The following is a 288358-nucleotide window of genomic DNA, read 5'->3' as shown; positions in this document are numbered from 1 at the left end:
TTCCGGCAGAGCGTCCCGCAGCAGATGGAAATGAATGTCCCTATCTGTCCTGTCTGTCTGCTTTTATCTGTTTTGAAAATGGGTGTGTGTGCAGCATCACTAGCCAGCCCCTCTCTCAACTGCCCATTGGCCCAATTCTCCCCTCTCCCATGATTGGGGAAGGAACTGTGAGTCAGAGTGATGCTGTAGGTTTTATGGGTCAGAGGATCCTCCCCTGTCAAATTGCACACAATCTATATTTGATAAAAAAAAACATATTTGCACAGGTACACATTCGTTTAAAATTACACGCACCCATCACATATCACAGGAGGTATACCCTGTCCAAATCTGCTCTTCCTGGGGGCTTGCATTCAGAAATGGCAACATTTGCACTTTTTAACTGATTTTGCAATTTCGGACATTAACCCAAATTTACAAACATGTGCGCAAGGAGTATGGACATTACTTGATGAAATGTCAGATTTTTAACATGCATACATTTTAAGTAATACCCTCTTAACTGCTAGCTTGCCCCCAGATCATGCCACCGGTTCTAAAAACCTCTTAAAATGTGGGCAGAAAAATCACAAGAATTATGGTGTCATTTAAATAATTTTAACAAGTCCGTACTATGAGTTATTCATCTTTTTAGAGTTATGTTCTGGCCCCAAAGGGGTGTGGTTTTTTCAGGTCATATGGTACAGAAACCAGTCTTTCCAGTTTCTGCCAAGCTCAGAGACCCTGCCCCTCCCAGCTTGTGCCAAGAGGAAGCTGTTTTACGACATCTGCAATAAACCATCTGCCTGGGTGAAGGGGGTTGCATTGTTCAGAGCTCCTGTATTCTGTGGGGGCTCCCCTTAATTCAATTATCAGAGAGATGGCATATCCTTAGTGTGGCCAGCAGGAAACAGCCAGGCCTGGGAAGTTACTTGTGAATCAAGTTTCACTCCTGATGGGGGTAGTTGCCAGGCAAAATTGGAATCTCTTTAAGCCAGTTTTTAGCCACATGTCATTTCTGTTCCCCAGTTTTCTGCATTCAAATAGCTAACAATTTTTTTCATATGCAGCTAGAATGCTGATTCTAAGTTTAAAACTATGACATTTCAACAGTTACAGACTATGTGACACTCAAAAGTAGGTCACTTATTTATTTTAAACATTTGGATTTTTAATGTCTGTAGTTCAGTTAAACTTAAAACTGCTGACTCCATAGCTCAGCCAGTTTGGTTATAAGCACAGTTCTGGGCTCTTCATCTTCCCAGATTTTTGTAGGCACACAAAATTTCCTTCTGCCAAATGTCTGCTGGTGTTCAGTGAACATTTTGCATATGTGCAATGTTTAAAATGGGCATTTGAAGCTTGCATTCAGGGAAACCAGGGTGGTTTTTGAAGCGCTGTTTTGAGCTAACCGGCGCTACTGTTTTTCCTTTGGCAACCCATTTTGGTGTGCGCACAACTGCGCAGCTCTCCTGGATTCTGGGATGAAATGATGGGCGGCGACAGCGCATCCCCATCTTTACCCACTCCAATGATTTATTTTTGTTCTGGGGTAAAATGATGGGCAGCGACAGCTTAATCCCCACATTTACCCCGTCTAATGATTCCACATGGGTCAAAACCCTCCACAAACCCCCCCGCCTGACTGCGCTTTGACTTGAGTCGAGGGGGAGTCGGTTGCAAGGGAGGTTTTGAACCCTGCCGCTGGTATGTCCACATTATCTTCTTCCAATTCTGTAGATGGCACAGTTCAGCATCTTCCTCTCCATCCGGTCGGATCGATCGGTTCTCCTCGCCGGTCCTGATGGGAATATTGGGCGGTACCCTGGGACCCCTTGCGTCATCCTCCCAGTCTCCAGATCATCCTCCTTGGTCATTCTCCATGGTTTCATCTCTCCTAGGATGATAAAGCAAAAGCGGCAATACCTACTCATAGACGTTTTTCCACAACTGTTGAGATAGTGTGGCAGCATATACATTTCACAATAACCTAACATTACATTCTTATTTTAAAAAAGAAAGGATAACTAAGAGACAGTTTCATGCAAATCACAATATTTTAGAGACTAGATGTGGTATGTTGTATGGTTGGAACTGAATTATTCTGAGACAGTACCCGCTAGGATTCCAGAGGATTCCTTCAGTTGTTGCAGAGTGTGCCTGGGATGGCAACATTTCAACTGGTTTATGTGGACCCACTTGTCTTCCCCCGCTGCCAAAGGACCTTTGGGGATGTGGATTTTGTAGGCCACAGGGGAGATTTTGTCTATAATCTCAAAGGGTCCCTTCCATGTAGGCAAGAATTTCCGCTGTTTTGCCTGGTTTCTTTGGAAGTTGTATAGATAGACCCGGTCCCCACCTGATATTCCTTCCTGGAAGTCTTCAGGTCATAGTGGGTCTTCATGCTATCAGCCGATCTTTCTAGATTCCGCTGAGCGTAAGCAAAAGCATGTTGGAGGTGTTTCCTTAAATTCTCCACATACTCATGAGTAGTGGAGGCATTTATCAGTGTCTGCTCTTGGGTCCTATAGAGCAAATGCTGCGGAAGCACCATCTTGTGCCCAGTCATCAACTCAAATGGTGACATTTTGGTTGCAGATGAAGGGGTAGATCTGATGGCCATTAGGACCAGAGGTAATCGGATATCCCAACTTGGCCCAGAATCTGCCACAAACTTCTTTAATATGCTCACAATGGTTTGGTTATATCTCTCTACTGCCCCAGAAGAAGCTGGCCTGTAAGCAATATGTAACTTCCTTTTGACCCCCAGTATCTCCCACATCTTTGTCATTACTTCACTGGTGAAGTGGCTACCCCTGCCTGACTCAATCCTTTGAGGTAGACCAAAACGGGAAAAGATGTGGTTAATCATCAGGGCAGCTGCAGTTTCTGCCTTGCAATTTGGGGCTGGGAGACATTCCACCCACTTGGTAAACAAGCATGTCACAGTCAACATGTAGTTATTCCCCCTAGCAGAGCGAATCACGGGGCCTACAAAGTCGATTTGTAAATCTGACCATGGCACTGTCATCCCCCTCTTTTGGAGAGGCGCACGGTGCGTGAGGGATGATGGCTGAAATTGTGCACACACAAGACACCCCTTCAAGTATTGGTCGAGGTCCTGCCCCATGTGTGGCCAGTATGCAACCTCTCTTAAGATTTCCAATGTTGTGTGAAATCCCCTATGACCGGCGGTGGCCACATCATGGGCGTGACTTATCATCAGGCTTCGGAAGGAGGTAGGAACCACCCACTGATCGTGGCCAGCTTTGGATTTCCTTACCAACAAACCGTCTTGGATCCGGAACATTTTTGGACATTTCATCCACACTCTTAGGTCCTCTTTCCCAGTGTAATCGGTATCCGTCAGGGGAAAGTTCTCAGGGTCCTCAAGGTGTTGGTAAAATTTACCAATTATTGGATCCCCCTTCTGAGTGGTAATCAAATCAGCATCAGGGGTCTCCTTACTCCATTGTGCAATTGAAAGGTCGTTGTGAGCATTTGTCTGGGACCTAGTGATAGCAGTGACCTGGATTTCGCCCAACAGGGACTCAATCTCAATTAGATCCCCTTGGATGGCCCCAGTTTTGGCCAGCTGATCAGCTAAGTCATTTCCAGTTTTGTCTGGTCCCTCTACTTTGGAATGACCCTTGATCTTCTTCCAATAGATGGTCATCTCATTCGAGGTGACCAGATCATCAATGTTTTGGATCAACTTCCCATGTTTCAAGGGTTTGTTAGCACATAACATGCCTCTGGTTTTCCAATTAACCAGGTGCTCCACGAACCCGTTCCGTACATAATCCGAATCTGTGATTATGACCAGTTCGTGGAGTTGATGCTGGACAGCAGTGAGGATGGCCTGATGCACAGCCATCAATTCTGCCACCTGACTACTTCGGGGACCAATTTTGTACCCAGCGGAGGGTTCTGGGGACTCATTCACCCATGCATTCCCTACGCTGGCCACCAGTTCTTTCTCCCCGTTGTTGTCAACATGGTACGAGCATCCATCCACATAGACAGTGGGCATTCCCTCACACTTGTCTTCTTCAAAGACTTTGTGTCGGGAATTAAGGTATGCCTCCGTGTTGTCCTTTATTTTTAGACTTTCGTCCTTGAGACAGTTTTCTCTGGCACAATCATGCAAGTCAGCCAGACCTTGCGCGAGGGGACTCTTCTTGTTTTGGCCATATCTGACCTCCACAGGAAAGCCTTGCATTGACAGAATCCAGGAAGTAATTCGGGAATTACTCACATTTCCGGCCCGGATTCTGTCACTTTGGAGATATTGCAGAGGCTGGTGTGGAGTCTCCACTATGATGTGTTCCCCATGGATAAACTGGCGGTAATTCTTCAATGCCCACACCGTTGCCAGGAGTGCCTTCTCACAATAGTTGAATTTTTCCTCCACAGAGGATACAGTTTTGCTCGCATAGGAGATTACTTTATTGACCTTGTCATGCTTTTGGTATAATACTGCCGTCAAGCACGTATTAGAGAACCCCGTCTCCAGGAAGAACTCCTTGTTTCTGACAGGGTAAGCTAGGCAAGGTGCTTGTGAGAGGCTTCTCTTGAGTTGTTTTACCACCTCAGCTTGTTCTGGACCCCATTCCCACTTGACCCCCCCCCCCCTTCAGGAGATGAATCAGGGGTCTGGTGATCTCTGCGTAGCCCTCAATGAACTTTCTGCTGTAATTAGTCAGTCCAAGGAGGCTCCTTAGTTCCCGCAGAGTTGTGGGGTCTTTCAGTTTCTGAAGTGCTTCCACTTTCTTTTCCTGGGGACAGAGACCCTGAGGAGTAATCTCATGCCCCAAGAAATTAACACGGGTTCTACACCACTGTGCTTTCTGAAAGGAAAGTTTTGCTCCGGCGGCCCTCAACTGGGTCAGAACATAACGGATCTCCGCTATGTGTTCCTTCACAGATGAACTTTTGATGAGGACATCATCTACATAAGCCAGGTTACCCCTCGCACCCAGGTCGGGCATGGCCTTATGTAGGAAGATGTTGAATTCATTGCCGGAGTTAAGGTATCCGAAGGGAGTCCGGTTCCATGTATACTGCTGGCCTCCAAAAGTAAAAGCCAGCTTGTATTGGTCCTCCCTACTGACCGGCACGGTCGAGTATCCATTGGTCAGGTCTATTGCAGTGAATACCTGTGACCCCTGGATCTGGGCCAGCCCTTGGTCAATGTAGGGCAGAGGCCATCGGGAAGTATGGACCCGTTTGTTGAGCTCCCTGAGGTCGGCGCAGAGTCTCCACTGGCCGTTTGGCTTTAATATTCCCAGCATCGGATTATTGAAGGTGCTGTGGATGGGACGGATTATTCCCCTGGACTCAAGGTTCTTAATTATTTCAGTAAGGGACTCCATTGATGCGAGAGGCAAGCGATATTGCTTCACAAACACAGGAGTCATGCCAGGGTCCGTGGGGATTGTTGTTGTGTGGATGTCAGTGCGACCACAGTCATATGAGTCTACCGCAAAGAGATCTTGGAAATCCAAGAAAACTTGTTTCAACTTTTGCTTCTGTTCCAGAGTCACACAGGCGTCAGCTAGGTTGACTCTCTCTTCCACCATCTGCCTGAAGCCTGGAAAGACTTCTGGTTTGGATATTTCAGCGGCCTCCTCCAGCTGGGTGGAGAAGTCCCTGGTCAGAGTGCTGATTTGGACTGGGGGCTTCAGGTGGGAAAGGCAGCCCTCATGGACTTCGAAAATCACCTCATCCCTCCTGAAGTCACAAGTCACATCTTCCTTACCATAAGGGCAAGAAGTGTACACCAGGAAGTTCCTCCCATGCCGGGTAAAAATCCTGTCTGGTGTTTAATTGTCATCACTGTCACTGTCAAAGCAGTCCTTGGGGATTGGCCCTAACAGTTCATTACCTAAATCTATGGAAAAATGTCGGTCATCAACCGCCATTCCAATAATGGTGCCTGCGGCTAGAGTAATACTCTTTAAGTCGCCGTTATCCACCTCTATTAGAATGGTGTCATGTTCTATGTTGACTAATGGAGTTGGGTTTACCCCTAAACCTTGCAGTTGGAGAGAAGCATTTAGATGTATGTAAGCATCAGGGTTTTGCAGATATTGTCCTCTTTTAACTTTCACTTCCAGGGAGAATTGTCGAGTCCTTTCTGGGATGGTGACTTCCTCTTTGATCTGAATTTCAACTGCATAAGGTAGCAATTGAGCTGACCTAAATGCTTTTTCTGGATCATCAAAGCCCATGGGATTATCCACTAATCGGGACCAAGCTTTGAAGTTTATTAGGTCCAAACTAATGGCAAAGCGATTGGGAATGTCACTGCCTAAGTAAAAGGCGGCAGGGACGTCTCGCACGACCCAACAATTGTGGAATATGCTCTTGTTGCCAATGGAGATTTTGAGCATACACCTGCTTGGCAGGAGATGTTTGGAATTAGGCGCTTCCAGGTCCATTTCCCATTTGTCTATCAGTTTGAATGTGGGAATGGCTGGATCTTTTGGGAGTTGGCGGAACATGGCTTCGCTGATGAAGCTCTTACCGTTGTTCACACACACTCGAGCGAGAACAGAGTCCTTCCCATCATTTAATTGGACAGGGATGAACAACTGCTCTCCAATTTGCTGAATATCAGCCAGGCTCTGAGCTGATTTCACATCTTTCTGGACTATAGGAGTGGGAGTTTCTGATTGTGGATTAGTAAAGAATTTCAGGGTGTTTCCTTCCAGCGTGGAGTACCACTTTAGACTGGAAAGAAGGTTGATTTTCAGAAATAGAGAGGACCCTCCATCACCAGTCTGTTGTCCTACTGCTATTACTGTCACGTCTGGAATTTGGCTATTCTGGAAGTGAAATTCTACTTGGTCAGATTTTTGTTCAACCATGTGGCAGGTGCCGTTTAAACTAACATGGTTGACACTCTGTTTTAATTTTATGGGTCGGCTAGTCTGGGTCCAGAGGACCTTGTTTACGCAATCTATTAAGGGTGACAACCTCCTCAGGAGGTCATTCCCCAGTAAACAAGGGGTGCCCTCTGGAGTCACTACTATGACCGGGTGTTTCACCTTGTGTCGTCCCATCTTAATGTCCAAGTCTGCAGTCCCCTCAACGGGAATTTCCTTCCCGTCAAAGTTCTGCAGTTGTCCAGGAAGAAAGGTGAGAGGAATTTGGTAATTCTCTCCCCTTCCTGCATTCAGTTCGTCAAAGGCCCTTCTGGACAGAAGGGTAGCTTGAGATCCAGTGTCCACCAGTGCCAAAATTGTACCCTGCCCCTGTACTTGTACCGGGGCATAGTATCTTCCCTCCTTCTCCTCAAGGGGGCACAGATAATGCACATTTTTGGACAACTGGTGGGCTAACTTTCTGGTTTTGGACATCGCTAGCAAAGAGATTTGGGCAGAATTCTGTGGAGAGCCTTGGGAATCTGAAAGAAAAAGTTGGCAACTGGAGATCAGAGCCATTGTGGGTTCCCCTGGCTCCGGTTCCGGGCCGCCCCCCCCTTTTTGGAGGCAGTCATCAGGATGGGTTTGAACCAGGGGATTTTCTTGCGGTTGGTTCTGGGATGAGATGGTGGGCGGCGGTAGCTCAGTTTCCACATCTCCCCAGTCTGGATTTGCATCCCTAGGGACCCATTTTTCTTTGGGAGGAGTTCCCCCCTCTCTGAAGGAGAAGATCCTTTTCCCAGGATCCTCTGAGGATCCCTCTCCCTCAAATTGGAAGATCTGTACCTCCTCCTCAAACTGAGTCTGTTTGGGTCTTTTGCTTCTCCTACCCCCCTCTGCTCCTTAGGAGGCAGACTTTCAGGGGCAAGAGATTTTGTTTCGGGTTCCTGGGTTTCCAGGAGCTGTTTACAAGTGAGGAAGGAAGCTTCCTCCAAGGCTTTACACCCCCCTTCCCCTTGTGCCTCCTCCCTGGGAACCGGTGAGTTATCGGGGTGCTGCCCCCGTCATTGTTCTGGAGCACCAGGTCCAGAGTTGGGTGCGTTCTGCACCGGCATGCCGATCTGAGGGTTCTGCTGAGCCCTCAGTATGTGACCCAGATCCCGCGCCATGTTTTGAACCTGGCGCTCTAACTGGGAAACCCGCTCAGGCTGATACGGGGCCCTGTTTTCTCCCCTGGGCTGATCCCGGGAAGGGTAGCTATCCCTTCTTTGGTAGTACCCCTGGTTGGGAAGATTTGGATACCCCTCCACCCTTGGCCTCCCCTCTCCCGGATTCGGTTGTCTGGGCTCAGGGAATTGGGGAAAGAAGGGTGGAGGATTTTGGGGTTGGAAGTTGGGTGGATACCTGGGGAAAAAGTTCTGCCCAGGATTTGGAGAATTTCTGCCCTCCGGTGGGAAGTTGGGAGGGAAGTTCCCTGGGTTAGGTGCTTGGCTGGATCCCCCCCTTGGGCTGGAGGAGTCCACACATAACCCAGGATGGGTCTGTTTCCCTTGTACCGGAGGCTTACATAATCAGGAGAGCGAGGGACCCCATTTGTGGGGCTGCCTCCCTGACCCCCTGTCTGTGACTGGCCCGAGGACCTTCTGGGCCTAGCATTATTAGGTGCAGGTAGGTTTTTAGGCCCCCCCATCTCCAACTCTAAAACGGGGGTGACCTTTACCTCTGCCACCTTGGCAGCAGCAGGGGTGTTGTTGGCTTTGGGGTTTTTGGGCGCATTATTTTTATTTTCTATTGGCTTCTGCACCTCATAGATCCGGGTCGCCTGTTCAATGACCCAGTCTAAAGATCTTTTCTCGTGAAAATCCCTCACGAGCTGGGTCATTATGTATTTGGGCAAGGCATGGAAAAACGTATTAATAAATTCTCTGCTATCCGTGCGCACCCTTCTTGTGGTCTGTGCAAAAGCACAAATTCTTGTGGGGCCTGATCCTCCCCACATTGTAAATTGTAGGCTGCCTTGCGAGCCTCTTGAGGATTTCTATGAGTAGAAAAATGTTTCAAGATGGCCGCCTTATAGGTGGACCATCTTAAATGATTTTGGTCCTCCAGCCCCGCAAAGAAACTGGAGTATTCCGGGGAGAAGGTCCACTTTACATATTGAATACAGCTTTGGCTGTCCTTCAAATGGAAAGTCTCCATCATTTGCTCAAACAACTCCAAGTGCTCCCAAACAGAATACTTGGCGTTCTTATGATAAGGCGTGATGACGCTCCTGATTGCCTTAATCTGCTTTAAGGGGTCCTTAAGCAAGGCCCTTTTTGTCTTATTGGCCCTTTTGGTCCGGGTAACCCTGGTCCATTCATCTTCTGACTCAGAGGCACTGCTCCCAGAGGTTCCCGTCTGTTCTTCCATGTTTTCCCGGATTCTGCGAGCCTGGGAATGGCTGGCAGAATGTGGGGACCTGGTCTCCTGTGTCCTGTACCGCTCAGAGGAGTCTTCAGATCCCTCCTTGCTGCCAGGATTTGATGGGTACCCCTCCCACTGACTTAACTGGGCAGAGGTTTTCAGGATGCCCTTAATGGGCCTACTCACCTGGGGTTCCCCATCAAATTGCACCGTGCTTGGGTGCCCATAACCGGCTGCCCGCCCCTCCATTCCTGGGTGGTACTGGCCTATGAGCCCCATGCTTCTGGCTGGATAGTAATCTGCCATCCCTGTGGCCCTGTGCTCATGTGCGCCAGGGGACATGGGGGTGGCAGAGTCCAGGGACTGAGAGAAATAAAGGCCTCTGGTACTAGGGCTCCTGGGGTTATGCTCAGGAGTTTCTCTTTCCCAGCGAACCTCATCTCTCTCCGCCCCTGCTCCCTGTTGCAATGCCAGAGCCTGCGCCTTCAGTTCCCCAGTTAAGGCCTTACTAGCCTCTATCAGTCTCTCCTGCATCGCTACCTGTTGTTGGAGTCTTTCATTGTGCTGGCAGAGAGCCTCATTCTCTCTCGGTGCCTCCTGATTGGTCCTGGAGCACTGGGCCTGTCTTTGCTGCAGGAGGGTTACCTCCTGAGCTGTGTCCATATTGGCCTGCTCCTTTCTTGCCAGAGCATCCTCCACCCTCCTGGTGTGTTCTAACAAGTTCTGGCGTTCTTTTACGAGGTCACCCAGCCCCTGGAGGGCCAAGTGATTTTCTTCTGTTTTTCTTTTTAAATGGCAGACTTCCTGGCCTAAGGCGTCTCTTTCATGGCTAAGAGCCTGCATTTGTGCCGCCAGGTCGTCCCTCTGCCTTTGAAAGGCACCAGCTTTCTGGCGTTCTTCATCAAACTCTGCCTGGGTATCCAGGTCTTTCAAAATCAGCTTGTTGCTTTCTGCCTTCACTCTATCTAGATGACTTTGCAGGGTGGCTACCTGCTCCGTGCATGCCCTGTTAAAGTCTAATTGTTGCTCCAGCTTTTTCTGGCTCTGCAGTAGGGAGTACAAACCTTCTTGGTACTCCCTCTGCAAGGCCAGAAATCTGGTATCCTGGTAATCCTTTTCCTGTTGCAGGATGTCCATATCCTTCTTTATTTTAATGGTGTGCTGTCTACTCTCATTTTCTGACTCCTGGCTCCCCTGCAGCCTCTGCTCAGAAGAGACCAGGTCAGATTGGACCTTCTCTAACGCCATCTGTCGCTTATTCGCCAGATCTTGGCCTTCAGCACATTTGTCCTGCATGGCTCCCATATGTAAATATAAATATGCCGCTACCCTGGCAATCTTGTTGTGCTCATCCTTGGCCTTAGAGGACATATATAGTTCACTCAGGGCCACATGTAAGGGACCCTGGTCTCTCCATGTTTATCTGACCCTGTTTCCGTGATCTGGGGTGCGATTGCTTGCAACCAGACCGTCTGGTCCTGATGAGTCCACTCACCTCTCACAAATAACTTATGTAAGAAGTGCTCTCTGGCTATTTTCATGTCTACTAAGGTCGTCATTCTAGAGATTTGAGTTCCTTCCTGACTTACAGAAGTTTGTATTTTATTTTTGCAAAACAGACCTTTTCCTTAGAGCGTTCCTTTGAGGAGTGCTTTACAGCGTAACACAGCGTGGTGATCCGACCGGATATGTGTATCTGGTCAGCTGGCACGCTGTATTAATCTGCACAAATGGTAGATCCAACCCAAACGTCCTTCTCGAGCCCCAAATTTGTAAGAGGATTCAATTCAACACTACAGCTAAGTCAATGTTTAGTCTTGGATACTGAATGGAAACCCTTATTGAAATATCTTTATGTCCAGCTCATGCGTTCTGGGTGACTACCCCTATATAACACCCCTCCCTTGGAATCCCCCTGACCCCACTGAGCCAAGAAGTAGTTCTGTTTTGCAAGTTAAAAGGTTTATTTGATAATTTAAACAATATATATATATCACACTTTATAATAAATTAATAATTGGATATCACACTTAATCTGATCAGTAATCAATAATGGATAGTCTGGCACTAGCACACTTGTGAATAGGAACGGAAGAATAAGGTGGTAGAGAATACTTTATATAAGTTCAGATGGATGTAATGTTGAATGAAAAATGCAATACAGAAAATACTCAATATGATTTCAACAAAACAATGTAATCACTTTTCTCTGGCAATCCCCTCCCCCCCTTCATGCAATGCAAGGAAATGGAAGGAAAGCACACAGTTCTCAGAAATGCAATCAAATGTAATTCAGTTCACCCCAGCAAGCTTAGACTACAGAAGTTTGAAACACAGGCCCAAAATGCTTTTAAAAGTGCTGGCAACGAAGTGAAAAATATGCTAACATGCTGTTAATTCCCTCTAGAGGTTCAGGGTGAGTGGTATCTAGTTAATATTAGTCCAGGCTCACTCTAGCAATGATTATGGGATGGTTCTTAAGAGGCAAATGAATTTTTAGCAAGGAAAGCAAGGAAGCTGCTGTTTTTTTACCAGTAAAGAAATCGGGCCAAATCGCAAATCGCGGCAAAATTCACGGGTGCGAGAACCGTGATTACGGAGAAAGTATAAGGAGTAAATTGGTTCTGAACTTGTTGAAAAGCTGAGATTCTAAGCTTTCAGATGGAAGTTAAACCAAGTTCCTAGCCCAAACGGTTACGGAGTTACGGACAATTAAATAAAGGTAGTTTTTCGGATTTTAAATTTTTTAAAAATTCAAAGCGACAGGTTGCAGCTTGCAACTAGAAAATGACAGGTGACAGTTTTGCAAAATGACAAGGTACAACTTCTAGGAGACAGTTCTGGTTAGATTAAAATAGATTGAATTATATTATTTTAACTAAGAGATTGGTTCTGCACAGTTCTGCTAGGTACTCACAATATATTTACAAATAGAATGGGCCTCGCCACGGATCTGGTCAGGTTTTCTTCACTCGCCACGGACGGTCTCTGCGCACAGCGTCTGGGTCAGCTCTACTCTGCTGGTTTGGTCTGGGTCTCTGGTTCTGATCAGGTCTGTGGGTCCGGATACAGCTGTCTCCGGTTCAGCTGGTCTCTCTCTGGATACAACACTGCTCTCTGGCAAATGGCAAGAGTTCTTGCAAAGAATTCAAACAGCTCGCCTGGCTGTGGTAATGGCAATGATTTGAGGCCTGCTAAAGAGGGATTTAGCTTGTAGTTGACCTCTCTGCTACAAATTCTGAAGTAAAGTCTTGGTCTCTGAAGGTGGATAGATTGAAGTCTCTATGTTGGCTCTCTGGAGGTTGATGGAGGTAAAGTATGGATTTTCCCGGCAGAGCGTCCCGCAGCAGATGGAATAGAATGTCCCTATCTGTCCTGACTGTCTGCTTTTATGTGTTTTGAAAATGGGTGGAGAGGCTAGCTTCCTAGGCCCTACCCCTCTCCACTTGTCATTGGCCACTTCCTCTTCTTCCCCTTGATTGGGGGAATGAAATGAAGTGTCATCATGATGAGGTCTGTTTATGATACAGAGAACCGACCCCTGTCAAATTACACACAATCTATATTTTGACCCAAAAGACATATTTGCACAGGTACACATTTGTTTAAAATTACATGCACCCATCACATATCACAGGAGGTATACCCTGTCCAAATCTGCTCTTCCTGGGAGCTTGCATTCAGAAATGGCAACATTTGCACTTTTTAACTGGTTTCGTAATATCGGACATTAACCCAAATTTACACACATGTGCGCAAGGAGTATGGACATTAATTGATGAAGTGTCAGATTTTTAACATGCATACATTTTAAGTAATACCATCTTAACTGCTAGCTTGCCCCCAGATCATGCCACCGGTTCTAAAAACCTCTTAAAATGTGGGCAGAAAAATCACAAGAATTATGGTATCATTTAAATAATTATGACAAGTCCGTACTATGAGATATTCATCTTTTTCTAAAACCATATTCTGGCTCCAGGGGTGTGTCTTTTCAGGTCACATGGTACAGAAACCCGTTTTTCCACTTTCTTCAAGCTCAGCCTCTGTCTCCAGTTTCTCCCCCTCCCAGTTTCTGCCAATCCAGCTTGCTCTCACATGCAGTGCTCCTCCCCTTTCCTTCCAGAAGGAAGCCACATTTACGACTCCCACCAATAAAACATTTGCCTGAGTCAGGACAGGGCTTTGTTCAATTTCCTGCAGAGCCCAGGTAATTCAATCAGAGAAGTGTCAGATCCCTTTTGGTGGGAGCAGCAAAAGGCAGCTAGGCCTGGGAACTGCTGTGGATCCAGTTTCACTCCAATTGGGGGGAAGTTGTCAAGCAGAATCCAGTTCCTTAAGCCAGGTCCCAGCTAATGTCACTTTTAGTTACCCAGTTTTCTGCATTCAAACAAAACTACCCATTTTTACATATGCAGCTAGAATGCTGATTCTAAGTTTAAAACTATGACATTTAAACAATTGCAACCTATGTGACACTCAAAAGTAGGTCACTCATTTCTTTTAAACATTTAGATGTTTAGTGTCCTTCAGTCCAAATTTACTTAAACTGCTGAAATCCACAGCTCAGCCAGTCTTGTTATAAACCTTCAAGTCACTTCAGAATATAACTTTACATTGTATCCACCCCTCAGTAAGTCTTTCTTTGGCCTGCTTTGGGTTCATTTATTCAGTTTTACACAAAAAAAAGTCTGGTGTTGTTTTAAACCGCCGGCTTTCTGATAGTGGTGAGTATTGGTAATGCACCCATTTTTGGGATTTTTCTTGGATTAATGCATTCCAAACAGGAATGGTTCTTACATGGTAGTACATCCTTGCTTAACATTGTTTTGATGGGGCTCCTTACAGTAAAATGGTTATGTGGAACCCCACAAAAGGGTTGAATCTTTAAAGTGGTCTGGTGAGCCACGATTTCAGCAACTTTTTGACATCAGTAACAGTGGATTTTGTTAACAAAGATCTTTCTTTACACTGGTGGGTGGCAAGTGAGGTAACCATTTTGGTGTGCGCACAAACTGCATGGTTCTCCTGGATTCTGGCGCACTTGTGGGCTTTTTGGCCATCTTGGATTTTCTAAGCCCACAGCACCAAATGTTGCAGCACGATAGCTCAAACGTGGGTCAGGACACCCAACAGATCCCCCCCACGTGACTGCCCTTTGAATTTGAGTCGATGGGGAGTCGGGTGCACAAGGGTTTTGACCCACGCACTGGTCTGTCCGCATAATCTTCTTCCAATTCTGCAAATGGCACAGTTCAGCATCTTTTCCTCCATCCAGTACTGATTGATCGGTTCTCCTCGCCGGTCCTGATGGGAATATTGGGCGGTACCCTGGGCCCCCGCGTCTCTGCTCCCGGTCTCCGGATCGTCCTCCTTGGCCCGTCTCCAGGTTTTCTTTCTCCTAGGACGACAAAGGAAGAGCGGCAATACCTATTCATGGACATTTCTCCCCCACCATTGATATAGTGGGGTGGCATATAAGTTTATAGTCAAAACATATGAACATGCACATTTCTTTTTGCATTCAAAAACAAAAACACCCACATTGAGAAACTCAGAATTTGATAGGCGATATGTAGGATATTTTAAGTTAGAACTGAATTAATCTGAGACAGTACCCTCTAGGATTCCAGAGGATTCCTCCAGTTGTTGCAGAGTGTGCCTGGGATGGCAACAATTCAACTGGTTAATGTGGACCCACTTGTCTTCCCCCCTCTGCCAAACCGCCTTTGGGGATGCGGATCTTGTAGGCCACAGGGGAGATTTTGTCTATAATCTCAAAGGGTCCCTTCCATGTAGGCAAACATTTTCGCTGTTTGGCCTGGTTCCTTTGGAAATTGTATAGATAGACCCGGCCCCCCACCTGATATTCCTTCCTGGAAGTCTTCAGGTCATAGTGGGTCTTCATGCTATCAGCTGATCTTTCTAGATTCCGCTGAGCATAAGCAAAAGCATGCTGAAGGTGTTTCCTTAAATTCTCCACATACTCATGAGTTGTGGAGGCATTTATCAGTGTCTGCTCTTGGGTCCTGTAGAGCAAAGGCTGAGGAAGCACCATCTTGCGCCCAGTCATCAACTCAAATGGTGACATTTTGGTTGCAGATGAAGGGGTAGATCTGATGGCCATTAGGACCAGAGGTAATCGGATATCCCAACTTGGCCCAGAATCTGCCACAAACTTCTTTAATATGCTCACAATGGTTCGGTTATATCTCTCAACTGCCCCAGAAGAAGCTGGCCGGTAAGCAATATGCAACTTCCTTTTGACCCCCAGTATCTCCCACATCTTTGTCATCACTTCACTGGTGAAGTGGCTACCTCTGTCTGACTCCATCCTTTGAGGTAGACCAAAACGGGAAAGGATGTGGTTAATCATCAGGGCAGCTGCAGTTTCTGCCTTGCAATTTGGGGCTGGGAGACATTCCACCCACTTGGTAAACAAGCATGTCACAGTCAACATGTACTTATTCCCCCTAGCAGAGCGAATCACGGGGCCTACAAAGTCGATTTGTAAATTTGACCATGGCAGTGTCATCCCCCTCTTTTGGAGAGGCGCACGGTGTGTGAGGGATGTTGGCTGAAATTGTGCACACACAAGACAACCCTTCAAATATTGGTTGAGGTCCTGGCCCATGTGTGGCCAGTATGCAACCTCTCTTAAGATTTCCAGCGTTGTGTGAAACCCCCTATGACCGGCGGTGGCCGCATCATGGGCGTGACTTAACATCAGGCTCCGGAATGAGGTAGGAACCACCCACTGATCGTGGCCAGCTTTGGATTTCCTTACCAGCAAACCGTCTTGGATCCGGAACATTTTTGGACATTTCATCAACACCCTTAGGTCCTCTTTCCCAATGTAATCGGTATCCCTCAGGGGAAAGTTCTCAGGGTCCTCAAGGTGCTGGTAAAACTTACCAATAATTGGATCCCCCTTCTGAGCGGTAATCAAATCAGCATCAGGGGTCTCCTTACTCCATTGTGCAATTGAAAGGTCGTTGTGAGCATTTGTCTGGGACCTAGTGATAACAGTGACCTGGATTTCCCCCAACAGGGACTCAATCTCAATTAGATCCCCTTGGATGGCCCCGGTTTTGGCCAGATGATCAGCTAAGTCATTTCCAGTTTTGTCTGGTCCCTCTACTTTGGAATGACCCTTGATCTTTTTCCAATAGATGGTCATCTCATTCGAGGTGACCAGATCATCAATGTTTTGGATCAACTTCCCATGTTTCAAGGGTTTGTTGTTAGCACATAACATGCCTCTGGTTTTCCAATTAACCAGGTGCTCCACGAACCCGTTCTGTACATAATCCGAATCTGTGATTATGACCAGTTCGTGGAGTTGATGCTGGACAGCAGTGAGGATGGCCTGATGCACAGCCATCAATTCTGCCACCTGACTACTTCGGGGACCAATTTTGTATCCAGCGGAGGATTCTGGGGACTCATTCACCCATGCATTCCCTACGCCGGCCACCAGTTCTTTCACCCCGTCGTTGTCAACATGGTAAGAGCATCCATCCACATAGACAGTGGGCATTCCCTCAGACTTTGTGTGGGGAATTAAGGTATGCCTCCGTGTTGTCCTTGATTTTTAGACTTTCATCCTCGAGACAGTTTTCTCTGGCACAATCATGCAAGTCAGCCAGACCTTGCGCGAGGGGACTCTTCTTGTTTTGGCCATATCTGACCTCCACAGGAAAGCCTTGCATTGATAGAATCCAGGAAGTAATTCGGCAATTACTCACATTTCCGGCCCGGATTCTGTCACTTTGGAGATATTGCAGAGGCTGGTGTGGAGTCTCCACTATGATGTGTTCCCCATGGATAAACGGGCGGTAATTCTTCAATGCCCACACCGTTGCCATGAGTGCCTTCTCACAATAGTTGAATTTTTCCTCCACAGAGGATAAAGTTTTGCTTGCATAGGAGATTACTTTATTGACCTTGTCATGCTTTTGGTATAATACTGCCGTCAAGCACGTATTAGAGAACCCCGTCTCCAGGAAGAACTCCTTGTTTCTGACAGGGTAAGCTAGGCAAGGCGCTTGTGAGAGGCTTCTTTTGAGTTGTTTTACTGCCTCGGCTTGTTCTGGACCCCATTCCCACTTGACCCCCCCCTTCAGGAGATGAATCAGGGGTCTGGTGATCTCTGCGTAGCCCTCAATGAACTTTCTGCTGTAATTAGTCAGTCCAAGGAGGCTCCTTAGTTCCCGCAGAGTTGTGGGGTCTTTCAGTTTTTGGAGTGCTTCCACCTTCTTTTCCTGGGGACAGAGACCCTGAGGAGTAATCTCATGCCCCAAGAAATTAACACGGGTTCTACACCACTGTGCTTTCTGAAAGGAAAGTTTTGCTCCGGCAGCCCTCAACTGGGTCAGAACATAACGGATCTCCGCTATGTGTTCCTCCACAGATGAACCTTTGATGAGGACATCATCTACATAAGCCAGGTTACCCCTTGCACCCAGGTCGGGCATGGCCTTATGTAGGAAAATGTTGAATTCATTGCCGGAGTTAAGGTATCCGAAGGGAGTCCGGGTCCATGTGTACTGCTGGCCCCCAAAGGTAAAAGCCAGTTTGTATTGGTCCTCCCTGCTGACAGGCACGGTCCAGTATCCATTGGTCAGGTCTATTGCAGTGAATACCTGTGACCCCTGGATCTGGGCCAGCCCTTGGTCAATGTAGGGCAGAGGCCATCGGGAAGTATGGACCCGTTTGTTGAGCTCCCTAAGGTCAGCGCAGAGTCTCCACTGGCCTTTTGGCTTCAATATTCCCAGCACCGGATTATTGAAGGTGCTGTGGACTGGACGGATTATTCCCCGGGACTCAAGGTTCTTAATTATTTCAGTAAGGGACTCCATTGATGCGAGAGGCAAGCGATATTGCTTCACAAACACAGGAGTCATGCCAGGGTCCGTGGGGATTGTTGTTGTGTGGATGTCAGTGCGACCACAGTCATATGAGTCTACCGCAAAGAGATCTTGGAAATCCAAGAAAACTTGTTTCAACTTTTGCTTTTGTTCCAGAGTCACACAGGCATCAGCTAGGTTGACTCTCTCTTCCACCATCTGCCTGAAGCCTGGAAAGACTTCTGGTTTGGCTATTTCAGCAGCCTCCTCCAGCTGGGTGGAGAAGTCCCTGGTCAGAGTGCTGATTTGGACTGGAGGCTTCAGGTGGGAAAGGCAGCCCTTATGGACCTGGAAAATCACCTCATCCCTCCTGAAGTCACAAGTCACATCTTCCTTACCATAGGGGCAGGAAGTGTACACCAGGAAGTTCCCGCCATGCCGGGTAAAAATCCTGTCTGGTGTTGTGTCGTCATCACTGTTACTGTCAAAACAGTCCTTGGGGATTGGTCCTAACAGTTCATTACCTAAATCTATGGAAAAATGTCGGTCACCAACCGCCATTCCAATAATGGTGCCTGCGGCTAGAGTAATACTCTTTAAGTCACTGTTATCCACCTCTATTGGAATGGTGTCATGTTCTATGTTGACTAATGGAGTTGGGTTTACCCCCAACCCTTGCTGTTGGAGAGAAGCGTTTAGATGTATGTAAGCATCAGGGTTTTGCAGATATTGTCCTCTTTTAACTTTCACTTCCAGGGAGAATTGTCGGGTCCTTTCTGGGATGGTGACTTCCTCTTTGATCTGAATTTCAACTGCATAAGGTAGCAATTGAGCTGACCTAAATGCTTTTTCTGGATCATCAAAGCCCATGGGATTATCAGCTAATCGGGACCAAGCTTTGAAGTTTATTAGGTCCAAACTAATGGCAAAGCGATTGAGAATGTCACTGCCTAAGTAAAAGGCGGCAGTGACGTCTCGCACGACCCAACAATTATGGACTATGCTCTTGTTGCCAATGGAGATTTTGAGCATACACCTGCTTGGCAGGAGCTGTTTGGAATTAGGTGCTTCCAGGTCCATTTCCCATTTGTCTATCAGTTTGAATGTGGGAATGGCTGGATCTTTTGGGAGTTGGCGAAACATGGCTTCGCTGATGAAGCTCTTACCGTTGTTCACACACACTCGAGCGAGAACAGAGTCCTTCCCATCATTTAACTTAACAGGGATGAACAACTGCTCTCCAATTTGCTGAATATCAGCCAAGCTCTGAGCTGATTTCACATCTTTCTGGACTATAGGAGTGGGAGTTTCTGATTGTGGATTGGTAAAGAATTTCAGGGTGTTTCCTTCCAGTGTGGAATACCACCTTAAACTGGAAGGAAGGTTGATTTTCAGAAATAGAGAGGACCCCCCATCACCAGTCTGTTGTCCTACTGCTATTACTGTCACGTCTGGAATTTGGTTATTCTGGAAGTGGAATTCTACTTGGTCAGATTTTTGTTCAACCATGTGGCATGTGCTGTTTAAACTAACATGGTTGACACTCTGTTTTAATTATTTTGGTTGGCTAGTCTGGGTCCAGAGGACCTTGTTTACGCAATTTATTAAGGGTGACAACCTCCTCAGGAGGTCATTCCCCAGTAAACAAGGGGTGCCCTCTGGAGTCACTACTATGACCGGGTGTTTCACCTTGTGTCGCCCGATCTTAATATCCAAGTCTGCAGTCCCCTCAACGGTAATTTCCTTCCCGTCAAAGTTCTGCAGTTGTCCTGGAAGAGAGGTGAGAGGAATTTGGTAATTCTCTCCCCTTCCTGCATTCAGTTTGTCAAAGGCCCTTCTGGACAAAAGGGTAGCTTGAGATCCAGTGTCCACCAGTGCCAAAATTGTACCCTGCCCCTGTACTTGTACCGGGGCATAGTATCTTCCCTCCTTCTCCTCAAGGGGGCACAGATAATGCACATTTTTGGACAACTGGTGGGCTAACTTTCTGGTTTTGGACATCGCTAGTGAAGAGATTTGGGCAGAATTCTGTGGAGAGCCTTGGGAATCTGAAAGAAAAAGTTGGCAACTGGAGATCAGAGCCATTGTGGGTTTCCCTGGCTCCGGTTCTGGGCCGCCCCCCCCTTTTTGGAGGCAGTCATCAGGATGGGTTTGAACCAGGGGATTTTGGTATTGTGGGTTCTGGGATGAGATGATGGGCGGCGGTAGCTCAGTCTCCATATCTCCCCAGTCTGGATTGGAATCCCTTGGGGCCCATTTTTCCTTGGGAGAAGTTCCCCCATCTCTGAAGGAGAAGAACCTTTTCCCAGGATCTTCTGAGCATCCCTCTCCTTCAAATTGGAAGATCTGTACCTCCTCCTCAAACTGAGTCTGTTTGGGTCTTTTGTTTCTCCTACCCCCCCTCTGCTCCTTAGGAGGCAGACTTTCAGGGGCAAGAAATTTTGTTTCCGGTTCCTGGGTTTCCAGGGGCTGTTTACAAGTGAGGAAGGAAGCTTCCTCCAAGGCTTTACACCCCCCTTCCCCTTGTGCCTCCTCCCTGGGAACCGGTGAGTTATCGGGGTGCTGCCCCCGTCATTGTTCTGGAGCACCAGGTCCAGAGTTGGGTGCGTTCTGCACCGGCATGCCGATCTGAGGGTTCTGCTGAGCCCTCAGTATGTGACCCAGATCCCGCGCCATGTTTTGAACCTGGCGCTCTAACTGGGAAACCCGCTCAGGCTGATACGGGGCCCTGTTTTCTCCCCTGGGCTGATTCCGGGAAGGGTAGCTATCCCTTCTTTGGTAGTACCCCTGGTTGGGAAGATTTGGATACCCCTCCACCCTTGGCCTCCCCTCTCCCGGATTCGGTTGTCTGGGCTCAGGGAATTGGAGAAAGAAGGGTGGAGGATTTTGGGGCTGGAAGTTGGGTGGATACCTGGGGAAGAAGTTCTGCCCAGGGTTTGGTGAGTTTCTGCCCTCCTGTGAGAAGTTGGGAGGGAAGTTCTCTGGGTTAGGTGCTTGGCTGGATCCCCCCCCTTGGGCTGGAGGAGTCCACACATAACCCAGGATGGGTCCGTTTCCCTTGTACCGGGGGCTTACATAATTAGGAGAGCGAGGGACCCCATTTGTGGGGCTGCCTCCCTGGCTCCCTGTCTGTGACTGGCCCGAGGACCTTCTGGGCCTAGCATTATTAGGTGCAGGTAGGTTTTTAGGCCCCCCCATCTCCAACTCTAAAACGGGGGTGACCTTACCTCTGCCACCTTGGCAGCAGCAGGGGTGTTGTTGGCTTTGGGGTTTTTGGGCGCATTATTTTTATTTTCTATTGGCTTCTGCACCTCATAGATCCGGGTCGCCTGTTCAATGACCCAGTCTAAAGATCTTTTCTCGTGAAAATCCCTCACGAGCTGGGTTATTATGTATTTGGGCAAGGCATAGAAAAACGTATTAATAAATTCTCTGCTATCCGTGCGCACCCTTCTTGTGGTCTGTGCAAAAGCACGCTTTAACTCCTGCACAAATTCTTGTGGGGCCTGATCTTCCCCACATTGTAAATTGTAGGCTGCCTTGCGAGCCTCTTGAGGATTTCTATGAGTAGAAAAATGTTTCAAGATGGCCGCCTTATAGGTGGACCATCTTAAATGATTTTGGTCCTCCAGCCCCGCAAAGAAACTGGAGTATTCCGGGGAGAAGGTCCACTTTACATATTGAATACAGCTTTGGCTGTCCGTCAAATGGAAAGTCTCCATCATTTGCTCAAACAACTCTAAGTGCTCCCAAACAGAATACTTGGCGTTCTTATGATAAGACGTGATGACGCTCCCGATTGCCTTAATCTGCTTTAAGGGGTCCTTAAGCAAGGCCCTTTTTGTCTTATTGGCCCTTTTGGTCCGGGTAACCCTGGTCCATTCATCTTCTGACTCAGAGGCACTGCTCCCAGAGGTTCCCGTCTGTTCTTCCAGGTTTTCCCGGATTCTGCGAGCCTGGGAATGGCTGGCAGAATGTGGGGACCTGGTCTCCTGTGTCCTGTACCGCTCAGAGGAGTCTTCAGATCCCTCCTTGCCGCCAGGATTTGATGTGTACCCCCCCACTGACCTAACTGGGCAGAGGTTTTCAGGATGCCCTTAATGGGCCTACTCTCCTGGGGTTCCCCATCAAATTGCACTGTGCTTCGGTGCCCATACCCGGATGCCCACCCCTCCATTCCTGGGTGGTACTGGCCTATGAGCCCCATGCTTCTGGCTGGATAGTAATCTGCCATCCCTGTGGCCCTGTGCTCATGTGCGCCAGGGGACATGGGGGCGGCAGAGTCTAAGGACTGAGAGAGATAAAGGCCTCTGGTACAAGGGCTCCTGGGGTTACGCTCAGGAGTCTCTCTTTCCCAGCGAACCTCATCTCTATCCGCCCCTGCTCCCTGTTGCAATGCAAGAGCCTGCACCTTCAGTTCCTCAGTTAAGGCCTTACTAGACTATCAGTCTCTCCTGCATCGCTACCTGTTGTTGGAGTCTATCATTGTGCTGGCAGAGAGCCTCATTCTCTCTCTGTGCCTCCTTATTGGTCCTGGAGCACTGGGACAGTCTTTGCTGCAGGAGGGTTACCTCCTGAGCTGTGTCCCTATTGGCCTGCTCCTTTTTTTCCAGAGCATCCTCCACCCTCCTGGTGTGTTCTAACAAGTTCTGGTGTTCTTTTTGGAGGCCACCCAGCCCCTGGAGGGCCAAGTGATTTTCTTCTGTTTTTCTTTTTAAATGGCAGACTTCCTGGCCTAAGGCGTCTCTTTCCTGGCTAAGAGCCTGCATTTGTGCCGCCAGGTCGTCCCTCTGCCTTTGAAAGGCACCAGCTTTCTGGCGTTCTTCATCAAACTCTGCCTAGGTATCCAGGTCTTTCAAAATCAGCTTGTTGCTCTCTGCCTTCACTCTATCTAGATGACTTTGCAGGGTGGCTACCTGCTCCGTGCATGCCCTGTTAAAGTCTAATTGTTGCTCCAGCTTTTTCTGGCTCTGCAGTAAGGAGTCCAAACTGTCTTGGTGCTCCTTCTGCAGGGCCAGAAATCTAGTATCCTGGTCAGCCTTTTCCTGTTGCAGTATATCCATGTCCTCCTTTATTTTAATGATATACTGCCTACTATCATTTTCTGACTCCTGGCTCCTCTGCAGCTTCTGCTCAGAAGAGTCCAGATCAGATTGGGCCTTCTGTAATGCCAGCAGTTGCCTACTCGCCAGATCTTGGCCTTCAGCACATTTGTCCTGCATGGCTCCCATATGTAAATATAAATATGCTGCTACCCTGGCAATCTTGTTGTGCTCATCCTTGGCCTTAGAGGACATATATAGTTCACTCAGGGCCACATGTAAGGGACGCTGGTCTCTCCATATATCTGACCCTGTTTCCGTGATCTGGGGTGCGATTGCTTGCAACCAGACCGTCTGGTCCTGATGAGTCCACTCACCTCTCACAAATAACTTATGTAAGAAGTGCTCTCTGGCTATTTACATGTCTACTAAGGTCGTCATTCTAGAGATTTGAGTTCCTTCCTGACTTACAGAAGTTTGTATTTTATTTTTGCAAAACAGACCTTTTCCTTAGAGCGTTCCTTTGAGGAGTGCTTTACAGCGTAACACAGCGTGGTGATCCGACCGGATATGTGTATCTGGTCAGCTGGCACGCTGTATTAATCTGCACAAATGGTAGATCTAACCCAAACGTCCCGCTCGAGCCCCCAATTTGTAAGAGGATTCAATTCAACACTACAGCTAAGTCAACGCCTAGTCTAGAATACTGAATGAAAACCCTTATTGATATATCTTTATGTCCAGTTCATGCGTTCTGGATGACTACCCCTATATAACACCCCTCGCTTGGAATCCCCCTGACCCCACTGAGCCAAGAAGTAGTTCTGTTTTGCAAGTTTAAAAGGTTTATTTGATAATTTAAGCAATCGATATATATATATCACACTTTATGATAATTAATAATTGAATATCACACTTAATCTGAGCAGTAATCAATAATGGATAGTCTGGCACCAGCACACTTGTGAATAGGAACAGAAGAATAAGGTGGTAGAGAATACTTTAGATAAGTTCAGATGGATGTAATGTTGAATGAAAGATGCAATACAGAAAATACTCAATATGATTTCAACAAAACAATGTAATCACTTTTCTCTGGCAATCCCCTCCCCCCCTTCATGCAATGCAAGGAAATGGAAGGAAAGCACACAGTTCTCAGAAATGCAATCAAATGTAATTCAGTTCACCCCAGCAAGCTTAGACTACAGAAGTTTGAAACACAGGCCCAAAATGCTTTTATATGTGCTGGCAATGAAGTGAAAAATATGCTAACATGCTGTTAATTCCCTCTAGAGGTTCAGGGTGAGTGGTATCTAGTTAATATTAGTCCAGGCTCACTCTAGCAATGATTCAGGGGTGGTTCTTAAGAGGCAAACGAATTTTTAGCAAGGAAAGCAAGGAAGCTGCTGTTTGTTTACCAGTAAAGAAATCGGGCCAAATCGCAAATCGCAGCAAAATTCACGGGTGCGAGAACCGTGATTACGGAGAAAGTATAAGGAGTAAGTCGATTCTAAACTTGTTGAAAAGCTGAGATTCTAAGCTTTCAGATGGAATTTAAACCAAGTTCCTAGCCCAAACGGTTACGGAGTTACGGACAATTAAATAAAGGTAGTTTTTCGGATTTTAAATTTTTTAAAAATTCAAAGCGACAGGTTGCAGCTTGCAACTAGAAAATGACAGGTGACAGTTTTGCAAAATGACAAGGTACAACTTCTAGGAGACAGTTCTGGTTAGATTAAAATAGATTGAATTATATTATTTTAACTAAGAGATTGGTTCTGCACAGTTCTGCTAGGTACTCACAATATATTTCGAAATAGAATGGGCCTCGCCACGGATCTGGTCAGGTTTTCTTCACTCGCCACGGACGGTCTCTGCGCACAGCGTCTGGGTCAGCTCTACTCTGCTGGTCTGGTCTGGGTCTCTGGTTCTGATCAGGTCTGTGGGTCCGGATACAGCTGTCTCCGGTTCAGCTGGTCTCTCTCTGGAGAGAACACTGCTCTCTGGCAAATGGCAAGAGTTCTTGCAAAGAATTCAAACAGCTCACCTGGCTGTGGTAATGGCAATGATTTGAGGCCTGCTAAAGAGGGATTTAGCTTGTAGTTGACCTCTCTGCTACAAATTCTGAAGTAAAGTCTTGGTCTCTGAAGGTGGATAGATTGAAGTCTCTATGTTGGCTCTCTGGAGGTTGATGGAGGTAAAGTATGGATTTTCCCGGCAGAGCGTCCCGCAGCAGATGGAATAGAATGTCCCTATCTGTCCTGACTGTCTGCTTTTATGTGTTTTGAAAATGGGTGGAGAGGCTAGCTTCCTAGGCCCTACCCCTCTCCACTTGTCATTGGCCACTTCCTCTTCTTCCCCTTGATTGGGGGAATGAAATGATGTGTCATCATGATGAGGTCTGTTTATGATACAGAGAACCCACCCCTGTCAAATTACACACAATCTATATTTTGACCCAAAAGACATATTTGCACAGGTACACATTTGTTTAAAATTACATGCACCCATCACATATCACAGGAGGTATACCCTGTCCAAATCTGCTCTTCCTGGGAGCTTGCATTCAGAAATGGCAACATTTGCACTTTTTAACTGGTTTCGTAATATCGGACATTAACCCAAATTTACACACATGTCCCCAATGAGAATGGACATTAATTGATGAAGTGTCAGATTTTTAACATGCTACATTTTAAGTAATACCATCTTAACTGCTAGCTTGCCCCCAGATCATGCCACCGGTTCTAAAAACCTCTTAAAATGTGGGCAGAAAAATCACAAGAATTATGGTATCATTTAAATAATTATGACAAGTCCGTACTATGAGATATTCATCTTTTTCTAAAACCATATTCTGGCTACAGGGGTGTGTCTTTTCAGGTCACATGGTACAGAAACCAGTTTTTCCACTTTCTTCAAGCTCAGCCTCTGTCTCCAGTTTCTCCCCCTCCCAGTTTCTGCCAAGCCAGCTTGCTCTCACATGCAGTGCTCCTCCCCTTTCCTTCCAGGAGGAAGCCACATTTACGACTCCCACCAATAAAACATTTGCCTGAGTCAGGACAGGGCTTTGTTCAATTTCCTGCAGAGCCCAGGTAATTCAATCAGAGAAGTGTCAGATCCCTTTTGGTGGGAGCAGCAAAAGGCAGCTAGGCCTGGGAACTGCTGTGGATCCAGTTTCACTCCAATTGGGGGGAAGTTGTCAAGCAGAATCCAGATCCTTAAGCCAGGCCCCAGCTAATGTCTTTTAGTTACCCAGTTTTCTGCATTCAAATAAAACTACCCATTTTTACATATGCAGCTAGAATGCTGATTCTAAGTTTAAAACTATGACATTTAAACAATTGCAACCTATGTGACACTCAAAAGTAGGTCACTCATTTCTTTTAAACATTTAGATTTTTAGTGTCCTTCAGTCCAAATTTACTTAAACTGCTGAAATCCACAGCTCAGCCAGTCTTGTTATAAACCTTCAAGTCACTTCAGAATATAACTTTACATTGTATCCACCCCTCAGTAAGTCTTTCTTTGGCCTGCTTTGGGTTCATTTATTCAGTTTTACACAAACAAAAAAAAAGTCTGGTGTTGTTTTAAACCGCCGGCTTTCTGATAGTGGTGAGTACTGGTAATGCACCCATTTTTGGGATTTTTCTTGGATTAATGCATTCCAAACAGGAATGGTTCTTACATGGTAGTACATCCTTGCTTAACATTGTTTTGATGGGGCTCCTTACAGTAAAATGGTTATGTGGAACCCCACAAAAGGGTTGAATCTTTAAAGTGGTCTGGTGAGCCACGATTTCAGCAACTTTTTGACATCAGTAACAGTGGATTTTGTTAACAAAGATCTTTCTTTACACTGGTGGGTGGCAAGTGAGGTAACCATTTTGGTGTGCACACAAACTGCATGGTTCTCCTGGATTCTGGCGCACTTGTGGGCTTTTTGGCCATCTTGGATTTTCTAAGCCCACAGCACCAAATGTTGCAGCATGATAGCTCAAACGTGGGTCAGGACACCCAACACACCAAAACTAAAAAAATCACCTCGGAACTGTGTAAAGATTGGGGATTTATGTTGTATGAAGAGAAAACCATAGATCTGTCCGCAAATGGATTTACTGATTATATAAATACGATTACACAAAAAACATGCATAAGTAAAGTAAATAAACATAAAAAAGGACTCATTTGCATGTGTTTGACAACCAGACCTTAGTCAAAAAAAAAAAAGAGCTGAGACAGGCAATCCGCAAGCTGAACAATGGCACCGATTCTATTTCGGAGAAAACGAAACAAATAAAAAAAACTAAAACAAGCATACAAAAACTGGCTAATTGCATGTAAAGTGTATAAAGACCAAATCGATGGCGAAAAGATGCTTGCAGTAATTAAGAGCAAAAATACTTCCAACTTTTGGCTACTGTTAAATGACACTTTGACTATGCAAAAAGAGATTATTTTCACGCAAATTAGTGAAGATATTTGGAAAAAACACTTTGTAGCTTTATATGAGATGCCCTGTGATGAAAAACTCTCTGAAAATAATCTTATGAGAAAAAATGAAAAGGTTATAGGGGATTTGGATATCTCCCCATGCTATATATGTAAGATGATTGGGAAAGCTAAAAAATCTGGAGCCCCCGGGCCAAACAACTTATCTAGTTTGATAATGAAAACTGATATTTTCTTGTGGGGGGATATCTTACATATACTGTTTACTGATATAACTACTAACAAAATAATCCCAGAATCATGGAAGCTTGCTATAGTGATTCCCATCTATAAAAAGGGCCTAAGGTGTAACGCTCACCTGGCTCCCACGGAGGCGCTGACCTGGTCTGGATTGCTGTGACCTCTTCAAGCATGATGCGCAGGATTCAAAACACCGACTGAACTGGACCCCCAAATCTGGCTTGTCTGGCCCGTAGAAAAATCTTTCTGTAGGTGGAGAAAGGGGATTAACTGACTGCAGAGTATTGTGATTGCTTCCCACCTCCCCTTTGCTCTTCTCTGACCACCTCCAAAATCCCCAATCAAGGCTCACCTTAATGTTTGAATGGATGAGCTCTCCATCCTGCTTCTGGTGCAGGGGCGCGTAGTTGACCAGTTACTTCACTGGTTTCGGAAGGCGAAATGCCGTAAGTATGCAGTTTAAAAAGTTCCAGAGTAGAGTCTTCTCTTTGTTTGCTTTTCTTAACCTGCGATCTGTCCTTATTTTCAGGTGAAGAGTGGAAGTGATGCATCGAGGGATATTGCCGGAGATAAACTCAGGTGAGTTTGTGATAACATGATCCCTTTAAATGTCTTTGAATCCCTTTCTTTTTTCCCCTTAGGGGCCGGGGTGCGGTACCAGGCCAAGAAGTGGCGCCGACCCGAATTGAGGAGTGGTTCCGTCAAATATGGCCAGGTAAGTCTTGTGACGGAAAATCAGGCTTTCCTCATTTGTTCCTCCTGCTCACCTTTTGTCTCTTCTTCTCCCCTGCAGGTGCAGAGATGTGGCGGAATGCCCAGAAGGTCGCGGTGGATAGTGAAGAGCCCACGAGGCAGGTGAGTGATGCGCGGCGCTGCAACAAGTAGCGCAATGCTTTTAAAGAATGTCTATCTTCAGGATCGCTGGCGTGATGGTTCCGGACACAGGTAGGAAGTTAGATTAAGTTCTTGGTTTTCACCTTTTCTCTTCCCTTCCTTCCTTTCAGGTATCCCAAGATCGAGGCGGGCGTGGCTGTAGGCAAGATGCAGGGGCAGGCACGGTGAGCGTTCAGCTGCTAGATGCAGAGCAACGCGAAGCACGTGTGGAAGTCCGGGCGTGGTTTAAATAGCCTCGGAAGAAGTTCAGGTAAGTGTTCTTCCACGGTCCCCACCCAAGTAAAATAGTTCCTTTGATAAAATAGTCCCTCCTAAGCCTCTTTTGGCTTGAGGCTTCATGCACCATGGTCTGCGTCAGATAAGTGCACCAAACACCCTCTTTTTTGAGCCTGGCACCTATGGCACCAGGACTGATGTCCAACATGAGCCTGGCACCAAAGGCGCCAGGACAAAGTCCAAAGAGCCCCTATTAGTGGCCGCTGGGCTTTTACCCGAGGGCATGATGCCTGCTCCCGGGGGTGCTGGGCCTCTCCTGGTGCTCCGGGAGTAGGCATCATGACAGCACTCCCCCCCCCCCCCCCAAGGACCCTCCCAAGGTCGTTCCCTCTGGAGGTGTCAGTTTGTTTGGGAAATCCCGATGGAACTTTTTTACCAGCCGAGGTGCATGTACGTGGTCGCTGGGTTCCCAAGACCTTTCCTGAGGCCCGTACCCTTTCCAATCAATTAGATAGAAAAGTTTTGATTTTGAAATTTTAGAATCCAAAATGTTCTTCACCTCGAATTCAGGCTCCCCATCTATCTGAATTGGTTCTGGTGGCTTTATTAATCTGGTTCCTGGTTGCACTGGTTTCAAAAGTGACACATGAAAAATGGGATGAATCTGCATGTTAGCTGGCAGATCGAGCTTGACTGCCACTGGATTAATGATAGCTTTGATCGAATAAGGGCCCAAATACCTTGGATTAAAAGTTCGAGGTCCCTTGAGCAATACATTTTTGGTAGCCAACCATACTTGGTCTGCTATTTGGTATGAAGGCGCCTCCTTCCGATGCAGATCTGCATTTTTCTTCTATTTTTCTTTCGCTTGTTGCAAATGGGCAGTTGCATTCTTGAATGCTTGAGTTATAGTGTAATGCAAATGGTCTACTGCGGGCATTTCAAGGCTCAGAGGAGAGTCCAGGTCTGAAGTACGAGGGTGATGTCCATATAGGGTTTAAAAGGGGCTTTGTCCAGTTCCAGAGTGCATTGTATTGTATGCATATTCGGCCACCCATAACAAATCCTTCCAATTACCCTCCGATTGGTGCAACATACACCGTAGGTATTGTTCAAGGGTCTGGTTCGCTCTCTCCATCTGACCATCGGCTGTGGCTGATGGCTGGTTGAGAGTCTTACGTCGATTTGTGCCAGTTGACAACACCTTTTCCAAAAATGTGAAATAAACTGGCTTCCCCGGTCAGAGACTAATATGGACGGGAATCCATGCAAGCGGATGATATTTTCGATTAATTCCTTAGCAAGGACAGAAGCTGAAGGTAATCCTTTCAACGGAATAAAATGAGCCATTTTAGAAAATAGATCCACCACAACCAGAATAGTATTGTATCATTACAAGGGGGCAGGTCCGTGATAAAATCTAGTGACAAGGTGTGCCAAGGCGCTGGTGGAATGTCTAAAGGCTGAAGAAGACCGGCGGGTTTTGTCTTTTGGCCTTTGTTTTGGACGCAAACTCCACAGGACATCACGAAAGATTTAATATCCTTTCGCCAGGAAGGCCACCAGAATTGTCGTTTAATTTTTTCCTCAGTTTTGGCAATGCCAGATGTCCTTCCATCAGGGTACCATGATGACGGGAAATAACCAGTTCTTGTAATTCCTTTTCTGGCAGAAATAAGCGTCCTTGGAAGTAAGGTAGGCCATCGTTGACCGAAAAGTAAGACCTCCTTTGGATCCAGTCCTGCAACGCGGTAGAGTCCAGGAGCTGTTTTACTCGTGCTTGAATGTCTTCAAAGGTTTGTAAGGAGGTTAATCCCAAAATTCTTTGTTCGGGAATGATCGGCACAGGTTCTGAATTAGTGTCTATTTCTCCCATTCCTATTCTAGATAGTGCGTCTGCTTTGCCATTCTTACAGCCGGGACGGTAAATGATTACAAAATAAAACTCAGCAAAGAACAAAGCCCATCAGAGTTGACGTGATGATTGAGCCTTGGCAGTCTTTAAATATTGTAAATTTCGGTGATCAGTGATCACGGTGATGGTGTGCCTGGCGCCAAGAAGATAATGCCGCCAAGCTATAAAGGCGGACTTAATGGCTAATAATTCCTTATCGGTAATTGCATAATTTACCTCAGGCGGTGAGAACTTTCTGGACCAAAATGCTACAGGATGCAGTTGGTTGGTTTCAGGGTCTCTCTGAGACAGGACAGCTCCCATGGCTAAACTGGACGCATCAGTTTCGACTATGTATGGGAGATCGGGACGCGGGTGCTTCAAAATAGGTGCAGATGTGAATTTAGCTTTCAATTCCTGAAAGGCCTGTTCGGCTTCCTTGGTCCATTCGAAACATTTATTTTTCCGCAAAAGTGCAGTGATGGGTTGTACTACACGTGAAAATTCCGGAATAAATCTGCGATAAAAATTGGCAAAACCAAGCATGCTTTTGACCCCTTTTACCGAGCTAGGAGATGGCCATTTGAGGATGGCCTCCACTTTCCGTGAGTCCATTTGGACCCCATTAGGTGTCAGGATGAATCCAAGAAACTCCACCTCGGTGGTATGGAAAACACACTTTTCCAGTTTAGCAAACAGTTTGTGCTGGCGCAATTTCTCAAGGACGGCCCGGACATGCTTTCTGTGATCAGATTCCGAAGAGGAGTACACAAGAATGTCATCGATATATACGACAACACAAACATCGATAAGTTCCCGAAGGACATCGTTCATGAAGAATTGAAAGGCAGCAGGTGCGTTGCACAACCAAAAAGGCATCACCTGGTATTCGAATAAACCATATTTTGTACAGAAGGCCGTTTTCCATTCGTCGCCTTATTTTACTCGCACCAGATGATAAGCCCCCCGGAGATCTAACTTGGTGTATACGCAAGCGTCCTTCACCTGGTCAAGGAGTTATGGGATCAAAGGCAGAGGGTAACGGTTTTTAACCGTTATCCGGTTCTCAGGTTCAGTAAGGCTGGGCCTGTCCTGGTGCTCCGGGGGTAGGCATCATGACATAAGGTCTGCCCCTGAAAGTAACAGGCCTATTGCAATATCAGACCCTGATTACAAGATCTTTACGTCCATCATACTAAAAGACCTGGATGAATGGATTATCAGATGTAATGTTCTGGATATCAAACACATAGGTTTCAGGAAAAAACTGGGCACAGATTGTGGTGGTTTGGTCTTGAAAAGTCGGCAATCAAAAACTCTCAAAAAACAAGATGCATCAATTTTTGTAGCAGCGTTGGATCTCTCTAAAGCGTTTGACCTAGTGGATCGAAACAAATTATGGGAAACCTTAAGAGAATTATCCATTCCTCCGCATCTTCTGGAAATGATTATAGAGTTATACTCTAACACAAAAATAAAAATCCGACTTAATTCGGAAGGGAAGTTATCCTCTGAACAGTTAATTCCGAATGGTTTGAGACAGGGCTGTAAACTGGTAGCTACTCTATTTAATCTTTACGTCTGTAGTGCTGGAAAAGAAATGAAAGGTAAGGGTCTGGTAGCACCTAAACTAGGTGATACCTCTATAGAATGGTTAGCTTACGCTGATGACTTCTTATTTATGGATTGCACTAAGGTTGGTCTGCAGAGACTTATAAAGGCTTTCGTACTGTTTGTCTGCAGTATTCGGTTAAAGATTAATGCAGATAAAACTACTATTATATGCCTGGGTAAGACTTGTAAAAAGCATTTACAGTTATCTTGGTATTGCCAAGGGAAAAAAAAAAATCACATGCCAAAAGTCTTTCAAATATTTGGCATATCAGTTTGTAGGTAATGATTCGATGGTTATGATGAAAAAACAGCTAAGAAATAAAGCAGATAAGATTTCAAGACAGATGCGCAAATTTGACGCAAAATTTGGGAGATTTACAGCAATACCGTTAAAACAATTTTACATCATGTCATGTATCCCTAAATTGGTATATGGTCTAGAATTTTATGAGCTGGAAAATACGGACTTGATAAAAAAACTGGAAAGTCTCATCTGGAAAGGGGTTTTATACTTCATTCCCAAGAATATTTCAATTGAAGTAATCAGATACGAATTTGGTTTACAGTCTTTGTTATCCATTATTGCTTGGAAAAAAATACTATTATGGAGAAATTGTTCACTTTCAAATATCAATTCGCTATATACGTTAGCTGGGAAAGATGTAACAAATGTCTTTTGTATGAAACTGAAGACACTGAAGAAATACTGGGGAATGCAGGTATATCATTTGAATTGCTAAGAAACAATCCGTTGAAAGTAAAAAACATTTTGAAATGTAATGATTGGCAACTGACGCTTGACGCTGTAGCTCAATCGAAAACAATGAATCTAGTCTATTCATGCTGGAAACTTAAACCCCGATTGGAATTTTATCTGGAAAAATATCCGTCAAGAAATTTTAGAAATACTTTTATGAGATTTCGTTTTGATGTTCTTAAAACTAACTATGTTTTAAAAAGATGGAATATGTTAAATGACGAGTGGAGTTGGTGTAAATATTGCAAAAAAGAAGGGGAGGAAGAAACCCTGTTGCATCTGATTTTGCTATGCCCTGCGCTACTGAAGGAACGATTACTATACTTTCAGCAATTTATAAGGCACCTGCACTGTGTAGACAGGGATTTGTTATGGTATCAGATTCAACATAACTCTACAGTATTGAAACTTAGAATCATAGCCTTTTTAAAAAATGTTGTGCACTGTCATGAATTGTTATACTAACTGTGAATGGTGAAATTTGTACTTTATGAAAATAGGTTTTAAGAAAATTAAGATGATAATTGAATATTGTTGATTTTACATTTTATTTTTTCTGTTTATGCAATATTTACTATGTGATTTTCTACTTTTATATGTGATTTCTACTTTGTAAAGGTTTATATAAACCATATACAAATAAATAAATAATAATAAATACCATTCAAAAGTGCACTTGCACTGGTGAAAACATTCTGTATTCTGGCAACAGGACAAGAAATTAAAAGGCCATTGAGAAAATGCAACGACATAAGTCAAAACTGAAAAAAGAGCAAGAGGAGAAACATAAAAGAGCAGCAGAGAAACATCACCTACATAATACACCTACACAATGCATGTATGCCTACAACTGATTTTGTGTACTCTCAAGCCTACAAAATGCACATGTGCCCAGGGGAGTTGCTAGGTCTGGAAAAGACCCGGGGCTAAGCTGATGTCGGAAGTGTCGGGACTGGGGGCTAGCTAGTCTTTTAGCTGTAGCTCCTGAGATTCTATCAGGGGCTACAACCAAAAGATCAGGGGCTATAGCCCCATTAGCCCCCCCCCTAGAAACGCCCCTGCATGTGCCTAAGACTGCTTTTCAATATTCCCCAGCCTACAGTATTCAGGTGTGCCTAAAATTGCATTCGCGTTCTCCCAGACTTGCAAAACTCACAAGTGTTTTACTGTGCTCTCATCTGCCCACACCTTTAACATTTGTGAAGCCTGCTCTGCCTTATTAAACACACCTAACATGTTTACACGTGACTAACAATGCCTTGGTGTTCTCCTCTACCTACAGATTTCATGTGTGCTTCAGTTTGTTATGGCGTACTCCCCCCACCTACAATTTACATATGTGCATAGTACTGCTTTTGCATACTCCCAAACCAACAAACCTTACATGAAATCAACACTGCTTTGGTGCAGGCCAGCACCTACAACATTCATGTGTTCCATTCTTCACGCTCTTCCCTGCCTACAATAACCATCTGGGGCTCCCGCTGATGTGCGGTTATTCTTCCATTCAGAAATCCTGCACCCTCAAATCACCCCAAAATTCAAGCATTATTTCCAAACACTGCCTAGCTGCCTGGGCAATATCATTGAGGTTCCTTCTTCTCCACCTTAGAAAACAACCAATCCTTACTACCCCTGAGACTTAACTACACAAACTCCCTTCCCAGTTATCCAGAGTGCGAGCTCCTTATTATTGCTCTTGCCTCTTCCAATTCCAAGTGCGAAGTTTTCAGACTCGTTTCACTTTCTAATTTCCATCAGTACTAAGAAAAATACAAGCACGGTGGCCCTTCAAAAGAAACCCAAAACAAGCAAACGATGGCCAGCCCATAAGCATCTGCTGCGGTCTGGGACTGCCAGTCCCTCCCTCATTGACACATTCCTGTTGCTTGAGGCTTCAAAGCACCTGTATTGGCGGAAGCTGCTCATAGTCAGGAATCAGGCTTTGAAAGAAGTCCAAAGGAAGCGCATGGCAGATTTGATAAGGCCAACAAAAAGACCACAAGCAAGTAAAAATAGAATTTAGGTCTAATGTGGATAAATGAGCTACCTTTGCATAGACACTTGTTCAAACATGGAAGAGACGTGCTTCAGGAAAACGTGTGAAGTTCTGCTTGAACAAGCCACGGCATTTCTAGGGTTTGTGTTTTACACCGGTTTTACATGCACTGTAGCGCCCGTTTAAAATTGGTATGGTGCGCTAGAGCAGGCCTTGGAGAGGCCCGCCCATCTCACTGCATCCACCTGTGTATAAACGTATCTATAGGCCTGTGATGGAAGGCATGGCCAACACACAAATGTGCTGAATTGTGAACCTCTCCTTCCACCTTCCCCGCCAGAGTGTACTGCAAGATCTGACTATGTATAAAGTTCTGCAGGAGAGATTCACGGTGATATTGTGTCTGTCTGTGCAACTGCTAAGCCTTTACTGCTCTGATTCTGCCAGCACAAAAAGGGCCTCTCCAAGGGCATGCATCACGCTTCCCTTACACCGATCACCACTGATTGGGTGACACAGAATTCCCCTTCCAATAAGCGACTCCATTTATTGACTGGCAGAACACCGCCACCATTCCCCATACTAGCCAGTGAAGATTTCCATGTATCTCCCATATTTATATAGTTCAACGCTGGCCACCAGAGCAAAGCAGTCTGCAGGTAAGCACGGTGCCGCAGTATCCACACGGGACATCTAGGGTCTAGTGAAGCCTACTTGATGACAAGTTTAAGCTATTGTGCTCTGACGAATGAGAACACCCATGTGTGATAGTGCCAGGGATCTGTCCCTGTCGGGAGGGCATGAGGACCCCTCTCAGTCTGGGGTTGGAGGCCTCCCGGGGTTACCACCAGAGCCAATCTTAACCTAGAGGTGGAGTGTGTGAGGGGTCCCTCCCCTGCCTCACCTTCCTGGGCCTGTTTGAAAGTACCACAATCAATTACCCCATACCTACACATCACCATTCAGGCATGCTCAAGGGCTTAACACTCACTTGCATGGGGGCCTTGCAGCAGCTCCCCCACCAAGCTGGCATCCTTAATCAGCTGGGAAGCACTCACACAAACTGATTCATTGAATGGTGTAGGCTGCAATTGCCACAGAGCAGCAGACTTGCATACTAGGAACAGGAAGTGCTTAAGACCTCTTTTGAATGTGTCCTTGAAGAGGGCAGTCAGCGGTTGGCCCAGAAAAGAAGCAGAGGAAGAGAACCAATGGAGGGGGGAGGGCAAAGATAAAAGGGAGGACAGGATCCAAGAAGGTGTTTGTCATAGTGAGGTCAAGGGGAACAGGGGAGGGGGAGGGGGCAGTGATGGATGGATGGATGGATGGATGGATGGATGGATGGATGGATCATGGAGGGGCACTACTGAGGAGTGTGCAAGGTGCAGTATCGCTTGGTTAGAAAGAGTGTTACTTCAGTGTGTCTATAGGGTGTTAGAGTAGTGTAAAGAGAACGAAAAGGTGATTGGAGAAGTGAAATGAGATGGACTGTGGGTGAAGTTGTGGGTGGAGTGGGAGTAGTAGTAGTGTGGAGAGGGAGGCGTTGTAGTAGAGGGAAGAGTGGATTTAGAGTGGAAAAGCGACAGAGCAGTAAGGAGTCAAGGAGAACGAGGTGAGACAACGTATGGAGTAGGAGAGTAGGAGGAGCAAATGGAGACTGACAGAAAGACATAGGGAGAGGAGAATCAGAGCATGGGATGATAAGATAAAGTGGGGCCTGGGAGACTGGAAGGCACACATCTGTACATTATGCCACACTGGGTATCTTAGAGTAGGGAGTGCTTAGATTGTTACCAGAGGTAGCTTTAGATAGGTGCGGTGTTCTGCATTTAGGCCAGAACCTTTAGCTAGAGAGTTGTGTAGATAGTAGGGAGTTACCATTGTCTAGAAGCAATCCTGGTTGGGGAATGCCTGGCCTATGGCGGAAAAGGCCTGCTTTAAATGAGATAGAAAGGGGTGTCCTTAGTGAGAGTCTCTCTTATTTTAAAAATAAAAAATAAAAACTTGAAATATCTTGAAGAGTTGGTGTGTTCTTGAGGATAACTATGGCATATCTCACGGGGCATTTTAAGACTAATTGCCCAAGGGATGCAGCTCTCTTGATTGTTAAAACGGTTACTTTGAGCTGTGTGTGAGGTGGCCATCTTCTTGTCAAGCTTGGGATGCATGTACAGAGTGGGGCTTTCTGTCCCGATTTGCTAGGTTGTTATTCCAAGCTGATGGCCTTCAAGAAGATGATATTTTGATAGCCGGTTTGGAAGACATGGTCAGCAGGACTTGGCTATCCTGAGGGGACATGAGTGTAGACGCAGAGGCGCCGCTTTAGATTGTGCAACATTTCAGGACACTTTCTCTGTGAATCAAGGACGCTTGAATAAAAGCAACATGCATCCCTTTTGACATCGTCGAGTAGATGTTGCAGAAAAAGTCTCAACCCATGCAGTGGTGATCCTTTCAACATCAGCTGCACTTATACAGCCAATCCCCTTCCACTCTGGATTCTGAGGGAATCACCCACAGGTTTATATTATTTTTTTTTTCTTTACAGTTATCTGCTACATCCAGGGAGAAAATAACAGAACTGCTAGAAGAAACAGCAAATAATGACAGTGGACATGCCATCTAGGTTTCAGCAATAGAATAATGGACGAAGACAACATGGCTGGAGTGCTGTTTTGAGAAAAGGCAGGCATTGATTAGTACTTAATTTGTTATGGAGGAGAGCTTCAACACCAAACCATTTAAAGGAACAAAATTACTGACTCTTCAGTCCCACGGATAGGCACCAGATACAGTAGATGATATGTAGACACTAATGTAATCAGTAGTAGGGAGTCTTTGGGACAGTAGGGTGGGACAACACCGACCTTACAAATTTAGAAATTACAAGATTAACAATGTGATGTATATACTTAATAGTCATTCACATTATGTAAAAGTGAAAGAGCTGGATGGATGAACGGGGGGCGGGGTTGCTGGTGTGGTGATGATACTACTCGGCAATTTAATTGCTCCTTCCCAGTAAAGTGTTTTCCTATTTAGGGAAATGTTAGGGAAATAGTGTGGGTATGGTCTTGCTGTCGTGGTGTACGGTGGTCCAATGAGGGGGAGGGAGGTGGGCGAAGGAGCTAGACATAGTGCCGTAGTAATTGGGGTCAACAAGTTTTAGGAGGGCTTGAGACCTCAGGGTGCAAGGGAGTAAGTAAGTAGAGATGGAGCTAGCTGGATACGAGTCATGGGGAGGTGGGTGGCAGCCCGGGGAATTGCATTGTAGACAAGAATAAATTAATGTGGGAGCGATTGTGCATGGATATCCACCCCCTTTGAGGTGGTGCGTAGTAGTGGGTGAGAATTCACGGTAGGTTAAAATGGATGTGGACAGCATAATTGATGAGCCATGTCAAGTGGAATAAAGGAGTCAAGTGGGGAGGCTGTAGCTGTAGTTTAGTACATTTATGCCAGCTCATAATTCTATCTTGCTTGGAAATATCAAGTAAATAAAGTTAAACAAATATAGGGAATACATTTTATTTTGTAGGCTTTAGTGAACATGGCACAATATAAGGCTACATGTTTGTTGTCATGTGAAAAATAATTCTAAATTGTGCAACTAGAATTATAGTATCCTATAATGATACACAAAATGTGTATTACAATTCTGCTGATAATCTGTACACTTTACTAGCACATGGGGCAACCACCGCAGCCAATTAAGTGGCTCATATTGCTGGCTGAATCTCATGATTCAAGCCTGTGTTTTGAGCAGACGGAAAACTGCACTCTGCCATTTTGCCACCTGCTCCCAGCACCCCCTTCCTGCCCACTTACATGTTGGTTCTCCGGGCCTCTGTGCTACTCCTCCATCAATCCCGGGCACCATGGAAATATAAGGACTCCACAAAGAGCCCCACTTCCCATTTGCATGACGGCCACCTTAAGCGAGTATTTGATGCAATGAATGGGTAGCGAACCAAATGCGCTGCTATATGCACTCCAGTTCCTCCTGCCCCATCAGCAGATCACTCCTGCCTTTGTGCCACTTGACACTATGGCCCGTTCACGATAGCCAGCCACCGCAGTCGGTCCACAGGCACCAGAGCTCACTCTTGCCACCAGAGTCCCATGTGTGACAGCACCTCAGTTGCAGAGACTGCACCAGCCAACACAGAGGGAATCCAGCCAGCCCATAGGGAGTCTCCAAGCAGAAAGTCAGGCTGGCAGGCCATTACTTGCCATTAATGCCCCCCAAATGCGGGATTTATACATTATTGCTCCCTGCCCCTGCGTTGCAGGCAACAGAACTGCCCATATTCCAATGTTATAATCAAGTCCTGTATACTAAGGGAAGAGTCCTTATCATGGGATATTGACCCAAGCCCCGGTTATTCCACAAGATGAACCAGAGGGGTGAACCAGAGGCCTGTAGCAGGGGCATGGCCACTGTCCCAAGCAATACTGAACCCTATAAAGGAAGAAGGCTATTAGCACATGGAGTTGTGCAACTAAAAAGAAAGACTTGGTATTTTGCAGAATAAATTGCTACATGGACCGAATGTGTACATCGTATTTTAGAGAACATACAACTAATGGCAAACATTATGCATTGTGTAGTTTAATTGCAGTTTGTTCGTTTGAGGATTTGAAAAGCTATGCTCCTCTCTGTCATTGCACAAATGAAGACAATTGTTTTTGTGGAGCTTTTCAGGCTGCTGTCCAAGTCAAGATGCTTGAAATGTGGTCTATGCCAAAGATAAAACACTGCTTTCCTAACACTTGGATTGGCTAAGAGTTGGACAATAGTGTAATCCATGTACTAATTAAGTTTTATAGACCAGATCCCGGTGCTGCATCAGGGGTTACAGGGCCCAAAAAAACAGGTTAAATTCAGACAGCAGTAAGGGCAGCTAACAAGGCTCGCACACCCAGAACACCAGATACAGTCAGAGGGAAAACAGAGCAAAGGGAGAGATCCTTATGCCTATGTAACAGGGGGCTGGCATTCTCTAGTGCCTGGATGCAATGCCCACATCGCTTTTGGTTCTTACCAATCATTGGTATAAGGGGCCCAATCACAGTACTCAAATTCACTCGAGCAGAAGTGGGGACTTGGCTGATGGCACCTTTGCAGGGCCTGTTGAGAGTACGCAAATCTGCCTAGACAGTCGAGGAGAATTGGCTGTGGGTACCCTACGCAATTGATGCAGTATTTGAATGCGGCGATCTGTACAACCTGCCGCATACACTGGTTTGTACCGCCCACAGATAGTCCAATGCAATCTCTTTAGCAACATTCCAAGGGTTTTATTTATCCTTTTAGAGACATGGGGCCTCATTACGACCCAGGCGGTAAGTTACCGCCTGGGTCGTACCTTTACCGCCATGGCGTAAACTATGTTTACGCCATGGTGGTTGGCGGACTTACCGCCCCATTCCGAGGTTGGCGGGGCGGTAAGTCCCCAATCCCCATTTACCCTTCCCCATTCCCATTTTTGCCCCATAGGGCATAATGGGAGTGGGGAAGGCGTTAAATACGCCACCGTAAATTACGGTGGCGTAATTAACAACAAGGTCCCTTAGCGCCATGGATTTTAACACCTGCTAAAAGCAGGTGTTAAATCCTCCATGGCGCTAAGGGACCTCGGAATCAGGCGGTAAGGGTCAGCGCTGTTTACGCCGTCGTAAACCCCTTACCGCCTGGGTCCTAATGAGGCCCATGGTCTGAGGAACGTGCCTGGTGTTATGGACCCTGAAGAACGATTTAACGGCTTGCGCGCACCTGATGTTGAGCTCGGAATGCAGCAATATTGTTTAAAAAGAATTTAACAACAAGAAACATCACTCGCCCCTGCCAGAGGAGGAGGACTCCAAGGTGACAGGTGGGAGCGAACCATTGGCCAGCAAAGATCACTTCGCTCATCATTCATGGATGCCACTGATAAACCATGCTATAACCTGGACACATCAGCTTCACGCCATTGCAGGCAATCTCTTGGTCATGATTATTTGGAAAGCCCATCTGAGCCTCATCACAGAAGTTAGGGTGCAGAAGAAGTATTTGCTGATGGAGTGCAGCCACACAAAGTAATTCTCGGAGCCTGAGATTTGAAGTGGGCTGATAGTTGGCCTTCTAAGCATACTTCTTCGGTGTTGGCAAGCTTAGGTGTTTGAAGTAATGGGGCACAAGCAATGTAGGCATTCGATGAGCCTCTTCCTCAAAGCTCTTTAACAGGAGGAATGAGGGCAGGTCGCACTTCGACCACTTAATCCCTAGGGAACGAAGATTCTCCAACCACTTAATCGCCGGTGGGATCAGCGTGGGGTAGGGAACCAAGACTCTCCAACACAGGAGCTGCCTAGACTGAGCTAGGGGTAGGAGGAGTCGCATCGAGGTAGGCAGCCTCAGGCCACTCAGGGGGCTGCATTCATAACGGGTCCGAAAATCAATGCATGCAGCGATGCAGGAAGGTGGCTGCAAACGTGGACCGCTTTAAAGCTGTAGCCATTACCCAGATGCCATGTCAACATCTGCACTTACCAGATGAAGCTGATCACACAATGCAGAGATCAGTGTGTACCCTGCAGGTGAAAGATTAGTAATCCCAACAAAATTAACTCAGCCCTTCATTCTTCAGAGGTTGATATAATACGTTCCCTAAATATCAGATAGATAGCAAAGCAATGCCAAGAAATGGATCAGTTTTTGCTGTGAGCTACATAAATGAGCTGCATGAAAATATAAAGACAAGCAACATATCAGGGAAAAAGACCTGTTATGCAAAATATCAAATAGAATATATTTTCATATTGATCAAACTCACCGTTTTATTAACATATTTTATTGTGTGTTGAAGCTCCTAGGATGGACAATGCAAGCCAAGGAAATGGGCGTTATTACCTGCGCATGCCTTGGGGGAATAGCATATTGAGTAGAGTAACAGCCCCAGAACATTGCACACACTGTCCAGTAGCATCCGAGAGACACGGTAGATGCATAAGTCTAGTTCTCTTAGGAACCAGCCAGGGCGTTATCCAGTTTCTAATACTCTGAGGGGCATCATCAAGCGGTGCTCGTCTTCTACCATTAACAACAAGAGCAGCGACACTCCAGGGAGTGTGCCATGCTTGCAACCAGTGGAGCCGACTTATGAATTTCCCGGGGGGTGCCCAAATATAGGAAGTGACATCACCAGCAGTTATATGACCGCATTTGCACGTAGTCGCCAACTTGGTGCGAGAGGGGAGGGGGCGCAGAACAGTGGAAAGATTGGCTAGCATGTAGTGCATATACTAAAGTCAAGTAAGAGGGAGGTTTATACCTTCCAGTTGCATTCCAGTAGTCCAACACTGCTCCTAGTCCACCCCTCTATAATCATGCAGGTTGTAGTAGCCCTCAAAAGGCAGAGCAACACAACTAGGATGGGTGAAGGAAATGCCATCCCATCCTATGAGTGTGTCAAACCTCAGAGCAAAGACTGTGCGTGTGCCTCCTACCTTGGAGCACAATCTCACTAATTTGGTGCAAATCTCGCAAGTGGGAGCATGGGAATCCCATGCATGTGTGTGGGCTGCAGACCCCAGATCACATGCTCACTTCTTCAGTGTGAAACTCTGGCCAAGGCTCTTTGGGCAAGCATTCAGGATGGGTCTCACACCTTTAAACATTGTGATATATTGAGTGGGCACCTCACTCCTTTTAGCATAGTATACCCGTTGCTGGTAATCTCACAACTGAACGTACAGTTTCACTCTTGGTCATCTTAGTGACCCCATGTATATTAATGGAGTCACTCTCCCAACTGGGAAGACAATTCTATTTCTGTTAAAACACTCTGAATTCTCACTCCAGTTTTCTCGATCTATAGATACATACCATATTCATTCATTGTGTGTGCAGGGGTGATAACTTGTGTCTGAGAGAGCTATTTCTTTCATTCAGGAGAAGTAAAGGGGTAACAACACCCTGTATGTGTGATCAGGCTCATTTTGCCTCATGGGCCCTCACTACAGAATGATTGAGCAGGTTTTAAGACCCGGCTGATTCTGCTGTCCTACAGGCTTGGGCCTTCTATCCCTTGCCCCATCATGGCTTCCAACATTCTGAGCCGCTGCTTATGTACAGCAGGCAGCTCGGGACATGCCTGTTGCCAACTGAATGTAGCCAGATGTACTATTTAGACACTGGGGGAGTGCCATGAACCCACATTGGTGGTGAAGAAGCACTCAACATACAGAACACAATGGTATAGTGTTGCAGTCCTGCTGAGAAATGGCAATTCGGTCTCTTTAAATGTAAATCAGAGTGGCTGAGAAGTACACGCACTGTGCCATTAAAAATAAAGCAGCTGTGGTGGGTAGAAGTGCTGCTTCGGTGGCATCAAGAGTATGCAATTACATGTGGGGTAGTGTTGGTAATTTCCTATTGAAGTATAGCAGCCCTATTGAGAAGTGCCATTAAAAGTGAAGCTGTCCAGTGGGCTGTATCAGTGCTGCCCCATAAACGGTGTAGAAGCCTTTGTGAGAAGTGGCAGTACTGTCCCAGCGGTGAGAAGTGTAGTATTTTCACATTAACTATGTTTAAGCACTTTGGGTTATTGAATAGTACTGCTACATTCTGAGTAAGTCCATCCCTTTAAATATGTTAGCTCTTGTATAACCACAACAGTGTTGAGTTATTCTGATGATGATGAAGATGATATCAGACTTGCTCAATAGTTCTGGTTCTGTATCATTAAATGTACTTCAGAGTCTCCAGAGGATAGCTCAGGGGCAAGGAAGCAAGATGACACGGAGCAACACAGGTTCGTTCCCTCGATCCACGCAACACAGGTTCGATCCCTTGGTCCACGCAACACAGGTTCGATTCCTCGGTCCACGCTTAGAAACCTCTGGGTATTACGCACATTATATTATGAATAACTAATTAAAATAAAAATAAATCTGGTGAGAAGTGCTGGTGCCTTGTCAATAAGAGTGTAGCAGCTCAAAGGAGAAGTGCTGATGTTGTCCCATCAAAAGTATATCAGCCCCACTAAGATGAACTAGCATTGCCTCAACAAAAGCATAGCATTACAATTATAGAGGCCCTGTATAGCGAGCCAACTGAGGAGTACCAGCATTGCCCCATTTCAAATATGGCAGCTCTTGTAGAAAATAGATCACACAGTCCTGTTGAGAAGTGCTGTTACTGTCTCTTTAAACATATAGAAGCCCATTAGCTCTGCACCATTAGGCCCTGCAGGTACTGTGCCATTGAATGCTATTACACTGAACAAGGTCAACCGTATGGCAAGGTCCATACTGGGTTCTATGTGATAATTCTGCATTTTGAAGAAAAAATACAAAAAAGACCAATTTATTTTGACCGATTTGTGTGGTCTTCAAAAGTCCAAATTATAACATTCTACTGCCCCCCACCCCGCTAAAACCCCCAATAAGGTGATCCCACCTCACCCCACACTCCCACCCTCTCCCACGCTGTTACCTCCATTAGAATTCAGGGAAATTACCACCCTCAACACCTCCGTTCCCCGCCCATAGCAGAACATTCACCCTCACCACGTACACAGACATGCAAACAGTCTCATTTGCCCTCTCCCTGCCACCTCCCTTCGCAGATGCAATGCAAGAGGGGTGAACAGGTGTACAAATACACCCAACCCAAAACGATTTTCAGAAATTGAGGGACAGATGCAAAGCAAAAGCCTCTTGCTTTGCATCCGTCCCTCAATTTTTAAACATCGTTTTTTACCCGGCTTTTACCCAGGCCGCCAGAGAGAGAGACAGAGTATGGATGGAACAAAGGGCCATCCATACTGCGTCTCTTCTCTACGGCGGGGGGGGGGGGGGGGGGTGGCTCAGCACCGACTTCATTCTGCCGGCGGGTGCCCGGGCCCCGGAGCACCCGCGTAGTCGGCGCCCCTGCTTGCAACTTCGGGGCTAGGGTTGAAACCTCGTGCATTCTCAATGAGTGACTCCACAGAATGCGTGTAATGGCAACATGCTCCGACGAAACCTGGTGGGTAGCATGCTTTTCGGTGCAGAACATACCTTAGACATGCCTTAGTCATGTGCAGATCTTAGGATGCCAGCCTTCCTCCATATGCAGGATTTTAAGGCGTGAGTTTGTTCACCTTTGTCTAAATGCAGTAACGTCAGGGCATGTCATCTTCTTTGAAGGTCCCAGCATGACACCCTGACATAAAGAGTAAATTACACACAGTGGTCGACGCTATCTAATAATTGCATGTCAGCGACACTCTCCATGACGTTTTGATCGGTTTTCGTCTGCGCTCCCAAGCCTTTTCGCACCCCTAACTAAAACGTTATGATAGTACCGACTGACAAACTTGCAGGGCAGCAACATCACAATGACTCCCAATGGCTTCTGCCTAGCATTTACATGTGTACACACAGAAACAGAGGAGTTAGCATCTTTCTACTCGCCACACTTAAATTCTACTGGAAGATCATAGCCCACTGACTATGATTTGAAGACAGAGCAGTCTTAACACTCCGTCACAAAACTGCAGAAAATATGACCGCCTGTAAATTGACAGTCCCTTTACCACGACCATTAACATGCTTGTCAAATGAATGAGTTACTTAATTAGGCCTTGTATTCTTTTTTCACCGTTCGGAAATCACGGTTCGCAAAGAAATAGTTACAAGGAAGGGGACCCGAGAGAGAAACTAATGAAATTGTAATCTAAAAAGTGTGCAAGCCGCGTATGCATAGCAATTATAACACTAGATGGCGTTGCAGGAGCGCTGATGAGATCGGTCAAAGCAATCAACCTTCCAGAAAAAGTACTCGTGCATACACGGTCACAATTCCATAACTCCATAGCAGCACACAATAAAGTACTCGTGGCCCCACCATTGCTCTCAAGCATACGCACAGCCATGGCATGCACTGGAAAAGATGTATATACCACCCCCTGCGTACTCCCGCCCACCCCCCCCCTCCGCTCCCTCTTTCGCGCCTTTAGGGACCTATGTGGGAATAACTGCTCAAGTAGATCCCAAAGGAAAGTAGTGAAGCAAAGGCAATATGTTTTGCAGGGGATGGACATTTCGTAAGGAATATGCTTTTGTTTGACAGGTTTTTGTTGGATGCATGTTTTGCTTATATTTCAATGTGGTCCCAAAGGGTCTAACTTCCAGACTGTCGCCGCCAAACAATGGAGCAATCATGCTGGGCCTTCCGGAAATCACCGAAGACATGAATGTTTGCATAAACACTGATTGGAAAGCCCCTGCTCCTTTGGCTGTCTCAAATTCCTCATAGGTTTACTCTCTGTATTGTTTGCCAGTAACTGGTTCATCTAACGGCGCCTTGATGTCCTTGGGTTTAATGGGCTTTAGAAATGGAAAAATAAAACAAATAAGTATGTGGTTGGAATTAGGGCTTAGCATATTTAATTCACCTAAAAACGAATCGGCATCCATGGCATAACATGTACTTTGCTGTTAACTTAGGAATTCCCAACAGTTCAGCTCAAATTGCTTTACTTTCTGACAAAAAGGTAATACCAAAAAAAAAAAAAAAAGAAATAAAGAAAACAACGATTCATACAATAAGTTCACTTCTTGAATGGTAAAAAAAAAAAGACTTAAAGACTTATTTACAGAGAGGACATTCTCAAATATAAATGTGCCCCAATTTGCTTTGTCATGAAATAGCAGATTTTGAACTCAATTTCCTATACAGCAAAAGAAAAATAAACTTTCTACCAGACCTCTTCGGAGTTCGGAATCAAGGCATGTTCCGCGTTGCGTGTGGGGACGGATTCATAGGCCCACGAAATACCACCACATGGCCAGGTGGTGCACTCAGAATTTGAAATGGCAAACCCCTGGCATACAGGCACTCTACCATATGCCATTTTCGGCTGCTACAGGTGCAGATACCCATGCACATCCATGCTCAAAAGTAGGTGGGGTTTTTCAATAAATTGTTTTCCCAGCAAGTGCCAGTTGTCTTCTATTTCGTGGCCTGTAATCCCCATGCCAGAAACGGGGCAGGAGGCAAGGGAAGAACTTAACATGCCACGAATAGGGAGAGGGTGTGCATGAGATGCAGAACAGGTAGGGTGTAATAGCGAGGGACTACAGGTGTGGCAGGGTGGTGCAGAAACCAGCTGAGATGTCTCATTTACATGTGTTGGGGTGTTAAAACTGATATAATATTATTTCGTCCTCATTGTATATGTTGGCCTATGCCCAGTCGCTTTGCGAGGAAATCCGCATTCCAAGGTCGTGACCTTAAGTGAATCAAGCCTCCATTTTAGGTTAAAGCCGCCATTTTAGTTTATCGTGCAAAGTCACCCTGTGGCCTAAAATGGCCGACCTGTCTTCTCTTGTTCTTGCTTTAACCTCTTCAACTTCTGTAGGAGAGTTAATGTCCAACCTGCCTTCAGGCTACATGTTAGGGTCATGTAGACCTTGTCCTTTGTTGACCTCAGGATCAGGGGATTACTTGAATCGGCGATGTTAACCTACAAGTATACAAGAACAATAACGCTATCTAAACACGACATGTGAAACATCTGTTTGACCTGTATTAAAGCAATGTGTAAAGAGTGTAAAGTTAAACCTAGAGAATAATAGTGTTTGTTAGTGAATGTATTAAAAAGTAAACCGCATGCACGAGATATGTAAATTAGGAACGAACATGGCGCGACCCTAGCCCAGTACATGATTAACTTGTAAGAGGCTGGACATCATTATACCGAAACTGTATAAATACGCTGATGTCCAGCTAGCAAAACCTGTTCACTGCTCACATTGAACCCTGCTGGTGGTCTCTGATGTATTGACGGCCAAATAGCTATTTGTGTACTTTGTAATCTGTACAGAATTGCAATAAAGATTCTGGGAATCTTTACAAGCCTGTGTCGGTGTATTTCTCTTTGCATGGTGTAAAAGCCTTAATATTGTATTTTCTGATTTCACAGGGGCGAGTGGGGAGCAGCCACCATTACAGTTTTAGAAATATAAGAGTACAGACCTAAAATCTACCCTAGCAAATGTCTTAAACAGCAGAACTCATCTGTGCATTAATTTAATTTAAAAAATAGTATTGTCCAGTCACATATTTTTCTCAGCTCCAAATACTTTCCAATATTAAATAATGCGAGTTCCTCAGCTCCTCGTGGCATTCTTGGCCAAAATGAATGCCTCGCTATTTTTGGTTGTTCATTCCTGAGTTTCAACACATTGATTCAGTGCTAGAACTCTGTCTTTGTAGTTCGAAAGTATTGTTGGGTAATAGTATTACGTAGAATCATCAATCATCTCCCTAGCCCTGTGAATCAGACCTCTATAGTGAACAACATAGGTGAAGAAGCCAGGGCGAAGACCTTAGCTCTGCACCATGGTGCTGTTGGAGGAAGGATAGCTCAGGTGCAACATGTTTGCAAGACAATACAGAGCAACAAGCTTGAATCCCAATCCCGCCATAGAAACCTCTAGTTGGTATTAAGATCAGGGGTTTGCAACCTTTGGCTCTCCAGAGGTTTTGGACTACCATCTAGTCAGCATAATCAATGTTGAGGGACCATGGGAGTTGTCCAAAAAATCTGGAGAGCAGCAGGTTACAGACCCATGCTGTAGATTAACAACAAATAATGACCACAATAATAGGTCTATAGATATTTTACCACAGAGCAAAATGACACACATGCCAAAGCAATAGTATTGGTTTGAGAGAACTAATGTGGGTCGTCTAATCTTATTACATGAGCAGCAACCTTGAGCCAAGTCCTGCACCGTTCACATGATTATGATATATGATATGTTATTTATAACGCGCTTAATACCCAGAGGTTTCTATAAGCAGCCACAGTGTTCTACTGAAATAAATGCTCACCCATGCTTTCGCTCAGCACATACAACACAGATGTTCCATGTCTTGCACAATCGCATTAACCTTCCACCACTCTGTGATAAGAGTCAGAGTGATATGATATTTTATTTGCATCACACTTATACACACGTGTTTCAAAGAGCGACGAGGAAAGGGAGGACAAAACAACGACCTTACTAGGCCAAGTGACATTGAGAACGCGCAAGGGAGAATACATCAAGGATCAATGCTCTAGAATCACAGAACAGTTAGATGGGCCAGCCGGCCTCTCAGGCACTCGGTCTTCATGTCTTCATGATCCCCCCAAAGGATATTGTCTGCAACGGGAATGACGCCAATGCAGCCTTTCATGGCAATGGTGGCAGAACAGAACAGAACTGCTAAGGCAGTAACAATCAAGAAGTTTCCTGGTAACAATGGTGGAACAGTCTACTATGAGAGTGATGTCTGGATGACTTAAGGCAGAAGAGTTGATGGCAAGGTCTAATATGGCTTTGTGATATTCGCTGAACAGTCTACAGTGGTGAGGACCTCACAACTGTCCAACATGGCATCATGGCTGAACAGTCACAACAGGAATTATGACAACATTTTGTACCATGACTAAAATTCCAAAACTCAGCTGCAAGGCTTAAATATGAGTTAGCAACGTGGGACTAAGATAGTTTACATGCCATGATAATACTGATAATGATGGCATCTCAGTGTCGAGCACAGTAAACACCTACGTGTGGAGAAAGTGTACGTTTCTGATCCTGCTCTTGCCACAAAGTTCTCCAATGCTTTGATGATCACCGTCCCAGGAATAAATGGTCCCATAACAACAGAGGGAGCACAAATGTGCCACACCTACAAAACATTGACCGAACTGGAGGAATATTTTGGGTGGACGAATGGAAAAGAATCAGGGTTTAGTTACCATCTTCCTTACCACAAGGATTGCCTTGCACTATACCGTCCCTTTGCCCTTCCTCTAGCGATGTGTTAAGGCCAGAGGATGCTACAAGTAATTGCTGTGATGACTCGTGTTTGGATAGGACCATTTTCCATATACCCACTTGGCCTCATTACAACCCAGGCGTTAAGGGTTTAACGGCGCCATCGGCGCTGTTAACCCTTAACGCCTGATTACCATTTTAACGCCTGCTTTGCAAGGTGCTAACCCGCCTTGGTGCTAATTACGGCACCGTAATTTACGGTGCCGTAATTAGCGCCTTCCCCACTCCCATTATGCCCTATGGGGCAAAAATGGGAATGGGGAAGGGTGAATGGGGAATGGGGATTTACCGCCCCACTCACCTTGGAATGGGGCGGTAAATCCGCCATCCACCATGGTGTAAACAGAGTTTACACCATGATGGTAAAGTAGGGAACTTACCGCCTGGGTTGTAATGAGGCCCACTGACTGAAGGAACGACCTAGTAGCTTAGAGAGCATCAGTGCCGTAGCATTGAACAGGGCAGGCTAGACCGTGGCAGCAGCTGGAGCAGTAGGTCTGTCCGGGGGGAGAGAACTGATGGCTGCTGCCACTGAAACATCCGATGCTAAATGTAATGGATTGTGAACCGTGCTCGACCCTTTAGTAGAAGATGAAGAAATATTAATGGTAGACCCCTGGATGCTCGTTGTCTCAACTCTTACAGTACGATTTGAAGTATTGACCAATATCTCGGTTTGCTGACCCACTGTTGCATTTGATGTTGACGTTTTGCCCAATGAAGTGGTAGTAATACTAGTGACGGTTGACGACACCAGAGGTGGTGTTGAGGCTGCCAGCAACTTCGCAGGTCCTTCCTCTGGCCCAACAATGGTGATGGAGCTCTCCTTCTTTGGAAGCCAAAAAGCAGAATACAGAGGCTCGGCAAATTCGCTTTCAAACTTGTGTAATAGAGTCATGGTGTCAGAAACCCCATAAAAAGATAGGGTCCCCCTTTGGTAGTTTAGGTAAACCCCAATTCTGCAGAACTTTTCAGCTTTCAGAGGGGTTTCCACGTCACCATGCCAAGCAGAAAATTCTTTGCCGTTCCATTTCAAGCACCAGGAGAAGTCGTTTCCGGTGATCGTGCTGTTGGACTCGGTCCCCTTCCGGTCAATGCATTTGTAGGTCATGCCAGCGTGGATGTTCTCCCCTTTTAGCTCGACCTCAAAATAATGACGTCCCATGTACATGCTCTCGGCACACAGCACTTGACGCCAATGTTCAAAGCGGTCTGGATGATCCGGGTAGGGGTGCTGCCAGGGGCTTGTGTTGGTCACCTTTCGGTTGTCATCCAGAAGCCGGAGATAGCAGTGAGCAGTGTCTGGATCCAAGGTCAGCGGGGATGAATCTAAGGTAGTGGAAGAAATAAGGACACTGTAAGAACAAAAGGTCAATTTCAATGAAACTAAACACACAAAACAATTCAAATGTAAACATCACTGTCTTCAACAGTGCTTTAGTCTACTATATGATCATTAGACCCGCACATTCACTGTACGATAAACTACACTCGAAGCACTTTTCTAAAATGTTTTAAAATGCGTGCATTACACTTGCACTAAGTGTGAAAGGGAGCCCTCCATGCAATTACTGTCACTTGCCCCACGATTTGCAGAAATAAATCGTACAATCAGGTAAAATCACCTGTCCTCCTATTTTGCACGTCACATTGCAAATTGTATACATGTTGCGTTCCATTTGTGCAAGACAGGCAGCGTTTATAGTGGATTCCTATGGAATACTGCACGCTTTTAGCTGGTCTAAAAAGAATATGGCGAGTGTGGGAACAAAACGGCAGCAACAAAACCAGATGCTGGTGGTAACGTAGAGCAGCAGAAGTACTCCAGAAGGAAAATGGCCTCTGCTATGCAGTCAGCTTTGTTCAGCTCCTTAACCACTTCAGTGCCGACGCCGAGTGTTCAGGACGAGTATGCTCGCCCTTTTATCATAGACACGCATAATAACACAGCAGTCAAAGGGTTTACGATGGTATATTTCGGGCAGCGGGAACAGGCGGACAGATCTCGTGTTCCTCTGCATTGACTGCACCTCGAGGAGGAAATGGGCTGTGCCTGGATAGAAACAGAAGAACTCTCCCCACCCAGAGAACAGAGGGCAGACGACAGAATGACTTTCCACGTGTTGTATGATTAAAAGAACACTGCAGGGGCATCCCTGGTGAACGGGCCGCTCCCTACGGCATTGCTCAATACTTAATGCCACGGGGAAACCTGAGAAAGAGAGCAGTGACCTACATACGGGTGGCAGGAGTCAGGCATTCAGCTCAGCTCTTGGCTCGCTTCGCCTGAGCGCCCACATCTCGGGTAATGCCATTCTCCTGAGAGGGGAGGATAAGCGTGCTTTGTGTTGAGAGGTGGGCGTGGGTTACGGGACGCTAGGAAATGTCACTGACTGGCCAGTGCATCTCAGCTGAGGGGTGGCTGCCAGGGTCCCACCGTCGGGGTCCCCTTTGCGTGTCTGCCCAGAGAAGATGCACCAAATGGCAGTGTCTTCCCAGACCCCAAGCTATACCTGACAACTAATAGTGGGTAGAAATAGCACAGGCCGTATTCACTCACATAGACTGAAACAGCATCCATCTTCAACTCCATTAACCCTGGTCTCAAATCTTGCCCTTACATGAATATTTGCACACATTGCCCGACATGTCAGGTGATAAGGTAGCTCAGCAGGACAATGCATTCGCTGCCGAGCTCCCTCAAACTTAAAGGATTTCTCAGCCTGTCATTGTTTTGAGATTGCTACTATGAATATACAATCTATTTGAAAACATTACAAAGTGCAACAACAGTCAATGCACACAGAATATTTCTGCAACATAAATTCAGCTCAGGCAATCAATATTGCATTCGGGAAACCACAATCTCAGATCAAAAATACAAATGTAGAATTACATATTTAGGTAAATGTGCGCAGTGACAAATCCAGCGAGGTTGTCACTACTTCTCCAGGGGAAATCTCCCCTCGTGTGGCCCGGGAAAGGCAGAAGCTGCCCGACTCTGGCCCTGGGGATGGCTATCTGTGGGAGGACCACATGGGGAAGATAACCCTCGGGGAGGCAACGTGGGCAGTCATTTACCTTTCCCCTATTCTTGCATGGCTTATTGTAGTGTGGGTAAAGAACCTCCACTGTTTACTGATCACCAACCTTATGTGCACCTGCATACTTTAATAACACAGACAAGGAAGAGGGGTGGGTCTTTCTTTGATGTGCCTGTCAAAGTGTTTCCTTAAGGGCATCATAAGTAATTCATCTTTTTGAGCTTAATTAGGGAAACTATTACAAATGCATTGCCCCCCTCTGTTACTTTCAAATGACACTCATTTGGATGGTTGGACTCACATTTCATTCAAAGTTGGAGTAAAAAGGTACCGTTTTATACCCTCATCCAGCACAACATTTACCGAATTCTATGCACTTTAACGAAAACTACAAGCTGAAGCCGCAATGCAAAGTTGGGGGCTCATATTGCAACTTAGACAGAGTGCAATCCTCACTCAAAATATTACAATCTTTGCAAGAATAGGCAAAACACAGAGGATTGCAATTTCAGCGGCTTCACGCATCCACCATCTGTGGAACCAGAACCGACTGGAGCCTGATGAGAGCCAAACGCAAGGCTGTGCCAAGCCAAGCATCTCCATTAACAAAGTACATTCAAGTAACACTGCACCCCAGGGACTGAAAAAAGAACTGCATGCAATCATCTACTTACACAAAGTCCTTTCGTTTATTCCATGCCTGCTAGGAATTACATGTTGATGCAAAACTAAAGATGCAATGCAAGCATATGTGGTCTGACACCTGCAACATTCTAAATGGCTTAAGCACTAGAGCAGTCTTTGCAGTCCTAGGAAAATCACCCTACTTAAAACTTGCCAATTTCTCTGTGACTTCTGAGCATTGGTTCTCTACTAACAATAGATGATGCGCTACACGGTTTTGTTGGGAAGCAGGGTTTGCCTGGGATGCTTTGCTTTACTGTTTCATGAGTCTGTCTGTGCATTTTCTTTAACTTTCCTCTGGGCTGTAGGCAGTGGCCATGGGGTGTCAATGTAAAACCCAGTTTGTGAATGAGGCGGTGGGGATCACACTGGTCTAGCTTGACTAGACAGGACGCTTTCCACCTGCCATAACGCCGTTAGTTTTTCTCTCAAACACCCTCCGTTCGCAACTGGTGGGTGCTGCCTTTTGCTCCCACATTTGCATGCTGAAAGACAGAGGATAGGTCCCATAGGATGTAAACCTGATAGAAGCTGTGCACAATATCCAGGTCCAGGACCCTGTGAAAGAATTCCTCTGTAGTTGAAATGTTCTTGCAATTTTGTATTAATGTGGCTAGTCTTCAAAGTACAGTTGCAGAACTCTGAATTCTCCTATGTGTAGAGTTCCATTCAGGGTGGTAGTTGCCATCACTCATTTTGCTTAACATGATGGTTTACATTTCTTAGGTTTGTTTATGTTGTGATTTGTGTACTTTTAATTCAAATATATGAAATTAGTTTAGCTCCTTATAATTGTACATTCACACACATCCATGTAAACTAGAGATGAGAAAGCACGTAGTCAGTGTATAGAGTGCAGAGTGGGATCAAATCACATTTTACAGAAAGTGAACGATTCTGGATAAATCATTTAATTGCCCTGTGCCTTTAAATGTGTGAGGGCAGGTACCTGTTAATGGTGCAGGAAGGGGACACATCAGATATGGGTGTGTGTTGTGGGGGACATGGAGGAGGATGACGCATTGTTTTCTTTTAGTTGCTGTAGGGGTTGAAGAGGCAGAATGGCAGGTATGGGTTTTATGTTCGAGGATGGGAGGCAGGCAGCAAAGGACACATCTTTTGTTTGCTCAACTTGCATTTGGCTCTTAGAGAGAAGCCATGAACATAGCTCGACTCCATAATAAATGATTTGGCTCCTGCACCCTAATCCCCATGCTGCTTGTTAAGATCACTAACACTCTCCTGCTGTCTCCTTCGAGCAGTCATCCTCCCACCAAGACCAGGGTCCTCTGTAACTGATGCAAGTCTGTATTCACTTACTTTCCTTAATCTCCAATCATAACAGTAGGCAGTAGGGCTACCAGAGGTACTCCGGCAATACCACCGGCTTTAAAAAAATATGTGTTTCTGCTCTGGGGAACAAGAGTCTAAGTGAGGCTTAAGAGGCAAATGCTGGTGTTCCGTCAATTAGAGCTCTAGAATAAAAGTTCTGGACCCCCTAAAAGGCCCACCACACTTCCTGTGGGTTTAACTAGGCTGTAAGGGAATGAGACGGCAGGGCAGACACACACTTTGAGGGAGTTTGGAGGGTTTTTAGACCAGGGTTTTGAAGAACTGTAGTGGTTTGTTGTTGGCCATTTTTCTAGTTTCTGGTCATTCAGGTGTTTTGACAATACATTGTTGTGCCCCATTTTTGTAATCATTGTTCAGTGTGTTAAGAGTGCGCTCTTAGTTTCCCCTAGCTTAATAAAATGTTGTCCACTCCTTTTGTGCCTTTTCCATTGTGTGTCCCCTTTGAAAAGTGTAAAGTAGCCGAAAAAAGTACCCTGCCCTTATTCATGCCCACCACCTCCCAAAAACTGTTCTCCTTTTCCCACTTTCCCCTTGAGTGTGCCTGGACTACTGTAGAAGGACCCTCAATTAGTAGCACATGGGAAGAGGCTCTAGTAGACAAGCCCACAGAGGCACAGTCTTTAGTGCAAGTCCCAAAAGACACAAGTCCACTGGAGGAGAAGGACGCATCTTCCTGTCAGAGGATGGGTGGCTAAAGCAAGCAGCCTGTAATGGAAGAACCTGTCCGTAGGGGGGAAATGAGAAGGAAGTGGTCTGCACCCTTCAAGGGCAGGGTGCTTCTGTAAAAAAGGTGGGGGCTCATCAGGAGGAGGATCATGGGAGGAACAGACTGGAGGTGCCTGGCAGTTGGTAGACCTACCCATGGGGAAAAAGGAGGAGCAATTGGAGCAGGGGACTGAGAAGAAGGAAGAGAAGACATTTCCTGCACCTGCCATGGCAGATGGCAGGTCCAGGCACAGGAGAAGCCCCAGGGATTGGAAACCTATACACCCCTGCGCAGATCAAATGGTCCAGGGTGCAGGACCATTTTGTCCCGCCTCTAGGTTGAGATAGTCTGTAATAGGAGCCCATGGTCTTCAGTTCGGTGGAGGGCCGTGGGAAGAGGGCCAAGGAGGGGCAGAAGGGAAGGGGCAAGGGCCATGAGGAACTACTTTCACTTGCATCACAGCAAGGTTACCTTGCAAACAAGCCCTCTTCCTCGGTGGATCCCCATAGCAACTCGGCTGCTGCTAACACAAACGACAGTGCTGGTGAGGTGGTAAAGGGTCCAAGCACTTCCCACAGCCAGGTTGAACCACCAAGGGATCATTGGATATCCAGTGCCAAAACCCCATGCAGCAGTACAGCTTACCCAATCTACAAAGTGGTACGAGAAAACTTGGCCAGCAACAAATGCCTGTTGCAGGCACCGCCACAACAAGAAACATGGGGTGGTGCACCACTAGCAATTCCAATATTCGAGGTGAACTAGATCACGAGACATGGATGCACATACCTTCCACTGTTCTACTCTTCTGTGTATTGTTCTTCTCTTACACTTGGGATTTAGGATCTAGACACCTGGCCTTCTACTCCTAAGGTAGTGGACAGAACGTAATTTACAACCTCACAATGTCTGTGGATGCTAATCCTTAGGGTGCAATAACAGTGTATTTACTTGCACTGGTGCATGTACAACAGAGTGGCTTGTGACAAGCGTGTGAATGTGAGTTGGGCAGTGCCATCAACTGACCTTTTCAGTGTACACAGTAACTGCTGCTGAAAAAATGAAAAAATGAAAAGACGACCAGCAGCAAGTTTCCCCCTGTCCTTGGCTCATTTGGTGCTGACATAATGTTGCAGATTTGTTATACATGGACTGGAGTATCACAGACCTCTCAAAGCTCTGCTACTTCCTACCAAAGAGGCGAGCAAGTCGCTCCCACAAGCAAACATAAGGTCGTTTCCATTCCTTCTCCCAGGTGTCAACCTACAGCGTGTGTCTTGTCCACTCACTTCAAGAGGTGGACGCAAACTGGTAGGTTTGGACCCGCATTCATGAATCTCTGGTTAGGACAACTGTTATTCACCCACTTCAAATCAGTGAATGTGTAACACAGTGCTGCTCACACACAACTCCAAATGTTACTCTCTGGCTGAATCGCTGTCACACGCTACCTCTCACTACCCTTCTTCCTACTTAACTGCTCTAAATCCACTCGAGTGTATTTACCCTTCCCTAAATTTACCAAGTGAGCAGACCTTGCCATACTGAAAATTGTTCTGCCTAATACTATTAAAAAAAACTCTAAAAAGTGGCTGGATGTTTAAACAGAGTAAACCACTTTTCTATTGCCGTCTATCGAATTTATCTGGTCCACATTTCTCCTTCTGTAACTTTGTGCTATTTAGACATTTATTGACACCGCCCAAACCCATAAGTATCACAGCGCTGGTAACCTAGGAGCACAGGCAGAATATGGTACATAAGCATGACAATAAATGTTGCAGAGACACAGGTGGGGACCAGGGGGTGCCCCAAAATCAGGTTAGTTGTATTTGTCAGTCAGGTTTTTAGCACTTTTCTCAAGACGAGGTATGAATCCTGCTCTTAGATGTGTAGAGGTAGGGCATTTCACAGAGTGAAGTCAATGACCGTGAAGCTCGTGCCACCAGCTTTTTTTTGTTGTTGATAATCTCGGGTTGCATAGTGACAAGGTGGATGCAAAGCGTAGGCAGAGGAGTTTGGTTCTTTTGGAGATGCATTGGGTGAGGAATGCGGGTGCAGTGTTGTGGATGCATCTGTGTATTAGGGAGAGAATATTAAAATCAATGCATGCTTTGATGGGCAACCGGTGGGCATTGCGGCTGGCATGAGAAATGTGGTTTGAAAATTTGAGGCCCCAACAGCACGGAGGGCATTATTTTGGATCAGCTGAAGTTTGGTCAGATTTTTAGAGGAGGTGCCTGCAAGGATGGCGTTGCAGTAGTCTAGTTTGCTACCTATAATGGCTCTGGCAAGTGTGAGGTAGTTATCAGTGTATAGGAATTTTCTGCTGAGGTTGATAAGTCTAGTGGTGTATTCTGCCGTGGAGGTTAGGGCTTTTTACATGTTTGTACATAGATAATTCTGCATCTAGGTGAACACCCTGTTTTTTCACATGGTTTGAGATGCTGATAGTGTTTGCATCAATGCAGAAGGATGCATAAGCAGGGTCTAGATGTTTGAGATGGTACAGGTAGCCTACTATGAGGAGCTTGGATTTGTCATCATTCAGGCAGAGATGGTGGTCCACAAATCCAGGCCTGAATGATGCTGTAGACTTGAATGATGTAAGCAGAGTCAGTGGCGAGGTTACCAGTTAGTGTTAGCAAGTTTTGGTGTCATCAGCGAAGTTGGTGTAGAGGATCCCAAGGTTGTCGAGGTGGTTGAACGGGGGTTTAGTGTACATGTTGTACAGAGTATGTGAAATGCAAGAGCCCTGAGAGACACCGTAGGGTACAGGTATGGGGTCTGCCGAGCCTACAAAGACCCTTGATGATCGCTCGCTGAGAAAGACTTTGATCCAGCTGGTGGCTTCTCTGGAGAAATAACATTTGGTGGAGAAGTGTTGCCAGATAATGTTGTGATCAACAAGATCGAAGGCTGCAGAGAGGTCGAGGAGAAGTTGGATGGCTAGTTTGCCAGCATCGCAGATGCCATCAAGATGGATTTTGATGTCGAGGAGGGCAGCCTATGTGCTGTGGATGGCTGGGGTCTGACACCTGATTGGCGTGTGCCCAGTAGGTTGTTGGATTCTAGGTAGGCTTGGCGTTCGATGTATGCAGTGAGGTCCAGGATTTTGAGTAGGTAGGGACGGGGGTAATGGGACGGTAGTTGGTGGGGAGGGTGGGATCGAGGGTGGGTTTTTTGATGAGGGGGGTGATCCAAGCTTTCCTGATAGATGCTGGGACAGAACTGTTTGAAAGGAGGCATTGATGAAATTGGAGACGACGGCACACATTTTAATGATATGGGTGGGGCAAATGTGTCATGATCCCTGCCCCTCATGTCTCCAGCCCTCCAAAAAGCCAGGCTAGAATCACGCCACGTTCATCTACATGGCCCTTAAGGGCCCCTCCATCCCTCCAAAGACCCACTTGGAGTCAGACTTGGCGCTTGTGGCACCGGACACACACACCACCGTAGGATGGTAGTGTGCATTGGAATTGTAGTGCATAGGAGGGACAAGATGGATGCCCCTACTTGTTTCGGTTCCTAGAACTGCATATGCAGTCTAGATTTTTGGGTGTGGTTCAGCCCAGAGACACCTGGGAGACCCAGAGACTATTTAAGCCACGCCCAGGCCGAGAAGCACGCTTTGTGTTTCTCTGCACCTGCAGCGTGACACTCACCATGTTCAGCTTGGTCTCCAGCAGGCCTGCATCTTTCATCTGCGCTCAGCACCTGCAAGAACAAGAACACCATTAGGAATTGCCTTACCTTGCGGAGCATTCGCCCATCTTCCGTAGCTCCTTCAGTTCTGCAGGCTCCTTCGGTGGTGTCATTTTATTCCCGGCACGCCGCTTCCAAAGAAATAGGGAAAAGGACAGAAAGAAGACATCAGTAAGCATTCTGCAAACCTTTGCTTACTTTAAGACTGTACTAGATTCAAACGCTTACCTGAATCCAAGCCGTTCTGGGGAAACTTCATCTCCGGAGTGTCTCATCCATCTGCAAGTGGGAAAATAAACACCGGGTTAGCGTGGGAAGGCATTCAGAAGAGCCACAAATTGCACTACTCACCGCGTTTCTTCTTCTTAACTGAAGCCCACGCTAGAAACATCGCGGCACCTAAAGACACAGAAAGAACGAAATCTGTTCAATACAAATATGAAGAGGTCACATCGCGCATCGCGCCCTCACTAACCTTCAGAGTTACTCACCTCAAGCAGCATGCCGTCATTCCCGGACGCCGGCCATCACCTGGGGAAGGAAAAGGAACAAGAGTTAGAGAACTGTTCATAGAGACTCTTAATACTTACCCATCAGACTCTTGCCAGTGAAGTAACTAGGCAGCAATGAGCCCACATCAATCAACGCACCCCTGCACAGAAAGCAGGACGGAGAGCACACCATACAAGAAAACAAGGTGAGGTGTGGACCAAGGGGTAAGGGTTGGACCACGGGGAAAAAGGCGTTCGAGCACGCAGAGACAATAGTGTGTTAAATCCTACCAATCCTGTGTTACAGGCCCAGTCTTCGGTCGAGTAGACTCCAGGAAGGGTTTGAGGTCGTAGAGGTCAGAACAGGCTGAGTGACGTCCCCGTGGATACCAGGTGAGCGTTACAAGATGTCATCCTTGCAGTTGGATGGTTTAAGGTGTTGGATGATGTCGAGGCCATCTGAGGGGGAGACAGGGGAGAACTGGAAAGCGGGAAGGACAGGAGGGTGGAGGTTCTTGAGGGGTGGAAAGAGGGGTGTCTTGGGTAGTGAGCAGTGATTTCTTGAGAATAGTTTTGTCCCATAGTTGGGTGGTTTTGTTAGATAGAGATGCTTGAACAGTAGTGCACCAGGCTTTATCATTCGGAAAGTTGGTGGTAGGGGGTGCTGGGGCTTCAAGTTCTTTGATGATTTTAAAGAGCTCTTTAGCGTTTGAGCTGGCTTCACTAATTGTAGAGTTGTAAATAGATTATTTGGTAGAGATGATGGCCGCTTTGTATGTTTTAGCTGCAGTGTGAAAGGCTTCTTTGTTGTCGGTGGAGGCAGGTTTTCTCCAAAGGTGTTCTAAGGCTCACTTGTGTTTGCGTAAGGACATCAGTTCATTGGAGAACCAGTTGTGGATGTGAGGTTTTTTTGGATGGTGGTCTTGAGAGGTGCATGAGAGTCTAGTGTGTGGAATATCAGGGCATTGTAGGCGGTGAGAATGGAGTCATGTCATTTTGTGCAGGCAAGGTGACGAGGAAGGATGAGATGGTAGGTTCGAGCAACTCAACAGTGAGTTTACTTGTGTGTCTGGCAGTTATGGGGATGCGTGTGGGGTTGTTGCCAGCATTAGGATATTCCAACGGTAGGGAGAAAAGGATCAAGGAGCGGTCGGTCCAAGGGATGGGGTGGATGACTGTGACAGATGGGCAGGTTAAGGTGTGTGACCTAGCCCAGAGTCTGGCCCTTGATGTGGGTGGGGGAATTAATTGCTTGGGTAAAGTTCATCTCTTGCAAAGAGGTGGCAAGGGCAGTGGCTTTGGCATCAGTCAGATCATGGAGACCGAGGTTGAAGTCTCTGAGGAGTAGTAATTTGGGTTTAGGTTTGATGAGTGGTGTGAGGAGGAGGGTGATGTCTGCGTCTGTACCTGGGAGGTGGCATGGCCAGGTTGACGATAGAGGAGGAAGCGGATGATGTTGGTTTGTGGATGAGGTTCTAGTTTGGCGAGTAGGAGTTTGTAGCCTGGCCATGTCTCAAGGGGGGTGGAGGGGGGGAGATCTGATGAAAATGGAGGATTTTGCAATGATGATGACTCCACCGCCAGGTTCGGTAGTCTCAGCAAGGAATAAGGGGGGGGGGGGGCGGGTGGCTAGCGTGAGCGAGCGTTCTGCAGCTTTGTGTAGCCATGACTCTGTAATGGCTAGTAAGTCAAGGTCATGCTCCAGAAATATTTTGAAGATATCTTGTGTGTGTGTGCAAAAGGAGCATGTATTGATGAGGGAGCAGGAGAGTTTGACTTGTTGTGGAGGGGGGGCTGTGGCTTTGTGTGTGACGATTCATGAGGAGTGGTTGGGAGTGAGTGTTGTGTGAGAGGCGATGGTGGGGGACTTTGCGAGCACCTAGGCGTTCATGCCTGTCGGGACCATAACAGGGTGTGTTAGTGATGATGGTAGTGCGTGAGTGTAGATGCTTCAGTCTAGGAAGTCCTAGGCAGGGTAACGTACTGTGGGTGGTGGTAGGACATGGGCCATAGAGCTTGGCAGATGTGGAGAAAGTGGACAAAGGATAACATAGGATGGTGTGGAGGCTTGTTGGGCATGAAACTGTGATATTTGGATCATGTATTGAAGTATTGTGGCTTGTGGGCAATGGGAGCAGCAAAGGGCATAGAGGTGGGAGGGAGGTGGTAGGTATGGGCATGGGGGTGATGGTGTAGGTGGATGGGGTGATTGTGTGTAGCCAGGGTGCAGCAGAGCTGTGCGTGGGAGGTAAGGGAGATTTATTTGCTGGTGAAATGGCTGGACATGGTGGATCCTATGAGGTAGATGAGGGGTGTATTTCTTCTGAGTGTGTCTGGTGCTGTGGCATGAGCTGGGTGCGATTGAGGAATAGACGTGGCTGATTGATGAGCCGGTAGGTAGCTGACTGCTGGGCTCAGTATTTGAAGGCGGTACATGGTGGAGCACTGGGGCAGGCACTGGTTTGCAGCATGGCTAGTTTACCCTGTGAGTGTAGATGGCGGAATGGGCAGTAGGAGGAGCCATGGTGGACTGTCCGCTCCTTTAGAGGGGAGATTCGGAGCCGTGTTAGAAAAGTGGCGTTAATATTGGAGTGGCTGGCTTCAGTCCGCCGTTTGCGAATTCTGTGTGAAGTGGGCAGGGGAGTCCAATGCTCATGCACGCTCGTTGGCTCCTATAGGGGTTGTGGTTCCTTGAGTGTGATGTGCGTGCAGCGGAGGCTGCTTGAGGACGTAGTGCATGATCTTACTAGAGTCCCCAAGCACCACAGCAATATGTTTAAGAGGATACTGAAGTGATTTTGACTAGAACATGTACAGTATAGAAGCTTCCTTACCCTTTCAGTGATCTCTTGGAATTATTCTCCTGCTGGGAACAAGGACACTCTTTATAGCTACCTTGCCTAATAGTTCAGATTTGCAGGTGGACCCTGACTGCCTGACAAAGTCAGAAAACTCAGCTGTCCAAATGCCATCATTGTGCATTCTGCCAACAAGGGGCTTGGGCAGAAATCTCCAGTTGAGCAATTTTGGAGAACTATAAAGTTTTTATTTTTAAGAATGCTAAACCAGTAAAATAAGTGAAACCTTCACAAGATTTAGGTTATGAACTGTGGCCTTTACCACCATAGTGCTCTTAAGGCTCTGGGGTTTATCCAGATAAGCCTTCCAGCAGCTGGCTCCCCCACACATCCACATTGGCTGGCTGTTGGGGGGCAGGTGCCAGGGGTGCAGTCCATGTGGGCGTGTCCCCCATCACTGGCAATATGTGCAGTGCTTGTGATAGCACTGGTAGGTATGGTGCAGCTGGAACCTTGTGTCACTTGCTGTCTACTTTACCTGCCCTTCCAGTCGCTGGTCGGTATTGGGGTAGAGGCCTGGCCATGTGAGGCTGATGTCCCTTCCACATCTTCCTCCCGAGTTGGCTACAACCCTGTTGGGTGAACAATGACATGCTGCTGGTCAACAGGCCTACTGGTCGGTAGACTAGCTAGTCTAACATGCTACATGGTGGCGGGACATCCCACACATGTGGATTGCAGTGCAAGGTTATTTAAAGGCCATTGCATAGGACTACAGCAAGGTGGGTGTGGCTGCCGACTGTGTACACTCCATTGACAGGTGCAATATTTCCCTTGTGCTGCCAAGGTGGCCATTCCATGGGGTGGGCTGGGGGGTCCACTATGGCACTTGGCCTATCTCACCACACATGGGTGCTGCACAGAGACAGTTCAACCAAAGAGAATTCCATAGAAAGCCACCCTGCTTTTACACACATAGATCGTCAGTGTCCAACGTTTATGTACTATTGCACGGTAACATATTATTTACGAAATGTTGTATCAGGTCAAATTGATTAAACACATTTTAATTCATATACACATGACATTAAGCTAAAATTGTAACAAACAGAAACACATACAAAAAATGATTGTATCTTAAACATGTGTTTAATCAATTTGACCTGGTACATCACTACTTAAATAGTATGTTACAGTGTAATAATACATGAACGGTGGACACTGACGATCTGTGTGTGTAAAAGCAGGGTAGCTTTCAGTGAAATTCTCTTTGGTTGACCTGACTATTTCCTAATCTACAAAACCCCCGAATAAAAAAGAGGAACGTGTTTGCTCACTCTAATTTACCCGCTGCACAGGAACAGCCATAGCTGTAATGCTGCCCGGGGCAAGGACAAATTGATTTTGTGCCCCCCTTCCTGAGCACTCCATGGGTCAGGGGGAGGGGAGTGACTGTGCGCCTAGCATTGATGCTCCATTTCAGTGTTTGACTCCTCATTCGCATGCAGGAGTGGGGAGTACAGCACTTCAGAAAGTGCTGTTTCTACACCAGCATGGGGCAACTGCCGCATGGTGGTCTGCCATCAGCACCCCATTGTAATGACATATGCCCTGCTCCTGTGCTGCAATACCCAGCACCAGCATGAGAGCGAGACACATTTCCTTTCAATAGGGCACATTCACCCGCTATGCACACTTGTGGGAGACCTTGAATGATTCCCCCGAGCTGCCATGGCAGGGGGAAATATAGTGGGATAATGTTGTGTCCTGACCCTTAAGCCATCCCCGGTGGTGCACATTGTTGCATGTACACCCATGCACATTCATACTGCTGTGCATGGTTACGTGGACAGTTGCTCACCAACCCCTGCATGCAGCAACATCATTGTACCTGGCAGCGCACAGGGAATATTGATTTACTGTGTCCCCCATCCCTCCCCCCCCCATTAGTACATTGTCAGGGGAAGGGGAGTTCAGACTCACCAGATTGGTCTGGAATGCTGGGTCCGGCCTCCCCTCCACCAACTCCCTTGATTCCCTCCATGTCAAGGATGGAGCTGGCCTTCTCCTCCCAATGGGTCAGGACAAAGGACTCAGTGGTGTCGCCCCCAGTTGGCAAAGACTCATGGTGGTGTTGTGACAGGAGGCTGTGCACCCGGACCTTGAGGTTGTTCCAACTCATTCTACAGTCCTCCCCATCCAGGGTGACTGTGCACACAGCTAATGCTTTGTGGAAGATGGACGCCCAGATGGCCGATGTGACGTCGCCCAATGGTATCCTGTGGCGGCTGCCACACTCTTCATCCGCATGTGTCACCACCTCATCAGTGATGACCTCTAGCTCCCGCTCACTGAACTTAAGCTTTCGGAGCTGGTGTTCGGGCACCTTGACCTTTGCTCTGTCCTGGGACAAGGTTCCTGTGTGCTGGTGCTGTGGATAGCTACAGGAACTGGTGGATTGAGATTGGATTGAGTTTTCAAAATGGCCAACGTGCTTCCCGTTCTGGTGATGATGCCATTTCAGCCGGCTGTAATTCCGCTGGCGAGTTAGCGCTGACTGGCGGCAGTAACAGTAATTCTGCTAAATGCCAACAGATTTACCACCCAGGGAGCCCTGTTTTGATGGCAATTCTGCTGGATGGAATTGCCACTTCTGTAGATGGTGTGTGCACGCTCCTGACAGGTTGTAATGCAGCAGTAATTCTGCCAGACACCACAGTGGTAACAGTAATTCAGTTGGGCGGAATTACAGACGTTTTACCACCCAACCTATAATGACCCCCATTATGTGGTACTTGCAAGATCTACGATTGCATATATATGCCAAGATGAGAATATAAAAGAACAGTAATAATGTGCCCTAATGTCAAAACCTTCCATTCAGTTGTCATTTGAGATTTTCTCATGCAGTCTTGTATTTTTCTGTTTTGCATTAAGCCCAGCTCTTTCCTGTTTCATAGTACAGACAAGCAGAACATTGCTCCCTTGTGTCTTCAGAGAGGACTTGCCAGCGTCCTGTCTCCTGACAACCTCACAGCCCTGGATAAAACCTTCACTCACATGTCAAAGGCAGCACAACGGGTGATATGTGGGTCTGGTGGTCCTCTTGTCATTATGCAGGCTTCCAGCCACTGTTAACTCCCATAAATACGTGCAACTCTACTGCCTGTGATTCTTCAGCCGTGGCTCTGAGGCCACAAACAGGAGTTTGGTTTTATCCCTATTAAGTGCTAGAGAATTTGACACCATCCATGTCTGAATTGCATCATAGACAGTGTTGATGGCATGGAGTCCTGTGTGTGGTTAGTTACCTGTCAGCTCGAGGAAGACCTGGGTGTCATTGGCATAGTTGTTACAATGTATACACAGGTGGTCCAGAAGACTGAGCAGGAGCATGATGTAAATGTTAAATAAAGTAGGGCAATACAGGAACCCAGTGGGACTCTGCAAGTCAAGGCAATCGGGGTGGAGCAGGCATCATCTATTGCCACTCAGTTGGTGCAGGGTCCCAGGAGGATGTAATCCATTGAGCCGCCAGGCCGGAGCAGCAAGCCTGGTTCTTTAATCTGGCCACACAAGAGGGGGTGGTCGCGAAGTGAGCAGGAATGATCGGGAGCTGGGTTTCACTATTTTATTCTGTTTACCATTCCTCTGCTTTTTACGGCCATATTCACCATTCTATTTAGAGGATTTGCCCATTCCTGTCCCTGTGCAAGTGTAAAGTTGTAATAGGAGCCTTAGTTACCACTCACTTAGACTACTGCAAGGCCCCGGCTGCAACACCTTGTCAAATTTTGCACTGCGCTTCCAACTACCCTCTTCCCTGCCGAGACCACAGTTCCACTACTTTTTTCAGTACACTTCTACCACTGGGTCAGGCAGTATTCTAGAAACAGCTGCCCAATGTAAAAGGGGCAGTCAAGGACTGCCACCACTCCCTCATTTGGGCTTCGTGCCACAGTGCTATGGCTGGAAAGGTAATGCAAGGCAACAAGAGATACACCTAGTATTCTCCTAGGTGGACAGACGTTTCAAGCCACTGCTAAACACAGCAGGGCAGGAAGAGCATGATGTGGCAGGAACCAACAGTACTGCTCGTTATCACCCTCATGTTCATTCAGATTCTTTGAGATTCAGTCTCTAACACAAGACAAGGTCACAGTTAATCACTGGATTCATTACGTGACAGGGTGGGCCAGCATGTCACGCATGTGATTAGGCCATCAATGATAATGCAACAGGGTGCCAATCATCCGGGACTGTGCCCGAGACATGTTGCAATACAAAATTGTGATGCAGCATTGCATATCGCGCAAAATGAACAGCAATCTCGACTTGACAGATTCATATCATCTATGATTGAAAAGGACACACCATGAATGGAAATGCTACTCACAGGCATCCACCCTCTCCAGTCCAAAACGTCAACATCAGGAAGAAATGTGAGATATGAATAAAGACAATACGGAGCTAAATCCACATGTCCTCCCTGTGGTGGAAGAAGACAGCATGGACGTGGACCCAACTTGGGAACACTCTGCCATAGCTGGTAATGCAGAAACTGCACAAATGTATTTTACGAAGGGGTGCAGAGCTAATTGACATATCTGGAGATCTAAGAAGAGGAGATCCACATGCGCAGATTGCATCGCCAGACAGAACAGGAAATGACGAACAGCAGTTTCCTCCAGTGCAAGATTCATCAAGCCTTGCAGGATGGACAGACTAAGCTACACAAATGTAAAGTCTCTATCAACAAACTTGGAGCCGTCGCAGCCACCCGGAGGCATCCACCAACATTCTTCTAAAAACCAAGTTTCAAAGCCTTGCTTCAACCCCAAATCTACAATCCAAGGATTGAATGTTTGCTACAGCTAGGCTGCTGATGGCAGAGGGAATTTCTGACAGTTTATGAAGTAGCCGCCAGGGGGGGAAGAGGCTCGAGATCAAAATCATTTCACATTCCATTTACAAGCCTCAACCGGAAGATCGCTTGAAGGAATTCAAGCCATCTTTTGAAGGCATCAAATTTCTCAAATGCAAGGAAATCAACATCATATTGATCACTCAGTATATCTCAGGAGACGTTGACACAGAAGAGTCCTCTTTTGCATGCTCCAGAAAGTGCAATATATATTATAGAAACATGCCAGCATAATTCAAAACAGTGACAGAACCTATTCCATGGTTTTCCATGATTAAGAAAATGCGAAAAAAATCCTAATAGCTGGGGCAAGCGGACATCCCTCGATGAGGCTTGCAAACAAAACCATGACATGCTGCATCAAATTACATCAACAAATGATCACAGCAGGGGTTTGCAACCTACGGCTCTCCAGATGTTTTGGACTACTGCTCCCATGATAGCTCACCACTGATTGTGCTGAAAAGGATTGGTGGGAGTTGCAATCGAAAACATCTGGCGAGCCAAAGGTTGCAGGTTCCTGGATTTCAAGATGGCTGATTTTAGAGGTGGCAAGTTCTTTTACAAAGTGGGACACCTCCAGATCAAGCTGGACAGATGTTAACACCATCACTATGCCTTCATCTCACATATGGCTGCAAAGAAATAGGCAACTGAGCTTTGGTGCCTACTAAACAGCTGGAGAGTTCCAAAATCACATCGGGCATATAATATACATCCCAGTGATCCTGCACTTCTTAAATAATGATGAAACCACCAGTAATCTGTATGTATGTTTATTTATTTATTGTGTATAGTAAGTGTTTCATGACTTCCAATGAATTCTAGGGTTGCAAAATACTAATTTGCACTGTGTTTGGTGTACAGCCAATCAGGTGTGTGAAAACGTGGACTGTATTCACTAGTACAAGCCAGTGTGCTCTCGGGCTCTGCTTGATGGACTGTGCGCACCTGTGATGTGTGGGACAGTCTCTGCCTTTCCCCCAATTCATCTCCCACCCTGGTGGTGGCTCTCTCAGTCTCTATTTGTACCTATGCTTGTGCCCATTTTTTGAAAACACCCCTTTCCCTTGTTTTTGAACCTTAATTTGACCCCCACCCCTTTATGTCCAAAAACAAGGAGCCGGTAAAGTCCGATACACCACCCTTATGCGTGAAAATGCAGATTGCCACACATTTTTCTTTAAGAGTCCTTTTTTTCTGTAATATACTTATTGGTCTTACTAATAGGTCTACAGGCTTCCTTTCCTTTGATTTTTTTTTAATGAAAATGGTCATTTGTTTAAAATGCAGTGTGAATTACATGCAAAAGTTTCATATGAGGGTATGATGCCAGTCTCACTGAAGAAAGCATGGCTCACTCCCTTACTGAAAAATATGTCCTTGGTTCCTGCTATTGCTAAACAATATCAGCCCATTACTAATGTACCCTTTCTGATGAATATTCTTGACAAAGCAGCATTTTTACAACTACAAAAATGTGTTGCGGTGAATTAACTCTTGGGCATCCATCAGTCTGGCTTCAGGGCCCAACATGGGACTGAGACCTCCCTACTGAACCTCAAGTCTAGCAATTCTGGGATCGTTGAAAGAGTTCATCCTGCATTGCATATTTTGCTGCACCTCTCTTCAGCATTTGACCTGATTGATCACGACTTGCTATGTGAAAGATTATTTAACATCCTCAATTGCTCAGAGTGTGCAGCCAACTGGATCACATCTTTCCTAGGTCCTAGAACATCCAGGGTGACACCTACGAAATGTGAAGCCCCTCCTTTTCTTTCTTCCTTTGGTGTGGTGCAGGGCTCTTGCCCGTCTCCTGTTACATTTAATATCTACATTAGATGGGGGGGCGTGGCTAACCGCTATGTAGAGAGGACGCCACTTCGGTGAGCTCCGCTAGATGTGCCATTTATAATCTGTTTTCTACGGCTCTGAAACATTCAAAAAACCCTGCGAAGCACCACGATTATTGCGGACGACTGCCGGAAGCACCAGGACCCTCCACACTCGAGGGTGTAAGCCCAAAAGATTGCTTTGGACGCCCGCGGATTACCGCTCGGCTAGGAACCAAGATGGCAGCGCTCACACACTTAGCCCGGGGATCCCAGCGCCATCCCAACAGACCGCGAGACTACAAACCCGCACAACCGCTCGGGAGAGGAGTAGGGAGAGTGACTGGGAGGCATAGCTGCCAAATGGAGCATCGGCAGCGTTGCATGGGCTATCGAGACACCCGAGGGCCCATGGATGATAGGCCCGACACAGGCCTCCACACCTCGAAGCCGCGAGCCTCGCCCAAGGCCACAAAAGAAAGTGCTCATTACTGCTACTGCCCTCTGTGACGTAGACGGATCCAGGAGAATGTCACGCTCGAATAAATCGACGCCGAAGGGGGCTAGGTCCAAGCAGCGCCAGACCACCATAGACGCTTTCATGGCCAACGGTCTCCTCGACCCCGAGGCCTCGGACACGGCAACTGTTGGGACGGAAACTGGCCCCACTGCAACGACGGCTGAACCTAGCAACACCCAACTACTCGAGGCCATTAAGACATTCCAAGCAACAATGGAGAACAAAATTGACGCTGTAGCTACGAATCTGGGCCTCCTTCATCAGAATGTCCGTTCCTTGGCTGGCAGGACCGAAGCGCTGGAGACCAAGGTATGCAAAAATACGGAAGCAAAAACCCAACTCCTGCACGACGTAGATGGCCTTCAGCAGAGTCAAGAACTTGGAGGACAGAGCGGAGGAGGCAGAAGGTAGGGCTCGCCACAACAACATCCGGCTTCTCGGCCTGCCGGAGGGCATTGAAGGCCCAGTTCCCACCAACTACGTGGAGAACCTCCTGCTGCAGGAGATTGGCACAGAAAATCTGTCACAGGGCTTCTCCATAGAGAGGGCTCATAGGACACTTGCCAAGAAAAAAACTACCGGGCAGTCCACCTAGGCCCATGATAGCGAAAGTACTGAACTACAGGGACCGAGAGGTCATTTTGGCGCACTCACGATCAGGTGGTCAGATCAAGAGGGACACCGCCAAGATTGCGATTTATCCCGATTACACCTTCCAAGTACAGATGAGCAGAGCTCAGTTCATATATACAAAAGCCAGATTGAAAGCAGCAGGATTGCGGTACATGCTTCTATACCCTGCAAGACTAAAAGTAATACACAACAACAGGGCCGTCCTGTTCGACACCCCGGAACAAGCACGGGACTGGATGGACGGACAGCAACTACCCGACGTCGAAGACAATAGGTGTAAGCCGCACCAAACCGCCTCCCTAAAGCCGCAGGAGAACTCTTCTTAATACAACTGCATTTCAGCAGAAAGACCTAGCCTATTAATCGGCTGATATGATCCTACTTGCGGAAACCGAAGCAAGTGCTCCCCCAACCCTCCAGGAGTTTCCTTTTCCAGGGTACGTTTACCTGCCCGTAGGGCACCCGAAGACCATGCCAGGTCCTAAGGAGCAGAAACGGGACAGTCAGAACGAGGGTCACCTCGCTGGAACAGTTCTATGGTTGGGAAGTTTATTTAAGGGGAGGGAGAAACGTAGAGTTAGCACCCACATTGGGAAGTTTGGATGTAGAACAGTAAGACCTCAGGATAACTGCACGACAGATACAGCATCGACAGGACCTCGACCGAGGCCGAGGAGGAGGAATGGACACCACGGCGCCTATGGCTGAAAAAATAAAAGTAATGACGTGGAACGTCAGGGGCATGAACAGCTTTGTGAAACAACACCGGATACACGCATATCTGCGACGAAGCAAGGTCGGAATTGCTATGCTTCAAGAAACACACCCGACGACGGAAAAACTGAAGGCCCTAGCCAAAACATGGCGAGGAACCCTGATCGGTTCCTCCTACTCCTCTTATGCTAGAGGGGTCCTGATTTGGATCAACCCGAACATCCCATTCAGAGTGGTGAGCACCAGAATGGATGATGAAGGCAGGATGGCACTTGTGCAAGGTACCATGGAGGGGAAGGAACTATGCCTGGTTAGTACTTATGCTCCTAATCATGATACCACCGTTTTCTTCCACTCCCTGTTTTCGTGACTGAGCCACTATGTAAATTGCACTATGATTTTGGGGGGGGGAGACCATAATTGCACACTAGATCCCCTCAAAGACAGGTCTGATACTAAACACTCCCGCCCATCCCCCCCAGCCAAGATATTATCTAAGTTAATAAGCCAGCTATCACTATGTGATCTGTGGAGGGAACAGGACCCTGAGCGAAGAGAATTTTCCTTCTTCTCCCTGCCACACAACGTCCACACTAGGCTGGACTATATTCTGGTCAGTCGGGGGCAGCAAGCCACATATAGTGAAGCACAGTATTTGCCAAGGGTGTTGTCAGATCACTCCCCCATGTTGGCCACCTGGGAAGTATACCCGCCCAGACCCCGATTCCCACATGGAGACTTGGGGCTGAAGCCCTGCTCGATGCAGCCTTTCGCGAACATATAAAAGACAGTACCGATGAATACTGGCAAAACAACCTGGACAGTGTTGAATGATTCGGTACCGCGTGGGAGGCATATAAGGTAGTCATGAGGGGGGAGATGATGGCTGCGGTGGGGGGTGCCCAGAGGTCCATCACTAACTCCATGGAGGGCGCGGAAGGGGAGTTGAGGGAGCTGGAGAGCAGGACAGATCCGACTCCAGAACATCTACAGGAAATTACCAAACTGAGACAGACCTGCCTGTCACACTGAGAAACCTTGGGGAAACTAAGTTACGCTAAGCACACTGAAAGAACGCACATACTGGGAGATAAACCCAGTAATCTCCTAGCTTGGTTCTACAAAAAGGAAACCCCTAGGACTCCCATTTGCCACATACTCAGACCTGCCGGCACCACAGCGCACACCCAGGCTGAGATCAACTCAGTCTTTTCCAAGTTCTATAGAGACCTATACTCCAAGACCCTGCCCCTCACTGACTCCGAGAGGACGTCCTGGATAACAGAGCTACCCAAAATAGATCCACAGATGGCTGAAGCCCTAGACGACCCAATCACCCCCGAAGTAAAAGCAATAATTAGATCCTTACCATCTGGGAAAGGGCCGGGCATGGATGGTTTACCTGGGGAATTCTATAAAACATATGAGGAGACCCTTGCCCCACTGCTTGCACAGGTATACAACGAGGCTTACGAGCGCGGTACCCTCCCCGACTCCATGAGAGAAGCCATAATAATCCCCCTGCTGAAACAGGGAAAAGATGGGACGGACTGTGGGTCATACAGACCGCTGTCTATGTTAAATGTGGATAACAAAATACTGACTGCACTCCTTGCTAATAGATTACGTAGAGCGATCCCCCTGTTGATTCACCAAGACCAAACTGGCTACGTGTCTGGGCGCTCTATCACCGAATCCTTGCGCAGGTTACACCACATAATATACAGCACCGAGCGAGGGCCTCAGAAATATGCTGTGGCGTCACTAGACGCCACCAAGGCCTTCAATTCGGTGAGATGGGAATGGTTATATGCCACCATGGTCAGGATGGGGATCAGACCCGCCCTCCTGAAATGGACCCAATTGGTCTACACCAATCCCATGGCCAGAGTGCGCACCAATAAGTCATACTCGGAAAAATGGCCCCTCTACAGAGGCACATGGCAGGGTTGTCCACTGTCCCCTATGCTATACATTATTGCCACGGAGCCAGTAGCTGCGTATCGCTGGCAGGATTTCGGAGACGGAGGCATCAAACTCAACGGGGAGACACACCTTGTCTCTATGTACGCAGATGTCATGCTGCTGTACCTGCACAACCTGGAGCATCTCCTTCCCTACATTTTAGAGACATTCGATGGTTTCCACAAACACACGGGCATTCAGATCAATAAAGATAAGTCCTGTCTCTATCCCCTCGCCGCACTGTACAGAGAGGAGCATAGATCCCTGCCCCCTTTAGACCTTCAATGGCAGGTGACATCGTTCAGATACTTGGATGTCACCATACACAGTAACCCTAGCACCGAACACATTCTCAACACGGTTAAGGCCAAAGATGCCCTTGCAAAATCTATGGAATTCTGGGGTAAGCTCCCTCTCTCGGTGGCTGGGCGGGCGGGTCTCCTCAAAATGGTGGCGCTCCCCCGATTACTGCATTGCTTTTCCAGCGTCCCCTTCAACATCCCTCGCTCCTTTTTCAGAGACATAAACAAACTCTGCAGGGGGTTCCTTTGGCAGGGAGGTAGGCACAGGGTGGCGCTAGACATTCTCCATAGACCATATGAGAGGGGGTGTTAAAGGTCCCTTATTTCGAACTTTACTACTTGGCTAGATAATCAAGGCATGTTGCGCATTGGATGGCAGATGAAACCACTTCTGACACCGACTCCTCCAACCAGCTCTGCCTCCGCGGTTGCTCCGAGACTTACTATGGGTTGACAAGGGGGCCCTGAGACATTACCCATACCTGGTTAGACTTGGATCCCAGCTCTGGAGGCGGGCATGTAAATCAGTGGGGGCGACAGACCTATATTCCCCGCAGATCCCCATTGAGGCAGTCATGGCTAAATTCTCATGGGGACACACAGAAATACGCACTCAGTCGCCACCCAATGGGGTTGTAGTATTAGGAGACCTCATATACGAACAGGAGCTCATGAAATTTAGTGACCTCAGCGAGTCCAGAGGTCTTCCCACAGGCCAGTTTCTGCACCATAGAGCAGTGACACAGGCAATGAAGGACAGATGGCTGGAAGCCACCGACCAAATCATGGAGAACGACATCATTGAGTCGATGTTGGACACTGCTGAGGGGGGGCCACGCAACCTCCAGACTATAAGAAGCCCTACTGCAGGGCACCACCAAACAAGAACTTAAATGCAGAGAGAGGTGGGAGAAGGAATTGGGCCTTGAATTTGAGGACAAAGCATGGGAGAGAGTAACCCACTACCATAAGAACATTTCTAGAAATGCCCGTCTCCAACTCATCCAACTGTTCATCACCAACAGAGCCTACCTCACACCTGATGCCATATCAAGGTTCAAAGGAGCCACAACCCAGATATGCCCCAAATGCAATGAGCCAAGGGGGGGTATGACCCACATGTTCTGGGGCTGCCCGACGGTCGAGAGGTTCTGTTCCCAGGTGAAGGAGAGGGTTGCAAACACGGATATTGAATTGGTAATTCACGAACCAGCAGCCTGTATTCTGGGAAGGTATAAACGAGACAGTAAAAACAGGCCCCTAAATAAACTCAAAGACGTGATATACATCACTGCGAAAAGACGCGTAGCCATGGGTTAGAAAAGCGCCGGTGGCCTAAGCGAGGCCCTTTGGTGGGGCGATCTCAAAAGATGGATCGCCGCTGAGACCGCAGCGTGGGAAACAGCGATTCAGGTACAGAAGCTGGACTCCAGTGATGAACTAATCCGTTGGGTGGCGTTGACAGTGCCTCTGCTCCACCCGGTGGCTCCATATAGCACATCGGACAGTATGGACAGTCCTGACCCAACCCGAGGTCCAGAAGGATAAGACTGATGTACCTGAGGTCTTGGAGGGAGGGGGATGGGGCGGGAAAGTTGGGAATGTTATGTTATGTTGTTTTTGGATTGTGCATATTGCATTGATCTATCTATGATCCTTGTCGGTCACTAATTGTTGAAAAACCAATAAAGATATTTTAAAAAATTATATATATCTACATTAGATCACTTCTTGATCTGCTTGACGGCCAGGTGTCCAGTATGCTAAGGACACCCAGGTCCACTTTGAATTGACTGGCATCTAAGACACGCATGCCAAAACAGTCAATCTTTATAAAGAGATACAGAACTGGATGGCCTATAACTCATTGGCCCTGAATAACAGTACAACTGAGCTTATCATATTTGACTCAGGCCCTTGTCTTAAGAAGATTGATGTTACATTTTCTCAGTTCCTCATCATGGATAATATAATCCCCGTCACTAAAACTGTAAAAACGTTGATGTCACTCTGGACTAAGTTATCCAAGAAAAAGCATGTTTCAATGTTCGCTCTTCACGCAGACTTGTTATCAAACTTCTCTATCAGATGAGTCCCTATCTTAATATTAAGAATCACTCTCTGGTTGCCACAACTTTATTTAACTCCTTCTTGGATTACTGTAACAGCCTACTTATTGGCACCTGTAGTCTGCAGACTACACAAAATGGTGCTGTTAGGGCTGTCTTTGGTCTGGATAAGGGTGACCATGTTTCTGATTTTAGACAAGATCTTCACTGGTTGCCAATCAGAGAGAGAGTGAGATATAAGATTCTGTCTCTTACCTTCAAATGTTTACATTCAGCTGCACCTTTATACCTGAGAAAAATAATTTCACGTTCACAGCCTTCAAGAATTTTGTGTTCCAATAATTCCAACCTCTTAACTCAACTTCACTAACGCCTGGAGAAGTTCGAAGGCACCTGCTTTGAAGTCAGGGCAATCCAGGACAGGAATTCCTTGCCCCTCCTCATTAAATGCTCTCCATCACTGACAATTTTTAAGAAAGTGATTAAGAATTTTGTCTTTAACTCCCAGGATTAGATTTATTCTATTATATCTGCTCTTTCCTGCCTGACTCTACTTTGTCTGTCCATGTATGTGCCCTCTGAAGCCCATGGGCATGTAGCGCACTATACAAACTATAAATAAATGCGAAGGTTATTCCATTATACATAAGTATTTAGCTAATTTCTCAATCAACCAACCCAAGAGAATCCATACATTTGCACAGAACATTTAAAACCTAACACAGGGTTCAGAATTGAGGGGAGCTTGGAGCTATTTGGTTCCCGCTTGTAGCCTAAAAGAGCCTAGTTAGTGTGATGCCAACAACCAGGAGCTACTTTTGGCTCCCCAGACCATCTGAAGCTGAAAAACAAACCTATATGAATTTAACTCTGTGCATGTGGGACAATTTATAAATACACATTAGGACACATCTACACAACATTTAAAGCATCTGTGAACAAAAACATGCAACCTTACTAGCACAGGTGTAGATTACTACAGTTGAATTCAGGAAACATTAATAATGGCTCAGCTCACAATTGTATTGAAACAGAAACCCACAGGGGCCATAAATAATGGACAGAAAGTTATGTTTGCATCTTATGTGGAAGTAAGATTTGCACACGAGTGCAAACGCATGTCTTTTATCAGTGGCACAGCCTTTCATATGCATGATGGAACATTTCCAATTCCAAGAGCTCACAAAACACCAGTTACCTTGCAAATCTGTGCTAGTTAAAAGCGAGCAACACAAAGTGCTCATTTAAAGATTTCAGTACACTAAGCCCTATTAAGGTACATGTTTGTGAGCAGAGCGAGCGCTGACAGAATGCGGGCAAATAGTGGACCTGTCTCCAGGCTGGAGCAGTTTTGAGCATCATGGAGGAAGGGGGCATGGACAGTATGAGGAGGGACCCCAAGAAACCGCTCTGTGTGAATGCCAAACTTAAGAGGATATCTCTAAGCAACCTACAACTAAAAAGTCTCAAATGCCAATGATAAAGGATGTGAATTCCCATGACTTTTTAATGGACCTGAGAATTTAATTATAACTAACATTAGGAAAACTAAAAGATAAAGAGACTAAAGGAGCCCTGCGCAAAAAGGTTCTTGCCTGGTTGCGTCATGGAACAGGCCCAGGCGTGGTCAGACCCACTGACTTAACGATCATTCGGAAATTGGACCTGAGCGAGTGGTGCTCTCAGCCCAATAGTGACTATATTTTAGTGGGCTGCGGGGTTAGCAATTTACCTGTCTTTCTTAGACGATGTAAATATTTGCCTAAAAGGAGATCGAATTGTAATCTGATTCTCTAAATTTAGATGCTCTAGTGAAGGATTTATGTGCCTCTCATTCGGACTATTGTTTATTCGGTGATTCTGTATGTCCAATTTTTTTCTTTGATTCAGGGCTGTGACAGGCTGTTGATTGCTAATTGCTGTGTCTCATTTTATCCTTATTTGTGTTTGCCTTTGGCTCTTACAGGTTTTTTGTTGTTTGTTTTTGTCTGCACCCTCATGCCTTCGGGTTATATGGTGCACAATATAATAAAAATTTTTAAAAAATTTAAACTGTGTGAGGAAATTGCACGTTATATGAGAAAACACACCACCTCACTGTGTTAGAGTCGAGGCCCACTGAAACAAGTCTTGGACTTACCACGTGAGACATGGACGTTGGTTGTAGTTTAGTGTTCTCCCTTTTGTGATCCTGCTTGTAGGGTGATATCCGATATCTCCCTCTCTCTCTCGGCCTGGTGTAATGCTCACCTTGTTGGTCCACGGGGGCACCTCTCGAATAGCTAGAATGCTCTGGGGAACCCTTTGCCTGTCCTGGGATCTGGATAATCGAGGGACGACTCTGGAAGACAGGAGGTGGAGATAAGCTTCGGTCCTTTCCTTGCAACCCACCTCTCGGGATCCCCTTGCAGTTCCTCAGGGAATGTCTCTCACCTGGTTCTCTATAAAGGTGCGCTCAGCCGCTCACCGTCCTGCCGCACTGGGCAGGGGTGCATCGAAAGGTGGCACCGTTCCACCGAGTTTCTTCACTGGCGAGGGCCGGAGTTCAGACCGGCTGCAACTCCTTCTTTCAGGTAAGACTTTCTGGTGAAAGCAATGTCTTTAGATGCAAGCAAGTCCTTAGTTGAATTTGCAATATTGTCTTTTTCGCTTCTTGTTGCAGGTGGCAAGCGCTGCGGTGGAAGTCGAAGTCCGGTTAGGACAGGTAAGAAGAAAGCCAAGCGGCGCTGGGAGCGTCCCTGTGATTTTGGTTTTGTTCTGTAGGTCGTGCGGACCTGGAGGAGGATGTTTCCCAAGAGTCCAACGAGATGAAGATGTTTTGAAGATGTTGGCCTTCCGAGCGAACAGTGGAGCTGGTAAGGATGGCGATGAATCTTGCCTCGGATGATATTGAACCCGATGAGTGCTGCTAAGCAGGTAAGGATGGCTCTGGCTCTGCCTTTGATAAGTTCAGAGCCGATGGAAGCTGCAGAGCTGGTAAGGATGGCGATGGTTCTTGCCTTGGAAGAGTTCGACACTGATGGATGCTGCAGAGCAGGTAAAGGCAGGACCAGATGAGCGTCACGCTGCTAGGCAGAATAATGCGAATCGCGTGCCCCTAATCGGGCATCGTTTAAATAGCAAGGCAGTATCCCAGGTGTCTTTGGGGTGGGGCAGGGCGGGCCCCACCCTGAAGGCTAGACCGCAGAATGCAGTTCTCCAGTATTCCGCATGGGGGCATCCATGCTTGTCCTCAGTTCATAGAAACCCCGTCCCAGCAAGCGTCTCCTATGCCAACAGCGCCAGGACTGGCTCCAAGGCATCCGAGGGGATCCGAATAAGGTCCTTAGGGCCCCGTGAGCCCTTGGTGGGGATAAGTTCGTGACAGCTCCCCCCCCCCCTAAGGCCCCCCTTCAAGGTGGTTCTCTGGCCGGGTCCTGGCTTGGAAGGAAACGTCTGATGGAAACGCTGGAGCAAGCGAGGGGCATGAACATACTCACTAGGTTCCCACGTTCTTTCCTGAGGTCCATATCCCTTCCAATCTACTAGGTAGTAGAGCCTCGATTTCACCCACATGGAGTCCAGAATGTCCTTTACCTCGTACTCCGGTTCCCCCTGAATGACAACTGGTTTAGGGGGAGCAGTTACACAGGTCCCCGGCCTAAATGGTTTCAGGAGAGATACATGTAACACTGGGTGTATCCTCATATGGTCTGGTAGAGTCGGTTTCACGGCTGCTGGATTAATGATGGCTTCCAACGGGTATGGTCCCAAGAACCGGGGACGAAATGTTTGTGTTCCTTTGATTGGTACATGCTTGGAAGCAAGCCACACTAAATCTCCCACCTGATAAGTAGGGGCTTCGGAGCGACGCTGATCCGTGAATTTTTTCTGGCGTGCCTTAGCATGTCGTAGGTGCTCCTGAGCTTTCGCAAAGGCTGGAGTGATGGTGGTGTGTAGAGTCTCGACTGCAGGCATTCCAGGGTTGGAGGGATGTCGAGTTCAGAAGTGAGCGGATGTCGTCCATAGAACGTGAAGAATGGCGTTTGCCCTGTGCTGCTATGTAGAGAATTATTATACGCGTACTCGGTGATCCATAGAAGTTCCTTCCAGTCCCCTTCACCCTGGTGCAGCATGCAGCGTAAGTATTGTTCGAGAGTTTGATTTGTCGTCTCCGTTTGAACGTCGGTCTGGGGGTGATGGCTAGTGGACATCCGGATGTCTATCTGGGCCAAAGAGCAGCATTTCCTCCAGAAGCTAGACACGAACTGGGACCCCCGATCTGATATTAGGACTGACGGGAATCCGGGTAGGCGTACTATGTGTTCCAGGAAGACTTTGGTGAACCAGAAGCAGTCGGATGACCCTTGAAGGGGAAGAAATGGGCCATCTTAGAAAATAAGTCCACAATCACCAGGATGGAATTGAAGGCCCGACATGGAGGGAGGTTCTGTGATGAAATCGAGTGACAACGTGTGCCATGGGGCTGAGGGAATGTCCAACGGCTGGAGGAGCCCGGCAGGGCTCTGCTTGCTAGACTCGTTTTGGGCATAGACACCACATGAAGACACAAACTCGGTTACATCCTTGCGCCAAGTTGGCCACCAGTAGTTCCGTTGTATCTTTGCAAAGGTTTTGGCGATTCCTGGATGGCCCTCCATGAGGGAGTCATGGTGCTCGGAGATTACCTGTCCTTGTAGTTCCTTCACGGGAACGAATAGCCGATTTCAGTAGTACGGCAGTTGATACTTGACACTATAGTGCTCTCCCCTAGAGGCCCACTCTTGTAGCTGCTCCTGGGTGAAGACCTGTTGAATTTCGTATAATAGTTCACTCTGGGTCATGCTGGTAGTAATACCTAGTACTCTATTCTCCGGTATGATGGCCACCGGGTCCAGTGGTGTGTGTGCCATGTCATCTGTATCCATGCGGGAAAGAGCGTCAGCCTTACCGTTTTTGGCCCCGGGTCGGTACGTGATCACAAAGTCATATTCTGTGAAGAAAAGGACCCAGCGTAGCTGCCGAGATGATTGAGCCTTCGCGCATTTCACATACTGGAGGTTCCTGTGGTCAGTTATTACAGTGACTGTGTGCCTGGCCCCCAGCAGATAGTGTCGCCAGGCTTTAAAGGCTGCCTTAATGGCCAATAACTCCTCATCGGTGTTGGCGTAGTTGAGCTCCGCAGGCGTGAACTTCTGTGACCAAAAGGCCACCAGGTGCAATTGGCCTGTGAAAAGGTCTTTTTGGGACAAAACCGCTCCCATGGCCAGGCTGGATGCATCGGTTTCCACAATGTAGGGAAGGTCTGGACGCGGATGTCGCAAAATGGGGGCAGAGGTGAACCTGGTCTTTAGTTCTTGAAAAGCTTTTTCCACTTCTTCGGTCCAGTTGAAGGTCTTGTTGCATTTTCTGAGCAACAAAGTAATTGGGTGCACAATTTGGGAGAAGCCCGGGATGAAGCGGCGTTAGAAATTTGCAAACCCCAACATGCTTTGGACTCCCTTAATCGAAGTGGGGCTGGCCAATTGAGGACTGAGTCCACCTTGTGAGTGTCCATTCGTATGCCTTGGGGAGAAAGAACAAAACCCAGGAATTCCATCCCAGTAACATGGAACGAGAATTTCTCGAGTTTCGCGTACAGATGGTGTTTGTGAAGTTTAGCCAGGACCGCCCGCACGTGCTTAATGTATTCTTGTTCAGACGTAGAGTACACCAGAATGTCGTTGATGTATACAAGAGCACAAACGTCGATAAGTTCTCGGAGGACGTTGTTCATAAAGCACTGGAACGCAGCAAGGGCGTTGCATAGGCCGAACGGCATTACTTGATACTCAAACAGGCCATATTTGGAATCGAAGGCCGTCTTCCACTCGTCCCCTTCTTTGATGTGCACCAGGTGGTACGCCCCTCTGAGGTCCAGTTTGATGTAGATTTTGGCCTCCTTGACCTGGTCCAATAACTCCGGAATCAAGGGTAGTGGATAGCGGTTTTTGATGGTCACCTGGTTTAAAGCGCAATAGTCTATGCACGTTCTTGAGTCGCCTTCTTTTTTCGGAATGAAGAATAACGGTGCCCCGGCCGATGACTTGGACGGACCGATGAACCCATTGGCCAGGTACTGCTTCATGTGCTGATTCTCGGGCTCAGTGAGCGCGTAGATGCGTCCACATGGAATTTGGGCTCCAGGCAGCAGGTCGATTTGACAGCCGTAAGGTCTGTGGGGAGGCAGCGTGTTTGCCTGCTCCTTCTGGAAAACGTCTTGGAAATCTTGGTAGTGGACTGGCAGGGTTGCTACCCATCCGAGGGCATGAGCCAATCCCTCCCGCACCGGGGAACTTGCAAGCTTTGTTTTCCGCCCTTTCGGGTAACAAGTATGCGTACAGCTGTGGGCAAAAACCAGTTTGCGCATTTGTCAGTTGATTCAAGGGTTATGGGCAACCAGACATGGCATTCCCAGGATCAGCTGGAACTGGGGAGCTTTGATCAGGTCAAACACTATAGTTTTGCGATGCCATCTGCGCACAGGAGGGTAAGTTCAGTGGTGCACTCTGACACAGGACCCGAATCGATTTCGGTACCATCAACTGTGGTTACGGTTTCTGCGGTTGGCTTGGAGCACATGACTAGGCCCATCCTTGCTGCAAGGTCTCGATCGATATAGTTTCCCACTGCTCCGCTGTCGAGGTAGGCTTCCAACTAATGCATATTCGACGACTGTTGGTGTGGAATTAGAATCACCGGTAGCGCAAAATAGGAGGTCTAAGCTGGATATCTTTGCTTGACAATTGGACCACTACAATTGCCGTGCTCGGTCGTTTCCCGATTCCTCTTTGGGGTTTTCCTTGTCCATGGCACTCACGGTTCGTCTGGGGGGCTTGACTGGGCATTCCTTTAAGAAATGGCCCGCTTTCCCACAATACAGGCACAATTGCATCTCCCTGCTTTTGTACCGTTCGGCTTTCGTTAATGAGGGCCTGACCCCTCCTACCTGCATGGCTTCACTGGTTCTGTCGGAGCCCCGCGGAGCGTGATCCTTGGGGCGTACGTATAGGGGGCGCGAGTCAGATTTTCCCCAGTCACTCTTCCTATCTTGTATTCGACGATCCAACTGGACTACCAAACCAATAAACTCGGCACAATCCCAGGGTGGGTCCACCACTTGGGCTAAGACGTCCTTTAAATCCCCACGAAGACCCCGGTGGAATAACATAGTCCGTTTATCCTAAGGCCAATCTGCCTCAACCACCAGTCGATTGAACGTCGCTATGTAGGTCAGCAGATCCTGGTTCCCTTGACAAAGAGACAAGAGTTTGTTATCTATGGCCTGCCCATGGTGGCATCGGGCAAAATGTTTTTCCAGCTCCTGCTGAAATCCATCAAAGTCTTGAAGCAGAGGGTCATTCCGGCTAATGAATGGGACTGACCAGTCAGCTGCACTCCCACTAAGGTAGGATAACACAAAAACCACACGTGTCTGATCCGTAGGGAAGGCCCCCAGCCTGCACAGAAAGTGGAGGCGACATTGGCTCATGAAGGTGACGTATCGCCGGGGATCTCCTGCAAACCGTTCCGGAGGAGCCAGTGGCACAGCCCCTGGGAGGTTAATCTGAACCGGATTGCTTGCGGTAACGGGGGTGGACTGGCCAACTCCAGGCAATGGGGCTTGTCCTGCTTGTGACTGAAGAAGTTGCCTCCCGAGATCCTCCGTCCTCTCCTTGGCAACAATCAACTCCCTTCATAACGCATTGGTTTCCTGCCGCGCAGAATGAACCTCTGAGCGCAACTGCCCCAACAACTGGCTAACTGGTCTGTTTCCGAAGTTTCCATGGTAGACGCCCAGGTGGATAATTTAGTTAGGGCTTCGCATTCTGTAACGCTCACCTTGTTGGTCCACTCTCGAATAGCTGGAATGCTCTCGGGAACCCTTCGCTTGTCCTGGGACCTGGATAATCGAGGGACGACTCTAGAAGACAGGAGGGGGAGATAAGCTTCAGTCCTTTCCTTGCAACCCACCTCCTGGGATCCCCTCACAGTGCCTGGAGTAATGGGGTGAGGAAGTGGTATGTGGGGTAATGTAAGATATTACTAATATACTGGGACAATGAAGATTGAGGTGGTGGTAAATGTAGGATTATAGATTGGTACTGGGACAAGGATTAGGGGGATGAGAAATGAGGGATTTAAGATGAAGAGTGAAGTGGGAGTAGCAGAGGACTGGGATGAGGAAGCTTGAGGTGGGGTAGTGTGGGACAGCGACAAGAAGACTGAGGCAGGGGTGCTGGGAGACTGCAGAGGATGACCGAGGTGGGGATAGTGGGGGACTTGGACCAGGAAGAATGAGGTGTGAGAAGTGGGGTACTGGGATGAGAAAGAGGGATGTGGGGTTAATGACATGGATTACCATTCGGGTGCTGGGATGAGGAGGAGGGATGTTGGGGTAATGCCAGGATTAATATAGGAGTACTGGGACGAGGGAGGTGCAGATCATTACTGCTGATGTCATGAGAAAATGGAGACCTTCACTGTTCAGTCACGTGAAATGTGTTTTCAATTAAAAAAAGGCAAACGAAAACATCCATTGGCACCGCTCTTTCTTAGGTTGCACACTTTTAATGTAATATCTTGAATCAAATAAAAGCTTTTCCATCTTATCCTACACCCACTAACAACAATTGCCCCTGAACCCCATCCTCAGACACAGTTTAGATTCATTTGGGAAGCAATCACTATTTTTTTAAACAATAATAAACACAGGGATTGCTTCCTGAATTGATTTAAAATACCCTCTTCCCATAACTAGCAATTCCTGTGATTATCACTTCTCAATATATTAGGTTTGTTAAGTATTTAATCTTTTCTTTAGCAAATCGAAATTAATCAAGTTTCACTTTACTCAAACGCTCAGGAGAACAATTCTACATGATCCTCGGCCACTAAAACTTCTGAAATCACCATCTCTTACCCTGCCCACATGCTCTCCAGCCTCAAAACTATCCTACATTCACACCTTATATCATTTTAGAGCAGTTTCCAAAAATAAAACTGGATCCGCATAATAGCGGATGTTCAGAAAATGGAAAGCCTTGGCACCTGCTATGAATCATGGGAGATAACGTTTTGGGTACAGAGACACCAACTACCTGACAAACATAACAATCTACTGGACGGATTGATGCCAAACCAACAAAGGATTTCCTTTTTGCACTTTGTGCCCAACTTGTTGCCTTCATGGCAAATGTCTGTCCAGCAGTTTGGTATGTGCACATGATCACAAAAGGGAAATTGTCTGCATGGGAAAACCAAGGCAAAAAAGTTCAAAACACCCCTTTTGAACAGCACATGGATTGGTATGATGTTTTCCAGCTTTAGAGGGCCCGGGCCAGATACCTTGTTTGAAGAATTTCATGATCTGTTCTAGAGCTCAAACGTTATTAGACATAACATTTTTGCATTTCCTATGGATGATATATTTCACCTTGCTGACACTTTTCCCCTGTACAATGTGTTTAAAAAAATATATACAAAATGTATACAATTCTATTCGGATTTTTGTGGGAAATGGTATTGTATACTGCCACCCTTCAACTGAGATATAGCTAAAATTCTGTTTTGGGAAAGGAAATATCTCTGGAAAGTCCTTAGACTCCATTTGAGTGACTGATGGTGCAGCCAGTTTACCCTCACATCCTAATCCTCAGGCTGTCTGGATCAATGTGTACGGGTCAATGATTTAATGGTAGGGTGAGTGTTGTGAAAAACAAAATGGGCCCCAAGCCAGTGTGCATTAACCATACAGACCTTTTATCACAGACATTTCTTCAATGTTAAGAAGCGTGTTCATTCTTATCTTCCAAATGCTCTTTGTTTTTTTAATTTTTTTAATAAGCCTGAATGTTCCGAATGGCAATTTTCACCTAGCCCTATTCATGGGGCTATTTCGAAAGAGTACAGTAGAAGTGTACCAGAATGTCCATCCTGGAATTATAGACTTCGATCAGAAAATAACCTATATGTTTGTTATAGGTTTTTATAATGTGCTTTCTTCAGTAAGACAAGTTTAATATTCTTATGACTAAAATATAAGTATTTCAAAAGTTGTACATTCTTGAAAAGGGGCAGCTTACAATATTAGTATGGTTAAATGTATAAAGTGTGTGTGCTTTCATTAGTTACTTTTGTAGGTAACAGAATACTGCCAACCTCCATCAAGATGACATTTACTGCTTGTCACACTGCTGTGAGCAATCGGTTGAGTGTCTTTAGCAAACTCACACTTGACATTGTGATTCACAACACACAAAGTGAGCGAGAGAGAGAGCACCGAGATCAAGATAGGGATGAGAGCACGAGAGACAAACCAGAGAAAAACGTGCGAGAGGAAAATAGACAAAGAAAACAGGGGGAAAGGAGGGAACGGGAAAAAAGAAAGAGAAAGAGGGCTAGATTGGTGTATTCCTGGGTCTGCAACCTTTGGCTCTTCAGACTTTTTTTTACTACAATTCCCATGACCCCTTGCCATCGACTATGCAGGCTAGGTATGTTGGAAGACGTGGAGAGCCACGATTACAGACCCGTGGTGCATGCTATGCTAAGTACAGTCAGTAGCGGTATAAATGTCTAAACAAAATCATAAATACGCCCTCAATGAAAGAGACTATTCCAGTATTAAGAAAGAACTTCTTCACCGGCTGCATGCAGTATTGCAAGGTCTCAGAGAAAGCGTGTTACAATACACAAAATATTGAGAGTACTATAAATTGTGATTCTACACATTCTGGTTACCCTTTTGACCAAGACCAAGATGGCAAGAACCTGGAGCATAAAAAGTGAACTCCATCATCACATCCCCCATGCACACACCCTGATGTTATCAGAAAAGTGAAGTTTTTTTTGGGTTGGTGAACTATTTTGACCATTTCATCCCAACAACACTGAACCCCTGGGGCATCTAACTAAAGCGCCCATCAAACTGGAAGATGAGTTGGCATCAACAAGCAGCGTTTCTAGAAACAAGAGGATGTTCTCCAAGCAATTGAAATCATGGTAGATGCTTGGACTGCCTTGACAGAACTTGGCAAAGATGAAAAAAGTAATGAAGTGGCCTACACCAGTAGATTTCCAACTCTCATAGACCAATGCTATCCTCAAACCATGAAAGAGGCTCGAGCCATTTTATGGGCCTCAAGTATGACCAATATTGATCTATGGGCACACATTCAGGAAGTGACAAATCACAAGCCTTTACTCCAATACTTCAACATTTGGCGCCAAGGCTTACTCTGCTCATCAATAAATAGATGTGTCAATTGAGGGTCTGTGATTTTGCATTAGAAATCTGCTCAGAACAGACAATTCCCCCGATTTCCTCTCTGGACCAAAGAGGAAATCCACAGCCTATAAAATGCGTGAGCCTCACTGCACCAAGGAACACGTGCAGATGGTTTAATGCAAGGGATCATCGCAGAAACCAAGAAGGACAGATGTCCACAGACACCATTGCGGATGATGGGAGTCACAGAATCCCAATTCTGAGGAATGTGTGGTCCTCAGTGGCTCTTAGATAGTCAGTCCTACCTTTCTCATTGCCTGCAAAGGCGATCACACTAGTCCATCAGGGCTACCAAGGTGTGGTGAAAGCCAAGGCCTGTCTATGGGGAAGGCACGGTTTCCAGCAATAGATGAATGGAAGATATCAACATGTGTAGAGCTTCCACCATGATTGAACAACCCTCAAGCATAAGCTCTAAGAAGGGGTAGCCACCCACGGATATAGGGAACACAGACAGGCATTTGAGCAGTACTCAACACGTTCAATCTACTGGTATGGTTCATTATTTCAAAAGTTAAGCTTGTGCACTCCACCTCTACAGAGGTAGCATTGATGGAAAACGATTGGCTGGCTAGAAATTTCCAGAGCCCTAGAGATGGACAATGGATTTCCTTTCTAGGGGGGAGTTCAGGGTCTATTCAGAAAACTAAGGGTAGAAACATGTAAGGAAGGATAATGTCATGCTGGTCCCTGACAAACTGAGAAGCAGAACGTTGTGTGCGCACTCAATGTTGTGTGTGCACTCTGAACAAAGTAATTCTGATAACCGAAAGAAATTGAGATATTGAGATTCTCCACGCACTCAGAAACTACAGGACAACTCCACTCAACACATTCACATGATGCTCTCCCATGGCACTGCTCACCACGTGAGCAGTGGCAGCAACTATGGCCCATTTGTGGTACCGTGGGAAATTTGATGAAGGACGAGGGGAGGCCAGATAGCACAATGAAAAGATTCCAGACATACAAAAGAACGGTCATGTAGACTAGTCACACGGTGCTCATAAAATGTGCAAAAACGAACTGACATTTGAAGCCACGCCACTTACAGTAGGCAAACGCCATCCACTCTTTTTTCCATGCCATTAACCAAGATGGCTGGCGATGCTTCCCGTTTACCATAGAAGATGGACAGGGATGTGCGTATTTACTTCAATGACCACACATCTTCACATGTACTAATGGGGATAACTTCTGTTGCAGGCACAAAGTGCATACGTGTTAAGAAGACTGGGAATTCAGGTTCAAGAAATGCAGCCCCTTTCTACTTTACTTACACTTCAGGAAATCATTTCTGGTCTTCGGTTCTGGAGCGGAGATCCGGTGTTTTGCGGGGACGATTGCAGACACCATTGTTTTTATCCCACATTCTTCTGCAAAAAGGAAAAAGATAAGATGTAGTTCAGCGGCAGAAAAAAATGTTATCTTTCTTTCTTAATTGCCTTTTCAATTGTCAAGGTCTGCCATGATTCGAATGCACAATGCAAAACTGTCACTTGGCAATGATCAGGGAGAACTCATGCGGAGTCTTAGTGCCTTTTAGCTGGAAAACAATGCTATCTTACTTGATGCACGTCCAGAGCTGGTTAACGATTAGGTAGCATTTGAAGGTGAAATGATGAAAGTAAAGTTCAAACGTTCCTAGAAGCAGGACACCAACAAGGTGATATGCACTGTCAACTATGGCATTTAGTGCAAATGAAGGTTTCTAGTGCCATTGTCGCAACATGTAATTGACTATGTTCTCCTCTAGCTTTCCTCTGGCTGCCCAGCAACATTTCAGAGTTCTAGTGTTTCCAAGATCATTTTATTACGTTTAAATTATGCAATATACCTCAAATGTCACCAGGCGGACTAATGGAATGTTAAAGAACAAAACAAGTGTACAATACAAATAAAAATAAAAATATTCCGAGACAAATGATTGCAGTCTAATAAAATAATGCAAGCATACATGTATAAAAATACTAAACGGGGGTAGATTAAGAAAAGGGCTCCTGTAAAGTTGATGTAAGAAGGACAGACCCCGATTCTAAAAGAAATCCACAAGTGGCTGTAACCGTAAATTCAGCCAGTCCATAAATTACAGATGCATGAAAACAGTGTGAGCTGGTAGAATATGCAGTTTGCACCCGCAAGGTGATTCAGCTGCAATTCAGAAACAGAGGCTAATGTCCCAGGTAGTAAAACAAGTGGTGTCACCAGTGGTGACGCCACTGAAAACGGTGTCAAACATTGGCAAAAAGTGAATCACTTTCAGGACCAAGAACAATGATATAAAATGTGATACTGTATATTCTGTGTGTGCTACTGTCCCAAATCTGACTTATTCCAGGTTAAAACAAAGGCAAAGTGCTCCAGGAGAATATATCGGGGCCTTGCGTTTTATTCACACACAGGGAAGGGCACTCGTCTAATCAGGTGGCTGAACACGGGCAAAACGCACAGAGTACCACCTGCATTTCTCCAGCGACCCGAGACCTTCCCCAGGGTGCCGCCATCTTGACTGTGGGCAGGAAACAGGGAACCCGTCCCTGTTGCCTCATCACACTCCCACCTTCAACACTCACCCCCAAGACATCACAAACCTTTCCCCTACCTCGCCCCCCCCCGCAACAATTTACCTGATGGTCTGGAGCCTTATGCTCCACTCCAGGCGCTCTCCATAGAAAGAGAAAAGGGACCATTCCATTTCTTATGGCAGTGGTCAACATTTTTTTTTTTTAAATGTTCATGGAAGACTGGGCTCAAATTACGCATGGAGCTCGACTACCATGAAAAAAAACAAACCTGTATGCATCCCGGACAGAGGTTCAAGTTGTGAATAGCAATCCCTGTGCACCCCGGACGCAGCTACAGGGCACGAATAGCAATCACCAATCATCATGCATACATGACCAGAAAGGTCCCCAAGCCCTCACTGAGATGCTCAAGTCACACCAGCATATCTATGCTCGAATTGCTAGCCATTTTTAGCCAGGTGCACCCTCCGATGTGGGGGTTATTTTTGAAAAATAAAGAATGGTGGAAGCCAGATAAGGAAGACAATAAATTACAATCGAATGGAGCAAGAGGCAATCACATCTATTCTGGACAAAACCTTGATTACAACTATTTGGTTTCAAAAGATGCTGCAATTCACACCCTCCTGCATTCATTTAGTACCCTTGTGATACTCGGAATGCAATAACTGTCCAGGTCATGGGACCCACACTGGGCACCCCAGCACAAGTGTTCAAGGGTCTTGCTGCAGAATTGCTTTGAACAAGGAAGCGGGTGGCTTTAGCAATGAAAGCCTGTCTCCCTGCTCTCCAGGCTCAAACTAGGTGGTGGAGGTTTAGGTCCCATGTGATAAAGTCACCTGGAAAAAGTCACAAGATAGGCGACTTTTTTCCTGACCCCTAAAATACCTTCCCCAAATATTCTATGACGGGTACAGCTTTATATTATAACCTTCAAGCCTAGAACATTTGGGGGAAGTGTTGAATTACCAGAGGCTGAATTCTTTGGGAAATGTTGCTCCCTGGTGGCTATTTCCAGGTGACTATCACTGGGCACCGAAGTTTACACACCAAAACGGTTTAGCTGAATAAACCACTGTGTCTGGTGACATTCCAGCTGTGGCACCGGTCAATGGAAACTTTCATTTTTACAGTGGCTCTGCATGTTCAGGCAAAATCCATAACAAGGAATGTAGGCTGATCATCCTGTCATCATCCCCATGCTTGTGAACTCAGCAGCAATGAAGTTTAGGGGACACTTATTTGCTTCAATAATAACATAAAAACTCGGTCATGTGGTCCTGGGTGGGACAAGGTCCCATTTCCCGGGGGATGTCTTTCTTCTAAGCTAATCAGGCAAGTTCCTCAATGCCTTCCGAACAACACACGTGGTTGTGCGTTTTTGAGAAGTTAAGGCAAAGAAACAAACCTGCAATGAGCCTGATAACCCAGATCTGGTCTCCTCTGGCCTAATAATCTGATCTGCTACTTTTGTCCAGAGTGTGAGTGCCTTCCTTTGATGAAATGCCTTCTGTTTAAAGAGAAATAGTGATCCTGCAGGACACTATAATCGCTATTCAGCTTTACAGTTTGGTTTCTGGGGAGCCAGTTTATGCTCACAACAGAATGTCTGATTAGACATTCAGATTATGTGTGTGGCCAGGAAGGATGTCCTAATAGAACAAACCTAAAAGCAAGTGGTTGGGTTTTGTCAATGGTTTTTGGGTAAGAACCTCTGTGCTTTGACTGTTTCCATAGAACATGTTGTGTCATATTTGGCCAGTAATGGCTTTTGAGAGAATTGTTGTAAGCTTTTTCAGCCTGGTTTAACAGGGGTCCGACCGATTTTTTAAAATCAGAACTAGGCAATTAAGCAAGACTATAACGGGATGTTTCTTATGTTGCCCCTTTTGTAGCTTCTTTGCATCAGTTTGCATGTCACTGGGCCAGGATTCTAGTGAAGCTTTTGAGCTCATGGCCTCCTCTGCTGGAGGACTTCCTTTGTGGTTGGGAGTGACTCTACTAGGAGAGCGAGTGATGGACAACCATAAGGCCTCGAATTCTGGAAATATGGAACATAAGGATGCCCCGCCTAATAGTTATTAGACAAATTTGCATGCAGTTTTTTCTATGAATATTAATATGGGATGTCCAGAAAACCCATCAGGTTTTCAGCCCTCATGGCCTGGAGTTGGACCACCCTACTATAAAGGGATCTTGAACATTATTTGTTCATGATAAGGTGGCTGTTATGTGCAGTGTTTTCCTAAGGTTTTGTCCGATTGGCCAGATTTCCTTTTGAACCAGGAAATTGATTTTCCAGTTGTTCACCCAACGCTCTCCATAGTGCCATTTTAGCAAGGACCAGCATGTCTTTTTTTTTTTTTACCTAGGTCTGCAGAAAGATGTCCTAGCAATCTTTTTGTAGAGGCGATTGTTAAATACATTTTTACTGTCTATACTGTTCACAGTGCTCCCTTCAACTAGGGATTTCATGGGCATTGGATAAGGTCAAGGGAACATCTGTAGATACACAGAGGCGCGTGCCCATATCAACAAGCTGTGTAAACAAAGACTACTCCCAAGGTCTCATTGTTGGCTCTCTCAGAAGAGATTCTGCTTTTGGCCAGGAGAGTTTACATAACATGTTCAATTGAAGACCTGGTGTCCTCTTTTTTTCTCAGCAGTAAATATTCCCTTTGTACTCTGTAACAACAAGTTAGAAAGTATGTTTAGCGCAGGACGGAAAAATACTATTATGTGACGATTCAGGTACCCTTAGTACAGAACTATCACTCTATGGCCAGGTCCACCTTCGCTGCTACAGCATCATTAACAAAATAAAATAAAAAACACAGTAGTAGTAAGGTATGTGTGGAGCATTATTCCACCAACATAAAATAGCTAATGTGCAGAAGGTGTTAAGACGACCCGTCACAGGTCCTACCGAAAACATATGGAGCTCCTTATCCCTTCACGAAAGAAGCAAATACAGGCTGTGTTCACACAGCAAGCGGTTACTCAAAACAATTATTGTATCGTGTCCGGACCTGAAACCAACTAAGAAAAACAATGTCCATGTCCCGGTTTGTTTTCCTTGCCCTTGACATTTCTTCATGCGCCTGCTTCTTTGCCCCTCCCACCTCTGCTCTGCCCATAACTAGCATGGAATGAAAGAGGGGCTCCACAACTGCTTCCATTTCCAAAGGGCGGTCTGCAAGAGTATCTGTGTGCTTCCCCAACCCTTTTTTTTATTTTTTTTTATTTTTTTCTTAATAGGACACTCGCCACCTCGGGGGTTGGCACCAGGGTGCTAAAAGCAACTATCACTCTAACTTGTGGTAACAGCCCAGGGATCATCATTGAAGACTGTCGGTGCTCTGGACCAATAACTCAGGCCTAGAGCCACTACCACCTTATAAGGCCCATGAAGGATCGTTGCAGATTTGTCAGACTAATTAACCCCGACCATGCTAGCGCAAGCAATATTTCTTTGTGCTGTAGGTTGCAATATATTTTTATTGAATAGATGAAACAGTGCAGAGCTATTTGGTACATTCACTTTTGAGATCACCAATGTCATTTATTTTGATTCATGCATGTACAACTCTACAATTGCTTTGTACCTACCATCATTCGTACCTCAGAGTTATAACCAAGAGAGAGTATTTAACAATAAAGAGGTTGTTCCCGATCAAGCACACAATCAAGATTAGGTCATTTATAAGACAAATTATGGATGGGTGTTTCTTAGGTAGAGCAACTGCATCAGTATCCATGAGTGAAGGTGGACTCATGCATCAGTTCATGCGTCTGGAGGAACAAGGAAATGACAACGAGCAGGAGAGATTATTGAAAAGAAAACAAATCGCACATGGGACACTGGAACATTTAATTTTCATTGGGACAGATGAGACATTTTGGAATTATCGGGTGTGATATCGCAAAGCTTCTGCTATTTCCATGGTCTCTTATGGGGCAGCAGGATAATGGTGTGGGTTAGATTAGTAGAAACAGAGGGGGCAGTGCATGATTGCTTTGCTGTTGCGCTGGTCTGGGAAGGTGCAAAGGAACACATCTCTGTGTGTTGTGTAAGTGTCCGAATGTTTCTGGCATGCAGTCTTCTGGTCCTCATGTTGTGTATCCAGCCAATGCCCATTATGCTGTGGTAGAGTGTTGTTGTCTTGTGGAATATTGTGTGCTTTAGAAGTGTACAAAATAAGGGTATCCAGTAAAATCTTTGAAAACATATTTTCGAAATGCCATTTTGTTGAAAACAAAAAATAGCAGAATTTTTTTTCCTCGAATGTTTTTATTTTTTTATTTTATGTTTTATTTTAGTTTCGTTGGTTAAAAAAAAAAGTGTCAATAGAAAAGTGGTTTGGGGGAACCCTCCCATTTCAAAAAAATAAATAAAAAAAACATTTGAATTTTTTTCGGCAATTTTGTGCCGACAAAATGGCATTTCGAAAATGTGGCGTTCAAAATGTCACTATAAACCCAAAATAAGTGAAAAAATATGCTACTCCCTCATCGAGCTAAGTACCTAAAATCAGAGTGTTGGCTTAGGTATACCAGAAGGACTGGGGCCACACTACGAGCTCACCATTCGCTAACCAAGGGCCCAATGAACCCTCCCCCAGCACACAGATGGAGGACTCAGCCAAGGGCAAGTTAGAAATGTTGTTTAATACACAGACAGGGATCATACAGGACGTTGAGAATATCCCAAGATCATCACTCCTGAGCCCACACTGGGCATTTCTGTTCACTTACTGCATCACAACATGGGGCTTGTCTCCATAAATCTATGAGGGAACAGGATTGGGTAGTTGAGGTGATAGAGCCTATGCACAGTACCTATAGAAGTCCCTCAATTGGACCTTGCATGTCAGGTGGCTTGCCTGACGCTTCCCCACAAAACTATTACATTGTTGTAGGGTCGCAGGATTACCATTGCCCCTTGCCCTCTCCCATCCACCCCTGGATTTGTGTTCCCCGATTGGATGGAGCTAATCTCCCCTGGCCTGGGACCCAGCTCTATTCTCAGCGCTCAGTGCACCTTTTCAAGGTGATGAGAAAGACTATGGGCCTCATTACATGGTAGGCGGTAAGGATTTACCAGTACCGGTAAGGGCACCGGTACCGGTAAACCCTTACTGCCTTACTACGAGGTCCCTTTGCGGGACCCAACCTTAACGGCTGGTGTAGACCAGCCGTTAAAGTTGGGACCCGCAAAGGGACCATGGTGCAAATTACGGTACCGCAATTTGCGGTACCGTAATTAGCCCCTTCCCCATTCCCATTGAGCCCTATGGTGTAGACCAGCCGTTAAAGTTGGGACCCGCAAAGGGACCATGGTGCTAATTACAGTACCGCAATTTGCGGTACCGTAATTAGCCCCTTCCCCATTCACATTGAGCCCTATGGGGCAAAAATGGGAATGGGGAAGGGCCATGGAGAAAGGGGGAATTACCGCCCCGCCAACCTTGGAATGGGGTGGTAATTCCCCTTTTCTCCATGGTGGTACCGGTATGGTACAGGCGGCAACCATGGTGCTAATAGCACCATGGTTTACCGCCTACCGTGTAATGAGTCCCTATGTGTTCCCAGTGTAGCTGTTAGTATTACCACTCTGCCTTTCGGAGTGCCTGCAGGGTTGTAATAAAGGCTTTTAACAGTATGTATGTGTCCTATATTTAAAGAACTGTGTAAACATGTTCTTCGTGTGTGCACGTGTGTGTCTGTGTAACTTTCGCATGGGTGAGAGTTTGCTTCATGACTAATGTTGCTATTTCATGGTGTCTCTAATGACGTCAGCTCCACAGATTTCCATTATTAGTCAATCTGATCTATTGAGGCATTTGGATCAATGTTGTGGCACCTGTATCCATAAAGACGTTAACTGGATAAGATTTGAATGGTTGTCTGAGTGAATATCTGTTTGCATATGTTGATGTCACTGGCCCTCCTGGGAACTTTCCAAATAGCGGGTTGCATTTTTCATTCTTGACTCTTCGGGCCGTCATGTTCATGGCGGTGAGGAGGGGCATTCCAGGGACCATCTCTTCAAGAGACTGTAGATGCAAATTATATATAGCCTAACACAGATGGGCAATCAGCAGCATCAGGACCCAAGGACTCCATCCTTGGGTCACAAAACAAACTTATTGAACAAATAAAGCGTAATGGCTAATGCATTATGCCCCAAAATGAAAATAATTAAAAAAAAAAAATCTTTATGATACACCACATAATGTATTATGCAGTGTATGAAAGAATTTAGAAATGCTGTTTTAGCCATAAAGTTGTTTGGGGTTTCTATTCCTTTTTTTGTTCTTTTCCTGTCCTCTTGTAAACATTGATGGATGAATCTGTCCTTATGGATCAAAAAATGCTGTGGTAATGTATGTCCGTTATTGATTTTTGTTGATATGTTTGTTGTGTTTTATAAAATGTGTATTTGATTAATTATGTATGGTATTAAAGCCCTGAGGAAGACCTTTATGTATAGGTTGAAATACGTGTCAGTGGCATACCATTGAAAACGATTTTGTATCAAGAAGGTTACAGGAAGTGACGGGCTAGGGGAGGGGAGAATGTTCGTGGAGTTGAATAAAGATACACGTTGTTAGACAGCTCCGTGTCTGCATATCCTTTCACGTGCGCCACAGCCGCAACACTGGCAACGAGGCGGGCAGCCTAGAGGCTGTCACAGCACGGAACGTGATAACTGCGAAGGCGCTTGCCTGAAGGCAAAGCACACCAGAGTACTCACACCGGAGTACATGCAGCGGCAGTACACATGCACTGTGGGACCTGCCGTCTGCCACGGGGGAGGAGGAGCGGAACCAGCCACGTTACCGCGGAAGCACTCAGATTCTGGGCCACGCAGTGACTAACGGCAAGACAAGAAGCCGTGTGGATGGTGCCCCACGTGCAGCGACGGGCTGCGCTTCACCCCGGGCCGTGACGGTGAACAGTGGCAGCCGCCCAGGGCAATCTGAGGGGGAGGAGGACCCCAGAAAGAAAAAAAAAAAAACACACACACACACATACACACACGGTAAGCCACCGTCTGGCCCCGCCCACCCAAAGACACTGCAGATGGCGCTCGTGCCTCTAGGTGGCGGCCATTGTGTCAGTAGGAGGACCCATTGAGGAAGGAACAGCACGAGAACGGAGGGCCACATCTCTTGGGTCTCATTCACCACTGATGGTGCTCCTGCCTGCAGAAGGTAGCCATCAAGGCTCGAGGTGAGCCTGCAGGGATCACAACCACGAGGGACCTCCCATCTCTGACAAGCAACAAGAAGTCCTCTGTGAGGCAATCCTCTTGACCCAGCAACCGCAACAACCATGTCAGATCAGGACATCAACCAAGGGGCACAGCCTCAAGGCAATGGACCGCCGGCACAAGGTCCACAAGCGCCAGACCAGGCACCATATTGACCGCCGGACACCTTGGCAGCCCAAATGCCAGGTGCATTCGATGTCACAGACCCCAGCAACATGGGTCTCAGGTGGACCAAATTGATAAGAGGCTTTGATCTATACATGTAGGCTACTGGATCCATTGCCGACGCACGACAAATATGTCTTTTGAAGCTATCATCAATGAGATGCCCCCTGACACCATTGACTCTATCCAGGACCTGAAAGATGCTTTGGCAGCCTACTTCACCCCACACACCAATGTGGATTATGAGAGGCATCTCTTCCATAGCACCAAGCAAATTAAAGGGGAGACCATGGATGCCTATCTGATGCGCCGGCGCACAAAGTTAAAACACTGACTTTGCGAACACCGAGGCCCTGAGGTCTCAGATCATAGCAGGGTGCGAGTCGCAGACTTTCAGGAGGAAGCTTCTATAAGGCCCATATCCTTGAGCAGATACCAGCACTGGCTCGGGTCGAGCGAGCCATAGATTTGCAGGTGGAGAGCTTCGGCTATGCTATACCGGGCTAAAGCATCCACCGACTCCAGCTGGGGATGAAGTCAGAGGAACTCTTCTGCTACAAGTGCAGGTTTGAATACCCCCACGACGGCACCTGCCCAGCCATCGGCCAATGCTGTGTCTCCTGTGGGGAAGCGGGTCACTTCAAGTCTGTCTGTAAACTGTTCGGCGACAAAGTGAGAGACCGATCCAGAGACTCGTCTCTTAAACCCAAAGTCAGAAGCGGTGCACCATCCGAACACATCCTAGTGTGAGTTCCCAAGGAGCACCCAGCCAGGCACACCCAGAATCAAGGGAAAGAGACTCTGGAGAGGACAGACCACAGAGAGAGAGAAGAGAAAGAAGGAGATACGCCATGCACGCAAAGCTCCAGGCGCCACATGCATAATCTAGTGGAACAATCTCAAACGGACTCAGATCCCAGTTCGTCAGGGAGTGACCAAAGAAGGAAAGCGTATGTCTATGCCTTAGAAAACCCCATCGCCACCGTGCACAGCCCCACCCTGATTATCAAACTAAATGAGCAGACCACCGAATTTTTGATCTGCACAGGGGCTACGTGAATGTGGTTAGCGAGATCATCATCAAAGGGCTACCCCAAAAGGAAAAAAAAGCTGAGTCCCGCCAGTGTGGACATATACGCCTTGTGGGATGTTTTTACCCATGCATCCAAGCCCTACCATAAAACTGTGCAGTACTGGCATGGAAAACATCATGATGGCCAGAACTCCCCAGAGAGTGCACAGGGAAAACATGAAGAATAGGCTGCCACCCATTTTTGCCTATGTTGTGAGCACAGGAGGGCACCGCCTAAAACCACCAGTGGGCTACACACACAGAAGCCTGAAACCATTGGGAATGGCAATGCTGATTGCCAAAAGCAACCCAGAACTGTGGGGAATTCATTTTCTTAATGTCAAAAATGGATGCAGTACCGGTGCTCACCACTATCAGAAAGCCGGCGTCTTAAAACCACCAGACTTTTGTGTAAAACTGAACAGAGGAACCCAAACCAGGCCAAGGAAAGACTTGCTAAGAGGTGGATATAATGTAAAACTATATTCTGAAATGACTTGAAGGAAGTAATTATTTAATGTATATGTAAAAATTGTAAGTTTGATTTAAACTGGGAACTAAAGTGACATTTAGCTGAATTCTGCCTGACCCCTGACAGGAGAAACCTGCTCAGCCACTCTTGCCAGGCCTAGCTGCATCCTGCTTCCCCACCAAAAGGAGATGACACCTCTCTGATTAGATTAGGGAAGGGGCACCTGCAGGAGGTTGAACAAAGCACTGTCCTTGGTTCAGGCAAATGTTATATTGGGGGGGTCGTAAAATAGCTTCCTCTTGGGAGAAGTGGGAGGAGAAGTGCTACTGGGAGCAACCTGAGCTGGAGGCGGGGACAGACAGAAGCTTCCCCCATGTGCTTTGGAACCTAAACCACACCCATCTGGGCCAGAGCATAATTTTAAAAAAGATGGATAATTCATAGTACGGACTTGTCAGAATTATACAAGTAATATCATTATTCTTGTGATTTTTCTGTGCACGTTTTAAGCGGCGTTAGGACCCTGTGGTGTATTCTGGGGGGTTGCTAGCGGAAAATAGGGTCTCACTCCAAATGTCTGCATGTTAAAAATCTGACACTTCATCAATTAATGTACTCCTTGCGCACATTTGTGTAATTTTTGGTAAATGTCCGATATTGGTAAACCAGTCAAAAAGTGCAAAATGTTGTCATTTTTGAATGCAAGCCCCCAGGAGCAACAGAGGCAGACAAGCACGGACCAAAAGCAATATATAATGTGTACATGTAATTTCAACAAATTGTGTATCTGGGAAATATGTATTTGAATCAAATATAGATTTGTGGGCAAATTGACCAGGGGAGGATCCTCTGACCCATAAACAGACCTCATCATGATGAAAATCCATTTCCTTCCCCCAATCATGGGAGAGGGGAGAATTGGGCCAATGACAAGTAGAGAGGGGCAGGCTCAGTTATGCAAAGCACACACCCACTTCCAAAACACATAAAAAGAGACTGCTGGGACAGGTAGAGACATTCATTTTCCATTTCTATGGAGCATTTTGACGGCCGACATCCCATCCAGACAGGGACCAGAACCAGGGACCCATAGACTGCAGAACTTTGAACCTAGAAGGCCCACTGCAAGCAAAAGTATTCTCAGCAGGCCTTCAGAATCCAGCAAACCTAACCAAACTATTCAACAGCCGGGCGAGCTGTTTGAATTCTTTGCCAAGAACTTTTGCCGGAACCGCAGACCAGACCCAGACCGCTGTGAGCAGAACCAGAGATCCGGATCGCTGTGAGCAGGACCGGTGCCTGATTGACCTGCCGAGCAGAGAGAACCGCCGCTGGACGTGTTGACCAGATCCGTGATGAGGCCTATTTCAAATTTATATTGTGAGTACCTAGCAGAACTGTGCAGAACCAATCTCTTAGTTAAAATAATCTAATTCAAACTATTTTAACCTAAGTAGAACTGCCTCCTAGTAATCCTGTCATCTGTCATTCTGAAGCTGCGAGCTATCATCTGTCATTCTAAAGCTGCAAACTGTCACCTGTCATTTTGAGTTTTACTTTAAATCCGAAAAACTACCTTTATTAAATTGTCCGTATCTCTGGAACCGTTTGTCCTATGAACATGGTTTAACTTTCCTCTGAAAGCTTAGAATCTAAGCTTTCCAACAAGCCTAGAACCGACTTTTACCGCAATCGCGATTTACGCACTCGCAAAATTTACCGCGATTTGGCCTGATTTCGTCATCTGTAGAAAGATAGCCGCTTTTGCCTGAACTGCTAAAATTCGTTTGCAACCTAATAACCATCCCTGAACCATTGTTAGTGCTGACCTGAACTGATTTAAAGTGTCTACCACTCACCCTGAACCTCCTATAGGGAATTAAAAGCAATTTTAGCATTTTTCACTTCCTTGCCACCACATTACAAAGCACTCTTGCCCGTGTTTAAAAAGCATACCTGTTGTCTAAGCTTGCTGGGGGGGGGAACTGAATTCCGTATTGTATTTGATTGCATTCCTGAATACTGTGTGTGTTACTTCCATCTCCTTGCATTGCATATAGGGGGGGGTGAATTGCCACCAGGGGAAAAGTGAACATATTATCTCTTGTGAAACCATATCAGTTTATTTTCTGTACTGCATTTATTCCACCTTGCATTTCCTTGAAACCATAAAGCATTTCAGCTACCTCATCCTCTATACTACTTCTAAGTAACCAAATCAGTTTACCAGTAGCACATTATCCATTGTTCATCACTGTCATATTTTAAGTGTGATATCCAATATTAATTTATTATAAAAGTGTGATAGATATATATTGTTATATTTCTCAAATAAACCTTTTAAATTTGCAAAACAGACCTACTTCTTGGCTCAGTGGGGTCAGGGGGATTCTAAGAGAGGGGTGTTATATAAGGGTTGTCATCCAGAGTACATGAACTGGACCTAAAAATATATCAATAAGGGTTTCCCTCAGCATCCCAGACTAGGCATTGACTTAGCGGTAGTGTTGAAGTGAAGCCGCTTAAAAGCCTCTGGTGCAAAGACACCCCCAAATGTCTAGGCCAATTTGATGGGTCATGCGGATACAAAAGGGCATGAGAAAAAAATACCCATCCACGTCTTGGCGACAGAGACAGACAGTGGATATTTCCTCAGCTTTAAAGCAGCTGGAGACATGGGCCTTGTCCACATCCTGTACAACATTATGGTCCACAAGTACATCAACCTTGTCGAGATGGTCAACAACTTGTATTACAGAATATTCAGGGGCATTCGCAAACTAAATAACAGGCTGATCAAGCTTCACATAGATGAATCTGTACACACTGTAGCGCAACATTACTGAGGGATTCCCTTCAATATCCAGAATCAGGTGGAAGACGAGTTACACATACTCCTCTACCAGGACATCATTGAACCCGCCACTGGCCCCACCACCTGGGTATCCCCCATAGTGCCCTTTCCAAATAAAGGTTTGGATGCCATCAGACTCTGTGTGGACATGCAACGCACCAATCAAGACATACTGCGGGAGAGACACTTAGCTCCTTGCATCACAGACATGATTCACCTGTTAAACGGAGCCAAGGTGTTCTCCAAGCTAGACCTGCAAAAGGGCAGCTGGTGCTGAGCCCTGAAAGTACGAACATTACCACGTTTGTTACACATCCGTGCTTCTTTCGATCCAAGAGGCTAAGTTTCGGGGGGGCCTCATCATTAAGCATATACCGAACTGCCTCAACTACAGTGACAATATCTTGATCTTCGGCACTGACATCAATAAGCATGATGAAGCCCTCATGAAGGTGTGCAAGGCTCTGGAAGCCGCCAATCTCATGCTCAACCGCGACAAGTGCGAGTTACAAAAGAGCACGCTGAGATTTTTCAGACACATCTTATCAGAAACCGGCATGACGCCGGACCCGGAAAAAGTGGCTGCGCTAAATGAAACTTCACCCACAGCCAACGTGTCAGAACTGCGCTCGTTTCTAGGGTTAGCCAGTTACTGTACGCGCTACATTAAGGACTTCACCTCTGTAAGTGGAACACTACGACTACTAACTCGACAAGACGCTTAGTTCCACTGGTCAGACGACTGACCATAAAGGAGAGAGTAGCCAAGGCAGAATGTCCTACTACGACCCCAGCCGCCAAACTGAACTGACAGTGGACGCAAGTCCCTTTGGATTGGGGGCCATACTGGCCCAAGTAGATCCAAGAGACCCCTCGCAGAAGTACATTGTTGCGTACATCAGCCGAAGCCTCTCTATCACTGAACAAGCATATTCGCTGGCTGAGCAGGAAGTGCTCACGGTGGTGTGGGCGTGCGAGCACTTCCACCTTTTCCTGTATGGGAAACTGTTTAAGGTCATCACGGGTCACCAAGCCCTTCTGTTCCTGTATGGCAATCCACAGGCAAAATGCCGCCCCGAATGGCCAGATGGGGCTACAATTGCAAGATTACGCATTTGAGATTGTCCCATCGCCCCAGAAAAGGAGACAATCCGGCGGACTTCCTGTCCAGAAGGCCCCGGGGAGGATTTGTGCACCAGAACCATCAGTGGCGGACAGATATCTCTGATATCTGATACACCAAACCGCCCAGGAGGGCATTGACACGGAGATCATAGCATGAGAGACAGAGAAGGACCTGGCTTGTCAGATCTTCTGTGAAGGACTTGTCTCTGCCATGTGGAGAAGGGCCAACGTCAGAGGGAGAGCGACTAGAGATATACAAAAGGATGTAGAGCGACTCATTCAGGTGAAGGATGAGCTAGCGCTGTCTGATGATCAAATTCTCCTGAAGGACTGTAAACTGATCCCTGAGAGTGAAAACATTGAATTGGCCCATGAAAATCACAAGGGAATGGTGTCGACCAAGCGCATGCTCCGCCAGAAAACCTGGTTCCCCCAACATGGACTCCATGGTAGAAGCCGCCTTGACAGCGTGTCCCATGTGTAGCCTCATCACTCCAAATTGACATCCGGAACCACTGAACATGTCTGAACTTCCGCAGGGGAATCTGGGAAACCGTGGCAGCTGACTTCTTTGGGCACATTGAAGAGGGAAAGTATGTGCTGGCCGTGATGGACGAATACTCTCAATACCCAGAGGCCCAACTAATATCGTCAACAGCCGCTCACCATGTCATACCTGCCCTGGATCGCATCTTCTCTGCGTACGGCATTCCTAAGGTACTAAAGACAGACAATGGACCCCCATTCAGTGGTTATCAGTTCACTCAGTTTGCAAACTACATGGGATTTCACCATCGGAAGATAACCCCACCATGGCCTCAAGCGAATGGTATGATAGAATGCTTCATGGCAAATCTTAAGAGAGCACTCCAAACCGCCAAGCTCTCCGGGCAGCATTTTGAAAAGGTATTAAACCAACCGATGCGCGATTACAGGGGTACCCCTCATAGCACCACTGGACGGACCCCGGCAGAAGTAATTTTTGGGAATAATATCCAAACGCGTCTCCCGCAGTCTCCGCCCGGTAACGAACACTGTGAAGTGGACAAGGAGATGTGTGAATGAGACGAAGCTGCAAAGACACGCATGAAAGACACCCAAGGGGCGAGGCTGCCTCAGATCGAGGTGGGTAAATGTCGGGGTCAATCTCAGACGCACAAGCACACTTCAGTCTTCCAGGAGGAACCCCTTTTGGTTAGCCAGAAGAAAGGCTCCATGATCACTGTGCAGGGCCCTGAAGGATCTGTCACACAAAATTCATCTAATTTCAAAGGAATTCGGTTGCTAGGATCGAGACGGTTGAGTGGGCGCGTGAGTGCACCCATTGACTATGCGTCCGATGATGCCCATCAGGGAGACCAAGGTGACACTGAGGTCTCAGACCAGGCATCTCCAGTTGCAGATGAGAGTGGTGGCAGCACTCCCGAGCGAATCAGTGCATGTCCTCAGAGAGCGAGGAACCAGCCTCGTCAGTGGATCGACGAAATCGGCTAGTGCAACCCTTCGGACAGACACCTATTGTGAAAGTCTGGTACCTGTTTAAAAAGGGGGGAGTTGTCGAATTGGTATCTCCATGGACATGTGGGTGGGACGTGGGGAGGCGGGTGCTGGGACAAGGGAAATTATGGGGATAAAGGAAGTGATGGACGGGGGCAGGGGAGGGGAGAATCTTCCAGGAGTTCAATAAAGATACACGTTGTTAGACAGCTCCATGTCGGCATATCATTTCACGTGCGACACAGCGCCCCAGGCCTACCCACAGCCGCAACACATCCCCTGCTTGTACCTTGTGTACGTGGCTCACTGGCACTTGCCTGAGGCCTAGACCTCAGCGCAAGATTGTGCCTCTGACCCAACCATCACCACTTCCTGCGGCCTAGTGTCTCTTGCTAACTATTCTGTATCTGCGCACCTGACCAACACCTTATCAGTACTTTCTGCCAATCGTCACTGAACGAGACTGGCCAGGTGTCTAGTCAGAGCCTGTTTTTTCTAAAATAACCGTTACTACCATGGCTTCTCCTCCTATGGTCTTCTGCAACTTCTGATGCTCTGATCCGCATTATGGCACCTTGCGTTCTTACTGACCACACAGTTTGACACCCTGCATTTCGCCCATTACTAGCACACTTGCAGTGCAGGCTCCCACCACTTGGTACGTTCTCCAAACAATGTTATTCCATCATTGCTGTACTATTACTTACTACCTATTTGCTGTGACTGCTTGATTGCCGTACTATTGTTTACCACTTATTTGTTGTGACTGCTTTGCTTCCTCCATGCTTTTACAACTGTTTGCCCTAACGTCTGAGTCCAAGACATCTTGTTGAATTGAGCTGATGCGTACCTTATCCTTATTTTTTTTTTAAATATATGCTAACCCACGACCATAGTCTCTCCCACACTTTACTCACCATCCGCCCAATCACTGCTGTACCGTAGCTGCTTTGCATCCTGATACTGCATCCAAATTAACTTGTTTAACTAGCACGGATCTGAGCGTATCATCTCAATGTCCCTCTGACAAGGCGTTATGTGCCTGGCCGTCCGATCATTGTTGTATTGTAGTTGCTTTGCATCCTGATACTGCATCCAAATTAACTTGCGCAACTAGCACAGCTCTAAATCTACTATTTTGATGTCTCTGTGAGGCTGCGCTTTTTGCTTGTTCACCAAAGCGAGGCATAGATCCTAGCAAAGCCTTGAATCTCCATTTGCTGGGAATTAGAGCCCTAGCAAGGCACGGCCTGTATATGCAATGCATCTCTCATAGCTCCAAACCGCAAAGAGTTCAGTTAGTACTGATGCTACCCCTTTGCCAACTTTAGTCCTACTTACAATCTACCACAGCACTTTTAGAATCTCAATCAGCCTCTCCTCCTACTATTGAATCTCCGCTCTGCCATTATCCATTCAGTCTACAGCCTTCCACTGCCCCTTCCTATGGCACACATGGCTAACCTACGTAAGGTAACCTTAACCATGGCTACCTTCTTACTGTTACTTAAAACTATAACACCTACCAGATTCCGTCCCCCTCTCAAGCCTAGTTTTCCCCTATCAAATTTTAACACTGAAGCATCAGTCAATAGCCACATCTCCCTCACACCACTTCAATGGATCCACCTATATGCCTCCCGGCCTACACCTAACCAACCTTGCCCATTAAGCATTAGAAACGGCAGACCAGGATCTCATCTGAAAATCAAAAGGGACATTTTAAAAGCACCACAAAACTTCCACGAACCCTAAGCCCAAGCCAATCACGTCCATAAGAATCAACACTAAACACAACTGTTGAAATAGAAAGTATATCGTGCCTACTATTGTATTAAATAAATATATTTAATATTGGCCTACGCCAAGCTGCTCGAAAGTCGCTTGCGAAAGAAATCTGTGTTGCAAGGTCCTGACCTCAAATCCATGTTTGCCGCCATTTTAGGTCAAACCGCCATTTTAGGATTAGTTGTGTAAAAGTCACCCTGTGAGCTAAAATGGTGGACAATGTCATTGCAGAATCCAACATGCCGGTCTTGATCTCTGTACATAGCTAATGTGTAATTTGCCTGCAGGCCACTTGTTGAGGTCATGAACTGAGACCTTTGTCCTTCACTGACCTATGTGTAGAAGGATTACTCGTGCAATGAAAAGTAATCCACAAGCATATGTTTAGACAATGTATTCAAATACTGAACAAAGAACATCTGTTTAACTACATTGTATTAATGTTTACGAAGCCCTGCATGGAAAACTTTAGAATACACAGCTATTGCATACGCTTGTTGATACATATATTAAAGGCAAACCAGTTATATGCGGTTATTTGAGACTCGGCACGAACCCTAGATCGGTGATATATTAAAAGCAATATTAACCTGAAGTGGGGCTGGGCATCGTACACACTAAATGTATAAAAAGCGAATCCATTCCAATGTACAGCGTCTCTCACTGAACACACTGAGCCACGCTGGAGTTCGTTGTGTTGTACTGAGGGCCGATAGCTATCTGCTTTTTGCTCTGTTTTTTGTAATTGGATTCAGTATAGAATAAAGTACTTTGTATGTTCCTTTGTAACCCGTGCTCGGTGTATTTCCTTTTGGGGTACTCAGCCTCAATATTCTTTTTCTGTTTTCACAGTTGGCGCCCGAACAGGGACCCTCAAGATTGATGCCGGATTGTTGAAGGTTGACACGCGCTATCGGACCGGGATCGGACGGTGTGACATAAAGGGGCCCCTGGATGAGACGCGACACCTCAGCAGCGCTGCACAACCCGATCCCTGGACGATTAGCTTGTGGTCTGAGACGGCATCTTGATGAGGGTCCACTTATCGAGACGGGCAGATTTGCCAAAATCACCATACATGAGGTAAGATTAGTTAGGTAAGATTCTTAGAAGTAACGATCGGTCCTCCTTAGGTTTGGTCAGGTGAGTCGTGACCCGATTCTTAATTTAACCCTGACAATTTGAATTTTGGCGCATTGTATCTGCAGACACAATTATTGACCAGGTAACACCAATAATTTGAGATATGCCTGGGAAATTGTCTACCTGCTTTAGGGCATTATTCCGCAGTGATAGACAATCATTGGAATTTAGCCGTCACGCACCACAGGAGGGGTCACCGGCATGTACTATGTACTGCAAGTACGGCATTGGAAGTATAGTATTTAATGATATTTGGCACAGACAAACCAGACATGCCTCCGAACTTCAGTGGCCAATCAATGGTAGAGTCTTGTTAAAGAAAAAGGCTAGACCTGCAGCATTTGATGTTTTGCAGAATTGGAAAAAAGAAGCGTTGTAACAACTTAAAGGTAGAGAGAATCATGCACGTCGTCATAAAACGAATGCTGAAAAAGAATTGTTATATGACCAAAACAAACAGGCTTAGGCGACTAAAAATATGGATAGGGATTTCTCACTTGGAATTCAGAAAATCTATCCTTCTAAAGATCTTCATATTTCTGATGAGTTTATTGACAAAATATTAAATAAACGAAGGCCTGGTGCCTCTGCGCCACCTCCATATGTTCCTCTTCCCACTGCTGTACAGCTTCCTGCTGTTTTTCCTGCTCTTCCTGCTCAACCTGTTGTTCCTACTCCTCTGGTTTTTGTCCCTCCACCTGATCCTCTGCCTCTTTTTATCGCACCAGTTATAGTACCTCCATCGAATTTGCCTGCTCCCTCTCTTCCAAGTGGTCCTCAGCCGCTTGTAATCGATCGAGGTACAGGAATAAAAGTTGTCACTCGCAATACTGTACCGCCGGAGACGAACTGGCGTTAATTGCATGGGCTAAGCATTGTATGGAGAAGGATGATCAATCTAGTGTTTTTGCCACACTTTGTAATACGGATAATTTTCCTGAGAAAAATGTTTTTATTGAAGGTTTAGGGATTCAGTTATGTATAATGTGGGGAAGATTAAATAATGCGGATGTTCCGCAAGGGTTAATGGATCTGAATACTCTAGCACTTTCCAGAGACACTGTGGAGAAGGTAAATGAGCATGTCGAGAGGTTATTTGGGTATAGAAAGGAGTTAGAAAAGATACAGAATAAGGATGATGAAGAGGAGAATATGTATGTACAGAAACGGTTCCTTCCGTGTCGTAAACCGATATCGGAGGAAATGCGAATTTGTGAGAAAGACGTGATTAGATGGATTTCAGACATATTGATAACTCCAGTTGAGAAATAGGACACATATAGTCAATATACGTTGGAAATGCAGAGGAAAGTGATACAGGTAATGGTAGAGTACCTGCAGGATGAGTGTGTAGAAAGGAAGATTAGTTGTCCCACAGAGTTATTGAGCATTTATAAGAGCTTTTTGACTTGACACTTCTTCGACTGCTTTAGCGCTCGACTTGGCTCTGTTGCTTAGTAAGCATTTGGAGTTCCATACAAAGGGGGGGTCTGGGAATCTCTCTACCAGCACGAACACAGCGCAATGACCTGTTCTTGGGTGAATAACCCCTGGGAGAGACTCTACCAAGTCTTTAGCTCACTGTCATTTGGAGTTGCCTACATCTCAGTTGCCTACGAGAGAGGTTCCTCCGACATTTGTCCCGAAGGTTGAGGCCGATCCTGTGAATAATATAGTCGCTGTGAACATTCCTGCACATTATGTATCACAGTTTATTCACGGCCCGTTTCCACGGCAGGAAGTGAGCACCTTTAGACAGTCTATTCCTGACATTAGGAAAAATCTGACAGGGTTCTATAAAGAGATGGAATCTGTTTTGCAATCCTCAGTGTTCACCTTAGGTGACATTGATTTGTTGTTTCCTGTACTCCTGCCCGTAGATTTATGGAAACAAGTTAGAACTATTGACGATGTACCCCAGTTGGGCGATACATGGGCGAATATAACCAGACTCGATGGGGAAAGGCCAGCTGGCGAAAGACCGCAACAGGTGATATTAACTCTGCCTGATAGAATCATTGCTAAATGATAAACCATAATTCTCGGCCTGTGTCCAAGGAAAGTCTGAAGGTGCTACCGAGTTCTTTAATCGGTTCGAACAGGTATTCTCGGATTTCAGTGGACAAGACTTAGGCACAGAGTCTGGGAAAAGATTATTTGTGGATATATTGTACGTGGATTACTTCCTGACATCCAGTCACAGATTATGTTTTCCGAGAGCGCTTGGCAGGCGAAATCACAATCGGAAGTACTGCACATGGCTCAGTACTATGAGAACCGTGTCAATAATGAAAAAGATAGGATTAAAAACGGAAAGGCGATTTAAAAACTAAAGTGCTATTGCAGCAAATTGTTAGGGGCCCCAGAGGGGGTAGTTCTCAGGTTAGAGGTCAGTATGTCGCGCAGGGGAATGTGCCCTTGGGTCCTGTGAATATTAATCAGTGTGCTTATTGTCATCGAGAGGGTCATTGCGGAGCACAATGCCCAGTCCTTCAACAAATGTCGAATAGTAAATTTGTAATATGGGTAGGCGATCCATAGATCACCCAGGCGTAGGGGGCCCTGGTAGAGGTCAGTTTACACAGGACACTCAACAACCTTTTTCGCAGGACAATCAGACTCCGAGTGCGGACACTAGGAATATATTTGATCATCCTTCTGCTGCATATTTATCTGAAGAGCTTCATTTTGATGATATTCTGTTTTGTTAGGATTGCCCGAAGCAGGGTTTGGAACCTACACCTATTCCCGTCAATCAGGAAGGTCCCTACGTTGAAATGGTGGTGGGAAATAGGAAACATCCGTTTTTGATAGACACTGGAGCACAGAAGTGTTCCATTGATCATTTGCGGGTTTCAAACATTCCACTGTCAGGGCAAACAAATGTTTCTGTAGGGTTTTTCTGGTACACCAGTTGTTTGTCCGGTTTCTATGCCGGTACCTATTTCTTTGGGTCCCTTTATGGACCAGTGTCCTTTTCTGTTGACTTTGGATTGTGGAGAGAACTTGCTGGGGTTGAATTTGTTAAAAGAATTAAATGCAGTGATTTATTGTTCGTCTGATGGAGTGCGCTTGACGATTTCACCACAGCAATTTTCTGCCTCGCAATTTTTGACTAGAACTTTGCCTCCAGAATTCATTGATGTACCAGAGAGCTTGTGGGCTGTCGACGACAATGATGTCGGTGTTTTACAGATCGAGCCTGTTAAGATAGTTTTGAAACATGGAATTGAGCTTCCACGCATTCCCCAGTATAAGATTTCGGTTGAGGGCGAGCGAGATTTGAAATGTATCGTTTCCGATTTTGTGCATCACGGTGTGATTGAAGAAATTTGTGTAAGTTTGTGTAATAGTCTGATTTTACCCGTGTACAAGAAAGGCGAAAATATAATTCCATTCTGTTGTATAATTGATTTATGTGCCATTAATAAAGTTGTGGCACCACAATTTCCAATTGTGCCTGATGTAACAACGATCCTAACCATGATTCCAGCTACAGCTACTTACTTTAGTGTTGTGGACTTAAAGAATGCGTTCTTTAGTATTCCTATACACAAGGATAGTAGATATTTGTTCGCGTTCACCTTAGGGGGACGCTCGTTTACATTTTCTCGTGCACCTCAAGGGTACACAGAGTCCTAGTATTTATAGTAGGGCTTTGAAAGAACAACTGGATACCCTTGAATTGCCCTCTACCTGTACTTTGCTTCAGTACGTTGACGATTTGCTTCTAGCTGCTGACTCAGAGTGCCTGTAAGGAGGGCACTGTGTTATTACGTATTCATCTAGCTAAGCATGGTCACAAAGCTTCGCTTAAAAAATGTCAATATTGTTGTCAGGAGGTCGCCTATTTAGGCTAAGGAACGAAGAAGATAGACACCTGAAAGAAAGAATAAAACACATTTCTGGCATGTCTGTCCCAAATACACAGAAGGAAGTTAGGGCCTTGATAGGTATGGCTTCTGTAAAGCAATAAACTGGGCACAACAAGTTGAACAAATGGTTTATTGCTTGTAGGGATAAGCTGGGTAGTAGAGACCCCCAACCATCTGCACAAGTAGACTGACTCCTCAAAGAATAACATTCTAACACAAAGCTCAGGATTGTTCTGATGTCATCAATAGCTAGCGTTCCATCAGTAGAACAAGGAATGGAAATCAGATAACACATTAACATATAATAGAAACGACATCAACATAACACACCCCCCTCCCTTATCTGAACACCAAATTTCTATTTACACAAAACAATTTATAATACATGTAATTCGAACGATGACATTATATAGAGAAAAAGGTGTCCGTTTGCTCGGCAATTTTACCTCCTCACCTTCGCAACCCTTGACAGGCTCCAGACCTGTCAACTCTCCAATTTCACAGAACGGTCAAAAACTTGTACAACCTTAACCGGATCCAAATACAACGGATCACCCTTTTTCTTTATAACAGCTTTCCTTATTCTAACTAGATCGCCCACTTCAACTATAGTCTTCTTTCTTTGAAATTTTCCATTAACTTTCTCAGCACACTTCCTCTTTCGTTCATCCATATCCCTTTTCACTTAATCCACCACCTCATCCGTTTCTCTGGCCCGGCCTAACCAAGCTGGGGATAACATCGTGTTACTCCTCCGTCCTCTCATTAATTGGACTCACTCTTGTTTCGGCATTAGGAGCCATCCGCAACGCATACATTCGTTCCTTTACCGCAACTTTCCTGTCCAACCCACACGCATTGGCATTCCTAATACCTTCCATTATACAGCGGTTGACCCTCTCGATCATACCATTGGCTTGAGGGTAATACAATGCAGTCTTTTTATGCTTGATTCCACATCTGTACATGTACTCTTGAAAGAAACCTCCAGTAAACTGTGGACCGTTGTCCGTCGACACACTCCTTGGCAAGCCCTCTCTCTCAAATATCTCTTCCAGAAATGCTACAATAGATTGACCTGTGACTTCTCTCAATATTTTGAACTCCGTCCACCTTGAAAACATATCTACTATGGCCAACACAAACCTACCACGACCTCTGCCCATATCCACTGGGCCTAAGATATCCATGGCAAGGTCTTGCCACACACCCTTAGGACCTTCAACTCCTTTCACAGGTTGCACTACAGCAGATATGCTCTTCCCTGACTTTATTCAGTCTACACATCCTCCCACTGTTTTCTCAATCTTGCGGTCCATACCCGGCCACCAATAATCGGACTTAATTACTCCCTTGGTTTTATACGTACCAATATGGGCTTGATGCGCAATAGCAATTAGTTTTTTTCTAAAAACATACTGGAACAACAAGCTTATCCCATCGATATATTAGACCATTCTTAACAGATAATTCCTCTCTCACCTCCCACAAAGCCCGCTCTTCTCCAGATAATCTTTTCTCTGGCCAACCATCCTTGATAAAATTGGTTATCCGCCTCCACATTTCATCAGACAACAATGCTTCAACCCATTCTTCTTTGTGAAGTACACCTTCCACCGTAGCAAATACCATACTTTCAACTTCAACAGACTCCTTCTCATCTTCCTCATCACTAATCCCTACTCTAGATGCATGATCGGCCTGCACATTGTCCTTACCGGCTACCACTTCAATGTTAAACTTGTGACATTGCAATCTTGTCACCCAACAGGCAACTCTCCTTGAAACTTTGTCCAACCCTTTGCTTTCAAATATAGCCTTCAGTGGCTTGTGGTCTGTTCTTAACACAAATTCCTGACCCCACACAAAGTTTTTCAGTTTTTCTATACCCCAATGGCATGCCAAAGCCTCTTTTTCCAAAACCGAGTAGTTCAATTCAGGACCTCTCAACATGCGCGAGGCATGTAACACCATGGATTCTGCACCATCCATTCCCACTTGCGACATAACCACTCCAATACCAGTTTCACTCGCATCAACAGACAAGATTGTCCTTTTTTTAGTATCATACATGGCTAAGTGTTTTGCCATATCAATCTCAGACTTAATCTCAACAAATTCCTTTTTTCTCAACAAAGCTCTCAGCAAGGTAACCTTATCCGCATATTTTTCAATGAAACGATGGTAAAACTCTATTGTCCCCAAAAATGAACGTAACTCTGCCTTATTCTTTGGAGACTCCATTCTTTTAATTCCATCTACCAACACTTTTTTGGGCCTTAAACCTTCCTCCGATATTTTGTGTCCTAAATACTCTACTACTTGAGTAGAAAAGACACATTTCTCACTTCGTAAGGTAATACCTTGTGTTCTGAAAATGTCTAAAACCTTATTGAGTTTCCTTTTTAAATCTTCTTCAGTACTGCCACAAACCAACATATCATCCTGGAAGCACCAAACATTGTTAATACCTTTGAATAATCCATCCATGACTTTTTGGAAAACTGATGAAGCTGATATTAATCCGGAAGGCATGCGCCGAAACTGGTAAATGCCCTCGTATGTGATAAAATCCGTCCGTTTTCGTGACTCAGCATCAAGGTTAATCTGATGATAGGTGCTCGCCATATCCAATTTGGCAAAGTATTTGGCATTTCCTATCCTAGACAGAAGTTCTCCCATATTTGGAAGGGGATGGCGGTCAGCAACCACACATCGATTCAATTCTCTTAGATCTATGCATACTCTCAAATCCCCACCAGACTTTTTCACAACGACCACGGGGGAAATCCATTCAACCGTCTTCGCAGGTTCAATAATGCCAGCTTTCTCCAGTTTCTCCAACTCCACTCTCACAGCATCACGCAATGACATTGGTAACGGTCTAAGTTTTGCCGCCACGGGCCTGGAACCCTCCTTCAGCACAATTTTGTGAATCATCCCTTTCAAACACCCAACGCTATTATTAAACACATCTGGATACTTGGCAATGAAACTTTTAGAACTATCATCCAAACTACAGTCCATGGAAAGTTTTTCTACATTTAACACTTGTTCTTTACTATTGGGATCTAATTTAATACATAGTCCCCTTTGTTCTCTTCATCCCAACAGCGTCTCACCCTTCTTGGTGATATATATTTTTACGCGCGTAACCCTGTCTTTGAATTTAAAAGTTGCAGGACAACATCCCACCACATCGATCCTACTGCCACTATAGCCCCCAGGTGTTTTATCTGACGGGCTTAAATCGTCCATCCTACCTCCCAGCACATTTTCATACACCGCCTTTGACATCAAAGTGATTTTGGAACATGAGCCACTAGCATTTTAACTTGGCAACCATTCACTTCCACCCAAGCTGAAGGATGCTCGCATTCATCCATTCTGGAACATTGAACCATATTCACAGTAACAATTTCATTTTCTGAACCTTCATATTCATCTGAGGATGGCCCATCTGGCTCCTGAACCAACACAACGCTCCTCCCAGCACCGACACTGTAATTGGCACAACAATTTGCAAAATGTCCCCATCTTTTACAGATGTTACATATAGCTCTTCTTCCAGGGCAGATCAGAGAATTAGATAGGTGGCGGGCACTCCCACACCTAAAACACAGGCGCTCCCGTCTCCTTTTTCCCACTTGTACATTTTCTTCTTGCACAGATTTATTTGCTATTTGGTTACGATTACCACCCTTGCTTTGATACATGACAGTCGATTTGGCCGTTTTGCCCTTCTTTTTCTTTTGGTCTTTTGCGGTTTCTATCCTCTTGTCACCTACTTTCAAGACCTCAACCTGTTGGACAGCTTTGGATTCTTTCACAGCAAGTTTTGCCACACATTTCAAAGTATGCTCAATTCTTTTTGCAATCCCAATTACTTCATCTAAGCAAGGGTCATCTTTTAGCCACACTTCCTCTCTGATACTGTCATTGGCACAACGTAACATGAACTGATCTCTAATATGTTCATCCAGACTTACACCAAATTTGCAGTTCAGCGATAAATGCCTAAGCACAGTGATGTATTCCTCTACAGTTTCACCCTCATGCTGAGATCTCATACCAAAGTGATAGCGTTCCAACACAGTACTTATCTTTAGTTCAAAATGTTTATCCAGTTTTGCCAATGCTGCATCAAAGTCATTCATACCTTCCTCATCATCCAGTTCGCTCAATTCAGGTAAAGTTTCAAAAAATGTGCTGCCCCTCATACCCAAGAAGATGCATAAGCATAGCCAACTTTCTTTCTAGTGACATGCCATTGCCACATGTTGCTTTCACATAATGGAGAAAACCTTTTTTTCAGGGCCCCCATTTAATTCTCGGGGGGGCCCGGGGTCGGTAAGAACATCTGGGGACCCGGGATTCCGGATACAGCCATGGTGCCAATCCAAGTCTGTAGTGCTCTCCGAAATCAGCTACCAATCCACCAAAAGCGAAAAACAGAATGTCACTCACTTGCCACCTGCAGCCAATGTTTCAAAATATAAGCGCTCACCTCCTGTAAAAACACTGCTCTCCTCTTAACAATTCCACCATGTGATATCAAAACCAAACATGCGCAATATTGCTTGCAGGTCTCCAGAAGGTAAGCTCAGAGAAGGTTCAGCGCACTTTCCCTTCAGTCCAACGTCGTAGGCCAGGTCGGGGGGGGCAGCTCCTCACCCGTAGGCCTGGCGGTTGGAGGTCTCAGTCCGGCTCCAGCTCCTCAGTTCCGGATAACTACTCCCACTCCAGCTGCTGCTTTCCTCTTGCAGCACATCCCATCCTCGTTGCCAATGTAAAGCAATAAACTGGGCACAACAAGTTGAACAAATGGTTTATTGCTTGTAGGGATAAGCTGGGTAGTAGAGACCCCCAACCATCTGCACAAGTAGACTGACTCCTCAAAGAATAACATTCTAACACAAAGCTCAGGATTGCTCCGATGTCATCAATAGCTAGGATTCCATCAGTAGAACAAGGAATGGAAATCAGATAACACATTAACATATAATAGAAAAGACATCAACATAACAGCTTCTTACTGTAGGTTGTGGTTCCCAAATTTCTCACTAGTGATCAAACCGATGGTGGCTTTGACAAAGAAGGGCATTTCTTCGCCATTGCCATGGAACGTGGTACACCAGCAGTCGTTTGACTTGCTTAAGACTGCATTATGCTCTGCACCAGTTTTGGGCACACCAAACTGTGAAAAGGCCTTTGTATTGTTTGTTCATGAATGTGATGGATGTGTTTTGGCTGTATTAATGCAGGAACATGGAGGGAAGAATAAGCCATGCGGTTACTATTCTTCTGCCCTTGATCCTGTAGCATGCGCTTTGCCAAGATGTTTGCACGCGGTCGCTGCTGCTGCCGCGTCTGTAAAACAGAGTGAGGGAATGGTCCTAGGCCATGATCTAACCCTGATGGTGCCTCACTCTGTAGATGTTCTATTGAACCGAACTCAAATGCAACACCTCACTTCTGCACGGTTGACAAGATATGAATTGATCTTGTTTGCTCCTCACATTCAAATTAAGAGGTGTTGTGTCCTTAATCCAGCTGAACTCCTACCTTTTCCGCAAGATACTACTTACGGCGATGAAGAGTCACATGATTGTTTGTATACGACCGAACAAGAAACAAAAGGCAGAATTGATTTGAAAGATACTCCTTTGGATAATCCGCAAGGAGAGCTGTTTTGTGACGGCTCTTGCTTTAAACTTCCGGATGGTACATCCACAGCCGCTTATGCAATCACTACATTGAGCACGGTTGTGGAAACTAAGAGAATTACGCATAATTCTGCGCAGGCCGCAGATATTATAGCATTGACCTGAGCTTGTGTCAGTTAGCAGTTATGAAATGTGCAGCACATCGAAAGATTGTAGATGATATTGGAAAAGGGAATGCTTTCGCTGATCAGATAGCTAGACAAACTGCCACAGATCTCTTCACGGAGATGTATGTTTCAGGGAAGACTGTAGATGCCTATGTTAAAGACACAACGGCATCATCAAGAACAAGCTCGCTAAGACGTGTGTCGGCACCAAACTAAAATGGCCGGATGCCTTACCGATTGTGTTACTAGCCATGTGTACAACTCCTCAAACTAAGACTGGGCTCTCTCCATTTGAGGTGGTAATGGGGAGACCTGCCAATATCTGGAATCTTCCAAAATGTCGAACTTTAAAGAATATTGAAAATGTATTACTTTCAGATTATTGTAGCCAATTGACTAAAAACCTGTATTTGATTTATCACCAGGTACGAGAAGCTTTACATGTACGATACGAGGACCCAGGTCACGGCATACGACATGGGAGTTGGGTGCTCGTCAAATGAGCGCACCTCCTGCCTCGCACCTCACTGGCGTGGGCCATTCCAGGTCCTGTTGGTCACCGAGACAGCGGTGTGGGAAGCTGGACGAAAAAACTGGATCTACGCGTCACACATCAAGAAACTTCCTCACCCTGTGCCACACGCTACAGAAGAAACAGAACCCCTCGTTGATACTGCAACCAACGATCCCAAAGCAGTAAGCAGCACTGAGAGTGTGTCGGAGAATATCTCTGAGCCAGGAGGCTTGGGGAAGCTTCCATTTTGTCTCCACACACTCTGCAAATTTTGCACCCGGAAATGGCTGTTTCAAATTCAGCCTCTTCACTTGCCTCCGACACGTTGCTTCCAGCAGGAAGTGACGACATATTGTTTCCGGATCAATCGGTACCAGGTAAAGTATGATACAACTTGCGACCATGAAGATAGACTTACGGCAAGGTTCAGCTGTACATTCGGAGAAGGAAAAGAGTCATCGAGGGCTTGCTTTTGCCCAAATTTGAGAAAGGGGATTCTGTTGGCTAAAGGTTGTGGAAGGACTAAGAAATTGCTCGACCGGGGGGGGTCACCAGCAACAAACATTGGGATTTCCATCCGAAGACTACAATGCCTGCTACCGCCCCTGCTCGTATTGGACTTGTAAATAAGGGGGTTGACCAACTGGGACAATGGACAAAATGCCTGGGCCCCGAAAACGTATTGCTGTATTCTTATAATGATATTTGGTTTTTTAATAGTCGCTGCATTAGGATTATGGTACCTCTAGGAAACTCACTCTTTAAACTTTTGTTGCCTATTGAAAGTGCACCCATTGTTCCTACTCCCTTTGTACATTTGCACACTTTATCCCCTCGCGATTCCCAGCACAGACAAAGGTACCATAATAACACTCTACTACTTATCATGAATGCTACACATGCCATTTTAATAAATCCAACTGCTGGGTCTGCTCACATTTACCACAACACGGGGATAAGAGGCTAGGTTGGTATATTTATCCCTTACCGTTGACAACTGCCTGCTATGCTTCTCTTAGAGCACTGTTCTTTGGCCGATGGAATGATAGCATCTCAGGGAACTTTGATGGCATCAATTTGAATAGTTTTGAGAAACGTGTATTGATTCCCATGGGATGCTCCCTTTTTGCAAATAGGAGTAAACCGAATGTTGCTTCTATTAGGCCTCCGGACAAACTGTCTCGTCCTTTCCAATCTTTGATTTCCTTTAAAATGGTTCTGATAGGCAATAAGGATGCCATGCCTCCTTCTTACACTGTTAACCATAGCCCCGATTTAGTTACTTTTTGCATACAGAGGAATGGAACTCAGTCAATGGGAACATTTTTAGGGTGTGCCAATGTTGCAAATTTGACTGGAGAGAACAGACCTTTGTATGTAGGCGAACCTATCTACTTTGTCTGCGGTAATGTAGCATTCCCATGGTTGCCCAGGGATTGGCAGGGAACCTGTGATTTAGGGATCCTGTTACCTGGGGTGTTCATAGCAAGTACAAAAGAAGTGTCGAAGGCTCGTCCACTGCGGGATGAGAATGGTGACACCCCGACACAAGTCTTGGGAGATATAGCAAAATCAGTTGTGCCATTTTGGGGGCAGATAGCGAATTCAGAAGATATCAGAAAACTAGCGAGAGTACTGGAGAGAACCATCAACCGGACCACGGACATACTCTATATGACGTTAGAACAAAAGGCGATAAGATTAGTAGCACTTCAAAATCGAATGGCATTAGATGTCATTCTAGCTGAGCGTGGTGGAGTATGCAAATTAGTGGAGTCCGCTTGCTGTGTTTTCTTACCAGATTCCTCCCCAACTATCTTCAAGGCAATACAAAATCTGTACGTCCTTAGTTCGGAAGTGCATGTTCCCGAGGGAAACTGGGATCTGAGCGCTTGGTTCTGGGACTTCTTGCGATCTTGGGGTTGGAAGGTGATTTCGGTTTTATTGATTATTTTGGGAATACTGTTGTTTCTTTGTTGTTGTATTCAGTGTCTGCCTGGTATGTGTTTGATACTAGGGGGATGTTGTGCACAAGCGATAGGTTCGATAGGACATAAAGTGTATGCCCCAGATAAGACTTCCAAAGAATACGTATTGAAGGATATTTTAGCAAAAGACCTAATGGCAATAGATATTTCTGATAGTGATTCAGGGTGCATGGACAATGATGCATGGAGTTATTTGCAAGGAGATCCACAGTAGTTTTTAGCACTTGGCATAGGCCAAAAGGAGGGTTTGTCGAAATAGAAAGTATATCGTGCCTCCTATTGTAATAAATATATTTAATATTGGCCTACGCCAAGCTGCTCGAAAGTCGCTTGCGAAAGAAATCTGTGTTGCAAGGTCCTGACCTTAAATCCATGTAGGCCGCCATTTTAGGATTCGTTGTGTAAAAGTCACCCTGTGAGCTAAAATGGTGGACGATGTCATTGCAGCATACAACATGGCCGTCTTGACCTCTGTACATAGCTAATGTGTAATTTGCCTGCAGGCCCCTTGTTGAGGTCATGAACTGAGACCCAGTCCTTCACTGACCTATATGTTGAAGGATTACTCGTGCAATGAAACCTATCCACGAGCATATGTTGAGACAATGTATTCAAATACTGGACAAAGAACCTCTGTTTAACTACATTATATTAATGTTTAAGAAGGCCTGCATGGAAAACTTTAGAATACACAGCTATTGCATACGCTTGATGATACATGTATTAAAGGCAAACCAGTTATATGCGGTTATTTGAGACTCGCCACAAACCCTAGATCGGTGATATATTAAAAGGAATATTAACCCGAAGTGGGGCTGGGCATCGCGCCCACTAAATGTATAAAAAACAAATGCATTCTAATGTACAGCTTCTCTCACTGAACACACTGAACCACGATGGAGTTTGTTGTGTTGTACTGAGGGCTGATAGCTATCTGATTTTGCTCTGTTTTATGTAATTGGATTCAGTATATAATAAAGTACTTTGTATGTTCCTTTGTAACCCGTGTTCGGTGTATTTCCTTTTGGGGTACTCAGCCTCAATATTCTTTTTCTGTTTTCACACAACAACACTAGCAACACCCCGCTACCAAATGGAACCAAATCCTTATGCACTGATACGCCTTCTTCAGAGGTACCGCATATCATATCAAAGGAGCCCTCATCAATGCTATATCACTAACTGCTCATGCCCTATATATACTCATCACATCTAACCATCTCAAATTCCTAGCAATCACAGAAACCTAGTTACACCTGCATCTTCACTCTCTCTCTAGCCATTCCCGAAAATGATACCATTATCAGAGAAGACTGAGATACCAGCAGAGGCAGGGAAGTCACATTTTATTGCAAAAAATCAGCTAGGCCTCAGAGAATTTTCCAAAGAACCTTTCTCTTCAGGAGAACTTCTCTCGGTCAAACTCCCGCTGTCAGCTGCACGTGCATTATTGATACATCTCCTGTACCGACCCCCTGGACCTAGATCTTCTTTTGGGGGAAGACATCACTCACCACCTCACACGGAATACCAAACCTGGTTCCCAAATAGTAATGCTTGGAGTCCACGAAACGAATGATGCTAATGTAACAGCCCTATAGAATACACTTTCAAAGCTTGGCTTCTCACATCGCACCAGTAGTCCAACACATAGCAAGGGAATAACTTTGGATTGGCTAGCAGACTTAAACTGCACCACTAAGATCCATGCCAATGCTCCCTGTGCTTGTTCTGACCAACATGTCATCTCCTTTACCATCCAGGATAGCAAGTGTTCAAACTCTAGTGTCACTCGAGCCCCGCCAGCCTTGACTAGAAATAATCGCAACATCACTGTGGATAACTTATTGCCCCTACTACAACCTATCACTTATTTCCCTAAGTGCTTAGACAAGGACCCGTCCCTTCTTGTGGACTTGTATAAGCATACCCTACTTCAGGCGTTAAATAAAATCGCTCTGCTAAAAATTAAAAAAGCTGAACCACTAGCCCACCTAAACAAGTGGTTTTCTTCCAACCTGAAAGCCTTAAGTAGCTCTAAAAGAACCTCTGAAGCTACTTGGAAAAAACACCTACTGACCAAAACAAGGAAAAGTTTGCAATTGCTTCTACCAATTACAAATCAGCCATCCTAAAAACCAAAAGTGATACCTTCAACCTCAGAATACAAAACGCTAAACCAGGCTCGAAAGAGCTATCCACCATCCTCAGGGAGCTTGAATCGCCAGCCCCACCTACCGAATCTTCCACCAAAGATGCCTCTTGGTGTGCCAACTTCCAAAAAGCCTTACTTGACAAAATAGCTCTTCTACATGCTAAAATAAAAGCCAAAAAACATAGTTTGACATTATGCACTAAATTCAGCAGGCCTCACGATCCACCCTCCAAACCTTGCCACCCATTCGAATTCTCCCTCGTCACTACAAAGGAGGTAGAGGGATCACAGCCAGTCTAAAACCTTGCAGATGCCAAGGTGATATGTGCCCAGCAACCGTCATAAAGGAGGGTCCCAAGGAGCTCGCTCCTTTCATCACATCCCTTATTAATGCTTCTTTTGAAACATGTACAGTCCCAAATAATCTCAAAGATGCTTGGGTCATGAAACCTAACCTCAACCCAACACCCCGACCAACTACAGGCCTATAACCACTGTAGCGTACCTACTGAAAATCCTAGATAGAGCGGCATACATCCAATACCAAAAGCACCTAGAAGACAACAACCTCCTAGGCCTGTGTCAATCAGGATTTAGGCCAATACATGCCACAGAAACTGCCCTCCTGGATTTAAAAATCCAGATAGATGAATTAAAAGATAATGGAAATCTGGCCATCCTCCTTCTGCTCGACTTTATCAGCAGCTTTTGATTTAGTTGACCACAATATCCTCACTAAACACTTGACCTCAGCAGCCTCCTTCTCCCCGAACTCCGCTGCCTGGATACAGTCCTTAGCGAATAGGACTATGAGGGTATTCACACTCACGGCCTCGGCTGAACCAGTCCCAATCTCCTGCGGAGTCCCACAGGGCTCTTGTGTCTTTCCCACTTTATATAATATCTTTACTAAGTACTTGTTCGACCACCTGGACGATTTGGGTGTCACCTACACTAACTATGCAGAGGACACCCAAATCCTCATCACTCTAATGGGCTCCTATGATAAAGATACCAATCTGTTAAATATACCTTCAAATTCAGGCATGGATGGCCACCCATGGCCTCTGCCTGAACGACGATAAGACCGAGTTAACCCTCATAGGCTCACGGTCACAATCAAACGAGCTAGACACCCATTATAAATCCTTCAATATCGATGGGAATAACATCAACATTTCCAATGAGGTCAAAACTCTAAGCACATACCTCTCACTCACTAGGCAAGTCAATGCGACGGCTTCAGCAACAGCTTACACTTCTAAGCTGGTCCATGCCTGTAAAACGTTTCTCTGCACCAACAGCTGCATTACATTGGCCAGAGCACTCATTATCTAAGCTGGACTATTGTAACACCTTATACGTAGGATCTAATAAACGAAACCTGAACAAATGACTATTGCTTCAAAATAATGCACTTAGATCTGCTTTAAACATCCCACGAACCAACTACACCTCATCAGTAAGACGCAACACCCATTGGCTCCCAGTGTGAAACAGAATAACATTCAGAACTCTAGTGATCACGCATAAATGCCTCTCCAACTCAGCCTCAAAATACCTGCTCAACAAATTCAACAGAAACCTATCTTCTTGGCCCACCATGTCTAACTACTCACATTGCTTCAGTCCCTACAATTACATACAAGTTCCTATAAAGAGAATATCTCTATCCCTTAGATTTGCTATCCCTAGTTGGGCACTGGTGTGTCACCTGTCTAGGTGAGGGGATAGTGGAGAGAGCTTGCCCTATCCTAACTCACTACTTTCCAATTATTCTAAAAAAGGAGATGCACATTGTTCGTATTTAATAATGTTGCTACCCCTCAGTGTGACTTATCGTAAACTTTCATAGTCGGTCCACCATCCAAAAAGTGGTCTTGTTCCCGCTTTGTATAGAAAAGAAAAGGACGTCCTATAACCAAGCTCACCTTTCAGTTTTGTGAGACAAGTTGGTCAGGACATCACCCTGAGCCAACCCATGTCAACTAGTTTCAGCGGGGAAACTAATTTGCCGCTTTCTTCAGGACTATAGATAGTGCCCACTTCGGACACTCCACGTGAACATAAAAAGACAGTCACATCATTTGGCTGTCTTCCAATTTCTTTATCTGGAGAGGGCATCTGCCACATTGTTGGGACGTTTCGTCAGTACATCCACTCCCTATAAGGGAAGACATACACATATCAGGAACCTCAGGAGCCCACGACTACTGTTTTATATATGGCTATCACCCCACATATATCTCTTACCGAACTATGTGGCCTGTTGGGATCAGGCGTTGGTCCGGTATCTTTACTTCTGTTGATAGTAGTCTTGAATACCTATTGCGTAAGTGACCAGGGGTCAGGTTCCACCTCCATTATTTGTCATTCTATTTATCTAAATACAGTGACAGAATTACTTACTCAAGACTTTCAAAACACTTACCCTCCTTCGTCGGCTTATATTGCCTCAATCTTGGGTGTGCTGTAATTTATTCCACTTTCCACATTCCCACTCCTTCAGTTGCGGTCAGCGACTGAAATCTGTTGTGCCTGCAACAATGAAGTGGTTTTGTTGGAGTGGTTTTTCAAATTTAAAATTTATAGTCCAATAGGACCGAGGACCACCTTTGCGCCAATTTCTACCACCATTTCTGCTCTAAATAGGTGCTATTTTCTAAGGGCATGATCAAGTTGTACTACTGCTTTAAAAGTAGATGTCAAAAGAATTCTCACATCCTCAATTGCTACTTGCTAGCAGTATTTGTTTATGTAGCTTCACGTGCTACTACCACTCGCGAGTGTGTTAGATATCTAGATTGAGAAGCTTATATCCCGCGATCTGGATAGCTAAATGAGGGGGGGTACTAAATTACCTTGAATGTGCTTGCCGTGCCGTGTGGTCCGACTCCTTCCTCGTCTGGAATCGCTGTCAGCCACCATATTGGGAGAACATCCCTTTTATGCATACCGGCTGGGTCTAGGAGGTCCCTAGACCTTTTTTAGTGTCAGTGTAATTTCAACTCGTACTTCCACATTTGCTTTGCAATATGAGCCGCGCCTTATATTTCCAATTGAGTTTGATTTCTGCACCACAGTTGGATTGTGTGATGACTCGGGCCAGTTACTGTTTCATTATTATTGTAAAAGTTATTTTTTGCATGACAGTCCGTAAACAACAGTCTGGAAGTAATTATGATAGGATTTTTGGAATTATATTGTTCGTCATTTTATTCTGATTCCTACATGACATAGCAAAATGCCATTCTTTTTATTTTTATTGCCCAGTGCTCGTGCGTTCATCTTGTTGTCCGCCTTTATCTCCAGCTGTCCATACAGTGGAGGTGATTAGCAAGAGCGAGTGGGGCAAGGCAACAGGTCTATCTGGCCGATGTTCTGGGGCCACTTTCATGCCTTCAAAAATTCCCCATGGATAGATGGATGGATACTGGCCATCATTGTTTACAAAAACGCTAAGGTTTGCCAGCATATTCCTTCAATCAGGCCAGTCATATGGCTCTTTAGTCTAATAATCCATAGTTGTTCTTGTTTTAATAGCATCACTCCTAGGTTGCCACCTCTTTTTGGGGCCAACACATTTTCCAATACGGTATAGCTCATATCATTTTCTGAGTGTTTCAGTTGTAGGAAGTGTTCTACTAATGGGGCAGTAGTACGATTCATCCTAATGTTAGATCTATGTTCCCCGATCCTAACCTTTATTGGTCTTGTTGTCATCCTAATATAAATCTTGTTAGAAGGGCATTTGATCAGGACCACTACATTCAAGGTGTTACAATTATTCAGCACCCTCTGTTCCCACGGTGTATTCCACCCAATATCAATTGATGTTGTGCATTTTGTAAATGGGCAGGCTGTGCTTGAACCGCATGGTGCGTGGCCCGTGGCTTTTGGCCTATTCCACACTGTTGGTTGGTTCTCACGCGTTTCCTTTCCTTGTTTCTAGTTGTGTACAAGACTGTCTCCTATGTTCCTTCTCTTGATCGCGAACATTGGGGCATTCAATGATATCTCACCTACATTCACTTCCCTATATTTCCAAAGAGGCCCATGCCGCTGTGATTGAAGCGCTAACTAGCGCCCACCTTGACTATTGTAATAGCCAATTGATGGGCATCCCTGCCAAACAACTTCAGCGACTTCAAAGTGCCCAGAATGCGGCCGTTAGATTGATATTTAAATTGGGCAAATTTACCCATGTATCATCTTATCGGAGAGAGCTAAACTGGCTCTCAATTTCTGACCGCATTAAATTTAAGATAGCCTGCATTATTTTCAAATGCATAAATGGCACTGCCCCTCTGTACCTGAGAGAGCCAATTCAGCCATACCACCCAGCAAGACAACTACGCTCTAGTGACAGTCATCTTCTGATCATCCCACACTCAACTTATATCTCCAGAGGTTACAGAAGATTTTCTGTCTTTGGACCCAAGCTGTGGAATTCTTTACGTCTGCAACTTAGGACCATGAGCTCTCTTTTGCCGTTTCACCGAGCATTGAAAACATTTCTCTTCAGGTAGACAGCCCTGCTTTTTAGGGGACTTGTTTCGATTTATATACTCTACCTTTGTTTTTGTCATCTGCGCCTAAATACAATTAAGTTTGTTATGTGTGCGCTATAAATACAAAAAAATAAAATAAATTCAGGATGTGCCATAATCTTCTCACCTCTTGGGATGTTGTTCTGTAAGTGATTTCAATCCGGCACTCCAACTAAGTCATTGCCTAGTATCGGATGCCCAATGGAAACCCTTATTTATATATTTTTATGTCAAAGTTTGTTTAATTCTGGATCATGTACCCTTATATAACACCCATCTCTTTGAATTCCCCCGGTTTCACTGAACCAAGAAATAGGTTCGTTTTGCAAATTAAAAGATTTATTTGAAGAATTGAACAATATATAGATTACACTTTTATTAATATGAATAATATCGGAATATCACACTTATGAATATGAACAATGATCAGCAATGGGTAATATTACAATATCAACAATCTCTTTAATCAATTAGGAGTAGGAAGATTAATGTAGCAGAGAATACTTTGTGTGGTTCAAGGAAATGCAGTGATATGAAAGAATGCAACACAGAAATAAACTTGATATGAATTCAAACAAAAGACAATATGATCACTCTTTCCCCTGTTACTACTCACTCCCCCCAACATGCAATATGAAGATATGGAATGAGGGCACACAGGTATCAGGAATTCAATCAACACAGTAGTTCAATCCCAATTCCCCCAGCAAGCTTACGGAGAACAGGTATGATTTTAAACAGGTCAGTTGCTTTTAATTGTGGTTTGCAATGAATGGGAAAAATGCTAAAAATTATTTTAATACGCTAACTGGGACTCTGAACTAGTGAGAGTTGCTTTGGATTGGGTCAGGTCAACACTAGCAATGATTAATGAATGATTAGCATATGGAAAACGAAATACAGAAGTTGAAAGCAAGAAATAGCGTTTTTTCTATGGAATGAAATTTAGCCAAATGCAAAATCGCAGCAATTTTTCTGCGTGCGTGAAACGCTATTATAGCAAAACTATAAGGAATTGGAATGTCATTTTGGGTTTGTTTGAAAGCTGGGGATATTAGCTTCAACATGACATTTAAATTCATTTCTAGGACAGATGGTTCAAGAGTTACCAAGGTTTTTGTGAATGTAGATTTTTCAGAAACAGAGTCAAGATTTCAAAATGAAAGATTGTGCTTTAAAGATTCAGAACCAATATCGACTTATACTAAGGGTCTATGAAAGTACAAGATACCCAAAGGGACAACGACCATAACAGGGCGGCTTCCACTCTGATTGTTGTGCGCCAGGACACTTGACTTTCTTCAAAAATATCAGCGCACAGATGATTATCTCTACAATTATCACAGACTATATAATGAGAAGAATTCAGGATGGACACAAGATTCTATAATGCAGTTATGGATAGGTTGGAATGGATTGAATAGGATTACCTTAAACTAAGAGATGACTACAGACAGTTCTAAACTAAATATTCACTCCTATGGCTTTGGAATGGAGTGGGTCCGTCAAAGATCTGGTCAAGGTTTTGGCTGGCATTCTCTCGCCATCAGACAGGTCTCAGGCACTGGGTTCTGCTCTCAGCAAGGTCCTCTGGTCTGCACGGCCTCTTGGACTGGATCTGACAGGTTCCGGGTTACAGCTCTGCTCTGCAAGTCTGTATCTTGGTTCTAGCACAGGGTTCTTAGCTAGAACAGCAAAACAACTCAGCCAGGCTGTTGGATTTAGTGGTGCCCCTTGGAAGTTTAGGGGTTAGAATGAAGTTGCTTAAGATTCTGACGGCCAGCTGAGAAGAGTTCAGCTTTTGGATTGGGCCTTCCTCCTTCAAAGTTCTAAAGTCTGGATTCTGGGTCTGGTTCTAAAGTCTGGAGCATGTATCTTCCTGCAGGGTGCTTCGCCAAGAAATCAGTTGATGAGTGAAAAGTGTGTGTCCCGTCTGTCCTCAGCAGTCCCTATTTATCCATTTCCAAAGGGGGTGGGGAGGCTGATTTTCTATGCCCAACCCAATAAGGATCTGATAGGTCAGAGAATTCCCTGTCCCCTGATTTGAGAAAGGAACAGTGTGTCATCATGTGTCAGAGTGATTCTGCCATTTACAACCTAGGGAAGAACCTCCCCTTAGCTTTTACTTAGAAAATCTATTTTTCCCAAAAAACATATTTCCCATATGCACAACTTGTTGATAATACATAATTACATGACAGATTGCTTAAGGTTTATTGCTGTGCAATTCATCTTCCTGCGAGCTTCAGTTCATAAATGACAACTTTTTCGCACTTTTGGTGGGTTTCTCAATGTTAGTTCTGCACCAATTTGTATACATGCGCACACATCCCATGCGGGCATATTCCTATAATTTTTCATGTTCCTAACATAAACACAATGGCTACAATATGAATAATTTCCAGGGTTCAGTCTCAGAACATCGCACAGATTCCAAATTAGTCTTAAACTAAGAGCACATTTTTCATTTTAACAACCTATAAGTTTCATATTTTTGTCAGTTCAGTACACTTTACTATAAGCATTTTTCTAAAACATACATTTACTTCAATCTTCAATCCACATTTCCAGTCTGGCCCGCCTCCAAAGCTGGGCTGAGTCAGAGGGTCACATGGCTTGCCTTCCTGCCAGAGCTATTGTTGTCAGTCACACCCGAATTAGCATTTTCTATTCAGTTCAGGAAACCCATTGTTTCTTGCTCAGGGCAGCAGAGGAAATCTCCTCCCCTTCCGATTAACATTCCAATGCGAAATCCTCTCCTTTTGGTGGGAATGAACAAGGTGTGAGATTCTCAGGGAAAGAAAGACTTTTGGAAGTTTAGCTAAATCAGGTTACCTTATGGTCAATTGTAACATAGTTCATTGTGAAAACATTACATTTATAAATCTAAAATAAGCAAACATATCTTTACTTCCAGTCTTTTTAGAATATAGACTTCAAGTGTTGTATGAAACCCTCTATGACCGGCTGTGGCCACATCATGGGCGTGACTTAACATCAGGCTTCGGAATGTGGTAGGGACCACCCACTGATCATGGCCAGCTAGGGATCTCCTTACCAACAAACCGTCTCGGATTCTGAACATTTTTGGACATTTCATCAACACTCTGAGGTCCTCTTTCCCAATGTAATCAGTATCAGTCAGGGGAAAGTTCTCAATGTGTTGATAAAACGTACCAATTATAAGATCCCCCTTCTGAGCCGTAATCAAATCAGCATCTGGGGTCTCCTTACTCCATTGTGCAGTTGAAAGATCATTGTGAGCATTTGTCTGGGACCTAGCAATAGCAGTGACCTGGATTTCCCCTAACAGGGACTCGATCTCAATTAGATCCCCTTGGATGGGACCGGTTTTGGCCAGCTGATCAGCTAAGTCATTTCCAGTTGTGTCTGGTCCCTCTACTTTGGAATGACCCTTGATCTTTTTCCAGTAGATGGTCATCCCATTCGAGGTGACCAGATCATCAATATTTTGAATTTACTTCCCATGAGGATTTGCTATTAGCACATAACATGCCTCTGGTTTTCCAATTAACCAGGTGCTCCACGAACCTGTACCGTACATAATCCGAATAGTTGATTATGACCAGTTCGTGGAGTTGATGTTGGACAGCAGTGAGGATGTCTTGATGCACAGCCATCAACTCTGCCACTTGACTACTTCAGGGACCAATCTTGTACCCAGCGGAGGGTTCTGGGGTCTCATTCACCCAGACATTCCCTCCACCAGCCACAAGTTCTTTTTCCCCATTTTTGTCAACATGGTAAGAGCATCCATCCACATAGACAGTGGGCATTCCCTCACACCTGTCTTCTTCAAAGACTTTGTGTGGGGCATTGAGGTATGCCTCCATGTTTACTTGATTTTTAGACTCTCGTCTTCGAGACAGTTTTCTCTGGCACAATCATGCAAGTCAGCCAGACCTTGCGCGAGGGGACTCTTCTTGTTTTGGCCATATCTGACCTCCACAGGAAAGCCTTGCATTGACAAAATCCAGGAAGTCATTCAGGAATTACTCACATTTCCGGCCCGGATTCTGTCACTTTGGAGATATTGCAGAGGCTGGTGTGGAGTCTCCACTATGATGTGTTGCCCCTGGATAAACGACCGGTTATTCTTCAATGCTCACACTGTTGCCAGGAGTGCCTTCTCACAATCGTTGAATTTTTCCTCCACAGAGGATAAAATTTTACTCGCATAGGAGATTACTTTATTGACCTTGTCATGCTTTTGGTATAATACTGCAGTCAAGCATGTATTTGAGAACCCTGTCTGCAAGAAGAACTCCTTTTTTCTGACAGGGTAAGCTAGACAAGGTGCTTGTGAGAGGCTTCTTTTGAGTTGTCTTCCTGCCTCGGCTTGTTCTGGACCCCATTTCCACTTGACCCCCCCTTCAAAAGATGAATCAGGGGTCTGGTGATTTCTGCGTAGCCCTCAATGAACTTTCTACTGTAATTAGTCAGTCCAAGGAGGCTCCTGAGTTCCCGCAGAGTTGTGGGGTCTTTCAATTTCTGGAGTGCTTCCACTTTCTTTTCCTGGGGACAGAGACCATGAGGCGTACTCTCATGCCCCAAGAAATTGACACGTGTTCTACACCTTTGTGCCTTTTGAAAGGAAAGTTTTGATCCGGCAGCCCTCAACTGTGTCAGAAAATAACAGATCTCCGCTATGTGTTCCTCCACAGTTGGGCATTTGATGAGGACATCATCTACATATGCCAGGTTACCCCTTTTAACCAGGTCGGGCATGGCCTTATGTAGAAAAATGTTAAACTCATTGCCGGAGTTGATGTATCCAAAGGGAGTCCGGGTCCATGTGTACTGCTGCCCTCCAAAGGTATAGGCCAGCTTGTATTGGTCCTCCCTACTGACAGGCACAGTCCAGTATCCATTGGTCTGGTCTATTGCGGTGAATACCTGTGACCCCCGGATCTGGGCCAGCCCTTGGTCAATGTAGGGAAGAGGCCATTGGGAAGTATGGACCCATTTATTGAGCTCCCTATGGTCGGCGCAGAGTCTCCACTGGCCATTTGGCTTCAATATCCCGAGCACCAGATTATTGAAGGTGCTGTGGACTGGACGGATTATCCCACGGGACTCAGGGTTCTAATTATTTCAGTAAGGGACTCCATTGATGCGAGAGGCAAGCGATATTGCTTCACAAACACTGGAGTCATGCCAGGGTCTGTGGGAATTGTTGTTGTGTGGATGTCGGTGCGACCACAGTCATATGAGTCCACCGCAAAGAGATCTTGAAAATCCAAGAAAACCTGTTTCAACTTTTGCTTCTGCTACAGAGTCTCACAGGCATCAGGTAGGTTGACTTTCTCTTTAACTATCTGCCTGAAGCCTGGAAAGACTTCTGGTTTCACTATCTCAGCGGCCTCCTCCAGCTGGGTAGAGAAGTCCATGGTCAGATTGCTGATTTGGACTGGTGGCTTCAAGTGGAAAAGGCAGCCCTCATGGACCTGGAAAATCACCTCATCCCTCCTGAAGTCACAAGTCACATCTTCCTTACCATAAGGGCAGGAAGTGTACACCAGGAAGTCCCCCCCCCATGTCGGGTGAAGACCCTGCCTGGTGTTGTGTTGTCATCACTGTCACTGTCAAAACAGTCCTTGGGGATTGGTCATAACAGTTCATTTCGTAAATCTATGGAAAAATGTCGGTCATCAACCGCCATTCCAATAATGGTGCCTGCAGCTAGAGTGATACTCTTTAAGTCGCTGTTATCCACCTCTATTGGAATGGTTTCATGTTCTATGTTGACTAGTGGTGTTGGGTTTACCCCCAACCATTGCTGTTGGAGAGAAGCATTTAGAGGAATATAAGCATCAGGGTTTTTCAATTTCTGTCCTCTTTTAACTTTCACTTCCAGGGAGAATTGTCGGGTCCTTTCTGGGATGGTGACTTCCTCTCCAATCTGCATTTCAACTACATAAGGCAGCAGTTGAGCTGACCTAGATGCTTTCTCTGGATCATCAAAGCCCATGCGATTATCCATTAATCAGGACCACGCTTTGAAGTTTATTAGGTCCAAACTGATGGCAAAGCGATTGAGAATATCACTGCCTAAGTAAAAGGCGGCAGTTACGTCTCACACAACCCAACAATTAAGAACTATACTCTTATTGCCTAAGGAGATTTTGAGCATACATCTGCTTTGCAGGAGATGTTTGGAATTGGGCGTTTCCAGATCCATTTCTCATTTGTCTATCAGTCTAAATGTGGGAATGGCTGGATCTTTTGGGAGTTGGCGGAACATGGCTTCGCTGATGAAACTCTTACCATTGTTCACACAAACTCGGGCGAGAACAGAGTCCTTCCCTTCATTTAACTGAACAGGGATGAGCAACTGCTCTCCAATTTGCTGAATATCAGCCAGGCTCTGAGCTGATTTCTCATCTTTCTGAACTATAGGAGTGGGAATGTCTGATTGTGGATTGGTAAAGAATTTCAGTGTTTCCTTCCAGTGTGGAATGCCACCTTAGACTGGAAGGAAGGTTGATTTTCAGAATTAGAGGACCCCTCATCACCAGTTTGTTGTCCTACTGCTATTACTGTCATGTCTGGAATTTGGTTGTTCTGGAAGTGAAATTCTACTTGGTCAGATTTGTGTTCAACCATGTGGCATGTGCCTTTTAAACTAACATGGTTGACACTCTTTTTTAATTGTATTGGTCCACTAGTCTGGGTCCAGAGGACCTTGTTTACGCAGTCTATTAGGGGTGACAACCTTCTCAGAAGGTCATTCCCTAGTAAACAAGGGGTGCCCTCTGGAGTCACAACTATGACCGGGTGCTTCACCTTGTGTTGCCCAATTTTAATGTCCAAATCCACAGTCCCCTCAACGGGAATTTCCTTCCCGTCAAAGTTCTGAAGTTGTCCAGGAAGAAAGGCGAGAGGAATCTGATAATTCTTCCCCCTTCCTGAATTCAGTTCATCAAAGGCCTTTTTGGACAGAAGGGTAGCTTGGGATCCAGTGTCCACCAGTGCCAAAATTGTACCCTGCCCCTGTATTTGTACCGTGGCATAGTATCTTCCCTCCTTCTCTGCAAGGTGGCACAAATAATGTACATTTTTGGACAACTTGTGGGTTAGTGTTTTAGTTTTGGACACTGAAAGAGAAGAGATTAGGACAGAATTCTGTGGGGAGCCAAGGAAATCTGAAAGAAAAAGGTGGCAACTAGAGATGGGAGAAGTTTTGAGTTCCCCTGGTTCTGGGCCACCCCCCCTTTTTGGAGGCAGTCACCAGGATGGGTTTGAACCAGGGGATTTTCATGTTGTTGGTTCTGGGATTGGATGATGGGCAGCGCTAGCTCAGTCCCCACATCTACCCAGTCTGGATTTGAATCCTTTGGGACCCATTTCTCTTTGGGAGTTCCCCCATCTTTGAAGGAGAAGATCCTTTTCCCAGGATCCTCGGAGGATCCCTCTCCTTCAAATTGGAAGATCTGTACCTCCTCCACAAAATGTGTCTGTTTGGATCCTTTGTTTCTCCTACCCCCCACCCCTCTGCTCCTTGGGTGGCAGGCTTTCATGGGCAGGACATTTTGTTTCCAGTTCCTGGGTTTCCAGGGGCTTTTTAGAAGTGGGGAAGGAAGCTTCCTCCAAGGCTTCACACCCCCCCCTTTCCCCTTGTGCCTCCTCCCTGGGAATCGGTGGATTGTCGGGGTGCTCCCCCGTCATTGTTCTGGAGCACCAGGTCCAGAGTTGGAGGCATTCTGTGCCGGCATGCCCATCTGAGGGTTCTGCTGAGCCCTCAGCATGCGACCCAGATCCTTTGCCATATTTTGGACCTGGCGCTCTAGCTGTGACACCCGCTCAGGCTGATACAGGGTTCTGTTTTCTCCCCTGGGCTGATCCCGGGAAGGGGAGCTATCCCTTCTCTGGTAGTACCCCGGGTTGGGAAGATTTGGGTACCCCTCCACCCTTGGCATCCCCTCTCCCAGATTAGGTGGTCTGGACTCAGGAAAATGGGGAAAGAAGGATGGATGATTTTGGGGTTGAAGGTTTTGTGGATACCTGGGGAAGAAGTTCTGTCCAGGATTTGTGGAGTTTCTGCCCACCTGGTAGAAGTTAGGAGGGAAGTTCCCTGGGTTAGGTGCCTGGTATGATTTCCCCCCCTTGGGCTGGAGGAGTCCTCACATAACCCAGGATGTGTCTGTTCCCCTTGTAGCGGGGACTTACATAGTCAGGGGAGTGAGGGATCCCATTTGTGGGAATACCTCCTTGGCTCCCTGTCTGTGACTGGCCCAAAGGCCTTCTGGGCTTGGGATTATTGTGTTGTGCAGGCAAGTTGTTAGGTCACCCATCTCCAAATCCTATGAGCCCCATACTTCTGACTGGATAGTAATCTGCGTGGCCCTGGGCTCATGTGCGCCAGTGGAAATGGGGATGGCAGAGTCCAGGGACTGGGAGAGATGAAGGCCTCTTGTACTAGGGATCCTGAGGTTATGCTCAGGTGTTTCCCTTTCCCAGCGAACCTCATCTCTATCAGCCCCTGCTCCCTGTTGCCATGCAAGAACCTGAGCTTTCTGTTCCTCAATCAAGGCCTTACTAGTCTCTATCAGTCTCTCTTGCATGGCTACCTGCCTGTGGAGCTTGTCATTATTCTCACAGAGCGCCTCATTTTCTCTCTGTGCTTCTGGGTTGCTTTTGAGTACTGGGCCAGTCTTTGTTGCAGGAGGGTTACCTCCTGCGTCCCGTCCCTACTGGCCTGCTCCTTTCTTGCCAGAGCATCTTCCACCCTCCTGGTGTGCTCTAACAATCTATCATGCTCTGTTTGGAGGTCCCCCAGTCCCTGGAGGGCCAGATGATTTTCTTCCAGTTTCCCTTTTAAGTGACAGACTTTCTGGCCCAAGATGTCCCTTTCCTGAGCAAGAGCCTCCCTCTGTGCCGCCAGGTTGTCCCTCTGCCTTTGAAGTGCACCAGCTTTCTGGCGCTCTTCATCAAACTCTGCCTGGGTATCCAGGTCTTTCAAAATCAATGTATTGCTCTCCTCTTTTTCTCCATCTAATTGGCTTTGCAGGGTGGCTACCTGCTTTGTGCATGCCCCGTTGAAATCTATCTGTTGCTCCAGCTTTTTCTGGCTCTGCAGTAGGGAGTCCAAACTTTCTTGGTGCTCCTTCTGCAAGGTCAGAATTCTGGTTTCCTGGTCTGCCTTTTCCTGCTGTAGGATACCCATGTCCTCTTTTATTTTAACTGTATACTGCCTGATTTCCTTTTCTGACTCCTGGCTCCTCTGCAGCCTCTGCTCAGAAGAGTCCAGATCAGATTGGGTCTTTTCTAATGCCATCAGTTGCGTACTTGCCAGATCTTGGCCTTCAGCATATTTGTCCTGTATGGCTCCCATAGATAAATATAAATATGCCGCTATCTTGGCAATCTTATTTTGCTCATCCTTGGCCTTAGGGCCATATATAGTTCACTCAGGGCCACATGTAAGGAACCCTGATCTCTCCAGATATCTAACCCAGTTGCAGTGATCTGTTGTGTGATTGCCTGCAATCACACATTCTGGTCCTGCTTAGTCCACTCACCTCTCACAAATAACTTAGGTAAAAGGTGTCCTCTAGCTATCTTGATGTCTACCAATGTCACCATTTTGGAAATATTGATTTCCTTCCTGACTTTACAGAAGTTTTTTTTAATTTTATTTAGCAAAACGGACCGTTTCCTTAGACCGTTCCCTTTTGAGGGGTGCATTTACAGTGTAACACAGCGTGTCAGCCCAACAGGATTTATGTATCCTATTAGTTAGCACACTGTATTAAGCTGCACAAGTGGTAGCTCTAATCCAGAAGTCCCAATACGAGCCCCCAATCTGTAAGTGATTTCAATGCGGCACTCCAACTAAGTCAATGTCCCGTATGGGATGCCCAATGGAAACCCTTATTTATATATTTTTATGTCAAAGTTTGTTTAATTCTGGATGATGTACCCTTATATAACGCCCCTCTCTCTGAATTCCCCAGGTCTCACTGAACCAGGAAATAGGTTTGTTTTGCAAATTAAAAGATTTATTTGGAGAATTGAACAATATATAGATTACATTTTTATGAATATGAATAATATCGGAATATCACACTTATGAATATGAACAATGATCAGCAATGGGTAATATTACAATATCAACAATCTCTTTAATCAATTAGGAATAGGAAGATTAATGTAGCAGAGAATACTTTGTGCGGTTCAAGGAAATGCAGTGATATTAAAGAATGCAACACAGAAATGAACTTGATATGAATTAAAACAAAAGACAATATGATAACTCTTTCCCCTGTTACTACTCACTCCCCCCAACATGCAATATGAAGATATGGAACGCGGGCACACAGGTATCAGGAATACAATCAACAATGCAGTTCAATTCCAATTCCCCCAGCAAGCTTAGGGAGAACAGGTGTGATTTTAAACAGGTCAGTTGCTTTTAATTGTGGTTTGCAATGAATGGGAAAAATGCTCAAAATTATTTTAATTCGCTAACTGGGACTCTGAACTAGTGAGAGTTGCTTTGGAATGGGTCAGGTCAACACTAGCAATGATTATTGAATGATTAGCATATGGAAAAAGAAATACAGAAGTTGAAAGCAAGAAATAGCAGTTTTTCTATGGAATGAAATTTAGCCAAATGCGAAATCACAGCAATGTTTCTGCGTGCGTGAAACGCGATTACAGCAAAACTATAAGGAATTGGAATGTCATTTTGGGTTTGTTTGAAAGCTGGGATATTAGCCTCAAAATGATATTTAAATTCATTTCTAGGGCATGTGGTTCAAGAGTTACCAAGGTTTTTGTGAAGGTAGATTTTTCAGAAACAGAGTCAAGATTTCAAAATGAATGTGCTTTAAAGATTCGGATCCAATATGGACTTATACTAAGGGGCTATGAAAGTACAAGATACCCAAAGGGACAACGACCAGAACAGGGCGCCTTCCACTCTGATTGTTGTGCACCAAGACACTTGACTTTCGTCAAAAATATCAGCGCACAGATGATTATCGCTACAATTATCACAGACTATATAATGAGAAGAATTCAGGATGGACACAAGATTCTATAATGCAGTTATGGATAGGTTGGAATGGATTGAATAATAGGATTACCTTAAACTAAGAGATGACTATAGACAGTTCTATACTAAATATTCACTCCTATGGCTTTGGAATGGAGTGGGTCTGTCAAAGATCTGGTCAAGGGTTTGGCTGGCATTCTCTCACTACCGGAGAGGTATCAGACACTGGGTTCTGCTCTTAGCAAGGCCCTCTGGTCTGCACGGCCTATTGGACTGAATCTGATGGGTTCCGGGTTACAGCTCTGCTCTGCGGGTATGGATCTTGGTTCTAGCATTGGGTTCTTAGCTAGAACTGCCAAACAACTCATCCAGGCTGTTGGATTTTGTGGTGCCCCTTGGAGGTTTCGGGGTTAGAATCAAGTTGCTTAAGATTCTGATGGCCAGCTGAGAAGAGTTCAGCTTTTGGATTGGGCCTTCCTACTTCAAAGTTCTAAAGTCTGGATTCTGGGTCTGGTTCTAAAGTTTGGAGCCTGCATCTTCCTGTTTCGCCAAGAAATCAGTTGATGAGTGGAAAGTGTGTGTCCTGTTTGTCCTCAGCAGTCCCTATTTATCCATTTCCAAAGTGGGTGGGGAGGCTGATTTTCTATGCCCAACCCTCTAAGGATCTAATAGGTCAGAGAATTCCCTGTCCCCTGATTTGAGAAAGGAACATTGTGTCATCATGTGTCAGAGTGATGCTGCCATTTACAACCTAGGGAAGAACCTCCCCTTTGCTTTTACTTAGAAAATCTATTTTTTCCCAAAAAACATATTTCCCATATGCACAACTTGTTGATAATACATAATTACATGACAGATTGCTTAAGGTATATTGCTGTGCAATTCATCTTCCTGCGAGCTTTAGTTCATAAATGACAACTTTTTCACACTTTTGGTGGATTTCTCAATGTTAGTTCTGCACCAATTTTTATACATGCATACACATCCCATCTGGGCATATTCCTGTAATTTTTCATGTTCCTAACATAAACACAATGGCTGCAATATGAATAATTTCCGGGGTTCAGTCTCAGAACATCGCACAGATTCCAAATTAGTCTTAAACTGTGAGCGAATTTTTCATTTTAACAACCTATAAGTTTCATATTTTTGTCAGTTCAGTACACTTTACTATAAGCATTTTTCTAAAACATACATTTACTTCAATCTTCAATCCACATTTCCAGTCTGGCCAGCCTCCAAAGCTGGGCTGAGTCAGAGAGTCACATGGCTTGCCTTCCTGCCAAAGCTGTTGTCAGTCACACCAGAATTAGCATTTTCTATTCAGTTAAGGAACCCATTGTTTCTTGCTCAGGGCAGCAGAGGAAATCTCCTCCCCTTCTGATTAACATGCCAATGCGAAATCCTCTCCTTTTGGTGGGAATGAACAACGTGTGAGATTCGCAGGGAAAGACAGCCTTTTGGAAGTTTTAGCTAAATCAGGTTACCTTATGGTCAATTGTAACATAGTTCTTTGTGAAAACATTACATTTATAAATTTAAAATAAACAACCATATCTTTACTTCTAGTCTTTTTAGAATATAGTTTTGAATTGTATCCACCTCTTAGGCTCCTGATTGCAAGCCTTTCTTTGGCATAGTTTGAGTCAATGTACAACTTTACACATGAGAAGTTTTAAAATCGCCGGCTTCTGACAGAGGCGAGTAACGGTACTACACCCATTTTTGACAGATTTCTTCCAGCTCAACCATCCTCAAAAGTGGACTTTGTTCAGATAATATATACTTCTGTGGACATTGTATTTATGTGGATTCTCGAAGTAGAATGATGTTCAGCACCCAACAAGGAGGTTGGATCTTTTTGGGTGGTTTGTGAGCCATGATTTTTGCAAATTTGACAGTCAGGGAAAAACTGATTTTTATAACAGCTCTGTGTTTCTTTTGCAATGATTTTGCTCTGTGGGAAAATTGCACCTATTTATCGCCAAAATGGTGGGAGAAATTGGCGCAAAGGGGGCCTCAGTCCTATTGGACTATAAAATTTAAATTTGAAAAACCACTCCAACAAAACCACTTCATTTTTGCAGTCATGACAGATTGTAGTCGCTGACTGCGACTGAAGCTGTGGGAATGTGGAAAGTGGAATAAATCACAGCACACCCAAGATTGAGGCAATATAAGCCGAGGAAGGAGGGTTAAGTGTTTTGAAAGTCTTGAGTAAGCCATTCTGTCACTCTATTTAGATATATAGAATGACAAATGATGGAGGTGGAAACTGACCCCTGGTCACTTACCCAATAGGTATTCAAGACTACTATCAACAGAAGTAAAGATACCAGACCAATGCCTGATCCAAACAGGCCACATAGTTCGGTAAGAGATATATGTGGGTTGATAGCCATATATAAAACAGTAGTCATGGGCTCTTGGGGTTCCTGATATGTGTATGTTTTCCCTTATAGGGAGTGGATGTACTGATGAAACATCCCAACAATGTGCAAGATGCCCTCTCCAGATATAGAAATTGGAAGATAGCCAAATGATGTGACTGTCTGTTTATGTTCATGTGGAGTGTCCAAAGTGGGCACTATCTATAGTCCTGAAGAAAGCGGCAAATTAGTTTCCCCGCTGAAACTGGTTGTCATAGGTTGGCTCAGGCTGATGACCTGACCCACTTGTCTCACAAAAACAGAAAAGTGATCTTGGTTATAGGACATCCTTTTCTTTTAGATACATAGCGGGAAAAGGACCACTTTTTGGATGGTGGACCGCCTATGAAATTTTACGATAAGTCACATTCAGGGGTAGCAACACTATTAAATACGATTGTTGACCGCCAAACAGTGCGCATTTCATTTTTTAGAATATTAGGAAAGTAGTGAGTTAGGATAGGGTGAGCTCTCTCCACTATCCCCTCACCTAGACAGGCGATGCACCAGCGCCCAACTAGGGATAGCAAATCTAAGGGATAGAGAGATTCTCTTTATAGGGACTTGTAAGTAATTGTAGGGACTGAAGCTGTAGGCTTAAATATTCTATTATAACAAAAACTGATTCTGCTCATGATGTGTTAACGAATGCAGGGGAGGAGACAGAATCTGAAAACCCTTGTAACTTCAATTGTATTGAATTAACTACTCACACTGCCTAAATATTCCGAAAAACAAATTACAAAAAGCTGACAGGTCTAGTTTCCTGGTGCTAGCAGCTAAGCTCTGGAACTCCCTGTCGACGGCAGAAAGAGGTGCTCCATCCTTTTGTTCTTTCAGAAAAAAAATAAAAACGTGGCTCTTTGCCCAGCAAAAGTAAGGCTAACTAAATTCCCCAGCACATTTCACATGCTCCGCTTTGATTGGCGCCTGGATCTTTAACACCAGGCAATTGCTGTTTTTCCACTTCGCCTGTAACTATAGTGCACATTGTTAGCACTGCACCTGTCTGGCATGTTTACTTCATCTGTAACACAAGTCAACCGCTAACTGTATTTTTATGTTTGTAACCATTGTGATCTGCTCAGGCTAAAGCGCCCAGATACCTCTGAGTTAGGCGCGCCCTATAAAAAAACTAAACTAAACTTGCAATGGCTCATTTGGGGTAATAAATGCAGTACCAGGCAGATGTGTGATTTACAGATATCAATCAACTCAATATCAAATGACACAATATACTGGTGTATAGAAATGAGAGAAATGTTTAAGCAGTTTTTATGTTTAAAACACATCTTCATGAACATTGTGCTTTAATTCTATAGGTGGCAAAAATATCGACCTTCCATCTTCAACCTGCTGTATCCCTATGGCAAATTGATAGACCAATAAATGCAGGAACAATCCTTACTGAACTGACGAACTTGCCTAGTAACACTGCAGTGAGATGTTCTAATATAGTCTGGCACTCATGGCAGACACGTCTCTTCAACAGTGGCATTTTCCCTGGCATTTACTCTGTTTTGGTGCTGATCGCTGGTGACTCCCTTGTTGTGGTCAACTCACCCCGTTATGGGAGGGCAACCGGTTATTACAGCCCACCTGACTCATCAGGCTCGTGAATAACAATGAGCCTTCCAGGATGGAGCATCCCTAGACAATACACACCGTCAATGCTTGTTGTGGGACTATGACTGACAAAGTTAAAATAATAAAGTTTCCAAAAAACATCAGACTCAAACAGTCTGAGACAGTAAGTACTGGAGCTCAGAAAAGTGACCAGGCTAAGCCCTGGCAAACACCCACAAAAGATAAGCGCTACCAACCTGACATGGAAGAGCTTGAAGATCAGCAGAGTGAAGACTAAATTCCAACTAAGCTTTTAGTAATGCTAAATGGTCCCGTGTAAATGCCTTAGAGAAGTGGATGTCAGTAGACAATACATTCTGGGACTTGTAGTTTTGCATTCCCCACAGGGTTAGGCCCACAAATCTCCAATTATCACCAAGTGGTGCACTATAAACTCTTTTCAGCCACAGCTTATCAGTAGACAGCATTTGCAAGCTGGGACTTGTAGTTGTGCTGTTCCCATAAGGTTGGACCTACAAATCTCCAAATGCAAAGTGCTGTTGGATAAAAGGCAAACAACGTCACTTAGCAGCTACTTGCCTACCGTTGCCCAGCCCAGACTGCCAGGAAAGGAAGAAAGGTTGCAAGTCATACAAACACATAGCATATGGCCACCTGAGATGTCTATACAATGTTCACTGTTGTTTTATCATGGTTTGAAACAAGCATTCAGCATCTGTTGCTCATGTACTGTATAAAGTGTGCAGTTCCACAAACAATCCACTTTTATTTGCAGTTATTAACTTTACATGTCCTTCTACAAATTCATTGAGTGTGAGGTGTGGCGAGATGACGCATCACCCATGACAATTAGAACTTTCCAAGAATATCTGGGATTTCACTGGTAGCTGCTGGCATTTCCCAAAAAGTTAACAGACAAAAGAACACAGGAGGGATCACGAATGATGAAATCATGACTGCAGGAAAGCTGAGCCACTGAGAAGCTCACACACCTCCAGGCAAGTTATGCCATGGTGTGTCCTACTAGGGTGGATCAGTGGGTAAATGCAGCTGTGGCAGAATTGGTGTAGAAGCTGCAGATCATAGGTTCGTTTGAATCCCTTTTTCTAAAACTCACACTACTGGGGCAACAAGTGCAGCCTGTTTGTAGTCTGGCACACAGGCTTGATTCCCTCATCTCTGCTGCTTCCCTCCCTCCACATAGAGACACGTCGTGGCTGATCAATGCAGCCAACAGATGTTAGTTACATATATGGGGCCAAGGGGCATGCCTGGCCAAGGACAGAAGGCAATGGGCAGACACGCAGCACTAGTCACGGAATGATCATTGAACAGTGAGAGACAATACAATTGGACCATAAAGATACCGACATAAGCAATATTAGTGATTCCCTATTATAATTGCAATTCAATTGTGACTAATTCATTAATGTATTCCCAATTAGTCACAATTGAATAACAAATACAGTGGTGACTGGCTGGGAGCAGACTTGGACACAACTTTATCCATTACTAGTGATTGATTAATGATATTTTTTTTATTGAAACTTGATCCATCATCTGATCATCATCGACCACTTATTTCTCTTGGGTGAGGAGCACATGAGTCTGGTGCAGTTCAGAGCCAGGGTCAGGAAGCAGGTGCTACTGCTGCTGCTGCGTGAATAATCACAGGAGGAGAGGACAGCACAACTCTGGTCGAATCTCATGATGCGTTGGCCTCGCTCTGTGCAAGTTATAGAGATGGCAGAGGAGAGGACCGAAAAACCAGAAAGAAACGTGTGCATGGCACTTGGAGCATGTTTGCTTGCGGGCGGCACAGCTTGAGACTCAGGCTACTGGACTGCTAACGGCAAGGGAAGAGGAGGGCCCAGCCCCGAACAACCAGCCCACTACCATCTGGCCATGGCTGGGCCATCAATCTCACGGTTCTCATCAGAGCTGCAGGCATAAACCTTGTTGCATTGCCGTCCAGGTCGGCCCTCTGCTGCAAATCTGCACGGTATTGTTAACTGGAGAGGCACTGTCACCGCCAGTGCCACATTGCCACTTATATTGTGGATTTGCTGCAGTAGAGGCCAGGACCATGTGGCGCTGTGCATATGATGGTCGCCTGTGCGCTGAGCCGCTGGCCTGTGCTGTGCACCTTGATGATCCTGGTTTGGGGGTAGGAGGAGGGTGTGAAGGCGGTGGTGCCATGCAGAGTCGCGGACGTGGAGCCGTGCAAGGATGGAGCAAATCATGTCTGCCTCTTGTGATGTATGCTCCTTTAATAACCATGACGGATAAAGTCACGTGGGTAAGTTAATAAATAGGGGCCTCCTTGCTGCGCAGTCAGTCAGCACGGGGACCCAGTGAGCACCGTATCCTTGTCTCCGTGTGTTTTGTTACGTTGGTGGGGGGACCCAACTCTGGCTTAGTCTTCGACAGCAGGATAGCAGGCCCAGACAAGACGCAGCCAAGAAAATAAGTAGAGGAGCCGTGGCGCAGCACACCGAGGCCAACATGCTGCTGGCTGCATTCACAACCGACTCTCAGCTTCTAAACTTCAGAAGCACTGTCAAACTGGGCCAAATAAACTGGTCCAGACAAGCATGTCGAGTCTGCGCTTCAGGCATTGCCAGTTTCCCTCGAGGTTATTCCGAGCTTGGGCAGAACTCACGCTTGTAAACATTGCAGTCTTTGCCAAGCCGCTCGTGGTGTTCCCTATTAAAAGGTCACGTGGCGCTGGGGCCCGGAATCGGGAATGCTCTTTGGAGCCAGATCTAGATCACACTGGGTGATGCAGTTTTGGACTGAGCTGCGGTGAGTCAGCAGGCCTGTGTTCGTGTGCCAGCACTAGAAGAGCAGGGGATGCTACAGGGCAGACTGAGGTGCATTGGCAGCACTGTGAGTGGATCCCAGTACCGGAACAGCAGAGCTCGCTTCGAGTGAAAATAAAAAGGTACACTGGCAAAGGTACGGGGCCCCAGGAATAAGAATAACATGTGTGCTGCATTGTGTGGTCTATAGTGGAATAGCATGTGGATTTGCAAACAAAAAAAATAGGAGGTGGCCGTTGACTTGTAGGTGCTAAAAATAAAGAAATCCTGAATACAGGATAGAGGTGTCTCTCAGTGGCAGAATAATAGGGGCCAATAGAGGGAGCGACTGAGATGCAATGACTGGAAGGTTTTAGGGGTCACAATGCTGAAAATGTAAGAATAGGAGTCAGGGGTGGATTGGGAACTAAAAGAGGCCCTAGAAATAAATCTAATCCTTTTCCTATTGAGAGAATTTGGAAATAAATAGGTTACCACACAAACGAGGCCCAGGGTACAGAGGCCTACAAGGAAATCTCCAGAGATCCCTGTAGGCCAGCCAGGATGCATGGAAAGACTGAGGTACATCTGATGATTCTTATCTGGGTCCCGGCACTACAATTAGAAGAGCAACACTGGGATCTAATGCTTTGTGTGGCCTAGGGTTAGGATAACAGGGGGTTCACCAGGTCAAGTTGGAGATGCACTGGGAGAGCTGGCTCAGATCCCAGACCTGGAAAAGCTAGGGACACTATGCCTATGGTCATAGGCGCCTTGGTAGAGCCATTTGTGGAACCAGGAATAGATTCAAAAGCCATTCTTCGAGGGCAGATCTATACAAAGTTGCATTAGCAGAGAGTGTTGTGTTGATCGCTGTACTAGGCTAATAAGGGGTGTTTTAGGCTAGGATAGAGGTGCAGGGTCAGACGGTTTTGCAGGGACAGAATTGCAATAACAAAGATTGATGGAGGGTAAGATCGATGTGCATTGGTAGAGTCTGAAAGGGTGCAGATGGGTGTGGGTTAAGGTGCATTCACCATGATATTACCGAAATAGGTGATGCTGGACAATTCACTGGCAAATCTGTGCATGGATTCCAGTCCTGAAATAATGTTGGTACTGCAAAGAAGTGTGGTGTGTGCGTCTACAATCACACACTGCAGGCCGGGGAGGAAGTGCATTGGCAAAAAAGTGTGTGGGTTCCAGTTTTTAAAAAGCCGGACTTCAAGGAGATTGGGATAGACGTGCATTTGTGAAGCTCTGTGCGGAGCTACATGTCAGATCCATGTGCAATGACCAAGCTGCATTCTGCATGCAATGGGTTATGTAGGTCAGGATGGAGGTCCACTTGCAGAGTAGTGTGGGTGGGGGGTTTGTACTGGATTAGCTAGTGCCACTTCATGACCATATTTTGGTGAAATGGTGAGCTTCATTTTGCCCCAAGTGTTGGAATATTTTGTTGTTAGGTTGTTGAGGATTAAGGTGCACTGGCTGAGGATAGTATGGGCATCAAAGGTGCAATACCATTAGGCGATACGATGCATGCATCAGTTAGCTGTATGAAAGTCACAGTACAGTTTATTGGAGGGGCGTAAATATCTGCCACAAGTATGCAAGAGCGACCGAGCAATGACAGGGAACCTGAACCAATGAAGAAGGGCTTACAATATACAGCACACTTTCAGTAAAAATTGGGTAAAACAGTTTGCAATCAGTTTTGTAGGGGAATTCATGAAGAAATCCAGAAGACACAAGTCACCAAAAGTGCACAGGAGCATTTCCCAATGCATTTTCATGCCTTTCCACATAATAAATACCAGTATAAAAAAAATAAAAAAATCACCATAACTGTGCTCATACATTTCCATGCTGCCTGCACCAATATATGCCAGCATTCCCATATAAGAAAATACTTGTATTTGCTTTTTGCATAATGCCAGTAATGATATAAGAGGGCATTTCCAAACTGGCTCTGCCAGTTTCCCAGAAATGCCCGACAAAAAGAAAACCTGTTCAAATTGGCTCAAATGTAAGCCTATCTAGACATAGCACATATCACGCTTGCTTTATCATACATACTCCGTAGCAATTGTAATGTGACAGCAAGCAATAGCAGGGCTGACTGCACCAAAATAACAGTCTAGTCACGTAATAACACACATCAGGTTGGCTTTGTCCGACAATGTCAGGAAAACATGTTACTTAAGGAAAAATGGTTCCAGTTCTACCACGGGCCCACAGCACCTCAAAAGTACACATAATCACATTCATACCCATTCAACCACAGTTACTCACTCAAACTTTCTCTCACATTCACTCTCCACAAATGCAACCACACAAAATCCACACACAATCTTTCTATAGCATGCACTCACACTGCATTCACCACAGGAGTACTGTGAGGTGTCAGAAATGAGAGCAGGACACAAGGTGGTCATGTTTCACAAGTAGAGATTTATTATAAGGAAATGGTTTGGAAAAAATACCTCTCACCCTATGCTAAAGAGGGGTGTACATACCTATGAACTAAAAACTAAGGATCAGTCTGTGTCAGGATGTCGATAACTAAAACGGTCCTCATGTCCAAAACGGCCTAAGCTGACCCTCACACTACAAACAAAAAGCAACAAAGGGTGCAAGGAAATATCTCTATCTGATGTTGGCAAAAAGTGTTCAAAACCAAAAGTATACAAATGACTCCAACAAAAAGGTTCTCCAAGGTAGAGACCCATGGGTCCAGAGGGTGGTCCCCTTCCCCTAGCTTCCTAGATAGGATGGCAACATAGTCTCTATAGTTAACTGTTCCTTTGGGAACTTACTGGACTCTCAAAATTCTGGTTTAAGCAATAAGTTCTGGAATAGTCTTTCTGTAGTATTTTTGTAATTTTGAAGATCACCTGGTATACTCACCTGCCAGGACTTCTCTTACGGGTTTCACAGTTCTTTGGCTATACCACAGTACCATATACTGTGAGGTGTGGTGTTTAGTATATCTATCTATGGTAACATTTGCTCAAACTTCTCCCCACACTGGCATCTCATGCATCTGTACTTGATTGGAGTTTGCCTTTGTACTTTTCCTTGTCTGCATTCAAACATTCTTATTGGGTGTAGAATTTGTACTTTGCCTTGACTGCATTCAAACAAACTTTGGGTATTTTCTGCATCAGCAATCTCGTTCCATTGAAACACTTGTTGGCACACTTGTCAGAATGTCCCATGACCCCAGCTGCTTTGAGCAGACTCACTGGTTCCTTTCAGCATCTCCATTCCTGCTTGTGCTTCTGCGGTGCGATTTCTTCACCACTTTCCACTTCGGAGAGTGAAGACGTTCTTGCAGCAGCCTGCATGGCTCCACGGTCACACATTGGCTTTCCTTTTCAGCATAGATTGGAGAACGCTGCTTCTTTGAGCTGTTGAACCTACAGGAGCTTCCGCGCGGCTCCAAGTGTCTCCATTACCCTTCTTGTTAGCACACTGTGTTCTTCTTCCTCTCACAGTGACCTTCTCTGCTCCAGTAGCCTGGTCTGTGTTCCCCTCATCCTTGAGCTTCGGCATGGGGTTTAACCACTTCTCCTGCACTGCTTGATTCAATACTGTGGTTACTATCTTTAAATATCACGCACAATGAACTTTACTTTACTTTACTACATTTATATTGCGCGTCCATAAACCCATGGGTGTGAGGGCGCAGACAAGACAGATAAAACATGGAATAGACCGGGAAATCCCAAAGAGTCTCTAGACAAGGAAGAGGAGGCGCTAAGAGATTCGTAGCATGCTAGTTTAAAAGGAAGGTTTTGAGACCCTTCTTGAAGTTACTCAGAGCTACGGAGCTTCTCAGATTATCTGGCAGGGCGTTCCAGAGTGCCAGAGCCGAAAACGCGAAGGCGCCCCATTGTGCTTTTTTAGTTTTGAACTTGGGCTGGTGAAGCAGGCTCTGGTTATTTGAGCAGAGATTTCAAGGCAGGGTTTTATTCCTATATACCTTTGTAGAAGCTTTAAAGGTTTCGAAAAACAACTAGCCTGCATGCTGTACTTGGGAAGGAAGGATAGCTCAGGGCAATGCGTTTGTCTTGGAAACAAGACAATGCTGTGCAGCACAGGTTTAAATCCAGATTCTGCGCTTTGAAACCAATTGTTGGTATTAAGCGTGTTATCAAAGAACAATTATAATTACTTTGAGCTTCTGTCAGTTTGCACATCCCCCTCCTCGTCTCAGTACCATCGTTTTTATCAGAGTTTGAGTCCATGGATGCCGTTGGAGTTTTAACTCTGAGATAGATTTTCTCAGAGGTTTCACAAAAAAACGCATTAGAAACAAAAAGGTGTCACGTGCAAGTTGTGGGTGTTTAGGTATAGGTGGGGGCCTGACCATAATAGTGTAGAAACAAAGTTTCCTGACTTCTTCTACAAGGGGAAACCGTTAGCTTACAATAGGCCATTATGGTCTTGGGTGTTAGAGGGTCTTGCTCATGCGAAAGGTTGGGGAAACCATGTCTCATCCAATGAAGTCATGAATTCTCCCTGATAGTTGTCTCCTCCCATGTGATCCTCCCTCGTATCACCACCCCCAGGGGCAGGGGCAGTTAGCGACTGCCGTCCCCTGGCCACATAGGAGGGGGTTCTGACCAGGGATTCCGTGATGACTCTATGGGATTCATCACAGTACCCACCAAAAGCATTGATATCACATTCATACCCATTCACCCATCGGCAGCTCACTCATACACCTTCTCTAACATTCACTCACACTATATTCTTCACACAGGCACCCACCCAGAACATTCACACTCACAATCACATTCATACACCATATACACACATCCGACACGCACTGCATGCATAATACACACAAAGCAGATACAAAAAACAAACAAAAAATCTTTCTTACCCATTTCCGGCTGCAACTATGGTCTGTTGCATCACCGTAGGCCTACAGCTCTGCGCTCCACATAGACAGGAAGCAGAGAGAACTTCCTGGTTCCTGTAGGACATGGTGTGTAGTGGAGCTGGTGGCGGAACACCTCCTTCCCATGCCTCCAGCCACAGTCTGCCACAGCCCAGCCCTCACCCTGATAAATCAGGCTGGAGCCCACTGCGACTGTCAGTCAGGTTGGGGGTGCAACGCCCACTCCCATGGATCTGGCAAAGTAGTGCCACCTGCACCGCTGGGGCTTTGGGTGTCCCCGTTAGATACGCCTTTGGCTGCTGAATGTTAGATTCAATGTTTACTGGCAGAGCTGTGGTGAAGTCACAATACGGAAGTCAAGATGAGGAGTATTAGCAGAGCTGTGCTTGAAACTCAGTAATGCAGTAGAGCGGTTCTGCTGAAGTTCAATTGGAGTTGCCTTGGCAGAACTATGTGTCAGTCCTACTAAAGGAGTGGCATGGGTGCATCAGGGCCAGATTGAGGTGGGTTACTAGAGCAATATGTGAGCTGTACACAGAGGTCAAGCAGCGTTGTAAAACCAAATTGAGGGTTTTTGGCCTGAGGTGGGTCTACCTTCCAACAATTGAACAGCAGGTGGCTCTTTAGATCAGACTTGGGGGGGTTTGGCAGAGTGGTTTGTAGCTCACAGAACTGGAAGAGTTGGAGGCCAGCGTGGAAAATCTGTCAGATGTGGGTCTCTGTAGTGGAACACGTTGATTTTGCAGCGTCAGGTTACGGTACCTTGGTAGAGCTGTTTGCAGGCGGTGCTGGATGTCATGCTTGAGGTGTACCGGCCCCGACTGAATTATTTCTGGGATGAACACAATAGATTTTCAGTACACAAAAGCCGCAGCTGTGGAATTTGTCTTTGCTGATTTCAGTAGGTTTGTCGCAGATTCATAACATTCCCTACAAGGGCCTATCAGCCATTCAGGACATGTCCCAAGGAGAGTCGTTCCAGGCGCCTACTGGTCCGCTGGCTTAAATATTAACACACAATGAGGTGCAGTGGCCATAAAACAGTTTCTGAGCAGGGATTTTATGCAGCCTTTCATTTCCAAAGGGAACATAAAATCTGCCTATGTATACCTTTCCTGGATACTTTTGGGCGACACGGCAAGGTGGTTTTATAAGCTTCATTTTAAGGTTCTTGTCGCCATTTGCAATGTTTTGCTCTTTGACGAACTCAACCAAAACGTCGCTCAGAGCAGTAAGTTCCGTCTGACTCGACAGTATGCTTATTTTCACCAGAGGTGGAGCGAATTAATTATGTCTTTTTGAAACAGGGGAGCCTTCAGGCTGAAAATTGAATTAGGCCACGGTGAGTTCACAAAGCCTTGGAAAAAAAAAATAGGTTTACTTTGCACAACTTCAGAAAGTCCCCATATTAGGCGAAGAGTCGCAACTTTCTCGCAAGGTTAGCCCCAGAAGCTTTGCTGTTAAGTTTCCGATGGGAGGGGGCGGTAGAGCCTCTTTTCAGTTGATGTAATCGGGCTTGCAAGATATGGTAACCGCGTTGCATTCTGGAAGTTGAGGTCAGTTCAATGTAGTAGAAACAATTGAACTAGTTTAAAACGGATACGGAATACAAATGCCTAAAAGATGTGGGGCAGGGATGAGCAAGGGCTGGTTTCTCCTGTCTGAAATATAAATAAGCTATCTGCTCGTCTTCTCGGGGATGACATGAGAGCACAACAACGTTTTCTTTGTTTGACGCAAAAACTGGAATCTTAGCCCCTGCACCCTGCTGACTGGTGCCATATTTCTTTAGGAGAAGACCACGAGGGCCATCTGACTTGAAGCAACAAACAGTGGGGACTGATTTTGCCACAAGAAATGTCAAGATGGTCTCTCAGAACCCACACTAAACAGTCTGCATGATACATTGAGGAAAATGGACTAGGGGCGCCTGGCAGTGCTTTAAGTGGGCCAGGGCCAGCCGGGGATGGACACTGGCAGTCTCCAAACAGTGGGGCTGATCCTAAATACTCTAAAGTATTGCACATGCCCTTAAGGCCAATTAAAAAACGCTGACACTCATACAGCTTAATTCACTAATATCTCCACTCCCTCTACACACATTCCCTATATGTTTCATTCCACAACACATATTTAAACATGTAGCTTGGAAATTCTTCAGGAGAGTGCGGACCCATTATTCACATCACACTAGTGTAGTACAAAATACAGTTGACAATGTAATTCGACAACAGTTACGTTGGCTCGTATGAGGTTGATCTGTTTCACTCTAGTGTCACTTCGGTGATTCATTGATGATTATGGTCAAGTCACATAAAACAACCGTGTCTTGCTTCTAATTAAGTGTTGAGTGTTTAGAAAAAAGAAAACAAGGGAATATATTGCTTTGGAAATATATATTCAGTGAAAAAACGTTGTCAAAGGGACGCGTTATGGTTCCAAGTAAAACCGAAAAACCCTTGAAATTCGCCAGTTATGGTAAGCTAAGCAACCATAACCCGCGCCACCACCGTGCACTGCTAAGACTAACACCCATGACATCAAAGATGACATCACATGTGTATGTACTTTTCATGAAATATGTGTACAAGGGATTCTTATTATAATGTTGCGAAACAAGTGTCAAGGATCATTGCAATAAATATCATACCCTAATTCGTGCATTGAACGATGCATTGATATAAATAGCATTCTATTATGGGGTTCTATCTAGTATACTAAGCTACTCATACAGAAACATAACATTGTGTGCAGTGTACAAGATGAAGGTATAATATTCGTAATGTTAATATGTTTAATAATTAAATGATAATTGTTTTCTTAATAGATTTTTGTGTACTGTGAAATATGTAATAAGTAGCTAAAACACATGTATTACATAATTGCATTACTATAGACAAAACACAAAGACACAAGAACACATACCAATATGTGTATATACAGGGAAAGTGAAGTTAGCAAAAAAGCACAAGTAGTAGCAGAAACAATTCATAACTTAACAAATTATTTTCATGCAAATTAATGATTGCTCCGTTTCAAAGCTGCTATTTACCCTAGGTATATGTATCACTTGATGTGATTGGACCCTAAGGAAAGTAGTGTGAGTAAAATGTATACAAATATGACCATATACAGGGAAAGTACAGCCATAAAAAAAAAAACAACAGAACTATCAGAAAGTGCACATAAGTCTATTGATTATCTTTATGCACAAAAAGGATTGCTGTCTTTCAAGCTTGTGTCTTCCCGTATGTATATGTTTCATATGATGTGACTGGACTCTAAGGGAATTACTGTAAGAACCTACTTGAAGGATACGTCTACAAATAAAATAAAATTTTTAGTTTCTGACTGTTACTGAAGAAAACCATGTGGCCTAGATATGTCAGCAAAAGAAAAAAGAGTTAGCCAGACATGTGATGTCATCAGTGATGTCATCAATGACATTTGTGATGTCATCTTTGATGTCCTGGGTGTTAGTCTTAGCAGTGCATGGTGGTGGCGCGAGTTACGGTTGCTTAGCTTACCATAACTGGTGAATTTCAAAAGGTTTTTTTGTTTTACTTGGAACCATAACGTCCCTTTAACAAAGTTTTTTCATTGAATTTCATAGGTTTTTATTAGTGCTACTTAACCATAACGTCCCTGTAACATTTTTTTTTAACTAAATTTTAAAGGTTTTTATTAGTGCAACGTCACCATAACATCCTTTTCAATAGATGAAGACCACTAACATCTCATGTCCTCAAAGTGGGAACGCCGGGTGGTAAAAAAATAAAAATAAAAAGATTTTCCTCCCTCCACCGGGACGCTTGCGCCGTCCCGGTGTAGGAAGGAAAATCTTTTACCAAGATGGCCACCATGGAAAGGGAAGGCGAGGTGTATAAAGATAAAGAGACAACAACAGGCATGAGCGGGGGGTGAGAGGGAACACGGTACAAACAGGGCATGAGCAGGGGTTGGGGGGAAAAGGAAGGAAACACGAGGCATGAGAGGGGGTGGGGGAACACGAGAGAGACACGGGCATGAGCAGCGGGTGGGGAGGAACATGAGGGAGACACAGGGTATGAGCAGGGGGTGGGGAGGAACACGAGGGAGACACGGGGCATGAGCGGGGGGGATACAGGGCACACACGGGACATGAGCGGGGGTGGGGGGAAAGGAGAGAGACAAGGGGCATGAGCAAGGGGGAGGGGGTTTGGGGGGTAAGACGAGGGAAACACGGGGCATGAGCGGGGGGTGGGGCAACACGAGGGAGACACGGGGCATGAGCGGGGGTGGGGGCAACAGGAGACACACGGGGCAGGAGCGGGGGTGGGGGCAACAGGAGACACACAGGGTTTGAGCGGGGGTGAGGTGGTACACGATGGAGACAGGGCATGAGTGGGGGGTGGGGGGAAGGGGAGAGACAGGCAATGAGCGGGGGTGGGGGGAAGGGGAGAGAGACACGGGGCATGAGCGGGGGGTGGGGGGAAGGGGAGAGAGACATGGGGCATGAGCGGGGGTGGGGGAAGGGGAGAGAGACAAGGGGGCATGAGCGGGGGGGTGGGGGGTAGGGGAGAGACACAGGGCATGAGCGGGGAAAGGGGAGAGACACACTGGGCATGAGCAGGGGGTGGGGGGAAAGGGAGAGACACGGGGCATGAGCGGGGGTGGGGGGAAGGGGAGAGACACACGGGGCATGAGCGGGGGTGGGGGGGAAGGGGAGAGACACAGGGCATGAGAAGGGGTGGGGGAGGGGAGAGACACACGGGGCATGAGCAGGGGTGGGAGGAAAGGAGAGAGACACATGACATGAGCGGGGGATGGGGGAACACGAGGGAGACACAGAGCATGAGCGCGGGCAACAGGAGACACACGGGGCATGAGCGGGGGGTGGAGGCAACAGGAGACACACGGGGCATGAGCGGGGGGTGAGGGGGTACACGATGGAGACAGGGCATGAGTGGTGGGTGGGGGAACATGAGGGAGACACGGGGCATGAGCGGGGGTGGGGGCAACAGGAGACACACGGGGCATGAGCGGGGGTGAGGGGGTACATGAGGGTGACACGGGGCATGAGCGGGGGTGGGGGAGCACGGGGGAGACACGGGGCATGAGCGGGGGTGGGGGGAACAGGGTGCACACGGGGCAGGAGCGGGGGTGGGGGCAACAGGAGACACACAGGGTTTGAGCGGGGGGTGAGGTGGTACACGATGGAGACAGGGCGTGAGTGGGGGGTGGGGGGGAAGGGGAGAGACACAGGCAATGAGCGGGGGTGGGGGGAAGGGGAGAGAGACACGGGGCATGAGCGGGGGGTGGGGGAAGGGGAAAGAGACAAGGGGGCATGAGCGGGGGGTTGGGGGTAGGGGAGAGACACAGGGCATGAGCGGGGAAAGGGGAGAGACACTGGGCATGAGCAGGGGGTGGGGGGAAGGGGAGAGACACACGGGGCATGAGCGGGGGTGGGGGGAAGGGGAGAGCCACACGGGGCATACGCGGGGGTGGGGGGAAGGGGAGAGACAGGGCATGAGAAGGGGAGGGGGGAGGGGAGAGACACAGGGTATGAGCGGGGGTGGGGGGGAGGGGAGAGACACAGGGAATGAGCGGGGGTGGGGGGAAAGGAGGGAGACACAGGACATGAGCGGGAGGTGGGGGGAACACGAGGGAGACACGGGGCATGAGCGGGAGGTGGGGGGAACACGAGGGAGACACGGGGCATGAGCGGGGGGTGGGGGCAACAGGAGACACGGGGCATGAGTGGGGGGTGGGGGCAACAGGATACACACGGGGCATGAGCGGGGGGTGAGGGGGTACACGATGGAGACAGGGCATGAGTGGGGGGTGGGGGAACACGAGGGAAACACGGGGCATGAGCGGGGGTGGGGGCAACAGGAGACACACGGGGCAGGAGCGGGGGTGGGGGCAACAGGAGACACACAGGGCTTGAGCGGGGGGTGAGGGGGTACACAATGGAGACAGGGCATGAGTGGGGGGTGAGGGGAAGGGGAGAGACACAGGCAATGAGCGGGGGTGGGGAAGGGGAGAGACACAGGACATGAGCGGGGGTGGGGGGAAGGGGAGAGAGACACGGGGCATGAGCGGGGGGTGGGGGGAAGGGGAGAGACACATGGGGAATGAGTGGGGGGTGGGGGCTAGGGGAGAGAGACACTGGGCATGAGCGGGGGAAGGGGAGAGACACACGGGGCATGAGTGGGGGTGGGGGAAAGGGGAGAGACACCTGGGGCATGTGCGGGGGGTGGGGGGAAGGGGAGAGACAGGGCATGAGCGGGGGTGGGGGGAAGGGGAGAGAGACACGGGGCATGAGCGGGGGTGGGGGGAAGGAGAGAGAGAAACGGGGCATGAGCGGGGGAAGGGGAGAGACACACAGGGCATGAGCGGGTGGTGGGGGGAAGGGGAGAGACACACAGGGCATGAGCGGGGGTGGGGGGAAGGGGAGAGACACAGGGCATGAGCAGGGGTGCGGGGTGAGGGGAGAGACACACGGGGCATGAGCAGGGGTGGGGGGAAAGGAGGGAGACACAGGACATGAGCGGGGGATGGGGGAACACAAGGGAGACACAGAGCATGAGCGGGGGCAACAGGAGACACACGGGGCATGAGCGGGGGGTGAGGGGGTACACAATGGAGACAGGGCATGAGTGGGGGGTGGGGGAACATGAGGGAGACACGGGGCATGAGCGGGGGTGGGGGCAACAGGAGACACACGGGGTATGAGCGGGGGTGAGGGGGTACATGAGGGAGACACGGGGCATGAGCGGGGGTGGGGGAACACGAGGGAGACACGGGGCATGAGCGGGGGTGGGGGCAACAGGAGACACACGGGGTATGAGCGGGGGTGAGGGAGACACGGGGCATGAGCGGGGGTGGGGGAACACGAGGGAGACACGGGGCATGAGCGGGGGTGGGGGGAACAGGGTGCACATGGGGCATAAGCGGGGATGGGGGTAACAGGGCACACAGGGCATGAGCGGGGGTGGGGGAACAGGGCGCACACATGGCACATGAGCGGGGGGTGGGGGAACAGGGGAGACAAACGGGGCATGAGCGGGGGGGTGGGGGGGAAGGGGAGAGACACGCGGGGGGGTGGGGTAAGGGGAGAGAGACACAGGGCATGAGCGGGGTTGGGGGGAAAGGAGGGAGACACGGGTCATGAGCGGGGTTGGGGGAAAGGAGGGAGACACGGGTCATGAGCGGGGGCGGGGGGAAGGGGAGAGACACAGAGCATGAGCGGGGGGTGGGGGAAGGTGAGAGACACAGGGCATGAGCAGGGGGGTGGGGGGTATGAGAGACACATGGGGCATAAGCGGGGTTGGGGGGTAACATAAGGCAGTCACAGGGCATGAGCGGGTGGTGGAGGGGTGGGGGGTAACAGGGGAGATAGGGCATGGGTGGGGGGTAACACAAGGGAGACACGGGGCATGAGCGGGGGTGGGGGGTAACACAAGGGAGACATGGGGCATGAGCTGGGGGTGGGGGGTAACACAAGGGAGACACGGGGCATGAGCGGGGTGTGTGGGGTAACAGGAGAGACAGGTCATGAGCAGGGGGTGGGGGGAACAGGGGAGACATGGGGCATGAGCGGCGGAGGGCGGCGGGAGGGATAGAGACACAGGGCATGAGCGGGGGGTGGGCGGCGGGAGGGGTAGAGACACGGGGCATGAGCGGGGGGTGGGCGGCGGGAGGGATAGAGACACAGGGCATGAGCAGGGGGTGGGCGGCGGCAGGGAGAGAGACACGGGGCATGAGTGGGCGGTGGGCGGCGGGAGGGATAGAGACACGGGGCATGAGCGGTGGAGGGATAGAGACACGGGGCATGAGCGGTGGGAGGGATAGAGACACGGGGCATGAGCGGGGGTGGGCGGCGGGAGGGATAGACACACGGGCATGAGCGGGGGTGGGCGGTGGGAGGGATAGACACACGGTGCATGAGCGGGGGTGAGCGGGAGGAATAGACACACGGGGCATGAGCAGGGGGTGGGGGGCGGGAGGGATGACACACGGGGCATGAGCAGGGGGTCGGGGGGAGGGGAGAGACACACGGGGCATGAGCGGAGGTGGGCGGCGGGAGGGATAGAGACACGGGGCATGAGCGGGGGTGGGCGGGAGGGGGAGAGAGACACGGGGCATGAGCAGGGGTGGGCGGGAGGGGGAGAGACACAGGGCATGAGTGGGGGTGGGGGGAGGGAGAGAGACACACGGGGCATGAGCGGGGGGTGGGCGGGATTGGGAGAGACACACGGGGCATGAGCGGGGGTGGGGGGAAGGGAGAGAGACACACGGGGCATGAGCGGGGTGGGGGTTAGGGAGGGAGACACACAGGGCATGAGCGGGGGGTGGGCGGGAGGGGGAGAGACACGGGGCATGAGCAGGGGTGGGGGGAGGGAGAGAGACACACGGGGCATGAGCGGGGGGTGGGCGGGAGGGGGAGACACATGGGGCATGAGCGGGGGGTGAGCGGTTCGGGGGAGAGACACGGGGCATGAGCGGGGTTTGGGCGGGAGGGGGAGAGATACACGGGGCATGAGCGGGGGTGGGGGGAGCGTTTGAGAGACACACGGGGCATGAGCGGGGGGTGGGTGGAGGGAGAGAGACACACAGCGTTCGTGTGCAGGCGGCAAATCCCGCTCCTCGGCCCTCCGCTGGCCATCATGTGCCGATGGCGTGAGCAGGGGGCTGGAGGAACAGGGGAGACACGGAGCATGAGTGGTGGTGGGGGGGACAAGAAGGACACACGGGTCATGAGCGGGGGTGGGAGGAACAGGAGACAGACACGAAAGACTTACTGTGCAGGCGGCAGATCCTGCTCCTGCTGACAAAGCCTCTCATGCGAGGAACAAAGATGGCGGGAGTCTCTGAAGCCAGACGCACTGCACGCTTTCACCGCATCCACCGCATCCAATGAGAGAGCACGTCAGATGTCCGCGGACATCACGCAAGCTGCTTGCCCAATCACCGTCCTGTCCGCGGAGCGAACAGGGAAGTGTGTCCGCAAAGCGAACACAGATATCACTAATTTTTTTCACTTACATTTTTGTCATTTTTTTAAAAACTACTGGACGGATTTACACCCAATAAAGCAAAGCACGCTTTCGGGACCAAGCCGCCGCTCCTGCCGCAAATTTGGTGTAAATCCGTCCAGCGATTTGCGCTGTAGGCGTGAGCAAAATTTTTTTCCCATTATGTCTGTGGGAAAAAACAAAAGTTTTGGGACCCCCCTATAACTTTTCCCCCCTGGACGAATCCTCACCAAACTTTGCAAAAAAAATCAGAGTGGGCCAAATACCTTTTTTGCAAAGTTTGGTGAGGATTCGTCCAGGGGGAGCGTAGTAATAAGCCGCCCAAAAAGTGCTCTTCCTATGGAAACACCAACTTAACCATAACTACATGGCCACTAGAGTGGCCATGTAATATTAATGAAGAGCTATGCATTGTAGACTTATATTGAACAAACAATTCTTTATTATCGGGGGAAAAAAGCGCTTATTTGTGTTGTCCCATTTTTTTGCCATCAAGGGGTAGCCCTTTGGACCCTGTAGCCGTGAGTCTCTAGTCCAGTATTGTTGCTTGCAACCCCTGGGGCCAGAGGTCACAGGAACAGCGCCACAAAAGTAAAGCAAACTTCAAGGATGAGTGCACCTGCACTGCTTTAACTTGTACCAATAGCCTTTTTTAAAGCTAATCTATGGCTCAAAGCCAGAGCTCAAGGTGTGCATGGCTCACATATATGACCAAGCGGTTCCTAATGAACGCTTATAATTGTTTCACTGAAATTATTAGGAAGTAATGAATTATGGTTTACACTGTGTACGTCAGAAATCAGCGCGCCTTCATGTATTTTTTTCTGCTCAGCCCCATTCCCTCATTAAGAAATAGATGGGTGCTTAAAAACTGTATTAGAGGTCATGTGGTAGCGGCCCTGTAATTAAGGTTAAGTTGATCAACTCATATAAAGATTTTTTTTTTGGGTGGCTTATAACTTTGGCGCCATTCGACAAAACCTCACCAAACTCTGCAAAAAAAAAAAAAAAAGTATATGCCCACCTCGGAATGATTTTGACAAGTTTGGTGCGGTTTTATCTGGTGGGTGGGTGGGGCACAGTTACAGGGGAGGTCCCAACATTTTTAAAATCCTCATAGACACAATGGAAAAAAAAAATGTTGATGCGTTTCCAGCACCAATCTTGCGCGGAGCAGTGGCTTGGTCCCGAAAGCGTACTTTTGCTAATTTGGTGTAAATCCATACAGAAGTTTTTTTTTTTTAAATGGCCAAAAGAAATAGGTACAAAAATAAAATGGTGTTACCTGGGTCTGGTCCGCAAACTCCTATGGATGAATCAGAGAGCAGCGTGACGTTCGCAGCCATCATTGTGCCTGCTGATTGGTCAATTAAAAACATGAGAAGAGCCCAACATTTTGAAACGGCTGTCATGTTGGATTCGTGAACTGCGCCAGTAGTCTGCGGACATCACAGTAAAAACACAACATTGCACTTGTAAAACTAATGAAACAATCTCTGGGGAGGTGATGAGGATGGCATGGTATATGGTCATAAAAAGTCAAAATCTGGTGTTTTTTCTTCTACGAAGTCTGCAAACATCTCAGATGTTCGGGACATTCCTGTGATGTTCGCATACATCTCAGATGTTCGGGGACATCCATGCATATTTCTGCATTACAGGGTCGATGAGAAGTAGTTTATGGATGGCTTAAAACTGTGATGCCACTGAATGAGACTGCATGAAATTGTGCAATATCATTTTAATCCTTACCCTGAATGGTTCTGCACAGTTTGGTGAGATTTTGTCAAGAGAGGCAAAATCGGAGAGGGGGTCTCAACATTTTTAGATGGCTTATAACTTTATTGCCGATTGACCTTGAATATTTGTGCAAAGTCTGAATGGATTTTTTCAAGTGGGGCTAAGTTATATGACTATATTGTTTTGTACGTACATTTTGACACTGTTCAAAAAATAAAACAAGGACGGATTTGCAGCAAACTCGTGCAAGGAGCATTGGCAAGTACCCGAAACCATGGTTTTTCAAATGTGTCCATGTTTTCTTTTTTGAAAAGGGTCATAATGTAGGTACAAAAAATAGTGGTATGCTTTTGGTGACTGAGGTGTAGCTCGTGGCCATGAGCAGTGGCCAGGTTATCTGGTTCATGGCCAAAGGAAATCTGGCTTTTGCTACTGGCCATGTCCACGAGGGACCAGCAATGGGGTTAAAGTAGGCATGGCCACCAGGGACCAGCTATATAGTCAAGTTTTTCAAAATCGGGATAGGATTGAATGGAAAAAAAAGAAATAATCAAATCTGCTTGTGGCTACAGCCCATAGTGCTGGACAGGATTGCAGCAAATATTTGGAGGAGCATCAGCAAGGACCTCAAAGCATCGTTTTGCAAATCTATCCTATGTTTTATTTTTTGTAAAGCATCAAAATATAAGTACGCACACTTGTGATACATCTTTGGTGCCTTGGCAATGGGTCTGGCACTGAGCAAGCACAAATGTTTACTCTTGATTTGCTTATTGGGACGTGCAGGAAGGCTGAAGCCCTAGGTTTGAATGGGAAAATATATTCTGCTTGCGGCTGCAGCCCTAAGTGCTGGACGGGATTGCAGCAGACTTGCACGAGGAGCATTAGCAAGGACCTGAAAGCATGATATTGCAAATCTGTCCTGTGTTTTACTTTTTGAAAGTGTCAAAAAGTAAGTACAAAAAATGGTGATATAACTTTAATGCCTGGGCAGTGGGCCTGGCCCTCAGCAAGGCACATGCCCTATGGATTGTGGAGACTGGCCAGGACAGCAAGCCATGAGCACTGGCCATTGGTCACATTACGAGGGTATAGTGGACACTTAACTTAGATGCACTAAATGCGCAGTGGATAACAGGGGTGGCTTGGTGGGGCTCGGGTCATGGTCGAGCCTCATGCCCTAGGCAATTCAACCATGAATTGCATCCCCAGCATGCGCTGTTGATAACTGCTGATAACAACGCACATCAGAATGCGTTGCAAAAAATGTGTTTGTTAAAGGAGGTTTACAGTTCTTGCATATATGTTCAAAGAGGAATTATTAATAACATATATAGAGTGATGTAACATGAAACATTGTCACTCATAAAAACCTATGCATTTCACAGAATAAAACGTTTAAGGGGTGTTATGGTTACGTTGCACTAATAGAAAACCTATGGACTTTGGTGAACAAACTTTGTTAAAGGAACAATATGGTTACAAGTAAAACCCAAGAAACTCGCCAGTTCTGGTAAGCTAAGCAATCATAACTCACGCCACAACAATGCACTGCTAAGACTAACACCCAGGACATCAAAGATGACATTACAAATGCCATTGATGACATCACTGATACATCAAATGTGAAATTAATTTTGATGAAAAGACCCTACAAGGGGTTGCGTTTATAATGTTGGTAACAAGATGTCATGGGTGATCGGGAGACATATCATGAACTGCTTAATGTATTAAAGAATGTACTCATCTAAACAAAACATTATATTGGAGTGTTGTTAATACAGGAACCTAATCATATATACACATTGGCAACGACTGCAGCATGCACCATCAAAATACAATATTTTGAATCTGGTAATTTGTGATAGTAAAATAATGAAGGCTACCTTATCAAATTTTGGAGTAATGTTAAACATGGAATAAATAGCTAACAATTCAAGACTTACTACAAACTTGTGTTAGCAGAAACAATACATAGGAAGACCCACAAAGCATACAAATCAGAGGCACATAAAGGTTAACTAAAGTAAGGAAGAAAGAATCAACATCACCATAAAATGGCAACAACATTGAAGTTCATCTTCATGTATGCAAATGAATTGTGTGTTTGAGGCCTGCTCATTGCCCCGTGTATGTGCACCAGGAGCTGGTACCAAACCCTAACTAAAGTACTTTATGAACATACAACAAGGTTAACGTCTAGATAACGTCTAGATATATAGCACCTTTTTAAATGTTTAATATTGACTGTAAGTGGACAAAAACACCTGGCCTAGATATGTCAGTGTCATCAATTACATTTGTGAGGTCATCTTTGATGTCCTGGGTGTTAGTCTTAGCATTACACGTTATAGTTGCTTAGTTTACCATAACTGGTGAATTTCTGGGGATTTTCGGTTTTACTTGTAACCATAACGTCCCTTTAACAAGGTTTGTTCACAAAATTTCATGTTTTTTTTATTAGTGCAACTTAACCATAACGTCCCTTTAGCAACGTTTTTCACTGAATCAATAATATAAACATCCATATTCATGATAATGTGTGTCTCTCCAAAATGGCCGACACACATTTGTATGTACATAGCAAGCACATGAAGTAAACCTTACATTTTGTCCACTATTTATCCAGTAGCCAGCATGGCTGTTCCTGTGGCAGAATACTCAATTGATATTTGATATTGGAAACTAAAATGGCCTCCAACATCAGAGATGTAACTTCATGTGATGTCCTCGGGGACCAGCACACCAGCCTTCACTTTCTGTGATATCATCCAGATCAATACTCATGTAAATGTCATGTCCTGCGATGTTGGAGAGTGATTGATGCCACTCCTGCTACCAGTGCTATTTTGGTAAATGGACTTCCCGAATATAAAGCCTCCCCGTATAATGGCATTTTACCCTCAAGGCTTCATGCTTGCAGAATGCAGCGAGAATCAGCTTGGCCATACAAGGATGCTCATTATTTAGTGGCTTCCCGGTAGAACCCAATCAGACAGGGCACAAACATGCTATGAGATGAAAAGTGTCCATTGTCAAGCTGATGCATATAACTCATATTGCGTTCCATTATAGTGTGCTTTGGGATGTAGGGGACAAGACAGATTCTGGATATATATAAACTCATAATCTGGACAGGGCATGGATGACATTTCTGTGGGGTTGAGTGGAGGAGCAGGATTGTCCATGTTTTCATACCACCCATAGCAATCTCTCCCATCAAAGTGGAAAATCTGCCCCGGCAAACAGATGAACATTACACCTGTTGCACAAAAGGTTTTCCCAGTGAACTTGAAAATGTTCTACCCCCACGCCCCATGTGGTTACATTTCAGAAAATCCGAGCACGTGGTATATTGTGGTCCTCAGGTTGGCCAAAGGGTTGGTTTGTGACAAGAAAGCATATACATAGAATCAGACAAAAATGGTCTCCTCCAAGTCCGAAATCAAAGAAATCAAAAGCCCATGCCATACAGCACGGCCTCAGCATGATCAGGTGTACCCAGTGCTGGGGGGCATTCCGAGCTTAGAAGAGCTCTGCTCCAATTTGTCTTTATGCGTTTGGTTTTGAACTTAAGCACATTGAAGTGTGCTTAAAGTTATATGTGTATAAATCAAATGTGTTATTTTCCCAAAAGCATTGTGAATGATGCAATATTAGAAATTGGAGGGAAGCGCAAAGGTGCTTGCTTTGTGACGGTTACTACAATCAAGTGATCATATCTTACATTTTTTACGAGTTTCTTTCCAGAGGCGATTGTTTAAGCTACCATTACTTTGCTTGTTGCTAACTGTAGGATGCCATTCAAGATGCCGAAAGTAAAACTAGAATCATATGTATTTTGCCTAATTATATAGCCAGGTTGGCTTATTATGTGATTTGGACACATTTGAAGTCATCTCTCTAAAATTTAGAATTATTTCATTTGCACGTTTTTTTTAAAGCAAATAACTTTCATGACAGAATTAAACCCATATATCTTCATTGCTCGTCGCCTGCTTCCCAGATGGCATTCAAAGTATTTTTTTACATTTTCAGGACTGAACAAACAGACCCGGCCTCTCTCAAAGCCCAGAACCCATAATGGTGGTTGTGCAACATGACATTCTCTGTAAAGGCCAGGAGTCAGGTTGTAGCAATCTTGCCCTGGACTTTGCCAATAAAAGCTACGGCCCAGTAGTTGGCTGAGACTACCAGGTCAATGGAAGGCTTTTTGAACAGAGGCAGCATACAGGTGTTCTTTAGATCTCCGGGGAAGAAACCATAGAAACAAGCATTGTCAATGTCCCTCATCATATGCCATTTCTGCCCATCTGTACTCTAATGCAATAGTGTCGGCTTCACCATCTAATAGCCCAAACTAATAAGGAAGGGATCCATTTTTTTTAAACTTCTTTTTATTATTTTCATGATAATAAACAGAGAAAAAAAAAAGGAAAAACAGATAAAAAAAGCATCGAACTGAAGCACACCCCCACCCCCCAAACCACCCAACCCTTGCCGTAGTGCCAATGGTCCTTCCTGCCCAGTTTCCCTCCCAACCTTTTAACTGTAGATGTCCAACAGCTTGAGTCTTTGGGGGCACCATTGTTCCCCGAATTCCCCTTTCAAATAGGCCAGCGTCTCTCCCCAATCCACCGAGAAGTTCCCCAACTTATTGTTAGCTGCAGAAGATGCCCATTCCGTCAAAACTATATCCCACATTTTCCTTAACCACTCTTGCTGTCGGGATCGTGGGGCTCTTCCACCTTTGAGCAATGATGGCCATTGCAGCCAAGGTGAAAATCACTTTCGCCTTAGTTCTTCCTCTCCTCTCCTCTTCGCCCCCCAGCCCTCTCTACCCCAGTAAAACCTCTTGTGGATCCTGACTGGCTCCCTCCCCCAACGCCTGAGAGAGGGCCTGTGCGACATCGCTCCAGGAAGGCCTAATAATGGGGCAGTCCCACCATATGTGGGTTGCTGAACCTACTTCCCCCACAGCCCCTCCAGCACTTCTCGGTTGCCGGGTACAGCGTTTCTAAAGTGGGAGAGGGGGGGGCTGCAGAACTTTGAGAGACATGTTCAGTGGTGAAAGGGTGAAAACGTTTGAGGAATGCAAGCAGGAGTTTGGGGTAGGAGAGAGGGAGAGGCACCGATACTTCCAGATTAGGCACTGGGTAATGTCTGGGGTGGTAAGGAAGGCTGCAACTCAGGACCCAACGCAATTTGAACGGTTTCTTACTACCCATGAGGGGTCCAAAGGGTTAATCTCAGATCTATATAGGCAACTAGAGTCTGCTGGCCCGGAAATCACTTGGGCGTACATGAGGGGTTGGCAACAGCAGCCGGGGGTCAGAAAGGGACAAGAGGACTGGGAGAGGTTATGGAAGCAGATCCCAAAGGTGGCAAAGGCGATCCAGTTGCAGGAGGCTTGGTATAAGTACATGTATGGTTGGCATTAAACCCCGGATCCATTTATTTTAAATTGTACTGCCTGGGGAAGAGAAGGGAATAGTTTCTACCTGTAACTCCATTTCTCCAGCATTGGTATCTTTCATGGATTCACATGCTTAGAATATTCCCCGTCGACAGACTGGGAACCCTCGGTACACTTATAAAGCCGTTTCCCATAGGAAAACCTCTGACACTTTTGTGTCCTATCTACGTCGTTTTTGGGGCCACCCACGCATGCCCCACTAGGACGTAGCAGTATAAATGCCCCGCCCCCGTGGCTCCCTTCAGATTTTGACCCCTCCAAAGCATAATGGGGTGAAAACCTAGTTATACAAGTAGAATGCATTCCGGGGAGGCCGGCGGGCGCATGTGAATCCATGAAAGATACCAATGCTGGAGAAATGGAGTTACAGGTAAGAAACTATTCCCTTCTCCAGCATTGGATATTTCTTGGAGTCACATGCTTAGAATAGAATATACAGCAGTGATCCTGAAAAGGGGAGGGGTGAATGCAATCCGGCACCCTCCTAAGCATACGTATACCGAACCATGCTTACCAAAAACTGCCACTGCCACTTTATAAATACGCAAAAGTACATCCACATGTCATATATATATATATATATATATATTGGAATGGGAATGTACTTTTGTGTATATATATACACACGTCCATATATGCATATGCTAAAATAAGTACAGACCCTTCCTGAAAAGGGCTTACCTTATTGAAACAGATGGCGTAAGACTGCTCTTCCCATTTGTACATCTCGTCCGCATGCTGCCGTTTGAGGCAGTAATGGCGGGTAAACGTGAGAGGCACTGACCATGCCGCCACCTGGCAAATGTCTGCCAGCGGGATTCCTGCCACAATGCCGTCGAAGATGAAGCTGCCCTCGTGGAATGAGCTCTCGGACGCCCTTGTAGCAGTTTCCCCGCTTTGGAATGACAGAAGGCAATTGTCGACGAGACCCATCGGGCCAGTCCCTGCTTTGAAATTGCTTTTCCTCTCGCCGATGGACCATATGCAATGAAGAGTTGCTGCGTAGATCTAAGTTGTTGAGTCCGATGAAGGTAACATTTTAGAGCTCTCTTCACATCCAAGGTATGGAGGGCTTTTTCCGCAGCCGATGTGGGGGTCGCGAAAAAGGTAGGCAGGACAATGGACGAGTGTTTATGATAAGCCGTAGGAACTTTTGGAATGAAACAAGGATTAGTTGACAGAACTACTTTGTCCTTAAAGAACCTTAGGTACGGTGGGTCTATGACCAATGCTTGCAATTCTGAGAGCCACCTAGCTGATGTTATAGCTATTAGAAAAACCAATTTCCATGACAAAAACTTCATCGACGATGTGGCCATTGGTTCAAAGGGGGCTTTCATTAACCCTGCTAGCACCACATTAAGACTCCACATTGGTGGAAAACGTTTAACCGGCAGGAATGTTCAGAACAGACCCCTCATGAAGTGTTTCACCAGCCTGTCACTAAACAAGGGAGACGACTGCCTCCTCCTGGAGAACCTAGAGATGGCCGCCAGGTGTACCTTTATTGATGAAAAAGATAATCAGCTTTTCGCCAGGTGTAGCAGATACGGTAGCAGTTGCTCCAGAGATACCCTTAGAGGTTGCACTCCCGGCTGTCCTTGACACCACGTACAGAACCTTCTCCACTTACACGCGTACGACTTGTTGGTGGAAGGGGCCCGTGCTGCTTGCAGGATTCTCTGACAATCCGACGAAATGCTCAAGGCACCAAATTACGAAAAGTCAGGAGCCAAGCTGTGAGATTGAGACTGTCTGGATTGTGATGCCACACTCTTTCTTCGTCCCGGGACAGGAGATTGGGAACCTTAGGGAACGTTATTGGTTGATCTACTGACAGGTGAAGCAGGTCGGAAAACAACGGGTGCCTCGGTCAACATGGTGCCACTAGGATGACCCGGCACCTGTACCTGCGTATCCACTGCAGAGTTCTCCTTATAAGAGGGAACAGAGGGAAGGCGTAGAGGAACTTGTCCGTCCACGGGAAGGAGAACGCTTCCCCAGAGAACCTTCCTGTGGCCCTCTGCTGGCATACATCTTGCACTTCTTGTTCCTCTTCAGGCAGGCTATAGAGACACACACCTCCGGGGCCTTCCCCTCAATGTAGATACTGGACACATCTGCTGATTGGTTAGTGGCCAGGTCAATAATCCTATCTAAGATACGGAGGCCCTGTCCCTTCGATGCATTTCCAGCATCACACAGCCCACGTTTTAAATCTGGAAACCCAGGGTGCTAACAGAAATGCATTTTGTTTCAAACAAAATACGAAGATGGACACCATGGATCTGGAAAGCGCGGCTCCATGCAGAGCCCCTTTCCATTTCCTTGGCAGCCAGAAGACCAGCAACGGTCCCACTGAAAGAACCAGGTAAGTGGGGCTGGTGGGTGGGAAGGGACTGTACAACCCGGGGGGTGGGGGGCAGGGAGATGGCAGGACTGGGGAAGCAGCCAGTCCTCGGCTGCTTAGAACATGGGCAAGATCGTGGGATTCAGTCTGACATCGAAGCGACCCGATTGGTTGCTTCTCCTGCCAATGGTGCTAATAATCGCTCGACATGAGAGAAAAAGAGAAGAGGGAAGATTGGTGGGGGGGAATAGAAAAAGGTGATCTATAGCCACAGGCATTTAACTAAGCTATGACTTATTGCGGAGGGGAAGGGCAGGAACGTTATTAACAAGAAGGGAAAGAAGAAACCAGACCAGGATTACATTTGAAGACAGGAGTGGAGAGGAGATGGCTGCTGGGGAGAGGGAATGAGGCATGTGGTGCGGGCTGATGTTTGAAAATGAGGCAGAGTGCAGAGTTACAAACAGATCAGAGGGGAGAAAGATCACAGGCTGAAGACAAGGAAATAGAGAAGAGCAATAGTTAAGGCACATGATTAGAGGAGGAATGAGAGTTCTAGTAGATGGAAAAGTTAGAAAGAGCAACATTATATGTGCAGTACAAAGCAGGGGTACAGGAATAAATGCTCTTGTGTATGCTTCATTCAGTGCACGCATGCTGTTGGGGCACACCAGAGAGCTTTGCCTCCAATTATCAAGAATAACGGCCTCATCAGAGCGCTTCTAAAAGGGTTGGGATAGGTGCAGAACAGAACCTATGTCAGAACAGCAGTTGCACCCTCTACGCTGACAAATGGGGTCAAGATGTTATGGGCTTTCGCTAATACCAACAGTGCAGCTCCTGCCGCCATGCGATTTTTAGTGCGTGTGTACCACGGTGGAAGAAGAGTGCAGTTTGAAACTGTACTCTCACAGAAGCGGCGTCCTGTTTCCCCCTTCCTCGTTGTAAACTTGGGGTGTGCTTTGCATGTGTGCTGACTCCTGGGTAGCACATGTACTGAAAGCTTAAATAATTCAGCCATCTGCAATTATTTATGTAGAAGCCTGATAATCGAATGTGTGATCACAGCCAATAGGAAGTCCTTTAATGGGAAGTGTTGGTGAGCAGGTGCAAGTGGATCTAGGTTGCATGGCCTAGGACCTGACCCCTTGTCAATCACTGCTAAACTTTTGGTGCCTGCCTGTTTTGCAACCCTTTTTCCCTACTTAAGCAGCCTTCCAGCCCCTTTTCCTTTGCAGATGGTGAGCAGGTGAAAGTGGATCTCGATCATGTGGCCTAAGCCCCATGGCCCTTCTTAGCCCTGGCTCTGCCATTCTGCTCTTAACTCTTAGATCAAGAAAATCCAAAGTGAAGGGCAAACGTAAGGGCAATTCCTGCTCAGACCAGGAGGACAGAAGGCCCAAACCCATGCTCAGACAACAGGTAAGCACGCGTCAACACGCGTTTTTTCCATCCGTCACCACAGGCCATAGCCACCATCACCAGGCAATGTCAACGACACTGCCACTCCTCTAGGGCCTGGACTCTGCAATGTAGCAATCTCACCCACAACAGCCTCAAGCCCATCAGCACTCCCTCACCGTCCACAACACGGAAGTTCATGCTCACCAGCATCCGTTCAGCCATCGCCCATGCAGCAGGCATCACGGACCTCATCACTACACTCGTCAACTACAGGCCTTGATGCCATCTTCATCACTGAGGTCTGGCTAACACCCAACTCCACCCACATCCCAGACGTCCTTGTCCAGACGGCTACACCATCCAACACAGAGACTGGAAATGCAAGACCGGCTGAGGCCTTGCAGTCATCCACAAGACCTCATGGCCCTGAACCAGACTTGACAACAACATTGGCTCCTTTGAAATCCTCCCCTGCCACTTCCTGCTCTTCCCGATGGGCACAGTCACCTTCCATCTCATCTACAGAACACCTAAACCCAACACAACTTTCATCTGAGACTTCACATACCTGGTCACCACCATGTCCCTCACACATGCCAACATCTTCCTAGGTGACTTCAACCTCCCAGGCAACAAGGTCACCTTCGTGACAAGGTGACCTCTCAACACCTTCAGCCTCACACAGCACAGAAAAGACCCAATGAAAGACTAAGGTAACATCCTCGACCTAATTATCACCACCCTGCGTTACCTCCACTACAGCTCTCCCCCCTGCATGACTGCTCTGACCACATGGGCATGCCTTTCAACATCCTGCACACCACCCCAGTCAAGCAGTCACTCAGAAACGCAGCAGGCAAACCTTCAGGTCCTTCAAGAACTTCCCGGTGTAAGCCCTCACCGAACACCTCGCCAAACTCCATCTAACGTGGATCGAACACGGCCAACCAAACTATGACTCTCTACTGGAAGCACTCAATGCCACCCTCTCAGGCTCCATCGACCAATACATGCCTCTGAAACAATGCACCTGCAAACAAACCCTCAGCACCCTGGTATATGCAAGAACTCATCCTCAGCAAAAGAGTCATCCGGAAACAAGAGAAAACATGGTGCCACTGCAGAACTGCATCTAACCAGGTGCTTCTCAAGGAACTCCAAGCAACACCCCGCCGACCACTAATTAACACAGCCAATGCCTTCTGCTATCAGAAACCATAGCAGAGGCAGACAACAAAAGCAGAGCCCTCTTCAAACTGGGCAAGCACTAAATCAACCCGCAACCTGACCCTGCCGTACCCCACTAAAAATGCACCACCATCAACACCTTCTTCATCTACAAAATCAGCAGGATTCACCAGCACACAGACACCAGCACTGTATCCGCAGACCCATCTCCCATCCCTCCTCGTAAAATCTCCAAACCCTTGACAAAATTCTAGACACTATCTACAGAGGACTTGGTAGAAACCCTGGCTGCCCTCAAAGCCACATCGTATACAGGCAACATCCCCCCAGCATCCATACTCAAGACCCTCCCTGCAGTAGCTCTCCTTCCCTACCTGGAGATCATCAACAGCTTCCCTAATTCAAGGCACGCCCCACTGACCCCAAAGACAGGACAAATCTTCCCTTTACTAAAGAAACCTACTATGAATCCCGACAACCTAGGTAACTATCACCCAATCACCCATCTTCCCTTCCTAGGTAAGATCATTGAGAAAGCGGTAACTGCAACAACACATCAACACTGGAATCTCCTCCAAACCTCCCAATCCAGATTCAGACCCGGATGCAGCATGGAGACAGCAACCATATAGGTGGTTGACGACACCCTCAATATCCTTAACAATGCCCCCACCCCCACCGCCAGGTCCTACTCAACCCCTCAGCTATTTTTGCACAATAGACCACCAGGCAATTTCAGACACCCTACATGGGCGCATAGGAGAATCAGCGACCTTGTCCTACCTACGCTGGTTCAAGCCCACCTCACTAATCACCAGCAGTTTGTTCAGATGGACTCTTCTAGATCGCCAATGCTACCTGTCACCTGTGGAGTCCTGCAGGGTTTGATATGCTTTGAACCCTCCTTGCCACACACAACATCCCCATCCACCAATATTCCAATGACGCACAGCTATACCTAGAGATGGATTCCATCAAGGACATCCACAGGCTCAAAACCTGCCTCTCGCTGATCCAGTCTTGGATGTCATCGACATACTTGAAGCTCAACCCATCCAAGACTGAATTCCTACCCCTCATTAACATTACCGAGCATCCAGACATGCAGACCTGGCCATCAACCATGACCCCTGAGCGTTTCACATCAGAGCTCGCTTTCTGCTCAAAGTCCCCCGTTTTCCACATCGACAAACCCCTCTCCTTCAAGACACACATAGGTAAGAAAACTCAGATACCTCTCCCTCCTGTGGAAAACCAAGCCCTTCCTCCCTCTGCACAGCTTTAGATCCACCGATCAAGCACTAGTCCTATCCCATCTGGATGCGGCAATGCCCTACTCGATGGCCTCCTCTCGTACTCCCATGTGCCCTTGAGAAATGTCCTACATGAGGCTACACACCTTATTAAGGGTCTACATAGATATGACCACATCACCCATGCCCTCATCGACCTTCACTGGCTCCCACTGCACACACAAACCACCTTCAAGTCGTGCTGCATAATATGGAAAGCAGTCGCCCTCAGGTCACCCAGCTACCTCGCGGATAAACTCAGCATCTCCAGCAGACAGCGCAGCAGCAGAAGCCAGGACACGTGTTGACTTGAAATTCGCTGCTGCAAAAAGGAAAGGACCAGAAAACAAGCCTTCTCTACCTATGCCCCAAGATCATTTAATCTCCTCCCTGTCAGTATCAGACCCGGGTCCAATGCTCCTACAATTCAGAAAATAACTTGTGACCAACACCTAGGCCATCACGTCCCCCCCCACACCACCTAACTTACTAGATGCCATCCTCTCTGCCACCCTGTACAGCTGTACCCCTCCTCTGTGCCCCTCTGTATCCTACCCCCACTGTACGTCTGTTAACTCTGTAAAGTGCTCCATTGTGTATCTGTATTGTTGTATACCTCTGTAAAGCACTCCATTGCTTCTGGAAGCTAGGTCCATGCTCAATAAATATAATAATAATAATAATAATAATAATAATAATAATAATAATAATAATAATAATAATAAATAATAATAATAAACAAAAGTACTGCCTCCTCTCCAATGCACATCCACAAAATTAGCAGGCAGACAGAAAAGATTTCTGAGTACATAAGCTATTAAAACATCTGTGAACCAATGTATTTCCCATTCTGGCTCACCTAGTGGCTACATGGCTGTGCCAATAGAAGGATATGGTTGGAAAATGTGAGTGGGGAATCAGATCTCATATAAGGGAAAATGGGGTTTGTGGTTGAGGGTGCAGACAAGAACATTGCAGGTGTTTGGTGAGGATGTAGTCATAAACACAATTTCAGTTTGATCAGAGTTGTAGGAGGTCTTGAGTTTTTTTTTCTGTTATCCAGCAGCCAACCTTCTGCACGCCATTTAGTTATTTTATTTTTTTCACTATTGTTGTAGTGTATTTTCTACCCGTGTCAAGCACTTTATTGGTATTTATACACCATTTTCAACAAATACAAAAATACAATAAATTACAGCTTGGCCACTGAAGCAGCTCCAGGGCATTCGCAACAGGATTGGATTGGCAGCACCAAGAAAATACATCTCACAGCTTACAGAATGTTCCCATATTTAAATATGAATGTCGTCACTTGAGCCATTAATTGCCCCCATCCATCATGAAATTGTGAAAGTGCATCCATTATATTGTCACCATGCAGAGCATGAAGTCATCAGCTCTCAAAAATGTACCTGCCTGTTGATCAACAGACAGGAAGTAAAATGTTAGTTCTTGCATTGAAACTCCTATGACCTGAGTACTTGCTACCACAATCCCCCACGCCCACACTCCGACAAACAAAACTGACTCACATCTCCATCTTCTAACACCTAATACTACTCACAAATTCTACCCTGTCACACAACAGCGACCAGACTGCAAAATATCTCATTAACAGCATATGGTCAGTGCTCATATCTCAATTTCCCAGGCGCAAACCCCTCATGTCGGCTCCAACCCCATCCTCACAGTGCTGACTGCCATTTGATGGATAGTGGACTCTCTCCCATCTGAATGAAACACAAGCTTAGGTGTAACCAGAACATACAACTTCTAATCATGGCAGTCGTGTCTCGGTACTTCCAGCCTGTGCAGCATTCCACTTCCTCCTATGCCCCACTAACATCTAACCCCTCCTCTTCTCCTGCAAAACAATGCTTGACCCAACCACCAAAACGTCAGAGGTGAGCTTTACAAGGCCACTTTGCATTACATTGCTATAGATGCAGCAAGATAGCTCAGCGAGGAAATCCCTTGCCCACACAACTCATTTCAGCAGGACCAAGTAGGGAATCCCAAGAGGGTAGACTGGGCTCTTCATCCTTCTGAGGTCCATCAATGGAGTACCATTAAATTAAGCAATATCCCCAATTATTGCAGTGCTTCCAAGTGGGAGTATTCCAGCAGGAAGCAAGACCTAAACATGGTAGATTACTATTCATGATGCCACCACTGGACGCATGAATATGGACCCTGAAATAGTTCACTCCCTTTAGAACGCAGCACACTCACATACATGATGAGCGAGCGGACTGAAAAGAGGCACCAAACTTCTCAGCAAATCACTCGGTAGAAGACTGTTGCTCCTCATGCAGTGGCGCCCCCAGACATTTTCCATAAGGGTTGCATTCATAAGAGGCAGGTGGGCCAGTGGGGGGGCATTGTTTTATAAGGGGGGGACGTGCCTCCCCCTAGTCCACCCATTAGTGGTGCCTCTGTCCCCATGAGCCTTTATGTCTATGTTCTTTCTAAACATAATAGATCCCAGTCCTACCTGAAATACATATAGGGCCACCACTGCTCAAATGCACAGATGTGCCAAAGAAAATGGAGAAAATGCAAGTCGCTGGCACCCACTCCCCCACGGCGATTTACCTTCCTTGGCGAATTCCTTCAGCTTGTCCTTGTAGGAGGTCTGCAGGAGTTGGATGAAGTGCTCCGTTGACTCAGTCACAACCTTTCGGATTCCAGAGAGTTTATCTTTCAGGCCAATGTACACGCTTGGCAAGGTGTCATCCCCTGCACTTTTCTTGAATTCACAGTATTCCTGCGGGAACAAATCCAGATGTTAATTCGCTTCGAGGTGCACCTTGTCACTTGAGACACAGTTAGGAATGGGCGAGTTGCATTCAGTGGTAGGAGTTTGCAAAAGGCACTGGCAGGTGTTAAAGAGGAAAGGGGTTATGTATTTATTCATGTAGTTTTATTTACATGCAGCTTCGTTAACTGCCTTAAAATGCATATACATTAATACTAAAAGTCGTCCGTTAATCAGCAAAGTAACATAGCAAGTACCAAGTAATGTACAGTCAAAGAAGGAACAGTGACACAACTGTCCCCCAAACTCGTAGAACAATAGGTGACACTAACCTGTGAAGGGAAGCCTAATCACCAGCAAAATTAGATTGCAGGAGGTAAAAATACTGAGCGAGAATATGCCCTGCTAGGGTAACCTTAGGCCAAGACCTTCGAATGGCGACTGTGCCCTATAGAGCGACTAGTGGAGGCTATGAATGAGCCAACCACAAAAGCCAAAAGGAAGGAGACAAGACACAAACGAAGCATGAATCTGGGATGGAAACCAAAACAGCTCAAACCATAGCATGACATGACAATGGTACCAATCTATTGAGTAGCAACAGAAGCACCTGGCTGCGACTGACTTGCAGATGCAGGAACCACTGCTAAACAGCAGTAATATGGCCTGTGACTGGCTTCCAGATGCAAGAACCACTACTAAAAAGCAGCAACCTGGCCTGTGACTGACTTACAGATGCAAGAACCACTGCTAAACAGCAGCAACCTGGCCTGTGACTGACTTCCAGATGCAGGAACCACTGCTAAACATCAGCAACCTGGCCTGTGACTGACTTCCAGGCGCAATAATCACTGCTAAACATTAACAACCTGGCCTGTGACTGACTTCCAGATGCAAGAACTACTGCTAAGCCGTAGCAAACTGGCCTGTGACTGACTTCCAGATGCAAGAGCCCAATGAGATTTCACTTGTATGAGGCTACCGCTGAGTAGGATTGATGTGGGTGGTCCTCAAGAAGACGGATATCAAGAATTTACTTTTAAATGCATTTATCCAATACTATAGAAACACTTTAAGTGAACACCAAAGAGGTAAATTGTGAACGTATTTGACTAGCAAAAGCCTGCGCTAGTGTCGACACCTCTTTGGTTCTCAAGGGCACACAAGGGGAACGTTGCTACAAAGTCCCAAACAACAAGCAGATAACGTGAACGCACATACACCCTAAACGAGATTACGAAAATGTGATAACTAGTTCCCAGATTTCCACACACCCACCTGCAGGAAGTAGATTTCATTCCTGTTCTTGGCCAGGTTTTCCACCTTGATCTTGCTCTTCTTCAGCTCGTTGCACTTTTGCTCTAGGTGGGTCTGGATGCTGTTCGATTGGTTGACTGCTGCGCGCTCTTTGTCCTCCAAAAACTCGAGAACGTCGTTGTGCGCCTTCTTCACAGCTTCAAGCAGCTCCTCAAACTGCGCCTTGATGGCAGACTTGGCTTCGGTGACGGAGTTCTAATGAGGAAAAGAGCAGGAGCTACCATGAATCGCAAGCCCGACAGAAAACCAATATGCGCGACAAGCACCCGCCAGGCATAGCCTCCACATGTGTGAACTGGACATGCAAAGCGTTCCATTAGCTTTAGTTTCATTCCATGCATTATCTTTATTTAGAAAACGCACATTGGTAGCGTTTCAGGGCATGACAATGACCTTCTTCGTGCAAGTAGCTCATTTGCAACATCACTATGATGAACAACAACTTGTGAGAGCTTTAGAAATGCCTCCCGTCCATTCAATTTTTAATTTATTTTTTGTTGATGTTAACAAAGGATGAACTCAGTAAGTATGCAACAAAAATAAAACAAGGTATTTCTAAGGTATTGTCTTACAGTGCTAATCAGTTGGTTTGTATCTCTGATAAAGTCCTACGGTTCTGGGAGGCTGAAGTCTTCATTGCATGAGGATGAACAGTGTTTTAACACATCACCGACAAAATAACATTTCGTAATATGATAGGGAGTAATAGGTTAATGCCCGGTCCTCAGCATATGATAGCACATTTATGTATTTCATTGAAGGAGAATCGTCTTTTACGCAGCTTTGTATGCACGTCTTGGAAAATACTGAATCCTTTACAAGGACTGTCTGTTGCCAGTATCCTATACCTTAATCATGTGAAGAAACCATTTCCACTGCTGCAAAGGGGTTCATGCTGGGCTATGCTAGTCACTCGTGCCAGCTGCACGTCAGGCTGCAGTGGTTTGTTCACAGGTGTGAGGCAATTCAAGTACAGGTGAATTAGGTCAGTTGCTAGAGTTGGATGCATGATAAGACACAGGGCCTCATTAAGGGTCCGGCAGTAACTGTGCTGGTAAAACCGGCAGTAAGCTGCCGGACCCGTAAACAGTTACTGGAGCCTGGCTTGCTGGTAACGCCACAGTATTACAACCCCTGTGGCCGGAAAGTCATGCGTCGGTAATATGTTGTTCCCCATTCCCGTGAAGCCACATGATACTCTATGGGAATGGGAACCACGGAAACACGTCACCGGTAATAACGGTGCCAGTGCTTCTGTGAAAGTCTGAGCGCGTGCGGGTCCGCCTGGCAAGTCAGACCTGCCAGGCCAGAGGGCACCTGCTCACCAGACTTGTACTTTGCCAGTCCAGAAACAACGGTGCCGGTAAGCTTACCGGCACTGTTGTTTTCGGACCGGCAAGGTTGGAATGAGGCCAATTGTTTGGTACTCCGGTGTGCGGATAGACGGTGCTGCTGTGTACCAATTGTAAGGAAGGCATGGTATCAACAGCAGACACAGACACAATAGATTCTGTGTTAGTTTAAAACAACTAGGTTTTATTTCATACAGTTGGGAGAATAACTAACTGGCCCTAACTCTAAAGGGATGTGTCTCAACCTTTGAACAAATAACATTCAAGTCCAAGACCGTCTAGTCAAAATAAAAAGGCCTATATTTTTTTTTTTATTTACTTGTTTTTAATCAAAAAGATTTTTGCAAGGTGTCAAGAAGATGAAGAAGAACGCAAAAGCTTTCCTGAAGTTTTCAGGTAGTTTGTAAATAATCAGTTCAGGGTTTTGTTGGAAAGAAGTTCACTAAAGGCTGTTCAGAAGCAGGAGAAGAATAAGTGATTTAGCATTGATCAAGACGAAGGAGAAGAAGGAGAAGAAAAAAAGAGAAGAAGAGGAGGAGATTTTTTCCTCCGAGTTTGTACATGCTTTGATCTTTTCCATGGCCCTTTCCCAAATCTTTGCTGTGGCGATCGTCCATCTCGTCTTCTCTCCCGAGATCAGATGGTTCCACTACACCTCCTCTTCCCGCAGTTTGGAGTCCCAAAGGAGCGGTATTAAGTACGCAGTTCTTTCATGCTTCATTTGAGGGCAAGACATCACCAGATGCCTCACAGTTTCTGGTTGTCTAGGCCTATGTATAATCTGCAATTTCTAGAAGAAGAATTAGATTTGATAAACAGAATTTCTTGCGTAGGCAAAAGGTTTAATCACCCTTTCATAAATGTCCTTCTCAGGACCTTGTTTGGAAATTTGGTACAGTATGCCAGCGGCACTTTCAGTTTGTTAAGGGTTGTCAGTAGATGATTTAGTAGTTTGTTCGCTTCAGAAAATCCAATTGTTTTAATTCAGTCTAAGGTTTCCATTTTAGATTTTACTCTGAGGATTGCAGATCAAGTCTTCTTCTGTTTTAGCTTTTTCGTTTAATTTCAATTTTAGAGATAGTACGCATGAGTTTAACAGGGCACAGTGGTCGCTTTTGATTTCTCCTCCGATTAGTTGGTAAATAGGAAGTCTGTGCTCCACTACTGCTCCCAAGGAGGGTAAACCTAGTTCTCGTCCGACGGCAGCGATCAAAGTGGATTTGGGTATTCCTAAAACAGCTTTCCATAAGTAACCTTCCAGTTTTTGGCCAAATGGAGACTGGTACATTAGGCATAGCGTCCATCCCGTAGACTAACGATGGGATCACTTTCAATTTGTAAAATAGAAGCACCGCTGCAAGGAGAATCTATCGTATTTTTTGTCGATGGCTCGTGTTTGTGCCATTAAATTACGTGTCTTTTCCCAGAGGGTTTGCTGCATCTTAGCCTCTTTTCGGGAGCCATCGACCCAAACTCCCAGGTATTTGAAGTGTTGAACGATTTCAATGTTTGTGGAATCTAGAAACCAAAGGCCTATATTAAGAAAAGAAAACAACCTTTCCCTCCTTCTCAAATGACTAATGTGTAAAGGGGATATAAAAAGGAAAGATAGTGTCTCAAAAGAAATGTTAGAAAGGCTTAGGTAACAACTCCCTTCCCCACGTTCAGGAGCACAGGATCTTGAGTGTTTCTTAAAGGGATAGGTGGTTGTCACAATTCTATCAATATGGCACACGTTGGCTTACTAGTACAATTAACAATTCAGGTTTGGGTGTCAAGCTTTTGGCAGTTCAACCAGTTCTTTAGGCTTAGTCCACCCTGCCACAAATGCACAGTTCAACTCTTAACTTGTACTTTACCACAATTCAACACAGGCTTCCCTCTGCCGTGCACGAGCCGGTCTTTCTTTTCACACTTGACTTACTCTATCACAGTTCAACAAAGGTTTCCCTCCACTGGGCTTGAAGCTCAGCTTTCTTTTCACACTTTTGTCATTTCACTTCTTACATGGGTCTCACTCTGCCAGGCCAATTCCTTTTTACACTTTGGGGGGTTCCCTTCTCCAAGTTCCGTTCCATACAACTTGTATCTTACTTTACTTGTACTGTTGAAGACTTTCGAAACTGCAAGGATTTTACATAGACCTCTGCATGACCTTATTACATTAACAATCTTCATCAACTCTCAACACCAATGCTTCTTGGTTCTTGTAGTTCTTTGGAATTATTTCTTTACTTTGCCCTCTTGGCATATTTAAAGCTCATGTACTCCAGTTTTCCACTTAATCAACTTAAATTTAAGATCGTAGTTACTTACTCACCTTTGTTTCCCACTTCATCACAACTTCAAACATTTTACAGAGACTTTCGAATGTACATTTCTGCTTCAAAGGACGACTCTGTTACTTTGTATACTTCGATCATAGTTCAGCAACTGTCTTTTCCATTACACATTTATCGGCTCACGTGCAACCTTCAAGTTTTGCTACAGTTTGATTTGCCTTTAACACAAACCAGGCCTTTGTTGCCTTCAATAACTCACTGGTTGTGGTAATTGGGTTTCTTTCTTCAGCGCCCTTTCATATAGCAGTCAAGGCCATTACCAATACCTCCTCTGCTCCTCTCAGTCTTCGTTGTTCACCTGGGAGGGGAACGGGCCACCTTGAAGTACTTTGAAAGTGTATCCTTTCTTCTAAATTGGTTTCAATCTTGGAACATTTAGGGTTTTCCGAAAGTATGGAATTCTTGCCTGGCTCTCCCTCATTCTCCACAAGTGCCAATCAGCCACTAGGCCTTCCAACTTTGATAGCCTGGTTCGCATCAGCACCAGAAGAGCTACTCCTTCTCGTACCCAGCCTGTCTCAGAGTGTGCTTGTGCGTGCCACCTTTCATCCTGATAGGGAGTGTTAACAAGTGGCAGGTGTGTGTAGTTAGGATTCCATGCCCGACTCTGCCTGATCTCATTAAAGGGACAGCACCATTGCAGGTCATTAGAGGTAATCTTCCTGGCCTCATTCCCCATCTTACTCAGCTCATTAGTGTTGCCAGTGTGAAGTGGGGAAGAATTGTGGGAGCTGTAGTTTCCCATACAATTGGTAGGGACAGAGGTTAGATGGGCTGTGGGTAAAGGGGGATACCATGTCTCACCATCAGGTGCTTCTCCCCCCACTCGCCTAGTACCCCCTACCCAGATGATCATCCCTCTTTTGTCCACCCCCAGGGTCAGAATCCAAAAGCAATGTCATTTACCTGCCCAACTGAGTACAAGATCCCTGGGGAGTAGGTTTTCACAGGCTACATTGAGATTACTTCGACAATTTGGCCTATTCAAATTGACTGCAACTGGGTGCTAGGAATAGGTGTGCACAGACACATAATGGCAAAACACTGCAAAACAGTGTACCCAAAACAGTTTATGAAGACTCTGACCATCAAAGTGGGGGCTGGGAAAATTGCTTGGGCCTATCTTCATCCATTAGGAAGCACACTCTCAGCGTTCCTGCTTCATCATTCTTTTATCTCCATGACCCATAAGAAGAGGTTACGTGCCAACCTCCTCTGTTCAGACAGACACCCAGTGTATCATGAAACAACATGTGTTTGCCTGGGTCAGTATCCAGGGGAAATATGAAGATGGTCTAGCAGGAGTCCCAGCTGCTTTGGCGGTGGTGTCAACTATTGGCTCTTTGACGTTCTTGTCTCCATCTGCTGGGTGGGTGCTTGGATCTCTTCTGCAGCCAATACCCTAGAAGCTTCCACTGCAAGCTTCTTGGCTCGCCATTCCTTCCACACCGAACATCTTCCACCCATTGATTCCTGGCCTTCTCTCCAATGTGCAGTACCCAGAGTCAGTATGTCTTGTTTTGGAGCAGCACACGTTTGCCACCAGCCATTTTGGTGTAAATGCCTTTTAGGCAAGTGCTGTTGGCCACAGAGACCTGCATGCCGAGACATTTATGTTTCCTTAAACATATCGTCAACCGAAGCACAGAAAACGCAGTCCTTTGGTTGACAGTATATTTAATCACACACTAGCTGCTCAGTACAGAGCCCTGCGAGTGAACGCTCAATGCACAAATAGGTTGATGTGTCCCACATGCTTCGCTTAGAGCATCCTGGTAAGCATCCTCTTCCTCTGTGACAAGACTCGGGGCCTATGGAGCGCTCGAACAGCAGCAGGTTGGGAGAGAAGATTTGGATTGGAAAAGAAAGAACGTAGCAGTGTCGGATGTACATCACATTTTTTCTTCAGGATGCAACAGAAATAACCAATACAAATCTGATCTGTAAAGACGTGTTCCCAGTATCTGGAGTGGTGCAGCACAGGTGAAAACAAATGCATGTTTTTTTAACCGCCAATCATGAAATTGTGTACTTCAAAGTTCAGCAGGTTTCACTTCAGCAGTGTATTGGGCTCTGCGTGTTTCCTACTCATGTTGGAACTCCCACAGTGATGACACTGGAGTGAGGCTCATTGGGAAAATACTGTTCCAATAAGCCCTGACCTATAAGACACAGGCTCCTCGACTGAAACAGTGATGTCTCCCTAGTGATGGAGATTCCCACCACATGTCTCCCTAGTGATGGAGATTCCCACCACATGTTTCCCCAGTGATGGAGATTCCCACCACATGTCTCCCCTGTGATGGAGATTCCCACCACATGTCTCCCCAGTAATGGAGATTGGAGATTCCCACCACATGTTTCCCCAGTGATGGAGATTGCCACCACATGTTTCCCCAGTGATGGAGATTCCCACCACATGTCTCCCTAGTGATGGAGATTCCCACCACATGTCTCCCTAGTGATGGAGATTCCCATCACATGTCTCCCCAGTGATGGAGATTCCCACCACATGTCTCCCTAGTGATGGAGATTCCCACCACATGTCTCCCCAGTGATGGAGATTCCCACCACATGTCTCCCTAGTGATGGAGATTCCCACCACATGTCTCCCTAGTGATGGAGATTCCCACCACTGAATTACTGCAATCTGAAATGCAGAAAATCTATAAGCAAGCGTTGTCAAAGAGAACTGCATGGTCTCTTGCCCTTGATGTGAGCAGCTAATCTAGGGTGACAGATTTTCAACAAAAGAAAAAGACAGGACAAGAGCATAACAAATGGTACTACATTTGGACAATGGCTTCCAGGACTATCCTTTATTAGAGATAAAGGAGTTGGGGTGGGGGTTGCCTGACACTTTCTGGAATATAAATCGTGATGCAGCTATGAAGCTTGTTAAACATCAAGGGTTAGTCCCTCAACTTCAGAGTCAAGTACCTGAGCGTATGCTCTCTGGCGTGCTCTGGACCTTGCCATGAATTTTCATCATTTGCACATCACATGTGTACGCCGGAATTTGCCCTGCACTTTTGCACTCGGCCATGCAAAGTGAGTAAATGCTGCCCGGCATGCAAGCAGGTAATGCAGACATTACTTTAATACTCATTCCCATTGATCTGTGGCCTTCTGTCAGCACTGGTGGCCTTTATAATCTAGAGTATATGAAATGTAATGTGGCCGTTCCGTTCTCATGCTTATGCGACCTGCATGGATAAACTCTATTATTTTATGATTGGAAGGATTGCGACTCTTGCAGACCCTATTTGCATTGAAGGCTTCAGAGTTCTACATACGAAGAATTATTGGCCTTTCCCATGACCATGCTGTGAAGAGGGAACATTTTCTAGGCAGATGACTAATTCCATAGTTGTGTTCCAGCCAGTATTATCCACAAATGGTCAGAAGCAGAATAAGGACCACGAAGGTGCACACAACAAAGCAGAGGGAACAAGAATCATGAGGGAAATTCCACAAGGGCATGCAGCTCCACGTGAATAATTAGCTTGTGGACTACAGAGCAGTGGCCAATATGCAACCCCTAGTTGTGTACTCCCTCTTGCAAGACAGAAACTAAGCCTCGACAAGTCATTCATGCTCTAATGAGATAGTAACGAGATCCACCACTTCTGATGATCGTTGTAGGGGTTACAATTGTGGGTCTATTTCAGAACCTGTTCTGTAGAGCTGTTATTGTTGTTTATTGCGTACATTGCTACCTCTTGGCACATAGTTATGTGAATGTGGTGTTTGCGCTAGTGGGTAGACGTCCCTGACCCTGCCGAGCTTCCCACATTTCCCACCTTTTCAGCTCCTCACAATTATCAGGGCATTGGGCTTCTCCTGCACACCAGGGACTCACTCCATGCACTACCCCAAGTATTAACATCACGCAGTGTTTACCAGTGCAGCTTGCCACACTACACTCTAGCGCACACAGTCCACTAGGGCCAACAGTGCTGTAAGGAAAGCATGGTATCAAGACCGACACTAGTGATCACAGTTCAAGGGTGTTTACTGAACTTCAACTGGGTTTGAAAATGCCTATCTAATCCTAAATCTAAAGATGGGAGCAAGCTATGACCATCAAATAATAATAATGTAGTCCCAGTGGTGTCTTGCCAAAATAAAAGGGACTATACTAATAGACCAATTGCCAATCCTTACTTCTGAACACAAAGTGTGAGAAACAATGTTATGCAACTGATGTTTCCTCGTGTGCTTTGCCTCACTCAGAATGTGCTCTTGTGCTCCACCTTTTATCAGCATGGGGACGTGTAATGGAAGTTAGGTGTGACTCTTGTCGATTATTGCCTGACCTCGCCTGACCATTGTATTGGGACAGGTCAGGTGTAAGTTTGTATTCCCCTATAGTGGGCTGTAAGTGAGAAAGTGTTTGTGTTGTAAAATTGGGGTAGAGTTCTTAAATATCCTACTGGATAGGATGGGCTAAAGTTATTATAGGGAAGGGGATACTGCGTCTCACCATCCAGTGTCTCACTCCCACAAGACCCCTCACCCAGTTGATACTACGGCACTGGTCCACCCCCAGGACTGAATGCAAAAGCGATGGCCATGCGCGTTGGTCACCTGGATGACAGATCCCCGGGGACTAGTGAATGAGACCGCTTCTGATTTCTCGCATGCTATTCCGCTGTGCAATGTAGCTGCATCTGTTTCACATGGAAACAGAGAAACAAAATCAATGTTCCCCTGCTCTTTACCTTTTTGGTGCTCCACCGTGAAACAGTAGGGTTGTAGGTCTAGGAACCATTGCATGACTCCACACTAGTGAAGAATGATCTGTGATGAGTGTGAAATTTCTTTGATGTGTGATGGCCCATTTGATGGCAAGGGCCTCTAATTCTAAGACAGAGTTGTTTTTTTTCACACGGGAAGGGTTTTCGACTAGTGAATAGAATAGGGTGTTCTAATCCATCAAAAACCTGTGACAAAACTGCTCCTAACCGTGTCAGAGAGTCGTCAGTTTGTGACAAACTTTTGAAAAAGCTACTACCTTTAGGATCGGGCTCTGGCACAGGGTTTGTTTTAAGCTGTTTTAACATATCTCAACCTTGTCAGTCCAACAAATCTTCTGGGGTTCAGCGTTCTTTAATTTGTCTGTCAACCTAGCTTTTTTTGTCAGAGAAATTAGGAATGAACCTTTGGTAATAAACAATTAATGCTAAGAATGCTCCGAAGTCTCTCTTGGTTTTTGGGATGGGAATACTAGGACGGCTTTCACTTTTTCTCTTTGAGGTTGTACACTGCCATTCCCTACAAAGAAGCCAAGGTATTTCATGGCTGATTGAGCCAGATTACATTTGGATGAAATGGCAGATTAGCCGGCTTCTCTAAGAGCTCTCATATTAGTAAAGAGGTGGAAAAGTCTTCCCAAGTATTACTACAAATAACTATGTCATCAGTATAAACCCCAAAGAAATCAGAGTAGGGCTGTAATATCCTGTCCATAAGCTGCTGGAAAGTGGTGGGGGCCCTGTGTAAGCAATAGGGAGGACTTTGAACTGAAATAGTCCCAGGGGCATTGTGAAAGCTGTCATTTCCTTATCAGGTCCATGTACTTAGACTTACCAAATCCCCTTGGTTAAGTCTAGGGTTGATAGGATGTGGCGTTCCAGAGTTTATAAATCAATTTGTCAATGATTGGCATCGGATAGAAGTCAGGCTCAGACCAACTATCTACTTTTATCACTTCTCGCTGGGCACCTTAGAGAGACATTCGATTTAGAACCCACGTAGTGCCGGACAAATCTGTCAAATGTGTTGTAGCTTGCTTTAAAGTTCAATCACTCATTAGCAGTTTAACTTAATTTGCTTCTCTTATCACACGTGTTTTAACAATGTTTGTTCCAGCACTCGCCATACAGTGTTGCTGCTTGCAACCTTGGTTTCAACACAAACTGGTCTTGTATCGATCTCCTCAACTCACCAGCTTTGTTGCTTTCAGGGAAGCAGCTTTGTTCTTAAAGCCAAGGACAGAACCATGGTGGCTGGAGATTCTCACCGCCATGATTACTGATGCGGGAGGGCGCCGGGTACCTCTGACACATAATGCAGGATTCTTCAGCCTGGTTTCCTGATCTTACGCTTTCTCTCGAGATTTTGCCGAAGTAACGGTTCCTTATCAAAAAGGTCAAGGGAACTTCCCTCCTTGCGACCCCCATCTGTTTCACCGTCTTTCTGCTCTCGTTAAACTGCCATCTTGGAACTGCTGTTTCCTCGTGTGCTTTGCCTCGCTCAGAGTGTGCTCTCGTGCTCCACCTCTTATCCAAGTGGGGAAGTGTAATGGAAGTCAGGTGTGACCGATTGTCGATAATTGCCTGGCCTCGCCTGACCATTGTATTGGGACATGTCAGGTATACAGCCTGGGTGTTAGTCTGTTTGCCTTTAGAGCAGACTGTCAGTGAGAAAGGGTTTGTGTTGTAAAAGGGGAGGGGGTAGAGATCCTAAATATCCTACCGGGTAGGATGGGGTAAAGGTGTTAAAGGGAAAGGGACACTGCGCCTTACCATCCGGTGTCCCACTCCCCAAAGACCCCTCACCCATGTGATCCTGCCGCACTGGTCCACCCCCAGGAACTGCTTCCAGAAGCGATGGCCATGTCCTGGCCACCTGGATGACAGATCCTGGGGGGACTAGTGGGTGAGACACCTTCTGGTTTCTCACAGTGCACACTGCCTGAAAGTCAACTTTTCACTCAACACCAGAGCCAGATTTTCAATCTGCTACCTACGTGACATTTCCTTACACTATCAACCGGAGCCAGTTTCAGATAATGCCCACTGGACCAGCCTTTGGCACTACCACTGCAAGCCTTGCACATTATCTACAAGTGCACACCACTCAGACTGCCCACAGGCTTTCCAGTGCCAGCTCCACATGATTCCAACTAGCACCAGCATGTTACAATGTTGGTCAGAGCCATCTTTCCACATTGTGTTTTAGTGCTAGCTGTTTACAAAGTACTACATGTCTAGAATCTCAATCAAGAGCCCTGTGTTCGATGCTCAAAGTTTCCCACAAGTGCCATCTTTTCTTGCTACCCAGTAGTGAGCTAATTCAACAATGCCCACCAGTGTTAACATTTATAATGCCCTTCTCAGACTGCCAGCATCCGACTGGGCCATCAGTGCATTCTTCCCACACTGCTTAGTAGGGTCATCTTCTGCACCACAAGAAAAATTCCCTCAGGACAACCACAAAGGTCATCTTCTCCCTAAAGGATTCATGAAGCTATTCCCTCCTAAAGATATACATTCAGATTGTTATTAATTTTTCATTTCTTTTCAGACACTGTTTTGATTCTTGTGCTCCGTGCGTGTTGTGCTGCCCTCTGCCCCCTTCCTGCCCCCCTCACTTCCTGGTCCTCCTCTCCGCTCTCCCTTCCCGCCTCCCTGCCCGCCCACACCTCCTCCCCTTCCTCTCCTCCTCCTGCCTTTTAAATCAAACCCCCCTGGCCAGTTCCCCTGCCTGGCAGCACCCCTCAGCTAAGGGCCCCCTTAGGAAAGGGCGGCTCCTACGGCTGCAGCTCCCAGTGTGTCTGCAGGTGTCCGCAGGGGATGCCAGGCGCTGTTTCGCCGCTCCTTCTTGTTAGCTCCACCTGCTCTCCCAGCCCACCCACCTACACCTGTTCACTGCATTCGCTTGGTGTCTACACTTCACTGTGTTCCACAATCTGTGGCAAATTAGGGCTTTTTCTGCCCTCGCAGGACTCTCAAACTTAGGTGGCCTGTGGCCTCTCCACTGGGTACCTAATACGCATTTACTGTATTTACTGTTGTTCTGAAATGTGGTAAATTGGGGCTTTTTTGCCACTCGCAGGACTCTCAAACTTAGGTGGCCTGTGGCCTCTCCACTGGGTACCTAATACGCATTTACTGTGTTTACTGTTGTTCTGAAATGTGGTAAATTGGGGCTTTTTCTCCCCTCGCAGGACTCTCAAACTTAGGTGGCCTGTGGCCTCTCCACTGGGTACCTAATGCGCATTTACTATTCTGATATGTGGTAAATTAGGGCTTGCCACTCGTTCCTGCCCGCTTGCTCTCATCTGTCTTCCTCCCACTCCCTCCTTATTCCATGGTGCTCTCTATCTCGCCTATCTTCTCTAACTGCTTCTCCATTGACTATCTTGCTCTCCTCACTAAATCTGGTAGTAAAAAGTTTAAAAAGGACATCCTGGTCTGCAATCCAGGCCTCCCTATCGCTGACACCTACACTAGTGCCTCCTCCAAGGAAACTCTTACTGACATCCTCTTTTTCATGCCTTCTCCTGACCCATGGACCCTTCATATGGTCTCTGTGCTCTCTCCTTTCTCCTCTTCTCCCATTAATGGTGGCACCCGTTGGGATGTCCTCTTGGCCACCTTCCACTCCTCTAAGGCCATCATTAATGTCTATGCTAATGGGACCATCTTGGTCCAAGGCACTCAGGCCAACCTTCACCTCTTTGATAGACGCTTCCCGCACCTCATAAACTTCCTTGCCTCTCCTGCTGTCCCCGCTCCTCTGTCCTCAGCTACCTTGCCTCCACCCTCCCACCCTGCCCTCTCTCGGGCTCCTTCACCTCCGCAGGGCGTACCTCTAATCTGTACCCCTCCCCGGAAGTCCTTCAAGGATGGCAACCTTCTCCACATTGCCACTCTTAACTCTCGCTCTGCCGTCAAACATTCCTCTGATATCTGTCGCCTTCTTGAGGAACTGTACCTTGACATCCTCGGTCTCACTGAGACATGGTTCACAGCCAGCTCTGTCACCAGCTTTGACACACTCCTACCTGACGGTGACAAGACCCTCTACGTGCCCAGGCCCAACCGTGCAGGGGGTGGATGTGTGGCACTTATCTTCCCTGAGTGGAATCCTGCCACTGTCACTCCTACGCAGACATACTCCCCATTTGAATGACTTGTCTGCAGACTCTCTCTCTCTCTCTCTCTCTCTCCTAGCCATTCCCTTACCGTGGCAACTATCTATCGGCCACCTGGTCAAATTTCCTCCTTCCTCTCCGAGTGGGCGGACCTCTCCCCCTCACTCCTATCCTCAACCACTCAACTTCTCTTTCTTGGAGACTTCAACATCCACCTGGATGCCTCCTTTCCTCGCTGTGGACTCTTTCACCTCTGCGACTCGCTCCCACTCTCTATTCTCCCGTCTGGGCCGACTCATTCTGCAGGGCACACTCTTGATGCTTTGATCTCTTCTGACCTTCCTCTCTCTGTCCCTCTCTCCACTCCTCTCTCACTTTCTCCTATCCTCCCACCTCACCTTCCCTACCCCCCAGGCAAAGCCACCCTCATCACCGCCACCCTCCATCTCGGTCATCCGACCCATAAAGTGCGTGTCAGTTGAGGCTTTCACTGCCACTTTCTCGCCCCCTTACCCCTTTGGCTGACTCCCACCCTGACACAACCCTCTCCACTCTGCTATATCTGATACTCTTGATATCCTTGCCCCTGTCATGAGAATCCGCCTGAAGCCCAAAGCCAAATGTAACTCTTGGTATGACTCAGATCTCATCACCCTTAAACGCAATTGCGGGTGGCAGAGAGGAAATGGCGTGCTTCATGTTCATCCTCTGACAAACTGGCCTGCTGCCTGCTCCAAAGGCAATACCGGCTCTCCGCTCTCACCAAGAAGAGAGCCCTTATCCAAGCCTGCATCTCTGCGGCATCTAACAATTCGGCCGAACTCTTTAAAATCTGCAAGGAGCTGACCAACCCTGCTGCAGTCTCCATCTCTCCTGTCCCCTCCCAGGCCCTCTGCATGGCACTGGCCTCTCACTTCATCTCAAAAACTCAGGACATCATGTCCTCACTCTCCTCCTATCACCTCCCCCCCTCTATCCCCTGCTCTTCCTCTGGCCCATCTGTAGCCACCCCTCCTCCCTCCTTCTCCGCCTTTCCCCTTTTCTCTGCTGACGAGGTTTCGAGACAAGTCTGATCTATGAAAGTCTCATCAAAACAGATCCACCCCTGTTCCTCCAAAACTATCAAGGACCACATCGACTCCTTGGCTCTTGCCCTGGCTGACTTCTGCAATCACTCCTTTGCCTCTGGAGTCTTCCCATCCCCCTCAAGCACTCTGTTGTGCACCCCCTTCTTAAGAAACCCTCTTCCGACCCCTCCTGCCCGGCTAACTATCGCCCAATCTCTATCACTCCCTTCCTGGGCAAGCTCCTGGAGAAACTGGCCATCTCCCAGCTTAACCTCCATGCTGAATCTGTTGGTAGTCTTCATGACCATCAGTCTGGCTTCAGAGCTGCCAGAAGCACGGAAACTGCTCTCCTGAACATCCGTGAGGACCTGCTCTTGAACCTTGACTCTAACACCCCATGTGTTCTCATTTTGCTCGATCTCTCTTCTGCCTTTGATACTGTCAACCACACCATCCTGCTCAACCGTCTCCGTGATAACCTGGGTATCACTGGTCAGGCTCTGGCGTGGCTGACCTCTTTCCTCTTCAATCGACCCTCCCAGGTCCACCTGGGGTCCATCCTCTCTGACATCTTTTTCTCTACCTGTGATGTCCCCCAGGGATCCAACCTCTCTCCCTGGCTGTTCAACCAGTATCTGGCACTTCTTGCCCACCGCATCGCCGCTCTCTGCCCCAACTTTCAGTGCTATGCGGATGATACCCAGCTCATTTTCAGGCTACCCTCGGCCTCCTCTTCCCCTTCCCTCATCTCTGACCGTCTTTCTGCTATCCATGAATGGTGTGCCACCAACAACCTCTGCCTTAATGCCAGTAAGACTGGGATTCTACTCATCGGCACACCCACTCCCTCCTTCCATGCAGCTCTCTGGCCGGCCTCTCTTGGCCCTCTTCCTGCTCCTACCTGCAAGGCAAAAAACCTCAGGGTCATCTTCGACTCCACACTCTCTTTCTCTCCTCACATATCTGACATCTCTAAGAAGTCACACTACCTGCTACACCTCCTCAGAGGTATCCTTCCTTTCCTCTCCTTCCCCCAGAAGCTCACTGTCTCTAGAGCCCTGGTTCTCTCGAAGCTGGACTACTGTAACAGCCTCTATCTAAATCTGGCTGCCTCTACTCTCCGCCCTTTGCAACTGATCCAGAACAGGACTGCGAGACTTGTCCTTGGCCTCAAGCCCAGGGACCGTATCTCTCCAGGACTGAAATCACTACACTGGCTCCCAGTGACTGCGAGGATTAAGTTCAAAACCCTCTGCATTGTCCACAAGGCCTTCTGGGGCCTTGGGCCAAAATACCTTCAACTCTCTCTTCCTAAATATCTTTCTTCTCAAGCTCTTCGGTCATCCGCCTCCATATCCCTCAGGGTCAGCCGCTTCTCCAAGCAACGATTTGGGGGTAGATCTCTCTCCGCAGCAGGGGCCTCCCTCTGGAACAGCCTTCCTGCACTGCGGGACTGTCTCTGTATCCCTACATCCCCTCCTCCCTAGCACTTGTCTGCACTTACCTTGCACTTGCCACCAGCTGGCCCATATTATTTATCATGTATTCTACTAACCCTGTACTGCACTTTTCCCCTCTCCCTTCCCCCCCTGCATTTTTCCCTTCCCTTCTACCCTTGCACTTGCGCGATCTGAATGACACCTGGCCTAGTAGGATCGCTGTCTGTCTCCCCTTGTTCCCCCCGCTTCGTCGCGCCTTGAAACACTTGTGTATAGGCGCGTTACAAATGCCATATCATTAATTAAAGGGAATTCTGGGTCCCGGGTCCACTCAGCATCCAAACACCTTTACAAGTCAAGTCTTCCATTCATTCTTCGATCAGAATTTAGGTCTCTGGCCTACTCACTGCATGCAACCTTGTCACCATCCTTGAAGAATCACACCCGTCGCTGTTCTTCATCTGCCAGGTCAACATCAAGAAGCTTCATTGACATCACTTCGGCAACTGGCCATTTGGTGCATCACATAAACCTTATGAATAAATAGAGCTCAAACCAAAAGATATTTATAGCACGATAAATGTGGGAGACCAACAATGTCTTTAAGATAGCTTGCTATGGGCACACCTTAGTGGGTTGAAGACTGGTGGTAGAAGCACCGGACGTTAACAGTCACATGTATAATGGGTGGCAAAAAAAGCGGTCTGGTATTACAGGGCCGACAAAGACTGCTCTAGGATTGGTCATCTAGTCCAGGACAATTCAGAGTTTAGATGGCGACCCTACTGGATCGCGTTGCTGGAAGATTTCCATGTCCACCTCCCACCATTGTGCACTAATTTTCAGAGCTCCACCGTTGAGTGTGTACTCTTTTGAGCCACTTCAGGTTAGATGTCCACACCATCTACTGGCTTACTCTCTCTCCGAGCCATTTAAGAGTCCTTCTACGTAGAGCCCTCAAGTGTATATCTTTAAAGAGTTTGGGGAGCTTCCTAATTAAGCTGTTCCTTCGATCCCTCATTTACTCATGGATTTTGTTTTGTCTTTTTTCAGCACCGTCATGATATGTATCAATGTGCAGGTTGGTTGACAAATTTCAGGTGCACTTATATGCAAGTGTCTATGTTCCTTCTTTAAAATGGGTGGCATATTCAATACAGGATGTGATAGTTAACTGTTTTTTCTCTTCAGTGAGGGCAATGGGAAATAGTTTTTTCAGAAGAAATGTTCAGGGATGGTCGGATTGTCTATGTAGGTAATCAGAGCCTCTATACGGAGATTAGTGTCAAGGGTCTTAGTTTACACTCTTCAGTGAATTTGGTTAAGATGGTTTGGTGTGAGGGAGGGACACAATTCCTTTTCAGAGGTGGTAGGCTGAAATGGCTAGCCACATGAAGCATCTCCTGCTGTCTTTCAATGTCCATTACCTGGGGAGTGACAATCCTATGGGCTTGGTCCCCTTCTTTCTCCTGTTATTAAAGTCACGTGTGCCGCAAGGGATAAAACATGTGCTGTGACCTTCTTGAGATAATTGCAGAACCGCAGGTTTTTGTTGGCTCTGTGTTTCCAAGTTCCTCCCATTTGAATCTATAGGTTTATTACGGGCATCACGATCGATTGCCCTTTGAATGCCACGGGCACATTCCTTGTCAGAATCCTGGGAGAGTGGGAATGCACCTGGCTCCACTCAGAATGGGTATGCTAAAGAGGTTTCACTTGGAGCGGTTCTATCGAGAGGTTGGCCGTGTCTCCTCTGAGCATGGTTGGGTGCCTAAACACAAACACCTTGGCTTCCTACAGGGTCTTGGGTCATTCCAAAGGGGCGCAGGTCGGAGTGGTACCCCACTGATCAACAGTGTGGTTGTAGGAGGAACAACAATTCTGAGATCATGCTCATTGATCTATGCAACCTAGGGAGAGCACCACCATATGAAAGGCATATTTGTTGACACTGTAGAAAGCCTTGGAACAGATGAGTGGTGGATGGTAGCTGTGCGCAAGACTGTTTTATGGCTTGTGATGAACACTACACAGTGGCTTTATATGGGGTATGGGGAACCTGTGCCATAGGGTTCCATGCCATTTTTTCAATTTATGTAGGTCGCCTTTTCTTCAGCTGATTTTAGGCAGCCTACAAAAATAGGAAAAAGGACATTTCTTCAGCCCCACCCTCTCTTGCCCCATTTGCTAAGAATCGGGGGGCTTTGCCCATGAACACCCCTCTGTCTGACCCAGCTGCCTCCCTCCCCACCTAAGTCTCCCCCCACATTAAACACACAAAAACGTACACCCACCCCGCACAAAAACCCACATGTACTTAACCGTTCTACCTCGTGGCCACTTCCGGGTCCTAGCATGCCCGTCAGCCCCTGCATATAGTCGTGTGTGTTGCAGGGGCTGACAGTTCAATTTATAAAGACTGCTCTGTACAGTCACAGATCGGTATTTCTAAATCGGTTTTTTTTTTGTTTTCCCTTTGAATTTTTTAAAACCGATCTTTTCACCCAATAGCCCCAGGATTTCTGGCTATTCTGGTTCTCCCAGATTAGTTGAGTCTCTGGTTTTGGCAAAGTTGGGTAGGCTCTGTTGTTCACCATGTGGCGTGTTGCTACATTTCGGTATGACATGACAGAGCAAACCATAACCCATTGCACAGTGCTTTGTTGCACCTCGCAGGCGCCAATAGGACATCCGAGAGGTGGGGGGAATGTCGCCCCTCCTTCCCCTTTTGGAGGCAGAGACCACTTTTCTTTAAATTGCACTGTGCGGCCTGTGGCCTTGCAACCACCATTAGGACAAATTGTCCTATTATTGGGGTCCTCGTTAGCACTGTCGTCTTGTGGTCTGCAAGCACTCCAGCCAGTGTTCAATGGGGGTTGGGACCAGCATGCATGGGGCGCCTGCTGCGTGGTACACAAAGCACAGCCACACCGCTCCTCTCTTGCCGTGACTGAGCCCCCCTCTTCTGGAGTCACACCACCGTGCTTATTGCACGTCACGCCACTAACGCGATGACGTGTACATAACAAGCACCATCAGTACAAACTGTCCTGATGATGCTAAGGAGGGCTCCAGTAACGCGAGGCTTCCATAGCACAACTGCTACTCAAGAGGCGTGGCTTGCAGAGGTGTGTGGGGGGAAGGGGTGTCACAGCACTTCCACTGTGCAGCTGTGTCAGCATGGGCACCTGGGGAGCAGACAATTCTGGCTCCCATGTTAAAGTTTCTTGTTGTGTTCCTTTGTTTGGCAAGTGCTTCCCCGCGAGGCCAACATTATCTTCGGTCACCATTTTACTTGCTAAAGTCCTAATGTCCCTGAAATGGAAGATATGAATGCACAGTCATTGTAGCAGGTTATAGTTATTATTAAATCAAAATGTTTCAGTTTATTAAGACATGGAAAAATTCTTTTTAGTCTGGTCACACAATTGCTTGTTGTGAAATCGCCCCCCCACCCCCACATATTATAGAGTAAGCTATGCACCTGCACAGTGGCACACAACCCAGTTCAAGCTGCTAAATGTTGGAACTCAATGCCTCTCACCATCAGACTAGAACCCTCCTTCCCTGCCTTCAAAACCATTGTAAAAAATGGGTTTAATGAGAAGCCCATCAGATGAGGCTTGTCTGTATGCTGCTATTTCTTTATGCTCCCCACAATGCCGGCCAATTTTCATGCTCTCACTTGCATTATTTGACTCTAGACCTAACTGTAACCACTGGTCTTCCTGACTGCCTGTTTTTATTTATATGTATATATGTTTTACCTAAATTATTTTCGCTAGACCCAACTGTAAAAATTGGTCTACCTGACTGTTTGCTGTTTACCTGCCTGTAACATTTAAGTTTTCCAGCACCCAGTTACCTCAGGGTTTGGTGCGTGACACAAATAATAAACAAATACAAATACAAACCGCCACAACATGAGATAGATGTGTGGGGTCCATCACAGTGAAATGCACTGGGAGCTTGTAGAACATTAGTGTCGGAGAGCGCTCCTTACATTAATGTACATAAGGTGGCTGGCCAGTGTATCATTTTCACTTGCACCTCAGTCCCTTGGAAATTTGCAGGTCACCTTTGGGAATAAGGTGACCTGCTCATTCCAAAAACAGCACATCCTCCACTCAAATGTTTCAATTTTTTGAGGATCCGACCAAAAATCAAAATGTATTAAACATTAAAAAATGGTCATGGGGGGGGGGGAGTTAAAGGTGGAGCAATCGGCCAGATGGTGAGTGATGAGCAAGAAAGCAGAAGGAGAGCAGTGCGCCAGAGTGTGAATCAGCGGGCATGAGAGCAGAGAGGCAGCAGTGGACCAGAAAGCATTGAAGGAGAAGAGGTCCAGAAAACAGGGATAGTGGGAGGCTACACGGGTACCGCTGGGCGAGAAAGCAGAGAGGGAGCGGTTGGCCAGAAAGAATTAGTGAACTGCAAATTGGGAGAAAGGATGGGGGAAGAGTGTGATTGGAAGAAAGGATGCAAAGTGCAGAAGGAGCAAGAAATAATGAAGGACTGTATACTACAGGAGGAACTGGTGAGCATAAGGCATGAGTTGGGAGCAATGCTTGGAGTGTGGCAGGGATTGTGGAGTGTGAGTTGTGAGTTGGCAGTGTGACAGAGCATGTCAGAATGCACAGGACCAGCAGGGTGAGGGGTTTGGAAGTGTAAGTTGTGATGGGGAGCGTGAGGGGTGCTGCTGAGTGGGGTATGTGGGTGCTTGGAGAACATAAATGGCTAATGTGTTCACAATCACAACTGATAATGATCAGTAAAGGTAATATTAAATATTAAATAGTCATGCACATTAAACCAAAATAGTGGAGTAAAATTAACACTGTTCTGTCAAGCCTGTTATATCTGGGACTTTTCCTATTAAATCGATTGAAAAAAGGTGCAAATAAGAACAGCATGGCTCACTTATAGCCTCAGACAATGCTTCTTTCTTGCAATCTATCAATCTTACATCCTGCAGTTAATTAAAATAGTGCAGCACAAATGCTGCAATGAATACAGTTTGGTGCTGCAAATTTAGTTTTTTTTCTGCAGAATGTGCACAGCCCCCATGAAAGCCACAGGGCATCTTCGAGAATAAAGTGAGACATACATTTCTGAAAATTGGGCATCTAAAAACATCATATCCTATGTGCTATATTTTTAGAATCGCCCCACTTGACTTCAAACAGTGTCTGGCATCATTCTCCCAACCAACCGTCACTGTTCTGTTATTGGTTTCCTTCTGATAAATCAGAGATCGACAGGTTAAATGATTGATGCCATTCGGGTTGCATTCATCATAGTATCATATTTGGTGAGTTTGTTTGTGAGGGTCAAATTTGACCTTTGTTCCCTCCAACCCACTTTGAATATGCATTGGGGGGTGTAACACTGTAGGAGGGTACCTTTGGGACTGTCCTCCTTCTGTTTGCCAGTTATTGGGCACAATGTATCAGTGGAACTGCTGTACTGGTGCCTCCAGCTATTCAAGTGGTAAAGACTATCATTTGTGCACTCATGTACTAGGCCTCACCTGTATAGAGGTGGTGTTGGCTTCCAGTTTGACAATGGAATTCTCTGCAGACTTCAGCTTCCAATCGTACTCTGATACAGTCTGGAGAAGCTCGCCCTGTGAAGAGAAACGTGTTGATGCCATCAGCTTTCCAGGAGTTATGCATTTGTTATTTGAGGTCTTCAGAACTACAATATCACAGAGAAAAAAAAACACAGAATGGTAGAGCCTCCTTGTCAAGTGCCAGGCCACAGCCTGCTGGAGAAGAGGCAACTATAGGGAATTTGGCGATGTCAACAGTCCTTCCCAGCAAAACCCTCTTCCAATATTACCAGGGATGGGCAGCTGCTACCCGATCCCCAACCCTGGGGGTGGCTGCCTGAGGGAGGGTCATATGAGAGGGTGAGGGGGACAATCCTCAGGGGAGTGAAAGGAGAATCACTGGAAGGGACCCAATATTCCCCTTACCACTCAGTCTATCACACATATTCTTTAAGATCCCCAACTCATAGGACATACTGCAATATAGAGCCAATCCTTCCACTTAGTGAGAGCTGTAAGGCTTTTCCCAATCCCCTTACAAAAAGACTAGATGAGGAAGATGAGAGGAGCAATATGGAGCACAGAACCAGAGACATATGTTAAGATGGATATCTGAACTCTGACCTGGTGGGCAGAGGTTCAGAAGGCCAGCCTGGTTTCTTGGAACATGGTAACCTTCTAGACAAGCCAGACCAATCAAGGTAGCATTAGCGGTGGTCAAGACTAGGTCTCAGGAGGGGCGAGGGTGACTAAAAGACCCTAATGAGTACACAGAGTAAAGGACACTTACAAATCACTCCCAGTCAGGCGTTCATATATTAAAAATACAAATACATTTATTCAAGAGTTTCAACACAATAGGTGTTAACAGTAACACTTTTAAACCAACACAATCCTACTAAAATACACATATACAAGACCAAGTGGCCTAAAGGGTTAATGCACAAAATGGGAAGGAAGCAGGTAGTGCAAAGAGTCTTTGGGCAGTTCTACAGTAATCACAATCCTAACTGAAAGGCAGTCTATTCCCTAAGAAGGGAGGAGCCTATTGCTCAAATGTACTTGCAATGGTGGCTTGTGCGGTAGTGCAGATGGATGAACACGGGGTCTCTTGTAGGGTCTGTAGCAGCTCACAAAAGGTGGGTTCAGGTGATGCAGAATGGGTTCCCACTATTCGTAATAGTTTGATAGCTCAGGCTATCTGTGGAAAGGAGGGGGGCACTCAGGGGCCTCATGAGTACAAATGGATTTATCTGCTAGGGGCCACCGGTGAGGGTTGCAATTACTAACCAACCCCTTGATCACTCCGGACCAAACTTTGCCAGTTGAGTCCACTTCTGTTGCAGGTTCAAATGCGGCAATTCTTCGGCTCTGCAATTTTCAGCGACAAAGTTACAGTGTTGATTCCCAAACAGGACAGTGGTGATTTCTCCGCTCATGGTGGATGATCAGGCCAGTTTCACTGTAGCAGGCTTCAGAGCACAGAGGGGGACAGCTTCAATACACATGCAAAGTTTGTCACCACGGCTGGGCGACACGGTAACGTGTGTACTCCAGTTTGGGCGCTCTCCCTTTACGCCAGACCTGGGAATGCCAATTGTATGAAATTCGGCATGAGAGTGCCGTTCACAATGAGGTTGCGAGGTACCAAGTTTCAAGGGCATCCTCGAAATGGCGGCAGTATTAGAGCAAAGGTCCTATCCAAGCTGGTCGGCCCACTGGTTGGCCCAGGGACACTTCAGAGAAGCCTTTCATGCAGTGTTTGATGAAGGTGCTGAGAATAGTTGGTCCTACTATTCCAATGGGTTGAAGCGTCTGCGCAGACCTTCTAGATCTATCAGATGGAGAGGGGTCCAGCAGGACGACAGTGGGCTGAGGGAGCCAAACCTTCAAGTAGGTCATCATCGGTTCCTCGACTCGGCTTGTTAGTTTCAGGATATGTGGATCCTATCCTAGATTCAGTGAGAACTCAAGAGATCGACCTGGTGTGGGTGTTTGGGCCCTTCTCTTATCCAGTATCTCTTTTGTGCCAAAACAAAGAGGACACAATGGGAGATCTGTTCACATACAGGTACACCAGATGTGGACCAATCACGGACCATGGTGGTCCCGGTCATTCACAGCATATCAGACTCTCTGGCACCCAGGATGTATATTGCAAGGCATGCAGAAGCCTGTGAAAGCTTCGCGTTTCGCCAGAGAATGCATGCCAAAATAAGTACTGCTCTGGGTCAGCTCGACCTGGGGAAGTCAAAGGGGAAAGGTGGCCAATGGACAGGACAAAGAACCTTGTGACATGGCCATTTTGGAGTAAGGGCAGCTTCCTGTGCCAACCACGTTAAACACGGTTTGCATGGCAAGAAAGGGTTAAAATAAAGTGAAAAGAAAAGCTGCCACCAGCTCTGTCCAGGGCACATCTGCACGTCTCTTGAAAAATCCTTTAAAGGAGTCTAGGGCCTTTGAAAACGAAAGAAAGACCCAAGTGCACTGTCCTGTAAGGTACATTGTGCACTTGTAACATGTTGCAGAAAAGTTGCAACATTGGAAAAGACTAAGGGAAACAAAGTCTCCCAGTACTGACTGGCTGTCTTTAAAGGCATGTTGGTTTCCCCATAACAAAGTGAGTGAAAGCCCAGTGGAGTGAACCTCCAACAAAAACATTGCTAAATTGCAGCTAGTCCAAAACAACGCACTGAGGGCAGCCACAGGTACCGCAAGAAGAGACCATATCTCCGAAATCAGAAGACAGGCACACTTGCTCCCTGTCAAAGAGAGAATTGTCTTCAAAACTCTCGCCCTCACCCACAAATGCCTTCAGGAACTTGCCCCTCCATACCTGACACACAGAATCTCCAGGTACACTGCCACAAGACCCTTAAGAGCGCGCTATGCCAATACGATTGTCACGCCCCACGACGCGTAAGGTACGCGCTGGTGGCTCCAGCTTCCCCACCCAGGCAGCCATACACTGGAACGTGCTCCCACCCCATTTAAGATTGATCGAGTCACACCAAGCTTTTTGCAAAGCCATCAAAACCAGGCTCATTGTTTGAAGTGCCTCTCGCTCCACTATGAATATGCAAATGTCAGTTCCTGCATCTGTGCTTGTTCGTGTGCAACTATGAGACCTTCCGTCATCTGTCTGTAAATCATAAGTCCTTCATTTTCTGTAACAGCGCCTCAATGCCTTATGGGCTGCAAGCGCGCTTTACAAATGCAAATAAATAAATATGAAGGCTGTGCTTCACTGACAAAGTCAGACTATGGTCTTTAAACAGCTGCAAAAAGTTGCAGGGTACAAAACTGGATGGAAAACCTCACATAAAATGGCAATCTTTCCTAACAATGTGATCTAGTTATCTGTTGAAACCAGAAGGTGATGCAGTGCTTAGAAACAGAAGTGCCAAGATGCAGGGAGACTCTCTGCTTCTGGGTCGGGAATGCCAGAAGAAGCAGCCTGCACTGCAGAGTCGGGAGGAGGCTGGAGACGACGCAGCAACAAGCCCAAAGGAAAGAGGTCTGTTGCTGAGACACAGAGAGCTGCTGGAGAAAGCCAGAGGAGTGGCTGAGACTGAAGGGTGAGCAAAGCATTTGCCAGTCCCGACAGCATACTGTAGACTGATTCAGAAGACAAAAAGGATACTGATGCTGGTGCTGAGAACCGGTGAGTCCACGCAGAGGAACTGAGATGTCGGGGTACTTGCAAGGTTATACCGCGTGCTGAAAGAAACAGTAGATGAACGTTGGGGAGACCAAAATGTGGAAGTAGGGCCCCAGGACATTACTGGAGAAACAGTAATTTAATTAGAAAGGGTTTGAGACCCAATGCCATACTGAAAGGGACACAGGTTGGAAAACAGTAGTCATGAGAAGATGAAAGAAGAGATGGGATAATGTGAAAGCCCTGGCAGGAGAGTAATTGTGAGTTAAAAAACTGCACTCAAAGTTTGAAGTAAAAGCTCTGGCAAGAGAGTACACCAGGCATTGCACGTGTGAGTCTGGAACCTGCAGTCAATCATAAGAGAATTGTGAGAATCAAGAGGGAAGCAACCTCTTGGGAATCTAGAAACTACAGGGAAAGGGAGCAATAACACCTGGACAGGAATTGTGTTTGAACTGTGAACGCAGTAATCCAGGGGAAGGGAACCATACCCTCCCGGACTGGAAAAGTGTAACCTGTGAGGACAAGAACAGTGCTTGTGTTGAGAAACTGAAAAGAGGAGCCCCTTGGTGATGTGGAATTTTGATTTCTTATTTCTTTTTGCACCTTTTCATGTGGAACCTTATGTTGAAATTGTGGAGAGAACCATGGTTGCTCACTTGAGCGACTAAACCCCTTTTCACTTTATCATAGGTTTGAGATGTAGGGGTCAGGTTAGTATTTCGGCCACAGGATATAGACATCTTTTGCTTTTGGGCATTCTGACAGTCGACATCCTTTGTTTTGTTGAGGAAGGTAAACACCTCATAGTAATAGGGCAGGATAGGTATTTTTCCAACCCATCTTATGTTAAAATAAAAGTCTACAGCAATCAACATAATGCCCTTGTATCTGAGTCTTACTTCAGATTTATTAAACCACCACAAGCCGTGGATTGTGGATATGCAGGGAGACTAGTTCATTGGTAAGTTCCAACCTATGCCACAAAGGAAAATTGAGCTCTAAGAAAGAATAGCTGGGACAGCAGAGAACTGAACACTCCAGGGCCTAGAGCGTGGAGCATGCACACTATGATCAATAAAGTGTGTGCCATTCTGCGGTTCCATGTCTTAAAATCGCGGCAAAAATGCTGTGTTTTTTTGTGACACAATCATGTAAAGGATGCGGGGGACACCCCCACAACCCCCAGACCCATTATACCATGCAACCCACGCTCCCCTTAAATGGTATAATCGGGTACACTTGTACCGGGTCAAACCACTGCATTTTTGCCGCGGTTATATTACCCGATACCCATTCTGCTTGACTGTCAAGGCACAATCAGGTACTTGAAACTATGTGGGGCTCACCAATAGTTAATGCTCTGGGGGCTCGAAGGGCTGAGGCAGCCAGCCTAGAGTCCACTGTAGTGGCACTTACCACAGCGTGGTACGTACCAGCTTCCCTGAAAACTCATGTTTTTTTTTCTTTTTAAGATGTGTAGACAGTGGTCTGGGTCGGATTTTTTCATTCATACCAGAAATGAACCAATGAAGGACTTTAGAAAATGTTAAGACACTGCCCCAGCGGGGCTTCAATAGCTGCAGGTACTTTATCTCCCAGTCTCTCTGCTTCTTTTAGAATCCCATTTGGCATGACTTTTTTTTTCAGGATGCAGCAGATGCAAGTGTGGAATGGAGACGAATAGGCCATTTCTCTGTTAGGTCACAGAACACTAAGTTGGGTTTGTTAGCATTTCAAAGACCTTCAGTCTGAGTATAATCAAAAGTATATTACCTAAAGACATAAACCTCAGATTTAAACCTAACAATGCAGACAATGATGTGCTGTATCTGGTTTGCTGATGTGAAACCGTGTTCACCATTTTGCGACATTTCTCTCTTTGATCACATCCTGCATAACAGGAGGCATGCCAGCATGACACGACAAAGGAATCTGTGGTTGCCTTAGATGGTCTGTAATGACCAGCCAAGTTACGTCTGTGCCTAGGTGCAGTTGTGTTTGTACCCTGCGCAGTATGCGCGTTCGAAATTTCTAAATGAAGTCAGCCAATGCCTGCTTTCAGGCTCCCATGGTATTCCATTCTGGTGCTAACAGCCACATCTTAATTACATACAAATCTACCAATATATGTAGATGCAAAATTACATCCTCAAAAGAAGATGGCACTTACCGTACAGTAATTAAGAGCTCTATTTCTGCCTTTTTTGAAGAGCAAGAAAAGTTAGTCACTGTTAGTCCAGTTTTAAAATCACACAAGCTGCAGATGTTGATCTCTTATTGGACTAACTAAATCATCTATACAGAGATGGAACAAAACATTAGCTCAAGAAGGCTGCAGAGTGAAATGATCTTTAAAGGAAAGCCGCAGCACAGATCATTCTCAAAATGAAAAAAAGGAACACTTCATTGGCTGGAAGAACAGAATGTGGAACGCGGGTCTGCAATTAATTTCTTATCTCAAAGGCCATAAACACTCCTGGAAGTAGGGCACAAAGTTGGTTGAAATCAGTACACATTCTGACAGTTGCATTTAACAGAAAACACAGATTATTTTCACATGTAACCATTAAGTTAAGTGTGAGCTGTCTTAAGGTGGGCTTTGCTAGTCTTCTAAAATGACTGCTGTTACTTTAAAACGGAGTGTTGGAATGGGAGGTTTAAAACACATAATGGAGTTATTTTGCATTTTACTCAGAGTCTAAAAATGTGCTTTCCATCCTCAAATTAGCATCCAGGTGATTTAGTTATTCCAATTTAGCTGCTAGGGCTTCCTGGCTGGAATGCAGTTTTGGCACTAGAAAAATGTGCTCTAAGGTTTAACTGATGCAGTCTCCAATGTTACCTCCCTTTGTCTGAAGCTTCACAGTGGTTTCTGGCTTGAATACAGTGTGGCAAATGGAAACTAAAGTTAATCATTTTTGGACGGTTCAGTGTCCACTGTCATCTCAGCTGGTCTCATGCTTGGTAATGGGTGCCAAACATTTCAGCTTAGACACCCAAGATTTCCGTTGTGTGCGTGCTGTGCCCCTTACGCATTAAGAATAGTTAAAAGTAGTGTCTGGCAGCTGCTGGTGAGCCATGGTGCTGGAGGGGACTCTTCTGACTTCGTTGAAGTGATTTTACTGCTGGATCTGGTCTTGGGAGGATAGCTCAGGGGCAACACGCTCACCTTCGAAAAAAGACTACCCGGAGCAACACAGGTTAGATCCCTGACTCCGCGCTTAGAAACCTTTGGGTATTAAACGCATTATAAATAACCAATTACAAAGTTGCCCATAGTGTGTCATGAATGAAATGTTAAGATCTATGTCTTTCTGGTTAAGCATCTTCAGGTACTTGAGCTCCCACGTCCTTCTATGTGTGGTATTTGAGAGGCCTCCTTTGAAAACCATCACAGATAGATCCTGCAATGAATGCCTATCATGTGTGAAGTGTCGACCCACCGGTGTTTCTTTTTTGCGGTTGGAGATGGTTATCTATGTAGGTTCATCCTTTTACACAGTGCTTTGCAGGTCTCACCCACATAATTCCCTTAAATGCATGTTTTGCATTGGAGGAGGTATAAAACATTGGATGATCTGCAGTTGTGTGTCCCTTGTATCTTGGACTGTTTGGTTCTGCTGGGTTGTTATGATAGATTTGGTGCAGATGTGTTAGCATGTTTTGCAAGGGTACATCCCAGGTCTGTCTTGTTATTGATGTATTGGGAATGTACTCCTGATCAAAGACTGTGCTAGATTTCTAGGTTGCTTGTATGCAATTAGGAGAGTTGTTTTGAAGATGTCTCTTGATCATTGCGGTTGATAATTGGTTGTAGGTCCTTAACAATCCTATTCAGTTGGGCTAGTGCTGGGTGGTAGGTGACAACCAAGGGTATTTGTTCTATCTCTCTTGTGTCTCTCTATTATAGCAGGTTGTCTCTGGGTATTTTCAAATCACAATCAAATCCCCTGTCAATTTATCTGGCCAAGTGATCTTTTTGCAGTAAGGAAGTTCGGAATGTGGCTGCCCCTTTTTCCTGTTGGAGCATATGCGTTTGTATCAGATGGCATGGCTGTAGATAATGGACATTTATGTGTGGCTTGGGTGTAGACTATCTGTGCAGGTATTTATTCCTGTCAGTGGGTTTCTTGTATACAGCTGTTTCTAGATGGCCGTTTCTACCAACCAAGATGATAGTGAGTGTGCTGCTTTCCCTGCGCTGCTCTAAATTCTTTATACACAGTTATGAACCCTCCCAATGGTAAGTATTTTGCCAACCTCTGAAGCCTGAAAAGTAGATCAGCTCAGGCTTGACATGTGGACAACTTTTTCACCAGACCTGCAGATGAACTGACCTGCTCTTAAATCTCAGTTACCAGTGCATTGGTATCCAATAAAGAGTGTAATTTGCTTTATGACTTTGAGAACACATTGAAACATGTTATTGCTAATTTTATTATAGCCGGTGGTAGATTTATAGCTGGTAGGATAACTCAGTGGTTTGAGCGCTCACTGCTGCGATGTGTGCATGATCTGCAGGTTGCAGGTTCAAATCTCGGCAAGGCCATCTCAGCCTTTCATCCTTCTGAGGTGTATAGATGAGTAACACAGGTTGGGTGATATTGTATGCATATTGGTTCTATATAAAGTGCTTGAGCGTAATTACTATATAATAATACATCATTACCAATTTGTATTGGTGGAAGCCATTTAGTGATTAATGGAATTGTTTAGAGAGTCTTCACCTTCAGTCCAAATTAACAGGCATTTTTCTTGTCAGAACTGTTTGAGATCTGCCATGAAAAGTTCCACATACTGAGGTGCCATTTTTATTAACTTGGCATTCCAGTTTTTTTAGGAAGTGTCTTCCATTGAAGCAAAAATTGTTGTGCAAGAGTATGAATCTCATGAGATCTGTGATAGCTGTGGTTGGGGTGTCTGAGTGTTCACTTTTTTGCAGGAATTTCTTGCATAGCACAATTCCCTCTTCACATTGAATGTTGAAAAAACGAGTGCATGCGGTGATAGATAGTCTTTCTCTTGAATCTTTCTGAGGAAGTGTATTGTGTCCTGTATGAAGCTTTGTTTGTCCATCACCATAGGCTTTAGGACAGATTCAATCTATCCAGATATGGCATGTGTTAATGTACTTACTCCATAGATGAACAGGGCAGCATGGATTTCCTGGCTTATGGATCTTTGGGAGAAAATAAAAGGCATCAGGAGTTGATGGTTTGGTATCAGATGCTGGAGGTGTTCCTCTGTGCTGGTTGGCACGGATTTGACAATTTGTTGCAGCATTTTTATGTACTCCATTGTGGGGTAGTTACTAGGTTCTGAGTAATAATTTGTGTCCAATAGTTGTCTGTAGCTTCCACTCTGTATTCCTGTGTATCCATGACCATATGGCTCCACCTTTATCAGCTGCTTTAATTATAATTTCCTTGCATGCTTGGAGTGCTCATATTGCGCTTCCCTCTTGTGGGGTGACGTTCTTTTTAGTCACCCTTTGTCGAGTATGTCAGATTTTACGTGTTTTCTGAGACAGATGTCAGTTTCAGGTTTTAAGCTACGTTCACATGGTGATGTACAGTTTGAGATCTTTTAGTGCCATCATAATGTGAGGCAGCCCTTTGTTCGTTGTTTTGCCATGGAAGTATTAGTTGAGACGTAAATGTCATATGGTCTACAATTTTCCCACAGAGTTGAAATGAGAGTGTGACTGAAATTATTATGTTAGTTTAGAAAATTGTACCATGGCTTGCCTGCATTACTAACTTTCGAATGTTTTTTTCGAAAGGATGATGCAAAGGTACGTTTTTCATTCCCCTGGAGTAGTTTGTGCTTAGAGCTCATGGTGTATAGACTGTAAGTTGGTGGCCCAGCACAAAGGTTAGTTTCCAATGAGAGGAATCACAGAAAAGACACTTGCAACTAATCACAGAAATAAAACATGTACACTATTGCAGGGCTTGAACTTTCCATAGGACAATCTTGACGACTAACTGTTGGCAATTCGCATTTTTAAGCAGATGGGGGGTGCAATATGGGAATACTGACGAGGAACCTGTTAAAGCCCCCGACCCCTGGTTCCTTGTCTATTAATTTTGGGGTGGGGCTGCAGTGCATAGTTTGTGGTAAGAGTGCATCCTGGAGTTCAGTCCTTGACGCTATAGAGCCTGGAAACTCTGCTGGAAAGAGTATATAGAGAGAGGAAGGAAAAAGGGAAAGTGTTTGATTCAAGGAATAGGGTCGCATTCTATAGCTTGTGCCAGATGGTAATAGTCCAGAGCGAAGAACGGGCTTTGACTTTGAGAACACATTCAAACATGTTATTGCTAATTTTATTATAGCCGGTGATAGATTCATAGCTGGTAGGATAGCTCAGTGGTTTGAGCGCTCACTGCTGCAATGTGTGCATGATCTGCAGGTTGCGGGTTCAAATCCCGGCAAGGCCATCTCAGCCTTTCATCCTTCTGAGGTCTATAGATGAGTAACAACACAGGTTGGGTGATATTGTATGCATATTGGTTCTATATAAAGTGCTTGAGCGTAATTACTATATAATAACACATCATGGACGTGTGCTTGCATTCACAGAAATGTGGTAACATTACCCTATCCCCCTTGATATTAACAATACATATTGTGATGTCTTCTTGTATGAAATGTATATCACATTACAGTGATATCGTAGCATATGTATCGTAGTGTACTTGGGAACAATGCTACTTGATGCCACTTGCTGTTTTGTCAACGGTTGAAAGGTTGTGTTCCATCACTTCACGTGATGTCACTTCAGGGTGGGGTCAAATGACATTAGTTACGGTGATGTCATCAGAGAGCAAGTGTTTTGTGATGTCACTTTCGCTACCCCTGGCATTTTGGCAAAATGACATCCTTGACGGCAGGGCTGCAGGGTAATATCCCAACATGATATGAAGACATGTCTGTACTTCTTGCATGCCTTGGAGCAGAGTACTGGGGGCAGAGTGGGCAGCTGCTCCCATTCTACTTGAACCACAGGGAATGTCATTGTGCCTCTCTGGAGATTCTGCAACCAAAAACGAAATAGGTAGGGCTTCTGGTTTCTTTCTGTTGGGTGAAGGCTTCGTGAAGTGTTAGCATGCGTCTTAGAAAATCAGCAAGAGCAGCTCACTTCAAGAAAGCCTGCTGGGGGCGAGGCAGGGTGGGGAGCACAGGATAAAGCGGTTTGAAAATTAGGAGAAGAAGGGGAACCAAAATGCTGCAAAGACAGCTCAGCAGTTTAGGTGAATGTTGCCGAGAAGTAATTTGTTTAGGACTGCCTGTAAATCTCATTACAAGTTTAGCGGTGTGAGAAAAATGTGGTGGTAATACCACCACTGACACTTTTTTTGTGGTAATGGAATTACTGCAGTTAATCCAGCACCGTCAAATTATTATTAATTTGGCGTTAATGTAGAGGATTTACCTCCAAAATCAGCAGATTTCCAGCAAAGTAAACCCGATGGTGGGAAATATGCCAAAAATTACCCTGGAGTTTTAGGGACTCCCAACATGGGGAATTACACCACTCTATTTCCATTTCTAATCCTGTGGTAAACGCACGGGACCAAGTGGCAGTGACAGTACTTGGGTTTGGGGGTAATGCAGCACATTTACCACTGAATTACCATCAAACTCGTAATGGGGCCCTATAGTTATTTTCCAATTCCTGCTGCTAAATGTGCTGGGAAATGTGTTGCAAAATGTGTTGTTTCAACCGGGGTATAGGTTCTGCTCCCTTGCTTCTCTCGGGTGTGAATTTCTGCCCCGTACCGAACGTGAACATTTTGCTCTGCCCCGGTAGCAAAAATCAAAACATGGCACCCACGTTTGCAAGAATGGATTAGGACTCTGCTGGTGTGGTGGTCCAGAATGAAGGAAGGAGGATTCTCCCTCCCTCGAAGTTTGCAACAGTGGGAAGTCGTGCTCGCGCGAGCCTTCCTACCCGCCAAACCAGTTCTGAAGATCACGGATGCTTGCTTTGTTTACATTCCACCAGCCCATGAGGATCACGGGACTGCCGCACGGTTTGAACACTTTTTCTTGTTTATCTGCATAAAATGGTTGGTAAAAAAATATATATCTCGATATCGCAACATAATGAAAATAAGTGTCACTATAGCTTTGTTTATTCGGTTTTGAAATTTGTTACAGACATTTTTAAAAATCACTTTTCAAAACCGATAATTGGCATTTAAAAAGCATACTAAGTCTGGACAAACTGTAACGGGTTGTAAAGTGGTCAAGGACACGGGAATCTACAAGGCAAGAACAAACTGCCAACTCGGAAGGGTGAGTTGTGGGGAAGGAAAGGGTGCGGGGGGATGAGGGGTGGGGGGTGAAGCGAAGGAATGAGTTTACTATATTTAGAAGGGGTACTGAGAAAACAGCCCCCTCATGTACCCAGCACCCCCTGCAGCAGATATCAGTATCAGAGCTGAATTTGTGGGGGTGTTTGCCAGGGCTCAGCCCTGGCACTTATTTTTGAACGCCGGCACTTATTGTCTCAGATTCAGTTCAAATATGAAGTGGCGATAGAGCTTCCCTCGACCGCAATGAGCAGGGGCGAGCTGCAGTGTAACCCCACTTAGGTTGACACTGTGGGGAGCAGCGATGGGTGGTGGCAGCAGTGGTGCCCACCCGCAGTGTCACAGGAGTTCCAGAAAATAGTTGGCACATCACTTGTTTTTTCCCAAATTCAGCACCAAATACATTCTTTCAAGCATTTTAAAGAACAAGACCATTGGTTGGTGGGGGAGGGGGGAACAAGCTACATCAGAGTGAGTTATCCAAGACGGTGAATGAGGCTAATAAAAGGAATTAACACAAAATGATGTATAAAGACACACATACAATATACATAATACATTGCTGTGCCGACTGAGTTAGCCAAATAAATTCAGCACAATGTTACAACAACTCACTGCACAGATATTCTCACCCAAACACCATATGAGAGCGTGTGTGAGAGCGCGTGCGTGCGTGTGTGTGTGTGTGTGTGTGTGTGTGTGCGCGTGCGTGTGTAATGTAACATGCCTGCACATCGTGCAAATTGGGCCGTGCCGCTTGTGGAAGGGAGGGGTACAGATGTCTGGGAAGGTTTTTAGGGAAGGCAAGCAGAGCCGGTTACGTTTTGAGCTGCAGAAATTAATCCTGCAATGGCCATCACAGTTTAAAAGGTCTGCCAGTTACAGACTACCTAGCCAAGTGGGGCTTGGCAGTGACCAGTTGTCGCTAGGCAGTAAGTAGCATTGCCATTGCTAAAGTCTTGGCAACAGCAACATGGCACTCCACGCCTGAGCAACACCTCAAGGGGTAGATCTGGGAGAATAGTGTCCAAAGTACTACAGAATAAGTGTGGTTAACATTGAGCACCCACTTTAAGAGACAATTGCCCATGCAGCCTAAAGTATTACTATATTCCCCTGTGTTGGGACGTCAGCAACTGTGATACACAGTAGCTTTAGCTGAAGCTTGTGGTCTCGCTAATCCAGTGGCTAAATCTCCTTTCTGACATCTGCTGTAACATGGTCTTCGTCTTCATCACTCAATCCTCAATATCTAGCCTCACCAGTGTGCCCTAAACCAGTCAAAGTCCTGCTTTGCACCATTCAATGTGTGATACCTCAAATCATCACTCCTTAACCACATTCCAAAACATCTGGTGTTAAACCTACATGTTTAAACTTCCATTCAACCGATCTTCAGAAAAATTCCAGGTCCTTAAAAAATTGTGACCTGCACCACTTCTTCCAGACATTAAGTAGCTTTCCTTTCTGTCCACCAGGAATCGGACATCATCGCTTCATTGACTTTTAAGACCAAACCGTGGTAAGATCTCTGCCAGGATAATTATGTGTGGTCAACTAATCAACAATCGAATACCTTGAATCAAACTTCACTGACATGTCCATCCTTGTGCCAATTGCGCTTAGATCCTCGAGACAAGAAATGCTATCCCTCCATTTTGCTGTATTTGCTCTTTGAAGCTGTGTGATGTCAGACCTATTGTTCTGCATATGCGCTATTGCTACACTGCCAAGTAATTTGGGACCACCCTGATAGAAGGAATGAGTGCCATTTCCTTTAGCCCATAGGACCCAGTGAAGTAAGGACAAGGCCATATTTAGCCAATTAACAAGCACAGGAGTAAAGTTTACCAAAAATAGCTCAAATCAGATTAGGGCAGCCAATGTAATCCCCAGAGTCTGTCTCCATGGCTTAGATTTTAGTGCCATATGCTATTTTTGGGAAGTACTCACCATTAATGATTTAGTCAGGAGAGATTGAAAGGTGCCGGCCCTCAGACACCGTTGGACATATGTACACACTGCATCAAGCATCAAACATGGATTATCCTCTGCAAAAAGTGATATCCAAGTTTCTGTCTGTGCCATAGTTTTTGCAATCTCTGGCATTGGCGGAAAACAGGAAGTAGTAATGTGGCATGCTATTTATCCCTTTTATTAAGCCGAAAGCACTTTTTGCTTAAGGGGTTTGTGTCCAACTAAATGTAACAACAACTCTCTAACTGTGAACAAAATCACATAATGCTGAGCAGTGTTGTGGAAGATCTATACCTAAAAACCCATACAATAAATCTCTGTCTGATCTTGCTGCACTTTCCTCTTTACACTCTTCGTTTGACTCTGCCTCACTTGAGGCAAGAAAATCATCCTTTTTGGATGTTACTGTTTCTATTTCTCACCAACCTCGTCATCTCATCCAACTTCTCCATACTCCTTTCATCCCATTCTTCCTCTGACTTTGCAAGTTACTTCACATCTTTGTTCTGCTTTTGCTTCTTCTCCCACTCCTCCTCTTCATTCTTCCAGTTTAACTTCATACACTTTATCTTCATTTTCTTCTCTTACTGATTCTGATACGTCTGCCTGTTTACCCATGTGAGCAATTCAACCATCCGCATGGTGGGTGTGCGCTCGTCGGGGAGTTTAATTTTAAAAGGAAATTGAATGATGGTAGATCAACCTTTGGAAAATGTGTGGGGCTAATCTGCACACATGTTCCTAGGCACACCGCACGATATGCACATAGACTCGTGCATTCTGGGCGGACATAGCCTACAGGAGCAGTCCCATCTGTGATATTTAGTTGGAATATGACAGCCAAGAGTACATTAAGGCATCTCAGAAGGGGGAAGGCAAAACCATCCGCCTGCCATGGCCAGCCTAATCAACTAACTAAGACGCCACAGATCCACCCTTTTCCGTTTGTTCACCCTCTGCAGATGGTGGCAGCAATTAACAAAATTAACATACTAAGAGAGTATACTTCAAACAGGCCCACATAGGGCCTGGCTGCTAGAGGTTAACAAAGGAGACAAGAAACCCCAACAAACTTTGATATGTACTGTGTTAACCTGAAGCCAGCACCCGCCTCTCAGTATCAAGGGCAGTGACCTGTCATGTCTGGGACCATGTACTTACAGTAGTAATGCCTGCAGGGGGACCCCATTCAGAAGGTACAAGTATGTGGTTTGGTGGCAACCAAAAGTCTGGTCTAACCAAAACTTCAAGGAAGACCTGACGCTTTAACCAGGAACCACAGAGAGCTCAATTAACCAGAGAGACCCTTTGATCCACAACAGACAGGAAAATGGGTGGGACTTAGTATTACATGTTTTCACCCCTTTACCTTTTCTGTTGCAAAGTACTCTGATGACCTCACACTTACAGAAGATTGTTGGTGGGTACCCAGGATTGGTTCATTAAGGTAGGCTTAGCGGACACCAATCACTACGGCCCATTTGGCTTTAAAAGAGGCCTGGGCCCTTTTTTGGGCAGATCATCTGAATACTTCGCAAGGAGTACCAAGAGGAACTCATTTGGACCCTGGCAGAAGGTATAGTCTGCCTAACAGCTTTCACAAGTGAAGGAAGGCCAGGATTTCCGAAGAAGCAAGCAACATACCTCCCATAAACATCTCTCAGGGAACAGAGGGAGATACTGAAGACCAGAGGACGATCCACCAGCTCTAGAACCAGTACTCAGCATTTCCTGCTAGGCTCCGCAAGCAAGCTTCCTAGATGGGAAGAGCCAGAGAGTGTCTGAACTAAACCCAGGACAAGGCCAGTGCATGACACGAGCCCAGTGAAGAAGCTAGGAGGAGTGAATCAACAAGCATCAACCAGCATCTGCCTTAAAGGACATTTCGAGCCAGACGAGCCCCTAAAGCTGCAACCAACTGCACTGCTGACAGATGACGTTAGCAAGTGCGGCGTGACAACTGAGATGCCTCGACCAGTGCTTCAGACCCACCAACCAGCACTGAGACAACAATTTGTGACCCTGAGCTGCCTTGTAGGCCAGCCTGTAGCCATCCATCCAGTCTCGCTGAATTGCCTGCTGCCTGATACCCGCAGCGGTCTCCCGCCCTGAAACTGACTTGACCCTTTCAAGCACCAAGAACTTCTACATGCACGAGGTACATTGTGGTTCTGTCCCGCCGGTTCTTTTTCAAAGGCCTCTAGTGACTTTCTATGATCCATTGTACCCTTTGTGCTGAAAGGACAGTTTTATAATTTGCTTGCGTTTCAATCTGTTCAGATCCCTTCTGGTGTACTAGAGGTGTGGGCTGATTGATATTTTTTAGAAACCGATATTCATCCCAGGACCACTGGTACCCTGGAAGTTGATTTGTCACACCATACTCCTCCAACGGCGTCGCCTTCCTATCCTCTTCCCTCTACTCCACATTGCCTATCCCCACCTTTCTCCTGATCTCACTTCACTTATTAATTCTTCTCTTTCTATGTCCTGTTTCCCTACTACCTTTAAGCATGTTCTTTTCTCCCAATTCTAAAATAAATACTCTGGACCCATCCACTACTGCTAGTTTTCACCCATTTTCACTTCTACCCCATCTTTATAAAACTCTTGAGTGGGCTGCATATCACCCAGTTTGCTAGTTTCCTAAATCTTAATTCTCTTCAACCACCTCTCCAGTATGGATTCCATCCTTCTCACCTGCGAGGCCAAGAACCTTGGTGTCACCTTTGATTTAACACTCTCCTTCTCTGCCCACATCGCTGATGTATCAAAAAAGTCAAACCTCCTACTGCACCTCCTCAGAGGTATTCTTCCTTTCCTCTCATTCCCCCAGAAGCTCACTGTCTCCCAAGCTCTGGTTCTCTCTAAGCTGGACTATTGCAACAGCCTCTTTCTTAATCTACCTGCCTCTACTCTCCGCCCTTTACAACTTATCCAGAACAGGACTGCGAGACTTGTCCTTGGCCTCAAGCCCTGGGATTGTATTTCTCCAGCTCTGAAATCTCTCCATTGGCTCCCTGTGGATGCAAGGGTTAAATTCAAAACCCTCTACATTGTCCACAAGGCTTTCTGGGGCCTGGGTCCAACATACCTTCAGCTATCCCTCCTCAAATACCTCCTATCTCGAGCACTCCGCTCCTCTAACTCCCTCAGGGTCAGTCGTTTCTCAAAGAAACAAGCTGGGGGTAGATCTCTGTCTTCGGCTGGGGCCTCCCTCTGGAACAGCCTCCGTGCCACTCTAAAACTTGAGGAGAACCTCCGGTTACGGAAGCACCTCAAAACCTTCCTCTTTGGTTCTGCCTTCTCCTCCCCTCTGTCGATTCTACTCCCCCTCGGCACCATGCACCTGGCCACCCTCTGTCCTCTGGGCCCAGGTACCTGCTCATCTTGCCAGACTCACGCACTGCCTCCAGGCCACCCCCTGCACTGGGGTCTGTATCTGTACCCATACAGCACTCTCCTTTTCTTCCTGCACTTTCAGACCTACACGGCCTGCTGCCATAAACCCACCACTTGCCACTTGCCGGCTGCACTCCCATTGTTTGTTGCCTTTTTATTTATTATTTTATTATTATTTTTGTTTTTTTTTCCTTCTCGCTTTGCACTCTCCTTTTGTTCCCCCTTCCATGCACTTTTCCCTCTACCCTGCACTTGCACGTTCTCAATGTCACTGGGCCTAGTAAAATCGTTTTTGTTCTCCCCTGTTCCCTTCCCCTGCCTGGTCGCGCTCTGAAACACTTGTGTATAAGCGCAATAGAAATACAATATCAATCAATATGTGGACTGCTCATTTGCTCTCCAACTCTTGTGTCTGCTTGTCATTCTAAGCTCCCCTCTATACTTATTCTTCTTGATTTATCTGTGGCAATCGACATGGTTGATCACATTCTTCTTTGGGTATTACTGTCCTTGTATGGTTCCACACGAATCTCTCTCAGCAGACCTATTCTGTAACTTGGGCTGGACACACTCTTCCTCACTAGCTCTTCTCTATGGTGTCCATCAAGGTTCTGTACTTGGTCCTCTCCGTTTCGCTCTCTACACTGCCCTCATTTCTTCATTTAATTTTTTCAATTTTTATTTTTATTTAAAGCATTCAGCGTACAAAAAATACAAGCTTTTGCTTATGTACAAGTTTTCCATCCTCCCCATGCACAAGCCAAACCTCTCCTATTTCTTCTTTCTTAGTTCTATGTTGGTTTCAATCCCGGTTTGGCTATGTGTTTTAGATATTCCTTGTTAATAATGGTGGTCTTAATTCCCTTCCAGTCTCTTTAGCATAGCTTCCAGGAAAATACCCAAGCCTTTGATGGTTTTCTTACTTGGGTCGTCATATAGAGCTGACCACCATAAGTCAGGGTCCAGATCACATGATGGTGACAGTATTGGTAGTAATAAACAACCCCTTTCAGATCTAAGTTCCGGGCAAAACAGCAGTAAGTGTCGAGATGATTCTTCTTGTTTGCATAGTCTGCATAATTTTTCCTTTGCCAGGCCATATCTGAACAGGTTGATCTTTGTTCTTAAAATGTTCAGACAAAAGCCCATTATTAAGTCTCTATGATTTCGATTGGCACTTTTTTCTAGGTATCCAGGCAATAACTGTGGACACCTAGTTATCTTATCTGATAAGGTATGATAGTTCGAAGCTACTCTCGCACACTCTGTTTCTGCCCAATCAATTGATAGTAAGAGTAATTTTACCCTCTTTGGGTGTTTCAGAAGGGATTCTGTTGTAACTTTTAAGTTTTGCAACAGCTTGTTACATTTCGCTTTCCATTCCTCCAGTGGCCAAAAGGGCATTTTTCCTGTTTCCTTATTCAATATTTGATATTGAGGTGGACAATTTTCCAGAGTTATTTTTCTGTAGGTGGCCAATGTTTTCCAGACGATTCGGACTTGCATCGAGTACAATCCCAGTTCATGTCGAATAATACGTATCGCAACACTTGTGGGAATTTTCAGCAATTTACTACAGAATCTGGATTCAAGTTTATCCCATGTTTCCCCAAGGGATTCTCAGGGCTGTTTCGCCAGTATATATTACAGTGGGGATGACTTTTGCATTATAAAATTCCACAATCGGGCGCATGGAAAATTTACAAAACTTTCTTTTCAATATTAATGCCTGTGATGTTAGTTGATCCATTTTGCTCTGCAAATGCTCAATCCATGGTTGGTCACTCCAGTTGGCACTTACAATTGCTCCCAGATGTTTTGTATTTTGAACTGTTGTTGTTATCGGGTCATTCTCTATATGCCATCTAAAAGATTTTTTACTTGCAGGACCTGCTTTTTTAATTATCATTATGACTGATTTTTCTGGATTGATTTTTTGTTTGATTCTTTTAGATGTATGTTTAGAGCTTCCAGTTTTTTCTGTAGACCCATTTGAGTTTTGTCCATCACTATGAGATCGTCAGCATATAAGAGATGACCAATTTTCATTTCTCCTATTTTAGGCGATCATGCTCTTGGTGGTTCCAAGCAGTCCTTCACTTCTAACATGTAGAAGTTATAGAGTATGGATGCTAGTGGGCATCCCTGTTTTAGCCCGCAATTTGTTGCTCTTGCCTCTGTTAGGTTTCCCTTTTGGTCCAGTCTCACTCGCATCAATGTATTTGTATGGAGAGTTTTGATGGCTTCTATCAGGTCTGGTGGACAACCTTTTTCTTTCATTTTGGTCCAGAGAATTTGGCGGTCTACTCTATCAAAAGCTGCCGCCATATCTATTGAGGCAATAAACAGTTTTTGATTTTCGCGAATGGTCTTTGCTTTTAGAAGGTTGAGAATTAGAAGGTTTAGACTGCAGTCTACATTTTGCTACAAAGCCCGCATGTCTATGATCGAAGTTGCCAGATCTTTGTATCCATTCCTTTAATCTTTTTAAGAGTATGCCAGCAAAGAGTTTGCCTAAAACATCCAGCAAGGATATTGGACGATAGTTCTCCGGACATGCTCTATCTCCTTTTTTATGGATCAGAATAGTAATTGATGTTGTCCAGGATTCTGGGATATGACCCATTTTTACTATTCGTGTAAAGAGTACAAAGCACATGTGTGCCCATACCTCTGGAGCTTGCTTTAAGATTTCATTTGTGAGGCCATCTGGCCCTGGGGTTCGCGATCTGCTTGCTTTTGTGATCAGTACCAAGATTTCACTTAAATTGACTCGATGTCCCAACCTTTTTCCTGTCTGGCATCTTGAGGCAGTAGATCTGTTGCTGGCTCGCGATTATATTTTTTTTCTTGAAAGTATTGTTCCCACGTTGTTTCATGTATAGGGTTAAGTTGTTCCTCACTTTGGGGATTTCCTTTTTTGATTTAACAGTGTCCATAGATATTTTGCATTTTTATTTCAAATAGCCATTAGCATATGTTCAGAGTCTTTTGAAATAATAAAGCTCTATAGGATTTAACCCAATTTCGATAACCTTTTTTCAATTCTTTTCTTTTTGTTTGCATATCATCATAGGCAAAAGTCTGTTTTTTTATGGCTCTTAAATCTCTAGCCAGCTGTGTTTTTTTTCCCGCTATATCCGTATTGAAACAATGCACCCTGATTTTTGTGGTTCTATTTGTTTCGGTGGTCACTTTAAAGATTCTGAGGCAAGATTCATACTCTACGTCTTTTCCTGTTGAGGTTGCCCATTTGTTTATTGAATTTGTTAGCATGGGAATCATTTGTGTTGTTAATCTCAGTCTGTTTCGCCCCTCATTTACACTAACTTCAGTGGGCCAAGTATTCCTTGGTACCACATCCCTTTTATGCTCTATTGCTGGGTCTGAGCACGTAAGGATTAGGATTTTATGATCACTACTTTTTGTTGGTATGATTTTTAGGGAGAGTATTCTGCCAAAAATTTCTCGGTCAACAAAAAAGTAGTCTAGTGTTGCGCATGAATTATGCGATGACCATGTGGGTTGTCCTTCTAGATCTCCTTGGACATTACCATTTACTTGCAAGAGATCACGGTTCTCCATTTCCATCTGCCATTCTCTTGCTCTTGATTGTTTTTGTCGATTGTGACTGGACGAATTTGGCTGTGGATTTTTGATTTTTCCACAGGAGATGTTTAGATCACCACACAGGATTAATGCCGGGTTATCATATTCTGACCTCAATTGGTCGATGTGATTAGTTAGTAATTGTAAGGATATTTGGCCATCCTTTGCTTTTGCATTCCAGTATAGGTTACAAATGATTAACATGTTTTTTTCTTTTTGTGTGTCACTTCCTTTTGGATCCTGTTGCATGATTATTATTTGTATCAGTGGTGAGGGGTGGATCGTGTGAATTACATTTCCACCATATGTATTCTTTATGATAGTTAATAAGCCTGCAGAAGGTCTGCCTTTTTTACCTTTAAGAGCTTTATTCAAGTAACAAGTTGCTCCATGTATGTATGGCTGTTCTTGAAGCCAACACTCTTGAATGCAGATAATATCTGCAGTTAGAATTTCTTTATTTAACTTTTCAATCAAATGATGAAAGCCTCTTGTGTTCCAGGAAGCAAAGCTTGTTGAACCTCGTAGCCCTAATCCTTCGGTCTAATATTTTTTTTTCATTCGTTTTGGTGTTCAATGTTTCCGCTAACCAGCCCCAGGATTTTTCTGTATCGTTTCTTCATTTAATCTTTCCTTTCATCTGCATGCATATGATCAACAAAAATCTTTCTTTCTCTATTTCTTCCTTTGACTTTATTCTGCACTGCACTGTATCAACTTGCCTTTCTGCTGCCTGGAACTGGATGTCTTCTCATTTTCTACACATCAATACTATGAATGAGGTTCTGTTATTTCCAGTTTGAACTATTCCTCCTACTCTTCCTCCTCGGTCTCGTTTTCCCGCCTTTTCCCTTTTCCTCTTCTGCGCCCAATTTGGGGGTTCCTAGCTTTCCTTTAAACTGCATATTTCTTCTATTGCTTGCTCCTGTCACTATGCCCTTTTTAGCATCTGTCATGCTCGCTCCTATCTCTCATTGCATGCTACTAAACGTCTTCAGTTCTGCTTGGCCTTTTCTCCTAACAACTACTGCTCTTCTTTTCTTCTTGCCCTCCCTGCCTCACACCTTCTTCGTTTTCGATCTGTTTATAATTCTTTGGTTTATCGTCTCTTTACCTTTTCACTCCTCTATCATATCTTATTTACTGTCTGTCACTGCTACTTTTGGATCACGTCTTTTCTACCATGTTTCTTTCAATTGTTTTTAAAATGTACTCACGGCTTGGCTCCGCCTTATCTTTCTTTGCTAATCTCATTCTATTCTCCCTCCCGGACTCTACGATCAAAGAATCTGCTTCTTCCCACTGTCCCCAAATTCCCCTGTGCTTCTTCCCATTTTGGAGCTTTTGCTCCCTTAGCCCCTAAACAGTGGAATTCTCTCCCTCTCTTTAACCGCTCTTCTTCACCTCTCTCACCTGAAAGCTCAGCGTCTCTCCCTGCTTTCTACTTAGTGACTATCTGTACCTCTCCTCCTTCTGTTTAGTTTTTTTTGCATCATCATGCAATTGTAGCACTTTCTAATATTTTGTAACAGTGCTTTTGCGTAAAAGCGCTTTATAAATTCAATAAATTGAAAATGAAATGAAAGTGGAATGGGACAGCCACATGCCATGTAGAGTCCCACCCATGGAACAAGGGAAGATAAGGTTTGCCCCATCAGACATTTTCTGTTTATGAGGGTGGCAGGTAGGAATTGGAACGGTTTCTTGGGAACCTCGTTGAAATACTCAATTCCAATATCTGTGATTCACAGTCTGACCTAACAAGTTGTACTAGGCCTGAATTTTCTTTTCATTCTACAGTGTGCAATGTTGTTGTGACAACTTGCCACCTGTGCCAATTTAATAGCCTTAGCTTTTCTTATTTGCGTTGATAGAAATGTGGGCAATTGTGATGCTGATGGTATATCCAATAATCAGACTCCCTTTGTTTAATGCTCCAAGCCAAAATTGTATTACACCCAAGTGCCTTTGCTGAGACAGTCTCCTGAAATCCCCAGTGTAGAGGAGGTCCCAAGCATGACCCGCACTCGAATCGCCCATTTTGAAGTGCCAGGAACGTTCACGCCAAACTATGTGACTTATGATGGGCAAATAAATCAACAGAGAGCCGCAGTGGGGCTCTGCCCTGTCTCTATCAGACTGACAGCACCTATTAAAGTACCCGAACATAAGAAACCATGGACGGTAAGGTACCCATTGAGAAAACCATATCGACAAGTTAGACAAAACACAATGCCTGAAGAAGCCAAGAAAGTCCTAAAGGAAGATGAATGGTGATGTCACAAGAACACAGACTGACTCACATATAGAAGATATGATGACCTGCGAATGATGAAGAGACGAAACACCATGGATACGTGACATCCTGAGTTTAAAGCGAAATGACTGATGTCACGTGTAAGAAGCTTATGCCATAAGAGTGATGAAGATATGCAACCAGTTTACACGTGTACATATGCTTGGAACCGCAAGAGAGCTGAGGTTATTGTGCGGTTTGCTATGCTTTGTAGAAAGATAGATTGCGGCAAGCGCCACCTATACATATCTACCTCAAAAGGAGCATTTTATAAGTATACTTCCACTGTGCACAAAAGCAGAATCAACCGAAAGTTACTAGAGGCCACAGAAGAGGAGCCCCTCGACAGGGTAATCGAAAGCTAAGGACAGAAATGATACTCAGACGCATGCATCCCGTGCAAAGAAGCCAAGGCCATCTCAGCTGACATAGACAAACAGGAGATACAATTTATGAAGAAAAAAGCAGAGCATCCTATTCAAAGAAGTCAAGATAAGCAGCAGAAAGCATTTGGTGGGCAGAAAGCTAAATCAAATACACAAATTGCATGGAGAATGAGAATTTCACTGTGTCTGAAACACGTGACCTGGCAAGCAAGAAGAGTTGGGGCCTTCACACCTATGCGTGGCCTTGTGCCATGCACAGCTATCTGAACACTCCCAGACAGAGAGGCAGTCTCGAGGCCTACCTACAAGAAATAATTGACAAATGGCCATTGAGGCAGTGATTGACGATGGTACTGGTTCGGGGGAGGCTGGGAGAGCGGGCGAACACCCGGCACCTGGCCGACCGTTCTGCATGCTGCTAAGCCAGTGGAAAAGTACAAGGGGGCCTGGTGCTAACCCAATCATAATGGACCAAGTAATCTAGGATCCTATAGATTGTAGACCCAATAGGACCTCGTACCTTTAGTGACATCCACAATAGCCATTCTGAACGAAGGGCTTAGATGCCCCACCTGACACTAGTTATCCAATCCTTTCACTCCACTATCATATACAGATATAGTACCTATTGTAAAGTTACCCTCCTATAACCAATAGAATTGCATGCAACATTTTAAGCGTTACACATCAGTGATGACGAGTTTTTAGTATAAAAGATGTGGTTTTTATGAAGTTGGTTGGAGTTGAAGCAAGAAGGAAGATCGAGCGATTGCTGATGTTCATTGAACTCCCCGTTTATTGTACTTGACATTAAACAGACTCCCTCTGCCAAACCATTGAGTTGTCATTATTGATTTGATACTAGAGTACTAATCTGCATCCCCATCCATCTCACGGGTGCTGCTGCCTCATCTTAAAGTGCTATTGGGAAACCCCCAGCTTTATGGGTCGGTTGGGGTCCAGGTGCACACCACCATCAGCCCTGCAGTGGTAGTAGGGCAGATTCAAAAGTTACATGTTCGTTCCTGACAGTTGGAACTCTAGGTTCCAGCAGGCAGAGGTGGATGTTTAATCATCTGCAGCTCTTAGTAAAAGTAGTATAATTTGAGTATCGTAGGTAGCAGTTGGCACATAAAACTGCAAAGATAAACAATCTCTGGTCATGGCATTGTGGTTACTGGGATCGAGATCAATGGGGGGCACACATCTATATATATATAAAATGCTTAGGTATGTTTCTGTACTCAGCTGATGCAATTTATCAGTGTTAGGTTGGCAAAGTGTGAAATAATTTCAATTTACTTCTTTCCACCCCCACTTCGTTTCACACATGGCATAGTGATTCAAGTGTCAATGAACAGTCAATTCCTGGCTCAACGTTTAAGTCTCTATAAAGGAAAAAAAAAAGAAAGAAAAAAAAAATCACTGTAGGATGAATGCTTCCTCGCGAGCTAAAACTGAAAGTAGGTGCTGTAATTATGCTACTACACAATTGTATGCCATCACAGGGACTCTGCAATGGAACAAGGTTGACAATTGTGCGTCTACAAAGACACATCATAGAGGTCTGTGTAATCGATGGAACTTGGATATTGTTCTTATACTGCGCATACCTCTCATTCCATCTGATAAAAATATGCCGTTCAAATTCAAAAGAAGACAGTTACCCATACGTTTACCTTTTTCAAATATAATTAATTGTTCTTTTATAACATGCTTAATACAAGAGATTGGTTTCTAAGTGGGGGATAGGGATTAGAACCAGTGTTGCGCTGTGTTGTCTTGCTTCCAAGACAAAGACTTTGCCCCTGAGCTAACCCCATCACCAATGGCCATTAACTCTTCTTCCTGGAAGCGATCAGTGGCAATTCTGATATGTAAGAAGGGTGACAGAAGTGACCCTGTGAATTACCGACCAATATTGTTCTTTAAGATATGCTATAATGTTGTACATTACGCCGGGAATGGCTAGTATCATTATTAAAGATCAGGGTCGACCAACTAACGCAAAATGATTTAGAAACATTCTAAAACTTAGTAAAGAATTTTCAAGCACAAGTGCACTGTTGGATAAGGTCTGCCCTCAAGACACTAATAACTACTGCAAAACTGTGCAGGCAGGTTTCCGGGGCACACCTTTGTACGGCCACAGCATTTTTAGATCCTATTAGTGCCAGCTAATAACCATCATCCCTCCCATGGCTGAAGAATTGTTCAAAAAGCTGTCTGGCCTGGGTGCCTGCACAACCGTCATGTGGGGCACTGCCCTGGAAGCTGCTCCTTTCATTCCCCTTTCTCTCAGGGCACAGGAACCAGCCCCCGGGAGGTCCCCAGGGAATTGGCTTCAAGGGCAGTCCTAACAAAAAAGATCCATGCTCACACCAGGGTTATGATACCTGGAGTGCTTTTGAAGTCAGCAGGCATGGGTGGGGTGCAGTTGGAATAGCCCAAAGGGGAGACTAGGCCAAGAGATGGGATCTCATAACTATTTCTTCTAGTGCTCCCTAGATTTCCTGTCCCAACCCACAATGCACTCTGCATATGATGTATGAAGGCAAATTACACTTGTCACAGCAGCATCTGCGTACAGTGCATCTGCTCGAAGCAGAAGGCCTAGTTGATGCAATAGTCCTTTCCAGTTTCGGAAATTCAGAGTAACTGCTTTGTGAATCTGCGCCTCAGTGTTTAATTTTTATCTGCACCAATGATTCATTTTTAATAGCCTATTAATTCACTTCACGTGTGTGCCATATGAGGTTTTTCCTAATGTTGCAAGAATCAGAGGTTGGGAAGGCAACTCACCACCCTAATGGTCAGGTCCCAAAGATCTCAGGTGGTAGTCCCTGGTTAGAAAACACTCCGCTCGCTCCTTTTGTCACCGGCTTAGGATCATTCTTTAGGAACCCCATGATAATAATAATTAGGCATTTATATAGCGCTATGAACCCACGGTGTGTGGTGCTCATTTATCAACCTCAGAAGGATGAAAGGCTGAGTTTGGCCCCGCTGGGATTCGAACCTGCGTTAAAAGGCTCTGCACGGGAGGCCACCAGGGGGCGCACAGGCAATGGCAGCCTGATTTGCGAGCTCCTCCTAAGGCCGGGTCGGTACGGGGTCTGAGCCCCCCCCCCCCCCCCCCCCGAGGTCCTCCCACGGAGCGCAAGCGGGTCGACTGGAGCAACGACCCCCCAGCGCCCCCGCGGAGCGAAACAACGGGGCCTGGAGACCGTCGGACGACTGAGTTCCACGGGCGCGGCGGCTGCAGCGGGACCGTCGCAGGAGGCTGTGAGCACAGCCCTGTGGGGAGCCTGGGGAGGAGCGAGCGGACCCGTCGGCGCTGGCCTTCACCTCCCCCTTCAGGAGGCGCGAGCCGCCGGGACGCCCCTGGGTGAGGGGACTCCCGCCCGGAGCGGCCCCCGGAGGGGACCCCCGCCACAACAGAAGCGCCGAGGGAAGCCGCGAGGCCGCTCGGGGAGCCGCGGCCTGACAGGTACGAGACACGGAGGGGAGGCGGCCGGGCCCGGTTTGAAGCCCCCCCCCTTTCACCGCCAGCGGGACCCTGCGCGGGCCGGACACCAGAGGCCCACGCCGTTCCATTGAGGGCTGCGACCCGCCGACTCGTGGTCGCACAAAGCGCCCCTCCCCCCACTCCAGTGGGCTCCTAAGGGGCACTGCAGGACCCGATATCGCCCCCCCCGGGTGTGTGGCCCTCGCTGTGGGCAGGCGGGGCGTGTGCCCGCCCGGGGGCAACTCTCAAGGAGCAACTAGAACACCCAGGAGGGGTGGGGGAAGGTGTAACCCCCCAGGAGAGGCCCCCAACGAAATACCATCATCACACCACCCTGCAGAGGCAAAAGCACCCCTCACCCATTCCAGAGGGGAAATATCGGTTTGCAAGAATACAATCGAGGTGTACCGGTGGTAATGCAGTGGCCACCCTGGGTGTGAGGCCCCCGCCCGAGGCTGGTGGGGCGAGTGCCCGCCTGGGGGGCATCAATCAAGGACCAGAAAGACCGCTCGGAAGGGGTAAGGAGGGTATACCTTGCCAGGAGAGACCCCCAACGAAAAGAAAACAGCATACCACCCCGCGGAGGCAATAGCACCCCTCCCCCACACTTGAGGGAAATCAACTTTCTAAAAACAAAATCGAGGGGCCGGGGGGTCAACCTAATGGACTGGCAGCAGAACCTGCAAAAATAATCGGTACCGAGACCCGGACCCCCCCGTTACAGAACCACCCCACGGTGAGGGAATGGCCCATCTGGAACCTCCTGCACCCTCCACGGCGGTAATGGAGCGGGGCTTCGCCTCCATATTGCAAGAGATCCGAGATATGCGGGCGGACATTGCCCAAAAGTTTGAAAAAATGGACCACCGGGTCGATAAAGTTGAGGACAGACTCCTTCAGGACGAATCCAACCAATCTTCAGCGGCCACCCTGGAAGTAGAGGTAAACATGAGGCTAGCTGCCCTGGAAAAAAGGGAGGAGGAGAGGTCAAGACAGATGGACGACTTCGAGAACAGGGAGCGGAGAAACAACCTCAGGATCTTTGGGGTCCCGGAGACGGAGAGGGAGCTGACCCGTGTGGTGCGTAACATAATTGCCCTCCTCTTTGAAGAAGAGATGACTACAGAACTCATCTTCGATCGGATACATAGAGCAGGAGGTCGATCAGGGGGCCCCCGGTCGATTCTGGTGCGGTTCCATTACTACCTGGAAAAGACGCGGGTGTTGGAGGCCACCAGGAGGGCCCAGGAGATCACATACAACAACTCCCAGATCTCCATTTTCCAGGACCTCTCAGCATACACCCTGGACAAACGGAGGATGTGCCGCCCCCTCACGCAGTTGCTGAAGGAGAAGGGAGTGCGATACAGATGGGGCTTCCCCTTCTCCCTAACATTCGAGTACCTGGGCCAGAGAACGACATTGATCTCGGAGGAAGATATTAAGGGGGCTATCCAGGACTATGTCTCTGATCCAGCGCCCCGTCGGGAGCCACGGGGGCCGGCCGGGGTCGGAGCTGGAGGCCCGGGCCCACCGAGAGAAAAACGGAAAAAGTCAGGAGCAAGGAAATTCAGGAGAATAAATACACCCTCCCCAGTGAAAGAGGGGCAGCAGAACGACTCTGAGGGGCAGTAGCTGGGCAGTCCCAGTGTGAACGTGGCCTCTGGAGTTCCCCAGAGGACACGGGTTTACTTGAGGGTGAGAAGTCCGGCAAAAGAAAGGAGAAGAGGAGGAAACTAGAATCCCCACGCAAAGCAAGTTGGGTGGGTAAAATCGGGGAGGGGATTGAGGGGGGGGCTCATGACAATGTGCTTGTTAACGATTGCCTGGCCGAGAGGGGCAGGCTGGTGGTCCGGCCAAAGTGCCAGTGATGGCTGAACTATCTGGCTGGACGCCGGGGCAGGGGGTGGGGGGACGGAAACAAGTTGAGGATTGTTTGTTAAGGAAGGGGTTTGGGGGTCAGTTGGGGAAACATGTCAGGAGTGTCCATAAGACAATTTATGGGGAGCTAGAGAGGAGAATTGTTGCGAGGCAGCCATCCGTTAAAATAGAACTCATAGACAATGGCTGATGGTCTGCCGACCCTGGGGGTGGGTACCCTGAATGTCCGGGGCTTGAATACCCCATCGAAGAGGTCCCTGTTCTGCAGGGAGTTTAGGAGGGCTAAACTGGACCTTTTGTTTGTGCAGGAAACACACTGGGCAAGGGGAAAGGAGCCCAGGTTACAGGGGGGAATCGAGGAGGTCTTTCATGCGTCCCATAGGACCAAAAAGAGAGGGGTGGCCATCTTGGTAGCTAGAGATGCAGGGTTTGAGAAGAAAGATATCCTAAAAGACCCGGAGGGAAGATACCTGTTGGTCAGGGGCACCCTACGGGGCTCCCCCCTCACTCTGGCTGTAGTGTATGGCCCCAATGAAAGACAGGCCCTATTTTGGGAAACTGTGAGAGATAGGATCAGACTATTCGTGCAAGGCCCGCTAGTGGTAGGGGGAGACTTCAACATGGTCCTTGACCCGACTATGGATAGGAAAAGGGTAGACCCCCTTACTCCCAGAACTGCAGAAGAAGCCATGGCACAATCTTTCCAGAGGGTAAACGAGGATCTGGGCCTAACTGACACAATTCCTCTTCCCAGCGGGGGAATCCCTTCCTTCACCTATTATTCAGCCATACACAACTCCTTCTCCCGAATAGACTACGTCCTGGTAGAGGAGACACTCAGTCCATATGTGTCAGGCTACAGAATAGACCCTGTACCCTGGTCAGACCATGATTTGGTTAAAGTTACAATTGCGTTGGGGTGGTGCAGGGAACGTAGAGGGCGTTGGAAGTGCAACAACGCTCTGTTAAAGGATGGGGCCCTCTCTCAGGAGGTCTTGGACTCCATAACAGAGTTCTTTGACCTAAACAACAATGGGGAGGTCGCCACTCACACGCTCTGGGACGCCTACAAGGCTACCCTGCGAGGGGTCCTCATAAAACTGGGGGCCCAGAAGAAAAGGGAGAGGGAGATACAGGAGAAGGCTCTGAGAGATAGGATATCCCGCCTCCAACCGGCGAGCTCTCAGGGGCGCCCATTAGAGGGTGACCGGGTGGCCGCCCTCGAAGACTGCAGGCTACAGCTTAAAGATCTGCTCCTACATAAAACAGAAAGGTGCCTCCAACTAACTAAACAAAAATACTATGAGAAGGGGGACAGGGCGGACCGGATCCTAGCCTGGAAGATGAGGGAGGTCCAGAGGAATAGAAGGGTGAGGGAGGTGAGGGACGCTCAGGGGCTCCTTGGCAACGACTCCCCCGATATCGGTGAGGCTTTCCGCCAATACTACACAGCTCTCTACTCCTCAGAATATGATGGAGATGATGGACAGATAGAAACCTTCCTTGATTCAATACAGATTCCATCCCTCTCAAGGGAAATGGCAGAAGGGATAGAGGGCCCGGTCACTGAGGATGAGGTGGACATGGTGATCTCTGGGATGAGGGTGGGAACCTCCCCCGGGGAGGATGGCTTCACAGTTTTCTTTTACAAAAAGTTCCGGTCCTCCTTGATCCCATACTTGGTGCGGGTCTTTAACGAAGTGCTGGACGGGGGCATACTCCCCGAGTCTATGATGGGAGCCGTGATAGCAGTCCTGCCCAAGGAGGGGAAGGACCCCTCGGAATGCTCCTCCTATCGGCCCATATCATTGTTAAATGTTGATGTGAAGATCCTGGCCAAGGTGGTGGGGAAAAGGCTGGAAGGCATAATGCCGAAGTTAATCCACGGGGACCAGGTGGGCTTCATAAGCGGGAGGCAGGGCTCAGATAACATCCGCAAGACCCTAGACCTGCTCCACTTTGCCCAAAAATCGGAACTTGACGCTTGTGTCCTCTCACTGGACTCGGAGAAGGCCTTCGACCGGGTCGAGTGGCGTTATATGGAGCTTCTCCTTCAAAGAATGGGCTTTGGGACCCACATCATGAGATGGGTAACTGCACTCTATAGAGCCCCCACAGCGAGAGTACAGGTAAACGGGACACTGTCTGGGTCATTCCCCCTCTCCCGATGGACAAGGCAGGGGTGTCCACTCTCCCCCCTGATCTATGTCCTCACCATGGAGGCCCTGGCAATTGCGGTCAGAGCGCACCCGGGCATTAGGGGAATAAGAAGGGGAGAGATCGAGTTCAAGCTTTCCCTGTTTGCGGATGACATTTTGGCCTACCTGGTGGATCCGGGTTCTTCCCTCCCCCCCCTCCTGGCCCTGGTGTCAGCATTTGGTCGATTCTCGGGCCTAAAAATAAACACTGCAAAATCAGTCCTGCTCCCAATGCGAATAATAGACCCGGTGCTCGACCCCCTGAATAGGTTCCACGGGATCAAGGTGGAGAAGGTCGCTATACGGTACTTGGGGGTTCTCCTCACCAGAGATATGTCGAATCTGGACTCTGCCAACTATGGTCCCATGATGACGGAGATCACTGCAGACTTGAGGAGATGGGGTAAAATGATCCTCTTGTGGTATGGCCGAATGACGGCCGTCAAAATGAATGTCCTGCCACGACTCCTGTACCTATTCACAGCACTCCCGACCAGGTTCCCGGCACAGAACTTCAAAGACCTACAATCGGGGGTCCGTGACTTTGTATGGCAAGGCAAGACCCCGAGAACTGGAAGGGCCGTCCTGACCCTACCTAGGGAGGAGGGGGGATTTGGGGTGCCAGACTTTCATCTCTACTTCTGTGCTGCCCAACTGCGTGTCCTTCTGGAGAACATGAAGGAGGGGCTGAGAACGTACTGGTCCTACCTGGAGGATATGGATGCCCATCCCCACAATGTCCGCGACCTCCTGTGGACGCCTCGCAGGGAAATCCCAAGGCGCTTACGGGCTCACCCAACCCTGGGAGTCCTATGGGACATTTGGAAGGAAGGCCCTCAGACCGCTCACCTCACCACATGGCCGTCTCCAATGTCATCTCTCTGGGGACACCCCATCAACCTGGGAGAAAGAGGGTTCAGGCACTCCCAGATCTGGTTAGACAAGGGGATGGAATGGGCGGGGCAGATGTTCAGGGACGGTGAATTCTTACCTTATGAGGAGCTCAGGGAGGCACTGGGTCATGACTCAATATCTATCTTCGAATACCTCCGCCTGAAGGGCATCCTCTGTGACCCATCATGGGGCACCAATCTGCGAAGACAGTTGACCCCCTTTGAGAAGCTCCTCGATTTGGCGGCCTCCAGGAAGGGGGCGGTCTCAAGTTTGTACAGGGTCCTAAACACGTACAACCTTCAAGGCAGGAGGAGTTTTCGCTTGTTCTGGGAAGGCCTGGCAGGTGCCGAAATCTCTGAGGATGATTGGGCCAGGATATTTAAAATTGCATTTCACGGAAATCTTTTCACCGCTGACATGGAACATAACTTTAAGATACTGCAGGGATGGCACAGAGACCCCGCAAAATTGTCCAAAATGTTCCCGGGAGTGTCGTCAAGGTGCCCGAGAGGGTGTGGGGAGACGGGGACCAGAAGCCACATGTGGTGGCACTGTTCGAAGGTTCAAACATATTGGGAGCAAGTGAGGGACTGGATGGAGTAAGTGACCGAGGTCCGTATACCACTTAATCCCCTGACAATGCTGTTGGGCCTCCCCCCAGAGGACACAGAGGTGCGCCGATACCCTAGGATGTGGGAAACTATGTTAAGGGCTGGAAGAGTGGCTTTGGCCCAAAAATGGAAAAGTCCGGAGGCTCCCTCGAAGGAGGACTGGCTGAAAAAGGTCAAAAATATGTTTTTGATTGACAAATTGACAGCCATGGTAAACAACAATACTAGCTCATTCCTCACGGACTCGGCGGGTGTCCAGCAATCCTGGGGATGGGACGTGCACTGAACCCACCGAAAGGCCCCCCCACCCTGGAGACAACGGGATTGACTCTTTCTTGCAGGTCAGCCAAACTTGGGACCCTAGGACCTGGGGAATGGCAGAAGCCAGCCAACTGATGTTGTGGTTATGCATCGCAACAACTCTGTGACAAGGGAGACGGAGGCATCTCCGTGAGTCTCCCAAGATGAGCACTCTGAACTGGACACGGGGAAGGGGGGGGAATCCAGGGGTGGGGCGGGTGGGTGGGGGGGAGGTTCGGGGGTTCCACTGTTCTTTTTCCTGGTTTGTTTGTTTGTAAAATTTAAAATGCCAATAAAAACGGAAGTTTAAAAAAAAAAAGGCTCTGCATGGATGCCAAAGCGAGCGCTCTACTCGCTGTGCCGCTTGACCGGCCACTATACCATTTGGAGGGGAAACAAAAGAAGGTTACATTCAATAATAGAAATACATTTATTTGGATGAAGTACATGTTTCAAGATGAATGTGTGCACTTTTATAATGCTCAGAATATGATTTGTTATAGCAAAACTAGAAATAGGGCAATGCTTCCTGCAAGAATGGAATCACTAATCCATTTTCAAATAGGTTTCGTACCTACTGAATAGTTTGCATGTTTTAATCCTTCCTTGTTCAGTTGCAGTTTATTTTAGAACCTGCATGCGTCATGAATAGACAAGCACATCTGTAAAGGCAGTTTTGCTGATGACCTTTCCAGGCGTTTCCGACACTATTACTGGATATCCCAAAGCATGTGCTGTTTAAAGGGACTCTTCAAGATCCCTCTGAATATTTTTAATGGGATGTGAAAGTTACACCTGAAAAGATGCTGCTCAAGTTGGATGAAGGATTTCTAAGTGCCCAGGGCCTTGGCCTAATGTTTCTACTACGAGGTGGTGGGGTTTAGAGAAATTAAGGCTGGCACCTCTCAACAACAGCCCCATAGAGTGGCAACATGTCAGTCACAAAGTGACACGTTCATTCCTGCCAGCAACTGTTTGAACATTCCCAGCAGTCAAGATCTGCCTTTGATCTTGAGCAATCCTGAGCTTGAATTAAATTATATAATTGTGTCCACAGGATAGGGTGGCAGATGACAAATCTAAATATAAGCCATGTTTGGTTATGAAATGGAGTTCTCTGGGAACCCTTCCTGGTCAGGTCATCCTGTGTGTCCACTATCTGAAGCTGTGTTGTGGCCAAAGCAAACTATTTGGGCTTTGTCCCACTTAAAGCCTTGGTCATCCCTTTGAAAGGGTTCTCACTTTCCAGGATAGTAGGGATTGCCCACAAGGGGCAGGGATAGGTCCAGTGCTTCAAAGGACATGCTCTGCAAAGTCATGCAAAGTTGCACCAGGGTGTTAATATAAAGAGACCCTTTAGATGTAGGCAGAAAGGTACGTACAGAATAGCCCAGGGAAGACTTTCCAGTTAGAGAGGGATTCCACCACCTAGGGATCCAAAACAGTTTGTTACCCTCCCCATTTCCTGCCAGAAAGCTCTCTGGATGACACTTTCAGGCAAGAAGATTCTGAAACAACAGTCCGGATCGGACACCTTGCAGATGGCTACAGGGTGAACCAATCTACTGCAGCATTTTTCCCATACAAGGACGAGGTGAAAATCTCCCCTTAGTGAATTCATCGTTGGACACTTGTAGGGTTCACCTGGAACCTGGATTGTAGATGGCTGGATTCTACCCATCAAGATCTGAAAGGAAGAGGAAAGTGAAGTTCTGATACCCATTCCAAGGGAATATTTGGATGACTTGCTGGCCTGTACAAGACATACCATGGTTGAGACCACTGGTACCCGGGATCTTCTCACTGGAGGTGGTTGAATGCTCCTTAAAAACCTTCCTGGGTGGGATTTGCAGAATAAAGGACTTACTTTTTCTCTGGAGACCCTGGATGGGCGCCTCTAGCACTCAGATGTCAGGAAACCACACTGGATCCTGCATGCCAGCTCCAAGCCATTCGAGTTCTCTCTACTATCCTGAGGCACTTTTAGCTGCTACAAGCAACTGAAGCTTCTTTTGACCCTTCCCTCCTTCGAGCCATCCTCAATATGACTTGACCCAAAGTAAGACATTGACTTGCCCATCTTGACATGACTTGGACCACTGGAAGCCATCAACTTGACCCATCTCAATGCGGACTCAAATGATTAAAAATCACCTTGACACCTGCTCTTGAGCACAAAAAGCATATTAAGAGACTTGGCAGTTGTGTCTTTCTGGAACATCTTAAAAAGGTACCTAGCTATGTGTAAGGGCCCACTCTCTAACTTTTTTAAAACATCTTCAACAACTTCGTTGTTGCTTAAATCATTGCCTGTGCACCCCGGTCTACAAACCCAGATATCCCATTTATTCCAAAAACTGCACTTTGCATTTTCTCTAACAGGGGTGTACCATTAGCGTGTATTAGTTGTATATACTTTCTAGTTTAAGTATTCAATATTTATATACCTTTAGTTGGACATGCTTTTATTTTGGTACGCCAGTGTATTCTTGTTGGTTTGCTTCTGTGCCAACTTACACCATCCTGAAGAGGAAAACCTGCCCTTGGACTGCACTACACTAAGAGACATGGCAGGTATGTCTGCAGGGCTGTGCCTGCCTCACTTTTATGACTGTGATCACTGTTGGTTTAGTACTAGTACAGAGGTGCTCAATAGAAGTTGTATTCATTACTCTTCCCTGGACTTCTGCAGAGCAGTAGTCATGTTTTTGCTTCTCCAGTTAATGCCGAAAACACATAAGCATTTAAAAACTTCAAAGTGTGTTTAGCTGGCACCTATCCCTGGATGTGTATACATCGTTTCAAGATAAACAGTGACACGAGTTTAGTTATTCTAGCAACCAATACATGCCACCTGTGAAGCCCCTGGGAATTGCCATACTTCATGATTCCTTATCCAAAGTCTAATCAGACAGAAATATTGGGGCAACGATAGGTGCCATGTTATCGTTGCAAATGCAAAGCACAGCAGTGGTAGAAAATGGCTTCTACCAGCTGAGGATAGTGCATACAATGTTCAAATTGTTCCTCCTAATACCCAAGCAATATTGATAAACCTGATCTCTCACGTTAGAAGCCTAACTAGAAGCCTAATGAGTGTAGTGATCATGATGTAGGAGTATTAAATACCTCTATCGTCATAGAAAGATTACACGATATATTTAAAGTGGGAGGAACAGTAAATAACAGTGGGAACAGAATCAGTTGAGCGCATGCAACCTAACCTAGAGAGGATGGGTTTATTTATGGATAACGAGCAGCCATAGGTTTGGTGGACATGTTTAACATGACTGCTGGTGAAATGGAGGAATGGATAACAAATCTCACTAGATTATTTGCTCTTCAAGTGAATCAACGTGATTCAAAAAGGATGTTTGATAAAAAAAAAGATGCACATAACTAAGCGTGCAGGGAGAATAAAGATTAGAATTCTGTGCAGACGAATGGAAGATATCTGTGTGCGATATATTGACCAAGAAAGACAAAAATAATACACAAACTGGCTGAAAAGGCACAGATAATCGATGAATAACACAGTGGCAGAACACAATAAGGGTACTAGCAGGGGGAAATCTAAAATGCATATGGGAAGTATTGGGAGCATATAAGGGTAACCTGCAATTTCGAACTGCAAACCGGATAATGGAGAAAACCTGGATGACATACTGAGAAAACATCCCATAGTGTAATTGTTAATCTAGGTGAAGCTATTACAGGCCAGCACTTGTCCCAGGAGGATAGCTCAAGGGCAACGTGTTCACCTTGGAAGCAAGACGACACAGAGCAACACAGGTTCGACGATTGAAACCTCTGCGTATTAAGCATGTTATAAATTCCCTATCATATCATATCACTTCCCGTTTGAGCTAGAATTTGATGAGACTGATATTGAATTGATAATACAAAAGCACAACCGCTCATAAGCCCCTGCTCCAAATGGTTTAGCCAGGGTTATGCTGCAGAGAGATCCACTGGTCATGGATACGATCTATTTTAATAGCAGTCTTTAAGAAAGGCTGTAGGCATTTACCATCCAATTATCGTCTCCTGTCCATGTTGGAAGGAGCAGGCAAGATGCTTAGGGACCCACAGATATGAACAGACTCATTGAAGTTGCTGGATACTTACCAGACTGGATTTAGGAGTGGCTCTTTCACTGCACACAATGTATTCCTGCTGGATACACTAATTGGGAATGCTACTGCCTGGGGGCTCTACCCCTGTACCTGTTATATGTTGATCTACGAGAGGCATTTGACACAGAGAAAAAGGCAATGCTGTAGCAAAAGCAAAAGAGGCTTGGAATTCCATCATGGCTATTAGAAGCCATTAGACAGTTGCACGAGTCAACCTATGTCCATGTGCAGTCGGGTGGTGGCGGGAAAAACACCGGCCCGATTGGTACCAATTTGGGCATCAAGCAGGGTTGCTGGCCCCTCTGCCATTCAATCTGTAAGTTCCTGATCTTCCCAATCATCTTGAGAGAGCCAATATATTTCCACCACATGTTGAGGGTGTCTTATGTCTGCCGGTTTTACTACGCATACAGCATTGTTTTGTTTGATTATACATATGTGGGTTTGCGAAGGACAATCTGAGTTGTGTGGGTTTGCAAAAGCACATGGCTCGGTCTTAAATATTGGAAAGACCAAGGTTATGGGGGTAGCTCCTATAGGAGAACACCCTTGATTTCTGAGGAAGGTGAAATTGAGCTGGTTTCTTTGTATAGATACTTGGGTTTGGAGTTTGGCTATGACGGCCATTAGGGGTTGGTGCTGGGGGTAGATCTCTGTCTTTGGCTGGGGCCTCCCTCTAGAACAGCCTCCCTGCCACCCTAAAAGTTGAGGAAAACCATCTGCGGTTCCGGAAGCACCTCAAGACCTTCCTCTTTGCCTCGGTCTTCGCCCTCCCTCTCCCCTGCTGATCTGTTCTCTCTTGGCACTGTGCACCTGGCCACTCTGGGGTCTGCATCTGCACCCATACAGCCCCCCATTCTTTGTCTTCCTGCACTTATCTGACCTACCCTGTCTGTTGCCTTAAACTCAGCAGTTGCTGGCTGCACTACCATTTTTGTTTCTTTTATTATTTATTTATTATATATTCTGTTCTCCTTTTGCTCTGCACTTTCCATTTCTCGCCATTCCTCGCACTTTTCCCCCTCTGCCTCGCACTTGCATGTTCTGAATGTCACTGGGCTTAGTAACATTATTCTCCCCTTTTCCCATCCCTTGCCTTGTTGCGCTGTGAAACACCTTTGTATGAGCGGGATAGAAATAAAATATCAATATCAATGAAGAAATGCAAGGCAACCCTTCAGATTGTTCTTATAAAAAAGTGTGTATATGTCAACAACGGCCTATAGTTACATGGGGAGTCTCCAAAGCTTCTGCGCCGCTACAGTTTATGGCTTATAAGCCCTCCTAATGGCAGATTTCCAATTGCTTAAAAGGGGCGATTTTGGAGAATTCTTGTAAATTTGCAAAGAGGTGTACCGATAGAGCTAGTAAGTCTGGAGTTTGGGTTTCGTTCTCTCTTCTCAGGAGCTTGGGAGGAGGGGGAATACTCTTCATCAAGGCATTACCGGACAGAAAGTGCCCATTGTTGCAGTTGATGGGTTATGCTATGCGAAGGAAGGATGGGGGAAATAAATTATCCCTACGGGCAAAAATGCACCTTGACCTCTTTAACCAATTGAATTGAATTGATTGGTCGCTTGATTTCTTCCACCTAAAGGATGAATTTATTTGTATATTGAAAGCTTGGGAATGGATTTTCAATTTCACAAACAGAGTACCCTAAAAGATACAGCGAACATTGTTTTTGACATAGATCTTTGATTCAGCAGAGCTACCTGGTGAAATGCCCATCTAGTATTACTCAAAGGTTCCATGTTACTAAGGCTAGGTCAGTTAACCTCAAGGTCTACACTGGGTCCAAGAATGCATATCTCAAGGGAGCTACGCAATTGTCGTTTATGTGAAAGATCAAAGATTTTGGAAACTGCACAGCCCATATTTACTTCTTGTGAAAAGATGGTGCCGGTATATAGAACTCAATTGGCTCACTTTGTGCATAACACTTGTGCAAAATGTGAGGATGGCTTCCGGTTGCACTGCCTGAACGCAAACAATATGTCACTAATAATTGCATTTCACAATGTATGGAAGGCAGTAGAATTCAAACTGGAAGAGAAGTGTTGATGGATTTTATGAGATGTGATGAAATGCGATTAATCATAACGAGAAATTAAGTATCGTTTTGCGAAAAACATATCAATTTTAGTGATATTTGTTTTTGAAAAGTAAATTGGATGCATGCATAATTTTAAGCATATGTGAAATAGTTTGATGGAATTAAAAACACATTAAATTTAAAAAAAAAATGGATAACCTGACTAGTTTTGTCTCGATTTGACTGCTGCAATGCATCCATCCTGATATTCTAGTTTCAGAAATATGAGTCCAATAGTTGTACGGGTGTCTTCAGTGAAGTTTGGGCACCAGAGAATATTTGCTTTATATCAGAGAAAACTGGTGAGAAGACCAAGCTTTTTCCAGCTAGAGTCAGTGCTGCAGAGACACAAACTCCAACTGTTAAAAAGGGGCAGTGGGAACAACAACTTTAAGAACATGAAACATTTATTCCTAAAAGTTCTTTGTTGTTGCACTCACGACTGCCATTAACTCCACCCACCTCATCTCCACTTCCACAACCCGCCCACCCGGGGCACTCTTGCGGTCTTCTTGCTGATAGATTTTATCCATCAGCTGTGATGGATACTGAGGCTTAAGCCTCATTACTCCATCTTCTCGGGTTGAGTGTATAGTCATGGGTTAGGATTCTTCTTCTTGGTCTGTGTGGACTTGTCACAGTAGGGCTGGTTTCACAGGGTCTTCGCTGTGATGGGCCGCGGGTAGCGGTCGAAGGAGTTTACAGTGGTGGCAGTGAATCTTCTGATCAGAGGGTTCCTTGTCTATAGGCCACGGCATGTTTGGCCTTTAAACCACCTCTGGTCCAATGAAAGAAAGAGGCCTGGCGAGCGAAAACCATCCCCTCCGCATTTAGCAAAGAAAACAGTGCTGTTTTTGCCGATCGCTGCCAGAGCACAGCCTGTGGAAAGGAATGCAGACATCAGTTGTGAGGAATGCAGTACGTGGCATTCCGTTTTAAGCAGCCATTTAATGACCCAGCAGTTCTCATCTCTTCCTTGTAGACCACCTCATAAAAGCATGACCCATCACTTATTAAAAGGTGTTTACCTTATTTTATATTTTGTGTACGGTTTTTGCAATGTGCTTTAGCATGCTAAATACCGCCACGTTCACATCATAGCAAAGGACTCGAGATTCGCGTCACGAATCTCATAGGAGCAAGAAAGGAATTCCCGCCCTTCATGGGTAGTGCATTTGCAGCCTGAGGCTGCAGCGGCATCCACGGAGCATGATTTGTAGTTAGTTTAAATAAGCAGAGTTTGATTTGTTCCTGGAATGCAGAGTGGGTAGCATTTTCCCTCAAATTGATACGGACCTTGAGATAGACAACACATAGGCTATTGAAAGAGACCGCCTGCTGTAAACTTTTTGCAAGGTTTGTGGCCGAATTTCAGGTTATAATGAGCCGTATAACTCTCCGATTTATGGCTAGAAGTGTTCCCTGCTTAAGGACGTGGGTATGATGTTCACTCTAAAAGAGCATCTATTGGCTTCCCGCATCCTACCACATATCTAAACTATAATTCGTGTTAAAGTGCCTTGCCAATGTAAAGACGCTCTGGCACAGAGCACACCTTCCTATGTCAGCATCTGCACAGGGATTACAGAGTGCTCCTGGTACTGCTGGAGTAGTGCCACTTAACAAGGCGGGCCACAGGTCAAACGGGCCGAAATGCGCGAGCTCTACTTAAGGCTTGTAAACTTTGCAACCGGCAATCTTGAGTCACGGTGTAGGAGGTGGGGCTGTGAGCTACGGTGACTCAGGGAATTGGGGGGTGGGGGGACCAGCTTCTCTGGGCTGTGTTTCAGCGAGGTGGCCACCTCATAGCATGAGCCACGGTTTCCCCTGCGTGCAGAAGGTCAGTGATTGGCTGAGGTTTGCATCAATACATCTCTGCAAGAAGGGCAGCACCTTTGGACCCATTGTGCGATTCCCTCTGCCCGGAAGAGGGATGGGAGTTCCTGAAATCCTGACGTCTTATGCAGACCCATCTGGTGATCCTATCGCCAGGCAGGCAGTAAACTGAGAATGGGTTGAACATTGGGATAAGCTCATGGCATGCCACAGTGGAAAGAAACTGGCACAATATGTTATCAGTTAAGAAGGCGAGTGGGCAATATAAATGAATAACTGAAACAAAGCCAAAGCAAAGTGTGATCCAAGAAACTTCTAAACCTGTTAAATGAGTAATAAAATAATAATTAAAAAAGAAAAACAGTAGAGTGCAGCATAAAGCATTCCATATCTTGGTTGAGACAATAAGTGATGTGACAAAGAGAGAAACTGCATGGTCTCAATTAACCTAGCATCAAAAATACTTGGCACAACTTCAAATTAGTGGCAGAATAAGTGGCAACCTTTGCACAGACAGATTCAAATTTTAGTGCCAGACTGGCAACTCCTCTAGAGCAGCAGATATATTAGGCAAGTTGAGAATGGCATCCGAATTGGCCTATAGACACTGAACTCGGGTGCTGGAAAGACTGAGGATGTTCACAACAAATGCAAGACTGAATTAGGGCTGCATATGCAAATTATAGGTTTTCAACATTAAATTAAGACTGGCTCGTCAGAACCTGAAGAAAATGCTTGAAATTATATTAATCTGGAATTCAAAATGCTAATGACATTTTGGGAATGAAGTTCGTGCAAATAGGAACTTCATGTAAAAGTATCAGCAGGAGCTGGTATGTAATGAGAAAGGTAGAGCAGAGGAATTGATATTGTATTGTATGTGGATTTGTAAAGCACAACAAAGACCTGCCGGCAACAAGGCGTTAATCTGAGGGGGCGAGGCTGCAACAAGCATTAGAACAGCAGTGTTTTAAGCTGCTTACGAAAAGTGGAAAAAACAGGGATGCCACGTATATGAAGAGGAAGGGCATTCCACAGTGATGGGGCAAGCAGAGAGAAGGATTGGCGTCCCGCTCGTGCACGCTGAAAGTGGGGGACAGACAGCCAGAACTGATTAGTTGAGCGAAGACATATCTTCGATTTGGTAAAGTGAGAGTTTGGATTGAAGAAATTCAGCCCCAGCATGATGCATGGCGTGATAAACAATACATAAAATCTTACGATTCACTCGGCTTCTGACAGGGAGCCAGTGAAGGCGCCGAGAGGTCAAAAGAGTGAGACGACCTCGGGGCATGGAGGGCAAGCCTGGCTGCTGCGTGAATCTGAAGGCATTGAATTAACGCCTGTTCTTGACCAAAATAGATTCCATTGCAATAATCTATTGATCCCATGATAGAAGCAGTCACCATTTCTGCCCTTGCATCATTCGGGAGAAAAGGAAGAACCTTCTTCAAAACTTAACCTGTTTGGCAAACTGAAGAGATTCTTGCTTCTCTAGAGCCAGAGGCCATGATTTTAATACCTAGGCTCTTGAATGAGGTAGAGGGTTCCGGACAGGGACCTAGAGATGAAGGCCAGTATTCGGAAGTCCAGCATGGTGCTGCAGAAACCGGGCCAACTACCAAGACCTCAGTCTTCCCTCCATTTAGCTTGAGCCAATTGTTTTCCATCCACATCCCTACTGCTGAATGAAACTCTTTCAGCTTTTGGGGCAGAATTGCCTTGGGGGCATTTAAACGTAAGAGATTCTGGGTATCATCAGCATAGGTAAAAAAGTGCACACCTAACTTGAAATGAGTTTGGCCAATGCAACCATATACAGATAAAAAAAGCAATCGGGAGAGAGACGATCCTTATAGAACTCTGCAGTCAAGCCCCATGGGGGGTGAAGCGAAAGGGGCGAGGGACACCGTCTGTATTCAATCATAAAGAAAAAAAAGAGGAAAACCACTTCAGAGGGACACTCGAGATTCCGGAATCATAAAGACACTGAAGAAGTCTGTGATGGTGAACTGTGTCAACAGCTGTGGAGAGGTCAAGCAAAATAAGAGCACCCGCCTCTCTGTGGTCCTGTAACATCGCAATGATATCATGAAGCGCTACCATCACAGACTCAGTTCCCATGCATGGGTGAAAGCCGGCATGAAGAGGATGGAGAATGCGATTAGTCTCAAAGTAAGCCGAGAGCTGAGGAGTGACAATAGACTCAAGCAGCTTCATCATAGCGGGAAGAAGAGAGATGGGACAATCATTTTCAGCCACTGAAGGGTCCATTTTTTTTTTGCAGCAGAGAGATCATAGCATGTTTGAGAGACTTGGGAATAGATCCAGTAGTGCTCGAGTATTCAAGTGCTTCAGTGAGGAGGGGAGCAAGCCGCTCAGAGAGATCCTGTAGAATATAATGCGGAATTGGGTCGGCCGGAGATGCAGATTTCAGTTTCGACAGGGCGGCTGTGACCATGGTTTCCGTGACTGTCACAAAATTGAATGTGTTGGAAGACTGTTGGGTGGGTCCACGATACTAAGGGAAGTGGATCTTTCAGCACATATCTTTTCACATACAATGGCCCTCATTACGACCCTGGCGGAAAGTAACTGACCTGACCGCCATAGCGTAAATAGCGTTTCCGCCATTGCACGATGGAGGAAAGTGCGGCTAATTCCGACCCATCGGGCACGAGCATTACGCCATGGCGGAAGTGCAAAGTCCGCGATGGCGGAAATGTCCCCAAAACGCCCCTCACCGCCGTCGTACGGCGCCCTAGGTGAAATTCCGCCACCCATCATAGCGGTCACCGTAATGAGCGGTAATCGCAAAATACGATGACCGTAAATATACGGAAACGGAAGAAAAACTTGGGGCCGGAACGGGAAACAGCACGCCGTACACCTATAAAATCAGAATCCCAACACAACCATCAAAAATCGGACCCTGAGACACATCCCAACCCGTTAGCCACCCTAGTTAAAACAATAAAAATGGGAAAAGTTGCTAAAAAAGCGTGCGACCGCAAGCGGCAAGTCCACTTCTCCCATGAGGAACTCACCGTGCTCACAGAGACCCTCCAGGAGAATGCTGCCGTCGTCTTCTCGACGCAAATGACCAGGACGGCACTTGCGAACAAGAAGGCCATATGGGCCCTGGTGGCACAGCGGGTAAGTGCGGTGGGGACCGCACCCCGCAACCCACAGCAATGCAGAAAGCGATGGGACGACTTGCGGATACGCGTACGGAGCATACTATCTGCCAACCGTAACATTGCCACAGCTACCGGGGGAGGATCGGAATCACCCATCAAGTTGACCCCCTGGGAAGAAATCTGTGCCTCCACCATTGGAATGGAGAGTATAGAGGGAGTCGGAGGGATGGAGAAAGGAGTGCAGACATCCGAAGAATCAGGTAGGTGGGCCAAATAAAACAATGCTAAATCCACAATGTCCAATCATGTGAAGTACCATGTGTCCACATAGTGCAACAGAAACACATGTCCAGGAGAACGTCCACATACATTGGCCTGATAGCGCACTTTAAAACTCACATTAAATACATAAATAATTAAAAATCCTAAAAACACCCTCTACACGTGCAGCATGCACACCCTAACTGCAGGCTGCAAAACAACTGCATCCTCAATCCACACAAAAATGAAACCACCTCCAAGGCCCTGACCCAAATCACCCTCAGGTACCACCCCAATGCATGTGATACATTGCCATTCCAATTTCCACAGACCCATAAATAACGCTCGCCCTCCTTTACTCCACCACAGGGTCCGATTCAAACGACGAGCTCCAGGACACCCCTACCAGCACACCTGCAAAGAGGGCCAAGACCAACGGCCAAAGACCCTCCACCTCAGCTGCACGGATCAAGACACGGCAGCAGCACAAATCAAGTGGCAGCACACAGGAGGGGACTTCAACAGGCACCCCAGCAGCCAGCATGCCCACAACAGCAGCACCACAGGTCCCCCCAATGGATGCCACAGAAGGCACTGCTTCTGGTGGCAGCAGCACCATAGGTGACACTGCATTAATGGCAGCATGCTCCGACACAGAAAACGGTGCTGTCGATGTAGGACCCATCCATGACCTGTCTCAATCCCCCTGTTTGTTTCATCCCGTACACCATGAGGATACCACGCAGGGGCACCCACAAGACGACGACTGGCCATCCCCCACAAGCCCTGTGGCAAGGCTACATGAGGTGATCAGCCCCTCTGTGACACCACCGCAAATGGCCATGGCCCAGCAGAGGCAACAGTCCCTCGACCAAGTGATCGTGCAACAGCAGCAACTGGCCACGCTCGTCAAGGAGCATGCTGATGAATGTGGGGGTTCTAAGGCAGTCATAGAAACATCTACTGAGACACCTAGGGCACAAATGGAGAGAAGTACAGAGACACTAAGGGTACAAATGGAGAGAAGTACAGAGACACTAAGGGTACAAATGGAGAGAAGTACAGAGACACTAAGGGTACAAATCGAGAGAAGCACCGAGAGCCTGAGGGGGGAACTGCATGCGACGTCCAAAGACGTATGTGGTGAACTTGCCGCTGTGCGCCGTGTGCTCACTGAGCTCTCACAAACCCTTAGGGACATGCATGGACGTGAGCAGGCAGAGACATCATCCGTTGCAAGTTCCGTCCAGGGCAGCCCCCAACGTAGATCTGGGAGGAACCTGCGCTCCACAGGCAGGGGTGCCCCTGATACCCGGAGAGGGGGCTTGCAATAGCGTCTTCCCACTGACAATGAGCATCTTTGGACACTGGTGTTCGGGGGGGAGGTAGGAGGGTGGAGGGGGGTGTTGGGCTTTCTTGGGTGGCGGGTCGATGGGGTGTGTAACATAATTTCACATATGCTATAAACATTACATAATCACCCAATGAGATGTGTGGACATTGATCTTTGTGTACGAGGCCATTATTGGCGTACAGTCCACATTGTGCATGTTCCAGACACACACAGTGCCACAAGTCCCGTGTCCATGTATCAGCCACCAAGCGTGAGTGCTAGAAGCATGAATCTATGATATTCTGACGAATTTCACGGGCCTCCTGTGCCTCGCGGACTCCTTGAGGTGCTGCCACATCCCCACCCTCATCATGTCCATCTTCAGGTGCTTGCAGTTCTGCGTCAGGGGGCATGGGCACATTTCTACGTACGCACATGTTGTGTAGCATGACACATGCCATGACCATCTTTGCAACCTTCTCATGGCGGTACAGGAGTGCCCCGCCAGACCTGCTGAGGCAGCGGAAACGACCCTTCAGTAGGCCGAATGCCTGTTCAATGACTACACGGGTACGTGAGTGGGCATGGTTGTAGTAGTCCTCATGCTGGTTCTGTGGGTTCCGGAGTGGTGTAAGGAGCCATCTCTTCAGTGGATACCCGGCATCACCTGTATGTGGACAATAAAGGATGTTTGTGGAATGACATTGCTACGTACGCATCCCCCCCCTTCCTGCCAGGTCATTGCCGCATCACATACCCCACATTATCATGCATGAAATGAGACTCACCGAGTAGCCAGGATCTGTTCCCTGCGTGTCGCTCCATGTAGCGTGGTATTGTAGAGTTCCTCAAGACCATAGAATCATGGGTTGATCCAGGAAATCGGGCACAACAATGTGTAAAGATCCTGTTGGAGTCACACACCATCTGTACATTAAGAGAATGATATTGTTTCCGGTTGCGGTACTGGGCCTCCATGGCATGTGGGACAACCAATTCCACATGGGTGCAGTCGATGGCACCAATGCAACCCGGTATGCCGGCCAGTGCATGGAATCCAACTTTTGTGTTTGTAATCTCCTGCTCCGAGCGTGGTAAAGAGATGTAGTCGTCTGCGTGCTTCAGGAGGGCATCGAGCACTTGTGATAGTGTCCGTGACAACAGTGGCTGTGAAATGCCATGCAACTGTCCGACTGTGTGCTGGTAGGTGCCTGTGGCCAGGAAGTGGAGTACAGACACCACCTTCAGTAGGGGTGGGATGGCGGTTGGGCTATCTATCATGCTGACAAGGTCAGCGTGTGTCATGTCCACAATGGCGGTTATGGTGTCCCGGTCCAAACGGTAGAGGGTGTGGATCTGCTCAGCAGTGAGGTTGAACGGATGAGCTCGGAGGCGTGGGATTGCGGGCTGCCTGCGTGGTGGTAGTGGCTGTGCTGGTGGGCCTTGCTGGCCCTGCCTTGCCCTCCTCCTCCTCCTGCGTCTCCTCTGTGCGGCCGGTTGTTGTAGTAGTTGGTGTTCGTCTTCTTCTTGAAGTTGTAGTACTTGCAGTGCTATCAGGTCCCCCAGGGCCAACATCGCTAGTCCTGCCGGTAGCATTTTGTAGTGGGTGTGGTTGTGGGAGGGGGTTGGGTGTGCAATTTATGTGTTTTCAGGCTGTATAGCCTCCACCTGTGGTGATTCATTCCACCTGTGCCAGCTGCAATCCCCTTTGGGCGAGCACGTCCCGCACACAACGCTGCAATGTGACGCATGGCATCTTGCTATTACAATCATGTATTTAATCCCGATGGCAGTGAAATATTGGTTTATATGTTCATTCTGCTATGGTCCCATTGTTTCACATACTATCTTTGCAGTCGCGAACAAATTTGTGAAGGGTCAGTGGAATGTAGTACTCGATTAACGCTGGACCCTCATGCAGCACTGTACCGAGGTTCACCGACGGGCGGGGCGTCCCATTTGTGAGTGAAGCCAGTTGCCATTTTCACACACTGCCACACTACATGGATGAATTTGTGATTTCAAGCGGTCACAGATGCCTTATCGACGTGATGTTGCAAATGAGGAATTCGAAGGACAGCGCTTGCGGTTTTCAGCTAGCGGCGAGGAGACGCCCACAGGTCTGACTGCAAATATAACGTCCTTGGGACAGGGGCCATGGCGAGAATGCAATGATTGATATGAATAGTATGGGATGCGCAATAGCGTAGTGGACGATAAGGCAGGACGTTCCCAAATACATGTTACTTCACAACACTAGAATTCCGGGCTGGAGCACAGTGGATTTTGCAGACTGCATTACGCACAGACTCAATGGAAGTTTCAAATGTGATGTGAGTAAATAATCAGGCGTTTTCATACCGGGATGAGGGAATGATGTATGGATGCATGGACAGATGATTTAATTGAGAGTTTGCCATGTACATGGCTTTTCGGGATCTATCTCCTTCCCCTGCGCTATGTGATGCAGAGCTGCCATAGTGGGACCATCGTCTATCTGCCCTTGTTGAACCCTCCCTGTCTCGACGCGCCTTCAAACACTTGTGTCTATGCACGTTACGAATCCCATCTAATGGATTCTGTCTTAACAGACGCATGCACACAAACACTCGTTTGTAATAGTGTTTTCACCTCGATTTATATAGTTATGATTCGCAAGTGATTTTTGGGTGGAAATAATCCTTTTGAGTGGGCTAGCATGCATATGGCTGTGGATTTAGTGTGATCATTGAAGTGAGTAATACAAATGAAGTTCTGATGCCCATGCTATTCTTTTTCATTTCATTTGGGTGACAGGTATCTCCTCCCCTTTTGCCGCTGCCATCTGTATGCCACTCCTGCAGATGGCTTTTACTCCCGACACCTGCTGCTTCGAGTTAATCAGTGGAGCACCATTACGATCTTATGGGACGATCGCCAATGGGCCACATGCCCTTACGCAGTACTAGTGGCTAGGAGCTACATATCAGCCTTTCAGCTGGACTAGTGCCTACCTAATGGGACGGCCCTGCGGTTCTCGGCGCTTCCATGTTGCCTTTTTGAACGTGAATGTAGCCCCGGTGTACCATGAAGGAACAGGGCGTCACACAAGAAGAAGCTGGTCATTTATTGCGGATGCAGCCCACAGTAATGAAAAATATTTTGGAGTTTATGACCTAATAGCTGTATGGGCTTGGTGAATTTGATGTGCATTAAAATTTGATTCTGATTTCAACCGTGTAGCGTTATTCTTTGCAAGTAATGTAGCATATTCCTATTTGTGGAGCGGTGTATTGTGAGGAGATCCGCATTGGGTTCCGGCTTCTGAGTATAGTTGCGTGGTACTGTACTGGCCACGTTTGCCTACGAAGCCCAGTAAGGTCAGGGATGGGGCCTGCCATTATGACTGTTTTAATGATGCCATGCTCAGGGGCGGGGGATTAGCTTTTGTGTAACAGATGCCGGTCAGCCAGGTGGATTGGTGGAATGATGTGATTATCAGAAAATGGCTGGTCACAGGTGCCTGTGTTTGCGTGCGTTTCTTGGAGGGAGACTGAGGTCATGTCCATTGGAATAGCTTCTGTATTCGTGCCATCTGTGCCCTGCAGCTCCCATTGGCCCCTCTTGAGATGAGCCTGGCTGCTCAGTCACTCTGCCAACTTTTGTGGTACATGCTTATGCTGATGGTTGGTTTGTTTACTGGCAAGGGTACAGGGCTGGTGCAGTCTCCCTCAGGATACTGCTTTGAATGTTGCCTTACACTGGTGTCAAGCGATGGGGGCCTGTTGTTGTTTTGTCTCATGTTTCAGTTCATATTGCTGTACTTGAACCTTCACGTGCCTGTGCTGCATCAGTACGGCAATGGTGCCATGCCAAATATGGATGGCCACTCACAAGGCACTTGGAGCCCCTACATTCATTTGTTCGTTGGCATGCATGGGTGACTTGTACATTTCACTGGTTGCATTGTGTAACTTCATTGCACCTACGAGGTGTTGTGCAATGTGGGCAGGAAGTGGTGTACAGGCACTCAGTAGGGCCATTTACGGTTGGTTCACGATGCCGTAATTCTCACCATGGCGGAATGGTACTTTCCGCCATGCTTGATGGCGTTAAGTGAATGTCCGCTAGGGTCAGCATTCGCGTACCGTTGCGCCATGGTGGTAATTACGGTTTGGCATGGCGCGCATGCGCGTACTTGGTGCAGTTTGCGTTGGCGTTCACTACGGTGTCGCTGATGGCATCATACTTTACGGTGACGGGTCATAATCGCACCGAGCGGTATTCGATGGCGGTATTGCATTTCCGCCATCGTTTTTCTATTTCCGCCAGGGTCGTAATGAGGGCCAATGCAAATATTCCCTTGAAAACAAGAAGCAATGTGATCACAGTGGATTTGAATATGAGAAACCATAGAAGGAAGACGCACATGAGTGGACAGCTACCTAAAATAGCTCTTTGGATGAACAAAGTGCATTCAGGATACGATTAGCATAATACTGAGCCTTAGCTATTTTTATGGAATTAAGTGTTCCGTACTTGCTTGTAGGCCTTGTAGGCCTGTTTCATAGAGCAGTCAGGCAAGAGGCACCATTTCTGTTCAAAACTTTTGATTCAGCAACCTCAGTTCTGGAGACTACCAGAGGGCCGAAGGCTCCGTACGAGTGGGCAGTAACTGAGAGGGAGCCAGATTGTCAGCCGTATGATTTAGGGCTGCCACTAAAGTGTTACAGGCATTCATGCCCTTACTCCTTCTCCGATGGGTTAATGTTTTAATAGAATCATAAATGGATTCAATAGGAACCGTTGACCAGCGACGTTGAAGTTTCATTATTGGACTAGGTTTAATTTTTGATTGAGCGCAGGGAAAAGCAAACTGGATCAAGTAAAGATCTGACCAGAGCACTGGTAATGGCCAAATGATGGGAAGTCTTGAATATTAGAAAAAAACAGATTAAGCTGATTGCCACTTACGTGCGTAGGACTAGGATTACATAGAAAGAAGCTATAGTCTGCAAGTGAAAAGACAAAATTGCGAGCTTGAGGTTCAGCTGGCTGATTAAGGTGGAGATTAAAATCTCCAAGTATAACTATTTTAGGATAGATTAGGGTCAGACCAGCTACAGTTTGTACAAATTCAGCCACAAACTGATATAGTAGCAAAGCCCAGAGGGCAGTAAATGATAATGAAATGGACAGAATTTTCCAAAGAAACGTGCATTTTGATGAAAAGTAACTCGCAAGTGAGGTTATGAGCAAATTGTATTATCCAACAATTAAAAACTTTCTTAACTACAAGGACAACTCCACTGCCCAACTTTGTGGGTTGGCCGGTCCAGTTGAAGAATCGTATTGTTAGTAGGGATCATCGGAATAATGTCAGGACCGGAATGAATGTTAAACCAAGTTTTGGTGATATATAACACATCTTGTCCATGTGTATCTAGGGTATAGAAGATGTCGGCATGGTGAGCCACTGCAGACCGGGCATTAAATAGGATACTCTTCCCTTCCTCTCCTTCCCCCAGAAGCTCACTGTCTCCCGAGTCCTGGTTCTCTCGAAGCTGGATTACTGTAACAGCCTCTATCTTAATCTGCCTGCCTCCACTCTCCGCCCTCTGCAACTCATCCAGAACAGAACTGCGAGACTTATCCTTGGCCTCAAGCCCAGGGACCGTATCTCTCCAGGACTGAAATCTCTACACTGGCTCCCAGTGGCTGCGAGGATAAAGTTCAAAACCCTCTGCATTGTCCACAAGGCCTTCTGGGGCCTGGGTCCTAAATACCTTCAACTCTCTCTTCCCAAATATCTTCCTCCCCGAGCCCTTCGCTCATCCGCCTCCAACTCCCTCATGGTCAGCCGCTTCTCGAAGCAACGAGCTGGGGGTAGATCTCTCTCCGCGGCAGGGGCCTCCCTCTGGAACAGCCTTCCTGCCTCCCTGAAACTTGAGGAGAACCACTTCCGGTTCCGGAAGCACCTCAAAACCTTCCTCTTTGCTTCTGCTTTCTCTCTCCCTCTCCCCTGCTGAACAGCTAATTAATTCTTCACTAAACTGCACTGATCCTGCAACTGGACCACTCTAAACTGCCTTCGGTCCTGGTCCCAGTCACTGATCCCCTGGAACCCCTCTGCACTACGGGACTGTCTCTGTATCCCTACAGCCCCCCCCCCTTCCCCAGCACTTGTACTGCACTTACCTTGCACTTGCCACTAGCTGGCCCTTTTTTATTTATTACTTACGCCACTTACCTTTACTGCACTTCCCCCCCTCCCCTTCCCCTTGCACTTTTCCCCCCCTCCCCCACCCCTGCACTTGCGCGATCTGAATGACACCTGGCCTAGTAGGATCGTTTGTTTTGTCTCCCCTTGTTCCTCCCCTCCCTGCCTCGTCGCGCCTTGAAACACCTGTGTATAGGCGCGTTACAAATACCATATCATATCATACCCTTCAGAAGAGGGGGAGGGATGTCAGCCCTCTTTGGCAAAACAGTATCACGCTGACATGAGAAACCAGGAGGTCAAGGTATTTCTGCGGGGGCCAAGGCTATGAATTCATTGCGAGTGTAGATAATAAAAGCATAGGGAGGTTAATACCGTCATTAGCCACTGCCCACAGCGCTGACTGGGCACAGGCGGGCGTGCCTTTGGCGTGCTGACGGCTCACCCGCTGCGCCCATCAATGCACGGGCGTTCTCTCGAGCACATACATGCCAGAGGGATCATGAGTCAGGCGAAGCACCACCTAGCCAGAGGACAAAGAAAGAGGACTAACAGGAGTACAAGGAAGGAGCAGCAGCAATAGCAATGTTTTCCACAGACCAATGTGCACAGTTTTAAAAGCAAAGTTACCAGGTTACTCCATACAATTTTTAAAACAATCGATCTAGGTGAGTTGAAGACCCACAGTTAGCAATGTAAAATGAGCAATAAATCAATGGCAGAGCGACACAGAGCGGCTTACAAGTGGTCACAAGGGAGCAACCTCACCTCTCAGAGATCAGATATGCAATGACTCTGGCTTTTTCTGGGGGTTCCTGCCTCTTGCTTGCGGTCACAATTAAAAAGTAGGCCTGTCAAACAGCATAGCATGCACACATTTTGTAAATATGGTGAACATGACTATTTGAAAGAATACACCATGCTACATTTGAAACTTAAGCCCAGGACTCAATTATTTCTCAGGGAATACAGCAAGCCATGGAATTAAAGTTTTCAAGAACTGGATTACTTCACATGTCCTTGTAATGTGGATAGCATGGTAAAGATGAGGTCCTTATTGCAAAGTTGCATTCCCAGTTTCTATGTGAACAATCCATATGTAATGTACTCCTTTATTCTGCCATGTTAGTAATTCATTACAAACTATATTGTGTCAAAATTTAAGAAAAGGACTGAAAATGCTATTGAGTTTTGGTTTGCTGTGCCATGTACATTGAAAAGGCAGTTCACCATTGAAAACAGTGAAAACTTAAATCTAGAGCAGCTGAAATGAAAGAACAGAATTAAAATAGTTTGCAAGTTTCAGTTCTCACTTGCAATTCATACTGATGGTCAGAGGGCTCCAGTTCGGTTTGAACCGGTTAGAAGATCATTATATGCAATGATCAGGCCAGATGGCTTTTAGACCATCCCACATTTCTCCTCAATTGCATGCAGGCAGACTTTTAAAGAAGATATGCATACTAAATGAATACAGAGGGGTCTTTGTAGAACAGTGCTAGGCCTGAAGGGAAGAAGAGGTGGAACCATCCAACAACAGGCTCTTTACTAGATCCGCTCCCTGCAACATTTATCAAAGACCATATTGCTCGGTTTGCTGAAGATCTTTCAATCTTACTGAACACATAATTTCAGAGGCCCTACTCTAGCAAACGTAAAAGCAGATAATGTTACTCCTTTATTAAAAAAGGCACATCTGGAGCGAGCTGAGCCAGCTAATTTTAGAGCTTTTTCTAACTTCCCCTTCATCAGTAAAATAGTGTAGGGAGGGGCAACTTGTCAACTATCTGGGCACCTTGAAACCGGTGGTTACTTGCTGGTATCTTAATCTACATAGCACAGATACATTACTCCTCATGTGGCAGAAAGCTGCTGGAGCTCCACAATCAGGGAAATCCAGCACAATGATTATTTTAGATCTATCAACGATGTTCAACACTGTCAACCATAAAATCTTAGTCCAGCGTCTGGGGACAGTGACAAAGATTACTGGTTCTGCTCTGGCATGTGTGTAATCTGCAAGAACTCAGACGTGAAAATGGGGAAATTTATTTCAGCTAGTAGTCCGCTGAAATGTGGAGTCCTGCAGGCATCAGCCTTATTCTTGCTTCTCATGTATATGCGACTTTTGGTGCAGGGTATAAAGATGTGGGGTCTGCAGTGTCAGCTATATGCAGACGATACCCAGATTTGGCTAGATCCCCATTGGAGAGCAAACAGAGATAAACTGGTAAAAGAGAGCCTGGGTGCAGTCCAGAGTTCAATGCAAGAAAACTGTTTATGTCTGAATGGAAGAGATACTGAAGTTCTCATCTTTGGCTACTGAATCCCCACTCCCATTTTCCTGGCATTCTAGCTTTTGGCCTGTGCCAGTCCCAGTGGCAGTGGCCAGGAATCTTGGTGTACGTTTTGATAATCAACTTACCTTTGCACCAAAAATGTATGGGATAGTTAAAAATGCAAACTTTCACTTAGCTTTGACAGCAGATCTGAAGTTGTTTTCTGAGATAAAGAGCTTGATTTTGCATGAGAGAAAATGTGGTACCATGCCATTTGTGTCTTCCTTGCTATTTGAAGGAGAGGTATCTGCCAATGTCCAACCCAAGGGACTTGGTGCAGATGGCCAGCTGGGACATGAAGCCCTTGGGGTGCACAGCAGAGAGCCATGTCTGGATGTCCAGGTGTTCAGTTTTGTTGATGAGCAGTAGGAATTCATTCTTGGAGGGGTTGAGCTTCAGGTAAGCACTGCACATCCATGAATGGATCAATGGGAGGCAGGCCTTGAGCCTTTGGATGACTTTGATGGAGGATATCTACAGGTAGCAGTGTGTGACGTCAGCGTATTGGTGGATGTGGATGTTGTGAGGAGCAAGGAGGGCTCCAACCGGTTCCATGTCAAGATTGAAGATCATGGGAGTGAGAATGGATCATTTTGGGACTCCACAGGAGATGGGTAGAGTTGGGGAAGTCGAGGAATCCATTTGTAAAAACTGGTGGTGATTAGCAAGGTACTATTTGAACCAGGTGAGGATGAAATTGCTGATCCTCATGCAGCAATGTAATTGGTCAGTGAATGTCTGGTGATCTACTGTATCAAATGCTGCTGAGAGGTGAAACAGAACCAGGAGGCAAGGATGGCTATCATCAAGGATTTTAAGGGCATCGTTGATTACCTTGATAGTAGCTGTTTCTTTGCTATATCTCGGTCTTAAGCCAGATGGAGGACTGGAGGAGGTTTTTGGATCCAATGTGTTGGAGGAGTTGCATGGCTACTACTTTCTCAAGGAACTTGCCTACGTAGGGAAAATAGGTAATGGGGCAGTTGTTGCTGAGGTTGTTAGGGTTCAGTGTTCATAGTGGTAACAAGCTCTTGCACGAGACTAAGATCTTGCATACTTTATAACCCCTGAGAGACTAAAAACCAAAGTTAAAGGGCACAAAAACAATTGTTGAGGGACTCGAAGAACGTACTTCACTATGTGAGATGGGGAGGTGATGTTCAATTTCAACCATTTTAAAAGGGGTAAAATGATAGATAAAACTGGACCATCAGCACTGCAAATACTAATTTTGCTCATCTGGACAGATCAAATGTTGCATGTGTTGAACCAAATTTGATGCTAGAAGGGTTTCAATGTCAGAGATACCCTATGATCAAATGGTATTTTCAAACACTAGTTCATTGCCCTGTGTTATGTTTTAGGGTCATTCGGAGAGGAAACGACAGGGCATAAAAATGTTGGACCATTTGTTTATTGGCTGGGGTATTTTACCTCCCACTTAAGAGTGCTGTACAAAGTAGCACTTACTGTCTAAAAGGAGGATGGAGTTTAGTGACCGCACAAAAGGAAATTGAGGAGCATGGGGGAGGCTACATTGTAGGCTTTAATAGACCTTAATCTGCTTGACTTTTCCATCAAGGTTCGGGTATAGATGTCTGATCAGAGGGGGCCTTCAGACAGGGAGGAGGAGAATCACCACGTACAACAGGTGTTCACATATCTAGGGATTCAGACATTCCAGTGTCAAAAGGGACAGTTCATTGTTGCGAAAGAGGGAGTAATTCCCATTAGAAACATACAGAGCGTTACTGGAGAAGTGAAACAATAAATAAAACAATTGCAGATGGAGGTTTCATATTATGTAAATGTGATGAATATTTGAGGTCAGCTTTTTAGATCCTCCAGGAGTGCAGTGGCTGGCGGGATGCATGGAGATGCTCGGGGTCCTGTTGAACAGGAGATGCATTTGCTGACAGCAGAGGCAGATTGTGCGAGTGAAAGAGCTACTTCATGGGAGAAAAACATTCTTCCCGATGATTCGCTCATAATCATGCAGAGGCGTAAAGGTTTACTGGAAAGACTGAAAAGATGGTGTTGTCCATGCAGATTGTTTCTTGGTCTGATTTGGAGAGTGATTTCAACATTGCTCTGGGCAGGTCAACAGATATTTGTGTCTGGCTTCCAAAACAATACCACAGAGACGAACTTGCAAACATATGTAGAGTACAACTCAGATAGGGAAGGACTTACTGCATGTGCAGGAGTCATACCTGAGGAATGATATTAGGTTGCCCAGGTGTTCATAAATGTTGACACATTTAGGGGGGCTTTGCAATATTTAGATTATAGAGTTCAGTCAATCATGAAGATTTCACATGGTGGTGGGTGGAGCGATTTTGATTTTGTACCCACCAAATGTGCATAAAACCATAACACTCTTTAGCAGTTGTTATGTTTGCCATGAAATTGATCATAATTAATGGGGATGTATTCAAAGTAACATAACTCAATTCAAAACATTTAGTATAGAAGTGCAGAATGGGCAGCACTTAAGAAATTTGATCAGGGGTTTCGTTGTAGCCACATTGTGGGTCAGTTCAGACCATTCTGAAGAGGAAAAGTCAAAGATGTAAAACGAGAGAAGTCAATAGAGAGAGCGTTGAAAGAAGAGAGAATAGTTAAGGCACACCCCTGAATGCTCACACCAGAGAGAAAACGACCCACTAGGGATGAAGATCTTTTAAGGATAACAAGTTTAATCTCACACGCTGATGAGAGCAACAGCAAAGAACTCTGCTGCTAAGAACGTTCTACCCAAGAGAGGCACAAGCAGAAACTTTTTAAGGTACACAGCATCATAGCGACTCAAAAACACACAGTAAAAACCTGTGCAGCTGATTGGATGGACCATATACATGTGCTGCCTTTATTCAGCTGGGATGGCAGTCTATTGGTCCCAGCACAGTCTTTCCTTCTTCCATCACGTGTGTGCTGCAGAGCTCATCTTCTCATATTGAAGGTCAGAAAACAAATTAATTATACTCCTACCATACAGCTTATCACTCATACTGTGCACTTTGCATGCCTTAAGGATGGACACACAGGAGATCTTCAGGGCACTCCAACCTTCACACACTCACACATATGTCACTCAATCAGTCCCTCCGCGCCATCCAGCTCCAAGGTCTCTGCCCTCATTTTGAACTATAATGTATCCCTCTCAGTACCTTGCAATACAAATCACACAATTGTCGCTTCAACGATACACCCTGTCCATCCTCTTTGAACATTTCAGGACTTGTTCCTTTGGGGTTGATGGTCAAAGGTCATCTGGTGTCATGGAATTCAGGGATGTTAGGGTTTAGTCAGTTATATGGGCATTAACTTGTGGTCACTCGGGAATGGGCTGGGTCATGCTTTGGCCAAAGTTAGAAAATGCACACCAGGCACCGGCCCCTGATTGCGGCCTTGTGGGGCACATTTCTCTTGGGCGAAAGACACATCTTTGCAACACTTTCAAAAACAATGAATAAACAGTGTGGTTGGTGGGTGTGCAAACTCTCCGAATCGGAGCACGGGAATGACGATTTCTGTGACCTCGAGGATTTGGGCCTAGGGCATGCAATGCCGTATTTACCATGCAAGCCTTCTCTTCTACCTATGATTATTAATAATACCTACACAATATAGCGATGCCGCCCGCACCTTGGGCCACACCATATGATTACACTATAATTCATTATATTAGCATGGGGTCCTGATAGACTGGAAGGCGGCCCCCTCACTGCCCCCCCCCCCGCTCCATCACAATGCCTCAAATGCACGTCACCTTACTTCAAAGTGCCTGGGGGGGAGGGGCTGGCTCCTTCCCAACAATAGCCATAGAGAAGGTACATGAGACTGAAGAACCAAGCCTATGCAACATAAATTCAGCATATGCATCACAGGACATAAGGCAGGGAGACCACTGGTTTGGCTAGCAACCAAGGGCAGAGTTCAGAAAGCCAGCAGGTATTTTAGGATGTAGGATAGGACAGGGGCGACACTGGAAAACAATTGCACATTGTGTATTGCAATGTTATTTTAAAGCATACTGTACAGAGGTCTACAATTCTATTGAAGAAGTAGAGTTGTTGAAGAAGGTCTCTGGATGCCCTCTAAAACTGAAAGAATCACTGGAGGTCTCCATTGTTGAGCTAGAGATTAGGGTGTTATTACACAGAATAGTGGAAACATAATTAGGACAGTCCACTGGTTTAAATCCACCCACCGTTCTCAGAGCTGCTGTTCACTCCACAGTTACTGGAAATTGATAGCAGTGCTGTGGAAAGGGACAGTGTTGGAACTGGCATGGCCAGTGTGATCATTGTCGTCATTGCATACGCAGTATACTGACCTTTAGCGATGATTGATGTGGATCTAGGCATGCAAAAGTAACACTATCAGACACTAGCCCCTAGTGTAGAAGAGGACTGAGCCTGCACAAAAGGCTAGCATCGAAAAAGCCCCAGAATGCTTTCAGTATTGTAATGCCAACACTCCAACCATCTAACCCGGCCCCTGGCTCTATTAAAAATGCAGCTGGAGCCAGGAGATCATGCAAGCAGAAGAAATGCTGATGCCATTTCTGGAGAACAAAGTCGCACCTACCGTTACCTCTACATGCAAAGGAAGACTACTGAGGGAGGGACAAAAACAAGGAGCCCTTCGATCATTCCAGTGGATTGACACCTATACCCGCCATCTTTCCCCACCCCGGATCAATTTCCTTAAGTCTTCATCACAGCAGGAACACCCACAAGAATCTAAGAGGCCCTCTAGGGGGCTTAGAGGATCAATCATTTGTGGGCAAAGTTCACATCGTTTGATTATGTGTGTGGAGTTCTGCATTTAAATCAGGACCACGTTTTACTGTTACGTTTATAAGAAGAACACCATGTGTATTTGTATGTGGAATACGAGAAAAAGCAAGAACGCCGTTTCTCGCAGAAAACGGGCATGTGCTAAGAGAATAGCCAACATAGCCTCGATTTAAAGTGATCATGAAAAAGTGGTAGATCTGTGGAAGGCCACACATCACAAACTGGACCCTCACCGAGGAGAAACATGTTCGATTTATTTATTGCATTTATTGACAGCGCCCAAACCAGCAAGTATCACGGTGCTGGTATAATACATGCATAGATCATAAGGAATATATATACACAGAGGTCAGGAAGGAAGGCCTCGCCTGGTCAGGCTAGTCTCATTTATGCTGCTTCTGAATCTAGTCCTCCCACATTATCACATAATGTGCCGGAGGAGCTGTTAGTGCAAGCCAGTATCGTGGAAATCTCAAAGGACTCGCCCTTTTGAGTCCATACCCATTCTAGACATGAATAAATACCCTTGTTGTGCTCTGGCCTGTTAAATGGGCGGGAGCCGTTACCACGCCGTAGAGACTACCACATAAAAGTGCGGACATACTACACTCTGCCTGTTTGCTCATACAGAATATTCAGTGAAACGTGGTTTAGGATTCGGATAGAATGCCCTGGCTGCTGGGGGCATCAGGAAGGCAAGCCCAGAAATACATTCAAATCCAGCAATCGTGTGCAAAGAAGAACAAGCATTAGCAATGCAAACCGTTTGGGCTTTTGTGTAGTAGGCATGGAAAAGGCTTATCAGGCCTTTCCATAGTGGCATTAACTGGCCATCAATGGTAGCAGATAGAAAAAAAGGTCAGAGTACCGGGGCACATAATAGCACAAGCCTATACTGTTGGCTCTCCTAATGTTTATTTTGAACAGGCGCTCTGTGAAGGACATGCGTAATGCTTATAAAACTTGTGGCTGAAGGCAGACCTGAGTAAAACATTTGTATTACATCACTATCATATTTACAGCTCCAATTCAGTCATTAACTCTCAGAAGGCTGTTTTGATAAACACTGGCAGTCACTTCGAGTACAAAGTTTGATGGCAAAGCTTAAGAAAGCTACATCAAAGAGATCCCTGAAAGATGTGTTTTGGGTGGGGAGGGGAGGAAGAGGTTGGGAATAGCAATATGGATTAACATGGGCACTCAATGGGTGGGTAAGTAAACACACACATACAAGCTTTTTGTCGCTCCTCAAATACCATTTCTCCCTAGCTGTACTATAATGCAATCAGCTTGCACCACCTAATAGCCAAAACTAAAAATGGAGTGCTGACACAATAAAGAACAGGAGCATCAACTAATTTTGCACATATTTTTGTATTTGTTGTTGTTTTCATAAATTAATCAAGAAAATCTTCAAAACACAGGGTTTAGTCACACTCCCCATCCCTTAAGTCACTGGTCTGAATAGGATTTACCCTTACATGAAAGGCTAATCGAACATGTGGAAGGTTGATGTATGTTGTGAACCCGTCAGACAAGGTTAATCTGTCTAGAGAGTATTGTATGGCATTTTCACCAGTCAGGGAGCAGCCTTTCATGCCAAAATGGATAGCGGCTTCAATTAATTAATGCTGGAGATAACGAACCCCAATAGGAAAAATGGCCTTCTTTTGACCTCCTAAGGCTGTTACAAATCCAGTACCACAACTGGCTAACGGGGGCTGTTCCTGTGAAAAGGCTACATTTGCACTCTTCTACTAGGAGTCCTACTTCAATACTGGGATAACAGTCTGTTTCTTTCTTTCTCCCCATCGTTCTCTATCGATCCTTCTCCCAAAAGGGGGAAAAGGAATTCCCTCAGGTTGGTTTGCGTGCAAATCTTTTCTAATCATCACTTGGCTATTGCACTTAGTATGCTGGGCTCCGGTAAAGTACTAGAATGGGGCAGAAATAGGCACAGATTTACCCGGAACTAGAATCCAGCAACATGGTCTCTTTGGATCTGGCCCAATGAAAAATGCCCATGCCCTAGCCATTGGATAATCCCTTCACCTGCAGTAATCTGATGTTAGCAGTGCTCCGCGACTAACTTCTGTGCTCAGAAGAGCTCTGTTTTTTAAAATGTATTTTGACATATTAAAATCATGAAAAATGCTATATAACAGCAAACACATCAGTGACTGGGAGTTTCTTTAGGAGTTGTAAATGTTGGGAAATTGGAAATGACCAGTGCAAACAGCTATATATTAAGTGTAACAATCGTTGCACGTAGGTGACCTCCTCATGCATGTTTTCATAGTTTCTTCAAGTTATGTTATGAAACTTCATCAATCACCACTGAAGTGCTCTTATGGTGCTAGTACCTTACCCAAGAAAATAGTGTACTTTGCCTTCACCCAGGTAAATCTTCAAAGTAGAGCTGTAAAACCTTGTAGGAGGTGGTGTTAGGTACACATTACTGTTAATGCTGGTAATGACTTCCATTCAGGATCTATACAAATGCTACAATCATACAGTTTTTGCTCAATATTACTACAGTGTGTTATACACTTTCAGGTTGCTTTATAATATGGTTTTAACACCTTTCAAATCATCTCCAAAAACAGTGGGTTGTTTTTATCTCCGTTTATTTATTTCATTTTGACAAGTTGTATAAGCCTTTCACAAACCTTCCATGACTGCTCATCTAGCTATGCCCCTATCACTCGGGCCCTTTATCGCTCTCTCCCTGAATGCACCCCCCCAACCCCCCCAAAAACAGATGGAGGATTAAAAAGCATTTTCTTTCCATTTGTAAACACTGATTGCACATCAATCAGGAAGATGGGTAGTGCCGGGCCCTCAAACCAACTCCATACCATCATAAGAAATAATTCACAGTTGCAGCAATGAGCACTGGCTACCCGTGCTAACATATAGGAGAACAGTGGGAACCTGCGCCTCCTTGTCGTCGAAGCCACACCTGCTCCTGCCCAGGAGCATTGAGCCAAAGTTCGGTAGCAAACATACCAAAAGTGCTTTACATATCTCTGCCCAAAACCTGCTAGAAAAAAAACACTCATTTAATGAGATCATTGAGCTGAACACACTGGGTTGTTGGGGCCCATCTGTTTGGTAAGAACTCCTCCGCATGTGTAATTCTCAAGGCGACTGTCCTTCCTGTGCATTTTAAGTATAGCCACACGAAGGGCATTGTAGAAGTATAGTTCAACTAACCGATTCGTCAAAACAGAGGTTTCACACTCATTGCTAAAGGGGGAACATCATAAGACTTTACTAGTAGATGAAAGTTGAAGATTTAAAAAGCACAAGTTGCATTGTTGATTATTCAAAGTTGAGTGGGCTTCAGAGGCAATTGTTAAACACATTTAGTGGTGATTATGATTGGTTATTTATAACACGCTTAATACCCGCCGGTTTCTAAGCGTGGACCCGGGAATCGAACATGTGTTGCTCCGCGTGTCGTCTTGCTTCCAAGGCGATCACGTTGCCCCTGAGCTATCCTCCTGTGACTATATTGGTGAGTGCTCAATATTCTTTTCCCAATGGATGTGCACTCTACCAATAAGAAACATATTGATATGTTCAATTATTTCCTTCTATACATTCCCCATGTTACACCATCATGTTGATGTTAAAGGATATTTGTACCGCGCACTATCACCAACGGAGTGGTCCCATGGTGCTCTGGCAGCTCTGAAAAAAAAAGGGAGGGGTGGAGCGGGGGGTGGTTGGGGGGGGAGTTTGTGGGATTAGCTGGAAAAGTGCAAGAGAGCAGTGATGTGCTGTTGGCGGACTCAGCCCGGAATTCCGTTGGCTGGGATTGGGGTGTTATACTGTCGGAAGACATTGTGTGCTGTTGTGCGGGTCCATGTGTGCTTTGTTTTGTTGTTGCAGTGTAGTGAAGTTTGTGCAGATTGTTGTGTTGTGTGGTTGTGTTTGGTTAGAATTTGAGAGGTGTATGCAGAGGGTGAAGATGTTAGTGGGTTGGTTAATTGGCATAGCTGTCTTGAAGTGAGGCACTACATTTCGCCATTTCTAATTTGGGGTGTAATCATCAATCATTGCGCACAGCAAACGAACACATGGCCAGAACCGATGGGTTTGTGTTGCAGAACACCTTTATCCACGTCCAAGCATGATATTTGCAGGAACAAAGCGAGCACTGGGCATGATGTGACCATGGATCTGTGATATTTCAGTGAAGGCCACCGCATTGCAAGCCCGGCTCAAGGCAGCCATTTCAAGCACAGCAGCTCATCAACATGTTTCTTTTGGGCACTTCACTGCAATCCTTCTTTCCAAATGTAGTGGTTTTGCTTTTCTTTTAGCTATATGAATCCCTTCTTTGTTGCAAAAGTAAAGGAATCCCGAGGTACGCCCCTTTTTATCCCTAATGACATCTTCTTCCCCTTTCTTCATTCAGTTTTTTTTTTTTTTTAATTCTGCTCGTTTTCCTCTTTATATGCTTCACCCTCTTGTTTATTTTTTGAATATGTATATTTAATCTTCATTTTACCTAAGTTTTTTAAAATGTCTCCGAGTTTCACATCGAAAAAGGCTTGGGTGAAATGGCTGGACACAGAACCCATTATAAAATGTCCTCTCTTTTATTAGTTTTGGCTATTAAGTGGTGCTAAATCGCCACCTGATAGAGGGCCAATGAGGGTGTGAAACTCGTCACACAAAGGAATAGGGCTGGACGCAGAAACCAGGCAGTCCCCAGACTGACCACAGGGAACACACTACCCCAGGAGGATCTCGTGGAGGCCATAAGTAAAACACTCTAGAATGATTGACAGGGGAAGGGATACAGATCGCATTGTCAGGACAACGGGGTAGGAAACGTACTGCCACTAACGAATAGTACTAAAAACTCACTCTTCTGCATACACATTTCAAACTCTGAAGTAAACACTACAAACCACACTTCACAACACCACAACAATGAAACAAACCACACATAATCTCGCCCAACACCACATGGCAGCCACCAACGGAAAATCACACAGTGAATGGTGTATCCAAACTGAAGCTGCCAACAGCACATCACAGCACTCTTGCTCCGTTTCCTGCTCAATCCTACTAACCACCCCCCTTGCAGTCAAAATCCACCAGAGCACCACAAGACCACACAGGTGGCAACAGGACACGGTATAAGAACCTTTAACATAACCTATAAGCCAAACTATTACACTGTATTACAGTAAGGAGGGAGATGGAATATGAGAGGGAAACAAAGCTTGTAGGTGGTCTCTGCTTAATTACCCATCCATTGATTGACTATGTTAATCTCTATTGCCATTCCCATCCACTTCCTACCCTCGCAGCCGAAAACATATCATCCTGAGATCTCTTTAAGCTACTTTAATCAAGCAGTAACATCAAACAGTATGCTCGAAGTGCCCACCAATGTTATTTCAAAGCCGTCTTCGGACAGTGAATGGCTTAACTGGAGCTGGTGTAATAAAAACATCATAAAGTGTGCCTTCAGTCACGTGACTTATAAGTGGCATGCGTGTCCTCCCTTGAAGTCCTGTTAAACCAAGGACTGGCAATGCCAACAATTTTGGCTTGTGTATAGTTATTAGGCAAGCATATAATAGAAGCGTCTGACAAATGGCAAAGTACTTGCACAAAAGTAACAATTAAAAACATTCGGTTTTTAAAATAGCAGCTTCATGCAGGATTCCTCCCTTTTCTACACGTTTTATTAATAGGTGTTATTACCAAATGTTATGGCACTCAATGTATTGTCCTTGGGAAATAACAGTGTGCCATAGGGGATCATGTCTGCACTAGTGAAAATATTAAAGCCAAGTACTGTAAAAGGCAAAATAATGCAACATAACTATTTACCAAGAGTGCCAAGGTTTCAGCGCGTTGTATAATAAGGACACTGCACCCTCACCCCTGAAACAATGAGAGCTACCACAAACATAATGATGTGTCATAGAACGAGATGCCCCTACATGAATTGAAAAACACAGTCGGTGTCAGAAGAACGCTTGCTACTTTGGAAACTATGCAAGAAAGAGCAACTTTGGTAAAAATTGTGAGAGTAGGAAAAGTCATCCAAAATATCGTCAATGTTAATACTGTGCCCTGGGAGAAATAACAGTGGGATCCAGGGCCCAACGATGTGTTGTACATAGAGTAATGCCCCCAGAGCAGTGAGCCAGGAGCTGAATAGTACTCCTTAAGTGAGTTACCCATATCAGAGGCCCTCACCGTCCTCACTGGTAGGATGAGTTATGGGAAGTGGTACATGGTACAGCTGTCCATCTACTGGTGGGTCCATGTTCCTTCATCAACAAATCTTTTTTTCGAAAAAACCAGATAAAAGAATGTTTTATATTGGGGGTTCCCCAAACCCACCATCCCCTTCCCTATTAATGTTACACTATTCCCTACCCCCCCTTTCCCACACCCCCATATATTTTAAATGACTGTCGATGAATAAAGCAATATGCCCCTCGCGGCGGAGGCATTACCGACTCAGGTAATGCCCCGGGACCCAAAGTTATAGACCCGAGCAAAGCATAGCTACTAGTACCACGGTCCGCAAAAACTGCGTGACCGGGGCCCTAAAAGCTTTTCTTTAATCCCGAAATGCTGCAGTGTTTCGGGAAAAATGTTAAAAATAAAAAAAAGACAAAGAAAATGGCCGTTTTCCCTTTCCATGGCGGCCATCGGGAGCGGACGCGCTAGAAACAGAAGGGTTTTCAGCGCGCCGCTCCCGAAAAAAAAAAAGGTAAGTGCAGTTGGGAGGCTGGAAGGGAGGGGAAGAAAAAAAAATAAAATAAAAAAGAAGTACCTGGGTCCCCGGCAGGGGATGATGGAAGCCTCCAGCCATGTGGAGGCTCGGAGCAGGAATGGCCTCGCTCAGAGTCTCCACATGGCAGGAGGCTGTCATCGTCCCCCGCTGGGGACCAAGGCATAGAAGGTAAGTGGGGTGGGGAGGGCAAGGAGGAAAGGGAGGGGGGAAAAAAAAGCCTTACCTTTGTCCCCAGAGGGGGGCGAAGGTAGCCTCTCACCCGTGGGGAGGCTCGGAGCGGGGATGGCCCCGCTTCTAGCATCCTCATTGGCTGAGGGGCTGCCACGCCCCCCGCCGGGGACAAAGGCTGTGGAATCCCAACAGAGGGATTCCCGGCCTGGTAATGACTCGGCGAGGGCCAATCAGAATGGCTTTTTTATTCTGATTGCGCCCTCGCCGGGGACTAATAAACTTTATACCCCACTGGAGCACAGATATTGACTGTCGCTGCTGTGGTCGGGGGAGCTGGGGGGGGCATCTTTTGATTTGCTCGATGGGGACAGCATCAGTGCAAAAATCTTTCCAGTAGAAGAGCGCCCCCATTGCTCTGGGCACTGCAATACAATTTCACATACTTTATTGGCTTGATGACATCAGATAGTAATTACAAAAGTAGGGACAGAGGTCAACATTCTGCATGGCTTTCTTGGCAGTGTCGTTCCCAAAGCTAAATTTACATATTTCTTGTCTTTTCTGGAGAAAAAAAAAGCATGGCAATGTTACAGATTGACAGAGTTCCCTCGATCTAGGCAATGGATCTTTGACCAGGGATACGACAGTGTAATGAAGCCTGCTATTGCACATCAATAGTTATTGTGCAATAGCAGGCTTGATTTTATTTTATTTATTGAGCATTTGTACGGCACCTATATATCAAAAAGTGTTGCCAGGCGCTGTAAAACCAGGAGGGGTACGGGGGACAACATTACTGTAACTGTTGCACTAGGCTTTGTGACATTCGGATTGTGCGCATGCAATGACAGGAAGTGCAGGGGGGGCTGCAAGTGGAAGGGCAAGGGTTCGGGCAAGTGCTAAGGGAGGCCCAAGAGGGTTAGTGCTGAAGCAAGGGGACAGGGGTCAACTAGTGCGAGGGAGGGGAGGTGGACCAGACTCAGTAGGTCAGTCGGGGAAGGGTGCCCGAGGGCAAGTGTGGGTAAGGGGGAGACTGGCCGAAGGAGGGCCTACCCCAGTAAGGCTCATGGGGGATACAGGCCACCAGACAGAGGCCAGTGGAACCAATAAGATTGTTGGATCCCGGGTCTTCTCTTCTAGCAGGAAGCATTGATGTTTCTCTTGACAGGGTTCGCCCAAAATAGGCTCCCTGAGACGTTCAAGGTGGGGCCAGGCAGAGAGGCAAAGAAACGCATATTAAATCAGCCAGTGGCTCAGCTGACTCATTTATTTGCACGTACCTCATAAGTAGGTCACAGATTTGACAAACCTGTTGTCCTGGAGAGTAGGAAAGAGGGGTGGAGAGATGGGGACAGAGAGGGGGATGAAAGAGGCCCTTCAGCTCACTCCTCTCACCGTCCATTGATGCCTAGTAATGCTAAGTGCAAGTACCAAACTGCGTCAGTGGGTTTGGTGGAAACACTTGCCAAGCGTGTTCCTGAGGGGAAGTCAGAATATCTGATAAAAGGCTGTGAAGTGCTGCAACAATAAAAGTTAATATAACAATTTTAAAAGGACTGCCCAGGAGTGTGCTCTTCTGCCAACTCACGCCTAATATAACCTCGCATTTAAAAATAAATAAAAATGCAAAATCATTTAAATAAACCATTGTAATATTCCAACTTGGTGAGTGCTCAAGTTCACGCCATTCAAACCAACAGCAAAGCGGTGGACCAGACACTTGGCATCCTTAAAATAGGTACAATCTTCCCCCGCTTCTACCCACCCAATGACATGGAAGGGGCACTTCCTACCACCTTGTTAGCTCCCACAAACTCTCCAGTCTGTCACTTCCAAGTCTGTCCCTCGTGCATGTTCAAAATGTACATATATATGGATAAAAGGTATCCTATATTCCCAAGTCTAGATCTTGTTTTTACCACCCAGACATAGACTGGTTTTATTCGCATTAAAATATCCAACCACTTTTGCAACGGAATACTGCCGCCAACGTCTCTGATCAAAATGGCATCCCTGTTCAATAAATAAAACAAGCATTGGCAATGCCACCAGTTTTTAGCTTTCGTGTAGGCATGTCAAAGCCATTAACTGGAATTCGATTCTAGCAGCTGCAAAACGGTGCGAGTGCCGGGACCTGTATTAGCACTTATAAACAAGTCAAAACGGTTGGATGTGCGAATGCCCGTTTTTAACACGACTTCAGTGAAATACATGGACAGTGCTTATAAATCGAATGATTGAAGGCAGACCTGGTTAAGACATTGTAATAGACCAGTAGCCCGTGTCCAGCGACATTAGCTCTCAGAAGACTGCTTTGAAGAAAAGAAAAACACTGGCAGGAACTTCGAACACAAAGTTAGATAATAAGGCTTGAAAAAGCTAGCTCAAGGAGATCCCAGAAGGATGCATTTTAGGTGGGGGGGCAGGAAGTGAGTGGGAATTGCCATATGGATTAACCTGGCTATGGGCAGTCAATGGGTGGATAAACAACCAAACACCTACAGGCTTGTTGTACCTCCTCATATGCCATTTCTACCTGTGTGTACTCTAATGCAAACTTGTCAGTTTATAAGTGGTGTAAACTACTTAATAGCCGAACCGTTTCAATATTGTTTAGTTTTGGCTAAGTGGTACTAGCACATCACAGGAAGGGGCATTACCATTATTATAAACTGATCTGAAGAGGAACTATCAAATATAAATGTATCATTGAACATGCATGAATTAGGCTAAAAAGGTTTGGACAGTAAAAAAAAAAAACAGAGAGGAAGACCTTCATAGTGCTAAAATACATTTCACTTTGTACCCATTTCTCTAACGGCAATGCATGATCCCATTTTCACTGCATTATTCTCAATGTCAAAGATCAGGGAGAAAATAGGTCAACCTCTAAAAATGCAGCGTTGACTCCAACTACGAATTCGATTCTGCCTGAGCAGGCTTCATTTTACTGTTAGTGACTGCTCAGAGCTTCTATGGATGCAGGTTAAGAGAAAGGAGGAGCCTAAAGAGAAACATTCATTTATTTGATGGTTATCCTCTTTTATGAAAAACAATGCATTGGCTTGAACTATAAGATTTATCCAAAAGTAACAACCTATAGCATCTGTAAGGTTAGAATGATCAAAAAAGTAAAATGCATGTCAAATGTTGTAATGTGCTGAGATACCCTTTGACCACTGATGAAGAAAAAGTACTAAATAAAGGGTTAAGTTGCGTTGTGACCAAACACTGTGGGTGCTCTGTTATGCGGCATCACCCTGCCAGTTGAAAGAAACGGCAACAATGGCGGCAAAACCCTTGTGTGTGCCAAAAACCTACAAAAACTGTGTGCTTCAGCACACCAAAAGAGGGATGCACAACCTGCCACTCATGGTGCATGTGCGGTGGAATAGAGCACACAACGCAGAAAATGTGCCAGTAGGCTCCATGACCAGCAAACAGAGTGCAGAGAGAGAAGCAGCACCTTGCAAGTGAAACCCCAAAAAGTGCCTACAAATGGCATTTGCTTTGTTGCTAAAAACTCCAAAATGCCTATATCACAACACTTCTCAACATTAAAAATCTTGCCTGGTGCTAAAATTCATGTATCTAATGAAGCATTGTGAACATACAAAGTCCTAATGTGAAGAGCAAAACATTCATCAGACAAGCTGGATTGCCTGTAAACTGACAGCCTCTGTCAAAATCTGGGTGCAGTACCCTGGGCTACCTGAATAACAGTGCTCATATGAGTTACTGATGAAACTTTAAAGTGAGCTAAAACTAAAAAGTCTGCTGGATTAGCAAACATAAAAAGCATTTTTGCTAAAAGGAATACAGATCTTAGTTGTGTTTTGATCCCCAGATGTAAAGCCAAGAAAGTAATGTATTTGTGTTTGATGCAACAAGTTTGGGTTTTGCTGGATTTAAGAAGTTAATTAGCCTGGCTGAGCTGCAAGAACTGGAAAAGAAGGTTTCTTCCAGGGGGAGGGCCTTCCTCTCACCAGACACTCACTGGGAGGTTTTAATCGCGGGTTAGCCCAGACTTTCGTCTATAGAAAGAGAAGGAACAATGACAGAGCTTCAGCCCAGGAAACGGAGGTGTGAAGTTGGTTGTAAATGGCTCCTGGAAGGAACAAACAAGGAGGGGATGCGCCTGGACTGCAGCGAGACAAAAGGCGGACCATCTGTTGCTAAACATGAACAAAGAACAATTCTTAAAGACTCATAACTTGTCATCCAAAAGGGTGAAAAATATACCAAGGACAGAGTTGTGAATCTAAGTTTTGGCTGCACGTGTGAAGAGGCGGCAAAACTGTGTAACATGTTCTGGACAGGAATGGCAATATAAGTGGTTTTATGCGAAATGTATTAATGTTAGAATTGTGAAACTTCACATGCACATCCCTATGTTAAACACACACATTTGTGGAAATTTGCATAAAGTTCGGAAGTTGTAGCAAAAAGGACAACATTCTGTAGAAAGTTGAATCAATCCTACAGCTGCGAGATATTGATGAACAGATGCTACATAAAATAGGGCATCTTTGTGTGTGATTTGTATAAAGGTGACCAATGTAGAAATGTGTGTTCAGTATAAAATCTGATTTTGAGACCAGTTGCTAAAGGGATGTCTCTGAGGACTGTAAAGCAAACCATAAAATGTGACATCATCCGGCCTTGGTCCAATCACTCAAATGCAAGGCGGAGATGAAGTTTTGGTCCAATCCCACTCACAGGGGCAGGCTTAGCTAAGCTGGCCTATACACCCACTTTGTGATGTCATTTTAAAGCATAAGAGACAGCTGACAATACATGGGGACTCACAGATCCACTCACTTTCCTGATTCCGGCGAAGCACTCTGATCCAGCATTCTACATCCAGCTTTCACATCCTTCCAGATCCAGATGCCAAGACTCTTGCCAGCAATAGAGAACTATTGATTTCCAGCAAGGCCCAAATACTCAAAACTTATTTTCCACACCCAGTGAAGCACTGTGGAGGGGCAAAAAGCTATTGTGAACCAGCATCCTGATATTTTTCTGGCTTGCCACCAATAGGATTGCCTGAGGAACTCGCTATACAGCTGATGGAAATATCCACAAACAAGAAGGACAGATCCTGTGCAAAACCGGTGGCCGGCCTAGCTGATCCAGTCCCGTGCCTGATGTGGTGTTCTTCCTAGACCAGATCCAATCCATGACCAGAACTGACGGTCCAATCTAATAACTTATTTTGTAAGTATTAATAGGAAGAAAAGTGACCCTAATATCTCTGCATAGTCTTATCCCAATCTCAATTCATCCTATCTGTAAATTCAGAATTGAAGTATTGTCAGTACCTTTCTTGCACTAATTTTTCTCATTTGTTTTATAAAATCATAAGTCATTAGTGAGTTTCAGTAAGAAAAGTAAATCCCAGAACGGAAACTACAGTATCACACGTGAAGGTTATGCTGGCCACGTAACTGTGTAAATTCACATGCGACATTCTCTTTTTCATAGTCATAACCTAGTGTAATCAAAACCATCTTTCATTTTCAAAGTGCATTTCGGTTTTCCATTCTCGCGCCTAATTTACAAAAATGACCTTTACTAAATCCTTTATAACTCCTTCAATTTTCATGATAGAAATGAGATTTAAATTCCTACTTGTACCTAACATCCATAGCTATCCATAGAAACTGCATTGCAAAACAGTGTGATTCTCCCATTATCGTGAATATCGTGCAAGGAAAAGTCTGCCACAAATTACAATTCTGAAAGAATTCTACACATGTGAAATAGCTTTAAATTGTTTCTGACTTGGACTTTGAGATTTCAAATGCTTTCTTTGGACTAAATCATTGTATGGGATTGTGTGCAACTGTTCAAAGTGGCCCCCATAGGAATTTACAACAATTTAAGTATTTTTGACCAGATTTGGTGTTTTTGCTCAGTCAATTCTAAAGACAATTTTAAATCAATGCTGACAGTTGAAAAGTTAAAATTGTTTTTTCTCTTGTGTTTGAAGGGGGAAGGTGGGACTGATATTCTGTTTTATTTGTGCTATTGCTGAATACCTGCTCTCTCCTCACATCTATGTAATTGCCTATTGGGGGGTTGAGGGATGTTGCAGGGGGAACCTCTAACCATACTATCATCTGTCCAAACCAACACAAAAGTATGCTTTTCTGTGCTGAATATGTTTTTGGTGCGCATTACTTGATTCATAGTGTATTAAAGATACTATTCTGTGTTCTGTCACCCCATTGGTGATTGTTGTTTTCCTGTTAAAATATACCGTGGTTAAATTCTAAATACATAAATAAATATTTATCTTTGCAAACTAGCCTGATTCCTGGTTCAGTGTGACCAGGCATGTTCCAGGAGAAGGGTGTGATATGAGTGGTATATCGTTCAGAATATTTAACTTATTTATTTTTGTCTATAAGGGTTCCAATTGTGCACTACATGGCGGGCATGACTTGGGTGTGTGCCGGATTGAAATCACTTACAACAGCTTGACCCATTCCTTTTCCGTGTTGAGTTTCAGCAGTATACGGAAGATTGGAATAAAATAAAATATGACTCGTCTAAAAACCATACAGGACTAAAAACTGTCCACTTTTATGCCCCCCACCAGTACATTCTCTCCAGAATCGGTAGTTATTGAGAGAAAATCTTTAACAGAAGTTGAGAAATTGGAACAATCAGATAATAAATGCCAGAATGTAGCCACATTTCTCAGTTGGCAAATTCATTGTACTTTGAACTGAGGAAAATTACAGGGGATGGATATGAAGCGGCCATTAACACCTTTCAAGATTAAAATGGCAAATCTATTAGACCGTATTAATTCAGGTGATGAAAAATTGGTGCTGTGCTCTGCCAGTACCAAGCGGAAATTATTCAGACAGGAATGGTCAAACTGTGGACCAACTGAGTACCTAGAGATCTTATAGAGAATACACGAAATAACCACAAAAATACAAATTGCCTAGGTACCTACAACGTTTTCCTTGCAACAAAATGCAGAATATGTACCTTCGCTTTTGCCTAAATCAGATGCCAACGCTGGACGTATTGGATCTTGGAAAGCCCATAAACAACTGGAGTTGTGGACACGCTTGTCCAGTTTTGATTAACCTCACAGTGTGTTTTTTTTTTCCAAGGAAAATACTCCAGTCGGATCTGATTTTGCCGGGATATGCTTTGGTTCCACCTCATGCGGGGAGGGGATGTCTCAATGATTTTAGCACTGTGTACAGTTATTCAGGAGAGCTTTGCAATAATAGAGATCAAAGGTACAACTTTTATTGAATTGTACATTTTAAGATGTATTAAAGACATATGTAATTGCTATTAGAGGTTTATCTCTTTTCCTTTTTATTTTTCATACATGATTTTACTTGTATTCTATTGATTATTTTATGGTTGTTAAAGGTGTATTTTATACCAAAATCACAAAAATAAAGAAATGATGTATTAAAAAAACTAGGACTATTACAGAAATTGAAGAACAATTTATTAAAGCAGACCAGGGTGAGACTATAGTGTTATTGGATAAAGAGAAATACATTAGGGAATCACAGAAGCAACTTTCAGATGAGAATAGCTATCCGAAACTAATGGAGGACCGAAAAGGACAGTTCTTCCAGCTGATGGGGAACAAAGTCTCAAAAGCTGTAGAAAGGTTCCGATTAGCAAACGAGAGGGCACTTAAATAGACATTCCAAGATTCCAAATGTTTAACCTCCCAAAAATACATCTGCAGACCCTTCCAGGCCAAATGATTTTATCAGATGAACTCAATACTCAAACCCCATATTCAAATGTACAGACTGTTTAAGATCTTTTACAATGCAAATGCAGTCTTATGTCCGAGACACAATGGACATAAATCAAATTGAGGATCTGAATTGTGATCCAAAAATACATCTACTACTAAGTTTAGACATAACCTGGTTATATACAAGGATCCGTCAAAGATCTGCCCTGGAAATAGTAGAGGAACACCTTTGGAAGAGAGATCACACAGATCCAGTACCAAATTCTTTCATACTCATTAAACTGGCTCTCAGTGTGAACTATTTTCAGTTTCAGGGGGACGGGTTTAAACAAATAGAAGGTATAGAAATGGGAGACACAATGGCTCAGAGTCTACAAATTTGGCAGTAGAGACATTCTAGAAGAAATGCATATACAGTGCAAATAATCAATTTATGGAAATATTGTGATATGGAGGAGATTCATTGACGATATTTTAATAATCTGGAAGGGTAATGACAATGAAACAATGGCCTTCACTAGGTGGATTAACGAATACAGTCGTTATTTAAAATTCACTAGCAACATGCATTCCTAAGAAATTAATTTCCTTGATATAACTGTTTTTCACAAAGAAGGCAAACCTAAGGTGAAACTCTTTCATAAGAGTACGGATAAAATTGCTCCTGCATTTTGAGAGTCATCATCCATACCATCTGAGAGAAAATTCACCATTCAGACAATTTCTCTGGATTAAACAAAATAAATATATCAGCGAGAGCTTCAATAAAAGAGACTATGATTCTCAGTGACAAACTATTGGGTAGAGGGTATCCAGAAAAGATATAAAAATATTTTGCTGGTTGAATGATTTTCAACGCCTCAGCATTGAATAATAAGAGAAACTACTTGGCATTGTGAGGGGTCTCTAGTAGATAGGACCCATTCTAAGATGGTGGCCCTGATAGGTGATAGAAAGTAGCAACATCAATGTGACAACATCACATGATGATCAGTGTATGTTAATAAAGCAGCAAATCCAGCACCCGCAGTAAGGTTCAGAACATGGCTCGAAAAGTGTTGCTACATCGGACAAGCCAAGATAACGAATAAGTGGCAAACATGAAAGATGCTCTCTGTTTGGATGATACCATGCCATAGAGCATTGATACTAAGTGTGATTTTTACAAACCACGTTAGCCGTAAAACAGGCTTGAAAGTTGTTGTGATGTTCCCCACTGATACAGTGCACATGAGAACGTTTGTCAATATGTACTAGCTCAAAAAGGTGAATATGTCTCTTTTAAAATATACTTTTTCAAAACTAAAAGTGCGATGGGTGAAATATTACTAGAGCTGTTCTGTTTTGCAGCGAAAAAGAAACACTTGGAGCATAGTTACAACAAATGGGTAAAAATGCATGTGTGATATGCAGATTAATCCGGTACCACTTTTGCATATATGTGGTGTTTTGGGGAGCACGGGGTGCGAGATGAGGGATGAGTTCAGCACTGGCAAATTGCTTTTTGAATTATTCATAGAACGAAGGCGCCACCTTATGTGGCCTACAAAAATTATGTTATGGAACTTTGAAGAAGACAAATAATATTCATATGTGGTGTGCCTTCTATGTGTAAAGGATCTAATCATAATTAAAATTATTAATAGAAGATATGCCGTTTTGCAGGTTCTTCCAGAAGACAAGTGTTATGGCTTCTATTGATTTTGCTGTACATTTGTGTTGGGCAAGTCACAGGGTGTGTTGTGTTGAAGTATTTGCAATATTGAATTGTGAAAGCTGAAGAATTGAAACTCCTGATGAAGGTTCAAGATTCATAGATAGGAACCGAAACAAGTTAAGGCTGGAGATGTAATGCTACATAATGGTTGCATTCCAAGGTGAACAGAAATAACATGTCAATTGTACTAAAATACCCCAGAAATCAGAACCAGATATGAGTAATGAGAAGTAGTGTGTATTCTAATGGCCTAGAGGTCTGAACAAGTACGTAATACCCTGTGTTTAGAGCTCTATTGATACAAGATATGCACCAAGAGACACAGTGGGATGTATGTTTAACATAAAAGAGGAAAAGAAACGTATATATTTCTCAAAAAATAATGTGATTTTATTGATGAATTATATAATAAACTATTTTGTCTACTCACATTACTATTGTACATAACCCGAAGTGCTAGCAACGCTGGAGTAAGACCTATTGGGTTACATTGGTGGTTTAATGATTTATTAACATAAACCTATGGTCGGTTACAAAATTCCGGAACCCTCTTTTTTGTTGTAGACGACCACAGAACTTTGACGAACATTTTAGAAATCAAAAATCATAGAATACGTATGCTAGGAATTGCGTTCATATAGAGCAGCCTAAAATGAACTGCTCGGTGACTTCCCAAATCCCATCTAAGCGGTCCAGTTCCCATGGACTGGTGACCTGCATCGAACGAGCCAGTTCACTTCAGACTCCAGGCAGCCGCAGTTCACACATTGTTACTTATGAACAACCACATCAAAACCTATTCCAGGCAAAAGCTGAACCTTATGCCATAGTCCACGTAGAGGGCCACTTTAAAACTTCTTTCAAAGCTGTAAAGCAATCAGAGACCTCTTTCACTCCGGGGCTCTAAAATGATGATGTGTTAGTTGCCTGTATAGTGTTTTTCACCACTATCAGTCTTTCCAAAGTGCCACGTGCCAGAAGTGGGACAGATGAAATCTGACCACATGATTCCAGCACCGCGTTATGTTGCTTGTGTAGCGTGATGACACGCTGATGTGTTAACAGCACAAAACAAAATCTCAAGATTACTTTTATGCAAAATAAGAAAAAAATTAGCACCCAAAGTTCTTAGTTCCGCATTGTCACGCGCCCTCACACGTATCCAGTGCTGGCTTTTTTAACAAGCACCACTTTGCATGCTGGTACTTGTAGTCAAATAGTAATTTTGGAACCAAGTCTCCGTATGGGAGAAGTAGTTGGCTAGGCAGCACTGGGTCGGTATAGGTATCCTGATAAAAACAGCTGTATGAGAGCGGTGGTTGTTCATTGTTGATTCAAAGACCAGATGGTCCATGCCGACTCAAGGCATACAGGACCCAGTTTCAAAATGATTCATGCATACATGTCAACATTATTCAACCCATCGGCCGTCATGGCACCAGTGGCTTTAACGTTGCATTCTGGGACTTGTACTTAATTTCCAGGACTGTAGTAGTGTCACTGGAATGAAAGGGCAATGTTGGCATGTATGTCCATTGTATCCATCATTTCAACCTATTGTTTCCAAATGTATAACTATTGTCGGTCCATTATTTGGGTAGTAAGGGTATGGTCCATGGTCTGACCCTCCCTCACCACCCCCCTCCCCCGGAATAGGGGTTCGGGGGGGGAGGGGATGGGTGCTGACACCACTATGCATTATTTAATCTGAAAAGTCAACCTTACAAGTTTTTTGTGGCCTATACACCCAGCCCTGTTCATTCGCATTATGGCCCTTGTAGTCCTGATGATATAATCAAAAACGAAAACTTCGAGTCAAAATATAGAAGGGAAAAAAATTAGGACAGGGTGTGGCTGTTCAGTTCCCAAACGACAGAAAGCTGACACGTATCGTGCATGCTTTAATATGATCGCGAACTCAAACCAATCAATATAAATGCGTTTTTTTTGTTTACAGGGCAAGCGGTGATGTCAAGGTGGCGACCCAGGGCCAGTAAACTGAAGACCCCCCTGCAGTCTACTATAGATAGATCCGGTCCAGTTCGAAAAGCGAGCTGCAACTTTGCTGTCACACTAGAATGGATGGGGCATTACCTGACCGCACCCCTGGCTAAAACAACCAAGGAACAAACATACTAGCACCCCTACCCCAAACACTGCGGCCAATATAATTGAAAACCTTGGCCTGCCCTGATCCCATCACTGGGGGTCGTCGTCCTATAAACAGTCGAGTGGCGGCGACCTTACCTCTTTCTGCTTCCGAGCTTCGGTACAGGGGATGGTAGTGTGGCCCTCGTGCTGCTCCGTCACACAGTGCTCACAGATGCAGACCAGGTCATCCTGGCAGAACCACTTGAGCAGGTTCTTGTGGGCCTCGCAGGTGCGCAGGTCGGCGTCGCGCACAGGCTTCACCAGCCTGTGGGTTTTCAGCTTGGCGTTTTCCACGTGCGGCCGCAGGTGAGTTTCGCAGTAGTTCACCATGCAGGTCAGGCAGGACTTGGTAGCTTTGACTTTCTCTTCCAGGCAGAAGTCGCAGAGGACGGCGTCCTCGGCCACTGCGTCGCCCTGCCCTTCAGCGTCTGCTTGGCCATTGGTCTCGGCCAGACCATTAGGAGTGGGGCTGGCTGGATTGGAGCCTGCGTTTACTCCTGGGTGGGTAGCCAAGTCACATTTAAGGCTGGTGGGTTCAGCGCTCTCCGTTTTGGCCACTTCCTGGCTATCTAGCGGGTTGATGGCACTGCCACCGTTAAGATCCGTGACACTGGCGTTCGGGGTTGGATCGGTCTCAGCCATTTTCTGCGGTTTCCTTCCTTGCTCTGCTGCCTCTCTGCCGGGATGTGCCTGAACCGCACACCTCCTTGCGTTACAGGCTGCCACACCCGAGCCTGCTTTCCGCCGTGAGCTGTTAACCCCATACACGCCGGTGCGCAAACAGGCAGCTTTAACTTCAGTCAACATTCCTGTGGATATTAAGCGCCGCAGCACTTTGCCAACGTTCCATTTTTCGACGTGTATCACAGTGCAGAATTGGAGCTCAAACGCATATTGGTTAACAGCACGCTGTTATCAGGAACGACACATTGTTCGGGGTACAATCGCCCCGGCCACCAGCCAATGACGAAATGCACATTGCACCTCAGCCAAACTCATGTGTATTGTCCTTGGTGCAGCTCGTTTCCTTCCATTTATGCGTACCTATTATCAAGCCTCGGTGGAGCGTTTGCAGACTAATCCAATGTTCCTGCTGCGCCTTAACTCCAAAATTTAATTCATTCTGGACTTTGACGTATTGTCCGGTTGGCTTCCAGCGCCAGATCGAGAGGGTTTTCTGAAACTAAAGCCAAGATTTAGAACTAAGGAGGCCAAGTCACAAATAAATGGGCACTTAAATGCACCGTGCACCCAATTCGCCAAGGTGACTTGCCTATTTCCTAAGAGCTATGTACCAGCGCACATACCGAGGCTCTCAACGCGCATGTACCCATTGGCTCCCAGCATGCACGTCTTTCTGAACAGCAGGAACTCATGCTGAAGTTGTGGAGAACTAAATAAAACGGACAGAAGGATAACATACACCCTTCTATATATTGCACATTATTCTACGCCTGTGGGTATCCCGTCTGTGTATACATGATAAGTACAGAAAGTACAAATAAGGGCCATATGAATGTCTGCAACGTTGACACTGATGTAGAGGCACATCCAGAGGTCTCTTCCTGAAAGCCCGGCATTCTTCGTTTTTTGTTGGTTTTACTTTTGTTTTTTGCAACCCAAGTGAAAGAGAAACACACAATTATGTCTACCCTTGAAGTCCAGTGTTCCAAACGCTGACTGCAGAGCATGGGTGTAATCGTAATCCAGCTCCTCTAATAGGACCACCTACCTGACCCACACCCTGAGACCACAGCTTCCCGTAATCACTGACATTGGACGTATTTAGACATATTCTATGTGTCTATATCAAGCACCACATTACAGAAACTGGGCATTTGCATGGGACTATTTCAGAGGATGGGTCATCAACATTTAGTTCCTTATTTCCTCGGACTTGGATTGGGTTTTGTGAGGATGTGCCCGGCCGGGCAGAAGTGGGAAAGGAACTGGTGGCACTCGCCAAAGCCTTGATCACCCCCCTACTCAACTATTCAACAAAAGACTACTGAACCATACCCCTTGACTCTCCAGATGGTAGCTTTGCCAAGTTTAAAGACTTACCTTGTAAGTGGTGCTGGGGAAGCATGACGTTATATTTGATTGCGTGCAGTATTGTAGCACTTTCCTTATTCCTAAAATCACATGACTACTGTTCATAGCAAGGGGAACATTATGCATAGCCTTGCACTTGTTGGGCCACTCACCGTTCTCGGTCCTTGGCCTAGCCACTCTCCCCTGCACTGCCTCCCTGGCAACCCCTGCACTGCGGGACTGTGTCTGTATCCCTACAGCCCCCCCTTCCCAGCACTTGTCTGCACTTACCTCGCACTTGCCACCAGCTGGCCCTTGTCATTTATCCTGTATGCTATAACCCTGTACTGCACTTTTCCCTCTAGCTTCCCCCCCTGCACTTTTCCCTTCCCCTCTACCCTTGCACTTGCGCGATCTGAATGACACCTGAATGACACCTGGCCTAGTAGGATCGTTGTCTGTCTCCCCTTGTTCCCCCCCCCCCGCCTCGTCGTGCCTTGAAACACTTGTGCATGGGTGCGTTACATATGCCATATGATATCACTTTACACATAGCAGACGGCAATGTAGACCGAGTCAAACCGCATTATGCACTATTTTGGTGACACTTGTGGAATTGGCTGGTGTAATCACCCTTCCATTACAGGGGTCACAGTGCCTTACAGAGGCTGCCAATAGAGGACACGCCTGAATTGCACAACATATCAGTAGATCCATGGGAGACAGACTAATGACATGCTACACAGACTATTGAATGATGTGTCTTGGTTGTATGTAGTCATTGACAACACAGTACATAAAACCTCATTATAAATATGTTGGTAATTTTTTGATATTTGTTTTTCTTTCTTTTTTCACCCCAAGGAATTGCCACCAAACTAGTTCACAATTAACACCACTTGGTCCAGTGACTTTACGACGCTATTACAAGTGTAGTAAAAGCAAGGTAATTGCCCTTTTTGGTGATTTAGTGGATTCACAGCGTGTGGTAATTCTGCCCACCTTAACGCCTCCAATTCCTTACCATGTCTTGTGTGTCTACCTAAATAGAAAACGGGTATTTTGTATGTGTAGTGGGCAGGTGCTATAGACAAACCCATAGCCTGATTGGATGGAAGCCGGTGTTGTGGGATTGTGTTTGTGTTGATACAATTGAGTGGGATGTCATCATTGTGCTTGGGGGTGGGCGGGGGGCTGCCCAATGGGGACCTCATATTTAAGGTGGCATATCTTCATGGGTTTTGTGGCATTAATTTGGCACCTTAAGGTCATTTCAAGTAATTTATTTCGACTGAATCTTTTGTTAAGATACACCTTCCAGCACCTGAAATTCTGCCTTTTGTCTGATAACATAACTGATGCCATCTCATTTGTTATCAATATTTGTTCTTCAGCGCAACATCGGGTTTATCAAGTATTTCATTTTTGTGTTCACTAGAATATATGGATTACTAATGGTGTAATGTGGCAAGGAACATTGAGGTGGGGTTAGCGGGGGACTGTGACAAGGAAGACAGCAGTGGGGTCGTTTGGAACTGTGATGAGGAAGAGCGGTGGAGGTAGTGAAGGTCTTTGATGAAGAATAGTGACGTGGTCATGGGGGACTGTGACTAGGATAAGTGAGGTGGTGCTAATGAGGGACTTTGATGAGGAAGAATGGGGTGGTGGTAGTGGGATACTGTGGCAAGGAAGAGTGCCATGGTCATAGTGGGGTACTGTGACAAGAAAGAGTGAGGTGTTGGTATTGGGGGACTGACATGGAAGAGTGAGATGGTTGATTTGGGCACTATAGCAAGGAATAGTGAGGTGGTTGTAGTGTGGGACTGTGATGAGGTAGTGATATGCTGGTAGTGAGGTATTGCGATGAGGAATAGTGAGTTTGTGGTAGAGTGGTGCTGTGATGATGAAGAGTGAGTTGGTGGTAGTGGGATACTGTGCTTCGGAAGCATGATCGGGTGGTAGTGGGGACTGTAATAAGTAAGAATGAGTTGGCATAGTGGGGGACTGTGATGAAGAGGAATGCAGGGTATATAGGTAATATTACAATTCAGTACTGGGAATAGGAAGAAGGATGTGGGTGTATATAGGTTAGATTACTATTCAGAATGGGAAAGATTGATGTAGAGGTTCGGGTAGGATTACAATTAGGTGCTGTGATGGAGAAGTTGGAGTTAGATAATGGTTATCTTTCCTGCTGACGTCGGGGGTGAACCGAGCTCTTCACTGTGAAGACACTTGAAAATCTTGTCTAATCATAACAAAAGGATATTGTAAACAAGCACTGGCTTCTCTCTGTCTTTTATTGCACACATCTTTTGATTTAATTACTTAATTAAACGTTTTAAAGCACAATTAACACCTCCAAAACACTACTAGCCCCCTAATATCTCCCTCCCACCAGTGGTCGAAGTGAGGGGGAGCGGTCGGGAGCGGTGCTCCTCTACTTTTTTAAATTACGTTGTACAGCTCCTACACTTTTATTTTAAAAAGAAACAGTTCCTGAATGGCAGGTGCAAGCGTTTTGGGATTTGTATTGTATGTGGGAGGGGGCGTGGCGATGGGGTTTGTGGGGAGCGGGGCAGGCCAGCAGGGAACATAGTTTCACTACTTCTTTTCGTTCACTTCGACCACTGCCTCCCACATACTTTTAAGTTCATTTAGGAAGCATCTAACAACGCATTGCTTCTTAAATCAACCAAAATACTTAAATGAACCAAAATACTAATTTTCCTCTAACTAGCAACTACATTGATTGACACATTTCAGTTTATTATAGTTTGGACATATTTGCACTTTATTTTTTAAAATCTAGATCTCAGAAAAACACTATCCTCAAACCTTCACAAATCATCCTTTCTTAGCCTGGCCACATGCTGTCCGGCCTACCCTCAAAACGACCCTACTTACACCCCTTAATTCATTTTGGGGCAACCTCAGAAAAATATCTCAAGAATAGACAAACAAAAAGCTTAATCATTTTTCATCTCTCATTCCTTATGGAATTTTCAAGACCTTCGCCGAGAGATTAATGCACAGTTAAAAATGGTAGTGGCAGATTTTGCAAGACAAAAGCATAAGTATGTCAAAGAAATTGTTTGCCCTTTCTTCTTGTGTTATGATCACATATTGTGGGTTTTAGAGGGGATTGATTTACTCAATAGGCCCCTTTGTATTTGTAAGTTTGAAATATGTACATATGTTATCTTAAAAAACAGAGTTGTCCTATTTCAAAATGTAATTAATCAAACCAGTGACATCAAGATGTCATGTAATCATTGTGGTCATACGCTTCACAACAGGGGGTGCATACTTAAGCTGGACTTGCTCAAAATGTGATTGCTGAATTTCAGGTATTTTGTTGCATTAAATTTGATCACCTGAAGTATCTCTTAAAGGTTTTTTTTTCTACACTGAATTTTGAAAGCTTTTGTTACTATGTATTTTTCACGTTAAATCTTATCACCATCACCCTCTCCTAATCAAGGTTTTTTTGTCACTGAATTTCAAAGGTTTGTTATACTATAATTTCTGTGGGGCACACTAGCCACCGCCTTTGGGTGTGGCCCCTGTACAAGTATCTCCAAAAGGTTTCTTTGGGTCCCATTAGCCATGGCCATAGCCCATGAACAGTGGCCACAGCTGAAGGCCATGTACACTGTACATGTTACATTTCTAAGTTTTTTTCACAGCCCACCAGCCACGGCCCTTGGTCATGGCCGCTGTACACATAGCGCCAATAGGTTTCTTTGGGGCCCACTAGCCGCAAACCTCAAAGCAGAGACCCATTAACCCCTGCCTAGGAGATGTGATGACTGCAGGTGTAAAATTACTTTTTTTTTTTTAACTCTCTGCTCATTTCTGTGGCATTCCCCCAATAAAAGTAATGAACTGCCCATGCTCGCGGTATTCCCCTGATGAAAACTCATCCCTGTCCTTACAGACACTCAATAAGTGCCCCCTGTATCTTTCAATGGGCGCCCCCGCCTCTCTTATTTGATTTTCTCTTCCCTGGCCTTGTCTGGCCATTATCCCCTATCACTGTTTGGTTTGTGTGACACATTTTCTTCTCCGAGGTGGACTTAAATGAAATGCGAGACCTGAATTTCAGGAATTTTGTTGCCTTAAATCAGATCGCCTTAACTCTCATGTAAAACATTTCTATGCCTTAGTTTCCTCAGGGCCCACTAGCTATGACCTTCTTCCATGCAGCTACTGTACATGTAGCAATAGTTTTCATTTGGGCCCACTAGCCATACTGGTCATGTCACAAGAAATTTGATCCCAAACACCCATTGCCCACTGCTCATTACATGTAGACACTGCAGATGTTTAACCCTTTTTCTCACTTGTTATTCCTGTGATCATTTCACAGTAACCATTTCCAATAACATAAATTTGCGAGGTAGATTGGCAGTTCACCAATTTCTGCAGTAACGGGAACATTTGTTAAGAATTAAAGTCTTCCATGTCCTCACAGGCTCTCGGCATGTGTCCCCCTTCTTTCTTCCAGGTACCCTAATTCCACTCAATTGCTTTCTCCCTGCCCAATCCTCCCCCATTACCCCCTATCACTCATCGCTTCATGAGATGCACATTTCTTTCTGAGCAGGTCTTGCAGAGTTGCTGCTGTAATATCAGGAGATTCATAGGGTCTTCCCCTAATAAACCGAAAAAGTCTACCTATGACTGGCTCCCAAAACCATCTCCAAATCCCCAACTTCAGATGGTGGCTTCTTTCCCACTCCCAACCTCTAGCCTGATGTGATTGCCATTGCTATTGGTGTATGTGTGTGTGTGTATGTGTGTGTGTATATATATATATATATATATATATATATATAAACACGGCCACAGTAGTGGGCGTGTAGTTATGGTTAAGTTGCTGTTTCCATAGGAAGAGCACTTTTTGGGCGGCTTATAACTCTGCTCCCCCTCGATGAATCCACACCAAACTTTGCAAAGTATATGGGCCACTGTGAATTGTTTTTGCAAAGTTTGGTGATGTTTGGTACGGGGTGAAAAGTTATAGGGGGGTCCCAAACCGTCTTTTTTCCCATAGACTGAATGGGGAAATAAATTTGCGCACGCCTACAGCCTAAACCGCTGGACGGAATTTCACCAAATTTTCAGCAGGAGCTTGGTCCCGAAAGCATGCTTTTGTAAAATTGTACCAATCCGTCCAGTAGTTTTATTTAAAACGACCAAAAAATGTGTCTGAAAAAATTAGTAATAGTTTGCTCCGCGAACAAGATACCAATTGGCTAATCCATAGAGTCATGTCCGCGGACATTTGACGCGTTCACTGATTGGATGTTGAACAGCGTGAAATTCATCAGATTGTTTCTCTCCGCACCTTAAAATGCATTATTCCCTTGTATAAAAACCATTTATTATATACACACAAAAATCAGGTGTGTCGATTGATCTACTCATATTGTTTGTTTATATTTGACCCTGTTGGGTTGGCATATCCAATCCATCGCACCCATATTATTCACTATAAGTATGTCATTTTCCAAAATCAATCTACTAACTGACAAATCAGCTTCTACTTTAGCATTTAGAGAAAAAGAAGCTAATCAAATCCTAGGTGTCATTAAAGACAAAGAGACCACTTCTGCTAGTGATGACAACCCTGAAAAGCTAATATTTAAATTGGAAAAATTAATAAGACGTGAAATTTCACAAACACTTCATGCTACCACATTAGCCCAATATTTTAAAAGCAAGAAAATACCCAGAGGACTCAGAGTCTATCTTAAGCCTACATTGTGCAAAGAAAACCATGCTTTCATCAAAAGATAGGAGCAGATACTAAATAAATGCTCATTGGATTTAATCCTATTAACAATTGAGGAACTGTCAAAATCTTTGAATTCTATCAATGTGGAAATTGAAGAAATTACATCAGAGCTTTCAAAACTTAAAACACAGGAGGAATTGAAACAAATCAAAAACTTACGTCATACAAACAAGAGATCGAACAGAGGAAAATAAATACATTTAGAAGGGATACCTTGGATTATGCTAGAGACATTGTATACTCCTGGCAGGAGTATTACAATCATTTAAGACCTCAAAAACCGCCAACAACCCTCCAAGACATCCAAACCAACAGGACAACACTGACAGTTCAGACATGACCAGTGGAGAGTGAGAGAATCCAAGTACTAGCACCAGTGAAAATCGGACACCCCCCAGCGAAGCTCAAATAGCTAACATAATTACACCAACAGTACCCATCAGTTATCTACCTCCTTTTTTAGAAGGAGGCGAAAGACCCACAGAGGGCAAAAGAAAACAAAGACAGAAAAACAAGTAAAGGATTCAATTATCTTCAATATTTCATCTAAACAACTCACTAAAGCACAAGAAGACACTCTCAATTTGGGAATTTCTTTTATTCCGACAACCTACACAACACCTTTTGAAGAAGTTAACCTATTTAAACTAATCCATAAAATGGAACTTAAAGTCTTCTTCGACTCAATATCTGAACCTCCAACTCGACATAACCAACATGAGTTCCTTGAAATGAAGAACAAAAGCACATTTCACCCTCAACTTATCCATGCAGCAATCAACTTATTCAAACATAAAACCACTAAAGATCTCAAACGCCTCAAATATGGCCCCAGCAGTAAAATCAACATAAGGAAACACCAACTAAATCTAATAAAAGAACTTGCAGAGGATAACACTATCACTCTTAAGCCAGCAGACAAAGGCAGAGCTTTGGTTATGATGGATACTACAATGTACAATGAAGGATGCATTAAATTACTAAGAGATGAAGAATACATGCTGTTGGATAAGGACCCTACTACAGCAATTAAAGAGGTGATCAAAAGGACCATTGACAAAGCAATCCACCATGATTGGATTTCAGACTGCACTGGTGAATTTCTGTTCAAGACATTCCCAGTCATTCCAGTACTATACGCATTACTTAAAATTCATAAGAATATGCAGGATTCACTGTTCAGACCCATTGTAGCGGGTACGGAAAGCATATTTCACCCATTGGCTATATATTTGGACAAGGCCCTGCAGCCCTTGGTACAGAAGACAGAAACTTACTTAAAATACACTTCGCATTTCTTGAACTTGTTGGATGAATTACATTTAAATGAATCCCAAGTCCTTTTGTTTACACTAGATGTTACCAGCCTTTATACGTCAATTCCACACGCAGAAGGTATAGCCTCATTGGAATGGTTCTTGTTACAACATGATGACGTTCTGATACATAAATAATTTTTGATTGAAATCTTCAGTATTATTCTTTACAATAATTACTTCCGCTTCAACAACAAGTTCTACCTCCAGATTTCGGGCACATCAATGGGCTTCTCGGGGGGGCCCCTGCATATGCAAATATTTTTATGTACCATTTTGAGAAAAGATTTATTCTAAACAAAGAACCTTGGAACAAGAACTTGATTTTCGGGAAATTATTTATTGATGACATTTTTGGTATCTGGAATGCGACACAGGATGAATTGCAACAATTTTTTGTCTACCTTAATGGGTGTCACAGAAAGATTCAGTTCACATTGGAAATAGGCAATCCACAAATACATTTTCTGGATGTTGATATTGCCAGACTAGACAACACATTTATCACAAAAATCTATGGAAAACCTACAGATGCCAATAGTACCCTGCATTACGCAAGTTTTCACCCATCACATTTGAAACAGAATCTACCCTGCAGCCGATGTATAAGGGCTAAACGAATCACTTCAGATGCAACCCAATTCACACATGAATTTGAAAAAATGCGAACAAGATTCAAGACAAGAGGATTCCCGGAACATACTATCAATAAGGCTATTGAATGTACTGCAACACATCCTTGGAGAGAAAAGAACTGTTGAAAGAGAAGCCAAGAAATGAAAACATGAGATTGATACACACACTTACATTTTCAAGTCAAAGCTTTCGGATCAAAAAGATTATTCTAAAGAATTGGGACATCATAAAGTCTGATAGCAATCTCAACAAACTATTTCCGGAACCTCCAATGTTGGCCTTTAAAAGGGGCAAGAACTTCAGAGACTCATTGATCAGAGCTGAAAAACAAAAAAGTCAACAGCAAATGTTCCTGGCTAAACCAAAGCACGACACATTTGCCTGTCTTAATTGCCAACATTGTTCTAATATTTTGAAAGGAGACCACATCCGACATCCAAATAGTGGCAAGAAAATTCCTCTAAAAGATTTTGCAATTTGTGATAACAAAAATCTAATTTACGCCTTGAAATGCCCTTGTGGCAAATACTATGTAGGCAAAACCACAAGAAAAATAAAAGAAAGACTTACCGAGCACAAATCTAATCTAAGAACAGGCAATCAAAAGTCACCAGTATTTAGGCATTTCAATGAGAACCAACATAACATCTCACAGATCCGATGGGTGGTCCTGGAAATCATGAAACACTGACCCAGGGAGGAGATAATGCAAAAAGACTTGCACAAAGAGAATTATATTGGATCCACAAACTTGATGCATTAGCCCCATTAACTTCTATATGGGTCCTTTCTTATAAATCTTACTAGAGATAAGACGAATCTAGATGATAATTAGCCTCCCAAAATATTAGTTACAATTATATCACTTTTAGCAGACCTTTTTTTCAACCCCCCAGGTCTATGATTCTTGTTCCCGTTATTCAGAGTCTTTAACTCCAGTTTAAACAACCCTACTGTTCCTGTTGATGTTTTCCTCATGATATTTTTCTGAGATTGTGAGCTTGCGTAAAGACTGTCTCACTGTTACTAATGGTCTTTTTCCATTCTATCTCTCTGTTTACAATTGTATATACCTTACAAAACTGAACGGTTCTGATTATGTGGTGATTTCTATATTATTGTCATTTTTACCATTTATCACAAATAAGATAGATTTAGTAATAGGGATACGTGAATTCAAACCATGACGACTACTGATCTTTTGAGATGTATCGCACACAACATGACTTTTTTACACTATTTTCTTAATTATTCTATTTTTACCATCTCCTCCCATTTTTTTATTACTCTTACGATGCTGACCACATTTATTATCTCTTACTATGATCCCATAATACTTTTTTATGCGCATCATCTGGTTTTATTGGCTCTTACTTTGTTTTAGATGCTTTTACTCGTTAAATATCACTCAGATGTTTTATGCCAGTCAAGTTTGCTTTCAGCATCCATTAAATATTCTTTTACTTATCTTTTTGTGTTTACCGAGACACTTTACATCGGAATATACATGTTCCTGCTTTAACATACAGTATCAACCCCCCCCCCTTTTTTTCATTCACTACTTAGCGGATCTTTTCCAAGGACATCCTCTTACAACCCTTGTTTCTTCGTATCTACTTCGATATTGACCGCAACCGCGCATGCGCGCGATGACGTCACAGTGTTTACACCGTGACGTCACACGTTCTCTCGACGCAGTACGTTGATTTGCATCGCTATACTTCTGAGTATTTAAGGACCGCTTCCAGTCACCTCCTTTGTAGCAGATCGTGCCAGGAGACAGATCCCCCCGGAAGACTGTGTTCTTCTTCTTTTCTTCTACATTATTTCTTCCAACTGAGTATACTTCGACCTTTGATACTTGTCTGACTTTAAGCCCAATAGGGTCATTTAACCCTTCTTTTTTCGGATTCTTTTTTAGATCAGGGGTCTTCCCTGGCCCATTCATGGCTGAACAAAATCGCTGACCACACTACCAAACTGGATCCCACCTCAGTATTTACTCATTAACTGTGTTGAGACCCTTGCTGTTAAAATACAGCTATGCAACATTCTTTACTATCCTTACTTTTTCTTACCTACCTATCCATTCCAATAATTTTTTACAATAATTTTTTTGTATATTCTTCAAATAGGACCTCAGCATATTCTGACGCGAAGAGACAGAGGGTCTACTTCCCACCTTCTCCATGATGCAAAACTATATTTTTGATGACTGATATAATCTAAACCATAGGTAAATGTTCTCTTGGAATATTGACATGCCCTATTTGTGACAGCAATTACTTTATTGACTATTGGGTTTAACACAACATACCAAATAGACATTATATGTGATTCACCTTGTGATGGACTTTTTTGTACAGACAGAACACAGTGTGTCTATGACTATTATTAAGGAACAAATGAATGAGCGTGATATGGGTTTCTTTTTGGATCTTTATCCACAAAATTAGGCGTTATGATATGACTGAATTTTTGTAACAGTATATAAGATATTCTGCATTGAGATGATTTGATGTAATGTGGATTTATTTGAATGTTATGTTTTTCAGAGATTGTTTGAAAAGTTTGAAAATTCAGAAAATCATGAAAATTGTGCCTGAAGGATTGAACCAATTCACGAAACGCGATGGGCTCCCAAATAAATCATTGGATTTAAACTAATATACCTTTTGTCATTGTGTATATTTGTACATATGCAATTGAACAATTATTATTGATCATTCTACTGTTAATCTCAATCGAATATATTACCCAATCTTCTATTTAATAGAGAAAATTAATAATAGGCCTCATCATTGAGCCACCCATAGAGTGCAGAGGATGTGAGTTCCCAGATTTGGGAACTTGACTTTTGTTTTTTGCTTCTCTGCGACCACCATCTTTCATTCGTGTTTTGGTGTACGCGGACATTGCCGCTAACACATATAAAACAACACATCATTGCACTTGTTAAACTTATGAAATACTGTTTCGGAACGTGAGGGTTAATGAGGCCGGGATGGGATGTGGCAGCAGGCAGTCAAAAAGTGGTGTTTTCTTGTCACCAAAGTTATACAGTAAATTGGAAGTTGCTGCTCAATATAGTGTCCATTAAGTACAGGCGAAGATTTACTGCGTCTGTGTTACAATGTATTTAAAATAATATTGCAGTCAGACTGGCATCCTAGATTTTGAAATCTGAGGCAGCCACCTGCACTGTTTGCTGGAAACAGCGGGTCAGCAATTGTATGGGTGTAGCAGTTCTCATGAATGCATTCAGATATGTTGTTGCAAAGTCAGAATGTATTTTCATTCTGAGTGAAGGTCAGTTGATTTGCTTTTTTGGTTGGGAGCTCGGTAGGCCCACGCATCCGACTGAACCCATAAGGGTCAATTGTTTTTTGACCTTGAGTGAAAGGGAACATTCAGTAAGAATGCAGGGAGTGAAAGTTTGGAAAAAATACCATTTGATAAGGTTATGTATTCAAAACGTTTGTAAGACACAGGTAATATCAGTTCAAGAAGATTCTTTGGTGCAAGTACATTGCTGTCTGAGTTTAACAAAGACAATGGAGATGGTAAATATCGTGTAAGTTTACTTTTGACGACTCTACACCGGAACGAGTTTTAAATTTGTATTACCAGAACAATAATTTTGGCAATGTAACTGAGGTACTATCTTTCTGTGTAGTTGTCATTTTTTTTTACTTATGGAGAGTGCAGATTCTCTGCGTTTGTAGGCTATCACTAGCTTCACCCATGTTCAATGCTAATATTTCTTTAAAATGTCATGTATGACCACATCGATTTGTGTATCAGTTTCCACGTTCTTTTTGTCTTTTTTGAAATTGTTTGGTAAATGTTGGGTATTGATACGTATTTTCTGTTATGTTTTCTGAACAGCTACATTCTGCCGTAATGTGATTGCCGTAGATTCCAGATGCCAAGTGATGACGCCAGATGCATGTACTTGTGAACGGCTGCCTAACCGTCACTGTTTTGTGTGATGACCGGCCCGGACCCATATGTCCATACGCTACAGTGGCCATTAGAAGTAACATAACATCTTTTATGGTGGTGTAGGCCGAAGTTCATGCTGACGTCTTGGAAATCACTGGGCGACCGAAGCGGTTGCTTTATCGAAAACAAATACTTTGTGTATGTGAAAAGAACAACGTGTGCTTCATGAATAACATTTTCGATAACGACCGAAGAAACAAAGTTACTATTTGATTGAAAATGGGAATAGTCTGATGTTCTCGGACAGTTTATTGTGAAATAAAAGTACTTTACAAATTCTAAAATGTTAATGTTTTCTTTTAAAAACCAGTTTATTATTTCAAAATGTAACGTGCTATGTTGTACGTTGCTGTGTGTTCATTTTCAGGTTCTGCGTCACGGCACGTAGGTGCTTATAGGCGCATTTGGCTACGCTGGAGACGAACGTCATCCAAAAAAGGTGTACAATATCATTAGGGTTGGATATGTGATGAGATGTGGGAGTTTTTCCGTATTACACAAGTGTCGTAATGTAGTTAAAAACCGTAGCAGAATACGTTTATTGACTGAGGGGTAGGCTGCAGCCACGAGGAGTGGGCAGAATGTCGGGGTCATGGTATAAGGTCATGATCCACACAATGTGGCTACTGGCCATGACCACAAGGGAGAAAAGATAGGATTACAGTGGCCATGTGCAACTGGGACTGGCTTTGTGGTACAGTTGTTCGACATTAGGATACATTTGAAAGGGAAGAAAAAAGTGCTTGTGGTAATATGTTATCAGAGTTTCCTTTTTGATTTTTGCAGGCTTCCATGGAAAGCGAAGAGGGTATGGAACAGCTGCCTTCCCTTTCTATGGTGGCCATCTTGGAAAATGATTTTGTTTTCTAATCCGGGACGCTGATTGTTAATAGTATTTCTCCCCCATTTTAGGGG

The 288358-nt window shown here is 45.7% G+C and overlaps 1 protein-coding gene across 1 annotated transcript; it reads right to left on the bottom strand.

The window, feature by feature from the left end:
* Nucleotides 1-49158: 49158 nt before the first annotated feature.
* TRIM16 (tripartite motif containing 16) lies at nt 49159-274402 on the bottom strand. Its single transcript, XM_069654546.1, has 6 exons — nt 273746-274402; nt 195871-195966; nt 175218-175451; nt 173777-173948; nt 88411-88506; nt 49159-51405 (listed from the first exon to the last, which is right to left on the bottom strand). Exons 1-6 carry the CDS (start codon nt 274289-274291, stop codon nt 50543-50545), a joined length of 2007 nt encoding a protein of 668 aa, XP_069510647.1. The 5' UTR covers nt 274292-274402; the 3' UTR covers nt 49159-50542.
* Between the last annotated feature and the right edge of the window lie 13956 nt (nt 274403-288358).

The sequence above is a fragment of the Ambystoma mexicanum genome, chromosome 3q (assembly GCF_040938575.1).
Source record: "Ambystoma mexicanum isolate Mex_15411 chromosome 3q, UKY_AmexF1_1, whole genome shotgun sequence".
NCBI lineage: Eukaryota > Metazoa > Chordata > Amphibia > Caudata > Ambystomatidae > Ambystoma > Ambystoma mexicanum.
The sequence above is the reverse complement of the archived record's forward strand: the minus strand, read 5'-3'. Positions and strand labels throughout refer to the sequence as shown.

What these genes read in the sequence shown, in the direction of transcription:
- TRIM16 (XM_069654546.1), bottom strand. Translation starts at nt 274,291, where the DNA reads ATGGCTGAGACCGATCCAACCCCGAACGCCAGTGTCACGGATCTTAAC. An exon ending in AAGCTCGGAAGCAGAAAGAG is followed by an intron (nt 195,967 to 273,745) that starts GTAAGGTCGCCG and finishes TTCTCTTCACAG; the next exon opens with GGCGAGCTTCTCCAGACTGT. An exon ending in CCAACACCACCTCTATACAG is followed by an intron (nt 175,452 to 195,870) that starts GTGAGGCCTAGT and finishes TTTCCTCATTAG; the next exon opens with AACTCCGTCACCGAAGCCAA.